Raw genomic sequence first — 232998 nt, forward strand, 5'->3', positions numbered from 1 at the left:
CCCGTGTGATGCAGCTGGGGACCCTCAGTGGGGCTGGCCCTGGACCTGTTCCCCCATCCCCGCGTGACTCATCAGGGACCCCGGACAGGGCTGTGCCCCCATCCCCGTGTGTTTCCCGGGGGGCTCCGTGCTGCAGCTCCGCGGCCGTGGGGGCGGCGGCACCGGGACCCCCCGATTCCCGCGGGTCCCCGGAGCCCCGGGAGGCGGTGCCGCCCCCGAGCTCCCCCCGAGGCCCCCCCAGAGCCCCCTCCCGTCGGGGCACGGCGCTCGCAGGAGGCGGCTCCGCCGCAGACGCCGCTCGGTCACCGCCGCGTTCACCTCGCGGAGCCGGGGCTGCCCGTGACACCGGGAACAGCGGGAATACCGGGAGCAACGGGAACAGCAGGACACCGAGAACACCGGGAACACGGGGGCTGCCAGAAACACCGGCGCTACCGAGGTTGCCGGGAATACCGGGAACCCCGGGACACCGGGAGCAGCGGGACACCGGGACTGCCGCTCCCGCGGAGCCGGGTAAGCGGGCGGAGGGAGCGGCGGAGCCCCGGGACCCCGCAGGCACCGAGGGGGACCGGCTGAGGACCCTCGTGAGGACGAACCGGGAGGTCCGTGCTGTTGGGGGGGCCGGGCTGAGATCGGGCTGGGAGCGATGGAGCCTCGGAGGAGCGGGGGAGCCCCGGGGGTGGCGGAGCCGCTCCTGCCCCGAGCCCCGGCCGGGCTGCGAGGGGTCTGGGCCGGCGGGACCGGGCGGGACGTGCTGGGGCACAGCGGGAATGGGGGTCCCAGCCCGGCCGGGGTGCGGGCCCAGGGGACCCCAGAGAGGTCTCGCTGCCCCCCGTCCCTGCAGCCTCTTCCCGGCTCACCCAGGGGTGCACTGGGGTGGCACCGGGGCTGTCACGGTGCCGTTTGCTCCCCTCGGGGCTGGAAGCTGAGCAGGCTCATCCAGACGTGAGATTCATTTACACCCCGGCTGCTCTGCTTGGTGCTGCCCGAGGTTTTGGCTCCCAGGACATGGCCAGGACCTTCTCCTCCGCTGGCTTGGGGAGCAAATCTGTGCCCCCACCGGGTGTGGGTGGCGGCAGAGCCGAGCCGCCCCCGCTCCTCCACCTCTCCCCAGGGTCGGGGTTCCCGGCCCGGTTTGAGACGCGCCCCGGCACTGGGAGCGCTGGTCAGGCTGGGAGCGGCCATGGGGGACACGCCTGGAGCCGGATCCCTGCGGAGCCTCGTCCAGCTCGCCTGGCTGTGCCTCTTCTCCTCCGTGCCGGTGAGCGCCGGTCCGGGGCCGGGGCAGCGGGGTTGGCACTGCCGGGCTCTGACCCCGGGGCGGCCCCATCCCGGCTCCATCCCTGCTCCATCCCGACCCCATCCCGGCCCCATCCCGGCCCCATCCCGACCCCATCCCGACCCCATCCCGGCCCCATCCCGACCCCATCCCGGCCCCATCCCGACCCCATCCCGGCCCCATCCCGGCCCCATCCCGGCCCCATCCCGGCCCCATCCCGGCTCCATCCCGGCTCCATCCCGGCCCCATCCCGGCCCCATCCCGGCTCCATCCCGGCCCCATCCCGGCTCCTGCCCAGCCCCATCCCGGCTCCATCCCGGCCCCATCCCGGCTCCTGCCCAGCCCCATCCCGGCCCCATCCCGGCTCCTGCCCAGCCCCGGCTGTGGCCGCGCTTCCCGGGGGCTCTCAGGGCTCTGCAGGCTCTGACCCAGCTCTGGGCTTGCAGCACGGCGGGGCCAAGGTGCTGGAGAAGACCTTCGAGGAGTGGCTGCGGTACCGTGACGAGTGCCTGAGGAGGATGGCGAGCGAGCCCTACCCGGCAGGTACACAGAGCCAGGGCTGGGGCTTGTCCCTCTCCAGTGTCCCCTGCTCCGGTCACCCACGGGACTGACAAGGATCTCCACGTGTCGGATGGGATACCCAGGGCTGGGTGTCCTGGGGGGCTGAGGCTGCTGTGGGGCACACGGGCCCATTTCAGGGTGGCATCAACCCCCTCAGAGGTGCTGGGATAGCAGGGCTCGGTGTGTCTGTGCCACCAATCCGAGCATTGGCTGTCCCTGTCCCTGTCCTGCCCTTGGAAGGGCTGTTCTGTAACAGGACATTTGACATGTACGCCTGCTGGCCTGACGGGAGCCCCGGCACCGCCGTCAACGTCTCCTGCCCCTTCTACCTGCCCTGGTTTGAGAAAGGTGAGGATGCCCTCCTGCCATCCCCGAACTGGAATCCAGGGCCGAGCCCTTCTGGGGCTGGAGAGACTCTCTGGGCTCCTCTCCTTTCCCCTGACAGGGGCAGGGGACCCGTGAGCAGACCCGGGGTGAGGGGACACCGGGGCTCCGAGCAGAGCCAGCTCTGCCCGTGCCTGCCCTGGAGAACTGAGCAGGGGCAGATCCCCCATCCCGGGACAGGGGCTTGGGGAGCCTGGGGGACTGTGCCGGTACTTGGGGAGCCTGGGGGGCTGTGCTGGTACTTGGGGAGCCTGGGGCACGGTGCCTGTGCTTGGGGGAGCCTGGGGCACTGTGCCGGTGCTTGGGGAGCCTGGGGCACTGTGCCGGTGCTTGGTGTCCGCAGTGAAACACGGGCTGGTGAGCCGCAGGTGCGGCACCGACGGCCAGTGGGTGACGGTGAACGGCAGCCAGCCCTGGAGGGACTATTCCCAGTGCGAGGATGAGCTGGAGGTCACCGCTGAGGAGGTGGGACACGGCTGGGATGGCCGGGGCAGCCTGCCCGGGGTGGACACGCACTCACCTGGGGTTCTGCTCCCCTGCAGGAAGGCGCCCGCCGGCTCATGGTGAGCTTCAAGGTGCTCTACACCGTGGGCTACTCGCTGTCGCTGCTCACCCTCATCTCCGCCCTGCTCATCCTCACCGCCTGCAGGTAGGAGCCGGCCCTGCCCCTGCTCCCTGCCCGCATGGCGGCCCCGCCTGACGCCGCTCCCGCAGGAACCTGCGCTGCACCAGGAATTACATCCACGCCAACCTGTTCGCCTCCTTCGGGCTGCGCGCCACCTCGGTGATGGTGAAGGACGCGCTGCTGGAGCGGCGCTGGGGCGTGGAGCTGGTGCAGGTGGCGGACTGGGAGGCTCTGCTGAGCCACGAGGTGAGTGCTGGGCTGGGGACAGCGTGAGACCCTCGCCCTGGGCAGGGCTGGGGGGCATTGGTGCTCATGCAGCCCCAGAGCCCCGCTGGGTGAGCTCTGGGGGTGCCAGTGCTGCCCATGCACCTGATGGATGAGGTCTTGGGGTGCCTGTGTATGGTCCTGGGGTGCCCATATCCCTAATGGATGAGGTCTTGGGGTGCCTGTGGTGGTCCTGGGGTACCCATATCCCTGATGGATGAGGTCTTGGCGTGCCTGTGTATGGTCCTGGGGTGCCCATGCACCTGATGGATGAGGTCTTGGGGTGCCTGTGGTGGTCCTGGGGTACCCATACACCTGATGGATGAGTTCTTGGGGTGCTATTCATGGTCCTGGGATGCCCATCCACACATTGGACACACTTTTGCCTGTGCTGCCCATGACCCAGCAGGTGAACTCTTGGGGTACCTGTGCACTCCCTGGGTGAGCTCTGGGGCTGCCAGTGCTGCCCATGTGTCACTATAGGACACGAAACAACACGAGCACGCAGTGCTGCTCTCAAGGTGAAGAAAAGGGAAGTTTATTATCTGACTCTAACATTTATAGATTTCTAAAAGTGCCAGTGGATTGGAGGGTGACAGTGCCACCTCTCCAATGACACTCGACAAACTAACAGTCCATCAAATTTCTCTTCTATGAAAGAATGCAAAACAATGAGTTATTTACAGAAAGTGTGTGAGAATGTAAACAGAAAGTTCGTTACAGGAATGTAACCATCAGAAGGCTTAGAAAATCTTAAAAAATCAGGGTGCACACCCATGCACCTGATGGATGAGGGCTTGGGGTGCCCATCCACATGGTGAACACGCTCTTGGGGTGCCTGTGCTGCCCATGATCCAGTGGGTGAACTCTTGGGGTACCTGTGCACCCACTGGGTGTGCTCTGGGCCTTTGTGGCACCTGAGGGATGAGCCCTTGGTGCCACCCGTGCCCCTGGTGGGTGAGCTCTGGGGTGCCTGTGCAGCACGGGGGAGCTCTCGGGGTACCTGTGGCTCCATGGGGTGGCTCTCAGGGTTCTTGGGGTGCCTGTGCAGCACCACCCCCCCGTGGATGAGCTCCTGGGGTGCCCGTGGTGACCATGGGGTGGCTCTCCCGTGGCAGGCAGCGCTGGGGTGCCGTGCAGCACAGGTGCTGATGCAGTACTGCATCCTGGCCAACCACTACTGGTTCCTGGTGGAAGCTGTCTACCTCTACAAGCTGCTCATCGGGGCCGTGTTCTCCGAGAAGAATTACTACAGGCTCTACCTCTACCTGGGCTGGGGTAGGGGCCTCCTGGGCGTGCTGTGGGGAGGGGACAGTGCCCGGTGTCACCCAGGGGCACCACGGTCCCAGGAGGGTGCAGGGTGGGGGCTCTGCCACCCCGGGGTCCCCCCAGCACGGGGGTGGTTTCTCAGCTCAGGAGGGTGCTTGGTTTTACAGGGTTTGCTGTGTGACTTGCAGGGACCCCCGTGGTGTTCGTGGTGCCCTGGATGGCTGCCAAGTACCTGAAGGAGAACGCGGAGTGAGTAGGGATGGATGGACAGGGATGGATGGATAGACAGGGATGGATGGATGGATGGATGGATGGATGGATGGATGGATGGATGGATGGATGGATGGATGGATGGATGGATGATGGAGGGATGATGGATGGATGGATGGACAGGGATGGATGGATGGATGGATGGATGGATGGATGGATGGATGGATGGATGGATGATGGAGGGATGAGGGATGATGGATGGATGGATGGATGGATGGATGGATGGATGGATGGATGGATGGACAGGGATGGATGGATGGATGGATGGATGGATGGATGGATGGATGGATGGATGGATGGATGAAAGAAGGGATGGATGGAAGGGGGTCTTGCTGGGATGCTCAGAGGCTGGGTTGGAAAGCTCTTGGATGATGCTGCCCCAGCCCATGGTGATGGTGCTGTCTCTCCTCCCCTCTCTCAGGTGCTGGGCCCTGAATGAGAACATGGCTTACTGGTGGATCATCCGCATCCCCATCCTGCTCGCCTCCCTGGTAGGGAACAGCTGCAGCCCTGGGTCTGTTTGGACAGCAGCAGCTCAGCCCCTGGCTCTGGGAAGCTTCCAGCAGAGGCCAGGAGGCAGAGCTGGCCTGCAAGGACCAGCCAAATGCTCAAGGGGTTCAGCAGTTTGCTGACCCTGGTTCTGGGGGTTCATGAAGGAATCTGGGGTGCTGAACCCCAAGGAAAGGGGCTGGGGGTGGCTCTGCTGCTTTGTAGCAGGGATTTTGGGATGGCAGGAGGGGAGGAAGGGCAGCAGCAGCCCCGGCAGCACAGGGGGTGCCATCTCCTGCTGGGTGTCACAGCCAGGGCGGGGGTGCTGGGCTCTGTGTGCCCCTGCCCTGTCTCCCCCTCCCAGATCAACCTGCTCATCTTCATGCGGATCCTCAAGGTGATCCTGGCCAAGCTCCGGGCCAACCAGAAGGGCTACGCCGACTACAAGCTGAGGTGGGCCACACCCCTACCCTGTCACAGTGTTCCCAGGGGTTCTTGGATGAGGGAAGAGATGAGGATCTGACTCCATGTTTCAGAAGGCTGATTTATTATTTTATTGTATATATTACATTAAAGCTATACTAAAAGAATAGAAGAAAGGATTTCATCAGAAGGCTGGCTAAGAATAGAATAGTAAGAATAGAATAGCAAAGAATGATAAGAAAGGCTTTTGGCTTGGCTCTCTGTGCAAGCCAGCTGACTGTGATTGGCCATTAATTAGAAACATCCAACATGAGACCAATCACAGATGCACCTGTTGCATTCCACAGCAGCAGATAATCAATGTTTACATTCTGTTCCTGAGGCCTCTCAGCTTCTCAGGAGGAAAAATCCCAAGGAAAGGATTTTCCATAAAAGATGTCTGCGACACTACCCCTCCCCGGGCCTCTCCTCCACCTCCTTCAACGACCACCCTGGGATTAACTGGGAGTTTTGCTGTCCCCTTGCTGTCCCCCAGGCTGGCCAAAGCCACCCTGACCCTCATTCCCCTCTTTGGGATCCACGAGGTCGTTTTCATCTTCGCCACAGACGAGCAAACCACGGGCATCCTGCGCTACGTCAAGGTGTTCTTCACCCTCTTCCTCAACTCCTTCCAGGTGAGGGGGGAGTGAAACAAATCCTTGCTCTGGGCACACCATGGAGCAGAGATCAGGGGCTGCCTCTCTGGGCTTGTTCTGTGGTGCTTCCATGGGAAGGGCAGCACTGCCTCTGTCCTTGAGGGCGTGCTGCTGCCTCCTGTGCTCTCTGGGCAGCGCTGCCATGGGGACCCCGGCCCTAAAAACACCCAGGAGTGGCCTGGGGGGAGCCTAAGCCCATCCCAGCCCCAGGAGAGGGACAAGCAGGGAGGGGACTCACTGCTGGCTCTCCCTGCAGGGCTTCCTGGTGGCTGTGCTGTACTGCTTTGCCAACAAGGAGGTAACATCCCTGGCCCTGTCCTTGTATCTGTTCCTGTCTCTGCCATAGCACCTGCCTGGCTTCCCCACCCCGTGCCTGCAGGGAGGGCACAGCCATGGATAAGCCCCTTGTCCCTCCCCTCCATGGCAGGTGAAGTCTGAGATGAAGAAGAAGTGGCAGCTGTGGAAGCTCGACCACCCGGTGCTCTGCTGTGCCCAGTGAGGGGGTGACCAGCCAGGGCAGAGGGGCTGCTGGCCACGATGGCCACAGGGCCTGGCTGCAGGGCAGGAGGCTGCAGGGAGCTGTGCTGGGCAGTGCCCACCCAGGATGGCCAGGCTGGCACGGGTGTCTGGCTGTGCCACACGGGAGCTGCTGGAAGGGACATCCCTGCTGTGACGCGAGGGGAGGTGGCACCTCTGGCTCTTGCCAGGCATTGCTGTGTGGGCAGCCCTGCTGCTTCTCCCCTGCCTGGCAGCCTCCCCAGGACACCTCCCACACACAGGGAGCCCCTGGGACACCCACACCGCCCTGGGCACCTGTGGGACCACAGCAGGCAGGGGCAGCCTGGCCCTGCAGGGGCAATGGGAGATGCTGCCACACCCTGGGCCACACCACAGCCTGTCCCTGTCCCCGTGTCCCAGCCCAGGACCATCTCACCAGGCATCCCCAGCCACCCTGTGAAGCTCTGCACAGCGAGGGGCTGCTCCTGCTCCCACCCTCATCACTGACACAGAGCAGCAGCTCCCATCCCCTCCTCACTGCCCTCCAGCTGCACAAACCCCTGGTGCCCCTGTCACGGGCAGAGCCAAGGATGGAGCCCCAGAACCACCTGGGAGTGAAGGATTTGAGAGCAGCAGCTCACTGGGGCAGAGCCCAACCTCCCCCATGCCAGGTTCAGCACCCAGCCCAGCCTCCCCTGCTCTGTGGAGGGAAAGCTGGATTGCCAGCCTGGCAGGAGCTCAGGAACCAAAGGCTGAAATCCTGGCAGTTTGCTTTCCAGGGGGGTGCCAAAGCATCCTCCCACCCTGGCCTAGCAGGCTGTGGATCCCGGGAAGCTCAGGAGGAAGAGAAGCAGCAGAGGTGTTGTGGTTTGAGCAGGGCTGCTCCTGTCCTGCTCCTGTGCTGTCCTGGGGGAGCCCAGAGCAGCGGGAGACACCCCCAGCCCCAGCCCCTCGCTCTGGCCCATGGGAGCGGCACAGACACTGCCAGAGCTCGTTCCCATCACATCCCTTCCTTTGCCATGCACGAGTCCCCTCCAGGCAGGAGGAGGCAGCTGGGAGCTCCAGGAGATGCCCATGGACACAGGATGTTCTCCAGGCCCTGCTCCTTCCCCAGGGGCTGGGGGAGCCTCTCCCAGTGCCTGAGGGAGGAGCTGCCTCGAGCACACAAAGCAAAGAGGCTGCACCAGCCTGGAGTCAGGTCCTGGATCAATGGAACCCCCACGAGACCAATTTACACATTAACTCTCTTTTCAAATGTAAATAAATATTTATTTTTCAACAAGCAGAGCCTGCTGCTTCTGTCTGTTGCAGGGGAGGGAAGGGGCTGGTGGGCAGAGACAGCTGAATCTCAGAATGGGGAAAGAATCTTAAACCCCATCCACTGTCCCAGCTGCTCCCAGCCCTGCCCAGCCTGGCCTTGGGCACTGCCAGGGATGCAGGGGCAGCCACAGCTGCTCTGGGCACCCTGTGCCAGGGCCTGCCCACCCTCACAGGGAACAATTCCTCATTCCCAATATCCCATCCATCCCTGCCCTCTGGCAGTGGGAGCCATTCCCTGTGTCCTGTCTCTCCATCCCTTGTCCCCAGTCCCTCTGCAGCTCTCTTGGAGCCCCTTCAGGCCCTGGCAGGGGCTCTGAGGTGTCCCTGGAGCTTCTCCTCTCCAGGTGAACAGAGGGGGCAGCTCCCTGAGCTTGGAGTATCTCAGTGGCTTCTCTGGACACCCTTGAGCAGCTCCCACTGGATTCCCCCCTGCAGGCACTGCTGGGAGCTCAGGGCTCAGTCCCATCCCCTGAGCCTGCAGCCTCCCGGCAGAGATGGCTGCAAACCCCTGTGTGCATTCCTGATTGCCCTGCACTAACAAATCAGGGAACTTATTCAGGATTCCCCAGCTCCCTCCAGAGATACCCACACACCACACACAGGCTTCTCAGCTTTTATTCATTTATCCAAATCAGCAAATGCTGTTATGCTGTTTTTCCATGGACAGCTCACCTTAGGGTAGCACCAGACTGCTGCTGCCTGCACAGCCATCCTAGCTGCAAGGAATGCTGCTTGACATCCTGCAGTTAAGGAATTGCCTCCTCAGGGATACTGTGCTGTCAAAGATCCCCTCCCTGCTGGGCCCTGGGGTGCTCTCACAGCCCCTGTTGAAGCCTTTGCCCCTGTTTGGGGCCTTTTTCCTTCACACACACACTGCCACATCTCACCCCTTTTCCCATGCATTCTAATCTGTTGGATAAATCCTGTTAATGCCCCAAACCTCGACTCTAGCCTCAGACTTAGCAAAGCAAGCCTCAAATTCCTGTAGTCACCTTCCAGCCACTGTTCTGCACAGCCCCCCATTCTGAGGGCACTGCTGAGACAGTGCTTTTCCCTTAGGAGTATTTTGGGGGAGTTTGCTTTAAATTCAAGGGAAGCAGCACTAACACCCCCATACTACTGCAGCCAGAGGCAGCACCAAGGCTAGGGAGAGACCTTGGAACTCCCCAGTGACAGGGAACGAGAGACAAAGCCTGAACAATGAACACTGCTCCCAGCACAGCCTCAGCCCTCTGAGGAGTTTCCAGGGGTGCTGCAGGAGGACAATTCCCTCCCCCTCATCCCAACTCTGCAGGGTGAAGCTCCTGCGGCTCCTGCAGCTGGCACTGGGTGCCCGTGTGCTCCATGGTGTTTGCTCAAGATGAAAAAACAGCGCCCTGTGCTGAGGGTGGGAGGTCAGCATGGGCAGGAAGCCGCACCCAGAGCAGGGGACACTGCCACTGGGACACACGGGGGCACAGCTGAGAGGGCCAGGAAGCACAGGCACTGCAGGCAGGCCAGTTGTCACTCCTGCCTGAAGGGATTCAGGCAGCTCATCAGAAGATGGAGTTGGATGGGTTTTTATATGGGGATCCACGTCCAAATAGCAGAAGGAACACACAGTTCCATCCTCTTCCCAAAGGGACTTATCATGATTCACCAAGGTCATCACTCATAGACTTCAGGTTTTGATTGTTGTGTTTTTACCCCTTAGAGGATTCAGGAATAAATGGGAACAGTCATTGGAAACCATTCTACACCAAGGTCCCTGGCACCCTCACCCACTCCCAGGGACAGCCCTGTCCTTGGCAATGGCCACCCACAAATGCTCTGGCAGAACTCTTTCCCAGCACTAAAGCCTGCACATCAAAGGCAGGCAGTGCTGAGGAGCAAAGCCTGGCACCACAGCTCTGTCTGGGCTGTGGTTCCTTTGCCCATTCCCATGGGCACAGAGCTATCCCTGTTCCTGCTCTGCTGCCTTGGCACTCCCCTGCTTGCCAGAGGCAGGGGAAGCTCAGCAGTCCCAGCTCCTCCTTCTCTCTCTCCTGTCTTTCCAGGGGATCCCTGCCTTGCTGGCATCTTGGCACAGCAGGCCAATGACCTCTGCCATACAGCACTGACTACAAAGCCAAGCTCTTGGGGATGAAGTAACAGTGATGTCCTGGCTCTGGCCAGGACAGGGTTCATTCCTGCCCGACCAGGACCTCTCCTGTACACTTTTGTTATTACTGTTACTGTTCCTTATCTCATTGTTGTTTCCAGTAAAATGCTTTTATTTCTACCAGTGATCTTCACCTTTTGTGCCTCCAGTTCTCCTCTCCATCCCACCTCAGGGGAGAGGAGGTGAGGAGGGGGAGTGGGTGAGTTGGGAGTGTTTCAGTGAATGCCATTCCTAAACCACCAATGTGATCACACCCAGCCCTGAGGACAGCAAGAACCCAAAGTGAACCACAGTGGGCAGGCTGGAGGAACAGGCTTTGAAACCCAGATCTGGGGTGGCAGCAGAGCAGACATTCCAACTAGGAACAGGGCTGCAGTTTGAGCTCCACTGCAGCTCAAAGAGCCACACATCACAAACTCCACTCCCTTCACCCCTCCACAACAAACTGCCTCTTTTATGGCCTCAGATCCATTCTCTGGGCCAATCCCCATGGCACAGGAGGAGCCAGGGACACATTTCAGAGGCCCTGGGGAGCTTGGGATACAGAAAAGGAAAATAAATTGATTGCTGTGTGCAACTGTCACCTTTCTACCACCACCCAGACCTGAACAAGGGCTGCAGGAAGCTTAAGGCAGACAAAACTTCTAGGCTTGGAGCTTCTCCTCCAAACCTAAACCTTTCAAACAAAGATCCTGGGAGCCTTGAGTCAGGCCCCAAGAGCAGCTGGCTGTTGTCCTCTGCTGTCCCTCGTCCTCCCAGCTGTGTTCTCAGGTGGCCACGGCCTCCTGGGCGCCCTGCAGGCTGCGGTGGCCCTCGGCAGAGCCGCGGTGCTGCCGGCACGGCCCCTGCTCCCTCTCCCAGGCACACTCAGCTTCCGGGTGGAACGGTCACCCGACGTCAGAATCCCTGCAGCCACCAGAGAAAGGGACAGTCACCCTCTGCTGGACACAGGGACAAGGGGGGTACAGATTTTCCAAAGGGAGATCCTACCAGAGGGCACACCAGGATGAGAGCCCAGCCCTGAGTGGGCTCCAAGCGAGCTCTTGGTGTGTGGAAATGAGGGATGGTGTCCCCTCAGTGCCATGGCCTGGGACTGGCAGGGAGGGATGGTGTCCCCTCAGTGCCATGGCCTGGGACTGGCAGGGAGGGATGGTGTCCCCCTCAGTGTCACAGCCTGGGACTGGCAGGGAGGGATGGTGTCCCCTCAGTGCCACAGCCTGGGACTGGCAGGGAGGGATGGTGTCCCCCTCAGTGTCACAGCCTGGGACTGGCAGTGAGGGATGGTGTCCCCTCAGTGTCACAGCTTGGGACTGGCAGGGAGGGACGGTGTCCCCGCAGTGCCACAGCCTGGGATGGTGTCCCCTCAGTGCCATGGCCTGGGACTGGCAGGGAGGGATGGTGTCCCCGCAGTGCCACAGCCAGGGATGGTGTCCCCTCAGTGCCATGGCCTGGGACAGGGCAGGGCAGTTGTTCCCACTCACCCTCCTGGCTCGGTTATGCCTTGGGCCAGCTCTGCCCACTCTGCCCCAGGGCTTGGAGCCTTTGGAGGTTTTGAGTCACAGTCTGCAGAGCTTTTCCTGAGGACAAACCAAAGGGAAAAAGGAGCATTAGGATGGGGCCAGGAAGCAGGTAAGAACAGGCTGCTCTCAGCCATTGCTGTGCTGCTCCTGCTCTGAGAACAGGGGTGTCTCTACTGCCTGCAAGCTGCTGGGATGATTTCCTGTCACCAGGAGAACAGGACACAGGACTAGGGAACCCCTTCCCCAGCAGCTCTCACCATTGAGCAGGACATGCAGGGACCACCCCCCACCTCCCAGCCTGGACCTGTCACCAGGGGATGATGCAGAGCCCAAGATCTGCAGCAAGAACAGCACCAACTCTAGAGCCTGGAGACTTCCCTGAATGAACAGGGATTCTCCCAACAACAACTCCAAACCACCAAACCCCACCCAGCCATGCCTCCCACAGCACAACAACAGTTCCTCCACAAGCCCAGAGTCCTTCCCAGCTTACCCATCTCTCCCACACACTCCTCCAGCACAGCTGACAGCTCAGGCAAGCTCAGGGACTTCAGGGAAGGCGGCCACCCCTCCAGCACTGCAAGGACAGGGACAGAGTTCATCCATCTGCAGCTCTCTGGGACAGCACACAATGGGTTGGTGTTGCTGGGAAGCTTCCCCAGCCAAAGGGATTCCAGTTAGGGCTTCTAAATCACACAGGAAGAGAGCTGGAGCTGCCTGTGCCAAACTGAGGGGTTTTCTGGCAATTCTACCACTTAGGAATTTATGTCTTTAGACTGGCTGGGTTGTTTAATTAAGAGAATCTCAAAGGGATTAAGTGTAATGGACAGAAATCAATGGACAGCATCTCTGCTTGTCTCACTTCTAAGACAAAAGCAAAGAACAGGTCACTAGGAACATGTCACAGGCAGCAAGATAAGAGAGTCTCAGAATCATGGAATGATTTAGGTTGGAAGGGACCATAAAGCCCATCCCATTCCACCCCCTGCCATGGATAGGGACATCTTTCACTAGACCAGATTGCTCCAAGTTCCCTTCAGCCTGGCCTCGAGCACTTCCAGGGATCCTTTACCAGCTCCTAGGGATAAGGAGCTGCTGGGTCAGGCCTGCCCAGCCACAGAGGTTGTCCCATGGATCCAACGGCAAAATCCCCAAACCTGGGTTAGGGAACCAACCACCCCTTCTGGTTCAGACCCTGCTCCAGTGCACAGGGTGGTAACAAACCCAAGGTGCAGCCACAGGTCCCTGAAGCAGGGCTGTGCTACAGATCTGCATTTTCAGCCACAAACACTTGTCAGACCCCAAAACTTGCTGAGAAACTCTGCAAGTGCCACTCCAAATACCCTGAGAGCGAGAATTCAACTCACTCCAAGAGCCTGGCTGCTCATCCATTCCCACATTCCAGCAAGGAAAGGCAGGCAGGGCTTTGCCCTGGGCTCACCTGGGCGCTCCCCGGGCCGCTCGCTCTCGCCGGGGCCGCGCTGCTCCCGCTGCTGCTCCCGGGTGTCCGGCGCTGCCTCGCCCGCCCGCTCCGGGGCCAGCCGGGCCGACAGCTCTGCCTGGCAGCTCCTGCAAAGCACAGCCAGGCCATCAGCGGGACAGGGACAGGCTGGCAGTGCCACTGCACGTCCTACAGCCTGCAGTACCTGCGCGGGGTGCCCGGGCAGCGCCTATAAGGCTGCTCCTTGCTGCTTCCCGGGAGGAGGAAGTGGTGCCCCAGCCCAAGCCTGGGGTGCTGGCACTGCTCAGCTCCCAGCCACTGCTCCCCATCTGCAGCCACAGCCAGCTCTGCACAGAGGAGCTGTGTTGGTCTGTGGGAGAATCAGGCCCAATCCAAGGTTTCTAATGGGCAAAGGAAATGACCTCAGGAGAGGCATGAGGGCACCCAGGTTCTCAGGCTGTCATCACCTTGCCACCAATTTAAGTAGTTTATGTTCAGAGCATGGCAGGGCCCTTCTACAGCAGCCTCAGCTCCTCAACCAGGGGGACAAGCCAGGCTCTGCCCCTTGCAGTGGGAATATTGCTCTGCTGAGCTTCTGGATCCAACTTCAGCTCACCCTGGCTTGGCAGCCAGCAGACCCCACTCCCTTGGGCTAGGATCCATAAGCAGCAGGATTTGTGCCACTTTCAGGGATGTCTCTGTTGTATCACTGGACAGGATAAGGCCCATGAGAGGAGTCCAACTGGGGCACAGAGAAAAGCACCACAAAGGCAGTAAAAGGAGTGTCAGGAGGTTATTTAGATTATTCTGCCAGCTGTCAGAGTTGCAAGAAAAATATTGTTCACTTGCAAGTTACTGCATCCTTTGGCAGGGTATGGGTTAAAAACTTTTTTTTTGTATTCAAAAAGGTCCTGATCACCAAGTTTTACCCTGGGTGCCTTTGACTGCTTCTAGTTGAAACTGGACCACCCAGCACACCGAAAATCCCACATTTCAGCTCGAGCATCATTTTGAAGCACAAAACTTCACGTGTGCTCCCACGGCTGTGGCTTTTCACTGGGGGAAATCAGGCAGGATCCAAATGTGTTCAGGTGCCAGGTGAGCTCTCCTGCCTTACCCTGAGCATCACCTGTAAAGCTGCCAATATGACCCCAAATCCCATTTCCCAGCAGTTTCAGTGTCACTTCCTGGGAATGACTTACTTGATCTGATCCAGCAGGACTCCAGCATCTGTGGTGATGGCCTGAGCCTCTCTGAGCTGGCACTGGATGGCATTCCAGGTCTCATCCCGCTCCATCAAGCAGCTCTCAGCCACTGCCCGCAGCTTCTGCTCCTGGCACACCTGGCCCTTCATCACCTGCACCTCTTCACACCTCTGCAGCAGAGCACACTGGGGATCAGGCTGAGAGCACTGAGCATCTCTCAAGTCCCTGCTGTGTTAATGCCTCAGGCAGCCAGAATGCTCCTTTCCAGTGGGAAAGGAAGCTGGATGAAGCTTGTAAGTGAGTATAGGTTCTCTCCACACTAAGCCCAGCCCCACAGGTACAATTCCCTCTTCCTCTCTGTTTACAAAGTTACTTATGAGTTCAAATTTCCCAAAACAACACAAGTCTGTTCACTGACGACTCCACCATAAAAATGACACTGCTGGCAAACAGTAGGAATTTGATTCCTGCCCTGACTCCTATAGTTCTCAGCTGGATGGGAAACAGACACAAAGGAGCACCAAGGATGAAGAGTGGGTACGTTGTACTCGTGCTGTTTGTACATCAAGTGTGCCCACTATAAGCTGTGGCTTGAGGTGAAGGAAAAACCATCAGAGGCACAACAAAACCACAGCACTGATCACTTCCTGCAGGGTGTAGGGTCCTGAGGAGTTGGCAGCAGCCTCACCTTGTGCAGCTGGATGGCCAATTCCTGCATCTCTGCCTCCAGCCGGTCGGCGTAGGCCAACTCCAGCGCGTCGCTGGGCGGGCGGGCGCTGCTGTGCCAGCGCGCGATGGCCGATGTCATCTTCCTCTTGGGGCCAAACAGCCTGGGGATGGAACCAACAGGGGTCAGGCCCTGCACCACCTGCCCCTGGGCACAGCAGGACACCATGAGCACCTCTGCAGTGCCCTGGTCTCTCCAAGGTACCTCCAGAAGCACGAGTGTGTTACAGCCGAGGACACGGGGATGTCAAATTGTGTGGGAGGCAGCCAGAAGGGAGCAGCACTCCCCAGTTAAACATTCCTGACCAGGCTGGACAAGGTTTGTAGGGGGAAGCTGGGACAGACAGGACAGGACAGACACTCACGTGATGCCAATTTCCTTCAGGTCACTCTCTGTGAGGGTCAGGAAGATCCGGAGGTCCACGTCCTGCTCCTCAAACACCTGCAGGTACTTCAGGCACCCAATCTCCTCAAGGAATGTTGCCAGGTCCTGCAGCCCAGACAAAAGAAACTTAGTTACATTCTCTCAACAAAAGCATCACCATTCCTCCTAATCATAAATATTTGTTCATGCTCTTGTAACACCTTTCTGGGTTCCAGCAGCAACCACAACTTCCTGTGGTTCCCTGCCCTTCTCCAGTCACATACCAGGACTGGCCTCTGCTACAGCCATGCCTCTTCTAACAAGTACAGAGCAGAATGACCCAGAATCAGCCACCCCAGCCCACTCCACTGCCAGGTTTGACAGCCCACCCACAGGCCTGAAGGGTCAAGGAAACCCCTTCCAGCAACATCTCAGCAAACAGCTCCTCTACAAGAAACTGCTGTTTCACAAGTGTTTAAGTTTGGAATATCAGGTGTTTTGGTAACCCTGGAAAAGCCTCCCACACCTGGCACAGTGACAGAGCCTGCAGGACAGTCTGTGCTTACCTGGGGCCCTGTGTAGGCTGGGGGCTCAGGAAGGACCAGGTGCTGGCAGCAGCCCCCAGCCTTCCCCAGGCAGTGGCTCCCCTGGCTGTCACTGTTGCTGTAGCGGGCCTTGCCCTTAAAGCTCTTGGCTTGTTTCCGACTCGGGGGGCTGTTGGTGTGGTCAGAGTCCTGGAAAACACAAAACCACCCACAGGATGGAAAGGATGATTGTGCAGTGACGGCAGGATCAGGGGGGCTGACAAGTGCAGGTTCCTCCAAGACCTAAAGGTCCTTTTGTACCCCAGAGCTGCCTTGACCCATGTGAGCTGTGAGTGACCTCCAGCCTCTTCCCCTTCCTTGGTTTTCCTGTCCCTGGAAGAGCCTTTCCTCACCCAGCCTGGTCCTACAGGCTCCCATGGCAGTAGAGTGTCCCAAGGGTGAAAGCACTGCCCAAGCTGAAGGCAAAGAAAAGAAAATCCACCTCATTGCTTTCCAAAGAGCCTTCACTGCTGACTCCTGGGATTCTGATTAAGCATTCACTGCTGCTACTGCTGCTGCTCCTGACGGTTCCCAAGCTGTTGCTGGACAAAGCACTATCCTCTGGAAAGGAACAGGAAAAAAACAGTGAAGTACAACTTTGTTACGTTCTGGTTTTGTTTTATTACCAGCAAAACATCCCAGAGATGTAAAGGAAGGTGAGATACAGAGCAAGGCTTCATGTGCAGCACTCAGGACACAAGATGACCATGAGGCAGAGATTTCACATCTGATCCCCAGTACTCTTCTTTCCCCAAGCCTGTTTGCCACCAGAGACACTTCTGGAAACAGACAGAAATGTCTTCTCCTCACCCTCCTTCAGACTATTTGTACAAATTGATGAAATTACCACACTGAGCTTCATCTTCTGTAGCTAAACCATCCCAGCCTTCCCCCAGGAGAGACATTCCAATCTCAGCACCTCAGTGGGACAGGAAGGCAAGGCCTGGACTCACCCCCAGGTGTCCTGCAGGCTGAGCACTGCATTTCTGAGACAGTGACTTACCCCTGCTGCTGCTGCTGTCCACGTCCAGCTCATTGATGGGGGAGGTGACGTCCCTGTGCCGGATGACACCTGGCACACAGCTGCCATCATTGCTGAAGGTGACATAGCCCTGAGGGGGCACCTGCTCTGTGTGCAACAGGAAGGGAGAACAGAGATTAGGATGCAAGTTAGTCAGGGAGGCTCCTGCAGAAAATGTAACTTCTTCTGGATCTGAAAATAACCAAAATGAGACTGCGCTCAAAACTGACAAGCTTCATTTTAAAAAGCACAGAGAGCACCTGAGGAATGCAGGGTCCTGCAGTTCCCTCACATGACCCTACAGCACATGAACTTCATTTACACTGAAAGAAAGTCAGAAAAAACACCTTATAGTAGAGATGTACCTTAAACAGCAGCTTCCAGCACTCCCTCTCCTCATTATACTCAAATTAAGAAAGGGGAGAAAGAGCTGCTTAGGAGAACAGCCCTGCACACCCTGCAGAACCAACACCCCTGCAGCTGTGCTAAAACACCAGGAGAATCCCACTGGCATTTAAGCTGATAGTATCATTCCAATACAGCCTAAGGGATAACACAGACTTGTGTTTAAGAGAATGAACTGAGCTTTGAACATGCTTCCAAGTCCATAACCTTCGTTAGTCCAGGCAACTAGTCTGAGAAATACCTATGACAGACAGCAAAACAAACCTCCTAGCACTGAATCCAGGATGTCTAACTGGGATCATCTTTCTCTTGGTCTACTGCAAAGGTCTTGCCATTTCATTTTTAGAAGCATTTCAAACATCAGGGAAGGCACAACTCACAAGTTCACTCTTATGATCAGTGATTTTTTTGGTCGCTGTGAGCACCTTCCTGTCATCAGCTTCAAAAGGGGTCTCAAACTTTTGAGCCTGCCTAAAAAGGGAAACTGAACTGTTCTCAAGAGTCAGGGGAACAGCAGTTGAGGTGAGAGCAGAAAAGTATCTCACTCATCAATATCCAGTCCTGACAACAGAGTTTAGGGGGTTTTCTTTCTAACCCAGACAGTGGACAGTGAATACCTTCATACAAAGCTATCTTTGTCCTGTATGACCCCCACATGAATCCCAACAAATCAAAAACAGACAGCAGGAACAGCTGCAGTGCATTTGAGGTCTCAGGGGACTGATCCTCAGGCTCCCAACTCTCCTCACCATAGCAAGACTGCTTCCTTCCCCCAAGGCCAATTGCTGTGATCTTGGCCAAGGCCTGGGGCCCTTCATGGATGCTGGGACCCTTGGTCCTACGAGCAGGTCTCTGTCTCTGGGGAGCAGAACATGATTCATCTGAAGAACTCAGCTCCTCATAGTTGCCTGTAGTTCAAACACAGGTTGTTAACAGCACAGGAAGTAATTTGCCTGTTTTACTTGCTACTGGTCCTATAAGTGCAGTGGAAAGAAAAAGAGAAATGTTAAAGATGGAAGGTGGAACAGCTAACCTAGGTCAGAAAGGGGCCAGCAGACAAGAGTTGTTGGATTCATGCCTCTTTCATCCACAGAAATGCTGGAATTCCCAGGATAGACCAGGTAGCACCACCCCATCTACACAGTATAACATACTTTCAACCTCACTTCAGGTTCATCTTGAAATGAACAGGGTCAAACATCTGTTACCTGGACCTCTGCAGAAGACCTTGGGCACTGGGGCTGCATGCAGATCTATCAGCCCCACAATCTTTGTGTGGCCATACTTCATGGCCAAGGTCCGTGCTGTGGCTCCAGTGTTATCTCTGACATCTGCCTTCACTCCCTGCAGAAAAAGCACCTGGTTAAGTGCACATGGCAGAGGGCAGTGTAAAAAATATATATGCATTTCAAAAAAGCCACCAAAATTGTCTTAACTCCTCCATCAGCAATACAGGCTCACCTTTGACAGACAGCTCTAGTTGCACTAATACCCTGAATGCCTTTCTAGTTATCTCCAATTCCTGAATGCCAAATAGCCCAGGGCTCCTGTGCATTGCTACTGGGAACAGGTTTGTTTGATATGAAGTGTTTTGCATTGCTGCCTCCTTCTGGCAGTAAGCTGGACCAGTCAGAAGGGATTTAAACCAAACTGTAAGAGCCCTGCATGCTCATGAGCTTTTGGATGCAGATGTCCAGTATCCTGAGCATGCAAGTCTGTAATAGAAAAATTACAGCTTCAGTTGTTTTCTAATTCAGTCATTATTCACTTATATCTGGACAGTCAGATCTCACTCCTATTCCTGCAAGGCCAGTATAAAATCAGGGTACCAGCCTGCAGAAAGCAGATACTGTGAAAACAGTCCTGAAAGTCTGGGACTTCAGAGGTGACTGTCATCAAGAAGCAAACATAACACTGTCAAAAAAAGCACGGTGTGAAAATTGTGGTAGTTCCTCTGAGGGCTGGAACCAGACTTTCAGCTCCCCAGAGAACTGTCAGGAGACTCACATGATTGAGAAGGTACTGAACAATGATCTCATGGCCAGAAGCAGCTGCTTCCATCAGAGGTGTGTACCCATACACTGGCTCCCTGGGGAGAGAACACACACATGGACAGGTATAACCACAGCTGAAGTTTTGCCATTCCCTAACAGAGCATTTCCACCCCTCAACTTTTGCTGATCACAGACTCTATGATGTACTGGCTGTCCCGTTGTAGAATTGATTCCCTGTAGAGATTCAGTGTTCCCAAACTGGCTGCACAGGAACAGATTACTCTTCCAGCTGCAGATCTGCCTTGAAGAGCCCAAATCACTTCTGCAGGAGCTAATAAAGTAAGAACCTCTTGTTGCCCTCAGGCAATTCCATGTGCATAAATGTGGGCTGGTCCCCAAGGCATGGGAATGCAGGGCACACTTCAAAAATCAACCTGAACTCTGAGTATATTAAAAATCAATAAAAAGACTTATGAAGTGCACTTGAGTTCAGAAGGTGACAGTGTTTAGCTGATAATTAATCAAGCAATAAATCTAATCTCCCTTGATCTTAGTTTAATAAACAGTGACAGCATGGGCAGACTTCAATTCAGTTTGCAGGTCACCTGTCCCTGTATTAGCTGTGCCACATCCTGAGGTACAGGGGGAAGACAAAAGCAGGTGTCTGCTGGAGTGTGTTCATCTGCCACCTGTTGCCTTCATACTGAATGATAAATGACAATGAAATTATTGCCAACCAGGGCTCTATGTACATGGAACTCTAATCATAGTCCTGTTATTTCTGAGGCCTGCCTTTTACAGCTTTCCCAAAACCTTCAGATTTTAAGGATTCCCACACGAAATGACAGATTCCTCCTTACTTGCAGTTGGCATTTGCTCCATTCTCCAGTAAGAACTTGACCATCTGCTGGTGCCCAGCACTGGTGCAGTGGAACAAGGCAGTCCAGCCATGGATGTCCTTCATCTCCAGCTCTGCCCCTTGCTGCAAGAGAACAGACAATACTTACTGCATCTGTAAGCCACTGCCCTTTTATGCTGGGACACCAGGAGTTTAAATTAAATCCCACCACAAAGCAGACCGCACAACAGAACACAAAGTGGCAGCTTGTGGATAATCCCACCCTGAGCATTTACAGCACGTGCTGTGGCTTTACCTGTGTTTTATGGGAGACACACCTGGAGGAGGAAGTAAGCCACACTCTCATTGCCACAGCTGGAGGCCAGCATGAGGGGAGTCTGCCCTTCTGGGGTGGGGATGTTCACGTTCACTCCTGCTTCCAGCAGCAGGTGCACGATGTTGTCGTGGCCGATGTAGGAAGCGTACATGAGTGGGGTCCAGCCCCCACAGTTCCTCTGGTTCAAATCCAGGTCTCCACTAAGGAACAGAGGAAAGAAATCACATCAACTACTGTGCTGGAGCTGTGGAGCACAGCTGGCTTCTGCATACTGTTGTTATCATCTAGCACTGAAGCCTGCATGGGAATTTCCACCAGGTCCAGCACAACCTCCTCCAGATTGCAAAATCACAGAATGCTTTAGGGACCTTAAAGATCACCTCATTCCACCCCCTACTAAAACACCAAGGAGGTCAATTTTATCAGCAGATTGGCCCCTGGAAACTTTGTGCCAAGAACCCTTTGGGAGCCCCAGTGACGCGTCCCTGTTGCCCCGATCAGTCTGGCACTGGTGACAAGCACACCTGCAGCAGGTGGCACCAGCTGTGCCACCAGTGACAAGCACACCTGCAGCAGGTGCCACCAGTGACAAGCACACCTGCAGCAGGTGGCACCAGCCGTGCCATTGGTGAACAAGCACACCCGCAGCAGGTGGCACCAGCTGTGCCACCAGTGACAAGCACACCTGCAGCAGGTGGCACCAGCCATTGCCACTGTTGACAAGCACCCCTGCAGCAGGTGGCACCAGTCATGCCACTGGTGACAAGCACACCTGCAGCAGGTGGCACCAGCCGTGGCACTGGTGACAAGGACAGCTGCAGCAGGTGATGCCAGCCATGGCACCAGTGACAAGCACACCTGCAGCAGGTGGCACCAGTGACAAGCACACCTGCAGCAGATGGCACCAGCCATGGCACTGGTGACAAGCACACCTGTAGCAGGTGATGCCAGCTGTGGCACCAGTGACAAGCACACCTGCAGCAGGTGATACCGGCCGTGACAAGCACACCTGCAGCAGGTGGCACCAGCCATGGCACTGGTGACAAGCACACCTGTAGCAGGTGATGCCAGCTGTGGCACCAGTGACAAGCACACCTGCAGCAGGTGGCACCGGCCATGCCACTGGTGACAAGCAAACCTGCAGCAGGTGATACCGGCCGTGACAAGCACACCTGCAGCAGGTGGCACCGGCCATGCCACTGGTGACAAGCACACCTGCAGCAGGTGGCACCGGCCATGCCACTGGTGACAAGCACACCTGCAGCAGGTGGCACCAGTGACAAGCACACCTGCAGCAGGCGGCACCCCCTGTGCCCTGCCCAGCCCCTCTCACCGCTGGATGCACTCCTGCACCACGTGGTACTGGCCGACAGACGAGGCCGTGTGCAGGTCCAGGGGCACGTCGAGCTCCTCGCGGCACAGCACGGGCCCCACCCCGTGCCACATGGACAGGCTGCGGCTCAGCAGCTCCGACTCGCTGGCCTCGTCGCTCAGCTCCGACATCCTGCCCTGAGGAGCCAAAGCACAGCACTCAGCTGCTCGTCCCTGTCTGCCATGCAGTTACAGCTCCACGCTGCCACAGGCCTGGAAGGTGAGGTGGGGGCTTCAAATTCTTACCTCAACTTTGATTGACTCCTCAACCCAAACCAATAACTGCTGCTGAGAAGATTTTGCTGGAAGTTTTCTCTTGCTGTAGAAAACTCTGGGACTCCAATACACTGCAAAAATAAAAGGCAATAATGCTAAAGCCCATGTTTTTCAAATCTCATTTTAAGATTGCAGGAGCAGTGGCTTTATTTCCTGCCTGCCTAATTCAAACATGCCTAAGGCAGCTTTGAATAACCTCAGCAAGAGAAGACTAAACATCTATTTAAGACCTGAAGGTAGGCTTAGTGTTTTACAAAGGGATGTAATTCTTGCTCTGCATGTTTTATAATGCAGGGAGAGAATTAAGAATTCATGTCTCAGACATTCCTGGTCTTGTCCATCTGTCTTGCATTACAGGATGGTCCTGATTAAATTAAGACTCAATCATTAATAATGACAACTGCCCACTGCTCCCAAAACCACTCTGTCACCTGAAGAGGGTGCACCCTCCACTGTCACCAAGTTGTAAGCAGATTGTTTCTACCATTTATTGTTTCAGCCCTTCAGAGGCAGCCCAGCCCCATCTCAGTAAATCCTGGAAGTGCTGAAACACTGGGAGCAGCAGCAGCACACCCACCCATTCATCATCCCAGCACACCCCCCTTCCTGCAGACACAACTTAATTACAGCTCCTCCAGCTCCAGGACTGCCTGAAAGGTTTATCCCAGGCCCAGCCTTAGGGAGCAAGTGCAGACAAATCATTTGAACCTCTCACAGGAGAGAGTTCTTGTCTGGCACTCCATGAAGAGCTGCTCAGCACAGCTGCAGCTCCAGGACACAGAATCCCAGAGTGGTTCTGGCTGCAAGGGACCACTGGGTGTCATCTCACTCAACCTCCCTGCTCAAGCAGGGTCCCCTGACCACAGGGCTGTGTCCAGGTGGGCTCTGAATATCTCCAGGGAAGGAGATCCACAGCCTCTCTGGGCAGCTTGTTCCAGGCAATCCCATGGGAATTTTCCCTCCCTGCCCACCATACAGCACTCCTGGGGCTTGCCTGGTCCCTTACATAAGCTAAGCCAACATAAAGTCCTTCTTCTTCCTGGTAAATCCTCACCAATTTAACTCCTCGGATTCATTCTGGGGTCAGGCAAATGCCAAAAGAGGAATAAAAGAGAGCAGGAACAGGTTTTTCAGCAGTAGCTGCTCCTCAGATTCCCTCAGCTGTAACATTTCAAGACCACACTCCTGTTTTCTGAGCAACTGGGAGTCTTTGCCTTGCAAGCACCAGCCCCTTGTCCTACAAGAAAACTCCTTTCATTCCTACCTCTTCAGTCCCCACCTGGATCCTTTCTCTCCCACCCTCCTTTTCTTCCCCTCCTTCATTCTCAGCTTGTTAAGACTACAAAAGCACCATCTATTCTATTCCATCAGCTGGGAAGAAATTATTTCCCTTTAAAAATATCTGCAAAAGGACCTACTTAGCCTGACAGCAGCAATTTGTAGTGCACTGGGCAACCCAGAGGCCTCAGACAGGAATAAGGAAAGGGCCTGGACACCTCACAATCAAACCACAAGGAGAGCAAAGTGGCTTGAAGTGGATCACATGGGGGAAAGTAGGAGTTTCTCACTAAAACAGGTTAAAGCTGCCCCAGGGAGGCCAAAAGGCAGTGAAAGGAGGTAGAATCCAGGGCAGTTTGTAGAAGCACATTTAGGTGCAAGTGAAGCTCATTGTTCTCCACCCTCCTTGTTAATTGGGTACATTAATTATAAACCACTCAGGTGTTTGGTCTTTGTCAGAATCAGCCACTCTCAGGTCCAAGTTACCAATGCAGCCTTGGTGAGGTGATCCACAGTCATAGGACAGAACATCCAGCACCTTCAGCCTCCTCCACCTCCCCTGTGCTCTGCCTACACATTTGCTTTTTATTGTTTAAAGCTCTGAGGTTTCCCCTCACACTGAACTTCAGCAGGCTGTCAGCTCTGTGAGCACCTGAGGACAGCTGCTCACAATCTCCAGGACAGCAAGAGTGACCAGAACCCTCAGGACTGAAATGAAAAGATGGGAATGAAACAAAAGTGGGGTTGTCTGGTGCAAAGAGGAGCCTGGAGGGGACATGTGACACAAGCATACAATACACAATAATCCATCATATCATGGAATACCAGGATGGTTTGGGTTGAAGGGACCTCAAGGCCCATCCTGTCCCACCCCCTGCCATGGCAGGGACACTTTCCACCATCCCAGACTGCTCCAAGCCCTGTCCAACCCGGCCTTGGACACTGCCAGGGACCCAGGGGCAGCCACAGCAGAGCCTAAGAAGCTCAAGTCATTGCACAGAAGATTCAAGATAAAGCCCACAAAAATCCCTGTAAAAGTAAACATGGGAGTACTGAGGGACACTGGGTTACTAAGAACAAGTTTGTCAAAACCTCCTGAACATTGACAGTCTGTTCCCCTGCTTTGGGACAGAGTGACAAGCTCACATTTGTCAGAGGCCTCCCTCAGCTCTGCTGTCCTGCTTTCAGCTGGGATTGAGTTCATTCTCTTGCCAGCAGCTGGCACAGGCAGCTTTTGGATTCAGGCTGAGAAGAATGCTGATAACACATTGAAGCTTTGGTTGCTGCTATCCATGCTTACCCTAAACCAAGGACTTTGGGCTTCCCATGCTCTGCTAGCAAGGAGGTGCCCAAGAAGCTTGGAGGGCTGACCCAAACTGGGCACAGGGATATTCCATTTCACAGGGCATGGAATTCATGTAATCCCAGTATGAGAACTGGGGAGTGTGGCTGGGAGGGGCCAGTGATGGGAATCAGCAGGTACTGAGTTCCTTTTGAGCTTCTTTTGGGTTTATTTTCTCATTGTAATTATTATTATCATTACATTTTACTTTGCTTCAATAGTTAAATTGTTCTTACCTCAAGCCATGAGGTTTTTTACTTTCTTTTCTGATTCTCCTCCCCATCCCACTGGGATGGAGCAGGGAAAAGCAGCAGCCTGGTACCTGGTAACCAGCTGGGCTCAAGCCATGACACCTGTGAGGCTGCTGTTGTTATTATCATTAAATTGAACCCATCAGCACTCAGCTATTTATCAGGGTCAGAGCTCTACAGTGCTGGGGCAGCAAACCCCACACTGCCCTGGATTTGGAGTTTGCTGTTTGAGCAAATCAGAGAGCAGAGAACAAATAAACTTAGTATGAAAACAGACACAAAAAGCACCTTAGAGCCACACTAAATGGGAGGTGATTTGAGAAGCAACCAGCTCCCACCACAGACAAATGCAGCACTGCCTGTTAATCACCCTCAGCAGGCACTGCTCAATTCACTCTCTCACATCCCCTCCCACAAGCACAGGTGACATCCACACGTGTCCTTCTGGCCCAAAATAGGGACACCCAAGGCAGCACAAGTGTGGAGGCTGCTGGAGAAGACAAGAGAAAGTCATGGAATATCCTGAGTGTGAAGGGACCCCCAGGGACCAGTCCAAGCCCTGGCACAGACCCCCCCCACAATCCCACATGGGCATCCCTGGACATCCCTGTCCAAGCTCTCCTGGAGCTCTGGCAGCCTCAGGGCTGTGCCCATTCCCTCGGGAGCCTGGGCAGTGCCAGCACCTCTGGGGGAAGAGCCTTTCCCAAAATCCAGCCTGACCTTGCCTTGCCCAGCTCCAGCCATTCCCTGTCCCAGAGATCAGAGCTGCCCCTGGGGAGGAGCTGCAGCCCCCCCTGAGCTCTGCCCTCAGTCTCCTCCTCCAGCTGAACAATCCAAGTGCCCTCAGATGCTCCTCAGACCCTTCCCCATGCCCAGGTCCCTCCTCTGGCCACTCTGTGACAACTTTAGACCTTCTGATATTGTGTTTGCCCCCAGGACTCGAGGTGAGGCCACACCAGGGCAGAGCAGAGCAGGAACACACTCCCCTTCTGCTTTATTTCCACTAAACCAGCAACAACTTATCAGAGGGAGTAAAAAAAGCCTCGTTGCATTTCTTTTTAAGTGCAATTGTTACCAGCTCAGGCACAACAGGAACCAGAACATCACATTTTTGCAGTGTATCCCCTGACTGACCGGGTTAGCACAAATCAGCTGCAGGAGCCACACCAGGTTCCTGAGGTGGGCGAGAGAAAACATTCCTGCATCCACAACACCCGAGTTCAATCCTACCCACATCTGTTGAAAATACACAAAATACACCAAGCTCTTCATGTTTTAATACTTGGACTCAATCACTTAAAGGTCCTTTCCAAGCTGAGTGATGTCACTCTCAGGCACATTAAACCACATGAAACAACCTCAGAAACACGAGGTAAGAGGCACAAAAGCACTCGAGCAGCCACATTAGGGAGCACAGTGCCCTGCCAGGGGCTGTGCCCGCCACGGCAGCCGGACACGGCACCCGCAGGGCTCGGCCCGGGCTCGCTCCGCTCACACACAACGCACCTGAGGCGAACGCAGCGGCCGGAGCCGCCACAGCGGCCGCCCCGCGGCTGTTACCGAACATCGCCCCGCGGAACGGCTCCGGGGCCGTTACCCCGCACCTGCCTCCCGCGCGGCCCTGCTAGCAGCGCGGCCTCAGCATCGCACGCTCCAGCGAGTGCGGAGGAACCGCTGCGGCCACGGGCACAACCAGTACGGGGAGTGCCCGGGGCCGGCCCCAGAGGTGAGTACCGCCCCTAGTGATGCTCCCGGCCGCTGTCCCGTCCCAGCCCCGCCGCTCCCTCACCTGCGCCCCGGTGAGCGCCGCCGCCGGAACTAGTCCGCGCAAGGCATGCCGGGAGCGCCCCCGCCCTCACGGGCCGCGGACTACAACACCCAAGAGCCCCCGCGGTACCCGGCCAATGGGAGGAGCCCGTACGAGGGGCGGGGCGAAGGGCAGCCAATGCGGTTGGGGCTGGCCGCGGGCGGTTGTACCGAGCAGCCCCCGAGGACGCGGCCCCGCTGCGCTGTCTCCGGTCCTGCGCTCGTCCCGGTGCCGCCGGTTCGCTGTGCCCGCCGTCCGGCCCGGCCCGGCGCTCAGCGGGGCGGTGGGCGCCGTGAGTGAGGGCAGGGGGGCGGGGCGGGGCCGGCAGCGGCGTTGCCATGGGGACGGTGCGCGTGCGCCCGCGACCGCCATTGCGGGGCTCTGAGCGGGGCCCCTCAGGCAGCCCCGACCCTGGCCCGGCGCTCCCACCGCGGCTGCCAAGCTCTGCCTGTCACCATTGCGGTGTCCTCACCGCCTCTCCTTCCCAGAAAACGCCAGTTCTGGTGACAAGGAGAAGCTCAGGGTTTCAAGTCTCAGAGTCATGGAGTCGTTAAGGCTGGAAAAGCCCTTCACGATCATCAAGTCCAGCCTTCGACCGCCGTGCCCAAGCTCTCCAGAAAGTGTTACTGCTAACAAATGTTTGTTTTGGAGACAGAGCACTGTTTGCTCCCACAGAGGATGCTGCATTAGCTGACTGACAAGTCAGATCCAGTGTCCATCCATAACCTTTATTTATCTCAGATATTTATCTCGGATTTGGCACAGGGAGCCATCCTAAGCAGTTTGTTTTATCCCCATGGGGCTCCTCTGACCCTTGGCAAGCTCTGCTCAGTGTCAGAGCACAGTGCTCCAGCCATGAGGATTTCCCTCTTTCTTATCTCAGTGAAATTCAGGGTTTGTCTCACACCAACAAAACCACCATAGATGAGGTCTATAAAGTATCTAGAGAGGCAATTTGCAAGTTGTAAACTTCCCAGGGAGATAGCTGAGTTTAACTTCACGTTTTGAGGAGTGTTCCTGGCCAATGCAGATAATAGTGTCAGTGTGATCCCTTGAACAGTGATTTCAGTCCTGAACACAACTTAAAATAATAAAAATGTGATAAAATAATCACATTGTTCTTCAGTGGTGAACATAAATCCATGGAATCACAGAATGGTTTGGTTGGAATATTGAGCACGTGTAAGAACACACAGTCACCAACCTCCCATGGTCCTTGTGGGTCTCTTCCAGCCCTGGGTATTCTGTGAAACCTCTGAAGCAGAAATCATTTCCTCTCATGTTTGACTGCCCAGAAAACCATGTGATTTTAGCATAAAATGTGAAGGTTTTCTGTGTTATCTGACCTCTTAGCTCAGCTGCAGTTCCTACTGTGCTGTCTCAACTTCTCGTGGACATCAAGGAACAGGAGGAAAGAATCCACTTTAGAACCACTTGGAGAGATCAAAATCCATGAATGTGCCTATTCTTAATTACTTTTAAAATAAAAATCCAGTGAAAACAAAAGTAACCATGAACCACATGGAAGGTTCTCTGCCCATGGCAGGTGGGTAGAACAAGAGAGCCTTTAAGCTCCATTCCAACCCAAACCATTATGAGATTCTATGACTTTGTGATCATTTTATCTGTCCTTTGGGTAGGGAGGAGGGAATGTGAGGGAATTTGGGAAGAGGAGTCAATCCAGCTGAGAGCAGAGGTGCCAGCTTTGCTGCCTTTGCTCTGTTCCTGTCCCATCCCTGCAGGCAGAACATGGGAAAGTGCTTGGAGAGGACACAGTCACAGCACTGTGGCTAAGAATCCCAAAAAATTCTTCATAAATGAGGGGCTAAACTGCCCTGGGGTGTGTGTGGTGAGTAAGGCACAAAGCTCTCAGCCCTTTCTGAGCTCAGGTGCAAGGGAATACCTCCAAAAATGCAGATTTTAACATTTCCTGCTGGGAGTGCTGGGAATTCCTCACACACTTTTTCCTTGTTTTGGACTGATGTTATCTCATGTTTAGAGAGGTGTCCTCAAGCTCATCTTTCCTTTGCTTGAAGGGAAGCTGTGCCAATGGCCTCAGAAGCACCAAGTGAGGATGCAGAACCTGCAGCTGAGCCTCCTGCAGCTCCTGTGCAGGGGAACAGGACATTCCAGTGGGGATCCATCCTTGCTGCAGTGAAGGACCAGCTCCCATCCCTGGACTCTGACTCCTCCACTGTAAGCTCTGAAATTCTGCCTTTCTTCCCTCTTAAACATGGAAAAAAGCTCTCAAAAGCAAGAGCAGTGACCTTATCAGGCATTTTGGGGTTGCTGGTGTGGTCTCCTGGGTGGGCTGCCTGTCCTGAGTATAGAACAGTGTGTGTTAATCCACACCCTTCTGGATTATCCCTAATTATCAGAGTGTAATTAAAAATCAGACTTCCTCTCCTTGGATTCTGCCCCACCTGCAGAGCTGCCTCCAGCCCTGGAGCTGCTGGAGCAAGTCCAGAGGAGGCTCCAGGATGATCAGAGGGATGGAGCAGCTCTGCTGGGAGCCAGCCTGAGACAACTGGGATTGTTCAGCCTGGAGAGGAGAAGCTTTGGGGTGACCTCATTGTGGCCTTGCAGGGCCTGAAGGGGCTCCAGGAGAGCTGCAGAGGGGCTGGGGACAAGGGATGGGACACAGGGACAAGGACAGGACACAGGGAATGGCTCCCACTGCCAGAGGGCAGGGATGGATGGGATATTGGGAATTGGGAATTGTTCCCTGTGAGGGTGGGCAGGCCCTGGCACAGGGTGCCCAGAGCAGCTGTGGCTGCCCCTGGATCCCTGGCAGTGCCCAAGGTCAGGCTGGGCAGGGCTGGGAGCAGCCTGGGACAGTGGGAGGTGTCCCTGCCATGGCAGGGGTGGCACTGGATGAGCTTTAAATTCCCTTCCCAACCCAAACCATCCTGATATTCCATGATATTATGGATTATTATGTACTTGAGGCTGGTTCTCCACAAGACATGTTGATTTTTGTGCTTTTTACCTGCCAAAAAAGCATAATTGCAGAAACCTTTTCATATGAGGTGTGAGACTGAGAGGTGTTGTGCAGTGTTCTTCACTGGTGCAGGTTTTTCCCTTGCTGGGTCTGGGCCAGGCTGTTCTTGGCTGCTGAAATCTCTGCTCACAGGACAGCATTGCTCTGCTGCTCCTCTCCAGTCCAAGGTGCTCTGGCACCGACTTTTCTGAGGGGATAATTTGTCTCAAGATTTGATTATTAGTGGCATTTTGTCCAAATCAGAACATTGTGTTAATTTTCAAACATGTATAAACTTGAAAAGCATTTTGAACACAGAAAGGATATATTTTATCCCAACTTATTGTAGCCATTAATGGTACAGGGGGAGATTGTGAGATGTGAAAGAGCCAGAAATGCCTCCAGTGGGTATTTATTTATTATTTATTATTTATTTTTAATTTTTAAATTAATTATTAATCAATTATCCAAAGCAGTGTCATCTGCTGGATAAAATGTTTATGGGGATTCCATGACTTGGATTCTGCACCTGGATCTGTCACTGTCATGCTGGACAAGCCACATTCCCTCACTGTTCTCAGTTCCCTCTACCTACACTTTTTAATTTTTTAGTTTTAAGTTTTAATTATTTAGAACAACTCTTTCCTGTTAACATGTGTCTCTGCAGTACAGATGAAGGCCCAACACTGAAATTATTTGTAGGTTTTCTGGTTGAGTAAATTACAACCAGGCTAAGCCAGAGGAGCATCTCCAGATTTTGATGCCAAACACCAATGAAGAACCCCAAATCATGCTGAACAATTTTTTCATTCTTTACAATCTCCAAATTCTCTGTTTCTGTCCCACATGGAGAAGATTTCCTGCAGAAGGAACTGAGGCAATCTGTCTGGCACTTCATTGCATTCAGAAGATCTGGTTGTGTAATCCCTGTCCTGCTGAGGCTGCAGTTCCAGGGCTGCACCTTTGTCTGAGGAATTTCCACATGGGAAAGATCCATTTGTGCATCCCAGAGCTGTCACCTGAATGTGCCCTGCTCCCACCTCCAAAAATGGCACTCACAAATGTGCTTTATGCCCTGAAGCCCTTCCATTACCCTGAAATGCAATTTATTAAGAGGAAAGATGTTCTGTTGCAGTTGGGTTTGTGTTAATGACACCAGAGAAGATTCTCTGAAGTGAGAATTCCCAAAAATGCACACTTGCAAACCAAAGGGACAGCAGGAAAGCTGTGTCCTGACTGCTGAGGAGGTGCTTAATCTCCTTTTGGTGTCCATGCATAAAGATTCATCTCCAATGCAGATCTGATGTTTAAAAAAGGGATTTTCAGAGCTATCTAAATGCTGCCCGACCAAACCCAGATGCTGTTTGCATTCTGAACAGGAATCAGGGCAATGAAAAGCCTTCATGGCCCTGCCTGGCCTCACCTGGGGCTCCAGCACCTCTTATTTAAGCTGTCCTGTCTAGGAGTATTATTAGTTGTTTTGTGACTAGGTTGATAAACCATAGCTGGAGGGTTGAGAGTTGGTTAGTAATTCATTGATTGTCTAGGGAGGGTAGTAGCCACCTACACTTCTTCTTAATGGTTTGGAAGAAGAGATGATTTAAGAAAGAACCCAAACCATGAGCCAAACAAGAAGCCCAAACAATGTAATTTAGAAGACCTAACCCAAAACCAGTGAAAGGCAGGGACAAGGAGATGCTTGAGGAGCTCTCTGTGGCACTGACACAACTTCAGCTGTTCCATCAGTGTAAATCTGCAGTGATGGAGAGCAGAGCTTGGATTTTGATTCACCTTAATGTTACTAAAGAACATGCACAAATGTAATGCCTGGCAAATGCTGCTCAGTTCTGGTTGTGTCTGCTGCTCAGTTCTGAGCTCTGGCCCCTCACTCCCTCTCTCTATGTTAGGGGAGTTTTGGTTTCTAGTTATGGTCCTGCCTGAGCCAGACTTTCACCTGTGAATTGAAAGTTTTCATTCTTGATCTCTGCCCAGCCTCATCACTCAAATATGGCCCAAAGATCTGGAGCTGTGCCTCAGCCTGGTTGCTCCCTCTGCTCTGTCCTGCTTGTCCCTCTTGGGTTCTGTGGGACTGGGCTTTGCCTGGTGAGGCCTTGCCTTTCCAGTCCCTGAGAATCCCAGAATGATTTGGGCCGGAGGGATCTTAAAACTCATTGAATTCCATCCCCTGCCATGGCAGGGACACCTCCCACTGTCCCAGGCTGCTCCCAGCCCTGCCCAGCCTGGCCTTGGGCACTGCCAGGGATGCAGGGGCAGCCACAGCTGCTCTGGGCACCCTGTGCCAGGGCCTGCCCACCCTCACAGGGAACAATTCCTCATTCCCAATATCCCATCCATCCCTGCCCTCTGCCAGTGGGGATCCATTCCCCCTTGTCCTGGACCTCCAGGCCTTGTAAATATTGAGCAGCTCTGCTCCAGCCTCTCTGATGGTGAATGAGGTACTGCAGAGAATCACTTGGGAGATAGAGAACTTCCCACACTTTCCATTGCTTTTCTCAGCAGGATGTTTGTTATCAGCCTCCATGGGAATTTGATGTTTTACATGTTTTTTACATTTGGAGCTTGCTGAAATGTGGGGTTGGTGACTCTTGGGCTACCAGACTGTCTAGCAAAGGTGTGACTGCAAGGAAACTTCTTGTCTCTGCACTTCAAGAGGTGCCAACATGGGAGCTGTCACTGCAAACCAGATATTCCAATATCAGTGAGTATTGCAGTCTCCTGTTGAATTTCTCTGTTTTTCTGTTTGCAGTCTGATTGTGAGAGTGATGAGGAGCTTTTCATCTTCCAGAGGGACCTGCCCAACTTAATTCCAGACCTGTCAGAGGAACTGATGATGTTTGCCCTGGAAGACTCCCAGGAGCAGGTTGGGACTGTTGTGGGTGTCACCCCTGTCCTGTCACCCCTCTCCTCTGGCTGTCCCCAGTGTGGGCACCTGCTCATGTCTGAACTGTTTGTCTGAACAGGAAAAGCTTAGTCCTCAGTATTTTCTCTCACTTGCAAATAAAACTTTTTTTCTCTTTTTGCAGTGTCCCTTTAAAGTTTTCTCTGTTCTTGAGATTTTGGACCTTTTTTGTGCCATCTCTTGGTAGTTTTTATTGTCCCTTTACTGTTTTTCTTTCCTGTGCAATCATTTTATGTGTCCAGAAAATGAATTAGGACAGTGCAAGAAAGAGGAAAAGTATGAACTTTACTCTCTGAACAGCTTTTCTGGGATAAAATAATCACATTGTTCCTTCAGTGAAGATAAATCCATGAAATCACAGTATGGTTTGGGTTGGAATAATGAACACATGTAAGAAAAAGCAATTTAAAGGATGTTTAGCAGTTCCTGAAATTAAAGTTTTTGGAAAGTAAACAGTCTCAGTGTTTTCCATGAGGGATGTGGTGTGGGTTGTTTCCATATGGTGTCTGAGTTGGAGCTGTTGCCTTCCAATCACTCTGTTTTGGTTTTTTATCCACTTCCAAAGCTCAGGGAGATTGACTTTCTCTGTGTTTGTTCTTTCTCTACCTGTAGCAAATCCAGGAGACAGAAAGACTTCCATGGGAGATCTGGAACGAAGACCTGGAAAGTTTTGACTTTCAGGAAAAAACAGATGGTGCCCAAATCATTGCAAAAGAAGATGTACAAATGATTAAAGATGAGGCTGCTGAACCTGCCAGCCAGACTGAAGAAATGCCAAGCCAAAAGAGAGCTGTTCTTGAAGAGTTTCCCTCAGATTCCACAGATGACCTTGAGGAGAAAGAAATGGGCAGGACTCAGGCTAAGGAAAGATCAAACTCCTGGCCTATCACAGCAGTGCCTGTGCAAGAGCTGTACACTAAAGAGGAGAGAAAAAAGCTGATAGAAACAAAGATACTGTCCAAGATCCTTGTGGAGCCATCCCCAAAGCAGGATGTCAAACCTCCCTCCCATGGCATCAACAACAGCCTGGGAAGATTTGCAAAGGCAGAAACCTTCTCAGATGAGCATCTTGGAGAAGTGATCCATTTGTCACTGCAGGCAAGTGGCAATAAAATGAAGCTCTGGGGGTGCTGCTGGTGGGCTGGGGAACAGTGCAGGGCCTGCATAACCCCACTGCAGGGAGCAGCTGAGGTCCCATTCTGACACTTCACAGGGCTGGGTGTTACACAGGTACCAAAAGCTGTCCCAGAGCAAGTCCAAACCATGGCAAAAGCTGCTGCAGATAACCAACTGATAACCAACATATGAGAAATTACTGCTAGAAACAAATGGTACAAGGAAATTAAGTTAGTAGTCAAGGCCACAACTAATCTGAAAGGACTTAACCTAAGCACAAAGCTGCTATTTTAAATTTTATTTTATTATTTAATTATTTTAATTTTTTTATTTTTGTGAAATAATGCCCAAACTTATCTTGTAACATACTCCCCAAATACTCTAGAGCACTGGATTTCCCAGGGTTTCCCAATTCAAGGAGTTCAGTTTAATACCATTTTTACTGGTGTCCAAGGGAGATGCACATTCAATCTGCTAGAACTTCCATGTCCCTTCTTAATGTAATAGAGGAACACAGGAGAGACTCAAGAATGACCAAGGAGATCCAGCTGGTCATGACCCATAAGGTTTAGGTCAGAAGATACAGATTATTTGGGCTACTTTGTCAGATTCAAGTAATTGACAAGAAAAATCACAGCTAATTTAGGTGATGTTTGTCTGCTAAACATCAGAAATTCAGGAGAGTGTAACAATACAACTTTACTACCAAAGATTCCACAAAGAAATTGCAAAATACATCTTAGCTCTGAGTGTGCTCAGAGCACAAACAAGCCTTTCATTAGGAACTATGGAAGTGATGGTCAAATTTTGGCTATTTTCCAAAAGAGCTCACACACACACACACACAAACCCCCATGGAAATGGATCTGCAGCAAGGTCCATGAACTGTTAGGGAAGCCAACCATAGCATCTGTCCCTGGGAAGGCAAGGAATTTTTCAGGTCCCAGGCAGAATTGCATTAAAGCAGGGAGTTTTCTGGCCTTCCAGTGGGGTGCTGGAGGAGAGATGTTTAGGGTTGTTCCTGAAGTCCTAAATCTCACCCAGCTAAGGCAGGTGGGATGAGCAGCTCAGTGTTAGCTGGAATGTGGCTCAGAGTCAGGGGTGGTTTTCTTCAGCACTGAGTTACAGATCTGCCTGTATTGATTTTTAAATTCATTAGAACGTAATCAGCACAGAACAGGTCCTGATCTTTTTGTTCAAAGCCTTCCACAAGTCAGAGTACAGATGTTTCCCTTCCCCTTTCATGTATTCACAGAAATGAACTTTTTGATGTTAGAGCTGTTCCAGTCCAGGCAAATCATGCAGCTGCAGGCCTGTGAGTTAAATTGTGCTGCATCATTGAAGGACATCTTTTTCAAGTGGGTCTGGGTGTAATTCCCAGCTCACCTCATAGAATTCTGTTAATTCAGGAAGCACTTCTTGCCTTTCAGAGCCTGTTTGATGTCAGGGACTTCAGTGAGCTGAAGTCTGGTGCTTTGGGGTGAGTTCTGAGAGGCTCAGTGTGTTCTCACTTTCATTTGGAAGGAGTTGTTGCTCCCCAGCTCAGCCAGGCACCTCAGTTTCTGTCAAGTGGCTAAACCTAATATACAGTTTCTTCTTGATTCCTATCAGTTAATTTGATTTTTTTTCTTAAGTTCCTTTCTGTATTAGAAATGGAATTGTGCAAACCTTCACTTCTATTTCTTCTGGACCTTCTGGAACTTAAACCAGTGCTGCAGTGTTAGAATAGATCTAATCAAGGTTCAGATATGTGTGAAGATTTATTGCTCAGGAAGGAGGGAGAACCTTCTCTCCAACAAGAGGGGCAGATGCAGGAGGTTTTACAAGGTGAAATGCTGGGTTTGGAGGCTGCTTCTGCTTTTTTAAAGGCCATGAGGGGCTGTATTAAATTCATGTTTGTGGCAGTGGTGTCATTGTCTTGTCACAACTCACAGCCCCCTTCCTTTCAATAAAACTCATAAGCACTTTGAATTTCTGGTGATATTTCACATGGGTGTGGAATCTTTTCATTAAAACTTCAATTTATATATATTATTATAAATAATATTCAGAGGGGAAAGCAATGAGTAGTTTAAATGCATGTGGACTTTGATGGCAGCCTCTTGTAGCTGAGTCAGGTGTGTGCCCTCAGCCAGGGATTCAGAGCAAGGAAATGGAGGATCCTCTCTTCAGGGTGGGTATTTATTGCTCAGGAAGGAGGGAGAACCTTCTCTCCAACAAGAGGGGCAGATGCAGGAGGTTTTACAAGGTGAAATGCTGGGTTTGGAGGCTGCTTCTACTTTTTTAAAGGCCATGAGTGGTTGTGTTAAATGCATGTTTGTGGCGGTGGTGTCATTGTCTTGTCACAACTCACAGCCCCCTTCCTTTCAATAGAACTCATAAGCACTTTGAATTTCTGGTGCCATTTCACATGAGTGTGGATGTTTCATTAAAACTTCAATTTCAAATAATATTCAGAGGGGAAAGCCATGAGTGGTTTAAATGCATATGGACTTTGATGGCAGCCTCTTGCACCTGAGTCAGGTGAGTGTGTCCTCAGCTAGGGATTCAGAGCAAGGAAATGGAGGAGCTGTGAGATATCATCTGATACTGACTGTACCCACAGCAGTGGGAATTTACCCTGCTCAGAAACTGGAGGTGGAGGAAAGGGCTGATCTCAAAGAGCTGAAGAGCCACAAGTCCTTCTCCCGTGGGTGGCAGTGGGAAGTTCTCACATTATTCAGGATCAGAATGCACATGCTTGGCCTTGTATCAGGCCACTTTTTAATCTGTTCCACTGTCTCCAGTGATCTTTTGAAGTCTTATCAAAAGGGTTCATGATTCTCAGAGAAAGAGCCTCAGCAGAAGCAGCTGAAGCAGCTGAAGGGATGCAGTGTCTGAAGGGATGTAATAAATGCATTTCTTTCCCTACAGCACTTCCTCTGGAATTGCTGAAAGCAAGCTGGCACTGAAATTAGGGGTGATCTTTTGGGAGTCAGCTTTCCATCATGTTTCTCTTGTCTTCTTTCAGGCTATTGAAAAGTGGAATGTAGACAAGAATCTTGAGGAGCTGGAGCAGCAGGGAGATAAAACTCGTGCACAAGTTGCTTTCTTCCCAGCAGATTATGGTAATGTCACTAGTTGAAAGTGCATAAAAATAAATAAAACTCAGGTTCCTGTATTTAAGTTATTCCCTGCAGCATAATTTTGAATGCAGAAATCACAGTGGGTTTTTTAAATGCTTCTAAAACATGTTTAATTATCTTCCCTCAAGATTTCATCTAGGTTTCTTAGCCTGAAGCCAGTGCTTCACAGCCTGCCATGGGCCAGACAAGCCATTACAATATTATCTTCATCCTCCCCCTGCTGCCAGGCTGTAGGAACAGGAACAATGTGAACATGGGGAATATTGGGTGATTTCATGGCAGAAGACCACAACTGATGATTATTTTGTTGCTCTTCCACAGAGTCCTTCAGGAGGAAGTGTGAAGAGGAGCTCATGGAAAGGCTGGGAGAGCTGTGTGCCAGGCAGTCCAGGGCAGTGTCCCCTCCCTGTGAGAGGCCATCAGCCAAGCTCTGCTCCTTCCAGGGACAGCAGGACAAGAAGTGAGTCCTTTTTGTCACATATCCCAGCTCATCCTGGCTGCCAGAAGGGATACTGGGCAACTCCTGGTCTTCCACAGGGGTTTTTCTCTGTAGCCTTGCAGGAAGCTGATACTGGAGTTGGAATCCTCAGTCCTTCATTTCCCTTTGATGACAAACACCTTGGCATTCTCCATCAACCTTTGTCTAAACCTTACCAGGCACTTGGGATAAATGGGAAAGCAGGAAAATGAGGCTGAGCCAATTATCCTGTCCAGCCTTTTTTGTCATCTAGGGTACAAATTTCTCTTACTGGTACCTCAGTTGAGCAAAAATACACAGGATGGTTTTCTGTGGGTATCAGTGGAGATGTCAGTGCTTCTTGGAGGAAAAGCATTTTGAGGCTGTTCAGAGGGAGCAACATCAATGGTGGCAGCACAGAAGAAATAATGAGTGAAAGAGTGGAGGGGAAAGTGGGAAATACCCTCATTGCCAGAGCAGGGAGAGCCACTAGGATGATTTGCAGTTTTATGCCTGGGAAGATGAAATGGAATTGCCAGAAGAGGCAGAGAGGAAAGGGGAACTCGTTCTTACACTGAGATGTTAAAAGTTGTGATCTCTCTGGTGCCTGCCTTTGTTCTCCAGAACAATTTGGTGGTGTCACATTTTGAGAACTGAATATCCCTCTTCATCCTGCCTGTGATCTGTGCTCCTGGGGGAAGCTGAATCCTTGAATTCTGATTGCAGGCAGAAGCAGAGTTGGAATCTGTGTGGTAGCCAAGCACAGAGCTCCTTTCTCAGTCCAGTTTTGATCCTGAGGCTCTCCCTGCGGGATTCCTTGGGAGATAAGGCAGAGGATGTGCTGAGCTGTGTTTTCTGTGTGTAGGGATGCTGCCTTGCTGTCATCCCCACCAAGTTCTCTGAGGATGGGCAGGATGAGTTTCCAGGACCTGCCAAAACGTGCAACTGTGTACATAGATTTGAGAGATGCTGAGCCACCAAAGCCAGTGACAGTCCCTGAAGAGAAACAAAGGTAAATCCTGGCTTTATTGGGAGTGAGAAATAAGTAATAAAAAGTGAGAAACTGAAACCTTTCTGAATCTCATGCTTGTGAAATGTAACTTTAAAAATGTTCTTTCACACCTCTGTCATAAGGACAAACCTTGTAGTTAATAAACAGCTAATAGGTAATAAACAGGTAAACATTTTGTTCTTGAATATTTGAATTTTCTTTTTTCTAGAGTAATAGTGTGAAGGACTCTCCATAACACCCAGAGATCTTCCCTGGAAGTATCTCTCCCTTTTTCCTCATTTTCTAAATTTGCATCCTAGAAATGACCAGGAGCCAACACTCAGCTAGAACAGGGTTAATTAATGTGTACTGATTGTTTCACAGTGCAAGTGACAGCTCCTCCTCCTCTAAAGAAGAAGAAGAAGAAGAAGAAGAAGAGACTGTGACAATTCAGAATGAAGCAGAAAGGAGAATGTAAGTTTCCTTATCAGGACTGTTTTCCAAGTGATATAATGTTCATTTTTTCTGAACCTAATTGGCCTAACAATGATCAGAGTGAAAGTTTGTGTACTTAAATATTGCCATTCCTGGTCTTCACAGCAGAAAAAAAAAAAAAAAAACAACCACCAAAACAAAAGCCCAGTAATGGAAGTGCTCCAGTGTGGCCCCAGGAGGTCACTCTTTCCCTGTTGCATGGTAAAGCTACCAAAGGTAGAGAGTTGTTGATCCTTGAGGCAATATTTGCACCTGTCCAGCTGCTTGGGACAGCTCAAAACACAGCCAGAGGTGCCCTGGGGGCTGGAAGATGTGAGTTTTTCTCCAGCCCTGTGTGAGTGACACCAGAACTGTGTTAGACAAGCCTCAGAACCAAACTTGGGAAATGTTGTAGGGAGCTGAGTCAGATAAGCCTTTACTTTTATAAATAATAAAATAGGCTAGAATGGATAGAGATTTAAAGAAAATATTGACTACATTGTATGGACAGGGACCCTCTTAATGGGAGGGGACAGGGGAGAGAAATGCTCTTGGTCTCAGCAGGGCAGGATTCTGATCTCATTCATGAGGGGACTATCCAGTTTCATTTTTATCTGGACCAAATGATTAAACAGGAATTATTATTCTGTGCATGTAGATTGTGTCAGGACAGGACATTCCACTACCACAGTAATGTGCTTGCTGACAGCAGTCTCATTGAGGAAATTAAGCCAAGCATTCAAAAACTGTAATAGTTATTAGAAAAACTTTTAATCTCTGTGTATTTGAACCCCAACCCCTGTATCCAAAAGGGCCAAAAATCTATAAGCTCTGAATTCCATGCCAACCATACATTTGTTCAGGGCTGTTCTGGCAGGTGTTTGTGTTGTGCCTGAATGCAGAAGAGGTAAATAAATTGCCAGGAAGATCAATTTTGTGTTCTGGCTCTGCTTGTGTCACCTGAGTGCTGATGCTATGTGGTATTTTTGGGGTCCCCTGTGGCAGGAAGGAAATGATGAATCTGACTCCATGTTCTTAGAAGGCTGATTTATTATTTTATGATATTATATTAAAGAATGCTATACTAAACTGTACTAAAGAATGGAGAAAGGATACAGACAGAAGGCTTAACAAGATACTAATTAAAACCTTGTGACACTCTCCTCAGAGTCCAACACAGCCTGACTGTGATTGGTCATCAAGTTAAAACAATTCACATGTTGGATAAACAATCTCCAAACCACATTCCAAAACAGCAAAACAAAGGAGAAGCAAATTAGATAATATTGTTTTCCTTTTTCTCTGAGGCTTCCCAGGAGGATAAATCCTGATGAAGGGATTTTTCCAGAAAATATGACAGTGACATTGCTACTGTCACCTCCAGTTATTTTCCTGTAGATGCCCAGTCCTTGTTTTGAGCTCTCATCATATGTGAAGTTCCTCAGAGATTGAGTTTATTCCTATAATGCTTTATCTTGATGAAATCAGGTTTTTATTTCCTTTGCAGGAGGAATTGCTCAGGGAAGAGCCTGTTACTGCAACAACTCCGAGCAGCCCGGAAGGAGGCCTTGGAGCTTCTTCACAAAACATCTCTTCCAGCTGAGAAACTGCAGCCAGAAAGGCTGGAAGACACAGCTTCCTCTAATAAAAGTCAAAACCAATCTTGTAAAGTGAGGCAAGAGACAAATGAGGTAGTTCCCAGGAAACTGATGAGATTGGAACCAGGCAAGGAAAGTCTCCCCTTTTCAAGCTGTGGGGGTGACAGAGCTGACACAGAGAAAGAGAACAAAATGGAAGCTGAGAAGATTCCAAATCCAGGAAATGCTCCAGAGTGTCCTCTAATTACAGCAGAATTGCCAAGGTATCCCACAGGAAAAGTAATCAGAGGTTTTGGATGTGGCTTCTCTAATTGTCCTGGATTAAAGAAAATTGCTTACCTGGGCTGTGAGCTGGAGCAAGAGGGTGTCTGGATTTGTTACCTGGCAAGAACAACAGTCCTGGCAGCTGCTGCTGGAAGGTTTAGAGGCAGCCTCAGTGGGGCCTGGCATTAGATGAGATGTGGCACTCCTGACATTGGAAATTCAGCCTTTTTCTATAGCTTTTATTTTGCAGAAGAAGAGGATAACACAGTATTGATCTCCTTTAGGAACAACAGCACTGAGGTTTCCTAAGCACAGCTTCCTAGAAAATAGGTCTGGAAGGGTCAGTCTCCCTGTGCCAATAAAGAGTGAGGTGAAATCTAATATCTCCTGGCAGATCTTTATAGAACTTGATCTTGAAATCCTCAATGGTGAGGGTTCCTTGACTCCCAGGTAGTACACTTTGCTGTTTAATTATCCCTAGAGTTGGAAAGCTTTTCATTAAGTCTAATTTAAATTATTCCCTCTCCAATTTAAGCTTATTTTTGTTGTGTTCCCAGAAGGAATGGAAAATGGTTTATTCTGTGTCTCAGTTTAAAACACCTTTTACAAACTGGAAGATGTCAGTCTCCCCTTGTATTTTTTTTTCTTCCAAACAAAGGAATTCTGACTCTTTGCCAACAAGAAAAGTGCAAGATCTTGGAGTTACAAAGTACACCCGTGAGGAATGCCACAGGCATATCTTGGAAAGCTTTGAAAAAATAGAAATAAGAGTGATATAATTGAGAAAATTGCAGAGTTATTTGGGCCTCTGCCTCCCTGGGCTTAGTTAAATGTAGTGTGTTCTGCAGAAGGTCTAATTTCAAAGTGAAATCAGGTGGTTGCCTTGTGCACCTGCCCAACTGTTTGGGAGAGCTCCATTATGCTGCCTTTTCAAAGGTTATATCCTGCTATTTTCAGAGTGAAATTTAACATTCTGACTTTGACATATGAGCCCTGGAAAGAATCAGGATCTGCCTGCTCTGGAGACTATTACTGTGTCAGAGTTAAACACTTGCCTGCCCTGCCACTTAGACACCTCAGCTCCTGTGTACCTGCTTGAAATGGCAGGTGGTTGGTTGCAGGGTTTTTTCCCTCTGGAATTCCTGACATTAAGCTCATTGCTTCCATCAGGAATACTAAACTGCATTTTGATTACCTGTTAGCCCATGGCCAGGCAAGAATGTGGATTATTTACTGTCTCTGAATGATAATTCACTGATTTTTACTGATTTCAGTTTTCTCTGTTGCTGTTCTAATTATTGCTGGGGCACCTGGGGCTGGAAGAATTCAGAAAAAATTGAACTTTTTGTTTGCTGTGGAAATGGCAGATGAAATCTTTCTGTGGGCATCCAGATGTAGAAAGATGGGAGGTCTTGGGTCAGGGGAACTTTATCTCTGTCATATCCTATAGCAAATAGGAAAGGAAATGGGTCTAAACTGGGAATCTTGGTGTGGAGATGGGGAGGGACACATCACAAACACATCTCTGCTTAAATGAATTTGTATCCCCACATAGATCATCACCACTTATCAGAAGTTTGATCTCTGCTCCTTTTCTTTGAGGTGCTTTTCTTCTTAGAGAGATGATTTCATCTACTGACAAGTTCTTGTGTCCCCCCACAAACAGCAGAATTGCTCTCTAAATCTATTTTAGCCTTTCATGTCATGATTCCCCCTCCAGTGTGTGGTGTAAATATGAGAAAAAAAGAAGTGCAACCAGATCAATGAGTGGCTTTTTCCCCCCAAGTGTAAAGCTTAATCTGTGTATTTTCCAGGAGAGAAGGAAGTGACAGAGAGCTATCCCAAAAGGAAGAGGAGATGAAGGAGAGGCAGAGGAGATGCAGATTGCAGGAGCAGCTGGAGCAGTGGCAGCCTCAGCGCTCGGTGTGGGGGAAGCAGCCCATGGCAGAGAACACCCCGCTGCTGTTCCACAGGGTCAGTGCCTCAGGGTGGGCTGGGTCCTGGTTTGAACAGCCAGGTGTCTGCTGAGGAAGGCAGGAGCCTCCCCTGAAATGAAAAATGTAAACCCCCTCCTTCTGAATTATTATAATTTTGAAATTAAGGGGCTCTCAGCACAGATATGGGAATAGGAATAACAGTTATTTACTAGGAAAACTAAACATGAATACAAGAGCAATAATACAAAAAGAAAAACTACTGCCAGAGTCAGACCATGCCCTGTCCCCTGTGTGTCAGGGGGTGTCCCAGCCCCATCCCATGGGGGCTCAGCCCTCCTGCAGTGCCAGCTGTGGCTCTGCTGCAGCAGGGATCCTGCACAAGGGGGGAGTTTTCCTCTGCAGCTCCAGGGCTGCTGCAGATGGGCCTGGGCTCCCTCTGGCCATGCAGGGCAGCAGAAAGCTGCTCCTCTGGCAATGCAGGGGGCAAAGGCTGCTGTGCTGTGCCAGGCTCAGATTGGATCCAGGTAGGAATGCTTGGCTCCTCCCCTGGGCACAGCATCTCCCCATGGGATGCTGGAATTGGATCAGCCCTGCAGGGACACTCAGTGGCCATGGACAGCAGAGATCTCCTGCAGGGAGGGTTGGCTGTGGGAGAGATAAAGAAAAAACTGCCCCAGGAACAGCAGAGAACTGCCCCAGCTCTGACAGATTAAACAGAACACACAGCCCCAGCCTAAGACACAGGGGCTCCCTGCCAGGGGCAGCTGGGAGCAAAATGTCATTTTATTGCATTGTTTCAAATCTGTTAGTTATGGAGCACCATTAGCTGAGGAGAGGAGCAGCCCTACAGCTCTTCTCTCACACTAAGGGAGAAGAATTCCCCACCTTCCCGTCCAGGGAGAGCTCCTCAAGCAGCTCTCTCCAGTTCTGACCTCTCAGGGCCTGCTGAAATCAGTGGCTCAGTGTCATCTACTTCACAGCAGCCACAGTCTCCCACATGATTTTTCATAACTTTTCCTAAAAAAGTGAAATGTTTTTACTGTCTCTGCTGAGTCCTGTTGTCTGCTCCCAGCAGCTTTATAGTTCACTTTTGTGGGTTGGTTTTGAGGATTGTGGGTTTAATAACAGGTTTTAGTCCTGATTAAGGGGATGTGAAATGATCCTGATTTTAGCCAAAGCCTAACTATGGCTTGGAGGACAAGGCTGTTGTTACTTCTCAGAAGATTTTTCTCTGTCCTTGCCCTCAGCAGAGGGTTTGGAATGAGATGAGCTGTAGGATCACTCCCAACCCTTACCATGATTTTATGACAAGCAGTTCTGCTTCATCCATGCACTGATTCTGCTGAGCACAAGGTGAGAAGGTGAGAGGAGGTGAGAAACTGCAGAACCACCATGAATCCACCATAATGATTTCTCTGGGCTAATGCCAATAACAAAACTTTTTTGTCGGTACAAAAGTTGAAAGACTTCACAGCCCTAGATTTGGGGCTGGACCATTTAGGTTTGTTTTGTAAATGGATTGCTGTGGTTGTGGAGATTTGAAAGCTCATTTTATTTAGCACTGGATTTGTCAGTGAGGAGGAGTAAAGGACTAAAAAGCTCCCAGCTGAGTTTCCCTCTGCCAGCCTGCTTTGACAAGGAGAGCAGAGCACCCATAGCTCTGCTTTGGAGTGTAAAAGTTGGATTTGCTCCTCCCTGGCTGTTGGCAGGTACCACCCACTTCCAGTTAGCCTTGATTAAGATGCAGACACTCTCTTGCTCCTCAGAAATCCACGTGGGCCTTGCTCTCTCCTTCCTGACAATGCACCAGACAATGCAGAATCAGCCTGTGTTTGGTCATTTCCCATATCTGCTGTGCTGATGCCAATAAAATGAGGATGGGCTTGGTGATGAGCTGTGTCTGGAGCAGAGCTCAGGGTTGATCTGTGCTGGAACTGGAGCTGTAAATGTTCCCCTGAGGGATGGGATGATGTTCCACTTGTGGCAGCAGGGACAGGGGCATTTCCCACCAGCCCAGGCTCCTGCTGCCTGTGCAAACTGCTGCAGTGCCCAGAAAGAGGGACAGGGACTGGTCACAGACAAGAGAGGACACAGGGCAGGGTTAAGGTGGGATTTTGGGAACAAATTCTTCCCTGTGAGGGTGGGCAGGCCCCTGGATCCCTGGCAGTGCCCAAGGCCAGGCTGGAGAAGTCTGGGATGGTGGAAGGTGTCCCCTCCCATGGCAGGGGGGTGGGATGAGAGAATCTTTAGGGTCCTTCCCATCCAACCCATTCCAGTGCCAGCCTGCTCCAAGGGACCTGCCTGACCTCCCAAGGCACCAATGATAACAGGAAATCAGCACAACCCGTAATAACCATGTTGTCCTGGCAACTCTGCTCTTAGTTCTTATTCAGACATATTCATTATTAAAATTAAATTCATTATTAAAAAATGTATCAACATCATCTATCAAATACAACAGTCCTTTATAAGATTACTTGAAATCTGCTTTGATAGCAGCACTTTTTCCCTTTGAATTTGAATAGGGTTTTATTTTCTTTCTTTTTTTATGAACACAGAAAATTTTGACTGTTTTGACATTTAAAACTAAGAGCCCCTGTAATTTGGCAGCTATGTCTCAGTGAAAATATCTAATATCTATATATAAACACATATATTCAAAGAAAAAGCCCCAGTGTTTGACAGAGTAGCACACTTGCAAATTTGTTTTGTAAGTCCTTTGTTTTGGCAGTGATAGATGTTCAGATCTGGAACACTTGTCACATTTTCCAGAATTCTTCTGACCATTTATAATGTACATAAATAATTGAATTTAATAATAATCAGAGGGAAAGTTTAGAAACTCTGCAATTACTGTAGCTGAGGTGCTGGGAAAGACTGGCAAAGGAAATTTAAAAAGCTGCATTAAGGTTACATTAGAGTTCTTGTCTAAAATGTAAAAGCAGATTTAATGTGCTGTCTCCTTTTTCTTAACCCAGTTCAGTCAAACTCTGTCCTCAGCTTCACTCTGAGAGTCAGGGCTGGGGAGAGGGAACTTGAGAGACTGAGAATTCACTTCCAGGGGCACTTCAGGGGCTGAGATCCAGTGGATTTTCAAGACATGCAGGTGCCAATTCCCTGGGAAATCAGTGGGTTCTTTCTAAGAGTTCTGCCTGTCAGGTCCATGTCTGGAGGTGTTTGAATACTTGGGCAATCTGGCTCACCTCTTGGTTTTAAAAATAATGCAGGGAAGAACCTGCATTTTAATGCTGTATTTTGGGTTCATTTGTTTGTTTTTGTTTTTTTTTTTCCCTTCTCTGCCCCACCCAAACTTTTGGTGAAATTTAAGACTGGCATGAGTTGATCTCTTCTGAAATTGGGCCCCAATCACATTTTAGCCTTTGAATCTGGTTCAGAACTGATGCAAGCACCTGGAGTGCTGTGAGGGCCAGCAGAGTGGTGGTGAGATCCTCACTGTAGGGTCAGGCTGAATTAGGAGTTTAGAGGAACAGCACAGGTTTGTTTCATGATGTGAGCAGTGTTATTGATGAGGGAGACAGAAGGAATGCTCCCAGGATGTAAAGCAGTTAAATGGAGGATGTAAAATGAAATGGGTTTGATCTGTCACTTCATTCACCTTGCTTGGTATGATCAGTAACTTGGTGCTGGTGTTGTTTTCTGTCACATTCCCATTAGGTGGCATCCAAATAATAGTGAGAAATTTTGCCACACTCAGAGCTGAGTTTTGTGTCAGGAGCAGCACAAGCAGGTTATTCTAAGGATATCACAGGATCCCAGACTGGCATGGGTGGGAAGGGACCTTAAATCCCATCCTATTCCACCCCTGCCATGAGCAGAAACATCTTCCACTATCCCAGCCTGGCCTTGAACACTGCAGCCAAACCCCTGCATGGCCCATCCAGCCCTGGCATTCACTTCACACAGAACAACTAGAATTTAGCTTGTACTCATCTCCTTTATTATTGGAAAAAAGAAGTATTTCCTGCAGGGCTTCAGTTTGATTCTGCATTTATTGCTTTATCATGATATGGCAGAACAGGATAATGTTGTTGGAGAGCTATTAGGAGCCACCTTGTAAGCAGCCCCTCATAAACAGAGTTTTATCTCCCTTACACAGCCAGGGTGGTTGGGAAATTAATGTGTTGACTCACACTGAGGCATCTCATTTTTCTTGGCATTCACAATCACTTGGGCTAACCTTGTATTAGTAATTATATTACCATGATCCTCATCTCATTGCAGCTTAGCCTTACAGCTGCCTTACAACAAAAAACATCCAGGCACAACAGAGTCATTCTACCTTAACAAATAGATGATGTGGGTACTTTCCTTTCCATCTTGTAAACACAGGCTCCATCACCTTTTTGTCAAAATCAGCAGGTTCTTTATGTTAACACCCCGTTGACTCAGCTCACTGGTGTCAGGGAGAATTCTCAGCCACAAGATGTTCCACTTGTATTGCAACAAAATCAATTCTTTATAGAACTTGGTCTTGAAATCTTCAATGGTGAGGATTCTTTGACTTCTAGGTAGTCCGTGTTGCTGTTTAATTACCCTTAGAGTTGTAAAGCTTTTCATTAAGTCTAATTTAAATTATTCCCTTTCCAATTTAAGCTTATTTTTGTTGTGTTCCCAGAAGGAATGGAAAATGGTTTATTCTGTGTATCAGTGTTTTAAAATATCAGTGTTTTTACAAACTGGAAGATAAAATTACCAATACATCATGGTCAAATTCTTCCTTGCCCTTTGATGGCCTTGTTTTCTCTTTGATCCTATATTTCTTCAGGGGAAAATCCCTGACAAAATTCATATTTATCATCCAGAGTGGTGCTGAAGTGCTGGACATTCTGCTACTGGGAGAGTTACCCTGCATCAGCACGATCTGCCTGAAAGTAGGGATTGATTTCCAAAACTTATAAAGTATTTTTAGTTCAGTTACTGGCCCCAAAAGTTATTTTTAAGTAGGAGGTGCCTTGATCTCAATTTGTCAGTGAAATGCTTTTGATTCTTTACCTGTCTTCCTTAAATAGGTGCCTGTGATTGCCATTGCTGTTCCATGGGTGTTTTGATCTTTTTGAGGCAGTGGTGCTGACATCAGCATTGGAAATTGCCCTTTTCTTCCCTCCCTGGGTTGTTCAAGGACGTTGTGGATGCTGGGATCCCAACCCAGCTCTTCACCTGCTGGGCCTGGGCACTTGGGCACCTCCCCAGCTCCTCTGGAGCTGCCCACATGACTGCACTGAGATGATGGCCTCAGCACTATTTAAAAATACACCACTTTTATTGCTGGGTGGAAAATGGATAAAGGAAAAGGACTGTAAGAAAGTCAAATTAATGTCTCCACTTAAAGAATGGACAAAGGCCTGATCAACCACTCATGAAGGAATAGGTTTTGTGCCACTTCCTTACAGAAATGCCAATTTATCCCCCAAATTGTGGTGCAGTACATATATTTGGAGAAGCTGAGGAAACCTATAAAATCTTTTTTATGATTATAACGATTTTGTTACACAGTAGTTGAGTTTTCCTATATCTGCATTACTCCAAAGGTGATCCTGGTAATACAAATCACCTGTGATCAAATGTTTTCATTGACCCTGGGCCAAAGCAACTGCATCTGTGTGAATGTAATTACAACAGCATTTAGGGTTATTTTAATATAGCTTTAAAAAACCCCATTAATTATAAAAATCACCAAATATTTCCTACAGTAATGTTTTTTGGACACCAGAGCTGAGTTTGCCTGGCTCCAGGTGCTTTCCCTGTTGGGCTCATGCCAAGGCTGTGGCCAGCAGTGCTGTGCCCAACAGCCACCAGATGGCCCCTGAATTCCTCCTTTTTTTTTTCCTGCCAGGCATTTAATGAGTTCCTGAAGCAAGATTAAAATCTCTTGTACTTAATGAACCCTCTGCCTCGACTCAAGAAAGGCTTAAAAATAAACTAAGGCAATTAGAGACGGAGTTAAACTTAGCACACAGAGACAGGACGCCAAGATTCCTGTTTGTGCCACCAGCCCAGCACACAGCATTTGGAATGGATGGAAGATCCCAAGGAAATGTTTTTCTAGCATGGGTGGCTGGCACAAAGCCTGTGTTTCTGGCCTCCTCTTCATCTTCCCACATGGTGCCAGGGAAAGCAAACGGGGGGATCGCTGGCACAGCACTTTGCTGGAGTAGCTGCTTCCTGCTGTCCCTGGCTGTGGGCACAAATCCCAGAAGCTGAAGCTCAGATCTGACCTGAGGATCTGCCTGAAGAGGCAAACAGAGGGTCCAGGCCTTGCCTGTCTGTGTTACAAACACCTCCCTTCACACAGGAGGAGTTTGATCTCTGTGGATGTGTTTACAAAAAGAATGGATGGTTTATTTGATGGTTTAATGGAGGGGTTAGGGCATGGCTTGGACTCAGTGATCTTTAAGTCTCTTCCAACCTGGTCATTCTGTGAATTCATTCTGTAAATTCTGTGTTCCCAGAGTCAGGAATGTTATGGAAGTGCCCAGGCACTCTTAGGGCGGGTTATACTTCCCATCCTCCATGGGGGGATAGAAGGTAAGAAAATAAAGATAGTGCAGAAGGGAGTCACACCTGAGGAGTTGCACCAAAGATTAGGAACAGGCCTGCCCTTAACAGGCCACAGCTGTGTCTAATAAGAAGAGTGCTACAAAAGAGTGGGGTAGCTGGGTGAGGAGAGGGTTGGAGTCTGTTGGCTGTGCTATGAGGAAGGAGTCAGTGCTACAAGGAGCTGTCCATGAGAAATCACCAAGAAAGTGTGGAGCTTTTGCAGTAAGATGACAACAATCCTTGTGGCTCCTCTCCCCAGTTGAGCTCACACCACCACAGCAAGTCCAAGAGCCACACAGTAAAGCTGCTTTCATAACTTTTGGCTGCTTTAAGAAGTTTTTCCAGCCAAATTGCTGTAGAAATGCTCAGAACCAGGAAATTCACCTGTGCTGAGAGCAACAGGGTCACCAAAAAGCCGTGGAGACCCTTCTATGTGAACCTGGAGAGGCACTCTGATGGTTCCCAGAGGCTCCCAGGTTTGTGCTTTTTCCAGCTGTGGGAGGAACTGAAGAGCCAGAGATTCACAAAGCAATGAGATCTTGCAGTGCTGTTTCTCTGGCTGCAGTTTGGAAAGGCCCCAGGATAATGTCAGATATTTAATCCTTTATAGTCCTCGGCATATCTTGGAAGCGATTAAAATGAGTTTAGGCTTATTCCTCAATACACTCCTGCCTGAGTTTGACAGATGGGAACATTGGTTGCTGTTGCTTAAAGGAAAGGTTAATACAAGGAAAAGGAGCAGAGTTTCCATCATGAGCTTGCTGCCAGTAGAGGTCCTGAATACTCCTCCATTCACGTTAACAGGATGTTCACATTAAGCTTGGAGACAATAATGTAAAATGTCCATGAGCCAAATTCTATTTCTTATCCCAGAGAGGGCAGGAGGACACAAAACCATATCTGGGCCTTTTGTCTCCTCAGGTCCTGCAGTGTGCTGGGCTGCCCTGGGTTTGCAGTGGCTCTGAACAAGTGCCAGTCACGTTTAATTACACAGAGAAACAAATACTTTCTGCTGTGATTCTCTCTTGGAATCAAAATAGAATCCCCAACTCCTGGCCTTACCTCAGGGCTGTGATCACTGATGCTATTTGTAGATGAAAGGAGGCTGAACCTGCCTCTCTGTTGTTCCAAGGGGATGTACAGGCTTGTCTGTTAAAGGAACTGCAGGATTTAACCTACACTCCTGGTTTCCCTCATGCCTTCTTCTTCAGCATTGACTTGGGCTGGGCTCATGTTCCAAATCTCAGCACATAGGGGGATAAACTTGGTCACAACTTGTAAACACATTATTCCACAAATACTCATTATGGGGCATTATTCTCAGTGGCAGGGAATGGAATTCAGGGCTTTATCTGAGATTATGGAGTGGAAGAATCATGCAGTTATTTTTATTTGGCAAACACAGAGCTCTGCCCAGCTCTGTGCCAAGCACCTGGAGTTCCCACCAGCTTCAGGGAGCACTGTGAGCACTCAGCAGTTCTCAGGATCACACAGCCCCAAACTCACAGGTCTGAAGGGTTGTCTGGAGGGTGTTTTATAGCTGCAGGGAAGAGCACAGAGCTTGTGACAAACTAGATACAATCCATTTTAATTGGAAGCTGACAACAAGCCACTTTAGCTCTGATAAAACTTCCTGATAAAGCAGCTGAGCAGAGTTTCCTCCCCCAGATCCTTTATTTTCCTTTATTTCTTTGGGGATTTCCATAGACTATCAGGGGAAATGATAAATAAAAAAGATAAATAGATGGGAAGAAAAAGCAAGGCTTTCCCCAAGGTGATAAATATGTGGTGAATCATAGAACCAATCCCAAATGGTTTGGGTTGGAAGGGACCTTAAAGATTCTCTTCTTCCACCCCCCTGGGAATCTCCTGGAGAATCCAAGCAGAGCCATTCCCATAGGAATCAAACCCAGCTTGGAGCATGTGCCAAATGCCAGCCTAGATTTCAGATGGCTGAGGACTAATTCCATGCTCTGTCCCAGCATTTCCAGATGAGCAGGTGCAATTCCCTTCCCTGGGAGGGTCTGGAAGCGCTGGCACATCTCATGTGTGAGGCAGGCTGGAATCCTTTGAAGAACAAGTGGAAGATGCAGATAAGATCACACTGAGGGGGCTGAGAGGCCACAACACTTTGAGGATTAGGAAAGGGAACAGAGGTTAATTTTGAAAGTTTGTTGATTATCTTATACTCTTCCTCTTCAGAGCACTTTACAGAGTCTTGATAATGAATCCAGCTAGACAGGGACCAAGATAAGGAAATATTATTCCCCACTTTACAGTTCCACAGAGAAATACTTCATTCCAGAGCCAGGACTGAGGCACAAGTTCCCCATTTCCAGTCTTGTGCTCACATGAAATGTGTAAGTAATTAAAACTTCCTTTACTCATTTCAGCTGCTTCTCATTAACCAGGAGTATAAACTCATTAGAGGAGGAACTTTTTGTTACATGTGCTCAGAACACCAGCACAATGAGGCTGGGAATCCTTCTGAGCCTCTCCAAGTGTTAGTGGAGTGTAAACACCAATCATGGAAAAGGCACTTCTCATTTTTAATGATTATGGCTTGGAAAGCAAACAAACTCAAATAAGACTCAGTGTTGCTTTGGTTTAAATTTTAATGCATTTCTCAGGTCAGTGTTTACCTGAGCTGAGCCTTCTTAAGAAAATTTTCCCACTTCTAAAAAAATAAAGAAATTATATGTTAAAAAAAAAAAAAAAAATGTTTGTTACAGGTTATTTGAATGGATTTTTAATTTGTTGAATTTGGACCAAAGATATTTTGATCCTGTGTGATCCACAGCATCTCTCTGCTAACAAATGGTATGGACCAGATTTATCCACATCCTTGATAGATGAGCCATTAACTCCAGTGAAGGAGCTGAGAATTCCCTTAGTGCAGTTAAGAGGTTTTATTCTTCATACCCAAGACTGAGAATAATTGTCCAGAGCAAGAAAACTGTCAGCAAAGACATTTTGTTTATTATTATAGTTTTAACTTCAATTCTCATGATCTGGAGTGCCCTAAGTGAATTGAAAACTATGGAGATCAGAGCAAATAATGCTCCATTACACAGCTCCCTGAATCCCTGCAGCCTCCCTTGGCAGAGTTATCTGCTTTGGAGTACCATAATTCCTCCATTTGAGCAATTTGAGCCTCATCCACATCAGAAATTTCAATGCCATCTTGCCCCCATCGTGTTTTTCAGGTCCATAACCTCAGCATGATGCTCAGAAAGGCACCGGTGCCACAGAGTGACTTTGCTACAGAAATGCATTTACAAAAAGACCATTCAGACCATTAAACATCAGTTGTGCTCTCCTTTTTGTGAGGAAAAGTCAACTTCCTAATTCCAGAGTGTTCTGCCAGTTGCATGCAGGAACTGCAGATCCTCTCCTCATTCTCACCCCTTGCTCCCACTTTGCAGTGATAAAGCAGTTTTTTGAATGGTTTCAGGGTTTATTCCACACTTTAATGTGGAGTTTCAAATCATCTAACAGATGGCATTGTCATCATTTTTCCTTCGCCACAGAATGAAAATGAACAAACACTTGACATTTCCAATATGTCTTCATCTAATGCAAGAATTTTTAGAAACCATGGAATAGTGATAATCTGCTTTGCTTTAGATGGCCAGAATTGTTAAATGTGTCCTAAAAATCCTGCATTTCCCACGTGACTGTGTGGGAAATGGGGATATAACCACACAATGATCATGGTTATGTCCTGTACCAGGAGCTCTGAGCAGGGCAGAGCAGAACATGGAATGCCAGAGCAGCTGTGCAATGGGAGGGGAAGGTTCATTAGAGAAATGAGCTGAGCTGCTCCAGCACTTAGAAATCAGCTCACATTTACAAACCCACAGCAGATGCATCCTTTGGCAAAAGAGTTCTGCAGTCAGTAATTTGCCATTCATCAGGGATTGCCTCTTAAATCTGGGATCCGAGCTAGGGTGCAGATGACATAGGGGGATAAATTTAGACAGGGCTGGAAACAATTATTTTGATTAAACCTCCAGCCAATGAGAGTGACAGCCTTGCTGTTCCTCCCCTTGCCCCTCACTCACCCCTCTGTGGTGAAGGAGGAGATTTTGTGAGTTTAACTTCTCTTCTTTTCCAAGCAGGGGATGGTTGGATGGAGCTTTTGCTGCTGCAGGGTCTGTCCAGTGGAGTAGGGATGGTATTTGGGTGGAACATGCTGCCTTGCTTCCATGTTAGTGTTGGAAAAGGTGCTGGGAGGGAAATATTGAAGTTTTATTTACCTCAAAGGGAGAGATTGTGCATATTAAAGTAAAAAATGGGTTTTTCCTTAGCCTATCCTGCCACTAGGGCAATTCCTTGGGTTGATGGATTAATTCTGCTGGGAAATCTTTGTGAAGTTCTCCTAAACTTGGCCATTCCAGCCTCTCACAGCTTTGGCATGAATGTTTCCCAGTCTTTGAAACTCTTTGTCCAATCTAACATGGATGTGTAGGAAGAGTAATGCTAACTACTCTTTTAAAAAACATCAACAAAGCATCATTGAACCACTCTGAGCTGTTTTATTAGAAATAAAATGATCTTAATCTTGGCTGGCAATCTTGTGCTCACTAGGCCTTGGCTTGCTGTTATCATAAACAGCTCTGGTTTAAAATAATAATAATATGAAGGTAAATTTCCACTTTTTAAAATGAATTTTTAATTAATATTATCTTCCTTTGGGGTTATCATGGTTATTTCACTGTGGTTGCTGCTCCTCCTTGCACTGGTGTTATGTGAGAGTTAAAAAGGCCAGAGCTGGGGATGGAGGGAGGTTGGGAAACTGAGCTGAAGGGCTGGAACTTGTAATGACATAAACTATAATTGCAAAATAAAATAGCAAGAACTTGGGAATAGGAAATTTTATCTTATTTACTCTTTGGTAATTGTTGGCACTTGCCTGCAATCAGCTGCAAGCCTATCTCTGAGTGACAGCACAATTCCAGCCAGAGCAACGAAAAATAGCCCAGCATTTCAGTAATTTTGGGCTTTTTATAACCTAATACTTCACAAATAAAAGCCAGTGTAACGTGGGCAGATTGAACTCTCCTCTGCAGACTGGGCTAAACTGGGCAGTGCTGTGGGAAGCCATACCCTGGAAGCACCAGTTTTATCCTTCTTCAGCTGTTCTTGCCCAGAATTAAACTGGATTAGCTCATTTTTTGTTCATTAGTCTTAATATTTCAGAATTTGTTCAAGCCCTACACTTAGATTCTTGTTGGGGTGAGGAGGCTGCCAGAGGCAGGAGAGGGAAGGTCCAACCTTCACCAGAACCTCAGTCAGAAAGGACCTTAATCAGTAAATTTATCTGGTTTTGGTCAGAAAACAACTGGGCCAAGGAAGTTTGGAATAGTTGGAGCTTTCCTGCTGAAACATTACTTACAGATCCTGTTTATGTCATCAGCTCTTCCATTGATCCCCACACCCTTGCTGAGGGAGGAGGGAAGGATCTTTTCTCCAGCACAGGGTATAGGGGAAAGTCACTTTTCCCTCATGGTCCCAGAGTTTATGCCAAAGTCTCTTCCTCAGGGGATTTCAGTGGAGGGGTCGAAACCCTGAAGAATTCTGTTGGCACCCCAGGACATGAATTAATACAAATCTGCAGCATCACACACATTTGCATGGCTGTTTTGCCTTTATTACTAATTTACAGTTTTATTTGGTACCAAAACATTGGGTGACACAGTAGAGCTGCTTTAGTTTGAGTCCTTATTAAACCATTTTAAGGAGTTGTCTGTTCTGAGGACCAGCACAAAAGTCAAGCTACATTAACTTGTCAAGTGGATTAGTTGTGAAACACACTTTTGGACATTTTAATTCAGAATTAAAGTGACTGTAATTGTATTTAGCTTACTTTGCTTTCAGAGTAAATTCAGGTAAATCAAATTAAGGTTCATTCAGTGTAGAGGTGTGGGCAGAAATCCTCATTATGGGCTACATGGAGCAACTGAAAATGTGAGCCAGGTTGGATGGGGCTTGGAGCAGCCTGGTCCAGTGGAAGCTGTCCCTGCCTGTGGGAGAGGGTGGAAGAAAATGAGTTTTAAGGCCCCTTCCAAAGCAAGCCCTTCCATGATTTTGTGATGGGAACTATTGAGGAGCAGTACTGGAGAATTTTTGGGATTTTTGGGACTTTATGATTAATTTTCCAAAGAAATGTCATAGGCAGCAAGTTGAATATAGATGGGAAGAAGAAGACAGCCAATAATTACAGCTGCAGCATCTGTGGAAGGACAAAAAACTGCAAATCCACAGTTCAAGCCTGAAGTTGTGTTTTGAACAGTTCTCTTAAAGGAGAGGGAATTTGCATCCTAAATAACCAACTATCAATGCTGAGGTAAAGAAAGGAGGTGAGTTCCCTTAACTGTGACCTCATCTCTGAAATTAGGGATGTTAGGTGAAGCAGAAAATAATGAGTTTTCACACTATCAGGTTTGTTTGAGGGCTTTTCAGTGATTAAAAAAAAAGCCCCAAACACTGAGTCTTGAATACAGAATAAATTCAATCACACTTTTCCAGCTGTGACTGTGTAACCCTCCATTCACCAGGCTGTGTGTGACTAAATGAGGACCCAGGTGACAGCTGTCCAAGAAAACCTGCAGTGCTCAGGCAGGTGTCACTGATGGAACAACCTGGCTTTTCTGGCTCATTCTCCCTCTTTGATAAATGCTCTCTGGGTGTTAAATGCCCCTCCTGTGATGGCAATGAATGTAATTAATTCCTGATGATGAATACATTTCCAGTAATCCAAATGACTTGCATTTTCATGCTATCTTGTTTTTGGACAGGAAGCCTCTTTTTTGCCAGCTATTGCCACGTTGCCTGGATCCTGCAGTGTGAGAAAGGAGCTGCTGCTGCTGACCATTTGGCTGGCAAGCTGTGGCCAGGTGGCCATGGATCAGTGTGAGGGGCAGGTGCCTGACAAGGTGCTGGGAGCTGCCAACATCTACCAGGCCCTGGTGGCGTGGCTGCTGTCCCTGGTGAGTGCACTTGTTGCAGACATCTTTTATGAAAAATCCTTTCTTCGGATTTTTCCTTCTGAGAAGCTGCAGTTTCAGCAACAAAATGTAAACAATGATTATCTGCTGCTGTGGAATGCAACAGGTCCACCTGTGATTAGCTCCTCTTAGATGTTTATAATTAATGGCCAATCAAGACGGAGCTATCTCGGACAGAGTCTGAGAGAGCTGCCTTTTGTTTTCATTCTTTTCTTTTCTATTCTTAGCTTAGCTAGCTTCTGAGGAAACCTTTTCCTTTCTTTTCTTTTAAGTATAGTTATAATGTAATATATATATATATAAAATAAAATAATAAATCAAACCTTCTGATCATGGAGTCAACATTCTCGTCTCTTGCCTCATCCAAGAACCCCTGTGAACATGGTCATATGCAGTGACCTGCCACTAAAGGCTCTGGATGATGGGGGCTGTGTTTGGGCCTCCACTAAATACATAATCACTCCTGAAATCTCCTTTTTCCACCCAACAGCTACAAAGCAGTGGCTGAACAAAGTGGAAATTATGTTTTAATTCACCTCGGAGTCTGTAAATAAAAGTGTCGCTGGAGTTGGTGGAGCTGGGTTGTGTGTGGAGTTTCTGAAGCAGTGAAAGATTGTTGAGCAGGATTTTCAGTGGTTCAAAGTGACTGCTGGCTCTTGGGCTTTGTCCTTGGCAGTGGACACAGGTTCCTGGTTTTCACCACTTGTTCTAGATAAGAACAGACCCTTCCTGATAGTCAAGAGTGCTGTGAACAAATGAGGGGCTGCCTTAATTGTCCTTTGTTTTCCTCCTCTGAAGAAACCACCCCATCCTCTCTCCTTCCCATCCATTTCACCCTTTATTCCCTAGGGAAAACAGTGTATTTTCCCTCCCCAATGTATATTTTTCCTTCCCACCCTTCTCAGTGGCCTTATTCTTTTCCCTGGGGTAAACTCTGGGATACCAATACTGATCCACACAGTCAAGGTAGATTTCACCCTGAGCAGCCAGGCTTTTAAATCACTTAAACCCCACTTAAACACAATTAATTGTTAATGATGTTCGTGCTTGCATTAAAACATTGCTGACATTCTTTAGTGCTAGTTCAGTGCTAATGAAAATTGCCACTGGAACAGCCCTGCATCCTGAATTTTCCTTTCAGACTCCTTAGCTTGTGACCAGCTGCACTGTGAGCTCTCTCCCCTTGTGTTATTACCATTTAAAAAGCCACAACTGAGCTCTGATTTATAGCAATGCTCTCTGAGCCTGAAAGGGTTCCTCAGCTTCCAGGGCTGTGTCACTCTGCTGGGTGCAGGCTCACATGTTCAGATGGATTTTGTGCCCAAGAAGAACTGGGGTAAAATCCCCCAGTTTATTCTACACAGGCTCTGAAATGGCTGTTGGATCACAGTGAAGAAGTTTGCATTTCTTTCACTGATAGAATTGGATGTGATGGTGTTTGCAGGGGTCCCAGGATGAGGGAAGAGATGAGGATTTGACTCCATGTTTCAGAAGGCTTGGTTTATTATTTTATTATATATATATTATTAAAACTATACTAAAAGAATAGAAGGATTTAATCAGAAAGCTAGCAAGCAAAGGAAGAAAAAAGGAATGATAACAAAATCCTGTGACTGACTGAGACAGTCTGAGCCAGCTGACTGTGATTGGCCATTAATTAGAAACAACCACATGAGACCAATCACAGATGCACCTGTTGCATTCCACAGCAGCAGATAATCAATGTTTACATTTTGTTCCTGAGGCCTCCCAGCTTCTCAGGAGGAAAAATCCTAAGGAAAGGATTTTTCATGAAAGATGTCTGTGACAATTGGAAATGTTGAGGCATTTTTAGGCCAAATTCTCATCTGGTAATCCATGCAATTCCATGGACTGGCTTGTGTAAATCAGCATTTCCTTGCTGATTCCATGGGAGATGTGGTGGATGCTGCCAGCTGGGAACAGTGGTCCCTTGGATGGTGCAGAATTCCCCATGGGAATCCAGTGGAGGATTTGGTGCTGGTGTTTTGAGTGATCCAGCTCAGCTGTGCAGTAGTTTGAAAATCCAGCCTGGCCCTGTGTTAAAAACATGTTTTTAAAGGCCTTTATCTCCCTGTAAATGCAGTAAATAGAGCTGATAATGCACTAGAGACTGGTGATGTTATAAACCAGGAGAACAAGGCTTGGAGTTTCTGTATCCACCAGAGCCCTGGGAGGGAATTACAGTTCTGTAGCTCAGATTTGCCTTTCTCTCCATCCAGAGCATTTTCTGCATCAGGCACCTCTGCTTTTCCTTTCTCCTGGCTTTGCTGATTCCCTGGGTCTGGCTTTCCCAGTTTTCTGCCCCTTTTCAGCAGCTGCCCTGGACAGTTTGCAGCATCCCAGTGCCTTTCCAGGCTGTTTCAGGTGTCTCTCCTCTCTCTTTTCTAACTCATGATCAAGATTTTCATGTATTCTGCATGTTAAAGTGTATCATGTTTTATTTGACTTTGAACAACCTAAAGAGCCAGGGCATAGTCTGTCCCCCTGGACCTTCTCCCTGGATCTAAACTGATATTCACAATAATAATTTATGCCTTGAGGTTGCAGAAGTCACTTTTTACCCTTTTTGCTTTAAATCAGATGTATAAACTGGAAAATAGAATGTTTGCCTCCCACACACATGTGCACAAAAAATTCATGAAAAAGAAATCACCTCAGCCCAACTAAAAGGGCATTCACAGGATGGGGATTGCTGGGGTTTGGGGTGTCAGTTTGGGTTTTAGGGGAGCCTGCAGCAGCCCCTGGGCATGGCATCATCCCTTTGCATTGATTTGGAGCTGGGATTGGATTGATCTCAGTGTCACTGAGGAAGGCACACACAGTGCTGCTGTGACAGGAACATTCTGGGCAGCCTTGGCAGGGGCTCTGTGCTCACCCCTGCTGGCACAGGGAAATAATGTGAATTCCTGCTTCCACACAGTGAAACTGGTGGAAGTCAGAGCCTGCAAGTCCTCATTGTGAAAATAAATCCCATGGCTTATCAAAAGCAATGTGTTATTCCTATTTAATTTGGTCTTTATTGATTTTTCTACTGGCTAAACCACAGCTAATCTACTAATCAAAGCACAGTTCTCCCTGGCTTGTTGTGGGGCTCTACTCAAAAGCAACAGAGCAAGTTAAAGGGTTTTTTCACTCCATCTAAAATGGAATTGTGTTCCAATGGATTTCCAGGTGCCTCCTGTGAAGAGGAAGGGTGGTCCCACAGCTCCATTTGAGGTGGTGGGGCTGCAGCAGGCCTGGACAGAGGAAGGCTTGGCCCTCTATGCCTGCCTGGTGGCACCAGAGGAACCTTCAGCCCAGAGGCACGAGGCAGCAGTGAGTAGCAGCATTTACACCTGGTAATTGTGCAGGCACTGCTGTGCACTGAGCACCAGGCTGGATGTGCCAATTCAGGCTGAAATCCCAGTCTGGGCAGGATGGAACAGTGGAAAAGCTGCCCAGACTGGGATGGGGAACAGCCCAGTGAGGAATTGCTTTTACAGCTGATTGCCAACCCAAGCTGTCCTCACTTGTGCTGCACTCAGGTCATGGCATCTAATTGTGATGGAGTGAATTTTACATCTGCATTGTCTCACCCTTCACATGAGACATGAGAAAATAGAATAAAAGTTTTTTAAATGCCTCTCAGTTGCCCCATCTCTGAGTCAGAAAAGGGCATAATCCAGCAATGCTGCTTTTAGGTTATGTGCAGACCAGAAACCAGCTCTCTGTGGCATCATTTCTTGTGAATTGCTCATTAGCTGTAACCTCACACTGCAGAAACTGAGCTGCATTTGGAGGAGACACATCTTTTGGCACCTATTCTGGTTTTTCCTCCTTTATTTTACCCATGTGAAGAGTGTGGCACAGGAGGAGGGATTATTTTTATTTGACTGCCAGGAACTGAGGCCTGGGAGCAGGACATGAACCTGTGCCCTCAATTTTGGTGGGCCCCAGAGCCTGAGCTGTGCAATAAAACTGGCAGGTCCTGCACACAGGCTGGGATTGGCACATGTGATGTAAAACATGAGATGAACTGTGAGCACATGTGATGTAAAACATGAGATGAACTGTGGGCACATGTGATGTAAAACATGATATAAACTGTGGGCACATGTGATGTAAAACATGAGATGAACTGTGGGCACATGTGATGTAAAACATGAGATGAACTGTGAGCACATGTGATGTAAAACATGATGTAAACTGTGAGCACATGTGATGTAAAACATGAGATGAACTGTGGGCACATGTGATGTAAAACATGATATAAACTGTGAGCACATGTGATGTAAAACATGAGATGAACTGTGAGCACATGTGATGTAAAACATGAGATGAACTGTGAGCACATGTGATGTAAAACATGATGTAAACTGTGGGTACATGTGATGTAAAACATGAGGTGAACTGTGAGCACATGTGATGTAAAACATGATATAAACTGTGAGCACATGTGATGTAAAACATGAGATGAACTGTGGGCACATGTGATGTAAAACATGATATAAACTGTGAGCACATGTGATGTAAAACATGAGATGAACTGTGAGCACATGGGATGTAAAACATGAGATGAACTGTGAGCACATGGGATGTAAAACATGAGATGAACTGTCCTGAACACAGAGCTGTGAAATTGCAGCTCTGGGCTCTGCTGTGTTGGTTCTTTCACAGAGCTGGTTTGATACAGGCTCAAGCATCTTGTACCTAATTTTTTTTTTTTTTTTTTTTGGAGACAGCTTTTTTTTTTAGTATTGCCACTCTTGCCTGGTATAAATATCTGAGCAGTGTGGCCAGGTGGGTGTGGGGAGCAGCAATCCCTGTGTCCCCCAAATCTGAGAGCCACTTGCTTGAATATCTGTCCTGTGGCTGAGGAACCCTGGAGGTGCTGCCCTGTGCTCTGCTGAGTTCCTCTCAGGTGCCTCAAAGTAACTTCTGTGGCTTCAGTGGATTTTCTACCCTGGTTTTGCCTGTTTCATCCCCAGATCTCTGTGTTATACCTGCTGGCCACACCATGGGGAGCCTAAATGGATCAGGATGTGTGAACATGGTTTTAAAACACACTTCAGCATCCCCTTCACTTGCAGCTGCTGCCTGGGGGCAGCAAAAATTGAATTTCCCATGTTGTATCACAAAACCTAGAGTTTCACAGCTGTGGCTCCAGTGATCCTGAAAATAAATAATGGATGCTGGCACCAAATGTCATGATTAAAACACTACCAAAAAAAGCCCAGCCCAAAACAATGAGCAGCTTTTCCACTGGAGATTGAGCAGAGGCTGAAGAGTTCAGGCTCTGCTGGACTGGACAAGGACTTGGTGTTGGCAATTGAATTCAACCAGAATGTGATAAATAATAAAAGATACACAGATGACAGTGAAGTGGCCAGTAATTAAGAAATTGATGGCTCAGAGTCCCCTTTTGGGGCTGGAAATGGACTCTGGGCTCTACACATTAGTATTAAAATATCATTTGTCATCATGGTTAACATTTACAGATACTTGGTATTTTTTGTGTAATCCAAAGGTCTTAAAGTCTCTCTAAATTCTTATAAATTCTCCTCAAATTCTTATAAGGTGTTTCCTCTGTGGAGCAAAGACAATGGAGGGACAGAGCCTGACCTGCTCTCTGCTGATTCCAGCTGAGGGCTTGGCCAAAGCACCAAAATTATTGAGCACTGATTATGCTCAAAATATTTCCCCAGGGTTACAGAACAGAATGAACTTCTGAAGCTGTGGGCTCAGGCTGTCCTGAGTGTTTGGTTGGAGCTGGGAAGGGTTAAATCACATCCTGGTGGAACAAACTGTGCAGTTTCTCCAGTCCTTCTCATGGAATCACAGAATGGTTTGGATTGGAAGGGGCCATTCAAGGCCATCCACTCCCAATCCCTGCAAGAAGCTGGGACACCTAATGTGAGAAATAAATGAATTTGTAGAGAATTCTTTAAGCATATTTTATCTAAAGGACATTAGGTACTGGGCTAAAACTCTTAACAGGCATTCCTTAGTATACAACTTGCTTATTTATATTCATTGGTAATGCAACAGCAATAGCCATTGTTGGTTTTGGTTGAATTGCCATTGGAGCATTGTAAGTAAGAGCTGAAATCATCAGCTCTTCATTACAATTTGGTGAGATGATAGTTGGGAAAATTGAAAGTCTAAGAATTCTATTACTGTCCTTGTCTATACTTAGAAATTCTTGTCTTTGTTGTAAAGTGTTAGTAACTCTTGTGGGAATGCATTCATGGTAAAAGTCTTTAAAAAATGTATTAATTTGGAAGTTGCCAGTTCACATTGTGAACAACAACCTTCCACCATCCCAGGCTGCTCCCAGCCCTGCCCAGCCTGGCCTTGGGCACTGCCAGGGATCCAGGGGCAGCCACAGCTGCTCTGGGCACCCTGTGCCAGGGCCTGCCCACCCTGATCATGACAAACTTCTGAGCTCAGCTCTGTTGCGCAGCAGTGACATTTCAGGTGTTGGGGCAGCTCTTCCAAGCAGGACTTGGTTTTCCTGTCCCTCATTAGAGGCTCTTTGTGCTAGCACTGACTTGTGTCAATCTTTCTTTCCTGAGGCATTTGTAGAGCTGCTGCTTTCCCCAGCAGAGATCAGAGCTGGGAGGAACAACACGAGTTGGGATGTCAGCGCCAGCAGAGACAAGGAAAATGACAGCAAGGCTCTCTGTTCCTGCCCTTGGGCAGCTTCAGCTGCTGTGGAGAGAAATGTGGACTTTATTCTTCACTCTGCAGCCTCAGCCTCTCACTGTCCTATCAATGTGCAAGTGTCAGTGGCTGAATTGAAAAACAACATCCTGTTGGGGCACTTACTGGTTCTTGTTCCAGTTGTCTCCTGTGGGCACAAAATGACACTTTTCACGCCTTAACTTTAAAATATGATTGGGTTTCCAGGTACTTTGTTGCATCTGTTTGCTATAAGAATTTAGGGAGACCTTAAGCTACTTTTTTTTTGATTATGCAAAAATGACCAAGTATCTGTAAATGTTAACCATGATGACAAATTATGTTTTAATACTAATGTGTAGAGCCCAGAGTCCATTTCCAGCCCCAAAAGGGGCCTCTGAACCATCAATTTCTTAGTTACTGGCCACTTCACTGTCATGTGTGTATCTTTTATTATTTATTACATTCTGGTTCTCTGCCCCAAGGTCTAATAGTTATAAATAGAATTATAATGGTGGCTTCTCCAGGAAAAAGCTCCTGTTCTTTGCACATCAAGAAGTCTTTTGACTTATTCAACTGGGATGGTATCTATTCCTATATCCAGTGGTTCTGCTATTTTTCCTCTCATTTTTATCAGCTTTTTTGGGGGGTGATTTTATTTCTGTCCTCCTCCAAACAGCTAATAGAAGTGAGGCAGATTTCAACATCCCTGTCTGGTCTTGGCTTCTTGTTGTCAGAAGAAATGTCAAAACACTCACCTCCTGTAATTCCTGTGTGCTGATGGACAGGCTGCAGTTCCATGTCTGATGGGAATGAGATTTGTACATGGGAATGAGATTTGTGCAGCCTGTGCTCTCTGCCAGGCATTCCCAGTTATCCCACTGGCAGAGCTGTGGGCAGCTCTGGGGCTCCTCTCTGCCCCTCCATCCCTTCATTCTCTGCAGGCTCAGAGGAGCTCCCAATCTCCTTGTCTTTTGATTTGGGGCTTTCCTCCTTGAGCTTCACTTTTTAGGTACAATAATCACAGAGTGATGGAATTTCCTGAGTGGGGAGGGACCTCCAGGGATCACCCAGTCCCACCCCTGGCCCTGCACAGACCCCAACACCCCCACCCTGTGCCTGGGCACTGCCCAAGCTCTCCTGGAGCTCTGGCAGCCCCGGGGCTGTGCCCATTCCCTGGGGAGCCTGGGCAGTGCCAGCACCCTCTGGGGGAAGAACCTTTCCCAAAATCCAGCCTGGCCCTGCCCTGTCCAGCTCCAGCCATTCCCTGTCCCTGTCCCAGAGATCAGAGCTGGCCCTGGGGAGGAGCTGCAGCCCCCCCTGAGCTCTGCCCTCAGTCTCCTCCTCCAGCTGAACAATCCAAGTGCCCTCAGCTGCTCCTCAGACCCTTCCCCATGCCCAGGTCCCTCCTCTGGCCACTCTCCAGTAGCTTCAGATCCTTCTGATATTGTGGCACCCACACCTGCCCCAGAGCTGAGATGAGGCTGCAGCAGTTCCTTCTCTTCCCTCTGAGTTACTGGTGGAGAGATGTTCTGCACAGTTGCTGAGTCTGTTAATTTCTAATTAGGTCTCCTTGAGGTCACTGGTTTTATTCTCTGAAAGTCTTGCTAATTAAGAATCAACCTGAAGAACAATGAGCCTTAGAGGGGAGGTTAAATGATGGAAAACTGTAGTTTAGCAGTGCAGTATTCAATATTAATGTAACAGTATAAATATTAGCCTCAATCTTTAAAAAAAAAAAAAAAACAAAACAAAACAGAATAGTTTGGATTGGAAGGGACCTTAAAGCTCATCTAATTCCAACCCTCTGTCATGGGCAGGGACAGCTTGCACTGGACCAGATTGCTCAGTGCTCTCTGCACCCTGGCACTGAACACTCCAGGGATGGGGCACCAACACCTGTTTTCATTTATATCCCTAAGTCTTTGGAAGTTAATGTTTCATTGTGTTGGGCTGGTTCATGGCCCTGTTTATGGGATTTTCTCCCCCTCTGAGGGTGGTGGAATCTGCTTTGGAGCAGGGTTTGAGAGCTGATGGATGGGATGAGATGGGATGAAGGGTACAGGGTGTCACACCAGGGGTTGGTTTGGAGCATCTGAGGGCAGCTGGGTGGAACTGGGGTCTGGGGTGGCTCTGGGCAGAGGAGGAGCTGCTGCAGCTGCAAGGTGCAGACAGAGTTTCTGAAACCATCACCAAAGCTTTTTAACCACTGGCTCTTTGCAGACTGCAGAACATCTCCAGGGATCACCCAGCTTTTACCAGAAGATTTCTGCATTTCTGACTTCTACATGGCTTCCAGATGTTATCTGGTGGAGAGATGAACTGGCCAGTCACTTCCAAAAGAAGCTGTGCCCACTTGTTCCTGCAATTCCCTCTGTCCTGCTCAGTAATATCATTGCTGTTAATCCTGACCCTCAGGTACTGTACACAAGTGCTTGGACTTCTGGTATTTTTTGATCAGCTCCAGTAAAAGTTGTTTTTCCAGTGTTAACAGATATTCTCATTTGCTTTAGCCAAGGATTTAAACAGAGTTTGAAAACAAATGCTTCTAATATTAGAATATTCTGTGATTTTAATATCTGTGGATTTCCAGGGAAGTGTGTGAGCTCCAAGGACACACCAGCTCTCCAAACCAAGTGCTTCCAATCTCTTGCCTGCCTGGAAATGTCTGCAGGAGCACTCACTGCTGTCCAGAAGCTGAATAATAATTAACCTTTCACTTCTGTCAGATTAGCAAGTGCTCCATAACAAATATTCCACCAACGAAATATTACAAGTATTCCTTGTACTAATTGGGGGAATTTATTCCTTATGGGCACCCAATGTTGCTTTTAGGCCTTTACACCCTTTCCTACCTTGGTGTAAATATTTAGAGTGGGTTTTCAAAGCAGCACTGAATATGACCTGATTTCTAGATCTTTTGTTTTGTTTATTTCTTTCCCACAGCAGCACCAGCCTTTGGACAATTGTGCTCTTTTCCCAATATTTGTAAATGAACAAAACCCTTGAGACACAATTCCAGGGAATGGCAAAGCCTGCAAATTCTTGTTCACAATGAAGTTTTAATTTTGAAAATGATGTAGCATGAGAACTTTTCTGCCATTTCAACCAGATTTGGGGATTACCATGACTCTGTGAGAATCAATGCCATGAAAGCTTAGGGGTTTAGCAGTGCACTTAGCAATTTGCCTAAAAGTTTATCCCACTTGTGTGCGGGAAAAGGAGGCTTAGTGTTGTTGATTTGCAGTCACTGTGGCTTTCAAGCAGAAGCAAGAGCCATAAAGAGTCTGACTACTCGTAAAAGATAAATCTGCTCCATGCTTTTTAGGCATAAAATAAGGCAGCATTTAAAACAGCCAGGGCTTTTATGCAAATCCCTTATTAGAGGAATTATAAATCATTAGGAATTGAACAGCAAGATAGCAGGCACTTTCAGTGGGTGGATCTTTGCCTTGATGCCATGGAAAACATGATGTCAGTTTAAAAACCACATTCTCTTCCCATCAAATGCTCTGTGCCCCCCAGGCCTGAGTGAGGCTGAGACCACTGTGTGCTGTGGCTTCTTCACAGAGTTATGGAATCACAGCATGGTTTGGGTTGGAGGGACCTTAAAGCCCATCCTGTTCCACCCCTGCCATGGGCAGGGACACCTCCCACTGTCCCAGGCTGCTCCAAGCCCTGTCCAGCCTGGCCTTGGACACTGCCAGGGTGGAACAGCCACATTTTCATAGCTGGTTAGGCAGCAGGGCTGATTTCCAAAGCTGGGCTCAATGAGCCACTCTCTCAGCAGGCAGCAGCTCACCCTGATGTCTGCCCTGGAGCTTTGCAAAGTGCTACCAACTGAGAATGTTCCCAAGTGTCATTAAAATACAACCAAAAAGTGCTGCATAGAGAACTCAGTATCATCTTCTTTTAACTTCTTTGGTCTGAAGGTTTGGTACAAGGCCAGTGATCCATGCTTTGCTTTTTGTACATTTGTGTTTGTTTTGAGGTAGTGTGTACAAAACTAAGCAGCTCAAAGAAGCTGTGCCCACGTGGAGGAGGAGCATGCAGTGAATCCCTGCTTTTGCTCCAGGTAGATCAGAGTCTGAGAGAGAAATCTTGGCAGGATGGTGGAAAAAAATGGGTAGAAATGGAGACAGAGGGAAGCTGTTGTGTACGAGCAGCTCTGTGTGTGATCTGGGGAGCAATTGCCAGCAGTAATTGTAATAACCTTTATGCTTTTTGTTTGTTAGTGCATGAGCCAATGTCTTGTTTTCAGTCAATTTGTCTGCTGGATTTTCTGCCTGTTCTGGACCTCAAACAGATTGCTTTGCCTGTGCTGGTTTTTGGAGGCATTTTTATGAGTACTGTGCAATGAGCCCATTAACCTGCAGCAATTCACTGCTGATAGGAGCAGCAGCTCACAATGCAGGCATTAAAGCCCAGCTTGGGCTGGGAGTGACACCAGCCCTGTGGAAGCTGCTAACTGTAAGGTCCCCTGTCAGCAGAAAGAGGATTTCTTCATTTTAGCATAAAATAAAAGTATTCTGCTGCTAAGCCTCAGGATGCAAACTCTCACCTTAGGGATACAGACAGCACACACAGAGAAAGTGTTGGTGCTGCTTTTCCCCCACCTGTTTGCTCCATGCTGGAGTTCTTTTCCTCTCCCTCAGCTCTTCTGGACATTGGGACATTTGTCCAAAAGGTTCAGCTTTTGATGGTCATTCTCCAGAGCATCTCCTTGAACTCCCAGACTGTGCAGGTGCCTGCCAGGACAGAGTCAGGGCACAGCAGCATTTCCAGGGAGCTTTTAAGGAAGAAGGGGAACCTCCAACCCTCCTTCTCTGTCCACAGACATCCCTAAGTCAAGGTGAAGGAGATTTCTTACTTTAAGTCCCAGAAAACTGATTTTGTTGCACCTCCTGATGATCAGTTCCCCTTGTGCTGTTCCTTTATTCGCTTCCCTGCTCTGACACAAAGTTTGTGTAGGTTTTTCAAATAGCAGTGATTAAGGGCAGGTCTATACAAAGTTTCCTCCTTACTTTTTGCTTAAGCAAAGCTCAATTCTTTTATTTTTATTTTTTTTTCTGGTTAATCATAGATAAGAATCCCAGAACTGGGTCCAGGGAGCTGAATTTGCCCCAGTATTGTGACCCAGGCCTGCTGAAAATGCCCAGCAGCACAAGACTGACCTAACAGCAAGGCTGATGTGTGGCAGGGGGCTGGCAGGAAGTAGAGCAGTTCTTTCATGTGGAATTTCAGATTTTTGGGCTTTCCCTGCTGGAGTTGATGTTAACTGTGTTGCCATAGGAGCTCTCACACACAGAAGCTTTGAAAGTTGCATATTTTATTTCACATTCTGAAATAACCATGTTGGATACACGAAGAGCTGGCCATTGCTGCTGGAATTTGAAATCCCTGTGGAAAGCAGCCCCAGATGCAGCACTTGTTGCTCTGTGCACTTGAGGCACAGATTCAGAGCTGAGATTCCCAGGCTGTGTGTGCAGCCTCTGAAGGGGCAGTGGGAGGCACTTGCAGAGGCTCTTTCAGCTCTGTGAGTCTGTGTTTGAGATGAGCTCAGTGAGAACACTGAGCTCCCTGGGCTCTGAGTGCTGTGACATTATTTCATTGACAAGTACCATGGCCTTGGCCCTGCTGAGTTGCCTTCAGCATCTTCCACTGTCTTTTGCTGTAACAGCTTTTAATTTCAGTGCTGAGGGAGGCATGCTCAGGGAGCTGCTGCTCATCACCACAGCTTTTTATCAGCTTTTCACCCAACCCTGCAGTGGCTGTGTGGGCACTGCCTTTCACACATCCCCAGCTGCAGCCACTGGGCTTTGCTGTGGGTCAGTGCCTGTGCTGGGGCAGTTATGGTTTGATTTGGGGTTTTCGCCATGTGTTCTCTCTCATTTCATGCTGTGTGAGCAGCACCCAAGCTGGGCCATGTTTTGGGATGGAAATGCTGCCTGAGCTCCCTGGAGAATTTGCTCAGCTCCCAGATTTAGTTCCCCACATTGCTGTGAGCTCCCAGCTTCAGTTCACGGCCCAGGGCTGTGCTTTCCTCCTCCAAAGCTTGAAAGATCTGATTGTTGTGCAGCTGAACTGGGCATTAGGGAGGGATAAAACACCCAGGACAGCTCCTCCACATGGGCTCATGTAGGAGCGTTGGGGGCAGGATGGTCGGGAGGGAGACAGAGATCTCTGCAGCCAGGTCAGGAACTTGGGGTTTATTGCAAAGGGCCTGGGGGCAGGGCCCTGCTGGGAGCTGCCAAACACAGCTCAGAGCAGGCTGAGAGAAGAGAGGGGCAGAGAGGATGAGAGGGTGAGAGAGTAAAAGGGGTAAGAGAATAAACAGGGCAAGAGGCAAGAGCTAAGAGAGCGAAGTTCCCATTCAATACAATAAATCTTCTTCTGTGTTGAATATTCTCATTCTCACTAACCAATCTAGTACAAGATACAAATCCTATAGCATTTCCATACAGCCTATAAGAATCATTACATTACCATACTGTGTTACATTTTAAACCCTAAAAACTCCTCTTTGGGCCCCTTCTGCCAACCTGGCAGGGTCTGCTCAGACCCTTGGGCCTGCCTGCAGGCAGAGGGTGTTGTTCCATCAAAAGGGGATTGCCTTCAGCTGGCCATGCCATTGTTTTCCAGTTGTTCAGTAACTGAGGTATCTCAAAGCTTGCTTTCATTTCAATCTCACTTATAGTTTCCATATTCTCAAAATCTTTTGCCAGACAATCATATTTATAAGGCTTTCCTGTTTCATCTTCCCCACCAGGCTCACCCAAAGCAGAGCTGGCAGGATGAGTCCTGCAGCATTGGCAGTGCCAGCCATGGAGCCAGCACTCAGCTCTGGGACATCCAGGCTGAAGCTGTAAAGCAAGAGCTTCAAAAGGACAGGTTCATCCTGCCCTCTGCTTTCAGACCTTGCCTGTGGCTTCTCTTTATCTGAGGCAGTGGAAAGGCTCAGGTCTTGCCTGGCTGGCAGCCTGGGTGTGCAGTGCAGCCAGCTCACCTTGTACCAGCAGCTTGGGTGAGAGCACATCTGGCTGGAGATCCCATATGGATAAGGCTTGTCTGGGGGAGAAATGTTTGTCTTGGCATTCATCTATTTACATTTATAGAAAATAATCCACAGCTGCAGCCCAGAATGGCTGTACCTTCAGGAGGCAGAAGGTGACATCCTGGCCCTGGCTGAATCCTGCTGGAGTCTGGCATTTATTTTCATGGAGCCAGGAGTTCAGGCAGCCCCTGGCATTTGTAAATAAAACCCCCTAACCTTTAGAAGGAGGAAGGACTACACTGATGTCTACCAGAGCTGGCACAAAGATGAAAGCACAGCTTGGAGAGGAATAAAACATTAGAGGTTTTCATTCTTCCTAAAATTTGACAGCTTACATTTAGATTGTGTCCATCACTCATTATTCCTGAAAAGAGCAGCTTTAAAGAATTCTCAAGCTGCTCTGCTTTGCCATTGGTGCTGCTGGGCACAAAGCTGGGGGCTGCTCTCTCATTCTGTCTTCTGTGGTTTAAGATCTCCCCTTCTCAATCCAGAAGGGGAACAAAGGGCAGTGAGATCCATTTCAAACTGTTTGAAATCCACTCACCACAACTGGTAGGAAGACAAGGAAGAAAGGAAGGAAGTTAAGGAAGACCGCATGTCTCCCTTGCTGAGCTCTCTCCATCTCAGACTTTTTGCTGCCTGTGGTTTTTATAAGCTACAAGAACGTAGAATTTGGTGGGTGATTGGTTGATGATTTATCATCGTGGTTTGTATTTTTGGTTGGTTTCTTTGGGCTGGTTAGTTCTGGGGTTAGTTCTGTGTTTGTTTGGAGGTGGTTGTGGAGTGATGATGACAGTTGGTTATTGGTTTTGATACTAGGAAATATAGAGGAAGGTTAATTGAAAGTGTATTGATGACAAATAATTTGGATAATGTAGGGATATATGGTTTAATTATTTGACAAAAAAAAAGTCAAAATAAAAAATTTGCATAAAATGGAATTTAAATACTAGTTCCTAGTAAATGATAAAATAATTAATATGTCTGGCAACCTGTACTAAATTCTGCAGCCATCTGAAGGGAACATGCACACTGGGGAGGGAGGATGTGCAGAGAACACACTCAGCATTGTGTTCATCTGGATTCTACCAGGAAAATTGTGCTCCTGCACAGGCAGCAGGGAGAGGAGAGAGTTTGAGAGTGATGTGCCTCATTCAGGGGCAGGATTTGCTGAATCCCATCAGACATGAGCCTTGCTGAGTGACAGAGAGAGAGGGAAATGCTTTCTCAGCTGGGCCTGATGTGCTCAGCGGGGCTGGCAGGGAGAGGTTACCTGAGCCCAGAACTCCCCCCTGGCTCTGCAGGCTCTGCAAGTGCAGCATCCTGCTCTGAGGGGTCTGGTGTTGTCTCACAGAGATAATGGCTGAGCAGAACTTTGCCTTGTGTGTGAGATGAGATTGTGGAGTACATGGGGATGCTTCCTGCAGTTTCTGTTTTCCTGCTGGGACTGGGAACAGCCTGGAAGAGTCCTTGCAACTCAGGAGACTCAGATCACCTGACAGCAAAAGCTCTTCCTTTGTTTTCAGAGATGGGAACAGAAAACACTGGAAGCACAAAGAGGGGATCACAGGCTTGGTCATATTTCTGTGTGACAGTTGAATATTCATGGCTTTGCTGCAGCTGCAGTCTCCTCTGAAATGTGCTTATTCTTCTTTCTGCTAAGGATTTTACAGCATGTTTTTGTTCTCCTGTGAGTTTCCTTCCCAGAACTGTCTGCCTTCATCTGGGTAATATTATCTGAACCAAAGCAGGAGCTTGGGGTTTCTTTTAAATGCTTTTGGAAAAACTGGTGTGCTCAATCCTAGCTGTGGCACAAAGTGGTCTTTTCCAGGGTCTTAAGGTGACAGAAGCTGGAATTTGTCACCCAAACCAAATAAGGATAAATGGACAAAAAGGAATAACTAAAACCAGGAATTTATGGATGTGCCCTCCCTCCCTGCTCACCCTGATCAGGGCAGTGTGGATGGAGAGGATGTCAGTGCTGTAAGAAGCCCTGGAGACACACATGGGGATGGTTATGGTTCATGAGTCTGGGCTTTGAAACCTGTCACAGCAGAAGTCAGAGCATCCCTGGGGCTGTGCAGCTGCTGCTGCCTGAGTGCAGGAGCCTTGCTCCCTGGGAGGAGGCTTTTCCAGGAGATGGGAGGTTGGTACAGGGCTCAGAGCTTCACTGTGTTTCCAGGTAGGGATCTGTGACCGTGTTCACAGGGGTCTGAGGATGAGGGAAGAGATGAGGATCTGACTCCATGTTTCAGAAGGCTTGATTTATTATTTTATGATATATATTACATTAAAACTATACTAAAAGAATAGTTTTAAGAAGAAGGATTTCATCAGAAGGCTGGCTAAGAATAGAAAAGAAAAGAATGATAACAAATGTTTGTGTTTCAGACAGACAGTTTGAGCCAGCTGACTGTGATTGGCCATTAGTCAGAAACAACCACATGAGACCAATCCCAGATGCAGCTGTTGTGTTCCACAGCAGCAGATAATCAGTGTTTACATTTTGTTCTTGAAGCCTCTCAGCTTCTCAGGAGGAAAAATCCTAAGGAAAGGATTTTCCATAAAAGATGTCTGTGACAGTGATCAAAGGCTGGGCTGCTTCTTCACCACTCTGAGGGTTTGGGGAGTCTCCTCTCCTCCCACCAGGGACAGGTCAGCACTCAGAGCTGATGCTTCCACAGGCTTGGGAAAGGATTTACAGCGGCTGTGATGTTGGAGGAGTGACAGGAACCAGCCCTGAGGTGAAATTCTCACACCCACCCTCTTGTGGAACATTAAAAGTAGCACTAAAGTAACATAAACAATGTCCAAGTTCTTTCAGTAGCAGAAGGTTCCTGCAGAGGATCCCCCTCTCTTTTTGTGCCCAAAAGGGCTCAGCTCAGTATTAGAACAACTGGCTCCATGCAATTCTCTCCTACCTCACAGGGAAAGTGACTTTTTGCCTCTTCTTTCCTGTTGATGGCACAGGAAGGCTGTGTCAGGAGCTTTCCACTGGACATTACAGCCAGGCTGGACAAAGCAGGGCACTCATCCTACAGCCACCTCTCTGCTTTCTAATCCACGAGGAGAAGGATTTTCTGGGAGAAATAAGACTTTTCAAGCTCTGTTCTCTGTTGGTTTGTGAACTCCCATTCAGGTTGGCTGTTGGAAAACAGATGTGACAGATGACAGGAACAGTTCCCACAGCCTTGCTTCCCAGATGTGGCCTTGGAGCAGCATTCTGGGATCCCCGTGGATCCACAGCTTACACCAGGATGTGTATTTGCCTGATTTCAGGCAAATATCTCATGAATCCCCTTGGATTTTTCAGCCTGGATTTCCACCTGGAATCCCCTTGGATTTTCCACCTTGGATTTTCCACATTGGATTTTCCAGCCTGGATTTCCATCTGTAATCCCCTTGGATTTTCTCCTTGGATTTTCCTTGGATTTTGCAGCCTGGATTTTCCAGCCTGGATTTCCACCTGGATTTTCCTTGGATTTTCCAGCCTGGATTTCCATCCTGGAATCCCCTTGGATTTTTCCCCTTGGATTTTTCTCCCTGTGCCCTGGAGCTGGATGATTATCCTGCAGGTTTCTATGGAAATAGAGGCTGGTGCTGGTTTGAGCACATTTGTCTCTTCTTTTCCTTCTGGAGTATTCACAGACAGGAGTTTTGTTCAAGGAGCAGCTGGAATAAATAGGAAATTGGGATTTTGCTGCATTCCCACTCTCTAGGTCTTGTCTGGGCTCACTGCACTGTGCCACTGCTGCAGACAGGAGCTGGCATCATGCACTGGCAATGGGGAAGATCCCTTTCCTTAAATCTCCTTTTCCTCTGATGATATTTTCCACAGCAACCAAGTGTAATGTCAGCAGTGGAGGCTGGGGATTGATGGATTGCAGGACAGAATGCACAGATCCGCTGGGAGATGCCAAAGCCCTTGGTTTGGTGCAGTTGATTTGACTGAAACAGAGAGAAAAGTGAAATCCCCATTTCTGATTTCAGGCAAATATCTCATGAAGCACAGGAAACGGAGGAAGGAGACAACACAAAAGGTTGCTGAAGTGGAAAGGCAGTTGTCAGAGGGGCTTTAATATTCAAATGAATTTCATTTTCTGGTTGTTACTTTGAAACATTTGTGGAATGCTCTGAAGTGCCTGTCATTTGCCAAGCAGCACACCCAAAATCTCTCAGGTGATGACACAATTAAAGAGCATTATATGGAGCTCATAATGCAGAGTGGATGCTTCTCCATGCAGGGTTAGCCCTTTTCTCTCCATCATAAAAGTCCTGATGAAACCATGTTGAAAATTAATTTCTTTTTCTGTTTTTCAAAGGGTCAGTCCACATAAGCTGAGGACAAATTAACACCTGCAGTAAATCAAAGTAGAGCCTTTAAAAGTAGTGAAGCTTCTTTGAGTTACACCTGAGCTGTGTTTTAAATGTGACTATTTTATTTTTTGATCCCTGGAATGATTCCTGCCCACTGTGAACTCTGCCTAAATGCATCTGCATTTCTGGAATGTTCTAACCAGAAGCTGACAAATGTGACTTTCAAGGGTTGCCTTTGTCCCTGGACTGTGGCCTTGCTTACAGAGCGTGCAGTCACAGCACATTCTCCTCTCCTGAGTGACATATCCTTACCCTTGCACTTGTACAAGTTGCTTGCTTGGCTGCCCAGAAAATGGATGAAAAACAAAATAAGGTGCTGAGCCTGGGAAATGCTGTGCTTGTGTGGAGCTGTGACCCAAATGCCAGATTTTTGCCTATCCATGAGGATGTGGCACGATGAGGCTAACAGATATGTGTCACTTGTGGTGACATGAGCACAGGAGAAATGTGCTATTTTGGCTACAGGCATGTACAAATTCATGCAATCCCTTCCCTACCCTTCCATTTGGTTGGTTAATTAGAGCATTGCTTTCACAAAGGCCTTTTCTGCTGAGTGCTCAGCACAGTCGTGGAGAATTGAGGTCTCAGCTGATGGATGCAGCTCCTGGTGATGGCTGGGGGTGCTCTGTGTGTTGGGTTGGACCCTGGGGATGCTCAGGCTCTTGGGAAGCAGTTGCAGCTTCATATTTGTGGGATATCACTTAAATGAAGCTACTAGAATAGCTGGAAGAAAGCAAATTACATAAATTAACAACACTGGGCTGAGTTTAATCCACCAGCTGCATCCTCGTGTGCTCTGTGGCCACAGGATCCTGATTTTCCTGCTTTATTTTAAGGGACCAAGGCAACATGGAAGTGAGAGCTGTCCTTTGTGCATTTCAGGCAGTGGAGAAGGCGTTTGCAGTGCCAAAGGGATTTTACTGGCAGACAGTTGAGAGTGATGACAAACACTTCCCTGACAGCAGTGCCATGGAGGCTTGCAGAGAGACAGACATCGAGGTAAAGAACAACAAACAACCCCCTCCTTCCTCCCCTGGGGCTCAGGGGGGACACTGGGAGGCAATGAAGTGCCCTGCAATATTTCAATCTAGAGCTTTGATACAAATACTGAGCTTGAAGTATTTTTCCCTCAGACCTAAATATATCAGCTGAGTATTTTATGTCATCAGTATTGATGTGCTGATTGCTCTGAGCCACAGAAGATTAAACTTTGAAATGTGTAGGTTGGAGAAATTGCTACCAACCAGGTGCAAATTTGTAAGAGTAGACAAAATTTTGATAACCTGAAACCACTTGACTGTAAGTCAGTAAACAGCACAACTTGGATTAAACTCAGAAACATTCCAAGAAATTTCTGAAGATTCTGGTACTGCCTGACCTTGAGTAACTGTGTGTGTGGTAAGAACAAGTAGGGAGCATTTGTACTGACTCTACCCCAGGAGAAGAGAAGGTTAAAGTGATTTCAATTAGCTCTTGGTGAGGAGTGCAGCACAGAATGTTCAGGACCTCACCCCTGTGAAATGCGTTCCTATTGAGAAGAGCAGGGCAGGGCCAGCAGCAGAAACAGGGATCAGCCCAGGGTCACAAAGCCATTGACTGCTTTGGGTTGGAGAGGCAGCAGCTCACCCTGATGTCTGCCCTGGAGCTTTGCAAAGTGCAGGGACACCTCCCACCATCCCAGGTCACTCCCAGCCCTGCCCAGCCTGGCCTTGGGCACTGCCAGGGATCCAGGGGCAGCCACAGCTGCTCTGGGCACCCTGTGCCAGGGCCTGCCCACCCTCACAGGGAACAATTCCCAATATCCCATCCATCCCTGCCCTCTGGCAGTGGGAGCTATTCCCTGTGTCCTGTCCCTCCATCCCTTGTCCCCAGTCCCTCTGCAGCTCTCCTGGAGCCCCTTCAGGCCCTGGCAGGGGCTCTGAGGTGTCCCTGGAGCCTTCTCCTCTCCAGGTGAGCACCCCCAGCTCTGCCAGCCTGGCTCCAGCCCTGGAGCATCTCCATGGGCTCTCTGGACTTTCTCCAACAGGCCAACATCTCTCTTGTGTTGGTGGCCCCAGAACTGGGCACAGCCCTGCAGTGGGAGCCCCCAGTGACCAGGCCAAGGCAGGAAGCCCAGGGTGATCTCTGGTGATCTCTGAGATCTCTGGGTGAACTGGTGATCTCTGAGATCACTCAGGCTGGGCACAACTGAACCAATCTCCAATGGAGAGCAAGGCCAAGTGCCAGGCTCCTGGGGAAAGGGGACACTGGCACTTCCAGAGGCTTCCCTGTGCTAGATGGCTCTGTTATCACAGCTGGCCCCAAGCCCAGGCAGCCCCAGGGACTCAGAGCAGCCACAGGAAAATTCTTCCTTGCTGGCTGCTGTGAGTGCTGGGTTAATAGCAGGAGAGCTTCAGCTAGGCAAACATAAAGAAATGGAGCTTTTATGCCTAATTAGACCACTTTTATGTGATTTGAGTAAATTTCTATCTTCATTTATCATGATGGTAAAGGCTCATAATGTCTTTATGGGGCAGTAGCATTTCATTTCAAGTGTCCAGTAGTGATGGATTCATTTGGTGTTTGCTGCAGCCATAAACCTTGAGCTGGGGAAATCCTTGAGCTGCTCAATGTCCAGGAGAACCATGCTCAAATTTGGGGCCAGAAAATCACCTTGTCTGATCCCCAGCTAGACAATTTATTATCCACAGAACCACACAACTCCCTGTTGTAAAGCCCTTGCTTTTTAAAACAATTTGTTTCTCTGATGGGGAAAATAATAATAACAATTTGTTTCCCTTTTGGGTATAAACATTCAGAATGTGTTGGTGTGAGTCTTCCTACATGCCAGGATGGGCTGAAATGGATTAGGCTGGTACAGAAGACTCTGAAATGTAAATCTGGGACAGCACCAGTGGTGTGTTTGCCTTTTGATGTTTTTTTAGTGTTGATTTTGGTGCTGTTAAAGGTATAGAGACACAACCAGTTGGTCTATTATTATTTAATCACCCAAAGATGGGCAAGTGGTGCTGCACAAAGTGAACAGCAGAAGGGATGCACTGTGGGCTCTGCCCCAGAGGCCTTGCAGTTTTTCACTAGTATTTTTATGTGACAAAAGGCAAAGTTATATCAGCAGAAATAAATTATAATTATTGGTAGCTGTGATTTAGCCCAAAGCCAAGAGCCTTGTGTGTGAGCTGCACATAAACACAAACCAAACCCAAACTTCTCTGTAGCTCTGGCAGTGCAGATCCATCCTGGGAACTACAGGTGAGCAGCAGGGCTGCACCTCTGAGCTTCTGCTGGCCTTGGGAGCATTTCCCTGCTTTTTCCATGTTTTTCTCTGGCTGTCCAGGTTGCCATGGTGCTGCTGTTTGAGGCTCTCTTCCAAAACCCCCTGGAGACCCATCACACTCTGAGGCTGCTGCTGGGCTCTGGGCTGGATGTCTGCGGCCTCCGCCTGCTCTACCCCGGCCAGGAGCTGCTGCTCTCCAGCTCAGGTGGGCTCTGCCTCTCCTCCAGAGCTTCCCAGATCTGTAAATACACTGAGGTGAAGGGTGATCAGAGTCAGATTTGCATGAGGGTTGCTTTATCAGTTCCTCTATCTTTCCCAAAAGAAATGATAGAATAGCTTTGATCCTTCCCTTCCCTTCCCTTCCCTTCCCTTCCCTTCCCTTCCCTTCCCTTCCCTTCCCTTCCCTTCCCTTCCCTTCCCTTCCCTTCCCTTCCCTTCCCTTCCCTTCCCTTCCCTTCCCTTCCCTTCCCTTCCCCCCAATTTTTAACTCTTCATGCATTTTGGGTCTCAAACTTTAGCTGTTGTTCCTTTGCAGTGAGCTGTCCAACATTCCAGTGTCCTGAGCTCCAGGGTCAGGCTCATATGAGTTAAATAAAATCACTTAGTTCCCCACTGATACTCCTGAAGGTTTTAGCTGCAGAAAATCCAGCCTTCCTTTTCCAAAATTCCCCCATCTCATTGCCTATGGGACTTCAGGAGTACTGATTTATCTGGCCTGTAATTGCATTAGCTGATAAACCATCACCAAAATGCCACATTATTTAATAGAATCCCATCTGAGGTGGGAGACCAGCAGGAGAAGGTAAATAAACACAATCTGGGGCTCTGAACTCAAATCACAAAGTATTGAACATCACACACCAATGTATCAAATACTGGCATGTACCACTCAAATCTTTATTTTCTCCCATTTGAGAAACAGAGATGATGAAGCCTGCCTTAAAGCATCATGGAACATTATAGGTTGCTGCTGCAGCACAATAACATTCAGATATTCCAGAGCAACAGGTGTGCCCTTAGCTGCAGAGTTTAGAGATTGCTTGTGGCTTGTGCTTCTTTTTAAGCCAGGAAGTTCTTCTGGAAGGTTCAGGTATGCCACAGACAATCCATGTCTCTTGGGAAAGGCACAGGCAGGCTGAGAGGGAGAGAAATGGGCTTCCTTCTCCTCTGGCAGAAGGGGAATGAAGACCAGCTTAAGCAGAGAAAATTCCCCAGTCTCCTCTCTCCCTTTTTGCATTTGAAAGCAGCAGGAGCAGGCTGCCCTAGGAATGGGATTGCAGTTGCAGCTGTCTGGGTGCTGTGCACAGAACACATTCCTGGTGAGAGCTGGAGAAATGGAGAAGGGCTCCAGAGATGAATAAGAAAACCATAAAACCTGCAGTCATTAGGAGTTGACAGGCAGCAGATCTGCTTCAATGCTCTGTACCATGCACCATCATTTAAGAACATTTCATATGAAGAGACAATTCATTTGAGCTGAGAATTACTGTGCAAGTTTGTAAATTAGATTTTTAGCCTTAGCTTGATAACTCTAAAATTATTATTTTAAATATTTACAGCCAGTTGCTCCATTATCTACCTGCTCTGGAGATTTGTTTTCTGCCTTCTGATTCTCATGCAAGAAATGGTACATTTGTATATGCTTTTAAACCTAAGGGAAGAAAATCACACACCTTGCTGCATTTTCTGACATCTGCAGTAAGAATTGGAAAGGAGGCAAATTTGCTTTTTCTGGGTTACTTCCTTGGCCCCAATTGTACTGGAGAAAGGTTTGCCAGAGTCATAGGGAAGAGCTGTGGAGAGAAATAAGGGAAGTCAGGGTTCAAATCCTGGCAGAAAATTAAAGGTGGCAAATCAAATATTTGCCTGGACCTCGAAGCATTGTACAAAATCTGTATTTAATCCAGAAGGAAATAATGTAAAAAGAAGTCCCCAGATTTCCATTTTGTGATGCCCTTCAAAACCATCCCTTTCCTCAGGCCCTTGTTCTTGTCCTGCACTTCAATCCCCCAGCCTTCCTTGTGGTGATGAACGAGAGGAACTTGAAATGCTGGCTTAGAGTCACAGTTTGGGCTGAAAAAACCCTGAAGACCACCAAGTTCCAACTCCTGCCACACTTCCAGTGCATCATCTGCTCTGGAATAACTTCTCACAGCAAACATGAGGCAAACAATTCCTCTCTTCAAGAGATTGCCTTGAATAACCTCAGGTTTGCTATTGGGTAAACACATACAGGTGCTGTCAGCATCTTTCCCCCAGGGCAGGTAACCAGGAGATGGATTCCCAGGGCAGATAACCAAGTGATTGATTTCCAGGGCAGGTAACCAGGTGATGGATTCCCAGGGATGTGGTGGTTTGCAGGGGTCCCAGGATGAGGAAAGAGATAAGGATCTGATTCCATGTTTCAGATGGCTTGATTTATTATTTTATTAAATATATTATATTAAAACTATACTAAAATAATAGAAGAAAGGATTTAATCAGAAGGCTTGAAAGGAAAGAAGTGGAATGATAACAAAAGCTCCTGACTCTCAGAGAGTCCAAGCCAGCTGACTGTGATTGGCCATTAATTAGAAACAATCACATGAGACCAATCACAGATGCACCTGTTGCATTCCACAGCAGCAGATAATCATTGTTGACATTTTGTTCCTGAGGCCTCCCAGCTTCTCAGGAGGAAAAATCCTAAGGAAAGGATTTTTCATAAAATGTGTCTGTGACACAGGGCAGGTAACCAGGAGATGGATCCCAGGGCAGGTAACCAGATGGTTCCTCTGTTGAAGTCTGCCTCTGACAGATCTGAAAAGAGCCCTTAAGTGGAGCGAATTACTTTGGGGTGGGTTATTCCATGTTTTACTCACACAAGTGTTTGTTTCCACAGAAAAGCTGCCTTCCTCCTACACCTCAGAGCCTGGCAAGGTGCCCCCAGTGCTGGCATTAGGTGTGAGAGGCCCCAAAGCCCACGGAATCCTGCAGGACATCACCCGAGGCTGTGGCAGGGTGGAGCCTGTCGTGTCCCTGCCCCTGGCCAGCCGGGTGCACCGGGAGCTGTGCCTGTGGTTCGGAGGGAGAGCTGCTGGGATGCTGCCCCCGCCGTCCAGGTGATGGCCCAGGACGGTTTGGAGGTGGTGTTGCACAGGCAGTGAGCCCTGCAGGCAGGCAGGCACTCAGAGATCTCTGTCCAAGGGTCCTGCAGCACGGGGGTGCAGGGGGAGCAATCCCTCTATTTGTGCATTTCCAAGCCAGTTGTGCAGTCTGCAGAAATCCTTCTCTCGTCTGCAGCAGATCATAGAACCATGGGGTATCCTGAGTGGGAAGGGTCCCACAGGGATCATCCAGCCCAGCTCCTGGCCCTGCAAAGACCCCCCAACAATCCCACCCTGGGCATCCCTGGGATCGTTGTCCAAGCTCTCCTGGAGCTCTGGCAGCCTCGGGGCTGTGCCCATTCCCTGGGGAGCCTGGGCAGTGCCAGCACCCTCTGGGGATGAACCTTTCCTGATCTCCAACCTAAACCTGCCCTGACACAGCTCCAGCTCCTGTTCTTTCAGCTCCTACATGTGTCAGGTGTGGGACAGTTGCAGTTGCTTCCCATTCCCTGCTCCCTGGTATCCAGGCCCCTAATTCACACTCTTGCTGCACGATTTGGACACCTGGTGCTGGAGAAGAGCTGCAAGGTTGTGTGCCAGTAGTGACCCTCTCCTAGGAAACCTCTGGCTTTGCCCTATTTATCAACTGATGAAGGGATTCAGTAGGAACAGGTTCTTTGGAGGATGATGAGACAAGAGTGTGAAAATGAGGGGTGGCTAATAAACCTTGAACTGCATGAGAAACTCTGCTGCAGAAGGCTCAGACCTGCAGCTTCTGAAGAGGTTTTTAGGGATGCTGCCTGTTCTGGGGGCAGGGTGGCACAGTCAGAGGCAGCAGGCTGGAGGTGAGATGCTCTGCACTGCTGTCAGTGCTTTCTGTGAGTGGCAAAGCTGGGCCATGTGGAATTAACCTGTGGATTGCTGTGCAGGATTAGGTGTCAGAGTTCAGCTCTGCTCTCAGCCACAACCAGAAACTCTCACCATTTTATGTTTAACATGTCAAAAAAAAATCAATTTAGTCGAATTTCATTGTCTTTATTTGTTTATTTTCCACAGGGATGCATTTTCCTCTTACAAAGATAATAAATTCTGCTCCTCTGGTATAACTCAGTCCAGAGCAGTGTTACCTCCTAAATAATGCACTTGTCTTTCTCCTAATGCTGGTAATTTGGTCTGTTGGGAGACAGGAATACAAACTGCAGCTCAGATTGCCCTTTTCAGATTAGACTTGCAAATGCTCCAGGCTCCTGGGAGTGAGCAAGCAGGATGTGTTCCAGCCAGCTCCGTGCTGGTGGCAGGGGATGAGGCAGGTTTGCCTGAGCAGCCTGAGCTCACAGTCCCAGCCAAAACTGTTCCCAGACAGTCCCTGGCTTTCAAGCACACCTTCTGTTCACCCTGCCCTGATTGGGTCCTTTTGGATGTGCAGGAATGTTGTGGAAGTTTCTCTGGCAGGAACATCCCTGCCAGACTGGATCATGCTTGTTGCCTAACACGAACCCTTCAAACTGGTTAAACTCAGCCTAAAGAACCCAAAGTGAATAGCAACTAGGATGTGTCTGTGGGTGGGAAAAGCTCTGCTAGTGCAGCCTGACATATTTCTTGATTCCCAGATTTCTTTGCCAAGCTGACTACTTTGCATTAGCTACTTTTAATTGAACACAGGGAGCCTCGGGGAGTAATATGAAAAGATGTTCTGTCAGAGAGACCTTGATGCAGCTCATGTCACGGACAAGGGATTGAAATGGCTTTTCCAGTAAAGCAGTTTTACCAGAGAAGCTTCTGTGGCCTTGGATTTGTCACAGAAAGTAAGTTTGAGTCAGAACCTTTTAATATTTTTCATTTAATATTTATCATTTTTCTGCAGCTCTCAGAGACCTTCCCCAGCTGGGGCAGGAGCAGATGAAGAAAAAGTTGACCTCCAGGCCTTGATGCTGCCTCGACCTCCAGCCATGCTTGTCTCAACTACCAAAGGTCAGTGCTAGGAAATGAAATTTGAGGGTTTACAGTTCTCCTTCACTGATAACATCACTTTACTCCAGCCCAGCTAAGGCAATTCTGCCTCTGCATTGCTCAGGGCTGTGACCTGGCCAGTTCTGGAGGCAGGAATGAATTTCTAGTGGGACACTGTTGTCTGAAATGAAGCACAGAAGTGGCACCACCTCATCCTCCTCATGGGACCAGCTGCTGGAGTCCTGGGGGCTGCTTGGATGTCACTGAAGGGGGAAAAAAGAAACAAAGAACACTTCACAGGAAATCTCTGCACAAAGAAACAGTCACATGAAGAGCTAACAGAGTCCTTAAACTGCTGGTTCATTGATCAGAGATCATCTGAATATTATAATCAGGGGAATTAAAAGGTTAAGGCTTTGTTTAGGGCAGGACTGACCACAGTCAGAAAGGAGAAGGAGAGCAATTTGTGGGACTAATATCAATGGGTTATCACCTCACATCCCCATTTTCCCTTTGTAGGAGCAGTGTTCAGCCCCTGAATGTGTACCTAAGCAGCAGCAAACCTAACCAGCAATATCCAGGGGACACCTGCCAAGGCTAAAATGTGTTGGGCTCCTGCTGGAAAGTTCCACATCCCATGGAGAGGGCCTGGCCCAGCCCATCTGGGGGGCAGGGGGCTTTTGGCCAATGCTCCTGGCTGGTTCCTGCTGGCCCAGTTGAAGAGGGAATTTCATTCACAGGAATGAAGGGAGAGCAGAGGGGAGCAGAAGTTCAGCAGCTCTCAGGGAGGAGATGGAAGAAGGAAAGAGGGATTGGAGTGACAGGGAAAGAAGGCATGGGGAATTAATTGCCAAAGAAAAGAATCCATGAGAAAAGGATGGAAGCATAAGGCAAAAAGATGAAAAAGGAGTAGAAGAGAAGGAAAATAGAGAAGGGAGAAAGGAAAAAACCAATTTTGAGCCAGTTTTTCATCTTTTGGCTCATGTTAACTCAGGTAGTTTGGCAGGCAGCCCTTGGCTCTGTTATTTGGGATAGGGATTGATGGCAGCTGGTGGCTACTGATGGAATGAGTCACATTTGCTGCCTCCCCTTCCTTTTATGGCCCTTAATGATTCACATTTGCTGTGGGCTGCTGAGTTCCACCACACCACGTTCCATCTGCATGGAGCCTCAGAAGTCACTGTCAAGCTCTGCTCCTCAGATAACTTTGTTCTGGCAAGAGGAGCTGAAACTCTGCTCTGGGAGCAAACACCCTTGGGGTTTTCAGGAAAAGAAACATTCAGTGACTCCTTCCCTGTGGTCTCCAGCAGCTCTTCTTGGAGACAGGAATAATTATCCATGCAGATAATTATCCATGCAGAGCAGAGGTATTGCAGCTAGGCAGACCTGCCCCTTCTCAGTAATCAGAGTTTTGGTGACCCAAGCAGATATTCTTGATGATTTGGGACATGTGTGTGCAAAAAAATGGTTTTTAAAGTGTTTTAAAGTCAACTGGAGTAGAACCAAAATCTTCCCACCAACAATCTTAGGTTTTGACAGCTCCCATATCATGAACATGGTTAAAATCCAGTGTTAAAGCCATAAAGCCAAACAGAGATTTTAGGCAAAGAACCATCCTGCCTGTCCCATCCTTAGTGATAAATACAAGGTTTTGGTGCTGTTGCTTTGAACAACCAGGCTGAGCCTTGGCAGGACAGATATCCATATCACAATGTCTAGAATAAAAAGAAATATTTACTGTCCTACCCTCAGAATCAACTGGGACACAATGAAAAATGCTCCAATCTCATTAAATCTATTGGTTAAAGCTACAAGAAATTTCTGAGGCAGCACAGAGGAAACCCATGTAGAAGTGGGCTCAGAGCTCACTCTTGGCAGCTTATGGAGATCTGAATATACATTGTGAGGGATAAAAAGCTGTGTTAGAACTGAGAAAGTATAGTAATGGAGGTCATGGTAAAAACAGAGAGCTCGGGCAGGTCAGAGGCTTCAGAGAAAAGTTTTGAGCTTGTCTCACACTGTTTAAAATGTGGGGGGCTGCTCAGGAGGCCTTGGAGGCTCCTCCCGAGCTTGCTCAAGATTGGCAGGGAGTCTGGGATTCAACTTGCAGAACAGGAGTCTAAAAACCCAAAGTTCTAACCCAAGGGGAATTCCAGTTGTGTCTACATTCATTTGTACTGGGATGAGGGACTCAGGGAGAGCTCGAGCAGCCAGAGCTGCTGGAAGAGGATCAGGTGGGACAGGGCAGGCTGGTACCATTGCCATGGCGTCCAAGGAACCTGGGAGGCCCCAGAGCCTACCAAACCAAAGGTGAGATCACAGGTGGTCCAGAGCTTCAGGAACTTGTGTCTGGGATGAAGATTAAAGGCAGGAGCAAAGGAGGGACAACAGGAAGCAGAAGAGGGTGCTGAGCAGGATCGTTGGGACCACCAGTAACAGCAGAGAGCAATGAGAGCAGAGAGGAGTGGCCAGAGCTGCTTCATCCTCTTTGGAGTGAACAAATTGAGCAAGAACAAGTAGTTCTTGTTGCCCTTTTTGGTTCACTCAGAGCGTGGTCAGGCCTGCAAGGCTCAGTCCTGCCCTGAGTGCTGGGGGCTGGCTGGGGACAGCTCCCACAGCCCAGCCAGCACCAACACCAACACCAACACACTGCCTGTGAGCAGCTCGCAGACCTGGGGAGACAGCCTGGCTCGTCTCGTGATGATTCACAAAGATATTACTGATGATGCCATAAGCTTTCCCACTCTGGGCTGGCCTTGGATTGCAGTCATGATGAGCTGGATGCAGCAAACAAACCATAAAACACTGCTCAGGATGCAGCTGTTTGCTTCAAGGTGGAGGCAGCTGCTCTGAGAGCTGCCTTGCACTGATACCACAGCTCCTGTGACAATAATATGCTCTTTTTCTTGCCCTTTCTTTGATCTAGGGGACATCATTCTGCTGGTGTCACCTGTGGTGCCTCCGTGTGCCTTTGGGGCTGTGCTTTCCGCCTGTGCCCGCCGGGGCTTTGTGCTGCAAGGACTGCGGCAGCTGCAGCTCTCAGCACAGCAGGGCCTCGTGCTGGGCATGGCAGCAGGGCAGGTACTGTGCCCTCTGTGCCCTGCCTCACCCCTTGCCCTGCAGCTGATGGTGCCAGCACTCCTCCTGTGAGCGCTGCAGGACACCCATTCCCTCTTTCCCAGCTCTCTGTGTTCCTGTGAGTGAGCTCTGGCTGCTTTCAGTGCTGGCTTTTTCCCTAGCAGGAAAACCCCACAAAGCCTTGGCCTCTCATGGAGAACAGGAGTGTAAATTCATCATCCTGCTCCTACTAAAACAAATGTGAATTTTGCCATTGATGTCAGAATAATCAGGAGCTGGCAGTAGCCCCATGAACCAAATATTGATGTGCAAAGGTAGTTTAGGAGAAGAGTCTTCACTATCAGATTCATATTTGGTGATGTGCTTCACAGTCCCTCTGGGCCTTACAGCATGAAGTCCCCTACTTCAGTGCTCAAAAAGAGCTTTCAAAAATAACTTTTTTTTTCTTTGAAGCTCTGACTAACATGGTGATAGGTTTGAGGGAAAGTGCACTTGGCATCTTGACAAGTCAGCCTCAGGAAACAGCAGTAATCACAAGTGCAAGGTTGCAGTCAAACTTAACATATGCAAGAAGTCCAGTGCTGCCCTTGTTATACTATAAATCCCACAGGAATTATATGACACCTTCTCTCACAAAGGAATGGACCCCACACTTCAAGTCATCATTCTGAGGGTTCTTTGCTATGTCAGTCAGGAAATGCATAAGTTTGCAAATCAAACTGTACAAATTCCCTCTTTTCTGCTTGTTCTGTGATCAAGCCTAAGGAATGACAATGTCTCTGCCCATAATATTTTGTAGAATGAATGAAACCTATTTATGGAATACTACAGCCCAAATAGCCAGATATTTGGAGCATGTTGCTAAGTGACCATTAAGGAGTTAACAGCAGCAACCACTGCTCCAATGTGAATATCATCCCTTCATTTGAGACTCCAGATAATCTTAGGGTGACTTATGGTGCATCCACTTATGTTGGATGGTACCACCTATCAGCTGAGTTACAACTGCTCTGGTTTTAGCCCAGCCCAGCTGCAGGGCAGGATGATTTTGTGTTAAGCCTCTTCCCTGAGTTTAAATTAAGTTTCTCTGTCTCAGGAAAAGATGACGCAGAGCACCCAGATATTGGAGTTCCTATGGCTCAGTGGTGAGCTGGATCTTGTTATGCCATTGTAATTTATCTATTTGCTTGAGCCCTATAGTAATTACATGTGGATTTAGCAGTCTAATCTGCCCTTCATTATTTCAGATTGCTGTCTTTTGCCCTGGCAAGAGCTCAGGCTCACCTGCTGGTGCTGCAGGAGGAGAGGTCCCTGGTGAGCCCCGCAGGCACTGCCTGGTGCTGCTGCTGAGGAGGGAGAATGCCACACATCACATCCCTGCCCTGCTGACAGGTAATGCCCTGCCCAGCAGCCTGCCAGGGAGGGTTTGCATTGCAGGGGGTTCCACATCAGCAGTGCAACCACAGCTGTGCAGTGCAGGGAATATTTATGGGGAATATCAAGGCCTGCTCATGTTGCTGTAGCAATCTCCAGACCAAGGTGTGAATCAGTCACTGCTGCACATCCAACAGAGCTGCCTGGCCTTTGCCAGCTGTTTGATCTTTAGCTCTGGAGTCCTCTTGAACTTAAAATCACCAAGTAGTTCCTGGTTGAAGGGGCCTCAGAAGGTCTCTCATCCCACATCCTGCTCAGCAGAGCATCAGCAATGAATTCCCTCAGGATGCTCAGGGCTTTTTTTCTGTCAGGTCTTGAAAATCTGTAAGGGCAAAGATTCTCTGTGACAGTGTTCACAGGGGTCCAAGGATGAGGGAAGAGACAAGGATCTGACTCCATGTTTCAGAAGGCTTGATTTATTATTTTATGATATATATTATGTTAAAACTATACTAAAAGAATAGAAGAAAGGATTTCATCAGAAGGCTAGCGAAGAATAGAAAAAGAAGAATGATAACAAAGGCTTCTGTCTCAGACAGAATCTGAGTCAGCTGACTGTGATTGGCCATTAATTAGAAACAACCACATGAGACCAATCCCAGATGCACCTGTTGCATTCCACAGCAGCAGATAACCATTGTTTGCATTTTGTTCATGAGGCCTCTCAGCTTCTCAGAAGGAAAAAATCCTAAGGAAAGGATTTTTCATAAAAGATGTCCATGACAATTCTCCTGCATCCCTAGACCTTTGTTCCATCATTATTGGAAATGTTTTCCCTTTATGTGAGGTTGTAACCTCCTGTTTGGATTTGTGAGCCTTGTCCCTGGACACTTCAAAGCTGGGCCTGACTTTGGCATCTCACACCCAGTGCATGGAGGTGTTGTTGGGGCTGTCCTGCCCAGGGCCAGCAGTTGGATTTCAAGGATCCTTGTGGGTCCCTCCCAGCTCTTGCTGGGATTTTATGGCCTCAGTCCCCTCTCAGAAACTCTTTTTGCCCAAAGAGTTAGGGTGGCCAAAATCCAGCTGTGCCACTGAACCTGAGGGCAGCATCTGATCCTATCAACCTCAGCTCTGAGTCCTGCATCCTTGTGACTTCCAAGCACCCCAAAGTAACTCATTTTCTGTGGAGGGACTGCCAAAAGCCAGCCAAGTTGCTGCCTTAAATCTTCTTACTTGAGTTTCTGTTTTCTTAAGGATCAGTTGACATTGACCTCAAGTGGGGAAGATCAGAGGCAACAGCAGTGGTCAGGAGGGAACAGAAATCGTGCCCTGGCTCTTCCCAGGAGGGATCACTGTGGGTGACCCTTCCATTAGCACCATCCCACACAGCCCATGATGGAGACATTCATCCCCAGCCCATTTGCTTCCTTTAATTTATCCACAATAGGAAAGAACATTTAGAGGTTTGGAAGGGGGGGAAACAATGACAATTCAAATAGTCCTGGGCTTTTTCTCTTGAGACTATCACAGAATGTTCTGAAAACATGTGCAGACACAGAGGATTAATCATGGCACAGTAATTACAGCCCCGTGTCACCTGCTGCCTCTGCACCCAGGGAAAGTTGCTCATTAAAAAGTGCAGTTTCTGCAGCTTCCCTCAGTGCCACAGATGATGTTTTGTGTTCATGTTTTGCACGGGGAAATTTCCACTAGAAATACATAAAATATTATCCCTCATGCTAGAGAACTCAGGGTTTTTCCCTTTGTTTGTGACAGATTTTGCACATGTCTCTTTCCATGTGTTCTGTGCTATTTTCATCAGTCCTGTACTGCAGAAAGACACCTTAGTCCATATTCCAGAGCCCTGGAGAGGGGAAGCTGATATTCTTTCCCCACAAGCTTTGGATTGGCGTCTGGGAAGTGCAGAATAGCACTGAGATTGGAGTAGGGTAAATACCTCACTAAGAAATTCTGCATTTGTAATTAATATGAAAAGCAGTTTCCCCTTCAGGGCCTCGAATGCTGTTCAATTCTCAAAGCAAGTTAAAACTTGACAAATACTCCTGAAACAGAGCAGATAAATTGGTGGGATCTGTGCCCTGAGGTCCAAACACCACACATTTTTGTCCAAGCTTTATTTTCTGCCGTGCCCTGAGTTTGAATAAACAACAGGCAATACTGCTGGGACAGTGGTGACCCATTTTTGGTGCCTCTTGCCTTTTGAATTTTGAGGAGCAAGTGATTGTCAGTGGTACATTTGACATCTAAGCTTTGCCATCAGCCTGTAACACCAATAATCCATTTCCCATGCTCCACTACAGTGAATTTTTGACAGGCTTGTATGGTAGGAAGCAATCAAATGTGTACAAAGTAATTTAAAAAATAACAAGCCTTTAAAACTGTGGCCTGAAACATTATTACAGAAGGCTGAACTAATTGTTGTGGAAATGTACTGTATGCAACACCTTAATGCACTGCCTGTGCACAGCCCAGCTCTTTAGAGGGAGAATGGGAGCTGAGAGATTGTGGCTTTAAGCACTTAGTGTCTGTAAAAGTGGCGTGGAATGGGATGTTTTCCAGACTGGAAATCACAGGAGCAGAACATGATATCTCTGTTCAGGTCTGTCACCCCAGCAATACCTCCCTGCCCACGAGGGCCCTGTGGGGTGCAGGACTTTGGCCTCATTCCTGGAAGTGTGAGACACCTTGAGAGCCTCCACGTGAGCACTGGGCTCAGATCTGGGACTCTTCCTAGTGGACACCACCTTATTTAAGATATTTATTCAAATTCAGGAGCTCTGTGGCAGCATCTGTGCACTTGTTCCACGTTTCAGTTCCCAGTAGAGTTAGAAGGGGATAGAAACAACTGGGTGTGCTGAAAAAGCCAGAGAAAGCTGTGGGCCAGCCTCAGTTTTCAAGAGCTCCTTGCCCCTTTTTAAGTGGCCCATGTGATTTTGGGAAGAGGGGATGGTTCAGCTGAGTTTGGTGTCTCAGGTAAGCTCAGTCTGTAGCGGAGCTGTGACCAGTGACTGAAACAGCAGAGTGTTTTCATGTCAGGCTGAGCAGAGCTCAGCATTGCTCACGTTTGCTGCTGTTCTGAGCACAGGGCTGATGGAGGAGCTGGCAGAGGCAGGCCCTGGCATTGGGCACAGCCTCCCCCCTGCAGCTGCTGGACAGGAGCCGTCTCTGTGCTTCCACGGGGCTCCGTACGCCGCGGCCGCGCTGCTCAGCCTGGGTATGTCAGGGGCTCCAGGGGCACACACCTGGGATGCTCTGGGCTGGGAGGGACCTCAAACCTCATCTGCTTGGTGGCCAAGAAGGCCAATGGCATCCTGGCCTGCGTTAGTGTCTCGGTTTGGAAAGACAAGTATCTGCTAGGGAAAGCAGGAGCCTCCCATGAAATGGAGAATGTAAACCCTCCCCACCCCTCTGAATTGCTATAAATTTTAAATGAAGGGGCTCTCAGGGCAAAAAATATGGGAGGAGGAAATAACAGTTCTTTAGTACTGTACTAGGGAAGAAAATAAGAAGATAAAATAAACACTGCAGTAAATTAAAACAACACTGACAGAGTCAGAACCCAACCTGACACCCTGTGGATCGGGGTGTTGGTGGCAGTCCCATTGGAATTGTGGCTGCAGTCCTCCTGCAGTGTCAGGGGTGGTTCTGTTGTAGCAGGATCTTGTAGAAAAGGGTGTAGTCTTCCTGTGAAGATCCAGTGGAAGAAGAGGCAGCTGCTCCTCTGGGAAATCCAGTGGAGAGCCATGCAGTTATTCCAGGATCTCTAGATTATATCTGGGTAGCAATGCTTGGCTCCTCCCCCTGGATTTTATCTGGGTAGCAATGCTTGGCTCCTCCCTCTGGGCTCTCATCTCCCAATGGGATGCTGTAGTTCTTATCAGCCATGCAGGGACATTCAATATCAGCAGATGTCGCCTCCTGAGGGAGGAGTGGTTGTGATCACTCAGAGAGAGATAAGGCAAACTGCCCACTTGACAAAAGACAGCTGCCATACAGATGGTGATAGAATACATCTTGCCTTGCAACCTGGAACAATTAGGAATGGTGTGGCCAGCAGGAGCAGGGAGGTCATTCTGCCCCTGTACTCAGCACTGGTGAGGGCACACCTTGAGTGCTGTGTCCAGTTCTGGCCCCTCAGTTTGGGAAGGATGTTGAGATGCTTGAGTGCATCCAGAGAAGGGGCTAGTGAGGGGCTGGGAACACAAACCCTGTGAGGAACGACTGAGGGAGCTGGGGCTGTTCAGCCTGGAGAAGAGAAGGCTCAGGGTGACCTCATTGCTCTCTGCACCTTCCTGGAGGGAGGCTGCACACAGGTGGGGTTGGTCTCTGACAGAACCAGAGGACACAGTCTCCAGCTACCTCAGGGAAGGGACAGGTTGGATATTAGGAAGAAATTTTTCACCAAAATAATAATAAAGCACTGGAATGCTCTTCCCAGGGAGGTGGTAGAATCTTTGGATGTGTTTAAAAAAAGACTGGACATGGCACTGGGTGCTATAGTCTAGCTGAGGTGTGAGGGCATAGGTTGGACTTGATGATCTTAGAGGTCTCTTCCAACCTCATCATTCTGTGATTCTGTGATTCTGTGATTTCATTCCACAGGCAGGGACACCCGCCACTATCCCAGGTTGCTGCAAGCCCTGTCCAACCTGGCCTTGGACAGTTGCAGGGATGGAACAGCCACAGTAACAGGGGATTTTCCTGGATAAAACCATTAGGAATATGCTGTTTTCTGTAGGATCTCATTTGTTGTTCTATGTGATGGTGTTTGAGGGTCCCCAAGATGAGGGAAGAGATGAGAATCTTGACTCCATATTTCAGAAGGCTGATTTATTATTTTATTATATATATTATGTTTAAAATGCTATACTAAAACTATACTAAAGAAAGAGAGAGGACATCAGAAGGCTAGAAAAGAATGATAATAAAATCTTGTGACTGCTCACAGCCTCAACACAGCTGGACCTGAGATTGGTCATCGAGTAAAAACAATTCACATGAGACCAATCAAAGATGCACCTGTTGTTAAACCATCTCCAGACCACATTCCACAGCCATCAGATAATTATTGTTTACATTTCCTTTCTGAGGCCTCTCAACTTCTCAGGAGAAAAATCCTAGCAAAAGGATTTTCATAAAATGTCAGTGACAGTTCTGCTGCCAGTCAATCACAGTAACTCTCATGAAAGAATCAATGGAAATCAAAGTGAAAATGCCTTTATAAAGTAAGTTAAAAGATACATGCAAAAAGAAATTATTGAAACATGACACAGTAACATCCAATTAAGCCTTAATTAAGATAATTAGAAGGTTAATAGCCAATCAATACGTATTTATTGCCATAGTTTCAAGAGAAGTCAAAATATTAAAATGAGATAAATTGTTGGTTGTGTGCAGAACTGGAATGTGCTGAAGTGATAAATGCTGGCAGCTATAGTTCTGTAGGTGCAGAAAAGGCACTTTGCAATTTCATTTTACTCAGATATTCTAAATTCCAGTTTGTACAGTTGTATTCACTTTGGTAACCCATTCATTCAAAGCTGGGAGATTGATAGGATTTCAAACAGCAAGGAAATGGGTTTTCTGTTCTTAATCTATGACTCACATGGGTGAGTCTTAAACCTCCTAGTTCTGTACACTTGGAGTAAAAAAGATTCCCATGTTTATTTCACTAACTACATGTTGGGGATTTTTATGTGTTCAGCAAGTTAACTTAGTTTAATTTAATTTAATTATTTGAAAATTTGAATGCTAGGACTTTGAATTAAAACATTGCTCTCCAAAACCAAAGTGACTCTAAATCCTAAGGAAAAATGAAAATTAAATGCATGTCATTCACCATTCTCAAGCATTATGAAATGTTATGATGTGGGAATAAGTAAGTAAATAAATGTTTATTGCTTACATAATCATGTAGTGAATCAGTATGGAACAACCAGGGTTTTCTGATGGGCCAGGGATTCTCCAGGCTGTGCTGTTCCCAACAGGACTGTGGATAGAAGCATGGAGTTACAGCAGTCCCCAAATTAGCTCCCACTTATGTGCCCTGCAATGTCCTAGAAAGCAAAATGAAGTGTTGATTTAATGTGAAGTCAGTCATTAGTTATCAACCCAAAGCTGGTGCCTTAAATAATTTTAGTATAGATCTATCAGCTCTGCCTAATGGTGTGAATAAGGATATCAAAATTACAAGGAATGTATTTGCTTTACACGGCAAAATGTAATTCCAGGGAAGGACTGGGACTAATTAGAGGGGCTTTGCTGTGTTAATATTCCTCCTTCAGGAGGATTTTCCTGAGCTGCAGTGTGAGGAGGCAGTGAAATGCTGGTTGGGATTTATACAGTTCCTTCACAGCAGAAAGCCTGAGCTGTGTTTTCATGGGGTAACAGTTTTGTTTTGATGCTCTCCTGGGCAGGAGGAAACCTCAGTGTGGTGCCAGAGCCCCATCCCATCCCTCTGGATTTCCTGAGCCACCGAGCTTTTGCTGCTGAGCCCGGCATGGAGCAGGTGGTGATGCTGACACTGGTGGGGATGAAGGCTCTGAAGAGTGCTGGGGAGCTCCTCCAGCAGATCCTGCTGCCCCCCATCAGGGATCAGCCTCAGAGTGCAGGTAACCCAGCTCTGGAGACCTTGGGCTATCCTGAGTAGCTCTTTTTAGCATGGCAGGAACATCATAGAAGATGTGGTGAAGGGGCCTCAGAAAGAATGGGTTTCTTTGTAACCCCCCTAAAGAGCTGAAGAATTTATCTTGGTTTGTTATGGGCAATCACAAACAGCTCAGGTGGGCATAATTTGCTTCAGAGAGCATCAAATGAGTTCCAAGTAGTGCTTGGGCTTGCAGAGCTTTTATGTAACACAGAGCACTGTGTCCCTCCCTGAGCAGGGGGAGGTAAGGCTGGGCTGGAAGTGGGACAGGAATTTGGCAGTGCCAGCTCTGTTCTGTGCCTGCAGTGACAGCCCTGGTGAGCAGAACCAAGGCCCCTCATGCTCTGGTTCCCCCACGGGAGGAGCAGGGAGGCTGTCCCCACACTGCTGCTCACATGTGCATGAAAAGGGCTGTCAGGCCGTAGGCAGGACAGGGATTTATGTAATTTCATGTGCAGGTTGCACTGAAGTGTGATAACACAGGAGCTGTAGGCACAAAGGGCTCAAGTCTGCCTGTCTTACACTGTGTTGTATCTGAGTCTCCCAAAACTGTGTTGAAAGACTGCTTGAAATCCTGTGAAGTTCTGTATCTGAGATCTGAGCCAACAGAAACTTCCAGCACTCATGGATTGAGCCCTAAATACCTTCCTACATAGTCAGAAGACAACTTTACAACCCCAACAACATTGAAACCACTTTAGAGACAAGTCAGCATTTTGCTGTAGTTTGTTATTCTGCTAAACATTGCTCAAAGTGTTATGAGAGGTGCTAAAGGATCCATAATTATGGATTATGCTGTGCCAAGCCACATTGTTATCAGTGTACTCTCAGTGACTCCCTTTCCACTCTCCTCCATTAGCTGTGCTCTCTAATCAAATCATGGCACTTGCTCCCTGTGGCTCCCTGTTGATTTCCCAGATAGCCATTTTTTTGTTCTCCACTGTAATGGCATTTCTTAGAATTTGCATCTCATGGGTTTTCCCAGTATATTCCCTTTTTTTCATTACAGTCCATTCTGGATGAAACAGAAGTCGGAACAGCATTGGAACTTGTGCAGGGAAAAAATCCACATGAAATAAAATGTTTGTGTCCAAAAGAAAGCACAACTTCTACAAAACACAAGCTGCTGCCTGGTGCTAAAACCATTTTTCTTGATTCAGGACTCGAGCTGCTGGGCCTGAAGTGGCTGCCCCACCTGACTGGGTGCCAGGCCAGGGAGGTGACCCCTTTTGAGGCTGGGGACACTCACTGGCAGAGCAGCCTGGGCACGCTGACGTCCAGCCCTGTCCTGGTGTGCGCGCTCCGCGGCACCGACGCCTTCCTGGCCCTGGGAGCTGCCCTGCAGGGATGGACACAGAGCAGGGACAGGCTCTGCACAGGGGACAGCCTCCCACAGGCACTCATGGCCCTGACACCAGAGGTGACCTTCAGACAAGCCATCCTCTTCTTCACAGAGGCAGATTTGGTCACTGGTAAGGCACGGTTTTAGTGTGTGTGTTCTCCTCAGCTGTAGGGGGTATGGGAGTTGATTCACCTTAGACAAAGGAATCCAGTGCTGGGGGTTTTCTCAGGCACAGGAGAATGTAATAATGTGGGGGTAAATTCTGTGCTTGGCTGAATTAAGATGAGGCAATGAACCCAGCAGGAGCCAGCTGAGGTCACCTGCAAGGTGGCTTTTTTAATTAATGTGGCTGTGCTTGGCCTGGTGCCCTTTCTGATGATCTTGAGGTACTCCATAAGTACTAATTACATATGAGAGCAATTGGCAGGATCAGTAAATAATACCATGCATTTTAAACCCTTTCTGTAAGAGAAGCTGAAGAACAGAGCCCAAGAGCTCTCACACCTAAATGTGGGCCCCTAATTGTGGTTCCAGACTTGCAGCTTGATGCCTCAGCCTTGCCCTGTGCTCAAGGAGATTGAAGGTGTGACCAGTCTGTAAGAAAACAGATTTCTTGATAATTTATTTTTATCCTGGAGGAGAATGAAGAGAGGAATGGAGACCTTTGCTGTCAAAAGCTTCTCAGGGTTCGGTGATGTGTGCCAGCATCGATCTTTCAGCACAGTAAATTTGATAGTTTCCTCCTGTAGCAGGAAATGCATAGCCATGCCTCTTAAAACTAAATCACTGTGCAGACTGTGGGGTTATTGATACTGGATGGTTTAGAGCAGCAGAATACAAGCTCCCACTGTTTTCTTTTAATGTGAAATATTCAGAGAAGAATTGGGGCTGCCTGACTCCTCTCACCCAGAGAGAAACAGTTCTGAGCCCTGACAGTTTCTGGCAGGGAGCTGGAACAAGATGGTCCCTTCCAACCCAAGTCATTGTGGGATTTTATGATTACTCAGAGGCAGAGAGAAATCAAAGATTGTGGTAACACCATGTGTCAGCTGAAGGGGAGTGATGCAGTCCCATAAGTGCATTCGTGCTTTGAATTTACAGCCCTTCCTTTATCTTTCCTTGGAGAAGAAAAGTCCTTTGTCATCAACACAAACTTAGCCACTTGTGTCAAACCCACTGTGCCTGTGTAGTGTGCAATAACAAATTTGCTTTGCTGAATACTATGAAGAAAGATTTGTCTGGGAAAAGATCCTGGGTTTCAGCTCTCACAGCAAGTTTGATTTGTCAGTGAACTATGGGGGTGTTCTCTGTGAGACTGGGGAGCAAGAAGAGGAGCCTTCAGGAGAGAAGGCATCAGACATCCCCAGCTGGTGCCTTAAACTCTAAAGAGTTCAAGCACTGCAGCCCTTACTTAAAGTTATCTTGAGATGGAAAGGCAGGATAAGAGGAAAGCAGAGCTGTGAGCTCAGTTTATTGAGGGAGGTTGTAATGGCAGTGCCAGCCTTTTGCACCAAAGCCACTGTGAGCAACAAAAGAACACAGCTGAGGCCAAACTTCAGCATCCTGCACTGTCTCTTTAATAAGGTAATTCCATTTTTCCCTCGTGTTTTTATTGTTGTGAGAGAAATGGAGAGACCTCCCTGCTCAAGAACAATATTTTGTAGCAGGTTGAACATCTGCCCTGCTAAATAAAATTACTTTTGTCACCCTCCTGCCCTGGACATTGAAGTTTCCCATCTTGAATCCATAAAAATACCTGTCCTTCCTTCTCCAGATGCAGAGCACCGCCCTGCTGGGAAATTCCTGCCACCACCTGGCAGGAGCTCCAGGACTGAAGGGAAGACCACAGGTAAGCACCAGCTGCCTCTTGAAAAAAAAAACAAGTTATTTTAGACTCTTAAATAGATTGAAGAAAACTGTATGTCCTCTGTCAGAGCCATTGAAATGGGATTAGTAAAACTTTGGTTAGACATCCTCATCCCAGGAAGCTGGGGAGGAAAGGCCAGCGGGGTCCCCCTGGTGCTGGGGGAAGGTGTGAGTATTGTCAGATTTCCTCTCCACGGTCCTGAGAACCACCTGCTGAGGGATGGTGTGCAAAGTCAGCTGGAAAAGTAATTAATGTCAGCTCTTTAGTAGCTTGTTTCAGGTGTAGAGCCCAGAAATTATGATTTTCATGATGTTTTAGAGAGGTGAAATCAGAGCAGAGGGTGCATTTCCTATGTCTCTTGTCATTTACATCCCAGTGGTGCCCAGGTCACCATGGGATTCACAGATCCTGAAAGTCCTTTCAGGTAACCCCAGCACTAAGGAAAAAAGCTGGTGCTGGGAGGATGAGCTAAAAAGTTATGAGACAAGGCAAGGACCTCAGGGCTGGTTCCACCTGTTATTTGTGCTCTTGTTATTGCAACAAACATGTGGAAAGAGAAAGAGAGCTCATTAGAAAAAAAACCAAATACTCTTTGGCTAAATACCTTCCAGATACATAACTATGGAAAGTAGATAGACATGGATTTTGGACAGTAATACCAAAAAAAAAAAAATATTCTGTTTTGACAAACAGATTTTAGTTTTTTCTTATCTACCTTGCATGTTACAGTAGCTAAACTTGCCAGTCATTGGAAAATGAAGTCTTTTATCAGTCTGATGCAGGATTCCCCTCACTGTGCCCTAGATCTTGATAACTTCTCAATTCTCGTGTGCCTGAAGTGCCTTGATTGTGCTCATCTCCAGGTCACTGCAGGTTTTACATTAGACTGAAGGCAACATTTCTCTGTTGGCTTTTGTCCTAAGTTCTGATTCCCCAGGCTCCTTTCATCCTGCTCTGCTCTCCTGGAGAACCACTGGAGCAGCCACTCCTGGCTGCCTGGGAAAGGGCCAGGCAGGTTTTATCAGCAGCACTCAGGATCCACAGCACCCCTTTGTTTCTGAGAGAACATCAAACAAAACTCCAGAAACAGGGCAGCATCTGAGCTGACTGTGGAATATTAGGAGCACAGATAGGTTTAAAACCACTGTTAAACACTCCCTGAAATCCCAGAAAAGGTAACCAAGATCCAACATGATTTAGTGTCACTGTCATATTTGCTGAAAAATCCCTTTGCCAGGAAGGGAAGCTGAGAAGCCTCAGAGAAAAATGAAAACAATAATTATCTGATTGCTTCTCCTGTGTTTGCTGCTTTGGAATGTGGTTTGACCATTGTTTACCCACTGGTCATTGTTTGATTGGTTTCATGTGAATTGTTTTTACTTAATAACCAATCACCATCAGCTGTGTCAGACTGAGGAGTCAGTCATGAGTTTTTCATTGTCATTCTTGTTAAGCCTCCTGTCTGTATCCTTTCTCTATTCTTTAGCATAGTATAATATAATATAATATAATATAATATAATATAATATAATATAATATAATATAATATAATATAATAATAAATCAGCCTTCTGGGAACATGGAGTCAGATTCCTCATCTCTCACCTCCTCCTGGGGACCCCTACAAACTCAGCAATTTAGGACCTGCAGCCCTGCTCAGCCTGTGCTCCTGGGGTTACTAGAGAAGGGGGAAATGTGACCCCTCCCATGGTGTCCCAGGACATCTGAAATCAATCCATCCATGTCCCTGTGTAACACCCTAAAATATCAGTGTGTAATATTGACTGCTTTATATAGAGATGATAGCACAATTCTCAGATTGTCTCGGAACTCACCAAACTCACTCAAATCTGCTTCTCTCCTGCAGTGGGTGAGAGCTGGAGGTGCCGAGCAGAATCTCTGTTCTCCTTCCTGCAAGCAGGTGAGAGAAGAGCAAATGGCAAAATGTCTTTTGACAAGGACTTGATGGAGCTAAATCATCTGAATGTACCAACCCAAAATAAGCAAAAAAAGGATTAAACCAACATTTTCCTTAGGCTGGAATCCAGCCTGATGCACTCTGAGCATGCCAGATGTAGTATCTGCTTGTCTTGAGTTCCCACTTATTTGAAGTCACACCTATCTGAACTATTATCTATAAATAGCATATAAACTAAACTCTATTTTTACAGTTAGGCTATAAAATCAAAACCTCTGTAATAATTTTTTGGGGGAGGCAAAAAGGAAAGGATTGTGAAGAATGGATCTAAAAATATTACAAAGTAGAGAAACGTAATAAAGACCAGAAAAGGCTCTGAGCAGCTGGAACTGGAAATCAGGCAGGTTTGAACATTGCCAAACAGGTCCCTCTGCTCATTCATGATCAGCAAAGATTGTTCCATTGGTAATTAGTGGTGTTTTCTCTTGTTCTTGTTTCTTGTAATTGCTGAGGAGAGAAAGCCAGCTCTGGGTGACAAGGTGTCTGACCAAACCAGGCTGGCAATCCTCCTGAATTGTCTAAAGTCCCTAAATATGCAGCAGGTAGTGACTCACACAGCAGAAGAATTAGAATATCTGCTCAAAAACATAGCAGATGGTGAGGAAAACATCTGGAGGCCACTGAGTGCTTACATAACACACAGGGGTGAGGTTGCTGAGGTGGAGCCCAGCAGCTCCCTGCACTTCCAGGCTGTTGCTATGGAACCTTTCTGCTCAGGAATGATGTGAGGAAACAGCACATCTGTAACAGGAGGGCTCCCTGCAGCACAAGGGTTAAGTTTCCATATCAAGTGGGGAGGAAAAAATCTTGGATTTTATTTTTGATCCTGTGTTTCTGTGCCATGTCCTGCTTGTCACCTGGAAATAACAGCATTAAATTTGAGGTAGCCTTGTTGATGCTTTGCTGCATTGACATCTGTGTAATTAGTACTGGGGTGTACAGAAACAGAAAATGACATGTTTTGTACCCAAACAGATCAGCTTGGATCAGTCTCAGCAGCCTGGAGGATGTTCCCCTGTGCTCCTGCTGATTGATGTGGTTCAGCACCAGCAGTTCCTGGGCCTCACAGACTGGTTCTGACACTACACTTGCCAATAAATCTCCAGAAAAATGTTATAAGGATAAAATATTAACTATACTCTTGGTAGCAAGTACTTTAGCAAGACTAAAAAGTTGAAAATGCTGTCATTTAAAAATGGAATTTATGTATTTTCTGCCTTTAAATCCATTTTCATCAGACAGCAAAGCTTCCTTGGTCTGGTTTGTTTTCTGCTCCTCATAGTGCTGCACCTTCCTGGCAGCTCTGCTGGGAGAGCTGTGTCAGAAGCAGAAGGTTTTTTACTGGAATGTCAATTTTTGGTAAAGACAATTCAATTAATTATTGGTTTATGACATTAATTGGGACCTGTCAGGGTTGTCAGTGCCTCTCTGAAACAGAGCTCTAAGATACACAGAACACCAGAGTAAGAATGTAAGAGCTGCTCAAGGCTCACATCACATAATCACCACGGTTCACATGAAAAATGCAAAAGGGAATATTTTATCTCTCTTAAAACATTAATCTCTAATATAAAGGTTTGAATCTTATCCGACAGAGCTGCCACAAGAACTTTTAGGACCTGGAGCAGATTTCCTTGACGGAGAAACCTCCAAGCTTGGACTGTTTCAGATACATTTTTAATCTGAAAACCCAACAAAGCAAACCCAAATCAATAAATGATCCTCCATGCCCAGGCTTTTTATGGACTCATTTTTTGGTATTTTTATGCACTTCCTGCCGGGTTTCCCCATGCCCAGGGCAGCAAACAAACCCCTCTGTGTTTGTTGCAGGGGCACAGCTTCTCTGCACGGTGCTGCTGATCAAACCCGGGGTGTGGAGCCAGGGGCTGCCCAGGATCCTCCGGGATCTGCACCTGGAGAAGTTCTGCGTGGTCGGGATGAAGCACCTGGAGCTGGGAGCGGCTGCTGCTGCCTCTCTGCTGCCCTGGGAGCTGCAGCAGGTCAGTGGAGGGAATGGCACTCTGTGTGGGGAGGAAAGGGATGAGCTGGGGATAGTCCATTCCTCAAAAGCCCAGCAGTTCCCACCCGGGATTTCAGAGCTGTATGGAATGTTATAAATGAGAAGCTTGACTAGGCCAATATTCAAGCAGCAATCAATTTATTAATTAATATGGTAAAGCATGAGCAATACAGCGCTGGGTGCAGTGGGGGAAGTTTTCCCTCCAGCTGCACACCGATGGTTGAGGCTTACAGGTATTTATAGGGGTACTCATCAGCTTTCTTAGCAGTTTCTATTCCAAATTTTTACTCATCAGCACTTTCTAGTCCCAATTTTTACATCACATTTCTATACACTATTGTGATTTAGTTTTTCTCAGGATGTATCCCAAAAGGAGTGTCCCCAGGTGGTGGTGGTCCAGTTTCTAAAAGAAGGAAGAAGTCTCCCATCTGGTGGGGTCCAGCTCCCCAGATGTGTATCCACCTTTTGATTTCAAGGACTATAAATCTCATAACAGTGATGTCCAGCTTCCCTTGGTCGAAACTATAAATCCTTGAGTTGATGTTCATCTTCCTTTCTCAAGCTGCTTTTCACTGTTTTGTTAAGGCTTGAGAAAAGCATGTTTCCTTTTTATATATTCTAAAGTTATAGTTTCAAAGATCCTTACTACAAGCAATATTCTAAAATTATACTTCAAAAGGTTATTCTTGCAAAACTCTTTAAGGCTTAACTACAAGCAGAAAGTTCGTGTCAAAAAGCAACATCCTTAACACTTTAATTCAAATGCTCCTAAATCAATTTAAGACTTATAAAGGTTAATTATGAACAAAAGATAGGTTCAAAGGTCTTCTTCCATGCTTTACTTTCTTTAGTAATTATTAGAATTCATCTTTATAACTGTCCCATGGTTGGTTTCCACACATATCACAATCACAAATACACACATTGCCTGTATGTACCTGACACCAAACACAGCTGTGTATTTCACATGAAACAATCAGATCAGCACCTCACCAGCACAGAGAGAGCTGAGGGCTTTTATCAAAGCCATAAAGACAGCCCTGGTTTCTCCCAAACGAAACTTTGGGGAGGATGTGGGCAGTACAGAGCTCTCAGGAGTCTGTTCAGCCCTGCCAAACAGGTGTCCTGAATGAGGGATGTGGGGCTCCAGGCAGCTCTTCCAAATGCAGTTTGTTGTATCCAAGGTGTTCCAGCAGTCCAGGGTCGTGGGTGACAGAGCTGTGCCCACAGGTGTCAGCTCCAGCTGCAGGCAGGCCTGGAGACCCTTTGGTTTTGGTTACAATGCATTATTTACTTTTCTTTTGGTTACATTGCATTATAGACTTTTCTTTGCTGAGTATCTTCATACAGTAGAACCAATCTATACCTTAACTTTTATCTATAGCCCATCATAACTACTATAATTACCATATTCATGTAACTATTCTCCAATTATTAGTACATTACACTCTCCAATTGATAGTACATTACAGTTTAAGCTAGAAGATGTTTTTCAGTTTTCTTGCAGTGAAAAATTCTGAAACCTTTTTTCTACTTGCAACTTTGCTGCCTTGTTTGCCTGTGCTCTCCTTCTGCTTGGTAAAAACATCTTCTTGTTTGAGGTGGGTTTATCCTTTGCTCTAAGCCATGAAAACCCCTTCTAACTAACACACCCTTTGCCTCCTTGGTTATCCAGTGAGACTGGCTCAGCAATTCTTTTCTTCTATATCAAAACTTGCTTCCATCTCTATTCCTTCTTCAGATTTCATATTCAAAAATCTTTCTGCTAAGCATACACATATCTGTGAGACTTTCTTGTCCAACTTTCATCCTTCCCAACAGTCTGTTCCTTGCCCCAGGTCATTCCAGGTAGGGCACATCCAGGGAACACGTGTGCCTGGCTTTATTCCATGTGGTTAAAGCTGGGACAGCCTCCTGCCTGTGCCAGGGAATGCACATCTCTGGGGTGCTGTTACCTGAGATTGCATTGCAGGCACAGCTGAGCCCTGGGAGCCAGGCTGTAAAAATGCCCTGCAAGGAGAGGAAATTGTCCTTGCTCATGTCTAACAGGCAATAAAGAGGGTTATTAAATCTTAGGGCATTGTGGGGTTGATTAGCTAGAAATAGATGTTTGTTTCTGCTCTTTCATGGCATTAAAAACCTTTTCTTTCCTCAACCTGACGTACCCTGAGTGTAAGGGTACTGTGACAGCCAAGAAACTGAACTCTGGGCATTTGAGAGGAGTTGGATTATTATTTTTTTACTTCCCTTAGGGAAAAACAATCTGTGTTATTTGATTGCTTTCCTGAAGACCTTTAACTGCTTGGCTTTATAAAAACAAACATTTATAATTGATATTGCACTTGGGTTAAGTTTGGAAAGTTTATAAAATTGTCTCATAGAAATTCTTGGTAGATGCTTCCAGAAGAAAACAGGCACGTGCCAAGGCAGTGCTTTGGAACAATTAATACCTTCTGCATGGTAGCAGTGAGCACAGGCATCTGAATTTGAAATATTTACACTGACAAGAGAGATATAATGGCCATTAGGGTTGATGGGCATGTGCTTCACAATGTTACTTAATCACACAGCTAAAGACAAAATGCCTTTTTGATCATCTGAAACAGAAAACATCTTAAAAACCTCAAATATCCTCAGGAAGCAATGCAGATGCCTGAGGGGTAAATGTGAGGAGAGGTTGTTTCCTGAAAATTTCCTTGTTTTTGGATTTCTCCAACACACCAGAGCAGCTGTTGAGCATTGATTCAGTTGCCTTGAAAAGCTGGTGACTAATGAGGATAAAAATTACAGACTGTTCATGAGGAAAAAAGCAGGGTTTGAAAGTGAGGAAGCAGAGAGAGAACAGTCTGCCTCTGCTGAAGGGGAGCAGAGAGTGGGAAATGCTTTCTGCTGTCCAGGGGCCCCTGCTCCTTTTCAGAGCAGCAGCAATGGCCCACCCTGGGGAGGGCTGGGAAAGGCTCAGCTCCCAGGATAAGTAGGGAGATTTGGAAAAAGCCTCAGCAGGCTCCAGAGACTGGGTTATTTGCAAAATCCAGTGGGTAAGTGGCTCAATGGCAGCCATGGGGGCAGGGCTGTTTGTTCCAGCTAAATTCCTTGTGCAGCTTTTGGATGGGAGGAATGTTCATGATGGATCTGCTCCTCAGCCTGTGGCACAAAGGGGTGCAATGGTGGGCCTCAAATGAAGCTCCTGAAATGGGGGCAAACTGCTGACATTTAGCAGGTCACAGAATCCCAGACGGGATAATCCTGGGTTTGGGAGTGAGCTCTGGAGATCACCCAGTCCCACCAGGGCAGGATCCCTTTATCCACAGGGATATATCCAGTGGTTTGGGATGTCTCCAGAGGGGGAGACTCCAAGCCCTCCTTGGGTGACTGTTCCACAGCTCTGCCACCCCCCATGGAAGGAAGTTCTGTCGGGGTCTCTCGCTGCTCAGAGTGACCCCAAGAAGAGTTAAAAAGTCTCTTTTCCCAGCCTGGTGCTCAAAGAAGGAGTCAGAGCTCTTCATTTCTTGGTCTCAAGGTTGTTTATTGTATTTTATCTGCAAAATTCTTTCTCCTGTCCAGCTGAGACATCCAGCAGGACAGTTCCAGGCACTCTGCCTGCCCCCAGGGCAGTGTTATATCTTTATACTAAAAACTATGTATACAATTACTTTCCAATACCTATCACCTGTGTTAGACAGTGAGCTTCTACTCTGAACCAATCTAAAAGTGTCAACATCACAGCAGGAGATGGAGGCCAAGAGGAAGAAGGAGAAAGGCTGGACATGCCCAGTTCCCTCCATCTTGCCCCCCTGAATCCCCATACCAAAACCCCAAAATCTACTTTTTCACCCCGTGATAACTTCACTATTATTCTACCTAAACTGTTGTGGCTTCATGTAAGGTTGGTAATTTTCTCCATGGGTCATAATCAAACCCACAGGGGCATTTTGGGCTCTGTGCCAGGGTCTCTGAGCCCCCTGGCAGGGTCCTGGCCATCCTGGACAGACAGAGGGATGTTCTGGGTCCTGACAAAGTTCTTCCTCAGGTGGAGGTGGAATTTCTTCTGTTTTAATTTCTGGCCATTACTGCTGGTCCTGTCACTGGGCACTGCTGGAGAGAGCCTGGCACTCTCCCTTGGCACCCCTGGAGATATTTCTATGGACTGATGAGATGATGAAATATCCTGCTGAAGAAGATGGAGCCAGTGTGTCTGTCCCTGCTAGAAGTTGTGTCCAGGGCTTGTTCTCACTTCACCTGGAGATGCTCCAAAATCCATCTCTAGAGAACCCCGAGTGCTGGTTTGTTGTGTTTTGAGAGCAAATCTGGGTTTATTCACTGCAAGCAAGACAACCTCACATCTCCTTTTCCTTTCTAATGTATTATTTACATACACTTGACAAATAACCTTGGCAGCACCAGCTCAGCTCTGTGATTGCTTTTCCAGCTGAAATAGTCCCCCTGAGCTCAGAGAGGCATGTGGCCTTTGGAGCATGAGAAAAAACACCTGCTCTGCTCTTTGCTGAGGTTATCAAGTCACAGGAGCCACAACAAGATGTTTTATCTGCACTTTAGTAATGATTATAGAAAATAAAGGTCATGTAAATAGAGCTGACATTGTCTCCCCAGCTTCCAGCCTGCCCTGGTGGTGCTCAGGCAGCAAGGAGAGCCTGTCCCAGGGGGTTCTGCTGGATCTGCCTCCCTTCAGGGCCCATCCAGTGATCTCAGGGGTTCTGCTGGATCTGCCTCCCTTCAGGGCTCATCCAACCTCTGCAGATTGGAAGTTTAGGCTTTATTTTTCCACTGGGGCCTGATCTTGCTGTGGGGGATTGTTGCTGTTGTATTGAGGACAGGTGAATAAAGCAATATACAGACTCCAAGGTCTCAGAAGGCAAATGTCCAGTTTATTGCACACCACATCATTTTTTTTAGACATTTAGGATACAGCTGGACCTGACTGGTCCTCATCAACACCTCTCACACCACTGGCAAATTAGTAACAGCACCTTCTTGTAAACATCTTACAAGAAACAACATGTTCAAAACACCAGCTGCAAAGATTAAGGATTATTTTAATTCTTTCTCTGAGCTTTCTCAAGCTCCCCCAGGACAAGGCTTGGGAAAGTTTATCTGACTTTCTCTCTCTGACCAGACTTCAGCAACCACAGGGGATTCCCTGCAGCAGCAGGGACTGGGCTCAGGAACTCCAGGGTTCCCTCCAGCCCCATCCTGCTCCTCCAGAGCACAACTCAGGAACTCCAGGTGCCCTCCAGCCCCATCCTGTGCTTCCAGCAGTAAATGCAGCTGGGTAATTCCTCTGCTCTTTGATCCCCTCAGTCCTCCTGGGCCAGGGCACAGCTGGAATTTCCTCCTCTCAGGGAAACTGCTCCTTGAATTGCAGGCAGCTGCTCAGGGATGTGGAGCAGGACGGGGATGGAGAAAGGGCAGCACCGTGTTTTGAGAGCAACTTGGCAGAATCTGGAGTGGTGTGAGCAATGAGAGGAGCTGCCAGAAGCTCCCTGGCACCATCAGTGACCATTAGAAACAACATCATCTTCAACCACAAGCCTGTGGATTTCCTGGGGAGCAACCAAAAGACAAAAGAGTTTTGTTATTTAGATCTAAAATCACTGGTTAGAAGCTTTGGAACAAAATAGTTTCATTTATTCTGGTCTGTTTGACAGAAACTGAATGTTTTCTTTGCAGCTGTTTCCAACCTGGATGAATATTGATATGTTTTATCAGTCCTTTTGAAAGCTGTCATGAAAAATACCACTGGCTTTTCATTGCCCAAAGAGAAAACCCATAGAAAAGTGGATTAAATCCATTTTTTTAACTAACAAAAATTTTCAAGCAGGAAGGGATTATTTTGTATTATACAGAATTGAGTGAATGTCACCATTTCTCAGTGACAAGCTGAAATTTTTCATCCTCATACAAGCAGAGCTGCTGTCACCAAAAACCCCTGAGTGACAGCTGTGACCCTGTGCCCAGGGGGCAGAGCACTGACAAACACCACACCCAGCCCTAAATACATCACCAATTTAAGCACAGAGGGATTTGCTCATGAAATATTTTGCAAATGGAGGGGAGAATATCAGGCTTGAGCCCGTGGTTGTCAATTCATAACCTACTTCTCAGAGCTGCAATTTAGGAGCAGAGAGTGAGAGAAGATTTGGGTCAAAGGCACTGAATGGTTTCACGTGATAGAAAAGCAGAGAGGCCTTGAAGTGTTTTATCTCCATATTTTTAAATGAAGTGATAGGATTTGCTTTTGGAAATGTTTTATCTAGAGAATTGCTATCCTCTGCTGCTTTTAGAAGATTAAAAAATAGAGGAATTAAAACCTCTGGGAATGACGTGATTCAGCTGAATCAAATGGTGTTTCTTTCCCCTCCTCTTGTTTTTATTTCCTCAAAAACTGAGGAAAAAAAAAAAAAATAAACAGCCACGGGTTGATTCTGGCAGGGAGCTGGAAATGCCCTTGTTTTCTAAACTGGAGAGAACATCCAGCCCTGGCTGCTGCTCTGTGGGGTGCAGGGAGGCACAGCTGGGTGTTCCTGCCACCTTGTTTGGATGGAGGGGCAGGAGGAGGCACAGCTGGGTGTTCCTGCCACATTATTCAGCTGGAAGGGCATGAAGAGGCAGAACTGGATGCTCCTGCCCTGTTATTCAGCTGGAAGGGCAGGAGGAGGCACAGCTGGATGCTCCTGCCACATTATTCAGCTGGAAGGGCAGGAAGAGGCAGAACTGGATGCTCCTGCCCTGTTATTCAGCTGGAGCAGCAGGAGGGGGCAGAGCTGTGGGCACCCTGACCTTGTGCCCAGCCCAGCCATCTGCAGCCTCCCAAGGTTCTCCTTGATTAAAGCAAGCAGCAAGGCCAGAGAGCTCTGCCACCCACCTGGCCCAGCTCTGCTGCCTGTCCCAGGGTCCCAGAGCTGTCAGTCTGTCTGTCCCCAGCCCTCAGAGCAGCCTCTCCTCACCTGTGCTGTGGTTATTTCTTGTCATTTCCTCTCATCCTTCCCCAGTGCACAATCCCAGGGTGTTCTGACCCCACAGCTCTGCTCAGGGTGGGCATGGGCTGAACTGGCTGTGCTTGGGAAAGAAGCAAAAGTGGAGAATCTGCTGTGGAGCAAAGGGTGTCAGACAAGGCCAGGAGAACAAACTGATTTCCTGCAGCCCCTGGTCTGACCCTCCTGCTTTTATGTTCTGCAGTCCTGATCCTAACCAGTGTCTGGAGTTCAGGAGAAGCAGGGGGTGTGTGTGTGGGGGGGTTCCTGCCATTTGTGAGTTCAAAAAGCAAAGCTCTGGCATTTGTGATCCATCACTTTACATCAGCTGAAGAATTAAAACGTGGCTCCTCATCCCAGGGTATTTATGACCCTGCTGTTCTTGCTTGTGTCAGTGCTTCCTCCTGATCCAGATGTCCCCCTGAAGGAACAGCCCTCCTGTGACCTGCTGGATGTCACAGGAGGAGCTGCTGGCCAGTAAAACAAATGTACCTAGTAGCAATAATGGAGGTCCCAAATACACTGGCAACTCTGACTGACCAAGGAAATCAGAATTAGCATGAGGCACTGCTGATGGAAGAACATTTTTCTGTTCATCTCTGGTCAAGAAAGGTAAACTGAGCCTGGAACAGTCAGAGGAATGACATGAGGATGGCTGGGGAAATGGAGAATCCTCTCAAGAGTTAAACCAGACCTTGGCTCCTTTGACCCAAAGCTGAGAAACAAATCTGATTTCTGATAAACACTTCAGGGTAGGAAAGGTCAGAGGTGTAAAAAGAGTTACTTAAAATAAAGTCCAGATAATGGCACAGGAACAATTGGGCACAAAGTGGGCACAAAATGGGCACTGCTTGGTGTCTGAGCTCTAGATTTTGGAATCTTTAGTACACCAGCAGTGTGACGGTGTTCACATGGGCCTGAGGATGAGGGAAGAGATGAGGCTGTTTTCAGAAGGCTTGATTATTTATTATTTTATTATATATATTATATTAAAACTATACTAAAAGAATAGAAGAAAGGATTTAACCAGAAGGCTGGCTAAGAATAGAAAAAGAAAGAATGATAACAAAGGTTTGTGGCTCGGACAGAGAGTCCAAGCCAGCTGACTGTGATTGGCCATTAATTAGAAACAACCACGTGAGACCAATCACAGATGCACCTGTTGCATTCCACAGCAGCAGATAATCAATGTTTGCATTTTGTTCCTGAGGCCTTTCAGCTTCTCAGGAGGAAAAATCCTAAGGAAAGGATTTTCCATAAAAGATGTCTGCGACACCAGCAGTGTTTGAAAGAGGAGAGGAGACAAGGAGCAGCAGCAGATTTGCTTACTCACAACTTTCCCTCCCAGCCAAAGGAAAGCTGGGGTGTTCCCAGTGCTCACCAGCTCCTCATGATCTGTTCATTTCTGATTTTTCTCAGGATCCAGCTGCTGTAGAAGCTCACTGTGCCTACCTGACCTCAGGCACTGCCCTGGTGCTGTGCCTGCAGAGACCCAATGCTGTGAAGAAGCTGCTGGATCTCCTGGGACCAGAGGATCCTCAGCTGGCCCAGGCACTGGATCCACGCCTCTGGAGGGCTCAGTATGGCACCAGCACAGTCCAGAATGGATTTTATGGTAGGTTTTTGTAAAAGAAAACTCCAAAGGCTCAGATATACAAAAAGCCAATGTGTTATGTTATGTTTGTTCCCTCCTGTCACTGGATCTGTCACTACAGATCCAGCCTTGGCAGGCACTGCAGGACATTATTCCCCAAGAAACTCTCCCTGTGTTCTTGGTGGCTGAGCTGAGTGTGTCTCAAGCAATGAAATATTCTCCCAGAAGATAAATTCCAAAAGGCTTCCTCCCGGAGCAGCCCCAGCTCTGCCTTTATCAGAACACATTTCCTTTGATCTCTCTTTGCTTGGTCATTTTGTACTTTTAGCTTGGTTATTTTGGAATTATTCCCAAGAACCCATCTGTCTTCCCTGCCTGTGTGTCCCTTCCTGATGTCTCCATTACCCATTGGCCAGCTCCAAGATTTCCCAAAGACTCCAGGACATGCTGTAACATCTCCCAGTGCTGGGGGCTGGCAGGACAGAGGTGACCCAAACCTGCTGAGGCAAGCAGGGAAACTCAGCAGCATCTGGAAAGGCTCTTTGCAGCTGGCACATGGGCAGAGGCACAGGGCAAAGGCAGCATCCTTGGAATTCTGCCCCATCCCAGCTCCTCTGCCAGCAGGGAGGCACTGGGATGTGTGTGGGGGGTGGGAAAGGATGGGAAAATGGGAAATATCCCTGGAGAGAGCAGTCTGTAGAGAGCCCAACATCATTGCCACAAGGAGGGGAGGGTGTCATTCCAAAATTCACATGGAATTAAGGATGGTTAGCTCCCTGCCTGTGTGTGTCCTTAGGAATATAAAAGGAATACAGAAAAATAAAGCAATAATTTCTGTAAATTCAGGTGAGCTGGCAGGCACTGTGTGCCCAGAGTCCCAGAGGAACTTTCCTGACAAGATCCATTGGATTGTTTGGCTTTTCCCATTGTGCCTGGGCTGTGAAGTCACTCCCTATTTCCATCCATGTCAGGTGGGCTGCTGAGAACTGGCAGGGAGGGAAGGAGCCACAGCTTGGGAGAGAGAACCAGGCCCTTGCTGCAGAACCTCAGGACTTGGGATCTCAGGAGAGATCCCACAGGATTTGTGGGAGTGACTGAAGAGCAGGATCTACTTGTACAAAAAAAAAAAAAAAAAACAAACAAAAAAAAAACAATCAGGGCTCTCCAGCCAATACTTTTCCATTTCCAGCCCCTGCTTCTCTTGCTCTTGAGATGAATGGCTGGATTGTGTATCCAGATTGCTCTGAAACTCCTCAGGCATGGCTAAGAATGGGTAATAAACATCCCAAATTTCATGTGTTTACTACAGCTGGAGCATCCCCAGCATAGCTCAGTGAAAATGAGCAAGGGGAGCTGAGTCTCATCCCATTTCTGTTGGGAGTTACAGGGAGATCCTTGGATGTTCTGACCCCCTTCAGCCCCCCAGGCTGGGATCTGAGGTTGCTCTGAGCTGAGCCCAGGACTGGCCCACAGAGCCCTCCCTGCACCCATTGCAGGAACAGGGATGAGCTGGAGCTAACTCTGATGGACCTGCCCATCTGCTCTGCCCTGGAGCCATCTATCCATGAGCAAAGGAGTGTTCCCAACCCCCTGCACCTCCCACAGCTTTTCCTCCAACACAGTTAAGCTGGAAGAACCTTCAGTGAGTAACTGGGGGACTGTGCAAGCCCATCCTCCTTTCCTAGCAGGGAATACCAGGCTTTCCTAGCTTTGCTCCAGCTGAGGAAGAACTTCAGTTAATGCCTGAAGCAGAGCAAACTCCTACTATTTCCTCCCAAAGTGACAAAGGAAATGCAACTGAGATGAAGATGGGGTTCCAGGGAGACTGGTGATCCAAGAAATGCAGCTTTAAACCTGTAAGGCTGAGCTGCAGAGGTGAACCTGCAGCCTCCCATCTCCTCTGGGCTTGGGAAGTCATTGGACAGTGCTTTTTGTGCTTTTCCTTGCATCCAAAGAGCTCTTACATGTGCACCCTACACTGTCTTGTACCTTGAGCAAAGTGAGAGTAAAAGGCTCATTTGGCAGCATTTGTGTTCTCTGTAATGGCACCAGTGATGGAAGATTTGGTGTGGAGCTATGGAAAGGATCCAGCCCAGCTCATACACTGGGATTTAACACAACCTCAGGATTGTAAACTGCTGCCTTAAGGGCTCTGGCTATACAAACCCTGGAATTATGGTGCTCCAGCAGGGCTGAGTGCTCTCAGGTGGAATCCTGTGAATGGGCAGCCTCCAAGGTGGGAATATTTCAGAGGATATTTGTAACCAGGAGCATGGATCTGTGCCAGCACATTGACAATCTAGCTAAACTCCAATAGAAATAGCTTTTCCCTCTCTAATATTTTCCATCCACAAATCTCCAAACATTCTGAGTAATGCTTTATAACACTGTTGCTTTATAGGGAAATATGCTGAGCCTGGAGGGACCTCTCGAGTCACTGGGTTCAGTTAATTCCCTCACAGACAGCCCCATCACGTTTTCCCTTCCATGAGCACCCACCCCAACTGGAAGGATGTCACAGAGCCTAGAGAGCTAAAAATCTTCTTATATTTTCAAACTTAAATATAGCCACATACACTCTGTGCCCATTTGTTCCTGTGCCATTATCTGGACTTTATTTTAAGTAGCTCTTTTACACCTCTGACCTTTCCTACCCTGAAGTGTTTATCAGAAATCAGATTTGTTTCTCAGCTTTGAGTCGTGTTGGGTCAAAGGAGCCAAGGTCTGGTTTAACTCTTGAGAGGATTCTCCATTTCCCCAGCCATCCTCATGTCATTTCTCTGACTGTTCCAGGCTCAGTTTACCTTTCTTGACCAGAGGTGAACAGAAAAATGTTCTTCCATCAGCAGTGCCTCATGCTAATTCTGATTTCCTTGGTCAGTCAGAGTTACCAGTGTATTTGGGACCTCCATTATTGTTACTAAGTACATTTGTTTTACTGACCAGCAGCTCTTCCCCTTCAGTAAGGACAGCCTGGTATGATCCAGAAGCAAGGGAACAACAGGATTTAGAGCTGGAATTGAAAGGTTTCACAGCCTCCTGAACATGATTCCCTCAGCTCCACTGTTAGGAAATAGAAGGGGTCTTGTTTACAAGAGGAAGCTGCTGAGTGATAGTAGGACAAAATCAAAATACCAAGGAAGCAATGGAACTATTCTAAATATAATGGTTTAAAATGTTTGCTATTACTGTACAGAACAGCTGGCCTTTAAAGCAATTACTGCAGTGAGTTGCACATCATCAATCTCTCCAAAAGATGAGTGTGAGTCTAGAGAATGTTTAATTCATGGCCTGAGAGAATCTTCTCATTGTGTTTCTCTCTCAGGCTCCAGATCCTATGCACTGGCAGTCCAGGATGTGAAGCTGTTTTTCCCAGAAGGGCTGTGCTGTGCCCAGGCTCAGCCAGTGCAGGAGCAGGAGGTAGGAATGAGCCCCTTCCTGAGCTGACCCTGCCGTGCCACCCTGCTGTTTTGCTGTAGATAATGCAGCTCTGGGTGTGTTTCCTGAGCTGCCAGGCTCTCCTGGTCCTGGGCATGTTCCTCCCCCTGCACTGAGCCCAGCAGCCTCGGTGGGGAGGAGCTGCTGCAGATGTGTTTGTTCAGCAAGCTCTGCTGTGAATTTGGGAGGGCTCAGATCAGCATTGCTTTGGAGCAGGGACAGCAGCCTCACCCTGGCTGCTGAGCACTCTGCACCCAGGAGCTGGTTTTTACCAGCTTTGGATCATTCAGGGATGGGATGGCTGATGATGGGAAAATGATTGGGATGTGCTCAGCCAAGGGATGGAAATGTTTGAGTTTGCTGTGGCTCAGAGGTGATCCAGCTGAGATGCCCTCCCAGGAGATGAGCTCTGGAAATGGCCACATCTGTAACAGGCTTTATTTATGTGGGTGTGCAGCTCAGTGCAGGGCACACTGCCTGTCCCAGTTCATTCAGGAACACAGGGAGCTGCTGCACCCCAGTGTGGCACTGGGGAAAGCTGTCAGACCCTCCCAGGCTCTGTTTGAGCTCCTGGCCTTGAAAACCTGGGAGTGGAGACTTTAAAATGATGGCTGGATATGGGACCTTGAAAAGGATGATGAGATGCTGCACTGAATTAAACCTCAATTAAAAAGAAGAATGCTTGCAAAATGTTCTTGTCTCTCCAGACAAGCAGGTGTTTTCTAGGCTGGCAATTACAGAAGTACACCACAACAACAAAAGCTTCACAGCTTGCCTGAATCAATACTTGAGGAGCGTTATCCCTCCTCATTAGGTAATGTGTTCACATGACTTGCTTCTCCCTCCCTCCTGCAGATCCATAACCTGAAACACGACCCCATCCTCAGCCTGGGAATCAGGAAACAGCACAAGATCCTCACCCATGAGTCAGGAAAACACCCCAGTGTCCTGGGCTCTGAGCAGCCAGGCAGTCCTGGTAAGGAAATGTAACTCCTCTTATAGATTGGGGCTGCTATTGATTAATTGGACAGCAAGACAAACCATCTGGTGGCAGCAAGATTGGGTATTGATGTGCTTTCAGAAGGGAGAGACAGCTCTGAGCTGCAGAGAACAGCTCCAGGGGAGTCCAGCCTTTAACTGTTCACCTGCCAGCCCTTCAGGGCTTTACAGACAGAGCCGTCCATGAAGTCTGACCTTAACAGCAGCAGCAGAACAAGTACTGACAGCACAGCTGCAGTCAGAGCAGCACTGGTTCCTCTCTGAGCCCTCCCAGGTGTCTCAGCACACCCTGGTGGGTTGTGTCCATCCAGAGCCTGCCCTGGAGAGGCTGCAGGGCTGGGCAGGGTGAGCTGTGCTGTGCTGTGAGTAGATAAATATCAGCTGGTGCAGGGAGTGCTGCTGGCAGCGGGGCCAGAGGCCTCTCCTGAGCTGAGCTGAGCTCTCATTCAGCTCCCAGTGCTGCTGAGCAGCTGCCAGCTCCAGATGACTCCCAGCCATGGCCAGGCTGGCTTTGATTGGGAGCTGGAGCCTCAGCCAGGCTGACACTTTCTGAATGCAGCAGCTCCTCAAGGCTTTTCCTGCTGATTTGGCTTGATGGACATGTGTAAACACAGCTGTGCTGCAGGGCAGGAGATGGCTCTGCACGAGGGGATGCTCCCACCTTGGGATGCTGTGGATTGATCCCAAGCCTTTATAAACAAGCAGGGACCAGGTGAAAGCAACCCTGTGGTGGTCCCTGGGGAACAGAATTGTTTAGAACAATTATTCCCATTCCTGTAGCTTCAGGACTGATGTGGGCAGCTCAGAGAATGTTGCTGTGCTACACCTGATCACTGCAGTCCTTAATCCCAGCAGTGGAACCTCAGGATTGCTGTGGGTGGGAGAGGAGCAGGGTAAAAATGACAGAATCACAGCCCAGCCCTGCCTGACACAGGATTTTGAGGGGCATTGGTCACTTCCCAGCAGGTGCAGAAGTGCAAGGGGGGGTGGTAAATCAAGTCCTCTGCTCCTGGGGTGAACACCAAGTCACTTTTGTGCAAGGAGTCTCTAAAGGAAGATTTGTCCCAAGGTATTTGAGGAGGGTGTTTTCCCCATCATCTTAGTGCAGGTTTACTGTGATCAAATAATTTGATTTGTAGAAGAGATTACATAAAACAAAATAAAATAATAAACCAGCTTGTTGTGGAGAGAGCACAGGTACTCTGCAGGCTTTGCACAGCTCAGTGTCAGGAGCTAATCTCAAAATACATGCCCCTAATTTTCTGCTACACGAGGATATCTCAGCTTTGAAGATGCCTAAGCAGAGCAAAAAGGAAAGCTGTGTACAGCTCTGATGTGTTTGTGTCTCAGAAAATGTATTTCAAAGAGTTACTGCCCTGGAAAAGCAAGTCCACGTGATCTCTGAACTGTCAGGCACGATCTCATGAGTGCCTCCAGCAAAGCAGACACATCACTCACGTTCTGGGCTCTTCTTGGACACTAGAGGAAGCTCTTGCACACAAGGAAAGCTCCTTCCAGCAAATAATTATCACCAAGCTGCTGTCTAATGGACAGACAGATTTATCAGGAGGAAAATATGAAATACATTAAGCCTCACGTATGCTGAGCAGAATTACATTTGGGATTATAAAAGCAGCTGGATTAGCAGCTCTCTGTGCTTGGCAAAAATGGAAATGGGAGAGGAGCTCCTGTAGCAAACCAGCAGTTGTCCTTGTCTGACTCCTGAAATGGGGTCACTCCTGCTGTCTTGTGATCTCCAGACAGGGACAGAAAGGCGTGCAGCAGCTCGGGGTGGGCACCTCCCAGGGCACATCCCAGGACATCCTCGGGCACCTCCCAGGGCTCATCCCCAGGTTCATCCCCAGGCACATTCCAGGACATCCCAGGGCACCTCCCCAGGCACATCCCTGGGCAGCTCCCTGGGCTCATCCCCAGGCACATTCCAGAGCTCATCCCAGTGCTCATCACAGGGCACATCCCCAGGCTCATCCCAGGGCACATCTCCAGACACATCCCTGGGCATGTCCCAGGGCACCTCCCAAGCACATCCCAGGGCACTTCCCAGGACTTCCCCAGGGCACCTCCCAGGGCACATCCCCAGGCACATCCCAGGGCATCCCTGGGTACATCCCAGGGCACATCCCCAGGCTCATTCCAGGGCACATCCCAGGGCTTATCCCCAGGCACCTCCCTGGGCTCATCCCAGGATATCCTAGGGCACATCCCAGGGCACATCCCCGGGCGCCTCCCAGGACATCCCAGGGCTTATCCCCGGGCACCTCCCCAGGCACATCTCAGGGCACATCCCAGGATATCACAGGGCACCTCCCAGGGCACCTCCCTGGGCTCATCCCAGGATATCCAGGGTACATCGCTGGGCACATCCCTGGGCACCTCCCCTGGCACATCCCTGGGCAGCTCCCTGGGCTTAGCCCCAGGCACATCCCCAGGCACCTCCCAGAGCGCATCCCAGGGCACATCCCCGGGTTTGTCCCAAGGCACCTCTCAGGATATCCCTGGGCACCTCCAGGGGCACATCCCAGGCTCATCCCAGGGTACATGCCAGAATATCCCAGGGCTCATCCCTGGGCACATCCCCGGGCACCTCCCCACACACCTCCCAGGCCATCCCAACACCGCGGTGCCCCCGACTGCCACGGGCACATCTGTGCCAGGGCACTGAGAGGGCTCAGAGGTGCTGGGGGCAGAGAGCCAACAATGTTGTGTTCCTTTGCCAGCAGGTGAGGCCGTGCTGGAGCAGCTGTGGCCCAGCACGTGCCTGCTGCTGCCCGGGCTGATCCTGCGGGGCCCGGAGCCGCCGCCGTACGTGGCGCTGCTGGAGGAGCTCCTGGGCAGAGGCTTCCTGCTGACTGCAGCTCGGCTGGCTGTGCTGGACTCGGCCCAGGCTCTCTGCATCTCCCAGATGCTCAGCAGGGCCAAGGGCAGCGTTGCAGCAAAGGTATGGAACAGCTGGGGCTGGGCTTTGCTTCCTTGGCACTAAAGAGGAGCCTTGTAATGATGCCTTGCTGGGATGGTGCTGCCTCAGGCTGTGGTGGCACTATTGCAGCACTGCCTCTGAGCCCTGGCACCTCTGGTGAGGAATGTGAGCACTGGGGGTGCTTCCTGATGGTCCTGCATCCCTGGGAGCCCTCATGGGAATGGCCCATCCACCCCTCATTTATTGAATGTTTCATTCCAGTCAGCCATCACCCTGTTCTGTGTGCTCTGCTGCTGTCTCCTCTCTTGTTTCTCCATGGAAATACAGTTTCTATTTCCCTCTCTGTAATCACACCCCATTTTTTACAGGGGTAATTACAGGATTACCCCTGTAATCCCCTTCTACAATGCTAAAAATCCCTTTTTCTTCCTGGACTGTGCCCTGGAGCCTGAGGTTTTCCCATCTGGAGTGTTGCCTCCATTTCTGGGATTCCCAGCACAGAAAGGAGCTGGAGCTGCTTGGAACAGTGCAGAGGGGGCACCAGGATGATCAGAGGGATGGAGCAGCTCTGCTGGGAGGAAAGGCTGAGGGAATTGGGATTGTTCACCTGGAGAAGAAAAGGCTTTGGGGTGACCTGTGGCTTCCCAGTGTATGAAGGAGCAACAAGAAAGATGGAGAGAGACAATTTACAAGGAATGGAGGGACAGGACACAGGGAATGGCTCCCACTGCCAGAGGGCAGGGGATGGATGGGATATTGGGAAGGAATTGTTCCCTGGCACAAGGTGCCCAGAGCAGCTGTGGCTGCCCCTGGATCCCTGGCAGTGCCCAAGGCCAGGCTGGATGGGGAACCTGGGACAGTGGGAGGTGTCCCTGCCCATGGCAGGGGTGGGACAAGATGGGCTTTGAGGTCCCTTCCAGCCCAGGCCATTCTGTGGCTGTCAGCAGGTGCAGCCCTGGAGTTTGGCACAGGATGTGCTGCTGGGCTGAGCTGACATTGCTCCACACAACAGACAACCAGGCCCAGGCTCTTTTCCTCTTGGTGTAGGAGAAGCCCACCCTGTCAGGAACCTTGCCTGGGCAGAGCTGGGAGGTGGAATGTGCAGGAAAGTGCTGTCAGCAGCACAGAGTAAGCAAGGGGGAACAGTAGTGACAGTGGCAATCACCCAAGGGCTCTCAGACCACAGCAGCCCCTTCACAAAATACAAACATTTGGGCTTCCAGCTCTCAGTTCTAAGTCTTGGGTGTTATCTGTAATAGGAGCATGTAAGATCTATTCAGGTTGTGCTTTTAAAAACTGACACATCCCTTTGAAGTACATCTGTGTGGAACAGCAATTACATCTAGCAGGCAATTATTGTAAGCACTGCTTGCCTGTGCCCTGAGTCCCCTGAGGATCCATCCCCTGCACAGGGAATAATGTGCACAGCTCTCTAGGAAGGACACTGGGGGAGCAGAGCCATCCCTCCCTCCTCCTGTCAGAGATAAATGGCCCTGGGGTGTTTCCAGAAGGATCTGGCACAGCTGAGCCAAAGGTGAACGTCACAGCCTTTGCTCTCCCTTTCTAGGAGGGACATGGGCTGCTTCAAGTAATCAGTGTTTCTGCTCAAATATCTCAATATTTACCTGTCTTGGTGTTCCTGCTTCCAGCAGAGGTGGGGACTGAGTAACACACCCAGGCACTGCTGGTTTTCATGCAGAAAGGGCTGTGGGGATCACAAACACCTCAGACATGGCACTGCCTCTGCCTGGGGGGATCTGCTGCTCTGTGGCTCCTGTTCCTCACCCATCAGCCACACTCAGACTTGTTCAGGTGCAGAGCAGCACCAAAGCTCTGTTCCTCCCTCTCTTGCAGTGCTCCCTGCTGAAGGATGGGCTGTGCCTGGTGCTGGCAGCACAGTGGGACAGCTCTGTCACCTCCCTGGGCTCCCTGCTGGACAGGTAAGGAGGGCACCTCTTTTCTGTGCCTCTCACTCAAGGGCAGCCTGTTCTGGGTCAGTCACTGGTTATGGAATTGTTCAGGTTGGGAAAGATCAAGTTCACCGTTAATCCAGGCCCTCAAGTGCCACATCCACACATTTTAACTCTTCCAGGGATGGTGACCCCACCACTGCCCTGGCAGCTGTGCCAGTGCCTGACCACCCTTCCCATGAAGGAATTTTCCCAATATCCATCCTAAACCTCCCCTGGCACAGCCTGAGGCCATTTCCCCTTGTCCTTTCCCTGGAGCACAGCCTGACCCCCCCCCCAGCTATCCCCTCCTGTCAGGAGCTGTGCAGAGCCACAAGGTCCCCCCTGAGCCTCCTTTGCTCCAGGCTGAGCCCCTTCCCAGCTCCCTCAGCCCCTCCTGGTGCTCCAGCCCCTTCCCTGGACATGCCCCCAGTGCATCTTGTCATGAGTGGCCCCATACCTGAGAGTGTCCCCCAGTTTCCAAGCCATGTGTCCTCTACTCAGGACCTTTAAAACCCAAGTTGTGTCCTTTGTTAAGGACCTGCAGTGTCCATAAGGTTCCATGAATGCACAGAATTCTCTGAAATTAGGACTCACATTGGGAATAGACCTGCTGAATCAATAAAATTCCTAGGAGAAATATCTTAACAGATTTTATGTTTGCTGAGAAGGAAAAGAAAAAAAAAAAAAAAAAAAAAAAAAAACCAAACATAAAACCAAACCTTAAAATAAACACCAGAAAGCAAAATAAAAAATTAGCCTCTTAAATAAATCACCAGAAAAGCTGGGTAGAGGATATATAAGCCTGGAAAAACAAACAGAACCCCTCTGCAGGGACTGATTAGTGAAACAGAGTGATTAGCAGGGCAATTAACCCTGTGTTCCCCAGAGGGAAGGGCTCCCTGCACGGGGCTGCTGTTTGTCACTGGCATGAGCAGCTCTCACACATGGCTCCTCTGGCACAGGAACCAGAGTCAGGGCTGTGCCACATCCCTGCCAAAACCCCATCCTGGCTTGGGCTGTGCCCTCTGGAGCACTTCCAGAAAGTGCTGCCAGTGCATTCAGGAATGCTGGAGTTTCAGGGATCCAAGGGATCCAAGCTGAACATCCACATGGCTGCACCTCAGAGTTCTCACTCTGCAGAAATGTTCCCAGGGCCACACCTGGGAGGGATGGCTGGAACAAATTCCATTGGTAACTTTTCAAAAATGTTTTTATTCTATTGACAAGATTTTGACTTCCATTCATTTCAAATCACACCCTTGGGAGCCACATCCCAAACCTTCCTCTCTGCAAGGGGGGACAAACAGCCACTTAGCCAAGGCCTTTGTGGTGAGATTTCTCCCAGCTTTCTCTGGCTTACAATGGAAAAAAAGGGAACTTTTGGGAACCTGGAGGTCACTGCTAGAGGTAGTTCTGGGAAAGTCACTCCAGATCCCAATATCTCTATTTTCCCCAGCAACACAGTCGCGGGTGCGGCTTAAAGCCCAGCACTCCCCTGTCCTCCAGGCTGGGATTCCAGGGGCCAGTCCCAAGGCAGTCCCTCCACAGACACCTCCTGGGGCTCCTCCTGGGCCCCCAGGGGCTGAGCAGGAATTGTGCCAATGTCTGCACCTTCACCCCCCTCCTGCTCTGTGCTGAGCTCCAAAATATCCATGTGTGACTTATGGGGGTCAGGGGGCACTTCCAAAGGGCAGGATCTGCCCCAAAGAGCAGGATCCACTCTCAAATGAATGGATCCAGCCCCAAACAGCAGGATCCACTCTCAAATGAATGGATCTAACCACAAATAGCAGGATCCACTCTCAAATGAATGGATCTACCCACAAACAGCAGGGTCCAGGCCCAAAGAGAAGGATCCAGCCCCAAAGAGAAGGATCCACTCTCAAATTAATGGATCCAGGCCCAAATAGCAGGATCTACCCCCAAAGAGAAGGATTCACTCTGAAATGAATAGATCCAGCCCCAAATAGCAGGGTCCACTGTCAAAAGAATGGATCTAGCCCCAAAGAGAAGGATCCAGCCCCAAAGAGAAGGAACCACTCTGAAATTAATATACCCAGCCCCAAATAGCAGGATCTACCCCCATACAGCAGGATCCAGCCCCAAAGAGGAGAATCTAGCCCCAAACAGCAGGATCCACTCTGCTTCTCCCCCCAGTGCCAGAACCAGTGATCACAGAGCCTTTTCAAACCAGCTCTACAAAAAAAACACCAAACCAAAAACCCCCAAAAAACCCCCAAAAACAAAGAAAAAAATCCCAACATTTTTGCCTTCATGATGGAAAATGCCTGTGGAAGGGAGAGGCAGCAAAGGTGTGCCCGGGGGTGGGAGGAGGGAGGGAGGGCTCTGATCCCCAGGGAGATCAGGAGCTCACACCCTTTCTGTCTGTCAAGCTGTGGAACTTTTTCAAATGAGCCTGACTTCACTGGTGCCTCCCAAGGACGCTTCATGCCAAGACATCTTCAATTTAAATAACACCAGAGGTTAATTACTCTCACAGCTCCATCAGCCCTTTGTGTCCCGGATAAATCACTGGATATTCATCTCCTGTCTCTGCCAGGACCCAGCATTGCAATACCTGCCCTGCTGGAGCCTCACCGTGCTGAAGGGATTATTTTCCAGATTTTCCAGCCCTTGAGTCCCAGCTGAGCCACATTTCTCTGGCTTTGTGCCACGGGGAGGGAGGGAGGGAGGGACGTTCCCATCGGTGATGTCAGAGATGGGCTGGGATAAAGAGGAATCAGGTGTTGAGAGGAACAATGTGGGCTCTGCCAGTGAAGCTGCTCCTGGTCCTGAGCAGCTCTGCCATGGACAGGCATTCAGATCTGGGAGTTTGGAGGCACCCCAAACCCTCCTTGTTGTGTTTGCTCAGCAGCAGAGCCCACTCTGGCTGCTCCCTGGGCATCCAGGGCATCATTTCTGCACCAAAATCCACTGGGCACACAAGAAGGGACAGAACAACGCAGCTGCGGGCACAAAATCAGCCTGGCACTTTGGGCAGCTCACAGGGCACAGGGGGTGTTTGGACAGGTGAGGGAGCAGTGGGGACCCCAGAGAGGGAACTGACCCCATCCTACCCACAGCCAAGGGAAAAGCATGTGGGACTCACCTCCCTTGTTCTGGCAGCATCTGGCTGCCTCCATGGCTCAGGATAAAGCATCTGAATTTTCCCTGTCATAACTTGTTTTCACAGCCACATTTCCTGGCTGCAGGGTGGCAGAGGCAAGAATTTACAGCAATAGATTCAAAGCAACTCCTGGAAGGAAGGCATGCTCTGCTTTTTATGCATGACAAACCAGATTTAGCTGCCTTAAGAGGTGATGCTGGTTCCACAGTGATTACTCCTCTATGGTTTAAGCATTTAAAAAGCACTTTAAGGTTGTCAGGAGCTGTGTTGTGCACAGATTTAGCAGCTCACCTGGTTAATTCAGCTCAATAGGTGAGGTTTGGCTATAAAGCACCCCCAAAACTGAGCTGCAGCAGGAAAAAATTAGAGTTTAGGCCAGGCTTTGTGCCTTCCAGCCTGGAAACGAGGGACTGCAATCAGAGCAGAAGCCAGGAGCTGAGGAACTTAGCTGGATGTTTTTTCTCTCTGATGAAACATTCTTACCAAGCGCTAATTGCTGCTAGCAGGGAGCGATGTTATCCCTATAGGAAACTCATCCCGGGGAGCTTGGGAGGGGAAGGAGGTGTAGAAATTTAAAAAAAAAGAAAAAAATTGAGCACATGGGGTGTAAAATCTCGGAACTGTTGAAAAGCAGGGAAGGGAAAACTGTTGCCAAGCACAATACCTGGCTGTGGGGGAGGGAGCAGGGAGGGGTTTCCAAAGCCTCGGGGGAATTTTCAAGCCTGAGGCTCCGAGTGTGCACAGAGTCCCTTTAAAAGGCACTTCTGAGCTTGGTACCTTGCCTTTCCATCTCTCTGGAATATGTTTTGGGGTCAGGTTGGGTGTGGCTTGAGGAGGGTGTTTTGGTTTGGAAAGACAGGAGTCTGCTAAGGAAGGCAGGAACCTCCCCTGAAATGGAGAATGTGAACCCTCCCCACCCCTCTGAATTGCTATAAATTTTAAATTAAGGGGCTCTCAGGCAACAAAAATGATGGAAGCAGGAAATAACAGTTCTTTAATAGGGAAAAGAAAAAAATAAAGGATCAAATAAACAGTGCAGAACACTAGAACAACACTGCCAGAGTCAGAACCCAACCTCTCACCCTGTGGGGTGTTGGTGGCAGTCCAATTGGAAATGTGGCTGCAGTCCTTCTGCAGTGTCAGGGGTGGTTCTGCTGGAGTGGGGATCCTGTAGAGAAGGTGTAGTCTTCCTCTGAAGATCCAGTGGAAGAGGCAGCTGCTGTTCCTCCGGGAAATCCAGTGGAGAAGCTGTGCTGGTGCTCCAGAATCTCCAGATTATATCCGGGCAGCAATGCTTGGCTCCTCCCTCTGGGCTCACATCTGCCAATGGGATGCTGTAGTTCTTATCAGCCATGCAGGGACATTCAGTAGCTGTTATCAGCAGATGTCCCCTCCCGAGGGAGGAGTGATTGTGGTCACTCAGAGAGAGATAAGGCAAACTGCCAACTTGACAAAACATAATCTGCCATACAGATGGTAATGGAAAACAACTTGCATTGCAATCTTCAACTGAGGGTCAGAGCAAAACCAGGACTGGTGAGGCAGTGCCTGCTCCCCCTGGCACTGGGGGAAAACACCCAGGAAACACTTAAAAAATGAACAAACAACCTTAAAATGCCTTTTTTTATGCACTAAAAAAGTCTTTGGCTATCTGAGGAAAATGCTGTCTAAAAAGGATGCAGAAACTGGAGCAAAGGTGTAACTCCTGAAACATAGAAGTGTTTTAACCATGTTTGTATTTTGAAAGCATAGAGATAGAAATAGAAAACATTGATAATTGTTTCTTCACCTGGGGAGTGAACATAATGAGAAACAGGACTTAGGTATTTTTTCTACTTTTGCAATATTCTGCATAAAGAAACTGTAGTGTGTGAGCAATGTGGGAAATACCAAGTAGGAACAGGTATTAAACTAGAGTTTAAGTTCTAGCCAGTACCTTATGGTTCACTACAAATTGTTTTCTAACTCTGTCACATAATCAGTGCAGGCTGCCTGTGTTAGTGCAGAAAAAGCCCCTTGCCCAGGGCTTTTATGTGATTTATGTGATTTATGTGCATTTCCCACTGCCCCAGAACCACCCTGATGCAACTGGACGTGGCTTGTCCAGTTTGTATTTAAAGTTTGTTTGAAGGTTTGTATTTAAATGGTGCAAAGCCATTTACACAAAGCTTTGTAAAAGCCAGGATTTAACTGTGTAAAGAGGAGCAGCAGCAGATGCCTGTGGCTGGAGCTGCAGGCACAGAGCTCAGAGCTCCCTCCTAGCTGACATGGCAAACTAACCCTGCTTCCCTTTCTCTTTGCCCCCAGTGCCTGCTGGCAGAACCAGTCAGTCCTGGACACTGCAGAGCATCTCCTTTATCCCCAGAATGAGAATCAGGCAAGTAGAGAAGTTTGTGCTACGGATATGTGTTCTTTGTGCTCCTCTGATGTAGGAAACTTGTTAATACTGGTTGAAATTTCAAAGAAAATGATAACTTTTGTGAGTCAGAGGTGGTGACAGCCCCAAGCCTTGGCTTAGGCTGAGAGCCCAGAACATGGGGAAGGTGGCATCAAAATCCTGTCAAACTGTCTCCCACATTACAGTGGTGACACAGTTTGAATCAAAACATTTGGAGATATTGATAAAGGTTCTATATTTTCCATAGAAATTCTGTTACTTTTTGTGAGAAATCAACACTGAGGAAAATATCACAGAATTGTGGAATGGTTTGGGTTAGAAAGGACCTTAAACCCATCCAGTGCCACCTTCCACTGTCCCAGGCTGCTCCCAGCCCTGCCCAGCCTGGCCTTGGGCACTGCCAGGGATCCAGGGGCAGCCACAGCTGCTCTGGGCACCCTGTGCCAGGGCCTGCCCACCCTGCCAGGGCAGAACTTCAAGTGTCTGTGATATTTGTCAAAAATAGTGACAAGAAATGTTCATTCAGCCAAGCTAGCACAAGTCCTGTGTTCTGGAAGTTGCATTTCAGAAGCCCAAATCCAAGTGGAAGAGGAGGAGTGAAGCCATTAGCCATTCCAGGGATGGTCTAGCTGAATATTTTCTCAGTAATTCAGCCCAAGAAAGGAAACACTGAGCTCCAGACATGTGGGCAGCTAATGGGAATAAACTGCATAAATGCATTCAAAATTCGGGCTGTAATCATCAAAATTTAGCTCAAAACAAATGAGAGGTTTGGAGAGAGGAGGCAGAGGCTGAGGAATGGGATCAGGAGATGGGAAGTCCTGGTGGAGCTGTCCCTGCCCATGCCAGGGGAGTGGATGTGAGCTTTAAGGTCCCTTCCAGCCCAAACCATTCTGTGGTTCTGTGATAAAAGACTTGTGGGGAGTGAGAACTGATAGCAGGTGGACAAACCTCTCCTCTGGATCCCTTTTCTTCCCCAATAAAAGCCCACCAGGAGAGTGAGATGTGTTTGTAACCTCATCTAACACATCAGAGCTGCTGCCTTCAAGCACCAGTGCTCTAAGGACTGAGCCTTAAAAGACACCGAGCCCTCTTTGAAGTGTGCATTGCTGTTTTTAACAGCGTGCATTCCTGCTTTTAATGCCACAGAACCACCCTGAGTGCCCCAGAGAGGCTGAGCTGGGCTTCCAGCCCTTTCCTGAGGGCACAGCGGGTCCCTGAGCTGGGTTCCTTTTCCTGAGGGCACAGAGCATCCCTGAGTTCCCAGCCCTTTCCTGAGCAGATCCCTGAGCTGAGTTCCCTTTCCCGAGGGCACAGGGGATCCCTGAGCTGGGTTTCCAGCCATTTCCCAAAGGTGCAGATGAATCCTGAGCTGGGTTTCCAGCCCTTTCCCAAGCAGATCCCTGAGTTCCCAGCCCTTTCCCAAGCTGGGCTCCCTCTCCTGAGGGCACAGAGGATCCCTGAACCAAGTTCCCAGCCTTGTTCCAAGGGCACAGCAGGTCCCTGAGCTGATCTCCCTTTCCCAAGGGGGCAGATGAATCCTGAGCTGGGTTTCCAGCCCTTTCCTGAGCAGATTCCTGAGTTCCCAACCCTTTTCTGAGGGCAGCGGATCCCTGAGCTGATCTCCTTTTCCCAAGGGTGCAGATGGTCCCTGAGCTGGGTTCCTTTTCCTGAAGGCACAGAGGATCCCTGAGCTTCCTTTCCTGAGGGTGTAAAGGATCCTTGAGTTCTCAGCCTTTTCCTGAGAGCACAGAGGATCCCTGATCTGAGCTCCCAGCCCTTTCCCAAGCACAGCCCTGAGCTCCCAGCCCTTTCCCAGAGGATCTCTGAGTTCCCAGCCCTTTCCCAAGCAGATCCCTGAGCTCCCAGCCCTTTCCCAAGCAGATCCCTGAGCTCCCAGCCCTTTCCCAAGCACACCCCTGAGCTCCCAGCCCTTTCCCAAGCACAGCCCTGAGCTCCCAGCCCTTTCCCAAGCACACCCCTGAGCTCCCAGCCCTTTCCCAGAGGATCCCTGAGTTCCCAGCCCTTTCCCAAGCAGATCCCTGAGCTCCCAGCCCTTTCCCAAGCAGATCCCAGTGCTGCAGTGCCCGGGGCACGGCTCTGCAGGGCTCTGCCAGCCCAGCCCTGGCTGCTGCCAGGGTGCCAGGCTGTTGCCAAGGAATGTGACAGGCCAGCAGTGCAGGCTGTCTCCTGATTTGCTTTGAAAGGACATCACATCTCCGTGCCTGACACAAAATCCCTTCTGCCTGGGGAACGAGCCTATCAGGGACAGGCTTAGAGGGCTTTTTGTGTTAGGGAGGAGAAAAAGCAAATATGCTCAGCCCTTCTCCCTGCTCCTGGCAGCCTGGGGTGTGCAGACTGATCCCTCTGGAAGCAGGGAGTTCCCAGCAGGAATGCAGTCCTGGGGCACAACCAGCACAGCAGCAGCTCCTATGGGCCTTTGTCTCCCAAATTCAGGAATCACAGCGAGATGTGAGGAGCAAATCCACCGGGAATCTGTTCCTCAAAGGATGGCCCCAGGAATGGTGTTTGAGGCTCTGATCTCCTGCTAATGAGTTTGTGAAATGTCAGCCAGGCTTTGCAGGGCAAAGCTAATGAGGAACAACGCGGTATCAGGCAGAGTTCAGGAGGGTTAAACGAACATGGGTTTCAAATCCTCATGGTCTGAGCAGAACTGCAGCCTTTGCTGGTGGAGTCAAGCCATGGAAGTGAAATGGAATATCATCCTCGCTCCCAGTGTGATTTGGGATTAGGTGGATGAGAAATCAGCTTTAAACGTGGCCTGGTGCAGTGCTGACATCTGTGCCTGCTCCTGCTGCACTCCTGGAGCTCCTCCAGCTGCCCTGGGTGAAACACCTGCCTGAGGAGCAGCCAAATGCAGGCTTTGGGAGTCCCTTGTTCCCCCAGTGACCCTGCCAGGCACACTCAGCACAGCTCCCATTTGGGAGTGACAGAGCCATGGTTTGTTGGTGCCACCATCAGGGGCTGTGACCTTCCTCAGGGGTGTCCCTGCAGCTGGTCCATGCCCAAACTGGGATGTCTCCAGTGATGAGGGGGTGGTCAGGGCGTGCTGTGCTCAGCCTGGGCACTGGGATGTCCTGGGGCTGGGCACTGCCCTCACCTGCAGCAGTGACTGTGCCTGTGTGGGGCTGTGGGGACAGAGTGGCTGTTCCTTGGTGACAGCACTGACCTGCCACCATCAGAGCAATGGGGTGACACAGTCTCTGTCCCTCAGTGACAGCCCAGCCTCCCCTGGCAGCAGCAATCCCTCCACTCTGCCTGGAGCCACCCTCCCTGCAGACAGCTGAAACACAGGGGAAACCTCCCAGCCCTCCTGGTGTGACCCTGTCCCCTGAGCAGCAGCAGCAGAGGGGCTGCAGTCCCCTGGAAGAGACTCAGGAGCTGTGAGGGGAGGCAGGGGGACCCAAGGGCTGTGTGGGGTCACAGCATCCCCAGTGCTTTGGGGCCCATTGGCACAGCCAGGGTTGCAGGCTGGGCTCAGCCCCTGGCACCCATTGGCCTCTCCAGCTCACCAACAGCTGTGCCAGGCTTGGGAAGGGCAGGCAGAGCAGCCAGGGAGGGAGGAGATTTCCCACTTAGCACCTTGCTTGTTGCTGCTCTTCTTCATTTCCTTGCAAACACAAGTCTGAGCCTCACAAGGAGCAGTGTCCCCTGTGGGACACTCACAGCCCCTCTGTGCTGGGATCAATCCAGCCAGAAACAGCCTCTGCACATAAACCTGCCTCTGGAAAAAAGCTTCTTTGCCACTCACAGAACTCAGAGCTCTCCTCCAACCCTTTTCTTTGTTTCTCCCCAGGCCCAGGAGCTGCTCTGCTGCTTTTTTGACCCCCTGACATCAGAGAGCATCCACCGAATTGAGGCCCAGCACTGCTAGCAGAGAGGGGCAAGGCAGCCTTGGATGCCACAGTGGACATGGACACACAGACTCCAGCAGCTCTAAGAGCACTGTTTGTTTGGAATTAAACACATCTGAGGTGTTAGCATGGCTCAGAGAAATGAGAGGGGTGGAGGAAGGCTCAGTGCCCCAAAACAAACCCCTGTGGAATCCATCCAGAGACAATCTGCCTGTGAGCCTGGAGCAAGGCTGGGGGAACCTCAGGAGGCAAACCCAGGGCCAGGTGCTCACTCTGTGTCTCTCAGGTGCCTTCTGAGGAGTCCACCTCCCCCAGGCCTCAGGGACTGCATGGAGAGATGGAGAGACTCTGCTGCTGCTGCTGCTCTGAGCCAAAGAGAAACCCATGGAATGGAATGGAAACAGAGGGGAAGCTGCATCCCTGGAGGGTCAGAGCACCAGGCTGAGCTGTTCAATAAGGTGAAGGTTGGACAGCTCAATGCTCACCTGCCTGTGCTCCAGCAGCCCTGTCCTGGGCTGTGCCACCCCTGCTCCCTGCCATGGGCACACAGCCCTGCCTCCTCTTCCTCCTCCTGCAGCAGCTGCTGGTGCTACAATCCTTTCTAGGAGCCCAGAGGAAAGGAAGCTGCTGTTGATACAAACCCACAGCCTTCCTGGGGCACTCTGGGCTCCTTTTCCTTTGGGAAAGGCTCTGCTCAGCCCAGGAAGCTCCTGTTCCCACTGCCCTGCTCCAGACTCTGCCCTGGGGTGGCCCCACCTCGGGTCTGGGGCAGGTGTGGGTGCCACAATATCAGAAGGATCTGAAGCTACTGGAGAGTGGCCAGAGGAGGGACCTGGGCATGGGGAAGGGTCTGAGGAGCAGCTGAGGGCACTTGGATTGTTCAGCTGGAGGAGGAGACTGAGGGCAGAGCTCAGGGGGGGCTGCAGCCCCTCCCCAGGGGCAGCTCTGATCTCTGGGACAGGGACAGGGAATGGCTGGAGCTGGGCAGGGCAGGGCCAGGCTGGATTTTGGGAAAGGTTCTTCCCCCAGAGGGTGCTGGCACTGCCCAGGCTCCCCAGGGAATGGGCACAGCCCCGGGGCTGCCAGAGCTCCAGGAGAGCTTGGGCAGTGCCCAGGCACAGGGTGGGGGTGCTGGGGGGTCTGTGGATCCATGATCCTTGTGGTGCCTTCCAGCTCAGGACATTCTGTCATTCCCTGCATGCCTCTGGTTCCAGCCATGGCAGAGGTGGCAGGGACAGGGACAGGGACAGGGACAGGGACAGGGACAGGGACAGGGACAGGGACAGTCCCTGTGAGCGTCCCAGGGGTGAGGGCAGAGCAGTGGGGCCAGCCCAGCTCTGGCTGCTGTGGGTGAGCCTGGGCTGAGCCCTCCTCCCTCCCAGCTGTGACAAGGTGGCACCTCTGACACCTGTCCCTTTGCAGAGGAGACAGAAGTGCCCAGTGATCCCAGAGCTGTCAGAGGTGGGGCCCTGCAAGCTCTGCCTCCTCAGCAGGGTCCAGTCCTAGCACAGCCCTGCCCTTCCCTAATCCTGGAACAGCAACAGGGATTGTCACAGGCAGCCAGGTGTGAGGGGGACACAGTGACCTGGCCTGACCTCACACAGCATTTCAGTGTCACAATCACACAAACCCAGCCTGGTTTGTGTTGGAAGAAACCTTAAAGCTCATCCCATCCCACCCCTGCTGTGGGCAGGGACACCTTCCCCTATCCCAGGCTGCTCCCAAGCCCTGTCCAGCCTTGGAAATTTCTCCCAGCCTCTGCTCCCCAGCCCTGCTCTGCCTGGATGGGCTCTTTGGGCTCTGTGGTGGGACCAAACATCTCCACAGAGGAGTGGAGAGGGGAGAGGCAGCTGCCCTGTCCCTGGGGAGGCTGAGGTCCTTGGAGTCATCCTGCTGGAGGAGCCTGCTCTGCTCCTGCAGCTAAGTAGGCCATTTCCTGCACTCCAGGCACATTTCTGTCATGCTTGTGAGCCCTGCACAGCTTTGAAACAAATGGAAATTAAAAGGATCCACCCCCAGCACTGGGGGAATTTATCTGGAAAAGGAATGGAATAAGGAGAGCAGCTGAGGGAGCAGCCCTGAGGAGCTGCACGTGAGGAGGGGCAGCAGCAGCCCTGACCCTGCCAGCCTGGTGCCACAGGGGTCACAGAGCCCTGTCCCTGTCCCTGTCCCCTCAGAGCTGTGGGACTGCAGCTGGACACGGTGAGGGGTCAGCAGTGAGCCTGGGGAGGTGACATCCCACTGGGTGACATCCCACTGGGTGACATCCCACTGGGACACCCCCAGCCCACCTGGGCTTGGCAGCAGCATTCCCAGGAGCTGAGACACATTAATTCATTAATTAATTCATGGAATTAATTAATAAAATCAGAGAATTATGAATGGTTTGGGTGTGAAGGGACCTTAAAGCCCATCCCATCCTCCACCAGCCATGGCAGGGACACCTTCCATGTGATGGTGTTCACAGGGGTTCTCAGATTGGGGAAGAGATGAGGATCTGACTCCATGTGTCAGAAGGCTGATTTATGATTTTATGATATATATTACATTATATACTAGGAGAATAGAAGAAAGGATTTCATCAGAAGGCTGGCTAAGAATAGAATAAGAAAGAATGATAACAAAGGTTTGTGGCTCAGCTGTCTGTCTGAGCCAGCTGACTGTGATTGGCCATTAATGAGAAACAACCACATGAGACCAATCCCAGATGCACCTGTTGCATTCCACAGCAGCAGATAATCATTGTTTACATTTTGTTCCTGAGGCCTCCCAGCTTCTCAAGAGGAAAAGTCCTAAGGAAAGGATTTTCCATAAAAGATGTCTGTGACATTTCCACTGTCCCAGGCTGCTCCCACCTGGCCTTGGGCACTGCCAGGGATCCAGGGATCCACCCTGTGCCAGGGCCTCAGCACCCTCTGAGTGGAGATCAATTCACTGTGTAACAAACCAGGGCCTGGCACAAAACATTTCCCATTTCCCATCCCCTTCCAGACATCCCTGCTGAGGCTCCATCCACCACCTGTGCCTCAGTTTCCCCCCTAGGAAATGAAGGTGGCAGCTCTGCCACATGCCCCAGGCACAGCAGCACCATCCCAAAAATGGGGCAGCACCCAGATATCCCTGAGCAAGGAGCTGCTGCAGTGCTTTGGGTTCCTATTTTAAAGCCCAGCTAATTAATCTCAGCGTACCAAACTCGCACAGAGCAGGGGGAAGAATCATCCTCTGGTATTTCCAAAATGCCAGCATGCCAGAAATAACCCTGCCAGCCTTTTCTCCTAGAGAATACCCCACTTGTCTCTGGGGAAGTGACAACCAGGAGCACCACCAGGAACCCATCCCTCCATCCATGGGAGCTGCAGCTCTTGCACTGTTTTTTCCCTGGAAACTGCCACAAGGCAGCCAGGATTAGCTAATCAGAGCTGAGGAGCAAATTAATGATTGAAAGAACTAGGAGAAAGGCAGATTTGATCCGAGATTGCCAGCTTTGCAGCTGGCTCCTACTTGCAAACAATTCATTTAGATTATGAAAGCAAGAAATTGAGTACAAAACCCCCTAGATTGTTTGCTTCCTGGAGAAAGAAAAGAAAAGAAATGGAATTTAGATTAAAAATTATGCAGAATAGTATTAAATCCCCACCCTCTTGTGCCTCCCCTCTTGCTGGAAAACCAGAGCTAATCAGAATTTTGCATTGTTCTGCTGCCAGTGTCAGAGCTGCCTCAATGGAGGAGAGATAAAATACAGGAGGTGGCATTTGCTGTTAACCCCTTAGGGTCCTGCTGTGGCAGGAATGGGAACACAGAGCCTGGTGCTGAAATCCCATTCTTCCAGCTCCTTTTAGGGGTGAGTGTTGGGGGCACAGCAGCTAATCCTGGCTGCCTTGTGGCAGTTTCCAGGGAAAAACAGTGCAAGAGCTGCAGCTCCCATGGATGGAGGGATGGGTTCCTGGTGGTGCTCCTGGTTGTCACTTCTCCAGAGACAAGTGGGGTGTTCTCTAGGAGAAAGGGCTGGCAGGGTTATTTCTGGCATGCTGGCATTTTGGAAATACCAGAGGATGATGCTGCTTCCCCTGTGGCTGCAGAGGGTCAGCACCCAGCACCCCCAGCCTGGCCAAACTGACTCTTTCACCCCAAAAAAGAGTGGGGTTCTGCTTCAGCCCCGTGCATGATCCTGCTGAGCCCTGGCAATGTCCCAGAGCCACCAGCCTGGGGATGACAGCACAGCCATCAGGATTTGCTGCCCGCCCAGCAAACTCAAAATTGGGCACTTAGGTTTCACCATGAGGTGCATGGAGCAGGAGGAGCTGATGGACCTGCTGCAGCTGTCCTTGCATCATCCACACCCACCAAACTTGATAACCCTGAGCCAGGCACCTCCCATGCCCACAAATATCTGCCTTGCTCTGGCTGACAGAGCCAAAAGCATTTGGCTCTCTTGGCCAAGAGCCACTGCTGATCCCCAGGGACACCTCAGAGCCCCTGCCAGGGCCTGAAGGGGCTCCAGGAGAGCTGCAGAGGGACTGGGGACAAGGGATGGAGGGACAGGACACAGGGAATGGCTCCCACTGCCAGAGGACAGGGATGGATGGGATATTGGGAATGAGGAATTGTTCCCTGTGAGGGTGGGCAGGCCCTGGCACAGGGTGCCCAGAGCAGCTGTGGCTGCCCCTGCATCCCTGGCAGTGCCCAAGGCCAGGCTGGATGGAGTTTGGAGCGACCTGGGATAGGGGCAGGTGTCCCTGCCCATGGGAGGGGTTTGGGTGATCTTTAAAGTCCCTTCCAACCCAACTCTCCTTCCATGGCTGAGATATCACAGGGGGTGGCTGGTCCTTGCCTCTCTCCCTGGGGTGGGACCAGGACTGGGCTCCAGTCCCAGTTCTGTCCCACAGGGCGGGCATGGGGGCAGTGCCCCTTCCCCAATCCCCGATCTCCCCCTTCCCAGGGCACCACTGCAGGCCTGTGGCAGCAGGAGCTGGTGATTAATTGGTCCCTGGCACTCCCCCTGGCAGGGCTGGAGGAGCACAAAGGGCTCTTTGTGTGATCTAAGGGCTGGGATGAGTCACCCACAGGGAATGAGCCCAGGGAATGGGGATGTTCAGCCAGAACGGGCCCAGGAGCTCCTGCAGGCTCTCACTGGGGCACACGGGGGACCAGGGCTGGCAGTGCCTTGTCTGGGCCCTCCTGGCATGGCCATGGCCCAGCAGCAACAGCACTGCCTGTCCCCAAAAGTGACCAGTTTGATCCAGTAAACCAAGGCAGAAACTCTGCCAGGACATTTCACACAGTGTGGGGTCAACTGGGGCTGCTGGGCCTACAGAAACTCCTGGGGAGCTCAGCTGAGGGGCTGGAGGGTCTGTCTACAATCATCCATCCATCCCCCATCCATCCCCCATCCATCCATCCATCCATCCATCCATCCATCCATCCATCCATCCATCCATCCATCCATCCATCCATCCATCCCTGTGGATGTTTAGGCCTCACCTGGGGCTTTGCTGGGCCCTGTCCTGAGCTTGTCCTTGGCTGCTCTGCCAGGTGACCCAATGGCTCTGACCCCTGGAGTCTCCTCCTTGCCCACCTGTGGGATCTTGGCCATTTCCTGGCCATCAGGAGCCTCCTGACACCTTTGTGAGCTTTCAGAGATGATTCTGGAGATGAAAACATGTCCAGCAAGATCACCAGGATGCTGCAGGTGCTCAGGACCCCCAGGTGGCTCCAATGGGGCTGTTTGTGACTGGTTTGCCCAAGACAGTGGTGAGGGCCTGGAGCATCTCCTGGTGAGGAAAGGCTGAGGGAGCTGGGGCTGCTCAGCCTGTGAGGAGCCCCAGCTGAGAGGGACCCTCAGCCCTGGGTGTCCCTGTCTGTCCCTGGGTGTCCCTGGGAGGGGCAGGGCAGGGCCCAGCAATAGGCAGGAACTGATCCCAGGAGTTCTATTTGAACATGGAATCATCAGGGATGGAAAAGACCTCCAAGATCAGTGAGGCCAAGCTCTGACCACTCCCATGGACCATCAACACGAGGAGGAACTTCCAGTGACCAAGCACTGCCCAGAGGGGCTCTCAAGGCTCCTTCCCTGGAGGGATTCCAGAGCCACCTGCCCACAGTCCTGACCAACACGCTCTGGGGACCCTGCTGGAGCAGGGTGGGACCAGGTGAGCTCCAATGATCTCTTCCAAGACGAATTGTTCTGGAATTCTGTGATCTGGATGCTGTGATGTACCAGCTGTCCCACCTGGCACTGACACCTGGGAGGCTTCAAGTGACAGAGGGAAGGAGGGAGGAGAGTGGGGTAGGATGTCCCTGCTGCTCTGCCCGGGGCTGGCCATTGCCCCTCAGCTGGCCAGTGTCCCTCAACTGGCCATTGTCCCTCGGCTGGCCATTGTCCCTCAGCTGGCCATTGTCCCTTGGCTGGCCATTGTCCCTCAACTGGCCATTGTCCCTCAGCTGGCCATTGTCCCTCGGCTGGCAGCCCCTGCCTGGAGACTGGAGAGTGCTTTTGGCTCACAGGAGCTCACAGAGCTCGCAGGAGCTCGTGGGGCTCCAGATCCCACCTCACCCACAGCTGCAGTCCCAGCTCTGAGGGTGACTCTGCCTGTGGGGCTCCTCCTCTCCTGAGCTCTGGCAGATGTGGTGGCTGATTCCCCCTCACAGCAGAGTGCCCAGTGAATGCTCCCCTGGGGCTGTGGAGCAGCAGCTCCCAGGAATGGATGGTGGGACACTGGGCAGTGACTGGGAGCCCTGATCCTGCAGGGAGGTCCCTGTGACACAAATGGGATTGGCGCTGGTCCCCAGGGCTGTCCCTCCCCAGGATCCAGCCTCCTTGGGAAGCCTGGACGGTGCTCAGCTCCTGATAGAGCATCCTGGGCTGCTCCAACCCTGCTGCCAGCCCTGGGGTCCTGCAGAGCTGCTCCTCTCCCCACAGGGCTGTCCAAACACATGGAAGGGGTTGGGGTGCTCTGGAGCAAACTGAACACCCCTGAGAAGCTCCTGAGCACTAAAGCAGCACAGTCCATCCATCCTGAGCTGCTGAGCTCCCACCCAGCCACAGCCAGAGCCCAAATCCGGCCCAGAGCCACGGCCAGCACAGCTGGCAGCCTCCAAACATTGCAGCGCCCCTGGCCTGAAGCCAGGGCAGCTGTGTGGGCAGGCAGGCCTGGCACACACCCGTTATCCTGGCCAGCCTGGTGGGGCACACTGACCCAGGAGCTCACGGGGTCCAGGGGGACTTTGGACCTTGGTCCTTGGAAATGGCTCCTGGCTCTGCTCCTCAAGGCAGGCCTGGCCCCCGAGTGGCTGCAGAGGTGCCACAAACTGCAGTGAGGCCGGCAGAGGCTGAGGGAGCTGGGGCTTCCTGGGGATGGAGGGAACTGAAATCCCTGTCCGGGACTGCCAGAGCTGGGAGCAGCCTCAGGCAGGAGGTGCCGATGGGATCCTGCCCAGGAGGGTGGGGCAGCCCCAGCAGAGGGACCCCAGGGCAGCTGCGGGGTTGCCCCCTCCAAATGGTCCCGTTATCACCCCCTGTTTCGTGCCAGGGAACAGCTGCACTGCAGGGCACATCTGGCCTTCCCTTGAGAACTGGCCCCAGCCCCGGGGGCACCCAGGTGTCCCAAATTCCTTCGTGCCAAGGCTGGGCTGGGGGAAACTCTTGTAAATAAATCTTGTAAATAAATCCCCGTGTCCTGAAGCAGTGCGAGGGATGAGGTCGTGCCCCAGGCTCACCTGCAGCCTTCCCCATAAGATTCCCTTCCCTGCGGCGTCTTCAGGGCTGCAAGGTGATTACCATCCCCTTCTGGGGTGATTAACATCCCCCTTCAGCTCTTCCAGCCACGTTCTGGATGCCTTTAAGCCCCCGGGGTGTTACACATGGCTTACAAGTCGGGCTCCATTAGCGCTCGATTCGCTGTTTATTAAAACCTCGATTAATCTTGTATTAATGCTCTTCAAATGCGACTTTTGTGGAGGTGCAGCAGCCTCTGAGAGGAGCTAAGCTTCTCCCCAGCCCTGTGCCGCTGCTGTCAGCGAGGAATTAGCTCGGGATCTCTCAGGGCTCGGAGCTGAGGGGTTGGGAGGCTGCAGAGAGCAATGATGAGGATGCCCGTGAGGATGCTCTGATTAATGGGGTAACACCAGCCCAGAGACACCAAATTTGGGGCAACGGGGGAGCAGGGTCCAGAGCAGACAGGAGGGTGTGGGGGCAGCCTGGGGATGGATGCTCTGCTTGCCAGGACCTCACAAATCAGAGCAGGTGGAAGGGTTCAGAATGGGAAGACCCACATCTGAAAAGCAGAAATCTCTCCCGCCCCTGCCCTGCAGCCGTGCGGCTCTGGGAGGGCTGTGCAGCAAGGAGGAGCTGGCCCAGCCCTCGGAGCCAGCAGGAATTGCACCTCGTGCTCCTCCGTGGGTTCGGGATGCTGCCTGTGCCAGATCCAGCGGCACGGCCGGCGAGGCGCTGAGGGATGGAGGAGATTTCCCATTCCTGCCAAGCCGGGATGCTGCAGTTGCCATGGCAACGAGGGCGGCCTGCGAGCTGGAGCCCACAGCCCAAACCTTTGGGGCTGTTCAGGGCTGGGGGTGCTCTGAGCCCTGGCAGCTCCCCGCACCCAAAACTGCCCGCAGCACCCTGCTGCCAAAGCTGGCACCCCCAGCCATGCCTCAGCCGAAGGAGCCCGCTGGAAACCCTGCCTGTTCCGTGGGGAAAACAAGGAAAACACCCGCTGAAAACCCTGCCTGTTCCAGGGGGAAAACCCTGTCTGTTCTATGGGAAAAACAGGGAAAACACCCGCTGAAAACCCTGCCTGTTCTGTGGGGAAACACCCTCTGAAAACCCTGCTTGTTCCATCGGGAAAACGGGGAAAACACCCTTGAAAACCCTGCCTGTTCCACGGGGGAAACCCTGCCTGTTTCATGGGGAAAACCCTGCGTGTTCCATGGGGAAAACAGGGAAAACACCTTCTGAAAACCCTGCCTGTTCCAGGGGGAAAACCCTGCCTGTTCCATGGGGGAAACAGGGAAAACACCTTCTGAAAACCCTACCTGTTCCAGGGGGAAAACACCCTTGAAAACCCTGCCTGTTCCATGGGGTAAACAGGGAAAATACCCGCTGCAAACCCTGCCTGTTCCACGGGGAAACACCCTCTGAAAACCCTGCTTGTTCCATGGAGAAAACGGGGACAGCACCCTTGAAAACCCTGCCTGTTCCACGGGGAAAACACTCGTTGCAAACCCCGCCTGTTCCAGGGGGAAAACGCTGCCTGTTCCTTGGGGAAACACCCTCTGAAAACCCTGCCTGTTCTATGGGGAAACACTCGCTGCAAACCCTGCCTGTTCCATGGGGAGAACAAACCCCTTTGTGTGGGGAAGGCGCCCAGAGCCGCTGTGGGGAGGCAGCACCGGCCCAGCGAAGCCAGCAGAGATTCCCGCCGCATTTTCCTGCTGTCCCCGGCCCGGAGCCGAGACCCCGGGGGCCGGGGCTGGAGCAAGGGCAGGGAGCCCCGGCAGGGCCCGGAGAGCGGCGGTTCCCGAGGGATGCTCCAGGGCCCTTCCAGCAGGCAGGGCCGTGCTGGGAGCCGGGCCGGGACAGCCAGCTCTGCTCTGCTCTGCTCTGCTCTCCCAAAGGTGGCTGGCTCGTCACACAAGGTCACCTCTCCCTCCCAGCCTGCTGACCTTGCCAGGCAGCACAGGCTGCGTTTTTCCCCACCTCGGGACAGTTTTTGCTGTCTGTCTCCGGCAGCTCATTCCCGCTGGGGCCCTCGGCCGCTGCCAGGCCTTGACTGACATCTGTCCATCATCCCTGGCAGCTGGAACCGCGGAGAGCAGCGGGTCCCCGCGGGAAGGACGAGCAGGGACGAGCCCGAGCTGCGTCCCCTCCGTGGGCAGTCAGCTGTCACCAGAGAGAGCATCGGGCTGCCCCCGTGCCCGCTCCCCTCTGCCGCATTCCCGCATTCCCGCATTCCTGCCCGGTTCCGCCGGGGCACCGGATGGCACATGAGTCACACTTCCTCCCCACGCCCGTTCCAGCGCGGTGCCGCCGCTATTTTTGGAAGTTTTGGAAAGCGGATCAGCCCGCTGAAGGATGCTCGTGGATGCTCCCCACGCGGGGCCGGCGTCCCCCGTGTCCCCGAGCGGCGCTGGGGAAGCCCCGGCAGCCCGGACCCTGCGCTCCGCTCTCCGCTCGGCTGCGTGGGAACTCCCTCCTCGTCCCACGGCCCCTCCTGAGTCAGCAGCGAGCTGCAGCACCATCCTAGTGGCAAAATATTACCTTTTAAAGGGCTTGTTTGCGATTGGGGTGGGACTTCGTGCGATGCCAGCTTGGCGTTGATCGCTGCGCTCCCAACGAGCGAGCGGATCACCCCCGGTTATTTTTATTCCCAACCCCCAATGTTTTAGCTGGGGCTGCAGTGCCTCACAAAGTGTCTGTGAGGAAAACCGGGCACAATCCAGCTCCGGAATCGAGGGGTGGATGAAATCCGAGGCGGGATCAGCAGCTGAGTGTCACAGCCGGGCCTTCCGGGCCTGCCCAGCTCGGAAGGATCTGGTTTTACGGGATGCTGCACCCACACCCACACCATTGCACACCTGCCACCCCATCCCCTTCCCTCCGCTCCTCCACGACCTGCCCAAATCGAGGATTATTTTCCTTTCAGGGCAGTGATTGTGCTGCTCATCCTTCCCTCGGGATCTGCCCAAGGTCAGCGGCCGTGCCCAGGGAACAAACCCGGAGGGGACACGGGGATGTTGTGGCCCTGCCATGCAGGTGACACCTCTGCCGTGCAGGCGCTGCCCTGGCAAACTTCAGCTCCGTTTTTTGTGCCTGGAGCTTTTGCCTGGAGCCAAGCAGCAGCTCCTGCCCCGCGGGCGCTGCCGGGCTCGCAGCATCCCGACCTTGCCGGGATAAAATTAGCCCCGCTTGCCTTTGGATTAAAGGCAGCTCCGCTTCGGCTCCGAGACGTCAAATGGCAGCGATCCCTTTTTTGTCTGGATAGGGGAGGGGAGAGTCCTGCCAGCCAGCCTGGTGACAATGACATTGATTTCCTAGACCTCTCGGCGTGGCCAAATCTGTATTTTTAGCCGGGGAAGGGAAAAATACGAATCACGTGTCAGAGCAACGCTTTCCGTGCCCTGGTGGGAGGGAAGGAGCCGGGAGCCGCCGCTGCCGGAGCCGGGGACGGGCAGGACTCGCTGCCCGGTGCCCGGAGCGGGGCTGGGGATGCACCGAGCCTCCATCCCCGGCACTGCCCCGCCATGCCCGGCAGGCTCTGCCCTCCTGCAGCGGGGTCCCCACTCCCCGAGGATCCCGCCCGTCCCCTCCGCATCCCCCGTGGCCCTTTATCTTCCGGGGCAGGCGCTGCCTTCATCTCTGCTTCCCTGCCACCGCCCCCTCCTCCTCCTCGCTCTCCCCCACCCTGCTCTCATTTCCCCAAGAAGACTTTAATGAAATCTGCCCTTAATTAAATCCACATTCATTTGCATAATTACCAGGAAATTGAAATTAGCCTGCGGACGTGGCTGGAATGCATTTGGCATCCGGCAGCCCGGGCTGTTCGGAGGGGGCTGCACCGAGGGCCGCTGGGTGCCCCCCACCCGTGGGTGCCCCCCACCCTTAGGTACCCACGGTGCTGTGCCCACCTCCCTGCCTCCCTTCCCAGCGGTGACGGGGTGGAAGTGGAGGGACACTGCCACTGCCACTGCCCTGCCCTCCGCCCCCACACAAGCAGCATCACGTTTCCTTCAGTTAGTAAAAAATAAAAATAAAAGTCTTCACCGCCATTGAGAAATTTTTTGTTGCTTTTATAACTATGTATTTTGTCTTTTTTTTTTTTTTTATGGTTTCAGTTGTGGTTTTTTGAAATCCTTTTCAACAGTGACAAACTGAGGTAACGTCTGTGACACTACAGCCTCTCCTACGGGAAGAAGGTTCGAAACCCGACAGCTGAGGGAACTGGAAATAAAAACCTGACAACCTACGGACACAGCGACCTCGACGGGGACAGAAATCACACCGGGCACCCCCTGGGGCACAGCCGGGCGGTGCCACCGAGCCCTCCCGGGGCGGCCGGGATCCCTTATCTACATTATTGCACGAAAGATCGAGGACATCGAGGGACCTAAGGCAAAGAGGAGTAAAACCGGTGCCTAGCTCTCTACGTGGGGCAATGCTACGTCTAACGCCGGGCCCGGGGGTGCCGGGGACGGGGCACGGCGGGGGCGGGGGCGGCCCCTGCTCTGTAAACTGCGGCTGCTGCTGCTGCTGGAAAGCGTTATAGCCCTTTGTGGGGAATTGGGGCACCGGGGCCGCCCCACGGCACCCACCCCGTGCGAGGGAAGCCCGAACCACAGCAGGGTGCTCTTGCCTTGGGGTGCCCCCACAGCGGCGGCGGGGGAGCTCCCCGCTCTGCCGGGTGCCCGAATCCGGGAGGGAATGTGTGACCTCCACGCACAGCCCAGGACATTGTCACTGCGGGGCCACCGGTGGCTGCAGCCAGCCCCGGCAGGGCCTGTCCCGCTGTCCCCGCCAGCCCCAGGGGAGGTGACAGGGTGGGGAAGGGGTGACAGCGAGGAGAGGTGATGGGGACAGCACGGAGAAGCAGGCGGGCCCGCGGAGGCCGCTCGGAGCTCCCTGCCCCGCTCCCGGGCTGTGCAGCCCGGAGGCACCGCTGCCACCTGCCCCCTCCCTGGGTACAAAGGGTCTGCACAGGGGACAGCGGGGACAGCGGCACGGCAGAGCCAGCCCGGCCCGAGCATCCACCCTGCGGCATGGCCGGCACCGGCCCGGGGCAGGGGCTGCCACGGCAGCGGCTGGGACACACAACGACACACAGACAGGGACACTTGCTACATCAATGGCTGCCAGCACCTCCCACGGCAGGGAGGCAGCCGGGGCCGCCGGGGCTCGGGGGCTGCTGGCGACCCCCGGCTCCCCGTCACCCGCCTCCCCGCGCCCTCCCGGTCCCACAGCGCGGCAGGGACCGGCGGAAGAGGGCAAATCACCACCCACCCGAACCCCCAAAGGCCTCCTCCACCGAGCAGGGTCATCGGCCTTGCCGCTCCGGGCGGGGTGAGCAGGGCTGGGGCAGAGCCCGTGCATCGCCCGCTGCCCCCGACTCTTCCTCCCCGCCCTGGGAGACCCCTCCCCGTGCCCCGGGGAGCCTCGGAGGGGCAGCACAGCCGTGCCAGGGCTGTGGGTGCCCCCGGCCTCCCCAGCAGCGAGCGGTGCCCTCGGCTGCGCTCCGGCCACGGGCCGCGCCCAGGCGGGGCGGGGGGATCGGCATCCTCGGCGCTACGGAGCGCAACCAGTTCTGTCCTTTTCCTCTTCCATCGTGTTTCTTTTCCTTTTTTTTTTTGTTTTTTTTTTCCTTTGGGAAACCCAGAGCCCGGTCCCGGCTCGTGCCGCCACCACGGCGTGCTGCCCCATCGCTGTCCCCGGGGCGGGGGACGGGCGGGTCGCGCCGCCGTCACACGCAGATCTCTATTGCTGTGGCCAGGACCATCTGCCCCTTGCCCTTGTCCTGCCGTCCGTCTGTCCTGCTGGCCGGGCCCGGGGCGGCTGCGCCGGGCTCGGGGCGGGCCGCTCCGCTCCCCTCGGTCAGGACGGTCCTCTTGAGCGGGGCGGGGGTGCAGGAGCCGCCGGCCTCGTGGCAGTGCGGCCCGGCCGGGAGCTTGTCCCTGGCGTGCTTGCGGGAGCGGTACGAGGGCCGGCACCGCACCTCGGCCATGAGGTCGCACTTGATGAAGTAGAAAACCTCCTTGACGGGGCAGCGCTTCTCGGGGTCGAGGGCCAGCAGGCGCTGGAACATGCGCAGGGCGCTGTCCGTGAAGCGGCGCCACTGCGAGGGCAGCCCCGCCAGCCGCCCCTTCTGCCACCGCACGAACTCCTCGAAGAAGGCGTCGGACGCCACGGCCGCCTCCCAGGGGAAGTTGCCGGTGAGCACGCAGAAGATGAGCACCCCGAAAGCCCAGACGTCGATGCTGGTGTCCACGGCGAAGCCCTCGGCGCGGCCGGCCTGGCACACCTCGGGCGCCGTGTAGGGGATGGTGCCGCTGATGCGCTTGACCCGGCAGCCCACCTTGCGCGTCATGCCGAAATCCGCCAGCTTGACGCGGCGGCAGTCGCGGTCGAAGAGCAGCACGTTCTCCGGTTTGATGTCCCGGTGCACCAGGCTCTTGCTGTGCATGTAGTCGAGGGCCAGGCCCAGCTGCTGCACGCAGCGCTTCACCAGCTCCTCGGGGAGCCCCACCTGCGGGGGGACACGGCGTCAGCCACCCCCAGCCAGCCCCGGGGGCACCCACCCGGCCCGGGCACCCACACCTCCATGGGCTCATGGTCCTGGGTGCTTTTAGCTGGGTGCTCTGGGGCAGGGGATGGTGGTGGGTCATGAGCCACCCAAGAGATGGGTGGTGGGTCTCAGGCTCCCCCATAGGGCGGTTTGGGTTGGAAGGGACCTTAAAGATCACAGAATCACAGAATCACAGAGGAAGGAACACTTTCCACTATCCAAGGCTGCTCCTACCCTCATCCAACCTGGCCCTGGACACTTCCAGGGATGGGGCAGCCACAGCTTCCCCAGGAGAAGGGTGATGGGTCTTAGGCCATCCTAGGGATGGGTGATGGATCTTAGGGCACCCAGAGGAAGGGTGATGGGTCTCAGGCCATCCTAGGGATGGGTGATGGATCTTAGGCGGCCCAGAGGATGGGTGATGGGCCCCACATTTATTTGTAGGTGCTTGTGGTCAAGCCCAGCCCAGATGGGGGTGCCCAGTCCCTGCAGCCCCTCCCACACTGGCCCAAAGCCCAGGGGCAGCTTTGCTCAGCCCCCCCTGAGCCCCCACATCCCACAGAGGCTCCCTGGGAGGTGCTGGCTCCCACCTGAGGCGGGATGATGTCGAAGAGGTCCCCGCCGGGGGCGTACTCCTGAGCGAACACGTAGCAGTCCTCGGTCTCGAAGACCACGTCAAAGACCTTGATGATGAAGGGGCTGGAGGAGAGCGTGTTGGTGATGCTGAATTCCCGCAGGAAGTTCTTCAGCTTCGTCTTGCTCTTGTTGACGAACTTGAGGGCCATCTTGGTGCCTGTGGAGGGCAGGGGACAGGAGTGAGCCCTCGGCTGGGACAGAACCAGCACCCCGCTCCCAGCCCACACCCCGCTCTCCTCACCTGTGCTTTTGTGGGACACCAGGTCCACCTTGCCGTAGGTGCCCTTGCCGAGCTCGCGGATGAGGTCGTAGTGCTTGGTGATGTCGGTGCCCGAGAGGGTGCGGATGGCCAGGGACTGCATGTCCTCGGTGATCAGGGGCACCCCGCAGCAGCCCAGCTTGCGCGACGGCTCCTGCTCAATCGAGCCCGCGCTCATGGCTGCGCTGCAAGGCACAGGGGGCACTGCTTCCGTGGGGCTGCAGGGCCGTGGTGTCCCATCCTGTCCCATCCCATCCCATCCCATTGCATCCCATCCCATCCCATCCCATCCCATCCCATCCCGTCCCTTCCCCAGGGCTCCAGCCATGGCAAAGGGGGATTGGGCTGAGCAGCCCCCACTGGGTGCCACCCCTCTGTCCCCAAGGGTCACCAACCCAGTGGCTCTGGAGGGGATGCTCCAGCCTCTACAGGGGCTGCAGCCGTGTGGGTGTTTGGGGACAAAGGGAGGGGTTCGGGCATGGCAGAGACAGGGACAAGGACACACATGGATACAAACAGGGACACACACATGGACACGTTTTCTCAGGCCTGGTGTGTTCCCAGCCACGCTGCAGGACAGGAGCTGAGGCCCTTTGGGGGTCCCCTCTCTGCTGTGTCCCCAGTGAGCCAGCCCTGTGTGCTCCATACTGAGCCCCTCTGGAGCTGAGCCTCTCCCAGCCAGGGGAGCTCCAGAGAGGAACCAGGGCCCTGCCCTGGCACCAAGGGGACACAATGGCTCTGCAGCAAATCCCTCCCTCACATCTCTCTGACCATCCACCAGCACCAGCTCCTGGCCTTCACCAGCCAGGATGCCAGAGTGTCCGGTGTGGAGAATCCCAGAATCCCAGACTGATTTGGGGTTTGATGGGATCTTAAAGCCAGTCTTGTTCCATGGGCAGGGACACCTCCCACTGTCCCATCTGCTCCAACCCCAGTGTCCAGCCTGGCCTTGGGCACTGCCAGGGATCCAGGGGCAGCCACAGCTGCTCTGGGCACCCTGTGCCAGGGCCTGCCCACCCTCACAGGGAAAAATTCCTTCCCAATATCCCATCCATCCCTGCCCTCTGGCAGTGGGAGCCATTCCCTGTGTCCTCTCATTCCAGGCCTTTGTCCCAAGTTCCTCTGCAGCTCTCCTGATGCCTCTCAAGGCACTGAAATGGGCTTTAAGGTCTTCCCAGATTCTTCTCTTTTTCAGGCTGAACAATTCAAATTCTCTCAGCTTTTCCTCATAGCGGAGGTGTTCCATCCCAATAATCATAACTGTAGCTCCTCTGGACTTGCTCCAACATATCCATGTCTTTCCTGTGCTGGGGATCCAGAGCTGGATGCACATTCCTGGTGGGTTCTCACCAACGCCAAGCAGAGGCCGGCCCAGCCAGCAGCACATGGGCAACAGCACCAACATTCCTCACTCCCAGCAAACAGGGATGGTTTTCTCCTCACTCTGACCATTCCCACAAGAAGATCCAAGCTCAGAGTCACCCACCAGAGCAGTGAAACCACCCCAGCATCTCCTCTGATGGCTTCAAGGTGCTCCATCACTGCACAAGCACAAACCCTGGGCAGGCAGGGACGTGGGGAGGGCACTCGGTGCCTGCAGGAGGGTGAAGATGGGCAGAGAGAGCCCAGGTGGTGCCCACGGGCTCAGCCCCACGCAGGGGCTGTGGCAGCCACCCCAAATGGTGCCAGACACCCCACAAAGCACCTGTAGCACCCCACAGCCAGGCTCACACACAAGGACACTCCCAGCCCTTCCCAATAAGGCTGAGTCAGATCTCCAACTCCTTCCTTCCTTCCTTCCTTCCTTCCTTCCTTCCTTCCTTCCTTCCTTCCTTCCTTCCTTCCTTCCTTCCTTCCTTCCTTCCTTCCTTCCTTCCTTCCTTCCTTCCTTCCTTCCTTCCTTCCTTCCTTCCTTCCTTCCTTCCTTCCTTCCTTCCTTCCTTCCTTCCTTCCTTCCTTCCTTCCTTCCTTCCTTCCTTCCTTCCTTCCTTCCTTCCTTCCTTCCTTCCTTCCCCTCACTGTGCTGCCTGTCATCCCAAACCAAAGCTCAGCTTCTTCACTTATTATAGTTATATTTTTTTCCCTGGGAAGTTGGGGAAAAAATAGAAAAGGAACTTCAACATCATGATGTTCCAAAAATGTAACAGTTTGACTCATAAGATCTCCGAAGCAGCTCATCTCCATAGTGTTTCATTGGCCCCCTGGCAGCGGAGCACCATCTCAGCGTCTGGGTGCTGGAGGTGGAGGTGGATCAGCAGCAGCTCGCTGGAGGCAGGACTGAGAACAGCCCCCAGCATCCTGCACGAAGAATTCCGGCTACGCTTGCATTTACGGCTGCGCTCATCAATGTCCCTTAATTAACCGCCATTGAAATGCAATTATTCAAGTCGGGAAGGTTGGCTTTGGGGAAAAACCCTGCTGGTTGGATGGGAGTGAGGAGAGGGAGGGCTGGCAGCTCGTGGAAGTGCTCTCCAAGTCAAGGGCTGTTTGTTTTTCCCCTTGGCTCAGCCTGTTGGCGTTTCCAGGTGTCTCCTTCCCAGGCAGGAACCGAGGGGCACCCACGGGCAGCGGGGATCCCGCCGGGTCCGGAACCGTGCTGCGGCTGGGCTGGCACGGCTGGCACCGGGATGTGCTGCCCGGGATGGGCACGGGCCGGGATCCTGCTCCGAACAGCAACCACGCCTGGCCGGGGCTAACGGGGCACCACGGGGCCAGCACCGACCCCAGGAGGAGCCAAACAGCGACGGTGGCCAAAACCCCGACACGCCAAGGCCACGGTGGCCAAAACCCCGACACGCCGAGGCCACGGTGACCAAAACCCCGACACGCCGAGGCCACGGTGACCAAAACCCCGACACGCCAAGGCCACGGAAAGCACAAACACAGAAGTTGCCATTAAAAATGGAAAGCTTTTGGAAGCATGTTGGGTTTGATGCGAGCAGCGAAGCGGGGCGGCAGGGGGAGGCAGCGAGGGCTCCGTTCCAGCGCCGTGCGCTCCCGGGGACAGCGGGAATAACGGGGCACACAGGGGTGGCAGTGCCAGTGCGGCAGGAGATGCCGCCAGCTTGGCCTGGCCGGGTTGAGGTCCCACATCCCTCTGCAGCCAGGCCAGTCCCAGCAAGGAGCACCTGTGTGGCCCCACGCCAGATCGGGTCACTCCAGAGCCACAGCGGGGCCTTTCCCGGCACCCCAGCTCCTCTCCCGCCCCAAACCCTGGAAGGGAGGCAGCACCACGACCCAAGGAGGACAAACGCACCTTCTCCAGCTCAGTTCCAGGTGCTCCTGAAGGAGCTTTCCCAAGCAGGGAGGAGGGATGAGCATCCCGGCCGAGCCCCCACGGCGCAGGGTCCCGCAGTGACAGAGGCAGCGCAGCCGCTGCCGCGTGGCCCCGGGACCTGCCGCGCACCACAGGCGGTTCCTGCCGTCATCTCCGCATCCTGAGCCATTTCTCCTACTATTCAGACTAAAATTGTTCTGTGTTTAAGCTTCAGAACCGTTTATCTCATTGAGTGAGGAGGATAATCCACCCACCTCTTCCTTGCTCCCTGGCAGGTATTTATAGGCAGCCACTCGTCTCCCGTCGGCAGCTGCCGCTCCTCTTCCCCGAGCTCCCGGCTCCATCCCCGGCCCCGCGGAGCACATCCCGGTAGGACATCATCCCCATCATCCCCATCATCCCATAGCCACAGCCCAGCATCCTGCCGGGCGCCCACAGTGCTGCCCAGCGCTGTTCCCTGCCGGGGATGCTCTGCCCTGCTCTGGATCCCGCTCCAGCCCTGGGCACAGCGGCTCTGCCGATAACTAATTGCAAACTCATTAGGAGCTCATTGAGAGGAGCAGAGGCCGCGCGGGAGAGCTGCCCCAGGCTCCCGCAGAGAAGGCGGCTGGAGCAGCGGCTGCTTGGAAATTAAGAGGGAAAGCGGGAAAAAAAATCCCTCTGGCCACATCAGAGACTGACAGAAAAACAACCCAGTTATTGAGGGAGGCTACAGGAAAAGGGTTTGGGCTGAGCCTGATGCACGGTTGAGCACTGGGGGCTGGGACTCGATTAAAGGAAAATCTGTGCAGGGGCTCTGCAAAACCCGGATTCCTCTTTAAAGAGGGGAGAAATGTGAAATGCAGCAGTGGGATGGGCACAGGCCCACGCTGCTCTGTCCCTGCACTTGGCAGAGATTTATTTCCCTGTTTCCCATGTTCAAACCCTCACTTATGAGCTCATAACACCAACTCCCGTCCAAGCCCAGCAGGCTGGAGGCCAGGGCATCCCTCAGGAGGGATCTCCCTCTCTCCACACCCAACCAGCTTCCAAACCTGCCTTGTTTCCCCTGAACAACACACTGAACCAGCAAACTCATGCCCTGGGCCCTGCCAGAGCCATCCCCTCTCCCAGTTTTCCAGGTGCCAGCACACCCTGGTGTCACTGGAACCAGGGGCCAGCAGTGCTTTGGCCGTGCCCCACACTGAGCTGCTGCCTCCCAGTGCCCCACTGCATTTCCAGCCCTGCCACCTGCATTCCTGCCTGACCCCGTTCCAGGGACATCCTGTCCTCTCCTCCGTGCCCCTGGGACCTGCAGAGCAGATTGGAGCTGTGCATCCCGGGGCTGTGGCACACAAAGGCACCTTGGCCTAACGGGGACAGCGTGGCTGTGGGAGCAGGACAGGAATCCCACCAGGGCTCGGAGCCACCAGCACCTCCATGGCCAGGCAGCCTCCAGCCAGGCCGGCCACCACCTCCCACCTCACCCAGAGCAGCCAAACAGGCACAGGGAAAGGATTCCTGCATCCCAGGGCCATGCAAATCCTCTCAGGGCAAGCCGAGTGTGTCCAGGAGGTCACACATGGCACGGGGACATTGGCTGCTGGCAGTGGTTTGGGGACAGCCCCTCTGCCACCATCCTGCAGCCCAGGGGGAGCAGAGGCCATGGGTGGGGCAGGTCCCCATGGGCAGCTGGCTCCAGAGCAGCGGGAAAGGCTGGAGCACCACGGACACACCGGAACCAGCACCAAAGCTCCAGCGAGGCACCCGCAGCCACTGGCACTGCCCAATGCCCCCCGTGCAGGGCTGGACTGGCACTGCCCAGTGCCCCCACGCTGGGCTGGGCTGGCACTGCCCAGTGCCCCCATGCAGGGCTGGACTGGCACTGCCCAATGCCCCTCGTGCAGGGCTGGACTGGCACTGCCCAGTGCCCTCAGTGCAGGGCTGGACTGGCACTGCCCAATGCCCCCGTGCAGGGCTGGACTGGCACTGCCCAGTGCCCCCACGCTGGGCTGGGCTGGCACTGCCCAGTGCCCCCACGCTGGGCTGGACTGGCACTGAGCTCCAGGGTATCAGCAATTCTCATACCAGCTCCTTGCCCAGGGCACAGCAGCCTGCCTGGCAGCAGGATTCTCTTCAGCAAAGCCAGTAACGCCCAGCCAGGCACTGCTCTCCCAGTGCAGATGTTCCAGATGCAGGGCAGGGTCAGGCCCTGTCACCCCATCCGCGGTGTCCCCCGCTGCAGGAGCCATCTCCCGTCCTGGCCAGCATTCTGTGACAAGCTTTCTCAGCCTCTGGTCCCAGGATTCAGGTTTCACACAGCGATTCGGGAAGAGCAAACAAAGCAGTGCCGGGACTCTCCTCCGCCGCTCCTCCTTCCAGCCACCGTCCCTGGGCTCTCCGAGCTGCCAGCAGGATTTTCCCTGCCCTCCCGCACACGGGGCTGTCTCTGTCCATCGGCCCCGATGACAGGACCTTGGCTGCCTTGCAGAGCTCCTGGCCTCCCGGGGTTTTGCTGCCGAGCAGGATTGGCTTCCTTAGGACCTCAGCTCCTCCAGCCCGCAGCTCCTCCCGCCTTCGCCGCCAGCACCGGGTACTTGTGATTACTTCATTGTTTGATTGGTTTCATCAGCCTGTCATCATCTCCCTCCCAAAAACTCTTCCGCCAGCGCCGGCAGCCCCGCACGGTTGGGATCTGCAAAGACAAACGCCCCGAGCGAGCGGCACCTGCCCGACCCGCGGCACGGCCAGCCGGCCCCCTGGCTCCTGGAGACAGCAGGGACACGTCCCTGTGCCACAAAGCCAGCCCTGAGTGCGCTGCAAGGCTTTGTGTGCCCCTAGCTCAGCCTGCCGCCGGCTGGGGGGCTCCCGTGAAGGAGATGCTCCAGTGAAGGAGATGCTCCCACCTCTGGGGCTCTGCTCCCGCAGCAGGGCACGGTGACACACACGGTGACACGCACGGTGACACCGGGCGGGTCGGGGGCTCGGCACACGGACAGCCAGCCTCGAGGGTCCCGGACAGAGCCGTGCCGAGGCCGGGCCGCCCTGTCCCCGGTCCCCGAGCCGTGCTGGGGCTCCCGGTGGCGCCGCCCGCCCGCGGCCACGGCGGCAGCGAGGCCGGACCGGAGGAAAGTGGGTCACGCTCCCCCTTCCCGCTGCGGCCCGGGAGCGCCGGGCAGGGATGGAGACCGGCCCCGAGGCCCGGGGACAGCGGGGACAGCGGGGACAGCAGGGGAGCTGAAAGGGGAGCTGGGGCAGCAGGGAGGGGACACAAGGAGACAGCAGGGGACGTGGTGAAGGGATGCGAGGGGAGACAAGGAGAGATGACGAGAGGAGATGACACCGGGAGATGATGAGGGGACAAGGGAGGACACAATGAGGAGAGACAATGAGGGGAAACGAGGGGAGATGGTGGACGGGGCATGAGGGGAGATGGCAGGAGGACATGAGGGGACATGAGGGGAGGTAATAGGGAAGACAAGAAGCTGGTGAGGGAGGACAAGGGGAGGTGAGGGAACATGAGGGGAAACAAGGGGAGATGAGATGGGGAGGTGGTGAGGGGACACAAGGGAACACAATGAGGGGACATGAGGGGACACGGCCTGAGCTGCCCCCGAGGCCGCCTCTCCCTGCTCTCCAATTCCCCTGTTCCTAGTTGCCCTCCAGCCCAGTGCACCCTTCCTGACACCCCCAGACCCGCCGGCAGCCCCGGGGAGCAGCCCCGCGGCCCCGGCACCGCTCGGTGTCACTGACGCCCCTCCGTCCTCCCCCTCGGCCCCCCGCCGCACCGGGGCCGCCCGGGGCGCAGGTGCCACCGGCCGCAGGAGGGACCCGGGCCGGGGGGGGGCAGCGCCCGCACCGCGCGGTGCCCACCCCGCTCCATTCACCGGGAGCGCCGCTCGTATCGGGATGGGGTTTTGTCCCCTCCCCGCGCCGTGCGGGCAAACAAAGGGCGGCCTCGGTACCGGGCGGGCGGCGCCCCCCGCACCCCGATCCTCGCACCCCCATGCCCGTATCCTCATCCCCGCAGCCCCGTGCCCGCGCCTCATCCCCGCGCCGCCGCCTTACCGGAGGGGCGAGCCGCCGCCGCGCCCCGTCCCCGGCGGGAGAGGAGCCGCCGCCGCCGCCGCCGCCGCGCTCCGCCCGCCCCGCCGGGCTCCTCATGCCGCGGCCCCGCCGCCGCCGGAGGAGCGGAGCGGAGCCGAGGGAGCGGAGGGAGCGGAGGGAGCGGAGCGCGGCGCCCCCCGCAAGCCCCGGCAGCGCCCGCCCCGCGCCGCGCTCCGCCCGCACCGGCACCGGCGCCGCCCCGGGGAGGGAGCGCGGAGCGGGAGGAGCGGGGGGAGCGGGAGGAGCGGGAGGAGCGGGGGGGCTCCGCCGCCGGCCCCGCGGGGATGGGGGATGCGGAATGAGCGATGCGCGATGCGGGGCGCTGCTCGTCCCCGCCCCCCGGTGTGGCCGGGGGGAGTCGGTGCGGGAGCAGCCCGGGAAGGGGGGTCGGGGCTGAGCCGCCCCCTCCCCGCGGGCGCGGAGCTCCGGTACCGCGGGCTCGGCTCGGAGCGGAGCTCGGCGTGGGGACAATGGGGATGGGAGCGGCGCAACGCAGGGGCGGCTTCACACCTGACATCCCCCGAGGCCGATCCGGGGGTCCCAGCACAGCACCGTGTCCTGCTGCTTCCCCGGGCCCCGCTGCCCCTGAGCCCTCCCAGGCTCTGTTCCCTCTCCTGTGGCACAGGCGATGCCCCCGTGGGTGGGTGACGCCCACCCTGGGTCAGGGAATGGTTTGGGTTCGAAGGGACCCTCAGGATCGTCCCGTTCCAACCCCTGCTGTGGGACACCCTCCAGGATGCTCCAAGCCCCATCCAACACGGCCTTGAACAGCTCCAGGGATGGGGTGGCCACAGCTTCTCTCTCACCATGGCACAGGTGATGCCCACCACGGCACAGACAGCCCCCCAAAATGCTGCTCCTCAATGTGTGCAGGACACGTGGCTTCCCCTGTGGCTCATGAATGGTGGGAGCGTTCAGGCCAAGGAATGCCAGATGAGGCAAACACATCACGGGGGCTTCCCTTCAGGTGCCTTAAATTTGGCAGCACTTTCAGCAAGTGATGCCAGAGCTGGGCACCAGGAGCTCCAGGCACCCCCAGCCTGGGGGACAGTGACAGCTCTCCGGGAGGAAGATGAGGGGTTGGCACTGTGCTCCCTCTTGGAGCATCCCTGGACACACCCGGGTTTCCTCCTGTGCCCACCAAGGACAAGCAGGGATGTTTAACACTGGCCAGGATTCGCTTTGGCATTTCCTTGTCCCTCAGCTGGGTGCCAGGTCCCTCGGCTCCCGTCGTGCCACTTTGAAGGGACCCACAGGGCTGCCCCCCCTCCGAGGGGCACAAGGGGCTGTTCCCACACCCCAGCCGTGCTGGTCCGAGCCGTGCCAGTGCCCCCGAGCCCCCGGAGAGCGGGGAGGGCCGGGAGCCACCGGCTGTGAGTCACGGATCGCGCTGAGCATGCGGAGCAATTAAAGCTTTTCATGAATGACTTTAAGGCAAGAGGCTGAATCACACTCCGACACTGCTTTAATGTGTGCCGGCTGTGCCACTGTCACCCTCTGGCCGCCCGGCAGCTGGCACGGGGCAGGGGCACTGCCAGCCGCGGGCAGGGCAGCGGTGCCTCCATCCCGCTCCGCTCGGGTCCTGCCAAAGGGACGCTCCAAGGGAGCTGATTCCCGGCGGGATGGAGGCATCTGGATGGCGCTGGGAGGAGAAATGCTGGAGAGCCAGCCGGGCTGGGCTGGGGCTGGCGCTGCTCGGAGCGGGCGCTGCGGGGCTGGCACGGCGCTGGCACGGCACTGGCACGGGGCAGGAGCAGCGGAGGTGCGCGCAAGAGGAACACGGGGGAGCTGGGCAGAGCTGGGCTGCGCTCGGTGTCACCGCAGCAGCGCATGGGAGGCGTCACCCACCCACGGGGGCATCACCGGTGCCACAGGAGAGGGAGCAGAGTCTGGGAGGGCTCAGGGACAGCAGGGCCCGGGGAAGCAGCAGGACACGGTGCTGGGCTGGGGCGCTCCGGCTGCACAACGCTGGGGACCCCCGGATCGGCCTGGGGGGGTCGGGTGTGAAGCATGGGGGGCAGCACAGCCACCTCCATGGGGCGGCTCCAGGCTCGGCCCTTCCCGAGGCCCCTGTCCCCCGTGTCCCCTGCCTGTCCTTGCGGTGCCGCCCTGGCTCCCGCAGCCTCCCGCTCGCGGCTCCTCCGAGCTCTCTGTCAGCTCTCTCCCTATTTATAGCTCGGGGCTGTTTCTAGGTCAGGCGGGAGCTGCCGGTGCCCGGGGAGCCAGCCCGGGGACCGTGGGGGGCTGCAGGGACACTGCCACACTGTCACAGTGTCACAGTGTCACCATCCTGGGGCTGTGCCCTGGGTACACAGGGGCTGAGCTGGCACCGGGGCCAGCTGGGCCTGGCAGGACATTCCATGGGATTCTGTGGGGCTTGGCAGGGCTTTGTGGAGCTCTGTGGGCTCCATGGGGCTCAGCGGGGCTCTGTGGGGCCCAGCAGGGCTCCAGATGACTCCAGGAGGTTCCACGGGGCTCCGTGAGGTCCCTCTGGGGTGTCCCTGTCCCTCGGTGGCACGTGGGTGACAATCACACCGAGCCATAGTAACACCAGTTGTACCGGGGAGCGCCCGCACTGAGCTCGTGGTCTTCAAAGCACTCCCGGAATATTAATACTAATTAAGATTAACGAGATGAAAGGAGCCAGATCAAACATGTTTATCACCTCGTGCAATCCCAAACCGTGCAAAGAGCCCCCGCCTCCCCGGGGGACCACGAGCGCTGCTGGGATTTGTGCTCGGGAAGGGAATATCCGGCTGGTGCACATCGTGGGATGCGCTTGGACAGGGTGGGCAGCGGGAAATGACCTGGAAAGCCCAAAATATTCCCAGCGTGCCGAATCCCCTCGGAATTCAGCGAGAATTGTCGCTTGTCCCTTCGCCATGGCTCGGCCAGAGCGGGAGCCAAGGGCTGAGCCCACCCGGCCGCGGTCCCACGGCCACCCGCGCCTGTGGCGCTCCGGTGCCAGGAGCCAGAGCTGCCGGGGATGCTGCGGGGATGCTGGGAAGGAGCGGCGGAGGGAAGGAGGGAGGGAGGGAAGGCGGGAGCGGAGCACGCCGGGAGCCGCAGCCCGGGCGGGGGGACCCGCTCAGCCTGGGGGTTCCGGTGTGCCCCACCCCGCCACAGTCAGTCCGTGGGGGGACACCACCCGTGTCCCCTCGGTGTCCCCTCGGTCCCTGGGACACAGCCCACCCTCGGGGATCCCCAGGAAAGGGGCGGTGGGGCTGATTCCCGCAGCTCGGAGCCCCCAGCTCGGTGTCCCCCGTGCCGGAGCTGCCACCCCGGCCGGGGACAGCCGGGGGGTCACGGGGCTGCTCTCGGGAGCTGGGACGGGCCGTGGGACGGCCCCGCCGGTGACGGGCACACACCGAGCCCCTGCCAGGGGTCCGACCCTGGGGGGCTGCCCCGAGCTCCTCCCGTGCTCCCGGGGCTGCGGGGACCGAGCGGGGCAGGGCGGACACAGCGCCCAGGGATGGATCCCGGGCACAGTGCCCCAGGGATGGATCCCGGACCGGGCACAGCACCCCAGGGATGGATCCCGGGATGGATCCCGGGCCGGGCACAGCGCTCCAGGGATGGATCCCAGGATGGATCCCGGGCCGGGCACAGCGCTCCAGGGATGGATCCCGGGCACAGCGCCCAGGGATGGATCCCGGGATGGATCCCGGACCGGGCACAGCGCTCCAGGGATGGATCCCGGACCGGGCACAGCGCCCCGGGGATGGATCCCGGGCAGGGCACAGCGCCCCGGGGATGGATCCCGGGCAGGGCACAGCGCCCCGGGGATGGATCTGGTGCACAGTGACGGCTGCTCAGCCACCGGCACGGAACGGGACCAGAGGGGCTCTCTGGGATGGGCTGCCGGGGAAAGAAGCACAACGCGTTTCTTCAAGGGGAAGGACGGGCTGAGCTGGGGGCACAGGGAGAGCCACGGGGCTCGTCCTGGCAGCCCGGTGGTGCCCCGGTGCCCCGGTACCCCCACAGCAGCCGGCACCGCCCGGCCGCCGCCTCCGCTCGCTGCCCGTTCTCCTGGCACCACCTAGAGGCTGCGGGAACGGGCACGGGGGGACGGACACGGACACGGGGGGACGGACACACAGACATGGGGGGACGGACACACGGGGGGACAGCGACAGGGAACAGACACGGACTGACATAGGTGAAAAGACATGAGCGCAGACACGAGGGGACACGCAGAGGGGACAAACACGGGAGGACAAACATGACGGGGCAAACACGTGGGGACAGACATGGGGGACAGACACATTGCCACAGCACCCACGCGTGGGGCCCACGCACTGCCCCTGGCACAGGGGGGGACAGGGTCAGGGGTGGTGACAGGGCGGGGAGCACCTCTGGCAGCACCTCCTGTCACCCCAGGGACCCGCCCTGGTGGGGCTGTGCTGGAGGTGACAGGCGATGGCAGCTGTGTCCCCACGGGATGGAGACAGACTCAGGGACAAGCTGGTGACAGCCAGGAGGTGTTCAGGGACCGGACACACCCCCACCCCCCATTGCAGCCACCTTGAAGCAGGGTAGGACAGGGAGAAGCCTCTGTGCACAAGCCATGGGTGTCCATCCCTCGCTGTCCCCGAGCAGGGAGGGGCAGCCCCTGCAGCCACCCCGGGGACCCTGGGCCACCACACTGCCACCCTGGGTGCTCCCTGCCTGGCTGGGTGGGCCAGGCCCATGCCACCTGTGGTGTGGCACAGGCTGGGTGCCCCTGGTGTCCCCGGCTGTGGGACAGGAGCCCTGGGAGCTCTGTGCCCTCACAGCCAGGCCCTCCCAGTCCCTGGTATCCCTGCTCCCCACCTGGGCACTGACTCACAGGAACTGAGCTCCAAAACCTCATGGTTTACACCAAAACAAACCCTACAGCTCTGTGCCACCCGTGAGGAAGGCCAGACTGCCTGGATGGATCCAGCTGGTGGCCCTGAGCCCCCCCAGACCCCACTGGGGACAGCCAGTGCCGGGAGGGAGCAGAGAGGGGCTGTGCTCGGCGCTGGCAGCGTGGCACAGGAGCCGGCAGTGGCTCGGTGCCACCAGGAGCAGTTGGGCACAGCGTGTGCCAGCACTGGCACCTCGCATCCTGCCCGGCTCGTTCCGGCCCTGCTCATCCTCCTTGGCTGGGGCTCAGCAACAATGGAGAGGAGATTTCGGGAAAGGGGGAGGCGAGCACCGGGGCCGCTGCCCAAAGGGACAGGGCTCGGGGAGCCTGTGGCTCTCCTTGTGGAACCCCCAAGTGCCCAGGGAGGAGTAGAGACTGCCCAGGGACCCTGGTCAGGTGAGCTGGGATGGCTGGGACGGCTCCAGGATGGATTGGGGATGGTTCTGGGATGGCTGGGACAGCTCCAGGATGGATCGGGGATGGTTCTGGGATGGCTGGGACGGCTCCAGGATGGATTGGGGATGGTTCTGGGGTGGCTGGGACGGCTCCAGGATGGATTGGGGATGGTTCTGGGATGGCTGGGACGGCTCCAGGATGGATTGGGGATGGTTCTGGGATGGCTGGGACAGCTCCAGGATGGATTGGGGACGGTTCTGGGATGGCTCCGGGAGGCTGTGGGTGCACACGCTGCTGCCCACAGCCCTACTGCTCCCATGGACACCACTGAGCTGGCAGGCACGGTACAGGATGCCCAGCGGTTCCCTGCTGCCAGGGAGGCACATCCCGGGCAGACACACGTGCACCCAGCACCGGCTCCGGGCTCCCCTTTGGGAGGGGATGCTCCCGCTCCCAAGCAAACTTTGGCACTGCCCCCGGGCCGGCTCGGTGCCCACTCTGTGCCCTCCCTGCGCTCACAGTGTCCCCGCCAGGCTGTGCCGGGCACTCACCTGTGCAGGTGCAGGGGCTGCAGTTCCTCTTTCTGGAAGCAGACGAAGCAGAAGGAATCCATGGCTCGGCTCCGGTGGCCCCCGCGCCCGGCCGAGGGTGACCGCAGTGCCGGGGGGCTGCTGGCATCGTCCCCGCGCTGCCGGCGGTGCCCGGAGGCTCAGGCGGGCCCTGCCGGGGCCATGGTGCCGGGAGCCCTCACACGGCCGGGCTGGGCACCGGGAGCCCTCACACGGCCGCGCTGGGCGCCGGGAGCCGTCGCTCCCCGGGCACGGAGGCGGCTCCGGGCCGGGCCCCGTCCCGCGTTGCCCTCCGGCCGGGCCCGGTTATGCCAGGCCCAGCCATGGCCCTGCCCGGCCCTCAGGGGGCACCGGGGCTCGGGCAGGGCGGGCCCAGGCTCCGGCCGAGCCCTGCGGGGCTCAGGGGCTGCCCCGGGCGGCGGGGACGGGCAGGGTCCCTGCAGCAGGTGCGGTCCGGCGGGCTCTGACGGGATCCAGCGCGCCCTGGAAGGGTCTGCAGGGACACGGGCAGCCGGACACACGGACGGAGGGGAAAGTTGTGCCGTCGTGGAGCGGCGGCTCCGCGGGGCTCGTCTCACCGGCAGAGCCGCCGCTCGCTCTGACAGCCCAAGCAGCGTGCGAGTATTAATAGCTCCCGACTCCCGCGGCGAGGATGGGAATTAACTCCTCGAATGCCGCCTGCCCGGGCTCCAGCCGCCCCCTCCCGGTGCCCGCTGCTGCCTCCGGGCTGGGCAGCACGGGATGAGAGCGGGCACGCCCGGCCCGGGGCACCGAGGAGCCCGCGCTGTGACCCCCCGGCACCCCCGGGCTCTGGGCAGCCCTGGCACAGGGGACGGGGCACAATCGGGGGGAAATGTCTTGGCCCGGGTGCTCGTGGGGGGCTGTGCCTGCTGGTGGTGGCAGAGGTGCCATCCCGGGGGGTCCCCCTGCACGGGCACGGTGGGACAGGGCACAGCAGGGAGCCCCGGCGCGCCGGCTGAGGGTGTCCCTGCCACACTGCAGTGTCCCTTTGCCCCTACATGAGTGTCCCCTTGCCCCCTAGATGAATGTCCCTGCCCCATTGCAGTGTCCCTTTGCCCCTAGATGAGTGTCCCTTTGCCCCTAGATGAGTGTCCCTGTCCCACAGCAGTGTCCCTTTGCCCCCTGATGAGTATCCCTGTGCCCCTAGATGACTGTCCCTGCCCCATTGCAGTGTCCCTTTGCCCCCTTATGACTGTCCCTGCCCCCCAGCAGTGTCCCTTTGCCCCCTGATGAGTATCCCTGTGCCCCTAGATGAGTGTCCTCGTCCCACAGCAGTGTCCCTTTGCCCCCTGATGAGTGTCCCTGTGCCCCTAGATGAGCGTCCCTGCCCCACAGCAGTGTCTCTTTGCCCCCTGATGAGTGTCCCTGTGCCCCTAGATGAGTGTCCCTGCCCCACAGCAGTGTCTCTTTGCCCCCTGATGAGTGTCCCTGTCCCAGAATGGACATTGCTGCAGGCAGTGTCCAGCTGTTCCATGGGGATACACCAGGCCAGGCTGGGTCAGGACCCCCAGAGTCACACAGCCCTGATGTGTAACCGTTCCCCATCCTTTGGGCCTGGTTCAGGGACCAACACAGGTCCCCCAGGTCTGTGGAACCAAATCCTGGTCCCACCCAGTGTCCTGGGTCAGGAGCAAGAGCCACTGCCCTTGGGAAGGTGACAGGAGAACAGGGAGAGGTTCCCCAGCCTGGCCTTGGGCTTCATCATCGCTCCTGAATAATTCAGTGAGTGGCTCTGCCTGCTCCGGCCACACCCCCGCTAATGGCAGAAATCGATGCCTTCTTAATTCCTCATGGCCAGACAGCTCCTGCCTGTGCTGCTCTGGGCCCTGTCCCCCTGGGAGATGCTGATGATCCCAATTTTGTCTCACAGACTCTTGGAATCTCAGAATGGTTTGGGTTGGAAGAAACTTTGAAGCTCATCCCATCCCACCCCTGCCATGGCAGGGACACCTCCCACTGTCCCAGGCTGCTCCCAGCCCTGCCCAGCCTGGCCTTGGGCACTGCCAGGGATCCAGGGGCAGCCACAGCTGCTCTGGGCACCCTGTGCCAGGGCCTGCCCACCCTCACAGGGAACAATTCCCAATTCCCAATATCCCATCCATCCCTGCCCTCTGGCAGTGGGAGCCATTCCCTGTGTCCTGTCCCTCCATCCCTTGTCCCCAGTCCCTCTGCAGCTCTCCTGGAGCCCCTTCAGGCCCTGGCAGGGGCTCTGAGGTGTCCCTGGAGCTTCTCCTCTCCAGGTGAGCACCCCCAGCTCTGCCAGCCTGGCTCACTGGGGCTGTGCAGGTGTTTGCAAGGATCCTCTTTCCATGTGGTCCTTGGGTGCTGGAGGAAGCAGCACCAGTGTCCCCAGGATTGCACTGGGGGAGTTCCATGGGATCAGGTCCCCCAGGCCCCCTGGCCCCCTGGTGCCAGGGCCTGGCATCCACCCAGGCACCCACTCACCAGAAGCACAGCTGCAGGAGCAACAAAAATGTTAAAATTTAATGCCTTGGCTAATGGGCTGAGCAGAGTGGAGCAGAAACCTGGAGAAAAAGGGAAGAGGATGAGAGTGCCCAGTGTCTCATGGCTTCCCCCAGCACCCTCTGCTTCCTGGAAAAAGAGGACACAAGACCCTCCTGCCTCACTAAATAAATCCCACCACAGTGTTGAACCAAGGAGACAGTCACAAATCCATGTGTCTCCTGGAGGGGCCCCACAGGAGCTCCCAGTGAGGGACAGAGCCCTGAGGATGAGACCTTGCCCACGGGAACCCAGGTTCCACCATCCTCTCCAGCACCACCTGCAGCTCTGCTGGTGTGTCCTGAGCTGTGAGATGTGGCTGGGACTGTTGTTCTGTGATCTGTCAGAGCTGGGGCAGTTATCCTCTGTTCATGGGCAGTTTTCTTTATCTCTCCCACAGCCAACCCTCCCTGCAGGAGATCTCTGCTGTCCATGGCCACTGAGTGTCCCTGCAGGGCTGATCAAATTCCAGCATCCCATGGGGAGATGCTGCGCCCAGGGGAGGAGCCAAGCATTCCTACCTGGATCCAATCTGAGCCTGGCACAGCACAGCAGCCTTTGCCCCCTGCATTGCCAGAGGAGCAGCTTTCTGCTGCCCTGCATGGCCAGAGGGAGCCCAGGCCCATCTGCAGCAGCCCTGGAGCTGCAGAGGAAAACTCCCCCCTTGTGCAGGATCCCTGCTGCAGCAGAGCCACAGCTGGCACTGCAGGAGGGCTGAGCCCCCATGGCATGGGGCTGGGACACCCCCTGACACACAGGGGACAGGGCATGGTCTGACTCTGGCAGTGTTGTTTTGTATTACTGCATTTTTATTTCATTTTTATTTTCTTCCCTAGTAAAGAACTGTTATTCTTACTCCCATATCTTTGCCTGAGAGCCCCTTAATTTCAAAATTACAATAATTCAGAGGGAGGGGGTTTACATTTCCCACTTCAAGGGAGGCTCCTACCTTCCTCAGCAGACACCTGGCTGTTCAAACAGAGACACGGTGTCCCCCAGAACAGTGGGATGCTGAGAGCAGGGAGAGGCACAGAAGGGCAGCTCAGGACATCCTGCTGGGCTGTCTGGCTGGATTTGAGGTCTGGGAAGAAGGCTGGGACAGACTGAACATGGTGTGGGTTCAAAAGAAGCCACAGCCTGAACGAGTCCTCTCTCCCCATCTGCAAGAGAGCAGAGGGAGAGCAGTGCCCTGATTCCTGCTGCTCCTCTGCCTTGGAGCTGCTGGGATAGCTGGCTGGGATGCTGACATGAATTTCCAGGGCTCCATTCCAAATATTCTCAAGCCATCAGATGTAGCCATGATATTTTATGAAAAATACTTTCCTTAGGATCTTTTCTCATGAGAAGCTGAGAGGCCTCAGGAACAAAATGTAAACAATGGTTATCTGCTGCTGTGGAATGCAACAGGTGCATCTGTGATTGGTCTCATGTGATTGTTTCTAATTAATGGCCAATCACAGTCAGCTGGCTTGGACTCTCTGAGACAGAACCTTTTGTTATCATTCTTTCCTATTATATTCTTAGCTAGCCTTCTGATGAAATCCTTTCTTCTATTCTTTTAGTATAGTTTTAATATAATATATATCATAAAATAATAAATCAAGCCTTCTGAAACATGGAGTCAGATCCTCATCTCTTCCCTCATCCTCAGACCCCTGTGGACACCACCACAATCAGACCCACAAAGCCTGGCTGGAGCTGGGTTTGCTGTGCTGCCCTCACGAGTCCTTCGGGACCTGCCCAGTCCCCATGGGCTGGGGGCAGCCACCCTTGAGAGGGAATTCTGAAACCATTCCCAGGGGAATGAGCAGTGCCAGAACCCCAGAATAACCCCAAATAAATATTCCCAGAGCAGGAATGGAGGCAGGAACACCTGGCCAGGAACTAGCAGTGGCCACAAAGCCACAAATGTCCCTCACTCTGAGCAGTGTGCCCGGCTGAGCACCAAGGCAGGACCCAGCCCCAGCCCTGTCCTCAGGCTCTGCTGGGTTTAGATCATTAATTATCCACTTTTGTACTTTCCTCAGGAATTTGGACTCAGGAATTTTTACCTGCTGGGTTTTTACAGCTTGCTAAATAAGCAAATTCCTTGCCAAGGAACTTGGGAGACGTGGGGAGCCGTGGGGCTTTGTGGACAAAACTTTTCCAAGCTGCTTTATTGGACTTATAAAACACAGTTTAACCCTTTTCATCACGTTGCTTTGCATGAGGTGGCAGGGCAGTAAAATGCTCATTTCTCCATGGCATTCCCAATGAGCTGCAACTCAGTTTGTGGCAGGAACAATAAAGGAGATGGAGCAGAGGGGAGGGATGTGAGGGGAAGCACAGGCAGCTGCGTGAGGCTCAGACTCACCCTGAGGGCAAAACGCTGCAAAACAGGAATAAAGCAATTAAATGAGATGAATATTTGAATGTGGGATTGAAGGGGCTGGAATCAAGGCTGGAGCAGTGCAGGAGGCTTGGAGAACAGGCATTTCAGTGCCTGTTTGTAATAAAAATTGAGAGATAAACCATGTGGTAACAAATTATTTTCACAAATCCTGTTCCCTTCATCTCCTCAAACAGCTGTTCAGCTCCATGGCATTTCCATTCCTTCTGTGTTTTTAAAACACAAAGTTACCAAATAAATTCAGAAAAAGGTGGGTGGCTTCTCCAGCCTGGGGGCTGCTCCAGGCCCAGTCCAGGCCCTGCTGCTTCCTCCCAGGGACGGAGGAACCCAGATTGAAATGAGGGCTGGCACAGACACTGGTTTGGGGGTTTTTAAAGCCTTTGCATTAAAATCCTGCTGATTTTCTTTGAGAAATGGCACTTCCAACAATGGGAAAAGCAGGCCTGGGGCCTGGCATGGCCACATTCCCAGGACAGGCTCATCCTAGTGCTCCAGTGATGCTGGAGGCTGATGGGAAATTCCCACTTTGTTTTTTCATGGATCAGCAACCACAGGAGGTCCCTCATGGGGCCATGTCAGACCTGGGGTTTCCTGTGTGAGGCACAAGGACACTGGGGACACCTGGATGTGTCTAAGGGGGCCTGGAAGGAAGATGGGCACAGACCTTTTGTAAGAGCCTGGAGAGCCAGGACACAGGGAATGGCTCCCACTGCCAGAGGGCAGGGATGGATGGGATATTGGGAATTGGGAATTGTTCCCTGTGAGGGTGGGCAGGCCCTGGCACAGGGTGCCCAGAGCAGCTGTGGCTGCCCCTGGATCCCTGGCAGTGCCCAAGGCCAGGCTGGGCAGGGCTGGGAGTGACCTGGGACAGTGGGAGGTGTCCCTGCCATGGCAGGGGTGGGGTGGGCTGGGCTTTAAGGTCCCTTGAACCCAGACCTTTCCATGCTTTATGATTCCTTCACCTTGGGACAGATGTTTCTAAAGCAAAGTCTTGCAAAACTGAGCCTCACATCCCTGAGAGCTGTTCCACATCCTTGGCCTTTGCAGGGACAAGTGGGATAGAGGAGAAATATCCCTGTAGGGATCCAGGAGGTTGGCAGGAGGTTCCTTCTTCAAGTTCCCTTCAGCTGCTCCATCCCTCCCTCCCTCCAGACACTTGGGGCTGTTTTCTATCAGAGACCCCCAAAAATCCCCTCCTCACCCCACAGTGGCTGGGGAGGCTCAGGAGATCCCTGTCCCCGCTGTCCCCAGCTCCTCAGAGCACGTGTCTGCACCCAGCCCTGCCGGGATGACAAAGGCTGATAATGGGATTATCCTTTTAATGATCCCCATGGAAACGAGCCCTGCACATCCCAGGGGAGCCCTGCAAGGACCCAGCTCCAGCCTGGAGCCACACAGACACCTCGGCTCTGCTGGGGGGTGGAGAGGGCTTGTAGGGGGTTTGGAGCAGTCAGAGGAGCTCTGGAGGTGTTGGGGAGAGTTGGGAGGTGTTTTAGTGGTTTTAGAGGTATTGGAGAGCTTTTGGAGGTGTTGTAGTGGTTTTGGAAGTGTTGGAGAGGTTTTGGAGATGTTATGGAGATTTTGGAGGTGTTGTAATGGTTTTGGAGGTATTAGAGAGCTTTTGGAGGTGCTGTAACAGTTTTGGAGGTTTTGGAGGTGTTGTTATGGTTTTGGAGGTGTTGGAGAGGTTTTGGTGGTGCTGGGAATATTGGGGAAGTTTTGGAGGGGATTTGGAAGGGTCAGAAGAGTTTTGGAGAAGTCAGAGGAGTTCTGGAGGTGTTATGGAGATTTAGGAGGTGTTTTAATGGTTTTGGAAGTGTTGGGGAGATTTTGGAGATGTTGGAGAGGTTTTGGAAGTGTTGGAGAGGTTTTGGAGGTGTTGTAATGATTTTGGAAGTGTGGGAGAGGTTTTGGTGGTGCTGGGAATATTGAGGAAGTTTCAGAGGGAGTTTGGAGGTGTCAAAAGAGTTTTGGAGAAGTCAGAGGAGTTCTGGAGGTGTTGGAGAGGATTTACAGATGTTGGAGAGATTTTGGAAGTGTGGTGATGGTTTTGGAAATTTTGGAGAGGTTTTGGAGATGTTATGGAGATTTTGGAAGTGTGGTGATGGTTTCGGAAGTGTTGTAGAACTTTTGAGGACACTGGAGGCTTTTGGTGGTGTTGTGGAGGGGTTGGAGGGGGTTTGAAAGTGTTGGAGATATTTTGGAGAGGTTGGAGAGATTTTGGAGAGGTTGCAGTGGGTTTGGAGAGGTTCTGGAGGTAATGGAGAGGTTCTGGAAGTGTTGGAGGGGTTGAGGAGGTATTGAAGAAGTTTTGGAGGTGATGGGGAGGTTTTGGAGGAGTTGGAGAGGTTTTGGTGGTGTTAGAGAAGCTTGGCAGAGGTTGAAGGGGTTGTGGAGGTCATGGAGAGGTTTTGAAGGAATTGGAGAAGTTTTGGAGGGGTAGGAAGGGTTATGGAGGGGTTGGAGAGGTTTTGTAAGTGATGGAGAGGTTTCAGAGGGGTTGGAGTGGTTTTGGACATGATGGAGAGGCTCTGGAGGGGTTGGAGAGGTTTTGGTGGTGATGGAGAAGTTTTGGTGGTGATGGAGAGGTTCTGGAGGAGGAGGAGAGGTTCTGGAGGGATAGGAGGGGTTGTGGAGGGTTTGGAGGTATTGTAGGGCATTTTGGAGGTCTCGGGGAGGTTTGGAGGTGATGCAGAGGCAGGGTTTGGAGCCTGGGAGTGCCCACAATGATCCATGGGCACCTCCAGGCCGTGTCTCCTCAGCTGCTCCTCCCTGGGCAGTTCCCCCCACAGCCAGGCCCAGGAGCAGCATTCCTTGCAGGATGAGCAGGACTGGGGCTGGTGGGCTCAGTGCTGTGCTGAGAGAGTGAAAATAAAATCCTCCATGATGGAAAATCCTCATGGAGCCCCACGGGACCGCTGAGCCCTAACCTCCTTGTGGAGCTGGGGACAGCCCCAGCCCCACAGATGGCTCATTCCCCTCCTGCTGGTGTTTAATCCTCTGAAGGAAGTGCCAGCCTTTGCAATGTCCCCACGGGGCTGCTGTCCCCTCTAAAGCCTGTTAAGCCACCAGGCTGAGCGGCCCTTTGTCCCTGCAGGTGCCACGGGGATTTGGGAGCCGTGAGGAGCACTTGGATCTGCATCAGCCTCACAGGTTTGGGGTTCCAGTGTGTGGGAAGGTGCTCTTTGTGGATGAAGTAACAAAATTATCTTTTGTTTCTTTATAAAAGAAAAAAGTTTAAAAGTTTTTTTTTCATTAAATAAAAAGACACTTCATAAGACTTTACTTTAAAAATAGCTAATTAAATAGAAGTTTAAAAAATTGTTTAAGTAATTATTAGAAAAATAAGAGAACAAAGAAACGAATGGCTTTTTGAAGTGTTTTATTAAGAGTAAGAACTTCTTACCTTAGTTTACTTTTTTTTTCTGTAAAAAGATTTTATTATTTTGCCTTTTATTAAAACTTTTCTCTTTCCAGCATTACCACAAAAGCCATCCTGCTAATTTTATGCCATCTAAAGTAGCTAAGCTATCTCAAGTGTAACATAGATCTCCAAGAGATTTATATTACTCTCATAAGACCTAACTCAAAGAGACCCTTCTATCACCAGTGGTTCCCAGCTCCTTGATTTTGGGAGGCAGCAGCTGGGACCTGGATCTCAGTTTTCCTACCATTAATGCCCTGGATGAATGGATCTGTTGATGTCTTTGCTCCTGGCCAGCTCAGGCAATGGAAGGGTGATGGCCACAAGGAGCTCCAGGCTGAGGCAGTCCTGGGACATGGGAGCAGCCAGAGGATCCCTGCCATGGAGCTTTGTTGTCCTTGCTGGGAGGGCTGGGAGGGTCGGGGGTTTCTCTCACCCTGGTTTGTTTAATTACTTAATTAGTTACACAGGCACAAAGCCAGGAGCCACATCTGGAGCCCTGGGAGCTCCTTGTGGGGCAGGAGCTGGGGGGCAGCACTGGGGGCAAGGCCCAGGGCTGGATCCAGGGACAGCTCCGGCTGCAGGCTCAGGTACAGGCCCTGGCCCACAGCTGGGTCTATCCCCCTCCCTATTTCTAACCCCATCCCATCCCATATCCATCCCCAATCCCATCTCCAATCCCATCCCATCCCCAATCCCATCCCATTCCATTCCATCTCCAATCTCATCCAATCCCATTCCATCCCATGTCCAAACCCATCCCATTCCATCTCCAATCCCAATCCTATATCCAATCCCATCCCATCCCATATCCATCTCCAATCCCATTTTCAATCCCATCCCATCCCAAACCCCATCCCGTTCCATCTCCAATCTCTATCCCATCGGCAATTCTATCTCCAATCCCATCCCATCCCATCCCATTCCACCTCCAATCCCAATCCCCAATCCCATCCCATTCCATCTCCAATCCAATTCAACCCCATCCCATCCCATCCCATCCCATCCCATCCCATCCCATCCCATCCTAATCAATCCCATTCCATCCCATCTCAATCCCATCCAAGCCCCGCCCAAACCGGGCGTGCCCGTACGTAGCCCCGCCCACCCACGCACAGCCCAATCAACTCCCATTTCCTGCCGCGCGGGAAAACGCCCTCGGCGCATGCGCAGTGCGGAAGGGGCGGGCCAAGCGCAGCTCCGGCCGTGCCCTTCCCTCAGCGCCCCGCGCAGCGCCGCGCCCTTCTCCAATATGGCGGCGCACAGTGCTCCGCGCCGAGTTGCGCATGCGCAATACCGCTGCCCGGCCCTGATTGGCTGCGGGCGCCGGTGAGCGCTTCCGGTGGGAGGGCGGGGCGGGCCCGGGATGCGCCTGGCGTAGCCCCGGCACCGACACCGGCCCCGCACCGCGCCGCCGCCGCTCCCGCCGCCCTGCCCGGCGCCCCGGGGCTCCCCGTCCCGCCGCTTGGGGAGACCCGGGGGCTGGGTGCCGGCAGCTCTCCGGTGCCCGTGGCTGCGCGGCCGGCGGGGGCTCGCCGGTGCATGGGCGGGGGGGCCCCGCCGGGCCACCGCCGGCCATGAGATGAGCGGAGCGCGGCGCCCTGCCTAGAGCCACCCCCGGGCCGCCGCGGCCATGGTGAGCTGGGGCAGCGGGGACGGGAGCGTGGAGGGAACGGGGGATGGTCCCGCGGGGCCCGGACACCGGAGCGTGAGGGGCCGAGGGGCGGCGGCACCCCCGGGACAGGATGTGAAGGGCCAGGAAGGCACGGATCCCTCCTGGTGCCCGGGCTGCTGGGAATTCCGGGTTTGTGGCGTTAAAGCCGAGGGGTGCCCTGGCAGCTGTGGCTGCTCCGGTCCTTGGCAGTGCCCAGGCCCGGCCGGGAGCAGCTGGCACAGCCGAGCCCGGCACGGCCCAGCTTGGCACAGCCCAGCCTGGCACAGCCGAGCCCGGCACGGCCCAGCCAGGCACAGCCCAGCCTGGCACAGCCCGGCCCGGTGCAGCCCAGCCTGGCACAGCCGAGCCCGGCACGGCCCAGCTTGGCACAGCCCGGCCCGGCGCAGCCCAGCCTGGCACAGCCGAGCCCGGCGCAGCCCCAGCCTGGCCCTGGACGTGGCACGGGATGAGTCTCAAGGTTCCTTCACACCCAAACCATTGGGTGATTAAATTCTCCGGCGCCAGCTGTGGGCTTGCCCTCACGGCCTCCTTGGGTAAGCCGAGGAGTGACCTGGATTCTGTTCCGTGCTGGGGACAGCGGCCTTGGCTGTGCCCACAGGGACAGCGACAGAGCCAACCCGCTGGGATCTGCACAGGGCTGTCCTCCCCTCGGTACCATCCCCAGGAAAGGTCTCAGGAGCGTCTCTGACCGTGTGGGTGCCCACAGAGCCAGGCTGGCGGCGCTGGCAGGCGGGCATTGCCCCCAGGGCATCGGGTGCTGCTCGCTGCCACCACCCCAGAGCTGCTGATCTTGTGTTCCCCTTGCTCTACCCACAGGGATATCTTCTATCCCAATACTGGTATCCCACCTTGTACCCCAGTTTTTCTTGGGGTGACCAAAGGAGCCCTTGGCAGGCGGGCAGCAGTGGGGAGATGCTTTCAGCAGCCCTGGATCTGCTCTGGGACCCTGCCCTGGCTCACCCAGAGACCCCACTGAGCTCAGGCTGCAGTTCCTGGCCTGGTGTTCACCCCACTCCACCTTAACCTGCCTTTGGTGGTGTAGGATCAGGCTTTGCACTCCTTTTATTCCAGAATTTGGGATCCTGGTTGTGAATTCCTTCACCCAAGAGCTGGGGTAATCACATTGCTCACTGTGTGATGTGCTCCTGGTACATGAGTGGTGTTTTATTGAAACTTTGGTCTCTGTAGCCACTTTGGTGAGCTCCAGTAGGCCCTTGCCCAGGCTTTGCTGCTTCATGTGGGACACAGTCTTCTCAGTAAAATATATATAAATATATTATTATATATATAAATACTGGCAATGTTTTATAGCAGTAGCCTGAGGGTGCTCAGGGTGGGCTCCTGATGTGTGTCCCAGCTCCTTGTGGCTTTAGTTTCAGGCAAAGGGGGATTTTTGAGGTGGATTCTTAGTGACCAGCCCATGTTCAAGAAGGTGAATAAATGGTTTGCAGGGTTTGCCAGGCCAGGCTGTGCACTTCACAGTGCAGCTGGCAAAAATTAGTTCTCCCCTCACCTCCCTGTGGACACACACATTTCTCCTCCTGAATTACACCTTGCTTTCTTCTTTTTTTTCCCTTCACCATCCACTGTTTGGCTGCCTGTGGAAGTTGAGCAGCAGCCCCTGGGCTCTGCTGCAGGATTTGCTGTTGTAACTCATCATGTGACTCCTGGGCAAGATTTTCCTTCTGTTCCCATTTCCCTGGAGCCTACAGATGGGCATGTTCTGCTGCTAGAGCACCCTCCTTCCTGGAAACAGTTGGGAAAGTGTGAAGAGGAGCTGCTGGAAGGCACACAGGGAACAAATAAAACAGAATTAAACTCTGCTCCAGGAGAGCAGGCTGCTGGGAGCAGGTTTTCCACAGTGGGGCTGAGCTGGGTTCATGGGGAGGGATGAATTAGAGCTTGATTAACTGGGCAGGGATGTTGGGAAGGCAGGAGGGAATGCAGTGATGCACAGTGAGCTCAGGCACTGCAGATGCTGGGAACAAACCTCTCTTTGCTGGGCTGAGTTGCCACTCATGGCTCAGAAATCTTCATGCCACTCAAAGGTTGGGTTTGGAGGAAGCTTTAGTGTTTCTGTGCTTTGCAGAGAGCTCTGTGAGGGGGTTTTGGGGCTGTTCCTGCCTGCTCTGTGTCTCAATAGTGTTTGTGCACTGTTTGGGGCCCCAAACTCCAGTTTGGGGCTTCCTGAGGGAAAGGAAAGGTGGTGATGCTGTGGTGTGTCTGCAGGGAGAACAGGATTCTGCAAAATCCAGCTGGATTCTCTGGAGTTCATCTCTGAGCACATCCAGCTTCAAGCTTTGCTTTCACGCACCACAAGTTATTGCATTGTTTCCTCCTCACCTTTTAAAGAATTTTATGAACAGGTTCAAAGTAAATATTGTTGATGGAGCTGTCCTTGGAGGGATTTATTTTCTGTCCAAATTAGCCATGGCTTTGTCTCATCACTCTTTCCTTCACCTTTGTTCCTTCCACTGGTGAAGATGAACCATCTTTGAAGCCCTAGGAGCCCAGCTGGGATCTCCTGAGCAATCCCCTCACCTGGGAATTGCATTTGCACCTCCCTCATGAGGCTGGGATTTCAGTGCTTGCCTCTGGGAAACACATCCTTCACTCTGTGGGGTTTGCATCCTGCCAGCAAGCAAAGCAGCTCGGGAGCAGGGGCTTCCAGGAGATGCTGCAGTGTGAGGTTTGGGATGCAGGGATGCTGGACAGCTGCAGCCCAGACAAATCCCACTCCCCCAGGCTGTGCCTGGCCTGCAGAGCAGACAATGGAGGTTCCCAGCCCCAGGGAGTCTCGTGGCCCTGTGCTGGGGGAGGCACTGAAATGGAGCAGGCAGTGGGCGGCTGCAGCTCGCCTGCTCCCGAGTTCCCCACAGCAGCATCTGCCTTTCACTCCACAGCCTCTCTTCCCACCTGCCTGGATTTTAGCAGTGAGTGCTGTTGTTTTCTCGTGCCTGGAGCTGCCTGTGATGGTTGCAGCCTTCCTTCCATTCAGGAAGGAGCGGATGGTGTGTGGATTGCAGCTTGTCCTGCCAGGTGAGGCTGCTGAGCCCTTGGCTTATCCTGCTGCTCGTGGTTGCCAAGGAGCTGCTGCTGCTCCATTGCCAGAGCAGCTCCTGTTTGTTCTGTGTCAGCCCTGCTGAGCTGGTGGCCCTGAGGCTGGCTCAGGCTGTGCCTGGCAGCCACAGCTGCTCTGGGGACACTCCTGCTCTTTGCAGGACATTGGGACAGGAGGGAGCAGCAGCTTCGTGCTCCTGCAGAGCCCCTTGGCCTGGCTGTGCCATCACCCTGGGGACACCTGGGCCCTGTGTGGGCTGTGCTGCTGTTCCTGGCCCAGGTGGCCTCAGGGGTGCTGGGGTGAGCTCAGGGATCCTGTTCCACACAGCCCTGCTCAGCCTGGGGTCCTACTGAATCCTTAGGTGATATTTAAATTAAACATTCTGATTCCTGAAGTGCAGCCAGGTTCCTGAAGGGGGGAGTTGTCCAGGCAGGAGGGCTTTGAGCAGCTCTGGAGCTGCCCTGAGCTTTGGGACCTCAGGGACACGGACAGGAGCGTGGTGCCTTTGCTCCTCTGCCATTTGCCCTGAGGTACAGCAGCAGTCTGTGACTTTTATCCCACCATTGAAGCAGAAAATCTACTATAATGAGATTGCAGAGTCTCCATGTTGTCTCAGAGGTGCTGTGCTCCTTTTTCCTGTCCCAGGTGAGCTCAGGGATGCTGTGCTCTGAGGAGATGGGATGATGCTGCTGCTGCTGCCCAGGCAGAAGTGCTGGCACATTGCAGGTGGGCCCAGTTTCTCAGCAGGGCTCTGTGATGAAGAGGGAGCTGAGGGTGCTGTCCCCTCCCTCTGTCCCCCAGCTGAGGTGCAGCATCACAACCCCACCCCTGAGGTTCTGTCTGCTCTCAGTGCTCCCCTCCATGAGCAGCTCAATACAAGCAAACCCTCTCTGGAACCCTTCTGACTCAAAGCAGGGTAGGAACTTGGAAGTTCCAGCCTCAGCTCCAACATCTGGCTTCCTTTTTTGGCCAGCAAGTCACAGTGTGACTCTGTGTGCCCCCAGTTATCTCCCCTCTATTAAACCATCAAACTGGGGGTGCTGATTAATGCTGATGACCTTTCCCAACTCTGCAGCAAGGCCTGGGGAGCTCTGGAGATGAACCAGGAGTGGAACTGGAGCAGGAGAGCTGATCTCTGCTCAGATGCTTCCTCCAGCAGCAGAGCTTTTTCTCAGAACAAAACAGCTCATTTAGCAGAATGGTTGCACATAATCCCTTTCAGGACCTATAATAATTCCAACACATCCATATTTCAAAGACCTGGGTAGCTAAATGCAGGCTGCAGGAGGACTAAAAGCTATCAAGGTAAAATTGTTGATCCTCCAGGTTCACTAAATGAGCTTGAAAAGCTCATTTCCACTGGCTGTTGCTGATGGATGGGTGCTGGTGGCTGTAATTATTTCAACAGAAAAGCATTAAAATCTGGCAGGTACCACAAAGCTCCTGCCATGGGCTTCAGTGCTGTGCAGAGATGCATGGATACCCAAAAACTCCAAGAACTTTGGGTTCAGTTGGGTGAATTAATTGCACATTGTTAGCTGGTGTCATTTAGGAACCAGGTAGCTGCTGTTAATGTTGGATTTATACATCAGTGTGTGCAAAGTAGAAGGAAATGTGGCTTTGAGGTGGATAGGCTGATACCTGCCTGTAGAATGTGCCCTAAAATCCTTCCCAATCATTATCCTCTGTCCCACAGCAGATATTTCCTCTTAGGAACTATATTTATATTTGGGTCACTGCTGCCTTGGCTCTCTCTGCATCCCAGGTGTCAACAAGACAACCTTCTTCTTTGAGAGAGAAAGAAAAGGTGTCTGCTGCTTTGTTTTATCAAAATGAAATGTTTAGACTCCCATTTATATAGAATAATTTTTGGAATCCCATTTCCAGCATTTCTTACATGTGCAGCATGTGCTGTTCTCCCTTGTAGGCCTCCTTGTTCCGACCAAAATGTAAATATTGATATTTTGGTAGAGGAAAAGCAATTGGCTTTTCCCCTACTGATCCTGATGGTCAGGGACTTTCCTACTGGTCCAGGCACCCCTGGGGTTTATTTGTGGGTTCTCTCCTCTGGAATTTTGGGGTGATGCAGCTTCTCCTGGGCTAAGAAGCTCCTACAGCTTATGGTGAAGCAGCTCTTTCCAATCTTACCTTCCCTCCACACACATTTCATTCTTTTCTTTATCCATGTTTCTCTTTTCTGTTTACACTCAGGATACTTTCACTCCACAAGAGCTATTCCAGGCTCTTCTAGCAACACCATAAATTCCTCATTTTTTTTTCTCTCCCCCTGATCTTCCCTGTCCCTTCTCCTATGTGGATCATGCCCATAATTCCATTTCTTTTCCCATTTCCAGCCCTTTGCATTCACACTCCAAATTCTCTTTTATTTGTTCCAGCATCTCCAAGCTCGTGGCTGGATCTCTGTGTGTATTTTTAGCATTTTGACTTAATATTTTATTAGGGCTTTAATTGCAGCATGGAGCTCTTCCCAAGAGGGATTGTCCTGGTTCCTTTTTGTCCCCTCTTTGGAGAAAGGAGTGTGCTCATCTGTTTTGTTACTGCCTTGTCAGGATGCCAAAGCCAGCATTGGATGCAGCTTTCCAGAGGGGAATGAGGGTTTTTTTTTCCCTTTGGAGAGATGTTTTGCCTGAAAAATCTGTGTTGTGCTCAGCTGGTTCCCTGCTGCTTCATTGAGTAAGAACAGAGCAGGTTCCTTCTGCATGGCAGTTCCACCTTTTCTTTGGCATGAGGAGCAGTTTCATCCATGGGAGTTTGGCTCAGTTTTGGTGTCTCTGGTGTTCAAAATCAGGATGTGGAGAGGATAGAGCAAAACCAGCTCCTGGGCATGGCTGCAGTTGTTGTTCCTCATCCCATTCCCTAACCCTTGGGTTATGGGGGATAAACCTGTATTTCCTACAGTTCCTTGGCTTTCTTTTTGCAAGGGTGAAGGAAACCAAGAGGACCAAGTGCTCCAAGATGTGGAAGTGTGAGGTCAGTGCTCAGGAGGCAATTCCTGCTCCCAGCCCCTCCTCTGATGCTGGGTTTGGGACTGGGGAAAGCTGCAACTTTGGCTTTCAAAGCTGCTTTTCCCTGTGTTCTGCTGGTGTTTGAAGGAGCTGGTTGGGTCATGGTGACCCTTTGGGTCCCCCAGGACAAATATTGGCCCAGCAGAGCCCCCTGATGTGGGCAGGGAGCCCGGAACCCCCCCAGAGCTGCAGGGGTGAGCAGCAAGGGGCACTTGTGAAATCCCCCAAAGTGCAGCAGCCCTGCAGATGTCAACATCTTGTTTTTCTTTAATTGGACTGGATGTCCTCACTGTGTGAGCTGTACTTTGAAAACATTTTAATTAACAAAAATCTTAGTTATTCCCATGGTGTTTCCCATGGTGGTTTCATTATACACTCTTAAATGGCCAGCAGAAGTTTTAATGCTCTTGCCAGGAATGAAATTTCTGGAGTTTCAATTTCTGAAATTTTTGGAGTTTCATGGAGTTTCAATTTCGAGTTTCACAATCCTTTTTCCTTTTCTCTGACAGGGGGTGAGGGTCTGAAAATTTCATATTTTCGTGTAGTATAATCACACCTCCTTGGAAATCAGGTCTGGCTGCTGTAATGTATTGGATCAGGTATAATCCTGCCCTAAGTTTGCCCTAAACCTTGCACCTTGTGTAGCCACGTGTTGGGACAGCTTTTCCCCATGGTAATGGGCTTAGTCCTGCCAGGCAGAAGTGGATGGAGAAAAATCAGCAGGATTTGCTTGCTGGAGTAGAGGTACCTCTTTAAGAAATCTGCTGAATAATTGGTTTTTTCTTACATTCACTTTCTTTTTTTGCTTGCCCTGGTGCTTCCCATTTCCAGCTCTGCATATGTGTATAATTCCAGAGCCTCCTTCACTTGAGGCTACAAACAACTGTGATTCAGAGCCTTCCCTGGGTATTACTGGGACTTGTCTGGAGGCTGAGATAAATAAGGGTTTATTTGTGGCTCTGCTGACAGTGAGGGATTTGAGAAGTGTTTTTAAAAATCTCTCCATGCATCTTGGACTCCTCAGAGCTGCTACACAGCCACGCCAGGTTCTTCACTCCTGGCATTTGGGCATCTCTCTGATCAAAGGAGCTCCTATGTTTGTAAAAGTGGAGAGGAGCAAGGGTTTGCATTTTTAAGTGTCAGATTTTCACCTGTAAGAGCATGAAGAGTGTTCTCTGTAGGAAGAGTCATTACAACCACAGGAAGGATGTGGAGCTCTTGGAAAGAGTCCAGGGCAGCCCATGGAGATCCCCAAGGATGGAGCCAGGCTGGCAGAGCTGGGGGTGCTCACCTGGAGAGGAGAAGCTCCAGGGACACCTCAGAGCCCCTGCCAGGGCCTGAAGGGGCTCCAGGAGAGCTGGAGAGGGACTGGGGACAAGGGATGGAGGGACAGGACACAGGGAATGGCTCCCACTGCCAGAGGGCAGGGATGGATGGGATATTGGGAATTAGGAATTGTTCCCTGTGAGGGTGGGCAGGCCCTGGCACAGGGTGCCCAGAGCAGCTGTGGCTGCCCCTGCATCCCTGGCAGTGCCCAAGGCCAGGCTGGGCAGGGCTGGGAGCAGCCTGGGACAGTGGGAGGTGTCCCTGCCATGGCAGGGGTGGCACTGGGTGGGCTTTAAGGTTCTTTCCAACCCAAACCATTCCAGGATCCTGTGATAGGTGTGGGGTACTGGGCACAGTGTGAGCTCATTTGCCACTGCTGCTCCTCTCTTGGTCTCTGCACCATTGCAATGAGATTATGATTGCATTTTTCTCAACACCTGTTACAAATTCTTTTTATAAGGATTTTTTATTCCCTTCACAAATCCTTTCCTCACCAACCTACTTATTTCCAAAGGACTCCTTGGGATCTTTTTTCCACCTGCCTGGTTAGAAGTGGGGTCACTTCCCCATAACCTCTGGAGGAAGTGTTGTCTCAAAGTGAGTGAAGCTGCATTTGGGGCAGCCCTGTGGTCCTGCCTGCTTTGTTTATGTAGAGAAAAGGGAAGAGATTTGTTCCTTGTGCCCGTGCTCCTGGGGCTCCTGCACAGGCCCCTCAGGGAAGGATGGGATCTCCCTGCAAGGGCTCAGAGCCTGCCTTGGGGTGTGGGGCATCCTGGGGAGCCCAGCAGAGGGAGAGTGTGAAGTGGAAGGAACAAAGCAGCTTCAGAGGTGTGAGTTTCTAGACTTCACTGGGGGAATTTAAGTGATTTCTGAACTGAGACAAGCACAGTCACCTTGCAGTGTTCTCACTTCTGGAAGCAGCTCCAGCACCCTTGGCAGATGCTCAGCTGTGTCTGAAGAGCAGATTTTGTGTGGCTGGTTTTGCTGATAACCCACAAAATGAGAAGTTCTAATCATTGATGGCTTCAAAAGTGGTGCCCAACAGCTGAGAACTGACTGAGCCCAGTGCCTGCTGAGGGAGGGATGTGGCTGGATTCTCAGGTTTAAGTTGCAAGTCCAAAAAGTGACTCCAGAGCCACCTCTGCCTGCTGTGCTTTGGTGATGTGCAGGGTATTGATCTTGAGGATTCTGCTTTGGGTCCTTCTGCACTTCTCAGCTGGGTATTATTTCAGCAACTGCTTGTTTGGGAAAATACTGTGTTGCTGAGCCCTTTCCAGCAGCTAAACCACAAGAAATCAATTAGGAAGTCAGCAGCACGTGACCAGCTGCCTTTCCTGGGTGTCAGGGACTCAGAAATTGCTCTTGGGCTTGTCTTCAGCAAGCGTGGCTTGAAACAGCACTGTTCCCAAACCACCCTTTGCTTTTTCCAGCCTGCTGGGATTGTTTTACTCCTTTGCTGGGTTTCTAAGAGAGTTCCTGGGAACTGGGTGGAGGACACGCTGCCTGCTGGGCTTGGTTATGTGGGTTAAGAGTTACTGGGTTAGAAAGAATCAGACTCAGACACTTGAGCCTGTTAATCAAAGTTCAACCTTCAAACCTGATGCCTGGTTAAGTGAATCTGCCTGTCCAAGAGGGTTTAAGAAATCAGATCCCTTGGGCATTGAAAAAGGTGCTGATTACTCGTGGAGCAGGCAGTGTTCCAGGTAAGATGATCTCTGGTGCAGAAATCAGGTTGGCACTGCTGGCTCTCCATGGCCTGTTCCACACAGCCCTGAGTCCTTAGGTGATATTTAGATTAAACATTCTGATTCCTGAAGTGCAGCCAGGCTCCTGAGGGGGGGAGTTGCCCAGGCAGGAGGGCTTTGAGCAGCCCTGGAGCTCAGGGGACACAGAGAGGAGCGTGGTGCCTTTGCTCCTCTGCCATTTGCCTTGAGGTACAGCAGCAGTCTGTGACTTTTATCCCACCATTGAAGCAGAAAATCTACTATACTGAGATTGCAGAATGTCCATGTTGTTGGTGATGTGCTGAGGTGGTCTCTGAGATGAGAGAGGAGAGCTGCCTTGCCCTGGCCCCAGGAGCTGAGCTGTGCTGGGAGCACTGAGGGGGCCCAGTCTGCTTTCGGTTCTGGAAACCACAAAAACATCTCTGAGGTGCAACAAGGAAACTGAGAATGAAGGCTGAGCCCTGGCCTGATAATATCAGCACAGCACTGCTGGGGAGCACGTACGCTGTGGGCTCCTGGTGCCAGAGCTCTGGTTGGAGACCCTGGAATGAGGGTGAACCCCCAAATTCTGCATTTTTAGCGAAATTTATTAAATCTAATGGGTAACACTGGTTTTGAGCTCCCAGCTCTGCCTCCCTGCAGGAGGATGCCTGCCTCTTTTTCTGGAGGATGTGTTGGGTGTCCTACAACTTTTTTGAAACACTTCATAATTCTGCTTTTCTTGCTAAGAATAAGAGTGTACTTCTTCCATGAATTTTACTGCCCTGAGTGACCCTGGGCTGTCCCAGGGGTTCTCCAAGGTTTTGTGAGCAGGCTTAAAGTGACCCACAAGCTTTCTGAGGGTGTGATTTCTAATTTACATGTTCATTATTACCATGTTGTGTTAGAGCTAGGGCAGGGAGGGGCTCTGAAAGACACCCTGGTAATCCTTCAATGAGTAAATTACTACCTCAGTACCTGAAGATGTTAGTGTTGTTAATACTCACCGTACATATGTGCATCATTAAGTTAGGCTTGACCATAAATAATAGAGAAAGAAGAAAACTCAGCAGCTGGAGTGTGGTTGTTTGTATTTTTAGATGTTTGACTGTGCTGTTAATTAACTGCAAACACTGGGAGCAGAAGGCTCTGAGGTGGAAGAGGATGGGACATTGCAATTAGCAACGACAGGGTGATGATGAGTTATTTTATACAGGTGCTGTGGATGAAATTATGAAATTTCATGTTTCTTGTCTGTTTATTTAACCCTATGCACGTGCCTGTTGATGGCAAAATAGCAATTCCAGCTGGGGATTATTCCATCAACCAGGATTCTCCTTGTGTGCTCCCCTGCAGTCCCTCCTCTCCTGGAAGCTGGTAGACATAGCTGATAGTGATGTTAACAGCTAAATGTGATAAAAGCTGACTCTGATAGCTGGGAGGAGGCTGGGCTGTGTGTCTTGCAGGGGAAATGGCAGGAGAGGGGGGATTGGGATGGAGAGGCAGGCTCCAGAAGGTGAGGAAGCTGCAGAGGGATCTGTGCAGGGTTTGGAGGTTTGGTGGGCTGGGGATGTTCAACAGCAGGAGCAGGGATGGACAGGGTGGGAATCAGAACCCAAAATCAGAACCCTGATGGCTTCAGGGGGTGGGAACAGCTCCCAGCACAACTCCCAGCTGTAAATAAAAAGTAGAGATGGCAGAAGGGGAGTTTGATGTGCCTGGGCTTTTCCTCCCTGCCACTGGAGGAGGCCTTGGGTGCTTGTGTGGTGGAAAATCCATCCTTCCACATCAGGAAGGTGCTGCCTGAAGGATGAAGTCACCTCTGTAACATTGCAGCTGCAATTAACATCTTACTAAAAAAGGCTCTGGAGAGGGAATGCCTTAAATTTGGCTTGGAGTGGTATCCATTTGCAAACACATTAGGGAAAAAGTGAACAGCCCTAACCCTTCTCTGAGTTGTCATTAGCCCCAGTTGCTGTATTTAGAGCATCGTTTGTGTGATGGATGCTCTAATGGCAAACATTACAAGATTAACAGCTTGTGTTTTTATGGGCAAAGCAGTAGAGAAAATCTTTGCCCTCAACAAAAAAATCCCTTCAGAGAGCATAAAATGAAATAAAAAAAAAAAAAAAAAGAGGAAGTGAACTCTAAATGAAAGCACTCATGGAGAAAATGGCTTTAGAAAGCACTTCCATGTCTTGCAGAATGAGCAGGTGCTTCTTTAAGGGCTGTGGTTGTGTTGGGTGATATGCAAACTAAAATTAGCATTGTATCTGCTCTTCAAGTGCATGTGCAGTGTCTAAAGTGCAGCCCAAGGATGGCTGCTCTGATGTTTGCTGGAGCTGCATGAGTAACTGGTTCTGCCCCAGTGCTTTAGTCATAGTCTGCATCTGAGCTTGTGATGGAGTCAGCAGCAGGGTACAAAGATTCTGCTTCTCCAGAGCCTCACTGAGGTGCAGCTGCAATATTGAACAGCCTGAAATGCAGGAGCTTGGCAGCTTTTTTTCCCCTTAATCAGCAGAAATCAGTTAATGACTCATGGAGCTGAAAATGTGACTGCAGGAGAGCCCTGAAATCAGCTGGTAGGGTGGGTCCTTCGTGGGGTGCTTTGGTGGATGGAGAATGATGTGGGATGTGCAGGTTCTTGGTAGCAAATCTTGTGTTTTCTGTCAGGAAAAGCTGCTGGAGCTCATTTTCCTGGTTGGAGGAGGGCACAGAGGGTTGGGAGTCCAGAGGTGACTGGAGTGAGTAATCATCTCCACCCCTCATCTGATAGTGCTTGAACACCTTTAGCAAACTAATGAGGGGAAGGGATGGGGAGGACAGACTGACAGTGGCTGTCCCACCCTGATGCACCCTGTCCTGCTCTGGTCACAGGGGACAGTTCCAGGGAGGGCAGAGCTGCTGCTGGCCCTATCTCTGTGTGTGTGGAGCCAGCTCAGCACTTAGAGGCACCAATCCTGGGGACAGTCACCTGTGACACCTCCCAGAGATGCTGTTTGGACCCAAATTCCAGGTCAAAGTATGGATGTGCAGCTGTGGCTGTGCTGGGTTTAGCCCTGCTTGGATTTAGCCTTTCTTTCACCTCTCTCTGCCTTGTTCCCCAAGGGAGCTGTGACAAGCACATCACCTTTGGCCCCAGGATCTGCTGAATTTGGCAGCCAGGACCCTCCCTGTGGGTCAGAGCTCAGCCATGGTGTTGAGCAGTGGAGCAGGGGTGGATGAGATGTGGCACATCTGATCTCCCTGCTTTTTGTGGGCTGCAGAGTTTTCTCTGCATGGAGAAAAGCTCACATCCCCTGCCCTGCAAGCAGCACTTGGAGAACTGAATAGATTTTCCTCTCACGGTTGGCAGAAGAGAGAAATGTCATTTTTTGATGTTTGATCCAGCCCTGGGAGGCTCTAGGGGTGAGAGGGGTCAGGTTTGACTTCTGAAAGAGTGGGAAGTATTTCTGTTTCAGTGGTTGCATATTTAGTAATGCCTCATGGAGGTGAGGCAAACTGCCAGCCCTGACACAGAAAACTGGGGTAGATTCTGTTTCTGATGGTCCACTTTTCCTGTAAAACCTTGGAAAATTAAATCTGTGCAGGACCCAGAATTTCAGACCAGAACATGAGCTCAGCACTGCTGGTTCTGCCCATCCTTCTCCTCAATGCAGAGCAAACAGGAAGCCCTAAAAGAAAGCAAACTGCTTGTTAATGTGGGAATGATGCTAGGAAATATCCCAGGTACAGCTCAAGTGCTCCAAACAGCTGCAATTTCATTGGAGTCTCACTGATCAGCTCCCCAGGTGTCTGGATCCAGGTACAGCCACCTTCCCCTGCAGCTCTGCCCAGCTGTGTGACCTCCTTATCTCAGTGGCCTCCTTATCAGAGCCTTGCTGGACAGCTGGGGATGACCAGGTGCCTCCAGGACCTGGGGAACTTCAGGAATCCCCAAAGGCTTCAGCAAATGGAGGCCCTTGGTAAGCCCAGCCTGGAGTTGGGAGGGGATCCTGAGCTGGGCTTTGGTTACCTCAGACAATTTTTCCTCCTCCCAAAGAGCCCCAAGAAGTCAAACACGAGCACAGAACCATCCTGGAGGGTCCCACTGTGTCTTTGTGCCCAAGGTGGCCTTGGGTGTTCTCCACCCTGGGCTTTTCTGCATGAAATCCTCCTGTTCTGCTCTCTGGTTTATTTTTTTTTCCCTGCTTTTGACATGTTGAACATTGTGATTATGTTGTTCTGCTTTGGAAGACTGTGTTCCTAAGGAATGGGATCTTCCACATCTCAGTGCTGGAGGCAGTGGAGGACAAGTCAGTTGCTCAAGATTTATAAGAACTCCATAATTTATTTCCAAAAGCAGGATATAAATCTTGAATTTTGAAAAAAATGCGCTTATGTCAACTGCTCTTGCTGAGGAAGAGTTGCTGAATTAAATATCCAAAAACATCTGAGCCCTTTCACCCTGTGAAGAGCTGAGAGTTTTCCATGGATTGAGGTGATCTTGGTATTGGATGGTAGAAGGTGGCGTGGGCAGAGCAGTGCTGCTCTTAAAGAATTTGCATCAAATTAAGATTGGAAAGTCATCTTCGGGGGTTTGGCACCAGAAACTGCTGGTGAGACTCACTCTGTTAGCAGCAGAGAAGGAAAGTGCGGGGATTTAGGAAAATACTGGATTTGTGTGTGTGGATCTGCTTGGGAGGAGCTTAGGACAGCTTAGCTCCCACAAATGGCAGTGTGGCCATATCCTAAGTCTTGAAGGATGCCACTTAGTCAGATACTTGTTTTTAAAGTGGGGCTCTTCCCCACAGAAATGCTGTTACCTGGCAATGGTGACTGGCAGGAGAGATCTGTGGCTGAAGGGAAGTTTGCAGCCCAAGCAGAAATGGATTAAAGCTGCAAACATTGGATTGGAAACATTGGACTGCTCTGCTTGGGTTGTTGGTTGTTTAAAGCCAATTTCCCACTACCAGCATCTCTTGCTATAATAGTCCTTGATTTCTAGAGCAGGGCTTTAAAAAGCAAGAAAAAAAGGAACAAGCAGGGCAGGAAGAGGAAAGGTAGGATGGAATTCAGCATTCCTTTGTAAATGGAAATGCTCAGTGTCCTGCAGAGCATCCACTTCCAGCTGCTCTGGAGTTGTTGGTGCTCCTGGGGGTTAATCCAGTGAGGAGAGGCTCCTGCTTGGCCCTTGGGAAAACTGCTGTGCATGGAAATGGGAATTAGCAGAAGCCTGGAGTGTTTCTGCTGGATGTCTCACATGCTCTTCTCTGCAGGAGACTGCCAGGCATGGCTTTTGTTTCTGGTTTGGGTTTTTTTCCTGAGGCAGAAATTTCAGTTTTATTAAATGTTTACTTTGTTCCTGTTCTTGAAGGTCTGGGCTTGAATCTTGATGCATTTGTTGTTGATACCATGGGTTGAAAATGTTGGGGACACAGCCATGGCATGGTCTGTGCTGTAGCAGGACTGTTCCTGAGGCTGTTACCTTGCCAGAATAAAATCATCCCAACTCCAGAGCACTCCAAAACTACAGCTGGATGCTAGACTTGATAATTTCTTTAGGATTTAAAACTGTAACTAATGATTTCCAGGAATAAAACCTAAATTGAGGAGGGGGGTGCTGTTCTTGAATCAGATTGCTGAATACTGGTATATTGGTATGTACTGGTATATTGCTTTTTACAGCGCTGGAAATTCCTTAATTTTTGGAGCTTCCTGGTCAGCAGAATGGCACCAAGGCAAAGACAGGAAGAGGTGTCAGGGGTCACAGGATCATGGAATGATTGAGGTTGGAAAAGACCTCCAGGATCATCCTGTCCAACCTGTGACCCATCCCCACCTTGTCCCCAGCCCAGAGCACTGAGTGCCACCTCCAGGATTGGGGACTCTGCCACCCACCCAAGCAGCCCATTCCAATATCTGATCACCCTTCCTGGGAAGAAATTCTTCCTGATGTCCAAGAGAAATCCCCTCAAAGTTCAGACTTCCCATGATAGGATATTTACAATTTCTAAACATCTGAAAACATCTTGACCCGACCTTGCTGTCTTTGTGAGAATTATTTATTGCCTTAAAATTCCTGAATGCCACCAAAATAAAGGAATTCTGTTGTGTTCTTGTCCTTATTGATGGAGCTGAGCAAATGGTCCTTTATGTCAAAGCTTTCAGGGCAGTGGACAAATCCTGCTGCTCCTTGTCCCCAGTGAGCAGTTTGAATTTCCAGTTATTTGCCCCATACTGGTCCTGCTCATGTTGGATTTTGGTGCATCCTGCTCATGTTGGATTTTTGTGCTGTTCTAATGCCACCCTCCTGTGTCAGAGTGGCAACGAGTTTTATTTCTTTCCTTCCATGTCCTTCCCAGGCATCAGAGGAGGCCTCCCTGCGGGCTCTGGAGAGTCTGATGACGGAGTTTTTCCACAATTGCACAACAAATGAGAGGAAACGTGAGATAGGTGAGTCCTGCCCCTCCAGGGCTGCTCCTGGTGCTGCTCCTGCCCAGCACAGGGGACTGGGGTGTTCCACACAGCTGTGCCTGCACCCAGCTGGCATCTTCCCCCTCCTGCCTAGGTGGGACAGCTTTCCATGGCTGGGGTTCCAGGGGTTCTCTGTAGATGATAAACCAGTGAGGTTCCTCTGTCCATTGTCCTGGGAGTGCTCTGCCTGGAGATGGAGCACAGCCCTCAGCATCAGGAATGCAAAGCAAAGCTGTCCCAGTTCTTGTGGAATGACAAGCAGGAAAAACAGCAATTCCCTTTGGGTGGGGTTATTAAATATGTCCTGAAAGACAGCAGATCCTGCCAGGTGCTCTGGGGGAGCTGCTGGGGATTGAAAAATGGCAGATTCCTTCTATTTCCAAACAGCCACAGGGATGCTCCAAGGGCTGGAACCCCTCAGAGCTGGGGGTGCTCACCCGGAGAGGAGAAGCTCCAGGGACACCTCAGAGCCCCTGCCAGGGCCTGAAGGGGCTCCAGGAGAGCTGCAGAGGGACTGGGGACAAGGGATGGAGGGACAGGACACAGGGAATGGCTCCCACTGCCAGAGGGCAGGGATGGATGGGATATTGGGAATTGGGAATTGTTCCCTGTGAGGGTGGGCAGGCCCTGGCACAGGGTGCCCAGAGCAGCTGTGGCTGCCCCTGGATCCCTGGCAGTGCCCAAGGCCAGGCTGGGCAGGGCTGGGAGCAGCCTGGGACAGTGGGAGGTGTCCCTGCCATGGCAGGGGTGGGGTGGGATGAACTTTAGGGTCCTTCCAACCCAAACCATTCTGGGGTTGTTCTGTTTCTACCATCTCTGGCCAGAAGTGTGATGGCATGAAAGACTTGTCCCTGAAATCCTGTAAAATAAACAGCACAAGGTTTTTGTTGTGGTTTTCTGACAATGATCTCCTGCTGTGGAAGAGGTATCCCTCATTTTCCTGCTTAAATTGCAGGAAAGAAAACAAATAATTAAACCTAAAACTTGCTCAGCCTGTAAGGCAGCCCTTGTGGCTTTTCTCTTTGTCACATTGTCACCTCCTGAGAGATGACCAAATCCTTCCTGAGTGTTCAGAGAAGTTTCTGACCCTCTGAACTTCACCAAGTCAGCAGCTCTTGGAGTTGCATTAAAAGAAGGTGGGTTTAGAACACTGATCTGAAGTGCTCCTGCTCTCACAATGACCTGAAATCCCAGCATTTGGCTTTTACAGATAAAATAACAGAGCTCATAATACAATTGCTGTGTGATTTGTTTTAATGTTCACCTCTTATCTGCTGCAGTTATTTAAGTCAAAACTGATTCGAAAATGACACATCAGTTTTGTTTTCATTAAAGCCTGTGGTTACATTGCTTTAAACACTGTAGAATGTGATTTTATTATATTTTTTGCCCTCCTCCAGGTTGAGTCATTCCCTGAACACAGGGTCTCTTCCCTGCTCACTTGCTGTGCTATCACTATACATTGTTATGGCTTTGTTTACAGCTACAGAACTTTAATGGAATATTTTACATCAAAGTCAAATTAAAACTGAAGTACATTTTCAAGTAATTTATGTACTTTTATGGTGGTTTTTTTTTTTTTTTTTTGCAGAAGAGCTTTTAAATAACTTTGCCCAGCAGATAGGAGCCTGGAGATTCTGCCTGTACTTCCTGTCCAGCACAAGGAATGATTATGTGATGATGTACAGCCTGACAGTGTTTGAGGTGAGGCCTCAGCTCCTCCACTGCTCTGCCTGGTGCAGTTTGAGCTGGCAATCGATTTTTGGGGGGAGATGTTTGTCTGAAATGGCATCCCTGGTAAGTACAGTGATGAAGGATGCTTTTATTGCTCTCTGCCAGAGAGGTTGCTTAATGGCAGGCTTAGAGTGGGAGAATGTGAATCTTTGTACATAAATTGAAGAATTCATTTCCTGGCATCTCAAAGCACAAATTACCTCCAGTTTCAGAGGCTGCTTGAGTTTCTGCACGATGCTTTTAAGGGTGTTATTGCTTTTATGTTGTTTTTATGATCAGAAATATGGGGGTGATTACCTGCTCCTGGCTCCTGCAGGCTCTGAGTGCTGAGAGGGAAGGCAAACCTGCTTTTATTTTTCTGACATTTTGTAGTTGGGGTTGCTGCTCTTGAACTGCATCCTGCAAGCTTGTGCTGGCTGGAGAGGTGAGGTCTCTCTTAGCCAGCCACATCCCACTCTTCATCTAGTGATAAAAGAGGAAAATTTGGGTTAAAAGGTTTGATATTGATCTCTGTGTCCTCTGGAATAAGCAAAAGTGTTCTGTGGACAGCACTGGTGTGTCACTGATTTCTCAGTGACCAGTGCAGATGTCCTGGGGTTTGGTCAGTGTCACTCCTCAGTCTGGGACATTTGTGTCATGTCCTTGGCTGGGTGGGCACTCTGAGCTGTGCCTCTAAATCAGAGAGATTTACAGCCTTTGCACTGGGCCACTTTTCAGATAAAATACATGTTTAGATAAAAACCCTGCTCTTAAAGCTGTGTTGTTTTTACAAATTATCCACATCATTGTTGATTTCTTCTCTTAAATTTTCATTATACTTGGTAAGGATTGCAGAAGGAGTCTGGACCCCATCTGCAAATTGAATCTGCTTTACCTTCCACTCAAAAAGGGCTGATGGGAATTATTCCTGCTCAGGGAATGTTGTCCCATTGATTTTCCTGACTAGCAAAACAAGTGCAGGGCCATGAGATGGATTCAGTGATCCTTGGGATCATCCCACCAGCTCAGGACATTTTATGGATTTTGGTTACTGAGCCTCTCCTTCCCTGGAGGGGGAAAAAGTAGCATTGAAAAACCTAATTGTGCCCAGAATAAAGAAATCCCTGTGCAAGTGCAGAGGGAGGGACCAGCTGGGAGATGAGGATCTCTCCATGGAGGAGCTTGAATTCCCAAAATGAACTGCTGCAGAGCCATGGTCTGTCCCAGTGTGCAGCTTCCCCTGCTGTCCTTGGCTGCTGGATCAGTCAGAGGGGTGTGAACACAAAGATCATTCCCAAAATTTCCCAAGGACATGGACTTCCCAAAGTGCTTAGGAAGGTAGCAGTGAATTTGGAATAAAACTCCTCCTGACATTGTTTTCACCTCCTGCTTTTTGGAAATGAAGCTGAAACATCTTCCAGGTTTATTGGGATTCTGGACTTGCATCAAGGAATCCTCAGCTGCTTGGGCCATTGTTTTCAAGCAGTACTTGTGGGTTTTCTCTGCTAGGAAACACCAAAACCAACTTCTTTGAAGAATTTCTGTGTAAATATCACACAAGGATCATTCCCAAAACTGCCCAAGGACATGGACTTCCCAAAGTGCTTAGGAAGGTAGCAGTGGGTTTGGAATAAAACTCCTCCTGACCCCCTTCCAGATGAATTGTTTTCACCTTCTGCTTTTTAGAAATGAAAACATCTTCCCAAAAGCATTTCTAGGGAGAAAGCTGCTGCTGGCAGGTGGAGGAGCAGGACAGAACACAGCAGGCATGAAAGGATGGGTGTTAAAGCTAAAACATCTTCCAGTTTTATTGGGATTCTGGACTTGCATCAAGGAACCCTCAGCTGCTTGGGCCATTGTTTTGAAGCAGTACTTGTGGATTTTCTCTGCTAGGAAACACAAAAAACAACTTCTTTGAAGAATTTCTGTATAAATATCCCTGCACTGGGAGCTGGTGTCTGTGTGCAGTGCATCCTGCTGAGGATTGCATCTCCTTTGACCATACATCTTCCAGTTTTGGATATTTGAGGTTTCTTCCAGGCTGTGACTGTGATCTCCAGCATTGTCTTTCTGCAGGCTGAGTGCTGCAGAAGGACACAGACCTTCAGCCTCCTCTCTGGGTTGTCCCAAGAGATTCAGCTCCTGGTGCTCCAGAGCCCTAAATGGGATCAGGGCAGGGAAGCAATTTGTGACTCTGCTTTCCTTTGGATTTTCTCTGGCTTTAAGTGGGCTGAAGGCTTTCTGTGCAGTGGTGCCTTGTCACTGCCTGGGCCTGCTCCAGTGACCTCCCAGCTCAGCTTCAGGAGACCTGGGTGCCATCAGAGGCCTGGAAAGCCAAACCTCCTTCCCTGATTTTCTTTTCCTGCTTCATCCAAGGCTGTGCTTCCCCCTTTAGAGGGGAAACCGTTGGTGGCCCAGGGTTAAAAGATAGAAGAAATGGTTCTGTGCCTGCCACTATAGCTTTGCTTAACCCAAAACCAGTTAAACCAGTAACTTCAGCTCCATTGTGGCACTGCCAGTCCTGGGCCATGAGTGCAGCAGCTCTGCCAGATGCTCTGTCCCTGCTTTATGATCATCCTGGAGAAGAAAAGGCTCTGAGGAGACCTCAGAGCCCCTTGCAGGGCCTAAAGGGGCTCCAGAAGAGCTGCAGAGGGACTGGGGACAAGGGATGGAGGGACAGGACACAGGGAATGGTTCCCACTGCCAGAGGGCAGGGATGGATGGGATATTGGGAATTGGGAATTGTTCCCTGTGAGGGTGGGCAGGCCCTGGCACAGGGTGCCCAGAGCAGCTGTGGCTGCCCCTGCATCCCTGGCAGTGCCCAAGGCCAGGCTGGGCAGGGCTGGGAGCAGCTGGGACAGTGGGAAGTGTCCCTGCCAAGGCAGGGCTGGGAACAGGATGATTTTTAAGGTCCCTTCCAACCCAAACCAGTCTGAGATTCAAGATTCTCTCAGTGTTTCCCTCATGTCCAAGATGGGCTCATTTGGGGTGTCCATTCCTTTTGCAGAACCTGATCAATAAGATGTGGCTGGGGGTGCCATCCCAGGACAAGATGGAGATCAGGAGCTGCCTGCCCAAGCTGCTGCTGGCCCACCACAAAACTCTGCCTTACTTCATCAGGAACAAGCTCTGCAAGGTCATCGTGGACATCGGCCGCCAGGACTGGCCCATGTTCTACCACGACTTCTTCACCAACATCCTGCAGGTGAGAGCCCTGCCATGCATGGAGCCAGCTTTTCCCTCAAAAACTTCCTTTTGTTTCCTTGAGTAGGGCTGAAGAAACCCCTGTTTCATGAAGATCAAATGGTAGATGTTGCTTTGTAAAATCTTTTTAAATTTTGTTGGAACTCTCAGCTTTTTCCGTGTTACGTTAAAAGTGTTTTTGGAGAAGGAACAACACTGTGCCACAAGTATTCACTTTGAATTTTAAATATTATGGTCTAAGTCTTGAAAATACAAGGAGTATGGGTTGTTCTTTTAACAAAACAGAAGGCAGTAAAATTATGGATGTGTCATTGATTCTGAAAGGGCAGTTTTTCATTGGGGCTAGTGCAGATTTTTCATCCAACAACCAAAGACACCCCAAAATCTCTGGTACTTCATCAATAAGGTCATGGGGTGATGGGATCCCATCCTAATGGGATGTTGTTGGGGTTTTCAGGAGGGCTCAGCTGTGAACTGGGGATCCTCACTGAATCCATGTCATTAGCTGGAATGTTGGATAAACTCAGTATCCTTACAGGGAATCCTGAGCCAGGCTGCTGCTGGAGCATCACCAGGCTGGTGCAAACCTCTTTTTGTTTGGATTATTTTGTCTCCAGTTCCCTTAAAATTGTTCCTAATTGGCTTAAAGAGGCTGAGTGTAAACTGAAGTGCTGCACAGGCTTTTTCTGCTGACATAATTACATGATTTGAATGCAGCAAAGCCCACGGCCAAGCCACAAGGCAGTTACTGAAATCCAAGTCCTTGAGTGGCAGGGGTTTATTTGTTAAGGCAAATGGATCTAGTATTAATTGCAAAATTTAAAAAAAACCTGTCTTGGCTGCAGAGCTCATCCCTGGCTGGTGTATTCTCTTTTCTGACTGTTCTGGAGTGAGACATGCTGCAGTTTTGGCCTCAGTTGTCAGTTTGACAAGAAATACTTGGGGATAACTGTGTCCATGTGGAGTTTTGCCTCTCATTTCACCTGGATGTGAATTGAAAGGCAGCCTGAGCTCTCCTGGCCTCTCTAGCACTCTGGGGTTATCTTAAGGCATTGCAGAGCTCACTTGAGGAATCTCCTTTCCTTTAAGCCTCTCCTTGTGAGCTCAGCAGTGGAGGGAAATGTTTCCATAAATTAATTTGTGTGGCAGACACATTCCTAAAATGTTCAGAGAAAGTGGAGGAAAACCAGTAATGCTGAATTCCAGGGCCTTGACAGAAGGCAGAGTAGCACAGGAGCAGAATGATTTGCTGTTAGAATTGCAGATGAGCCCTGTCTCAGGACTTTTTCTGAGATCATTTGCAGCATGTTCTTTGTTCTTCAGCATTAAATTGTATCCCAGTACTCTGAGTAGTCTCTAAACCTTTTACTGAGCCTCTGGAGGGGTGGAGAAGAAAGGTAAATTGGGATATTGTATTGTCATTGTGAGGAGCCAGTAATTCTCCATAAAGTACTGCTTCCTCAGAGGTTTAAAATTTGTTTAGCCTGACTGAGGTACCAGTGCCTGGTATTGCTAAAACTCCCTGGCTTTGTCAGAAAATATCCAGAGAGATGATTTTCAGTCCCTTCACAATTTACCAGCAGGTTGGATGTTTCACTGAGTTCTTTGCCATCTACTCCTGTGTCTGGGACTTCCTTTTCAAAAGCCAAGATGCAGAGCTCTTAGATGGGCTATTTTCTCCCCAAATATTTAACCAAACTGTTTTCAGCAGTGTTAACTCAGCCTGGCTCGCCTTTGGAGGGTCAGGAGCAAAGTCAGCCTGTATTGCAGAGCCTGTATTATGGCTTCAAGGATTACTTGTAGCAATTGGGATTGGCTTTGGACTTTTCTCTCCCAGAGGGAGCAGTGCATAAATCACTTTGGATGTCTCTGGGCAGCAGTGGAGAGCAGAGCTGTCCTTCAGGAAACAAAACTTTGTCCCACTTGAAGAAGTCTTTAATAACCCCATGGCTGATGAAGGCACAAGTCAGCTTTTTGTCCAGTCCTGTTCCAGCATCGAGCAGAAATTACTGTCTTAGGGGGATATTGTAACAAGGTGCAGGAATGATGCATCTGACTCCATGTTCTGAGATGGTTAATTTATTGTACTATTTTATAGTAAAGAATACTATAGTAAAAAATACAGAAAGGATACTTACAGAATGCTAAAAAGATAATGATGAAAACTTGTGACTTGTTCCCGAGCCCTGACACAGCTTGGCCCTGATTGGCCAAAGAGTGAAAACAACTCACAATCAGAATGCCATCAGGCAGTCACCTTTGGGTAAACAATCTCCAAACACATTCTAGATGAGCAAAACACAGGAGAAGCAAATGAGATAAGAATTGTTTCCCTTTTCTCCGAGGCCTCTCTCACTGCCTTTCAGCTTCCCAGGAGAAAAACTCTGGGCAAAGGAATATTTTCAGAGAATGTGAATGCCACAGGGAGAAATGCAATTTCCAGCTTGAGATCCAGTGCAGGTGCAAGGGGAGCTCAGATCCCTCAGGTGCCATCTGCTCCTGGCTGCAGCCTTTGGGCCATGTGGGAAGGGGACATTTTTGGGGACCCTGCTGCGCTGAGGTGATGCTGGGCAGGAGATGCAGCAAGCAGAAGGGACAGGCTGTTCTGTGACCCTGCTGGGACACAGAATGTGTGCAATGACATTATGAAAGCTCTCCTGAAACCCCAGGGATTCCCACGGGGCTCGAGCTGTTGCGACATCAGAGATTCAGTCTGGGGAAGTCGAACTGGAGAGCCCTGAGTGGTGAAGCTGTTGTAAACTGGGAGTAGCGTTGCTAATCCCTGTCTGTCAGTGCATGTTGTCATCACACTGCTCTCATCCCTGTGCTCCTCAGCTGATCCAGTCTCCTGTGACCACTCCCCTGGGGCTGATCATGCTGAAAACCACGTCGGAGGAGCTGGCGTGTCCCCGCGAGGACCTGAGCGTGGCCCGCAAGGAGGAGCTGCGCAAGCTGCTCCTGGAGCAGGTGCAGACCGTGCTGGGGCTCCTCACAGGTACATGGCTCTGGTTGTCCTGCTTCAGGGCACGTTTTGGACAGAACTTTTAAAGGGGAAAGCAGATTTAATTGGTTTTTTTTTTCAACCAGTTCGGAAGAGAGTACTTTCTTGGAGAAAAGTGGAAAAAACTTGTTTATTAAACAATAAAACTTCAACAGTATTAAACAATAAAATTCTTTGCTGCTCTAAAAGAGATGACGGACTCAGAAAGTCCCTTCCCTGGGTTGCAGCTTGGATAATTCAGTTTCTTATCAATCTTTCTGGTGCTGGAAATGTTGCAGCCTGGTGCGCCACAGGTGCGAGCTGCTGGTGCTCTTTTGAGTGCTCAGTTCAGAGTAAGTTTAAACAGGTTTAAATAAAAAGGAAAAAAGACCTTACAGTCTAGAGAACTTCTTTGCTTTAGTTAGTTAAAACTGACTAAAACAAAGGAGAGCTCTCTTATCAGTCCCTCCAGTGCTGGAAATGCCAGACCCAGCTATGGGCACAGGTGTGAGCTGCTGGTGCTCTTCTGGTGTTCAGTTCAGGGTAGGGTTAAACAGGTTTAAAGAAAAGGGAAAAAAAAATTTAGTTTAGTTAGTTAAAACTAACTAAAACAAAGGAGAGCTCTGTCCTGCTGTCTGTCCATCTGCAGACAGCACAGTCCAGGAGCAGAAATGTGAAGGAGTAAGTGCAGTGTCTGAAAACAAACTGCTCCTTCTTTTTCTTCACTTTCTGGAACAAGTCCTAAAGGTGTAAAACTTATTATTCAGCATAAATAGAACAAGATGACTGGGGATAAAAGCTTCATATAGTCAACTCAGACATTGTCACACCTTGTGGCACTGAGCTGGCTGTCCCCTCAGCACCCACAGCTGGGCTGCCACTCCTGGGGTGACGAGGGCTTTGGTGTTGAGATGACTTAGAGGTGTTAGTCTCTTTTTTTCAGTTTTGAGACTGAAGAAGGAGACAGAATTTTTTTGTTCTTGTTTTTAGGGTTATTTGCTCTTATTTAATACATTGGTTTTTTTTGACTTGTTGAGATCTGTTTAGCACATTGGTTCATGGCACTGACCTCCCTCAGGGTGGTGTTGTCTTTTTATACTAAAAACTACCTGTACATTATTTACAATAATTTTCTAATACTTATCACTTATGTTAGTTTGTTTTTACTCTAAACTAATTTTAAAGTGTTACTATTACAGCAGAAGATGGAGGCTAAGAAGAAGGAGAAAGACAGAACACATTTACATTTTTTTATCTTGTTTTTTGAACTCTCATTCTAAAACCTCTAAATTCCTACATTTTCACTTTGTGATAAATTCACTAACATTGTACTCCAACTCTTGTGGCTTGTAACTTTTCATACAAAGTTGGTAATTGTTTTTATGGGTTAAAATCAAAGGCACAGGTGTTTTTGACTCTGTGCCAGGGTCTCAAATCCTCACGGGAGTTTCCTGGGTTCTGACACTAGGGGTGTGTGGAGCACAATGGGGGTGATGCAGTGGCTGCTGCTGCACTGTGAGCACTCAGCTCTGCCCTGCAGCACTTGGGCCAATTTAATATGAACCAATTCATGCAGCACAGCAGCTGCTGAGCTCCCTCCATGGAGAGGATGGGGATTGTCTCCTCTTAGTGAGCCCAAAGCTGTTGTGGAGTGGTTCTGTCCCTCCCAAAACACTTGAGCTGTGTTCTGCCAGAGTTCTCCTGCAGTCTGTGCTGTGTTTGTTGGATCAGTGTGGATCTTTGAGAAGGCATTTCTGAAAGTTCTCTCTTTGGCCAGGTATTTTGGAGAGCATCTGGGATAAGCACAGTGCTACTGCTGCCACTCCACCACCGTCCCCGACCTCAGGAGAAAGTGGTAAGGAAAAGCTACAAGATGGTATTTCCATGTACTTAAACCTGCAGTGTCAGGCACAGATTGCTTCCTTTACTGTCTAACCTCTTCTAATAACCTTCTCCCAGAGCTTTTCACCAACAAATTCCTGATTGGAAAGAAAAACTCTACACAAAGAGACAAATTGCACTGTGGGGACACCCCACTGCAAATGTCATTAAAATGTGCCCACAGAGATGCTTGTTGTGCTCAGATGGCAGAAACCTCCCTGAAGTTTCAGTGCAAAATGCTCTAATGACAGTGAGTTAAAATCATGGAATTGTTAAGGTTGGAAGAGCCCTCTAAGGTCATCAAGTCCAGCTCTTATTCCAGCACTGCCAAGGCCACCACTAACCCATGTCCCCAGCTGCCACATATGGAAGGCTTTTAAATCCTATCAGGGATTGTGACCCCCCACTCCCTGGATAGCTGTGCCAGGGCCTGACCACCCTTCTATGAAGAGATTTTCCCAATATCCAACCTAAACCTCCTCTGGCACAATTTGAGGCCATTTCCCTTTGTCCTGTCCCTGTTCCCTGGAGCAGAGCCCAACCCCCCTGGCTGTCCCCTCCTGTCAGGAGCTGTGCAGAGCCACAAGGTCCCCCCTGAGCCTCCTTTTCTCCAGACTGAGCCCCTTCCCAGCTCCCTCAGCCCCTCCTGGTGCTCCAGCCCCTTCCCAGCTCTGTTCCCTTCTCTGGACACGCTCCAGCCCCTCAGTGTTGGGAGTAGCCCAGATCTGGACACAGGACAGGAGGTGCCTCAGCACAGGGGACAGTCCCTGAGTCCCTGCCCTGGTCCTGCTGCCACCCCAGTGCTGGTCCAGGCCAGGTGCCTTTGCCCTCTTGCCCACCTGGGCACACTTTTCCTGTGAAAAACTTTGCAGCCCCTCTGCCCCAAGGCTGTGGCCTTGCATGGGGTTGGCATTGTCCCCTGAATTCCTGCTGGTGACAGTCCTTGAACTCCAGCTGCTGGCACATGAAAGCCAGTGGAACAAAACTGAGTCCTACCTGGGGAAAAGGAAGATAAAGGTAGCCAAGTCTCTGTGAAATGGAACAGGGTGCCCAGAGAAGCTGTGGCTGTCCTGGACCCCTGGAAGTGTCCAAGGCCAGGCTTGGGGCAGCCTGGGACAGTGGAAGGTGTCCCTGCCATGGCAGGGGTGGCACTGGACGGGTTTTAATGTCCCTTCCAACCCAAATCATTCTGTGATTATGAAAGTTTTCTATCTATTCCTGTGAGACCTTTGTGTGAGTGCTTATCTGATGTTAACCCATTGACATCTCTACTTCTTAGTTACCTCTGAAATGGAGAACACATTTTTGTGTCCTTGTCCTTGGCACACATTTCCTTGTCCCTGGGACCTTGAGCAGTTCCCTGGGAGCTGCAGATCACTTCCTTGTGGCCAGATTGCAGCAGGCAGCTCCAGCCTGCTGCCTCTGATAAGCCTTTGGCAGTGTTTTGCTTAGTGCTAAAGCTTTCACATTGAAGTTTGAGCAGCATTTTGAGTGCTCCTTTCCTGTAGAGGAGCTTAAGATATTTCTGTATTTATATACAGACCACAAACTTTAATGGGAAGAAATATTCCTTTGGTTGGCAGGGGGAAAGTGGATTTTGCTGTAGCTGGGAAGAGTTTGGACAGGAAATATTTACAGAAAAGATCAAAGCTTCTGGTGTCAATTGTTAAGAATGGTGCTGGGGGAGGGAATTGGTGGGACAGATTCTGGGCTGGCTGTCATGGAAGCCTGTTGGAGATGTCCCTCAGTCCCCTGGGGATTGCTGAGGCAGCTTTCATCCACCTGTGTGCTCCCCTCGTGACTGGGGATCAGATTTCCCAAACTGGAAGTTGGCTGCACTTCTGTGCTGGCCTTTTCCTTTCTCCCCTCTCAGGGAAAACAAACAAACTTTTCACACAATGTTTTCTTGGGATAATTGCTAAGAACCAGGACCACACAAGCTGTGCCTTTAAAGTTTCATTTTGCCTGTGCAAACTTGTTTGTGTGAAACTCTCTGTTTTATTGTGCTGTGCTGTCTTCGCTGTGTCCATGTTAAAATTGGTTGTGCTTCCACTTCTTGAAGTCACAGAATCACTAAGGCTGGAAAAGACTCTGAGACTGAGTCCAACCATTAACCAGCACTGCCAGAGCCACCACTAAACCATGTCCTCAAGTGCCACATCCCCATGGCTTTTGGACATTTTCAGACATGATGATTCCACCATTTCCAAAGGGAACACCAGGTGCTTCCCTCTGATCCATTCTTGCTCATTTTGTGTTCCCTGAGACTCAATTCTGGTGACTCTTGAATGTTTTCTTTGCTTAAGTGAGGCCACCACTTTACTCTTTCCATTCAGGTGAGATTAAAGGTGTTCCAAGAGGCAGAACGAGCTCCTGAGTCCCCATAAATGTTTAGTACCTTCCATCAGAGCCCAGCTCTCTTTAGGAACTTGGAAAACCTCTGCTTCCTATTTTTCATTTGCACAGGGAAGTGGAGTGAAATGGTTACTTGCAAGTCTTGCATGAGTTTTAAATAGCACTTGAAGACAACATTAAATTCATTTCTTATATCACTTAAGCAAAGCAACTCTGATAATGTCCCAAGCAGGACAACATTTGAGTTATTGCCATGGTGTAGGATTTACTCAGCAAGAGTCTCAGCCTGCAGATGTTGTCTTTGCATGATTTATAGCACATTTCCTGATGAATCCCTTCCTCAGGAATATTCCCTCACCTGTGGCAAACAAATGAGCAGCAGGAACATTTGTGGCAGAGGCAGTCACTGGGAGTTTCCTGCTTTGGCATGAATGCAGCTGATGCTGTGAATTTGTCACCTGTTTGCAAAGCCACTGGAAATCCCTGAACCCCAGAGCTTCAGTGATTTAACTGTGTGCAGAGCACTTGAACCAGCTGCTGTGAGTTACAGGAGTGTAATTGAGACTTTCTGCTGTGGATGGATTAAAATATGAGAATCTTTAATTCTCATTGATTTTTGTGGAGTTGGCTGCACTGAATGTTTAAAAGAATAACAATAGTTGGGGTTGGAAGGGACCTTAAAGATCATCCCTGCCATGGCAGGGACACCTCCCACTGTCCCAGGCTGCTCCCAGCCCTGCCCAGCCTGGCCTTGGGCACTGCCAGGGATCCAGGGGCAGCCACAGCTGCTCTGGGCACCCTGTGCCAGGGCCTGCCCACCCTCACAGGGAACAATTCCCAATTCCCAATATCCCATCCATCCCTGCCCTCTGGCAGTGGGAGCCATTCCCTGTGTCCTGTCCCTCCATCCCTTGTCCCCAGTCCCTCTCCAGCTCTCCTGGAGCCCCTTCAGGCCCTGGCAGGGGCTCTGAGGTGTCCCTGGAGCACCCCCAGCTCTGCCAGCCTGGCTCCAGAGGGGCTCCAGCCCTTGGGGTGTCTCCGTGGGCTCCCCTGGACTCTCTCCAGCAGCTCCAGGCCCTGCTACTCTTTTGGGGTCTTACCTGAGGGGGCAGAATCCCCCCCTTCCCTGCTGCCCATAGCAGGGCTCAGCCCAGCCCAGGGGGGTTTCTGGGTGCTCCCAGCCAGGGCAGGTCCAGCTCTCACCCCCCACCACCTCAAATCCTTCCCCAGGGCTGCTCTGAGTCTGTTCCCTGCCCAGCCTGGGTTTGTGTTGGGGATTGCCCCAGCCCTGGTGCACTTGGCCTGGTTGAGCTTCAGGGGCTCTGTAAAAGCAGGATATGAGCTGTACAGATGTGTCCAGTTGGGGATGTCTCCCCTCAGGGGGTTCCGTGCTCAGATTGAAGGGCAGGATTGTCTTGCTCAGCCAGAGCCACGTGATGCCTTCAGTTTCTGGAGCACAGGAGAAAGAAGCAATGATAAGGCTTGGCAGGGAATTTTGAATTCAGTGATGTAAGACATCAATCTTGGTGAAAAATGAGGACTAAGAAGGGATGTGTTCATCACTCAGGCTCTTGTGTACATTGGAAGTAGCTCAGTAAATCATAGCTGTTATTTTGGCACTGCTGGTGTCAGGATGTTTCACTTCCATAAAAAATCACTCAGATTCTCCAAGAACTTCAGATTCTGTAGCACAGCAAGTGCCAGATTTTTAAAGATGAAGTACTCAAGGAAGAGAAGTGTGTTGAACAACTTGGGGAAGGTGAAGAGTTTTGCAGCAGGTGGAAGCCTGGAGGTTGTGGGCAGCATCTGGCTGGGGCTGGCCCTTGGGTCCCAAAAACTTTTGAAGAAGCAAAGGCCACCAGGGATTAAGGAGTGTCTGGGTTGTTGGTGGCTTTGTTAGAGGTGGCACATGAAAGGTGAGGGGGGGAGTTCAGCCTGGGCTAGGCAGGATTAACTTCAGAGCTTCTCCACATCATTCTGCAGAGTATTCACAGCAGCAGGAGTAATTCCCTGCTGTGCTGCTCTGTGGAACTGATGCCTGAAGCAGCTGGAACAGGCTAAACAGAGTTAAGAGGAATAAAGAGGATATTTATTAAAGAGCCTTCAAAGGCCACACCCTGGCAGTACCAGAGCCACAGCTGTGGCTGTGACTGGATGGCTCCAAGATCGAAGCAAAAGAGGGCTTGGCCCCAAGATCTCACATTTTTGTAAATTTTGATCCATTTGCATATTTGACCTAAATGTCCAATTAGCCCCAGCTCATGCAGTCCCATCCTTCTTGGTTTTCTCTCTTCAGTCCACATTGTTGGTGTTCTTGGGCCTGAGATTTGCCTCATTTGTCCTTGGTCCCCAGCTAGAGAAGGAATTGTTGTGTCTCCCTACCTTGTAAAGAGAGATCGCCATCCCCTGATATTAAACCCTGGCCCACACACCAAAGCAGCACAAAATCAAGAAAAAATAAAAAGCTAAACCTGAGGTATCAGAACTAAGGCCCATCTGCACCCCGAGTGGTGGCTGCAGTTCTGCTTTCAGTATCAGTAGGTGCAGAGGAGCAGTGAAGGCTCTATTGAAGGGCACTAAAGGTGATGGAGGGGTTTGAGTGGCTTCCCTGTAAGTGACAACAGAAGCAAAACCTTCTTTCTGTCAAGGAAGCTGGGCAGGAGCTGTGTTAGAAGCCTACTGACACAGAGAAAGTGAAAGCAGGGATTATTTCTGTTTCCTGTTTGGGTGGAAAGTGAAACTAGCAGCTGGCATACCCCAAACAAAGCATCTTCGTGGTGAAACTGTGGAACTCTGTCACGAGATAATGCAAATATTAACTTCTGTGGCTTCAGTTGGAGGCTGGAGGCAGTTGTGGGAGATAAATCCTGAGGCTGTGTCAGATTTTTCAGACTCCACCTTTCTTGGGCAGCCTTTGTCATGTGGTTGGGAGGCTGAGGGCTGTGATCTGTGCCTGCCATGGCATTTGGTCCCTGAGAAGAGGTTCTGGCCTGAATGAACTTTTTGGGGACATCACCACAAGTGTCACAGGCCAGGAGAAGCCTCTGTGATATTCAGTGTAACAGAGATGTGCCAAGCTTACATCAAGGATGCTCAGCCTTGTGAGGGGATAGAATTTTATAATAAATTCCTAAAATACAGCCCATGGCCTTGCATTTCCTGAAATACCATGAGAGCCCTGCCTGGTGAGGCCAGAGGGGCTGTGTGAGGCTAATTCCCAAACAGAAATCACCAGTTCCTCTCAGCCAAATAACCCACTGAATCACAGGGTGTGCTGAGGTGCAAGGGATCCACAAGGATGCCTGGGCTGGGCAGCTGGGGGTTCATGCTGACACCCCTCTGTGGTATTCACAGGCTCTCTGAACAGTGAGAGAAGCAGAGAAAAGAATGATCAAAACAATTCTCTCATTTGCTGCTCCTGTGTTTTTAAACATGTGGAATATATTGGAAGATTATTTACCTGAAGGTATTGCTTGGTAGGATTCTGGTGATGCTGTTTTGATTCATTGACCAATTAGATTTACATGTGTGTGTTGGGACTGTCAGCAGACAGCCACAAGTTTTTCAGTAGTTAGAAGTAAGTATGATGTAGTGTAGTTATAATATAATATAATATCACATAATCACAGAATGATGAGGTTGGAAGAGACCTCTAAGGTCATTGAGTCCAACCTATGCCCTAACACCTCAACTACAGCACCAAGTGCCATGTCCAGTCTTTTTTAAAGACATCCAGAGATGGTGATTCTACCACCTCCCTGGGAAGGGCATTCCAGCACTTTATTATTCTCTCTGTGAAAAAATTTTTCCTAATATCCAACCTGTACCTTCCCTGATGTAGCTTGAGACTGTGTCCTCTGGTTCTGTCAGAGACCAACCCCACCTGTGTGCAGCCTCCCTTCAGGAAGGTGCAGAGAGCAATGAGGTCACCCTGAGCCTCCTCTTCTCCAGGCTGAACAACCCCAGCTCCTTCAAACATTCCTCACAGGGTTTGTGTTCCCAGCCCCTCACCAGCCTCGTTGCCTCCTCTGGATGTGCTCAAGCATCTCAACGATGTTCTAAATTGAGGGGCCCAGAACTGGACACAGTATTCAAGATGGGGTGTCACCAGTGTTGAGTACAGGGGCAGAATGACCTCCCTGCTCCTGCTGGCCACACCATTCCTCATGCAGGCCAGGAGCCATTGGCCTTCATGGCCACCAAGGCACACTGATGGCTCATATTCAACTGGCTGTCACCAGCAGCCCCAGGTCCCTTTCCACCTGACCCCTGTCAAGACACACTGTCCCCAGCTTGTAGAACATTCAACATTCCAAAGCCTTAGAGTCAGATCTCAATAATCTCCTGCCTCAGGGATTGCCTGCTTTCACTGTACCCCTACTTTCACTGTACCCCTACTTTCACTGTACCCCTACTTTTACTGTACCCCTACTTTTACTGTACCTCTCTCCCCAGGTGACCTCTTGAGTAGCCTCTTGCAGAGCCCCAGCGCGGCCAAACTGCTGAACCAGCCCATCCCCATCCTGGACACAGACAGTGAATACATCTGCTCCCTGGCTCTGGAGTGCCTGGCTCACCTCTTCAGCTGGATCCCTCTGTCCACGAGCATCACCCCGTCCCTGCTGACCACCATCTTCCACTTTGCGCGCTTCGGCTGCGACACGCGCGCGCGCAAGATGTCCTCGGTGAACGGCAGCAGCCCCAGCGCGCTGCTGGGCCAGGAGCGGGGCCGCCTGGGCGTGCTGGCCATGGCCTGCATCAACGAGCTCATGTCCAAGAACTGTGTGCCCATGGAGTTTGAGGAGTACCTGCTGCGCATGTTCCAGCAGACCTTCTACCTCCTGCAGAAGATCACCCGGGAGAACAACGCGCACACGGTGAAGAGCCGCCTGGAGGAGCTGGATGAGAGGTAGGAGCAGCCTTGTGCTGCCTCTGAAGGGCTGGGGGGTTGGTTTGGGGTGCTGCATGCTGTGTCTGATGGCTTTTCTTTCAGAGCACTGAGCCAGGGCAGCCAGGCAAGAGAGGTAGGTGTGCCCAGGTAAGGGCTGGGTGCCGAGGGAACTGCTGGCCCAGGTTTGTGTCCCCTGCTGTCCCTTCCCTCCCCTGTCCCCGTTCGTTGCTGTTTGACTGCAGGTCTGAGGTGGCACCAGATCTGAAGCTGTTGTCACAGAGCACAGAAGAGGCTCAGTGAGATAAAGGCACTGCAGTGTCCCCTGTGTCCCCTCTGGTCAGTATCTGCCACTCTGCCCAAAGTGGGGACACATCCTGTGAGTCATGACCTGGGAGAAGACAGCAGAAGCTTCCTACCCTTCACAGAGCCATGGCCATTTCTGATTCTTTTTTATTTATTTTAAAATTTATTTTTAAATAGCACCAAACACAGCTTGGGGAGCTCTGTTCAGTGGTGAATGGCTTATATGAAACTCTGACCCACACACCAAAGCAGCACAAAATCAAAAAAAAAAAAAAAAAAAAAAAGAAAAAAAATAAAAAGTAAAAACCCAAGGTTTAGAACTAAGAACTAGAACTACAACTTTGAACTAAGGCTTATCTGCGTCCTGAGTGGTGGTTGGCTGCAGTTCTGCTCTCCACAGCCTCAGCTGGAGGCAGCAGGGAAGCAGCAGCACCTTGGGAAGCTGTGTATTCTTTTTCCAGGGTGTTGCTGCCACCTTTTGTTCCCTGGGACAGCTCCACTCTCTTATGTCAGATATTCCTTCTTGTAGGGACAAAGTGAGACTCCTCCTGCTGTTGTGTGGAGTGGCTGAGCCTGGGTGTTGGCAGGGTGGTGCCTTGGTGCTGCCTCTTGTCACAGGGCTGCTGGCAGTGGCAGAGAGGTTGTAACTGTGTGAAAGTGATGAGTGTCTTACTATGGGTACACAAGGATGGGAATAAATTTCCACTCAGAAGAAAAAAAAACATTTCGGAAAAAAGCTGTGGGTTTATTTGTAGAGAGGACTTGCACATTTCTGCTGCAGAATTCTCTTTTTTCATGTCCTTAGATAAAGGCATAACTTTGGGGTGGTAAATCCAGACTCACAGGGAATTCTGCTGCTCATTTTCTGCTGGCTCTGACTTGTGTCACTCTCTGCCTAGAAATGAGACATGTGGGGATGGGACACCTTTGCCTGCAAGGCACAGAGCCAGGAGTTCCCTTCTGGATTTGAGAAAAGCTCTCCTGGACACCCACAATCCCCTCTTTAACTGTTCTTTCTTTTATGGACGCTACAAGCAGCCTTTGGGGCCAGCCTTCAGTGAGGGTGTGGGGCTGTGCTGGCCTGGGCAGAGGTGGTGCTGTCATTCCTCAGAGCTGTTACCCACAGGGACTGCTGGGGTCTGGGGCTGGGAGAATCCTTTATTCATTGCTGAGGTCTGAAATGGGGATGGAACCAAGAGGTTCTGGAGACTGGAAAAGTCCAGCTGGCTTCAGGGGGACTGGAGCTTTCTTTTCTCCTTGTCTTTGTGGAAAAGGCCATGAGGATTTTCCTGTTGTCACTTAAGGGCACAGCTGTACTTTTTGTGTCCAAAATTGAAGGACTCAGTGCATGGAAGTGTCATCCTGGCTTGGACTAACAAAATCCTGAAGGAAAGGGGCACTGAAGAAACCCCCTTCAGTAGAGGGGTGTGCTCAGAACCTGCAGGTCCTGGAGTCCTTCCTTGCCTTCCTCTTGTGCTGCTGGTTATTTTTGTTCTGTTAAAAATCAGTCTGAACACTTTGGACACTCCAGGAAAGAGTAAGTTCAGGTTGCCTTTTGCTTCATTTGTGTTTGGCTTTGAAGATCCCAAAAGATGGGAACTGGCTGGTAAGGATCCAGGCAATGGCTCAGTGGTTAGAGAAGAGGGCTGGGGGCCAAGGAAGAATTTCACTGGTCTCAGGTCAGAGCCTGTTTAGAAAATAAAAATTAAAAGGATGGAGATGTTTGAGTTTCTTTTTTTAAATTCTTTTTGCCCCCTGGCTTTGATTTTTGAAGTGTTTGATCTGTGCTCAGGTGTGCTCAGTGATCTCCTGTGATGTAAGCAGTGCCAAATAAAGAAGGAACTTGATCTTTTTTGCATGTTCAAAGCAGTGTGTGCTTTTGAAGGCTCACAACAGCCCCCAGTGCTGCAGCTCTGTCATCTGGCAGTGCTGCTGGTCATGAGGGAGTTCTTGTTAGATTGAGTGGGGATTCCCAAAAATCCCCAAATCCCCAGAGTTTGCAGCAGTGCAGAGCAGGCAGTAGAGTAAAACCAGGCTGCTCATGCCTGTCTGAAACTCTGCTGAGCCCAGCTTTTTATTTAAAATACAAACTTGAAATAGTTTCATGCATTTCAGAGCTCTGGGCATGAGGGAGGGCTGGCACTGCCTGTGTGTGGTGCTGCCATCCCTCCTGGGGCTGTGGAGTGTTTAATCCTTGCTGCACAGATGGATCTGGAGCTGAAGTTCCTGCTGTGCAGGGTGTGTTTGTTCCACAATAAAAGCTCACCCCACTGAGGGCTTTGCTGGTTTTCCCCCAAGAACTCTCCCTGCTGCACTGAGGTGGTGCCCTTGATGCAGTCCCTGAAGATTTGGTGGCAGATTCCTTTTGGGAACTACACTTTGCACATTCCCTGAGGAGCCCCATGCTTTACAGGAAGGTTTCTCTTCCATTTCCCAGTTCAGGCCCAGCTCAGAAACTCTTGGATGGCTGATCTCCACTGCAGGAGGAATTTTCCTTTCCAGCTTTCAGCTTCCTGGCTCTCCTACCCCCTCCTGTAATTGTAACTCCTGTGTTGCTGATTCCTGCATTAACTTCCTGCTTCCAGCTGAATTCCTCAGGGCTGCAGTTCATTTCACTAATCCTGTCTCCATCACTACAATGACCTTTGCTAGCAAATTATTTCTGCAGGGTGGAGGGGGTTGTGTTCATTGGCAGGCCTGGTTGAACTCAATATTTATCTGAATATTAAAGTTGCTTTTGACTAGATTGTCTTTTCTGCTGTTTCAGGTGTTAATGGAGTGAAGGGTTGCCCATCCTGTAGGTAATTGTTGCAGGGCTTTATATTTAATTGTTCTACTGATGGTTAATTGTAACTTTGCTTTGAATGAGAAGATTTTGAGTGGCTTTTACTACTATTTCAATGCAGTTGCTTTCCCTTGGGGCACCTTGGCTGTTTTTTCTCAGTGTTTTCTCCTTTCCCTTGCAGCTACATTGAGAAGTTCACAGATTTCCTCCGGCTCTTTGTGAGCGTCCACCTGCGAAGGATCGAGTCCTACTCCCAGTTCCCTGTGGTTGAATTCCTGGCCCTGCTGTTCAAATACACTTTTCATCAGGTACAGCCCCACATCCTCATTTTTCCCAATCTGTTCTGTTATCCAGGGCCAGCTTTTTTGTCCCAGTAAACCCAAAAAAAGAGAATTTAACTGGTCTTACTGGCAGTCCCCAGTGGTGCTGGGGATTTGGAGATTGCTTCATGTGCTCTTGGATTTAGAGGTCACAGGTTGCAACAACAACTGTCTGATGTTTAACTTTGCATCTGCTTTAATTTTTTTCTAGTCTTTGCGATGGACAATGTGTGGAAAAGTCTTTCAGACTTGCTTGGTTTGTGTTTGGGGATTTTGTTCTTTGTCCTCAATCTGTGGCTTTCTTGTAGCTTTTAGTTTTTGTATTAAAGCCCCCAGGCCTTGTGGCTTTAGGTTGGTTTTACCTTGCTGTAGAAGCTGTCAGTGCAGCTCAGCCCCATTTACACAGGAACAATGACAAGGAAACAGCTTCATAATATCACAGAATCATGGAATTATTTGGGTTGGAAAGGACCTTAAAACCCATCCAGTGCCACCCCTGCCATGGCAGGGACACCTCCCACTGTCCCAGGCTGCTCCCAGCCCTGCCCAGCCTGGCCTTGGGCACTGCCAGGGATGCAGGGGCAGCCACCGCTGCTCTGGGCACCCTGTGCCAGGGCCTGCCCACCCTCACAGGGAACAATTCCTCATTCCCAATATCCCATCCATCCCTGCCCTCTGGCAGTGGGAGCCATTCCCTGTGTCCTGTCCCTCCATCCCTTGTCCCCAGTCCCTCTCCAGCTCTCCTGGAGCCCCTTCAGGCCCTGGAAAGCTGGAAACTGGTGTAGCCAGCCATGAGATGGGTCAGCACTGAGACCAGCCTTGTAATTCCTGGTTCCTGCCCTTGTACAAAAGCTCTTGTTCATCTTTGGACAGCTCTGAATCTCTCCAGTGACATCCTAGAATTGTTCTAGTAAGGCAAGAAGCTCTTCCCATGGGTTGAAGTGCATGTTAACTCCTGTTTTCACTGTGTGAAATCCATCTTGCCATAGCTTGTGGTACTCATTGGGAATTTTGGTGCCTTTCAGCCTACACATGAAGGTTACTTTTCTTGCTTGGACATCTGGACACTCTTCTTGGACTATCTGACCAGCAAAATCAAAAGTCGCCTGGCAGACAAGGAAGCAGTGCTCAACAGGTGAGGGCTGGGGGCTGCCAGGGTGGCACAGCTGGAATCATGGCATGGGCTGGGGTGAGGAACCTTAAAACTCATCCCATTGCACCCCTGCCATGGCAGGGACACCTTCCATTGTGCCAGGCTGCTCCAAACCCCATCCAGCCTGGCCTTGGGCACTGCCAGGGATCCAGGGGCTTCTCTGGGCACCCTGTGCCAGGGCCTGCCCACCCTCCTAGGGTGGAAGGATTTTTTCCTTCAGCAGCAAAGAGACTTTGTGGTCACCACGGAAGAGCTGTGAGAAATAAGCTACTGCTTAGAGCAGCCTCCTGTGTGGTTGAGTCCTTTCTTTTTCTAAAAGAAAAATCTAAAAGAAAATCATGTAGTATAAAAAGCATTATCCTCAATGTTTCACACTCATTCACAAGAACTCAGGCTGAGCAGGTTTGGGTAGACAAACTGGCACTTACATATGTTGTGTGTGAACCTTGCAGGCAGTGGAAGCTTTGTAGTCTAAAATAGAACTGGAGCACATTTTAGCACAAATTAGAGAAGGAAACTACAACACAAGTTGCTTACTTAGTGTTCACTCAGCTCATACAACTAATTAATGAATTAGGAAACAAATTTTATTTAATTAGGATTTAAAACTTCCTGTTTAAATAGGGGATGTGTTTCTGAGAAATACAGATGAGACTGGAAGTCAAAAGTTGCACTTGCTTACCACTGTGTGTATTAGCTGCAACAGTGGTTGGCAGCTCTTCCTTGGCAGATGCTGACCCTGGAAGGGGTGGCTTTTGTTTGAGAAGAGTCTCTTTGCTGCCACTTTAAAAATCTGGTGAATATCCTGGGGAGATGTTTGGGTTTTTGAGGTCCATGGTTTGTGCCATGTTTAGTTCTGCTGAGTGCAGAAGGAATATTCTTTCCCTTGAGCACCCTGAATAGCAGCAGTTGTTTTTTTAAAGCCAGCCTGGCATCATAACCACAAGGAAAAGTGGAACTACTGTAGAGCAGAGCTCCTCCTTTCAACATGGGAACTGTGGGGTTTGAATTTCTCAAGAAGTAGATTCTGGGTTGGAACTTCATGATTTGCTCCTAACATGCATGTCGTGCGTGTTGTCTTGGTGTCACCCAGCTTGTCATGGAGCAAATTGTAACAGAAAGCTGTCCCTGGGTCTGTCAGACTACAAAACCCTAAATAAAGCTTGGGAGTGCTTGGGGCTGTGCTGTTTGTCCTCAGAGGCAGCTCTGACATCTCCACGTCCCTGCACACCCTGAGCCGTGGGAACCCTGAGCTGGGCAGCCTGGGAGTGGTGACACCACAGGGCCACTGAGGACATTTCCTGTTCTGTGCTGCAGAAACTCTGCATTTTGTACACAGTGCCACTTTCACCACTGCAGAAGTTGCCAAATGCAAGGTTACACCACCTTGCCCAGAGCTTGCAGCTGCCTGGCTGGTGGCACAGCTGACTGTCACATCTGACACTTGGGCTTGCATCATGCTCTGCGTCTGTTACTCCTTTTTAATGCCTGTTTTTCCAACCTGATTTTCCCTAGAAAAAAACCAGGATTTTTTAATGAGACCCCAGCTGTTTTGTGGAGGAGATTTTTCAAGGAAAAAGCAGACTAACCCTGCTTGAAATCCCTGAAGTTTTGGTGTTGTGGTTGGGTGCTCTGCTGGGTTTGCAGCTTGGCATTATTTCTGTTGGCTCTCTGGTGTGCTCTGTCCCAGCCCCTTGGCTGCCAAAGGTGCAGGGACATTTCAGTGACATGTTACAGTGCAAGCAGAAAAGGGGCTGCCTTTGTTTCAGGGGAGAAGGGCCTGAATTTCAGTGTGGGGGAGGAGACAGCAGCACAGACATCTCAGGGGTCTCTGAGGTCAGGATGACCCCGAGATGTGTATTATTTACAATCATTTTCCAATACCTATCACCTATGTTAGACAGTGTGTTTCTACTCTAAACCAATCCAAAAGTGCCACCATCACCCAGAAGATGGAGGCTAAGAAGGAGAAAGGACAAAGCACACCCAAATCCTTCCATCTTGGGACCCCAAGCTCCCATTCTAAAAACTCCAAAATTCTGCTTTTCACCCTGTGACAAACTAACTATCATTCTGCTTAAACTTTTGTGGCTCGTAAATCCTCATATAAGGTTGGTAATTTTTTCCATGGGTTGAAATCCAAGGCACAGGAGTCTTGGGCTCTGTGCCAAGGTCTCTGAGCCCCCTGGCAGGGGTTTGAGCCATCCAGGGCAGTCAGAGGAATTTCCTGGGTTCTGACACAGACAGGCTCAAGGCAGCAATAACTGCCCTGGTTCCCCTGTTCCTCATTCAGTGCCCAGAGCAGAGCAGCAGAGGCTGCTGAGGACAGCCCAGGCTGCAAGAGGCTCTTGGTGCCTCCTGTTTGTGGATACCTGGCGTTGTTCCTGGCAAACTGCACCTGCTTTTCCTGTTTTGAACTCTGGGGCTGTTTCTGTTGCTGACAATCCTCCCTTTCCCCTCCAGAGGGATGTTGGGTATTGCCAAGGCTGTTTCCTTACAGCTACCTTGTGACCTGAAATGAGCTGATACCTTGAATCCCGGGCTCTGCTTGCTGTAACTGCTCTGTTTTAGATTTCCCTTGCTGGAAGGGTTTTACCCAGCCCTGTGTGTCTCTCCCTGGTGGCTGCAGGTACGAAGATGCCTTGGTTCTGTTGCTGACAGAGGTGCTGAACCGGATCCAGTTCAGGTATAACCAGGCACAGCTGGAGGAGCTGGATGACGAGACCCTGGATGATGATGTAAGCTGGACAGGACAGGGCCACCTGCACTGCTGCCACCTGCAGTGGCTTTTCCAGAGCTTGCACTCTGGAGTATGGGCTAAACAGCTCCTTCTCCCCTCCCTTCTGTGTGGGGTGTGACAGCATTCACAGGGGTCTGAGGATGAGGGGAGAGACGAGGATCTGACTCCATGTTTCAGAAGGCTTGATTTATGATTTTATGATATATATTATATTAAAACTATACTAAAAGAATAGAAGAAAGGATTTCATCAGAAGGCTAGCTAAGAATAGAAAAAGAAATAATGAATAACAGAGTCTGAGCCAGCTGACTGTGATTGGCCATTAATCAGAAACAACCACATGAGACCAATCCCAGATGCACCTGTTGCATTCCACAGCAGCAGATAATCAATGTTTGCATTTTGTTCCTGAGGCCTCTCAGCTTCTCAGGAGAAAAAAATCTAAGGAAAGGATTTGTCATAAAAGACGTCTGTGACAGTGGGGTTTGAGCTGTAAAACAGCTTCAGATGCTTTTCACTCACAGTCACACTGGAGATGTAACCTTTGGCTTTAACTTGGTTCTTATTAGGGGAAAAATTTAGATCCTTGTGTTCTGATTGTCAGAGGTGTTAGATGTCCATGTCTAGACACCTTTGGAATTTAAAGTGTTTAATTAGTTTGGAATTAATTTGCTGGTCACTTGGGAATTTAAATGCTAAAATATCTCTGAAGCAAAAGCTTGAAGCTGTGTCTTGTTGGTGCTTATGTTTAAGCTTATTTCTCCTAAGTTGATGCTGATAAAAATCACCTTGAAGCTGATAAATGTCAAAGTGGAGTGGTGGCCAAAGTTGGGGGGGCAGAGCCGTGGAAGAGCAGGTCAGCTGTCACATGAGGATAGGTGAAGCAGCAGAGGGAATTTTATCACAAATGGCATCAGACAGATTTTTAAATTCTGGGGTGTTGAGGGCTGGTCCCATCACAGCCTCTGAGCTTGATAACAGCTCCATTTCATAAGCAAAATTAATTATTTTCTGGATTAATTTGACACTTTTGTCATCTGGATAATTAGCTGCCATACTCCTGTAAAGACCATGTTGGTGTTTGGATGCCTTTCCATGGTAATAATAATGTCACAAATAAAGGTATAAATTATCTAGAGCAGTCCTGGTGAAGTTGTCCTTATGCTTCTAAAACAGGGTGGCAAATAATGATACTTGCAAAACTTCAAACTTTTTGGTATAAAACTTGAAAAGTATTTTAGTTCATTATTTAAGGACAAAATGAAGTCAGGACAGGGTGCTGTTCATTCTGTTGTTTATGTTGCTGTGTGTGTTTGTTGTTTCATTTTTACCTTCTCATATTAATAGCAGGTTTGGGCTGTGATGGTAACAGGGAGCTTCTTTCTCAGTCACCTGTGTAGTTGAGCATGGAAAGAGTCTTTTACTGTTAAAATTATTGCTTAATTCACCTTTAAATTTAGTGTAATTGTTTAATTCACCTTTAAAGTTCTTACCACTCTTTCCCCTCCCTCCTCCTGCACTGTCCCCCCGATTTTATCAATTCTGCATGAAAACAGAACAAATTCTACATGAAAATAAGTTCCAGTGGAGTATGCAAGTTACATTTCTCTATTATCCTGTTTGGGGGGGGGGTTTCTCCCTGCTGTCTCTCCCTTCCCAGGGGAACACAGAGCTTTGGGGACCCAGGGAAGGGCAGTGCTCACCCCATGTCCTTCTGTTTGCAGCAGCAAACGGAGTGGCAGCGGTACTTGCGCCAGAGCTTGGAGGTGGTGGCCAAAGTCATGGAGCTCCTGCCAACTCACGCCTTCTCCACACTTGTAAGTCCTGCCCCAGGCCAAAGTGCCACGTGGAATCAGCACCAACTGCTGGAGATTTTTTTTGACAGATGTCTCAGTGCCAAAAAAAAAAAAAAAAAAAAAAAAAAAAAAAAAAAAATTGGAAATTTAGGGTTGGATGCAAAACTTGCATCCAAAACTTGGCAAACTTTGCAATGAGAGATTAGAAATTGAAGAGAAAGAATTGTTTCTTTGGCTTTGTTGAATTTCCTGGTGTGTTTTGAAGAGAGTGGTTCAGTGCTAAGTCCAGCTTGGAGGACATAGAAATTCCCACCTCTCAAAGTGGCAGCAACCACTCTGGGCTGTTTATCTTGGCCTTTATCTTGCAGGCAGGGCTGTGAATTGGGCAGATAAGTGTCATTGTTAGGGCTTTAAAGAGAGTGGAATCTTTATTTTAATTAAAGGCTAGATAAAAGTGCTGGAGAGAGGCCTTGGACTATTGTGAAGCAGATCTGATCTGGGTAAGTGCTTTTCTTTAGCTGCTGTCACCACCTTTGGTGGTGTAAAAGTTGTCTGGGCTTGTAGCATCCTATTAACAATTTTGAGGAGGAGATCTTGAGGATAGAAGTGTGGCCCAGAATTCAGAGCAGTCCAGGTGGGGTTTTGCTGGGTGAGGAGAAAGGGAAATAACAGCAGTGAGATCTCAGCAAGTGCATTAACCCTGCTGGGAACACTGCACAGCTCAACCTCAGAACTGTATTCCCAAGGAGCAGAGAAAACTGGGCTGCTGCAGAGGCAGGAGATGCCTGACCTGAAGTGCCTTTGCAGTTGCTGTTTTTCTTGAGGCAGGGAAGCAAAGCCTGTCACTAGCAGGAGGGAACAAAGAGAGGCTGCTGTGCAGCCCTGCCGTGAGTCACTGAGGAGCAGAGCAGTGTTCAGGGAGCAGATGGATCAGATGGAGCACAGCATGTGGCTTCCTTGGAGTAGCACATCCACATGAGGAAGGCTCTGTGGTTTTTTAAACTCCCCTCAGGCAGTTATGCAGAGACACTGCACTGGTAATTAAGCACAGCATGTTGGTAGGGAGTGCTTTCCTGAGCCCTGCATTGTTCCTGCTGGGGGACTGGGGGATGTGGGAGCCTCTCCAGCAGTTCCCAGTGCTTTTCCCAGTGGCTGCAGGGCTGGTGGGTACAGTGGTTAGTTTAGGAGGTTTAGCAGTGGCAAATAATTAAAGCAGTGGGCAGCAGCTGCCATGACTCCATCCCATGCTGGGCAAGGAAAGACTGCAGCTCCTTCTGCTGATGGACAAGAGAATTCCATCAAACCAACCACCAATTTCAGCCATTTTCCCCAGCAGAAATTAAATAGAGCTGTGCCAGGCTGGAAGGGTTGAGAAAGATGGTTTAGCTGAAGTATGAGCAGGACCTGGCATGTTTGCTGTCACAGCTGAGTGATGGAGCTGGGCTGACACTCTGCTCCCACACTGGGGTGCATGAGGACTGTGGTGTTTATTCCTTTGGCTGTTTTCCCCATGGAATATCACTGAGTGCTGCATGCTTCCCTTCTGTACCCTGGTAGAGGCACTGAACTCAACTTTCTGGTTGCATAATATTTTGGGAGATTTTTAAGTCTCACCTTTTGAGAAGGTGACACTTGCAGGTGAGGTGGGTGAGCACAGACCTCCTGCACCTCAGACTCTGCCACTCCTCTGCTCCTTGGGCTGGGTTATGCCTCCAACTGTGTATTCCTGCTGTGTGCCCTCACTTGCACTGTCAGACCATTATCTTGTCAGGCTGATTGCTGGGGTTAGAGGCAAAGGAGAGCTGCCACAGGGAAGCGCCTTCAGGGGAGTGATCTTTGTTTTCCTGACAGCTGTCAGGACCTGGGAAGTTGTGGGATGCAGGATCAGCCCAGAGCCCATCCTGCCCTTCTTCCAAATGTCTGTGTGAAGGCACTGGGGAGAAATGAGAGCGCTCTGCTCTGGCAGAGCAGTCAGTCATTGGCTGTTACTGTCTGCCAAGCCCCAGGATCACAATCAGTTCTTCTCTCTTTCAGTTTCCCGTTCTGCAGGATAACCTGGAAGTGTATCTGGGGCTCCAGCAGTTCGTGGTCACTTCAGGAACAGGTATTAACCACCTCTAACACTGTGCTCCTCTCTTTCATCACTGCAAAACCACTCCAGACCCGCTTTGGTGTTGTTTTTTCTGTATTCACTTGATCCAAACCTGTGTGGTGCCTCATGGCTCAGTGTTAAACTCCAGCAGCAGACAGAAATCTCATAATATGATTTATTCTTATTGGCTTGGTTCTTCCCTTGTTCTGGTATCTGAAGTGAAGATACCGGAGGTGTTAGGAGCAGGTGTGCAGCACCAAATGCTACAGCTCCTTCCTGAGAAACAAGGGAAGTAGCAGTGGTGAGATCTACCTGAGGGCAGGCTGTAGTTTAAGGTAATACTGAAATTCCCTGGTGTGACCAGGAAAGGAATCTGTCACATCTCCAATACTGCTGGACATGGCAAAATGGTGACTTGTATAGCCAGTTCTAGTAAAAAATATTCCCAGTTTTAGGATCCTTTCAGCCCTAGGATAAGCAGTGTGTAGGGGTTTAGGGTTAGGGTTAGAAGCTGTCCTGGGGGCTGGAGCAGCAGCAGCTCGGTGCAGCTCTGGATTGAGCCCTGGGTGGTGGCACAGAATCCCAGAATGGGTCTGGAAGGGACAACAACTTCCCTGCTCATCCCAGAGCACGTGGCGCAGGCTTGTGTGTTAGTATTGATGGCACACCGTGGAGAGGTTGGTGCTTAAAGCTTGTTTTGAGATTAGATACAGTCAGTGGAAAGAAAATCTGATTTTCTTCAAAAGGTGGTGTTGGAGAACATACTTGCTTTTTTAGTAGAAGCTCTGGAATGTTTGAGCCCAGGTGTCCACACCTGAGCAGCAGCAGGAGGATTGTGTGGGGCTCGAAAACCTCATTAGCAGATTGTTTCTTGTACCTGAGAAACATGGAAGTGCACAACACACCTCACACCAGAAGTGAAGTCACAAATTTTCTGGCCCAAATCTGCTGCTGGATCACTGGAACTGCAGCCAGCAGAAGGAGTGTGGAAAACCACCTTCTCCATGTGGAAAACCACCTTCTCCCATGTGGAAAACCACCTTCTTCCATGTGGAAAACCACCTTCTTCCATGTGTAAAACCACCTTCTTCCATATGGAAAACCACCTTGCCACCTGGAAAAGTATCTTCTCCACCTGGAAAACCATCTTCTCCAGAGCAGGGAATGCTCATGATGGTAGCAGAAAACAGCAAGGCTCCTGTTTATGGAGGAATTCACTCCATACAGAAGGAAATAAAGGTGTAAAAGGCTGAAATAGTCATTTACATATTTATCAGCCCTTGAGGTGTTGTCAGAAGAACTGAGCTTCCTTTCCAGAGTTCTGCAGTGCCTCGGCCAGTGCTGCCCAGAGCTGCTTTCACAACAGAATTAGAACAAACTTGGCACTTTCTGTCACTTTGTCACCAGGTTTCCCATCCCCAGGAGCAGCAGGGATCAATCCCAGAGCCGTGGCGCTCTCCCCTTGCGCGAGCAGCGATTTCCAGCTCTGGGGGCAGCCCTTAGAGAAACTCAGCTTTGTGGCTGTGTGGCTGATGGGCTGTGGTGTCCCTGCAGGTCACAGGCTGAACATCACAGCAGAGAACGACTGCAGGAGGCTGCACTGCTCGCTGAGGGACCTGAGCTCGCTGCTGCAGGCCGTGGGCCGCCTGGCCGAGTACTTCACCGGGGACGTGTTCGCCGCCAGGTTCAACGACGCGCTCACCGTGGTGGAGAGGTGGGCGCAGCTGTGCCTGCAAGGGAGGGCACCAGGAGCAGGCTGAGAAGGGTTTATTGCTTTGAGAACAGCATCTCAAAGCTATGAGGTTTATAAGGCAGCAAGCACTTGGCCATAGTCTAAGATGGTCCCAAGTTCTTTGTGATAAACTGTAGGAAGTTTATAAATGTCTAATCCAATGGACAGTCACCTGTCGTGGTTTGGAAAGACAGGTGTCTGCTAAGGAAGGCAGGAGCCTCCCCTGAAATGGAGAATGTAAACCCTCCCCACCCCTCTGAATTGCTATAAATTTTAAATTAAAGGGCTCTCAGGTAAAAAATATGGGAGCAGGAAATAACAGTTCTTTACTAGGGAAGAAAATAAAAGGATAAAATAAACAATGCAGTATGCTAGAACTGAGTCAGAACCCAACCTGACGCCCTGTGGGTCAGGGTGTTGGTAGCAGTCTAATTGGAATTGTGGCTGCAGTCCTCCTGCAGTGTCAGGGGTGGTTCTGTTGGAGCAAGGGGGATCTGTAGAGAAGGATGGATTCTTCCTCTGCAGATCCAGTGGAAGAAGAGGCAGCTGCTGTTCCTCTGGGGAATCCAGTGGAGAAGCCATACTGGTGTCTCAAAACCTCTGGATTATATCTGGGTAGCAATGCTTGGCTCCTCCCCCTGGATTTTATCTGGGTAGCAATGCTTGGCTCCTCCCTCTGGGCTCACATCTCCCAATGGGATGCTGTAGTTCTTATCAGCCATGCAGGGACATTCAATAGCTGTTATCAACAATGTCCCCTCCCGAGGAAGGTGTGATTGTGGAAGAGATCAGGAAAAACTGTTCACTTGGCAAAAGACAACTGCTATACAGATGGTAATAGAACATATCTTGCCTTACAACCTGGAACATCATCACAGAGTGTATTTGGCTTTTCTGATCTATCACCTTTACTTCTTTCTACTGCAGTGTATCCACATTATCAATGTGGATACTTTTGCCCAGTAAGGTCTGAATACATGTACACACATGTGTTGTGGGTCCCAGAATGAGGTGAGAGATGAGAATTTGACTCTATGTTCTCAGAAGGCTCAATTATTATTTTATGATATGATATTGTATTATATTAAAAGAGAATTATATACTAAAACCATACTAAAGAAAGGATGCATCAGAAGGCTAAAACAAGAATGATAATAAAAACCTGTGACAGACTCAGCAAGTCCAACACAGCTGGCTGTGATTGGTCATTAAATTAACAATTCACATGCTGAGTAAACAATTCTCCAAATCACATTCCAAAGCAACAAAACAAGGAGAAGCTGAAGCTTCCCAGGAGAAGAAATCCTGGTGAAGGGATTTTTCATAAAATATCACGGTGACAATGAGGTTTATAAGGCAGCAAGCAGTTGGCCATAGTCCAAGATGGCCCCAAGTTCTTTGTTGCAAGACAGTTTGTAACTTTCTAATCCAATAGACAGTGACCACAGAGTGTGTTTGGCTTTTCTGACCTGTCACCTTTTGATGCAGTTGGTTTGAGGGGGCTCCCCAGGTTGAACTTTGTGATCTTCAAGGCCTTTTCCAACCTCAGCGTTTCCATGATTCTTCTCTTAAATGAAAAGACGTGTGAAAGCTGAAGGGGCAGATGTTTTATTATCCTCTCCTAGATACTTAATTAGCACATAGTTACAAATGGGAGAATTTCAGGCTTTTATACAGGTTTTGTGTTTTCATTTCTGTGCAGGAGCATCTCACTTGTCCCATTTTACCCCAAACAGCGCAGTAGGCTCTGAATGATTTTAAGCTAAATGATCAAAATCTCATTTGTGTATTAGCTAAATATCCACCCAGACTGGGGAAGAGCTGCACTAGCTCAGATGCTGGAGCAGATCTGTACAATCCCTTTGCTGCCATGTGTGTTTGCACCTGCAGGTTGGTGAAGGTGACATTGTATGGATCCCAAATCAAACTGTACAACATCGAAACCGCCGTTCCCTCCGTGCTGAAACCTGACCTCATCGATGTGTGAGTGGGGCTGCACCCAACTGGGCACTCACAGGGTGGGCAAGGCTTGGAGCTGCTGCTCAGACCCCTCCTTGGCAGATCCTCTGGGAAACAGCCTCCCCAGCCCTTGGCAGCTCCCCAGGAAAGCACCTTTTTCAGCTGAGGGAAGTCAGCTGCCAGCATTTTGGACCAGTCTTTGCTCTAATGGAAGTACCCAGGTTGTTTAAGGGAAAACATGTTTGTGCTGAGAAGGAAAAGTGCCCCTTAAATCAGCTCTGAGAGCAAACTGGGATTGTGCCCTGTGCTGGTGTCTGTAAAAGCAGGGTAATTAATGAGGAAATAAGTGCTACAACAGTGATATTTTAAAGAAATGGATCCACTGTGTAATGTGTAGTTTATTTTTAAATCCAGTTGATGGATTTTTTGCTACCAAAGTCAGATCTGTGGCTCAGGTAAAAGAGCTTTTTCCCAGCTGAGGGTTTCAGATCTTTTTCTTCGAAAACAAACATAACCCTTGCAGCTGTGCAAGCCATTTCTGGGACAAACAGCTGCCATCCAGGCACTGCCATTCATGTGAAATCTTGGTGCTGCTGGTCACAGGTCACCTCCCTCTGTGACAGACTTGTAGGGACCCTCCCTTGCTGAGGCTGTGCACACAAACCTGTTCCCTGCCAGCTGGAGCTCTGTGAGCAGAATTTAAGGTTTGAACACTTGTTCTTGTTTGTAATTGCACCTTCAGCAGCTCCTTGAAGACCTCCTCTAGATTTCACCATATCACTGTATAACTAATGGGATTTCTCCTACTAATCCCAAGTTAATGGCACTGAAATTGGTGCAGGTGATCTTGTTGTAAAGGTTTTTCTGGTTTACAATAATTGGGGAGGTGTTTTCTGTCAGCAAGGGTTCACCCTTCTCCCTGTCCCTGAAGAAACCTGTGATCCATTTTTTAATGCTTGCCTGAGAAAGCAGCATTGTCCCACATTTGGGGGCCACCTCTCTGAAATTGAGGGACATCCTGACTCAACCCTCACCTGAAAGGAGTGTGATTATCAGCTGTGGTTACCCTGACTGAACCCTCACCTTGCAGAAGTGTGATTATCAGCTGTGCTTACAGTCAGGTACCAGTTGATGATAACTTGGCTTTATCAGTTCCCACCTTTGCCTTGGTGAGTCCAGAACTAAAACTAAAGCAGAGTAAGGATTTTTTACAAACCCTGCTGCCTGAAACACCTCTGTGTGTCCTGTTGCACTGCTCACTGTGTCCCCTGATGTCCCCAGGCACGCCCAGTCCCTGGCAGCCCTGCAGGCCTACGCTCACTGGCTGGCCCAGTTCTACAGCGAGGTGCACCGGCAGAACCCCGAGCAGTTCATCTCCCTGGTGTCCACAGCACTGGAGGCCATCACCCCCCTCATCAGCTCCAAGGTACTGCCCCCCTGGGGCTGGGGGCTGCACTCTGCTCAGCTGGGGTGGGCTGGGAGCTGGGCTGTGTCCCAGAGCCATGGGAAGTGTCCTGACAGCACTGCAGCTCAGGCTAATACATAGGCTCAGGCTAAGCATAAGCAACTTAAAGGCTTTTAAACTCAGTCTAATGATTTTATGGCTTGAAAGCAGGAAATTCTCTCTCTCGTAGTATTAAGGGAACTAAACTATGCTCTGGTTGACAAATCATAGAATTGTTTAGGAAAAGCTCTCTAAGATCAAGTCTAAACCATTTCTCCAGTACTGCTAAGGCCACCACTAAAAATGCCACATCCACAGAGCTGTTAAATCCCTTCAGGGATGGGGACTCCACACTGCCTTGAGGACCCTTTCCATGAAGAACTTTTCCCAAAATCCAATCTAAAGCTTCCCTGGCATATTTCCTCTCATCCTGTCTCTGTTCCCTGGAATCAGAGCCTGCACCCCTCCAGGTCCTGGGGTCTCAGTGAGCTGATCCTAGCTGTGTCTGCTGGTGGGACTGACCACCCCTGTGTGTCTCAGGTGCAAGAGAAGCTGCTGCTGTCTGCGTGCCACCTGCTGGTGTCCCTGGCCACCACGGTGCGCCCGGTGTTCCTGATCAGCATCCCAGCAGTGCAGAAGGTGTTCAACAGGATCACTGACACCTCTGCCCAGCGCCTCCCCGACAAGGTCAGTTCACCCACAGCTGTCCCACATGCAAATGAAGGTTCTGTCCTTGGGAAGATGTGCCTCAGGTGCTGAGGGATTGTCTTGGTTTGGAGACAGGTGTGTGCTAAGGAAGGCTGGAGCCTCCCCTGAAATGGAAAATGTAAACCCCCTTCCTCCAAATTGCTCTAAATTTTAAATTAAGGGGCTCTCAGGCAACAAAAATTATGGGAGCAGGAAATAACAGTTCTTTAATAGGGAAGAAAATAAAAGAATAAACAATGCAGTAAACTAAAACAGCACTGAGTCAGAACCCAACCTGACACCCTGTGGGTCAGGGTGTTGGTGGCAGTCCCGTTGGAAATGTGGCTGCAGCCCTCCTGCAGTGTCTGGGGTGGTTCTGTTGGAGCAGGGATCCTGTAGAAAGGTGTATTCTTCCTCTGAAGATCCAGTGGGAGAGGCAGCTGCTGTTCCTCTGGGAATGCAGTGGAGAAGCCGTGCTGGTGCTCCAGAACCTCCAGAGTATGTCCAGTTGGGAATGCTTGGCTCCTCCCTCTGGGCTCACATCTCCCAGTGGGATGCTGTAGTTCTTATCAGCCATGCACTGACGTTCAATAGCTGTTATCAGCTGATATCTCCCCAGTTGTGGAAGAGATAAGGAAAACTTCCCACTTAACAGAAGACAACAGCCTTACAGATGGTAAATAGATAACAATTTGCTTGACAATCCAGGACAGGGATAACCTCAAAAATCAGCAGTCTTCTCTATATTGTGGATATTCACAAATTACAGTGATATTGTATATAATTAATTATCTATTTGGGGAAACAGTACAAGGAAAAAATACAATTGCACCTCTTAGATCTGATTCTTTTCTCATTTGTTGACACCATTCCCAGTTCTGCATCATCTTCACAGTCCAGGCACGTTGATTCTGACCTACACCAAGAGTTTTTTGTGAAACTGGAGTATTTATATTGCAGAAGCAATGTAAATAATATAAATGTATTGTATTTATGACACTGAAAAGCCACAGTGCTGGGATATGGTTGTGTTGTGCTGGCAGGGAAGCACCAAGTGCTGCACAAGTGCAGAAGCTCAGCATGTAAACCAGACAAGGAATAATGAAAGTAAAATCATCTTTGTTTTTATAAGCAGCAGAGATTTACTGCTGCAGGGAAGGACTGACAGAGCTGGGAGCTGCTTCCAGGCCTTAAATCCTGGAGCTTTGCTTCTCTCTGTCTTTGCAGGGCTGGTTGTTTTCATTTAGGCTCGAGTTCTGCTGTTGAATAGTGAGCACTGCTGTTGTCTTGGAGAGCCATAAAATATCACCTTACTCCAGGCTTGTGCTCTAGCAAAAATTAACTTGGGAAAAAAGTTAAAACTTTGTCTCTTTGATTATGTTGCCCAGAGAAGTTGTGGCTGCCCCATCTCTAGAAGTGTTCAAGGACAGGCTGGACTTGGAGCAGCCTGGTCTGGTGGCAGGTGTCCCTGCCTGGGACAGGGGGTTGGAAGTTTGTGGCCTTTAAGGTCCCTTCAACCCAAACCATTCCATTATTCAATGGTTTTGCTGTTAGTCCAACCTTGGTGCTGTCTGGGCTCTTGTAGGTGGTTTCTGCTCCCACCTCTCATTGTGGGTACAGGAGCTCAGGGTTGATACTCACCTGTGTGGGTGTTTTGGGAGCTGCAATCCATCCTCAGTGTCCAAGCAGCTCTGCAGAGCTCACCCCACACACCAGAGCTGCACAAAGCAGGTGTGGAACACCATGAGCTTTGCCCTCCCTTCCCACCCAAGCCATTCCACCACTTGCCTTGGTTTGGAAAGACAGGTGTCTGCTAAGGAAGGCAGGAGCCTCCCCTGAAATGGAGAATGTAAACCCTCCCCACCCCTCTGAATTGCAACAAATTTTAAATTAAGGGGCTCTCAGGCAAAAATATGGGAGCAGGAACTAACAGTTCTTTAATAGGGAAGAAAATAAAAATATGAACAATGTAGTAAATTAAAACAACACTGACAGAGTTCACAACCTGACACCCTGTGAGTCAGGGTGTTGGCAGCAGTCCCATTGGAAATGTGGCTGCAGTCCTCCTGCAGTGTCAGGGGTGGTTCTGTTGGAGCAAGGGGGATCTGTAGAGAAGGATGTAGTCTTCCTCTGAAGATCCAGTGGAAGAAGAGGCAGCTGCTGTTCCTCTGGGGAATCCAGTGGAGAAGCCGTGCTGGTGTCTCAAAACCTCTGGGTTATATCTGGGTAGCAATGCTTGGCTCCTCCCCCTGGATTTTATCTGGGTAGCAATGCTTGGCTCCTCCCTCTGGGCTCACATCTCCCAATGGGATGCTGTAGTTCTTATCAGCCATGCAGGGACATTCAGTAGCTGTTATCAGCAATGTCCCCTCCCAAGGGAGGAGTGATTGTGGTCACTCAGAGCGAGAGATAAGGCAAACTGCCCACTTGACAAAAGATAATCTGCCATACAGATGGTAACAGAATACATCTTGCCTTGCAATCTGGAGCACCACTCCTCCCACCCCAGGCATTCAGTGGCTGTGCTTGCTGTCCCTCCCAGGCCCAGGTGCTGGTGTGCAGGGCTCTGTCCAACGTGCTGCTGCTGCCCTGGCCCAACCTGCCCGAGAGTGAGCAGCAGTGGGCCGTGCGCTCCACCAACCACGCCAGCCTCGTGTCCGCCCTCACCCGCGACTACCGGCAGCTCAAGGCCACGGCCAGCCTGCCCCAGAGGAAGGTGCAGCTGGAGGACAGTAAGTACCAGAGCCCTGCTCACTCCTGCTGCACTGGGGAGTGTCATTAAGCTGATTTCACAGTGGTTATTTTGGCTGAGAAATTGTTTCGCATACGGGGAGGGTTGCGAAGGAGCAGGTTGGGTTTTATTTCTGTTTTTAGAGGCTTTTCTGCTCTCTACAGGGCACTCTCATCTCAGGTCACCTGTAAATTCTTCCATTAGAGTGCTGTCTTCCTGGGATCATGGTTGGGATAAAAGTTTAAATAGTAAGGATTGCATTGGGAATACTGAACAGCCTCTTGTGTAGTATTGGAAAACTGGCTGGAAGCAGCGTTAACAAAGATCGTGGTTGTAAAAAGTGAAGGGGAAAATAAGAATTTCTTCCTTGGGAAGTACTGGAGAGGGTTTATTTAAATAGGAGGACAAGGGTGCAGGGAAACTGCTGGATATATATATATATATATGTAACTGCTGCTTTGGGCCTGGTTTGCCATGATTTGGGGTTTTTTTATTGAGGATCACTTTAGAAATCATTCTGAAATCTGCAGTGTCGCACATCATTTGTTTTAATTGCTCTGTGTGTGAGCTTAATTTCTCTTCCTCTTATCTATGAGCAGTTTTGGCACATGCAAGAAGCATCACTCCTCTTGTTTTGCAGCCAAAGTGATCATCCACCAGACACTGAGCGTTCTGGAAGACATTGTGGAAAGTGTCTCTGGAGAATCCACCAAGTCCCGGCAGATCTGTTATCAGTCGCTGCAAGAATCCGTGCAGGTCTCACTAGCCCTCTTCCCAGCTTTCATTCATCAGTCAGGTATAACCTCAGGCCAGGGGTCATGCTGTGAGTAGCTTTCTGAGCTCCTGGTGACGCCCAGAGCAGCAGCAGAGCTGTGGTGTGGCTGTGGAGTGTGTGGAGTTGCTGTGCCTGGGTGTGCTGGGAGAGCTGGGCTGGAGGGACATCCCTGCCAGCCAGGATCCAGGCAGGGTTGTCACAGTTTCAAAGAGGAGCTGGTCCTGAGCACAAAAAAAAAAGAGCTTTAAAATACCCACTCTGGCTGTATTTACCATTAAGAGGAATAGTTGTCATCAGATTGGGTCAAATGATGTGGGATTTGGGGGTTTCTTTCACTGAGATGGAGCCAGGACTGTCACTTGGCAGGCTGCTGGCCAGCAGCTTGCATTGTGTGTCACATCAGATGCTTCCTCCTGTTCCCCTTGGAGCTGGGTGGGATTTTTTCAGTGGTGGGGGTTGAGGGGAGACAAAAGCAGTGAAATGCAGAGGATCCAAGGCAGCAGCAAAGGTGCTGTGACTCCAGGGAGCTGTTGTCTTCAGAACAGCCTCATCAATTGCTATTTATTGCCTTATCAAAGGCTGTGTGATGAGGGAGGAGTTGAGCAGCTCCAGCTTGGTCATCCAGTGTTTATTGGGATGGGTGAAGGATCAGCTGGGTGCTGATCAGCTCACTGCAGCACCACATGCTCACTTCTGAGGATACAAGGGTCTTCTCAGTTCCTGCCAAAAAAACAAGCTGGATTCTGTCTCCTCCACCCCGAGCTCTGTGGATGTTTTGGATTTCCTTGTGTTTCCTGTTAACCCTGAATGAGCAGTGAGAGCTGGAGATGGCCCTGGAGCTGCCCCTGGGCTTTGTCCCAGCACTCAGAGCACACTGAGGCCTTGCTGGCAGGATTTTGGTTGTTCTGAGGGGTTGGGTGCTGCCTGTGCTGGTCATCCCTGGTAGGTTTTGAAAAGGGATAAACACTGCTGAAGCCCTGTAGGAACCAGCTGATGGTTTCAGTTTCTCAGACAACCCTATTGGTAAATTCCCAAGAGTAAATGGGGTTCCCTGAATAGGAGAAGCAAACTTCAGACTTAAACATAAAAGACTTTTTGATGCACTTGGATGTTTCCTTAACATGTTCTTATTGCTTTTCTCCTCTCTTAGATGTGACAGATGAGATGCTGAGCTTTTTCCTCACCCTGTTCCAAGGCCTGAGGGTGCAGATGGGAGTGCCTTTCACTGAGCAGATCATACAGACCTTCCTGAACATGTTCACCAGGTACTGCCCAGCCCTGGTCACTTCTTTCTTACCCTCAGGAAGGTTTATCTGAGGAGCTGCTCAGCCAGCTGGTCCCTGTCCCTAAAGTGGGCTGTTTGCAGCCTTTGTGACTTTTGTCACATCCCAGAGCCGAATCTGAGGAAAACACTTCCAAGTGTGGAGAGACCCAGTGCATGTCCATCAGTCACAGCTGCCATTGTGCAATCCCAACTCTCCCACAGACTTCCTGGCTGTGTGGGGTGCTGAACTGGACTCTCACATCCCCTCTTAGCTCCTGCCCAAGGTCTCAGGGTGTCCCCTCACTCATCTTTTCCTGGGGAGGGGGGGTCTGTCAACCCTCAGTCAAACCTCCCTCCCTTCTGTGCCTCCATGTACTTGGCCAGTATTAAAGGAGCCTTTTAGAGGCATCACCAATTTTCCTGTGAAGCAGGTGAGCCTTTGGATCCCTGGGGATGTTCCTAATGGCTGTTTGTGTCCCAGGGAGCAGCTGGCAGAGAGCATCCTGCACGAGGGCAGCACGGGCTGCCGCGTGGTGGAGAAGTTCCTGAAGATCCTGCAGGTGGTGGTGCAGGAGCCAGGCCAGGTGTTCAAACCCTTCCTGCCCAGTGTGATCTCCCTGTGCATGGAGCAGGTCTATCCCATCATTGCAGAGGTATTCAGCTCCCAGGGCAGGGGAGGCATTGCTGGGGGGGTGTGATGGTGTTCACAGGGGTCCCAGGATGAGGGAAGAGACAAGAGAGATAAGAATGTTGACTCCATGTTTCAGAAGGCTAGATTTATTATTTTGTGATATATATTATATTAAAACTATACTAAACTAATAAAAGAAAGGATTTCATCAGAAGGCTAGCTAAGAATAGAATAGGAAAGAATGATAACAAAGGCTTGTGTCTCAGACAGACAGTCCAAGCCAGCTGACTGTGGTTGGCCATTAATGAGAAACAACCACACGAGACCAATCACAGAGGCACCTGTTGCATTCCACAGCAGCAGATAACCATTGTTTACATTTTGTTTCTGAGGCCTTTCAGCTTCTCAGGAGGAAAAATCCTAAGGAAAGGATTTTTCATAAAAGATCATGGCTACAGGGGAGTGGTGATGCCTAATGGAGCTAGAACAGAGGCTAGATGGAATTAAGAGGAATGAAGTGGATTTTTATTGAGGTGTCTTCCAAGGCCACACCCTGGCAGTAGCAGAGCTCAGGTCCTGTGTGGGCATGGGAAGAGGTGGGAGCTGTCCTGGGACTGCTTTTAAACTACCTGGAAATCCAGGTCAGGATTTGGGGGTTTGTGCCACAGCCTTTGTGTGGTTGGAATGGAGTTACCACCCCTGATACTGGGAAATGGGAATGGGAGGGATCCCAGCTCCAGTCAGACAAAGGCTGGATGTGTTCCCTGCTCTGACAGGGAGGGAGAGCAGAGAGCACCCAGTGACAGTGAGGGGTGTGTGGGGGAGCAGTGACAGTCAGGTGTGTCTGGGGGAGCAGCAGTTGGGACCCTCAGTGGCACTGGGAGTCTCCATCTCTCATTGGACCCATCCTCCACAGTCATGGCTCTGCCTGAGGGGCTCCAAGATGGAAACAAAAGAGCTTGGTCACAAGATCTCACATTTTTATAAGTTTTAGTCCATTTGCATACAGGAGCCAACTGTCCAGTTAATGGCTTCAAATTATGAAGTTTCATCCTTGCTTGCTTGCCTACCCTCCTCTTTTCATGTTATTTAAACTTTGGGCCTCAAGTTTTAAGAGATTGTCCTTGAGTCTCCAGCTAGAACAGGATTGTGTTGTCTTCACCACCCTTTGAAAAGATCCCAGTAACACTTAATATAAAGCTAAAAGCTGCACAGAGAAACAAAACAGAAAAACTTAAACCCCAAGGTATCAGTGGCAGCAGTGAAGCTTTGAATTTCCACGAGCTGCAAGTGTGGAGGGAAAACGCCCTGGGGGGGAGCAGCCAGTGGGATTGGAAACAGAGTGGGTGGAGGATTTTGTCAGGGATTTCAAGAGAAGCTAAAATTAGGGAGGAGGTCAAAGCGGGAGGTAGAGCTCAGAGTCAGGGATGTGTTTTCAGCATGATCCTACAGCTGCTGGGGCTGCTGCTCCCTTAGAAGTGCTGTGATGTGTGGGTGGGGCCCAGGGGAGGGTGGGATCCCAGAGAGGAGCCTGCCCTGAGCTCTGTCCCCTCTCCTGGCAGCGCTCATCCCCTGATGTGAAGGCAGAGCTGTTTGAGCTGCTCTTCCGGGTGCTGCACCACAACTGGAGGTACTTCTTCAAATCCAGCGTGCTGGCCAGCGTGCAGAGGGGAGTGGCAGAGGAGCAGATGGAGAATGAAGCCCAGTTCAGTGCCATCATGCAGGTAACTCACCTTTCCCAGCACTGCCCAGAGCCTGTCCTGCAGGGCAGCACTAAACAGGGAATCACAGAATCATTAAGGATGGAAAAGCCCTCTGAGATTGAGTCCACTCATTCCCCCAGCGCTGCCAAGGCCACCACTAAACATGTCCCCAAGTGCCACATCCACATGGCATTTAAATCCCTGCAGGGATGGTGACCCCACCACTGTTCTGGGCAGCTGTGCCAGTGCCTGACAGCCCTTTCCATGAAGGAATTTCCCAATATCCAACCTAAACCTCCCCTGGCACTTGAGGCCATTCCCTCTCCTCCTGTCCCTGTTCCCTGGGACTCCCCCAGCTGTCCCCTCCTGTCAGGAGCTGTGCAGAGCCACAGGGTCCCCCCTGAGCCTCCTTTTCTCCAGGCTGAGCCCCTTCCCAGCTCCCTCAGCCCCTCCTGGTGCTCCAGCCCCTCCCCAGCTCTGTTCCCTTCCCTGGACACACTTCAGCCCCTCAGTGTCTGTTCTTGTGAGGGGCCCACCTGGGCACATGTGGGTGATGGGTTTAGATGAGCCTGAGGGAGGTTTTGCCTCCTCAGACTGCTGAAAATGAAAGTTGCTGAGGAGTGACCCAGCTGCTGAGCTCACAAGGCACAGAGCCATGCAGGCATGAGGAAGGAATGTTAATTTTTTTGCAAGCCTCATCCTGCAATAAAAATATATTATTGCCACTGACCCATTTAATTCTGAGTGTTGTGATTGGCCCTGGGGAGAGCTGCCAGTGCTGGGAAGTTTTCCTGAGTATCTTTTGTTTTCCATGGACTTAGTGAGTGCTGTACAACAAGCCTTGATGGGGGTCAGGGGGTAACACCTGACAGGCTTTACCCTGGGGAATAGAGAATCATGGACTGGTTTGGGTTGAAGAAACCTGAAAGCTCATCCCATTCCACCCCTGCCATGGCAGGGACACCTCCCACTGTCCCAGGCTGCTCCCAGCCCTGCCCAGCCTGGCCTTGGGCACTGCCAGGGATCCAGGGGCAGCCACAGCTGCTCTGGGCACCCTGTGCCAGGGCCTGCCCACCCTCACAGGGAACAATTCCTCATTCCCAATATCCCATCCATCCCTGCCCTCTGGCAGTGGGAGCCATTCCCTGTGTCCTGTCCCTCCATCCCTTGTCCCCAGTCCCTCTCCAGCTCTCCTGGAGCCCCTTGAGAGAGTGTGTGCACAGAGCCAGCTCCAACCTTCTCAGGTTTGGATATTAGAATTTTTAAGAATAACAGGCTGTGTTCCATGTGTTCAGTCAGAGCTGGCCAGATGAGTTCCCTTGCAATTCCTAGATCACTTTAGACAGCAGGTGGGAGAACTTTAAGAGTTTCCCCCTGGTGGAGTGCCTGGAGAAACTGAGTCCCCTGTGGTGCACATGGGGAGAGGGAGCTCTTGCACTGACATAACCTGGGCCATGTTTCTGTCTGGCCTTTCCCTTCTCCTGCCACCTTTTGGTGTCACTGCAGCCCAGGCTGGCTCCTGTGCAGGGCTGTCCAAGCATCTCTTTCACCTGTAGCTGTGTAACCCTTCCAAACTCTCTTGAATGCCTCATTCTGGAAGATATTTATATAATAATCTCTGTTCAGACTGAGGGTGACAACACTGCATTGCTTGTTGTGATCCTTGGCTCTTGGTGCTCTGATACAAAACTCCCATTTCATGCTCTGTAAGTGTTCCCACAGCCAGGGCTTTGTGTGGGGGATATTAATAGTTTGGTTGCTGATTTCCACCTGAGATCTGAGGCCAGAACTGGCTCAGTCTTGATGGGATCTGGGTCATTTTTGTCCATTTGACAATAAATGGGTCATGTGGGAGAATAAACTCTTCTGCTCACAATGTCTTGAAGAGGAGCTGTTAAAATCCTGCTGCCTTTCTCTGTACAGAGCTGACCTCACCCACCTTCATCCCCTGTCCAGTGCTTTGGAGCTGTTCAGGGTGGAAAAGATGTTTGATCACACACTGTGCAGCCCTCAGCTCAGACTCCAGTAGGTTTTGTTCTGGGCTCTTCCCTGCACAGGCTGCCAGGGCCTAAATCCTAAATCATCTCCAAATCCTAAATCAGGGCAGTGACACTGCTTGGGCTCCTGGCTGAGACTGAGATCCCCCCCTGGGCTGTGTCCTGGTCTGTTCCCTGTGCTGTGGTCCCTCAGGTGACATCCCTGAAGAGCAGCCCTGCCCTTCCTGAGCAGCCTGGAAGGCTCAGCATCCCTGGCCCTCTCCAGTGCCAGCTTGGCCTGCCTGCTCCCAGTGGAGCCAGCTCTGCAGGGATATGCCCATGTTGCCACCAAAATGTCATAGACCTGGAGCTGCTGGCAGCACAGCTGATCTGAACTGCCTGTCTCTTGTGATCTTGCTGCACTGAGGCTGCCAGGGGTTCCTCCTGGGCTCAGGGTGAAAATGCTGTTGTTTTTGCTGGCAGCTCTGATGTTTGTGGTGCTCTCCATGCCCTTCCTCCCTCTGTGCTTTGTTCCAGGCGTTTGGCCAGTCCTTCCTGCAGCCTGACATTCACCTGTTCAAACAAAACCTCTTCTACCTGGAGACACTGAACACCAAGCAGAAGCTGTACCACAAGGTGGGTCCTGCCTGGCCTCTGCTCTCTGGGCATGGAAGAGGTGGGAGCTGTCCTGGGACTGCTTTTAAACTACTTGGAAGTCCAGGTCAGGATTTGGGGGTTCAGTACCATAACCTTTGTGTGGTTGGAATGGAGTTACCACCCCTGATACTGGGAGCTGGGGATGGGAGGGATCCCAGCTCCAGTCAGACAAAAGCTGGATGTGTTCCCTGCTCTGGCAGTGAGGGAGAGCAGAGAGCACCTGTAGGAGCATCGGGGGGTGGGATGGTCAGGACAGAGATCCCTGCAGCCAGGTCAGGAACTTGGGGTTTATTGCAAAGGGCCTGGGGGCAGGGCCCTGCTGGGAGCTGCCAAACACAGCTCAGAGCAGGCTGAGAGAAGAGAGGGGGAGAGAGGATAAGAGGGGAAGAGAGTAAAAGGGGTAAAGAGAGCGAAGTTCCCATTACAATACAATAAATCTTCTGTGTTGAATATTCTAATTCTCACTAACCAATCTAGTACAATATACAAATCCTATAGCATTTCCATACAGCCTATAAGAATCATTACATTACCATACTGTGTTACATTTTAAACCCTAAAAACTCCTCTTTGGGCCCCTTCTGCCAAGCTGTAGGGTCTGCTCTGACCCTTGGGCCTGCCTGCAAGCAGAGGGTGTTGTTCCATCAAAAGGGGATCACCTTCAGCTGGCCATACCATTGTTTTCCAGTTGTTCAGTAACTGAGGTATCTCAAAGCTTGCTTTCATTTCAATCTTGCTTATAGTTTCTGTGTTCTCAAAACTTTTGCCAGACAATCATATTCATAAGGCTTTCCTGTTTCATCTTCCCCAAGAAGCACCCAGTGCCAGTGATCTGTGTCTGGGGGAGCAGTGACAGTGAGCTGTGTCTGGGGAAGCAGCAGTTGGGACCCTCAGTGGCACAGGGAGTGCCTGCAGCATTCCCAGCTGGGCAGCTGCAGGTGTCTGCTGTTCCCAGCTCACTGCCACTGGGAGTCTCCATCTCCATGGACCCAGGTCCTGTAACCTCCCCTTAGCTGCTGCCATGGGGGATTAAATCTGGAATCCAGGGAATCTGGTCAGCCTGGGAAAGCAGAGCTTGCAGTTTCCCATCTGTGGTCACACCTGAAGGGCAGCCCTTTGTGTTCACAGGTGCCTGGGGCAGATTTCAGGCCCTTGGCCACATTCCATGGCTCCCAAGAGTGCAGGGAAATCCTGGCTGGAATTGCAGTGGGACTTGATGCTAGTGGCTTTGCCAATGCTTAAAACTTGGGTCAGAGCATGGAATTGTGGAATGGTTTGCGCTGGGTGGGACTGTAAAGATGATTTATATTTAACCCCCTGCTATGGGCAGGGACACCTCCCACTGTCCCAGGCTGCTCCCAGCCCTGCCCAGCCTGGCCTTGGGCACTGCCAGGGATCCAGGGGCAGCCACAGCTGCTCTGGGCACCCTGTGCCAGGGCCTGCCCACCTTGCCAGGGAACAATTCCCCATTCCCAATATCCCATCCATCCCTGCCCTCTGGCAGTGGGAGCCATTCCCTGTGTCCTGTCCCTCCATCCCTTGTCCCCAGTCCCTCTCCAGCTCTCCTGGAGCCCCTTTAGGCCCTGGCAGGGGCTCTGAGCTCTCCCTGAAGCCCCAAACCATGAGGTAAGTTTGGCCAAATTCAACATTAACTCTCAATCTGACACTACTTGATCTAATTTAGGCCATTTTTGATCTGGCTTGGCTTAGACAATCGTCTCAGTGCTCACCAGAGTGTACAGCTGCCTCTGGGGCCGTGGCCGCTCTGTCCTTGCTGGATTTGTCCCTCCTGTGGCAGGAGTGAAGTCCCCTGACCCTGTGCCCCTCTCCCTGTGCAGAAGATCTTCAGGACCACGATGCTGTTCCAGTTTGTGAACGTGCTGCTGCAGGTGCTGGTGCACAAGAGCCACGACCTGCTGCAGGAGGAGATCGGCATCGCCACCTACAACATGGCCTCGGTGGACTTTGATGGCTTCTACTCCGCCTTCCTGCCCGAGTTCCTGGCCAGCTGTGACGGCGTGGACTCCAACCAGAAGAACGTGCTGGGGAGGAACTTCAAAATGGACAGGGTGAGGAGGGGCCTGCAGCATTGTGCTGTTGCCAGGATGCATTGGAGGCCATTTTCCAGGGAAAGAGAAGTGTCTTGGTTTGGAAAGACAGGAGTCTGCTAAGGACGGCAGGAGCCTCCTCTGAAATGGAGAAAATTAACTCCCCCATTTCAAATTGCTATAAATTTTAAATTAAGGGGCTCTCAGGCAACAAAAATGATGGGAGCAGGAAATAACAGTTCTTTAATAGGGAAGAAAATAAAAAGATAAAATAAACAATGCAGAACACTAGAACAACACTGACAGAGTCAGAACCCAACCTGACACCCTGTGACAGGAGTCCCATTGGAAATGTGGCTGCAGCCCTCCTGCAGTGTCAGGGGTGGTTCTGTTGGAGCAAGGGGGATCTGTAGAGAAGGATGGATTCTTCCTCTGAAGATCCAGTGGGAGAGGCAGCTGCTGTTCCTCTGGGGAATCCAGTGGAGAAGCCGTGCTGGTGCTCCAGAATCTCCAGATTATATGTGGGTAGCAATGCTTGGCTCCTCCCTCTGGGCTCACATCTCCCAATGGGATGCTGTAGTTCTTATCAGCCATGCAGTGACATTCAATAGCTGTTATCAGCAGGTGTCCCCTCCCAAGGGAAGAGTGATTGTGGTCACTCAGAGATAAGTCAAACTGCCCACTGGACAAAGATAATCTGCCATACAGATGGTAATGGAAAACATCTTGCCTTGCAACCTGGAACAAGAAGTCCTTCCCCAGGGTCTGGGTATCAGCTCAGAGGTGGCATTTGTGGCTCTAAGGACTTGCAGGGTCCTGGTTGCTGGCAGCCAGAAGGCACTGGCAGTGTCTCCAGGCAGTGCCTTTTGTTCCCAGCACTTCCATGCTCAGCAATCCTCAGCCAGGGGTCCCAGTGGAGGTGACAGAGCTGCCATCACCCCTCAGGCTGCAGGGTGCTGTGGGAGTCAGGGAAGGTGATTCCTGGAGGAAGGTTTCACTGGAATAGGCTGATGTATTCACAGGTGGGACGCTTAGGTCCTTGCCTAAATCTCGCTCCAGCTGCTGGCCAGATGTTTGAGGGTTACAGCAAGGAGAGTACCTGCACAGGCTCACAATCCCTGCAAACCCTTCATGTGTGGAGAGGGAATGTGTGGAATACCATGGCAGAGCAGGGAAGGAAATGTGTGGAATATCATGGCAGAGCAGCAGGTTCTGGCTTCCATTACTGAGAGTTGTCCATTGAGTGCTCCCTGTCCTGAGGGAGGGGATGGGAATTTGAGACTGAGGGTGAGGGTGGGAATGGAGTCCTGGGGGAATTGCTTGGCTCTGGAAGGTGACTGTTCAACAGGAATATGAGCCCTTGTTAGGGAGTGTGTGACACCCAGGAACCTTGGCAGGTGGGCAGCAAGGAATTAGTGCTGAATCTGGCCATGGAGAGGCTGGGAGAGCTGGGGGAGAAATGGATCCAGGGACACCTCAGAGCCCCTGCCAGGGCCTAAAGGGGCTCCAGGAGAGCTGCAGAGGGACTGGGGACAAGGGATGGAGGGACAGGACACAGGGAATGGTTTCCACTGCCAGAGGGCAGGGATGGATGGGATATTGGGAATTGGGAATTGTTCCCTGTGAGGGTGGGCAGGCCCTGGCACAGGGTGCCCAGAGCAGCTGTGGCTGCCCCTGGATCCCTGGCAGTGCCCAAGGCCAGGCTGGGCAGGGCTTGGAGCAGCTGGGATGGTGGAAGGTGTCCCTGCCATGGCAGGGGTGGCACTGGATGGGATTTCAGGTCCCTTCCCAACCCAGACCATTCCAGGATTCCACGCCCATTCCTCTGGGGCCTCGCTGCACAAGCTGAGATGGGAGCAGAGCTGGATCCCTGCAGTCAGCTCTGAAACCATCTCTGCCCCAGAGCCTGGAGTTCCCTGGGCTCAGACTGAGTCAGGGTGGATCTGCTCAGGTGTGAACACCCACTGGCTGCCTGCCCCTCTCGGTACCCCTCTGCTGTGAGTCCGTTCCCAGCAGTTTTTGTTGTCTCCCTTGCAGGACCTGCCCTCGTTCACACAGAACGTGCACAGGCTGGTGAACGACCTGCGCTATTACAGACTGTGCAACGACAGCCTGCCCCCGGGCACTGTGAAGTTATAGTGACTGCCCCGGAGTGAGTGCCGGCCCCGGGCCCGGCCCCGGCCCCGCTCTGCCCCGGGCCGGCGCTGCCTTCACCGCTCCACCGCTTCCTTTGAGTTCTCCTGCCCAGCCCGAGGCCGCAGCTGGAGCCGCAGGATGTGTCTTAATGCCCACCCCGGGGCATCCCGGCTGCCGGGAAATCCCTCTCCCTCCCGGGGCGTTCCCTCTGCTCCCGTAGCACTTTGTTGCATCTGGAGGTGTCTGGAGAGATCATGTCCGTATGAAACGCGAGGCAGAAGCGCCAAAGACCACTTCAGACATTCGTACCTTCGTGTCATTCCACCTTCCTGCCCCGCCCAGCTCTCAGAGGAGGAGTCTCCTGACGTTGGGACTGGTTTGGCACTTCTGTCACTCCCTTTGTTTTTAAATTGCCTTGAAATTTAAAATCCCCGATGTTGGCGGGGATTTAGAGACTTTTTTTGGGTTTTTTTTTTAAACGTAAACGTTTTCTCATCATTCCATTGTGATACTAAAACAACATGCTTAATGGGAATAAAGTGCTTACTTTGTTGTTTTAAATAACTTGGGGCTGGGTTCGTTTCCCTGTAGGTCATTTAATATAAATGAACAGGCAGTGATCCACAGCTTTTCCCAGGATCGGGAATGAGGAGCAGCCAGCAAAAATCCCAACAAGTCCAGCAGTTCCTGGAAGGTGCAGATCAGTGGTGGCCTCTTCTGCTGTCTCCTCATTGTTCTCCTCCTGTGTTGTGGTGATCCATTCATTCCCTCCAGCACAAGTGTGTGAATCGATCATGAAGTGCCTGCAGGAAGAAAAGGAAGAAATCCCCCATTCCCAGGGAGCCTGGAGCTGAACTTCACCCTCTGCCCAGTGACACAGTGGTGGCATTTGGTACAATCCCAGGCTCCAGTCAGGCAGGAGCAGATTGTGTGAGGCTTGTGGATCTCTGATCATGCAGCTGGGAATGGTTTCTTTTCCCTGAGAATAATTTCTTTTCTCTGGTCAGGAAGCAGTATTATATTAGTCCTAATTTTTATATTTAATAGATTAAATTAGAGAGGCATGGAGTGACAGGACATGAGGAAATGGCCTTAGGCTGAATGAGGGCAGGGATGGATGGGATATTGGGAAAGAATTGCTCCCTGGCAGGGTGCCCAGAGCAGCTGTGGCTGCCCCTGGATCCCTGGCAGTGCCCAAGACCAGGCTGGGCAGGGCTTGGAGCAGCCTGGGATGGTGGAAAGTGTTCCTGCCCATGACAGGGGGTGTGATGATCTTTGAGGTCCCTTCCAACCCAAACCATTCCATGATTCTGTGGAATAATTCTTAATTCCCTGTGTTTAGGTGGGCAGCTGCAGTAGCAGGAGCAGCCCCAGGCTCTGGGAAGGGAACACTCCTGGGATGTTCTCCTGGGAGAGTTTGGAGATGTGGCTGTGCTGTGGCTGCACCTGCACAGCTGGGAGGTGCCAGGGGTGAGCTGGCAGGTGCCAGGGGTGAGCTGCAGTGTGGCAGCACTTCCTCCATGGTTCCTGTGATTCAGTTTTGTGGACAAGCCCCTTCTCTGTGCCTGTTTGTCATGGGGGATGGTGGATGCTCCTTGGATGATCTGTGCCATCCCTGCATCCAGGCTCTGAGCTGGCACCAGCTGGATCTCTGTGCTCCCTGCCCTGGAGCAGAGTCCAGGTGCCCAGGATGGGCCTCACCTGCTCCAGGCCTTGCCAAGTGAGGGCTGAGCTGCCTCCAGAGGGAGGAAGAGGGTGATGGTCTGTGCCATCCTGACTCCCTGCCAGCCACTCCTGGAGCAGTGCCCCTGTCTCCACTTGGAGTCCTCGTTGTTCCTGCTGGTGACACTGCAGCAGCCCCCAGTGCAGGGTCCAGCCCTGGCCCTGCTCCTGAGCTCCTCCTGGGCACTCCCAGCAGCTCTGCCCTGCCCTGGGGGGCACGGGGGGGCATGGAGAGCTGGCAGCCTCCTCCTCCACCACTTCCCTTTGGGGCTGCAGGGATTCCATCCCAGCACACCTCTCCAGGCTCATGCTGCTTCTCTTGGCTTCACACAGGGTGAAAGTAGATTTTCCCTTGGTCAGTGCCAGCAGCTGCCAGGGGACCGAAGCCCAGCCTCCAATCTGCCACCCCTTGTCCTAAAACCTCTTTCCCCTTTGCCACCCTTCTGTGCTGTTCCCCCTGGCCTGGCAGAGGGCCTTTCCCACCTCCAGCCCCTTGTTTGGGGCTCTTTTCCATAGCCTGTTGAATCCATTTGCCAATGGGAAGGCACTGGGGTGTTTTTGTCACAGTGCTGAGCACAGCAGGTCCCCAGAGCCCCCCAGGCTGTGGCAGGGGCTCTGTCCCCCCATCCCTGTGCCTTGGGAAGGCAGGGTGGGAACAGGGACACTGGGATCGAGCCCAACCCTCACTTGTTTCTTCAGGGCACTCCTCAGTCCTTCAGATGAGCACAGATTTGGGGAGCAGGCTCCAAGCTGCCAGGCTGCTCTCCCATGAGGTGTCAGAGTGCAGGGAAGCCCAGCACAGAGTGATTTCCCAAACTGGGTCTGGAATGGGCCTTGGAGAAGTGATCACAGGGGTCCCACCTGGCAGGGCCTTGCAGCCCTTCCCCA

General features: G+C 51.0%; 5 protein-coding genes across 7 annotated transcripts; 3 read left to right on the forward strand and 2 right to left on the reverse strand.

Moving 5' to 3' along the window:
* Nucleotides 1-1183: 1183 nt before the first annotated feature.
* Nucleotides 1184-7983, forward strand: LOC132081023 (glucagon receptor-like). 2 transcript variants are annotated; one of them, XM_059484498.1, is made up of 13 exons: nucleotides 1184-1261; nucleotides 1726-1822; nucleotides 2081-2188; nucleotides 2568-2689; nucleotides 2767-2873; nucleotides 2939-3095; nucleotides 4232-4391; nucleotides 4571-4631; nucleotides 5074-5143; nucleotides 5506-5594; nucleotides 6100-6238; nucleotides 6516-6557; nucleotides 6687-7983. In XM_059484498.1, exons 1-13 carry the CDS (start codon nucleotides 1184-1186, stop codon nucleotides 6756-6758), a joined length of 1302 nt encoding a protein of 433 aa, XP_059340481.1. In that variant the 3' UTR covers nucleotides 6759-7983. The 2 variants fall into 2 exon arrangements, with proteins under 2 accessions (XP_059340481.1, XP_059340482.1); XM_059484499.1 differs by lacking the exons at nucleotides 1184-1261; nucleotides 1726-1822 and having other exon boundaries at nucleotides 2087-2188; nucleotides 5539-5594.
* Nucleotides 7984-8426: 443 nt separating this feature from the next.
* On the reverse strand, nucleotides 8427-26779 carry ANKS3 (ankyrin repeat and sterile alpha motif domain containing 3). The gene is made up of 18 exons (XM_059484749.1): nucleotides 26677-26779; nucleotides 22270-22370; nucleotides 21986-22161; nucleotides 20654-20852; nucleotides 20338-20459; nucleotides 19491-19572; nucleotides 18692-18827; nucleotides 18233-18391; nucleotides 17061-17186; nucleotides 16500-16618; nucleotides 16040-16207; nucleotides 15475-15599; nucleotides 15072-15213; nucleotides 14381-14553; nucleotides 13179-13306; nucleotides 12231-12314; nucleotides 11699-11794; nucleotides 8427-11123 (listed from the first exon to the last, which is right to left on the reverse strand). Exons 1-17 carry the CDS (start codon nucleotides 26735-26737, stop codon nucleotides 11712-11714), a joined length of 2184 nt encoding a protein of 727 aa, XP_059340732.1. The 5' UTR covers nucleotides 26738-26779; the 3' UTR covers nucleotides 8427-11123; nucleotides 11699-11711.
* Nucleotides 26780-29026: 2247 nt separating this feature from the next.
* DNAAF8 (dynein axonemal assembly factor 8) lies at nucleotides 29027-128488 on the forward strand. Its single transcript, XM_059484044.1, has 32 exons — nucleotides 29027-29173; nucleotides 32725-32838; nucleotides 33499-33975; nucleotides 37004-37100; nucleotides 37440-37578; nucleotides 38441-38587; nucleotides 38951-39040; nucleotides 40548-40901; nucleotides 42717-42876; nucleotides 56198-56389; nucleotides 59600-59743; nucleotides 65312-65506; nucleotides 75402-75518; nucleotides 77854-77992; nucleotides 80675-80894; nucleotides 82101-82189; nucleotides 82773-82850; nucleotides 85756-85910; nucleotides 87155-87299; nucleotides 90388-90516; nucleotides 93719-93940; nucleotides 95112-95420; nucleotides 97065-97139; nucleotides 99025-99078; nucleotides 100966-101135; nucleotides 109567-109762; nucleotides 113067-113161; nucleotides 114035-114155; nucleotides 116920-117137; nucleotides 118971-119024; nucleotides 124516-124572; nucleotides 128411-128488. The coding sequence occupies exons 1-32, from the start codon at nucleotides 29027-29029 to the stop codon at nucleotides 128486-128488; spliced, it is 4977 nt and encodes a 1658-aa protein (XP_059340027.1).
* Nucleotides 128489-141784: 13296 nt separating this feature from the next.
* SBK1 (SH3 domain binding kinase 1) lies at nucleotides 141785-156893 on the reverse strand. Its single transcript, XM_059484439.1, has 4 exons — nucleotides 156832-156893; nucleotides 143616-143818; nucleotides 143329-143531; nucleotides 141785-142699 (listed from the first exon to the last, which is right to left on the reverse strand). The coding sequence occupies exons 1-4, from the start codon at nucleotides 156891-156893 to the stop codon at nucleotides 141917-141919; spliced, it is 1251 nt and encodes a 416-aa protein (XP_059340422.1). The 3' UTR covers nucleotides 141785-141916.
* Nucleotides 156894-166615: 9722 nt separating this feature from the next.
* XPO6 (exportin 6) lies at nucleotides 166616-230952 on the forward strand. 2 transcript variants are annotated; one of them, XM_059484223.1, is made up of 24 exons: nucleotides 166616-166821; nucleotides 182321-182411; nucleotides 184024-184136; nucleotides 187153-187350; nucleotides 190185-190344; nucleotides 192107-192184; nucleotides 199021-199474; nucleotides 202726-202852; nucleotides 203890-203999; nucleotides 206647-206755; nucleotides 208482-208574; nucleotides 210588-210657; nucleotides 212200-212359; nucleotides 214268-214360; nucleotides 215618-215762; nucleotides 216321-216467; nucleotides 219010-219199; nucleotides 219839-219994; nucleotides 221124-221238; nucleotides 221719-221890; nucleotides 223431-223592; nucleotides 226085-226183; nucleotides 228043-228273; nucleotides 230290-230952. In XM_059484223.1, exons 1-24 carry the CDS (start codon nucleotides 166819-166821, stop codon nucleotides 230389-230391), a joined length of 3378 nt encoding a protein of 1125 aa, XP_059340206.1. In that variant the 5' UTR covers nucleotides 166616-166818; the 3' UTR covers nucleotides 230392-230952. The 2 variants fall into 2 exon arrangements, with proteins under 2 accessions (XP_059340206.1, XP_059340207.1); XM_059484224.1 differs by lacking the exon at nucleotides 166616-166821 and adding an exon at nucleotides 170606-170647.
* The last annotated feature ends 2046 nt before the right edge of the window (nucleotides 230953-232998 follow it).

Source organism: Ammospiza nelsoni, chromosome 17, assembly GCF_027579445.1.
Source record: "Ammospiza nelsoni isolate bAmmNel1 chromosome 17, bAmmNel1.pri, whole genome shotgun sequence".
Lineage (NCBI taxonomy): Eukaryota > Metazoa > Chordata > Aves > Passeriformes > Passerellidae > Ammospiza > Ammospiza nelsoni.

Excerpts from the sequence above, each read along its gene's own strand:
- XPO6 (XM_059484223.1), top strand. Across the intron at positions 199,475-202,725 it reads CTGGAGGAGCTGGATGAGAG|CTACATTGAGAAGTTCACAG; the intron begins GTAGGAGCAGCC and ends TTTCCCTTGCAG. Across the intron at positions 208,575-210,587 it reads CTCACGCCTTCTCCACACTT|TTTCCCGTTCTGCAGGATAA; the intron begins GTAAGTCCTGCC and ends TCTCTCTTTCAG.
- SBK1 (XM_059484439.1), bottom strand. The coding sequence starts at position 156,893 with ATGGATTCCTTCTGCTTCGTCTGCTTCCAGAAAGAGGAACTGCAGCCC. Across the intron at positions 143,532-143,615 it reads GGTGTCCCACAAAAGCACAG|GCACCAAGATGGCCCTCAAG; the intron begins GTGAGGAGAGCG and ends TGCCCTCCACAG. Across the intron at positions 142,700-143,328 it reads TCGACATCATCCCGCCTCAG|GTGGGGCTCCCCGAGGAGCT; the intron begins GTGGGAGCCAGC and ends GTCCCCCCGCAG.
- ANKS3 (XM_059484749.1), bottom strand. The coding sequence starts at position 26,737 with ATGTTCGGTAACAGCCGCGGGGCGGCCGCTGTGGCGGCTCCGGCCGCT. Across the intron at positions 19,573-20,337 it reads GGAGCAAATGCCAACTGCAA|GGAGCCAGTGTATGGGTACA; the intron begins GTAAGGAGGAAT and ends TTCTCTCCCCAG. Across the intron at positions 16,208-16,499 it reads GCTCTTTGGAAAGCAATGAG|GACTCTGACCACACCAACAG; the intron begins GTGGATTTTCTT and ends TGTGTTTTCCAG.
- DNAAF8 (XM_059484044.1), top strand. The coding sequence starts at position 29,027 with ATGGCCTCAGAAGCACCAAGTGAGGATGCAGAACCTGCAGCTGAGCCT. Across the intron at positions 85,911-87,154 it reads TGGGCATGGCAGCAGGGCAG|ATTGCTGTCTTTTGCCCTGG; the intron begins GTACTGTGCCCT and ends TCATTATTTCAG. Across the intron at positions 95,421-97,064 it reads AGAGGCAGATTTGGTCACTG|ATGCAGAGCACCGCCCTGCT; the intron begins GTAAGGCACGGT and ends TTCCTTCTCCAG.
- LOC132081023 (XM_059484498.1), top strand. The coding sequence starts at position 1,184 with ATGGGGGACACGCCTGGAGCCGGATCCCTGCGGAGCCTCGTCCAGCTC. Across the intron at positions 1,262-1,725 it reads GCCTCTTCTCCTCCGTGCCG|CACGGCGGGGCCAAGGTGCT; the intron begins GTGAGCGCCGGT and ends CTGGGCTTGCAG. Across the intron at positions 5,595-6,099 it reads TACGCCGACTACAAGCTGAG|GCTGGCCAAAGCCACCCTGA; the intron begins GTGGGCCACACC and ends GCTGTCCCCCAG.